Consider the following 288358-nt stretch of genomic DNA (forward strand, 5'->3'; position numbering starts at 1 on the left):
TGGTCACACATACACACACACACACACACCATTTTCCATTTCCATTTTATTTCACTTGTATAGCGCGTAAATCACCCGAAGGTCTCAGAGCACCTCAAGGACATGTTGGTACATACACAGTTGTATTTGCACCTGAACAGTCTCATGTTTGTACACACATAGTAAGGTTCACATGCACACCTAGCTGTGCATGCACCAGCACGCACATACCAGCATGCAACCTCACACATGTCTCCACTTTGCCTTTGTACACACCTACCACCGTCCACACACACACTAGCTCATGTACGTGCCTGCCTATGCACACATATGTACTTGAATGTGGATGCATGCACACTCCTGCACCACACACACTCATGTTCTCACACACACACATGAGTGCGCGCAAACCGCTAAAACCTCAGTGACAGCAGCAGAGGATATGAACACAGAGCCACATGTACAAAAGGTATTAGCGGTCGCAAACAGCGAATCAGGCCATTCGACCACTAAATAGCCGTTTGGCATGAACTAACCCTATTTTGCGAGTCGATAACATGTTACTGAATTGCAAAATAGGGTTTGCGAGTTGGTTTTAGGAAGAGGGGTGTTAAAGGCATCCCTTCATAATGGCGAGTCGCAGAGGGATGAAGAATCTTTTGCGTCCAGAAGGCGATCGCAAAACATTGGGGGCAGATTTATGAAGGACTTGCGCCGCCGGTGCGTCACTTTTTCCCATGTTAAAAATGACGCACCGGCGGCGCAAGGCTTTCATAAATCTGCCCCTTGAAGTTTACCACCAATTTCAAGTTGGTGGTAACCCATTCGCAAAGAGGAAAGGTTCCTTCCCCTTTGCAAGTGTGGGCCCAAACCATTTTTAAGAGTAGGCAGCGGTCTCAAGGACCAATGCCAACTCTTAAAAAATGCAAAGAACATTTTTTTGTTTTTTAAATGCATCCCGTTTTCCTTTAGATGCATTTCCCACAAAAAATTATTTTATTGAAAAAGCAATCACAGACATGGTGGCCCGCTGACCTCAGTCGGTCACAATCCCTCTGATCATTATGAGACCTACCTCATGAATATTAATGAGGCAGGTCCATTTGCGACCCACTGGGCCTCGCAAACAGTGTGATACCTGCTGCTGTACATCGCATTTTGCAACTTCCTACTTGAGAGTCATAAAAAGTTGCAATTAGGAACTCGCAAAATGTAGCGATCGTACATGTGGCTCAAAATGTGTAAAGAGATTAGGGGCACATGCATCGAAACATTTTGTGATTGCAAACAGTGCAATTCGTAAAAATCAGCCATTTGCAATCGCAAAATGGCCTTTTCTGACGCATGTACCTTTTTGGGAATCAGCAATTTAGGGAATCGCTATTTTGTGCGATTCCCTAAATTGCGAATGCAAATAGGGAATCGCAATTTGTCATTCCCTAATGCAGATGCAAGAAGCCTTTCCTAAATGCGAACTGTAATTACCATCAATTTCAAGCGGATGGTAATATGTGCATACTTTGAAAAATGCACAAAAATGCACTTTTCAAAGTGCCATGTAGAACACACATGCTCTAACCATGTGTGTGCTTAACCCCTTCGCTGCCGCGGCAATTCCGCCGCAGCACTAGGGAGGGGGCGCAGAGCAACGCTCGCATGCTCGTTACGGAGCCGCTCCGTCACGAGCCGCGGTTGAGCTGTGCTCTTGACGGAGCGGTTCCGTCATGACCCCGCCCGCTCAATGGAAAGTCCAGCACAGGCGCGGAATTCGCGCCGCGCAGGCGCGCCGAGCTGGCCACGACGGAACCGCTCCGTCATGAGCACAGCTCAACCGAGGCTCATGACGAAGCGGCTCCGTCATGAGCATGGAAAAGATTAACATGCTTGCATTTTTTTTTTGGTGCTTCAGGGGGGCCTTAGGCCCCGGGCACCCTTGCCTTTGTATTCACAGTTGGCGATTACCAATTTGCCGGTAATTGCAGTTACCCAAACACTATTAGGTAATATTAAGGAATCGTACATTTTTTTCCGATTGCTACATGCATGGGCAGTTGTGATTACCAAATAGTGATTCCTCAGCTCTTCTGAGAGCTGTGAGAGAGGCTTGTGCTAAAGCAAGCCCCTCCCTCCAAAGCAGGTGCAGGCTGTCTGCAGCCTGCTCTGAGCCCCTCCCTGGCTGAAGAGAAGCAATGTAACAAGTTGCAATGTTTCTCTTCAGTCAGAGTGCTGGAAAGAGGATGGAGTGGGGGCCCCAGAGAGCAGAAGGCAGCACAGAGCACTGCTCGGGACCCTGACAAGGTTGGGAGTGGGGGCCCCAGAGAGCAGAAGGCAGCACAGAGCACTGCTCGGGACCCTGACAAGTTTGGGAGTGGGGGCCCCAGAGAGCAGAAGGCAGCACAGAGCACTGCCCGGGACCCTGACAAGGTTGGGAGTGGGGGCCCCAGAGAGAGCAGAAGGCAGCACAGAGCACTGCTCGGGACCCTGACAAGGTTGGGAGTGGGGGCCCCAGAGAGCAGAAGGCAGCACATAGCACTGCTCGGGACCCTGAGAAGGTTGGGAGTGGGGGCCCCAGAGAGAGCAGAAGGCAGCACAGAGCACTGCTCGGGACCCTGACAAGCTTGGGAGTGGGGGCCTCAGAGAGCAGAAGGCAGCACAGAGCACTGCTCGGGACCCTGACAAGGTTGGGAGTGGGGGCCCCAGAGAGCAGAAGGCAGCACAGAGCACTGCTCGGGACCCTGACAAGGTTGGGAGTGGGGGCCCCAGAGAGCAGAAGGCAGCACAGAGCACTGCTCGGGACCCTGACAAGGTTGGGAGTGGGGGCCCCAGAGAGCAGAAGGCAGCACAGAGCCCTGCTCGGGACCCTGACAAGGTTGGGAGTGGGGGCCCCAGAGAGCAGAAGGCAGCCCAGAGCACTGCTCGGGACCCTGACAAGGTTGTGAGTGGGGGCCCCAGAGAGCAGAAGGCAGCACAGAGCACTGCTCGGGACCCTGAGAAGGTTGGGAGTGGGGGCCCCAGAGAGAGCAGAAGGCAGCACAGAGCACTGCTCGGGACCCTGACAAGCTTGGGAGTGGGGGCCTCAGAGAGCAGAAGGCAGCACAGAGCACTGCTCGGGACCCTGACAAGGTTGGGAGTGGGGGCCCCAGAGAGAGCAGAAGGCAGCACAGAGCACTGCTCGGGACCCTGACAAGGTTGGGAGTGGGGGCCCCAGAGAGCAGAAGGCAGCACAGAGCACTGCTCGGGACCCTGACAAGGTTGGGAGTGGGGGCTCCAGAGAGCAGAAGGCAGCACAGAGCACTGCTCGGGACCCTGAGAAGGTTGGGAGTGGGGGCCCCAGAGAGAGCAGAAGGCAGCACAGAGCACTGCTCGGGACCCTGACAAGCTTGGGAGTGGGGGCCTCAGAGAGCAGAAGGCAGCACAGAGCACTGCTCGGGACCCTGACAAGGTTGGGAGTGGGGGCCCCAGAGAGAGCAGAAGGCAGCACAGAGCACTGCTCGGGACCCTGACAAGCTTGGGAGTGGGGGCCTCAGAGAGCAGAAGGCAGCACAGAGCACTGCTCGGGACCCTGACAAGGTTGGGAGTGGGGGCCCCAGAGAGCAGAAGGCAGCACAGAGCACTGCTCAGGACCCTGACAAGGTTGGGAGTGGGGGCCCCAGAGAGAGCAGAAGGCAGCACAGAGCACTGCTCGGGACCCTGACAAGCTTGGGAGTGGGGGCCTCAGAGAGCAGAAGGCAGCACAGAGCACTGCTCGGGACCCTGACAAGGTTGGGAGTGGGGGCCCCAGAGAGAGCAGGAGGCAGCACAGAGCACTGCTTGGGACCCTGACAAGGTTGTGAGTGGGGGCCCCAGAGAGCAGAAGGCAGCACAGAGCACTGCTCGTGTCCCTGACCTGGTTGTGAGTGGGGGCCCCAGAGAGCAGAAGGCAGCACAGAGCACTGCTCGGGACCCTGACAAGGTTGTGAGTGGGGGCCCCAGAGAGCAGAAGGTAGCACAGAGCACTGCTCGGGACCCTGACAAGGTTGTGAGTGGGGGCCCCAGAGAGCAGAAGGCAGCACAGAGCACTGCTCGGGACCCCGACAAGGTTGGGAGTGGGGGCCCCAGAGAGAGCAGGAGGCAGCACAGAGTACTGCTCGGGACCCTGACAAGGATGGGGTGGGGGCCTCAGAGAGCAGAAGGCAGCACAGAGCACTGCTCGGGACCCTGACAAGGTTGTGAGTGGGGGCCTCAGAGAGCTGAAGGCAGCACAGAGCACTGCTCGGGACCCTGACAAGTTTGGGAGTGGGGGCCCCAGAGAGCAGAAGGCAGCACAGAGCACTGCTCGGGACCCTGACAAGGTTGGGAGTGGGGGCCCCAGAGAGCAGAAGGCAGCACAGAGCACTGCTCGGGACCCTGACAAGGTTGGGAGTGGGGGCCCCAGATAGCAGAAGGCAGCACAGAGCACTGCTCGGGACCCTGACAAGGTTGGGAGTGGGGGCCCCAGGGAACAGAAGGCAGCACAGAGCACTGCTCAGGACCCTGACAAGGTTGGGAGTGGGGGCCCCAGAGAACAGAAGGCAGCACAGAGCACTGCTCGGGACCCTGACAAGGTTGGGAGTGGGGGCCCCAGAGAGAGCAGGAGGCAGCACAGAGCACTGCTTGGGACCCTGACAAGGTTGTGAGTGGGGGCCCCAGAGAGCAGAAGGCAGCACAGAGCACTGCTCGTGTCCCTGACCTGGTTGTGAGTGGGGGCCCCAGAGAGCAGAAGGCAGCACAGAGCACTGCTCGGGACCCTGACAAGGTTGTGAGTGGGGGCCTCAGAGAGCAGAAGGTAGCACAGAGCACTGCTCGGGACCCTGACAAGGTTGTGAGTGGGGGCCCCAGAGAGCAGAAGGCAGCACAGAGCACTGCTCGGGACCCCGACAAGGTTGGGAGTGGGGGCCCCAGAGAGAGCAGGAGGCAGCACAGAGTACTGCTCGGGACCCTGACAAGGTTGTGAGTGGGGGCCCCAGAGAGCAGAAGGCAGCACAGAGCACTGCTCGGGACCCTGACAAGGTTGTGAGTGGGGTCCCCAGAGAGCAGAAGGCAGCACAGAGCACGGCTCGGGACCCTGACAAGGTTGGGAGTGGGGGCCCCAGAGAGCAGAAGGCAGCACAGAGCACTGCTCGGGACCCTGACAAGGTTGGGAGTGGGGGCCCCAGAGAGAGCAGAAGGCAGCACAGAGCACTGCTCGGGACCCTGACAAGGTTGGGAGTGGGGGCCCCAGAGAGCAGAAGGCAGCACAGAGCACTGCTCGGGACCCTGACAAGTTTGGGAGTGGGGGCCCCAGAGAGCAGAAGGCAGCACAGAGCACTGCTCGGGACCCTGACAAGCTTGGGAGTGGGGGCCTCAGAGAGCAGAAGGCAGCACAGACCACTGCTCGGGACCCTGACAAGCTTGGGAGTGGGGGCCTCAGAGAGCAGAAGGTAGCACAGAGCACTGCTCGGGAACCTGACAAGGTTGTGAGTGGGGGCCCCAGAGAGCAGAAGGCAGCACAGAGCACTGCTCGGGACCCTGACAAGGTTGGGAGTGGGGGCCCCAGAGAGAGCAGGAGGCAGCACAGAGCACTGCTTGGGACCCTGACAAGGTTGTGAGTGGGGGCCCCAGAGAGCAGAAGGCAGCACAGAGCACTGCTCGTGTCCCTGACCTGGTTGTGAGTGGGGGCCCCAGAGAGCAGAAGGCAGCACAGAGCACTGCTCGGGACCCTGACAAGGTTGTGAGTGGGGGCCCCAGAGAGCAGAAGGTAGCACAGAGCACTGCTCGGGACCCTGACAAGGTTGTGAGTGGGGGCCCCAGAGAGCAGAAGGCAGCACAGAGCACTGCTCGGGACCCCGACAAGGTTGGGAGTGGGGGCCTCAGAGAGCTGAAGGCAGCACAGAGTACTGCTCGGGACCCTGACAAGGATGGGGTGGGGGCCCCAGAGAGCAGAAGGCAGCACAGAGCACTGCTCGGGACCCTGACAAGGTTGGGAGTGGGGGCCCCAGATAGCAGAAGGCAGCACAGAGCACTGCTCGGGACCCTGACAAGGTAGGGAGTGGGGGCCCCAGAGAACAGAAGGCAGCACAGAGCACTGCTCGGGACCCTGACAAGGTTGGGAGTGGGGGCCCCAGAGAACAGAAGGCAGCACAGAGCACTGCTCGGGACCCTGACAAGGTTGGGAGTGGGGGCCCCAGAGAGAGCAGGAGGCAGCACAGAGCACTGCTTGGGACCCTGACAAGGTTGTGAGTGGGGGCCCCAGAGAGCAGAAGGCAGCACAGAGCACTGCTCGTGTCCCTGACCTGGTTGTGAGTGGGGGCCCCAGAGAGCAGAAGGCAGCACAGAGCACTGCTCGGGACCCTGACAAGGTTGTGAGTGGGGGCCCCAGAGAGCAGAAGGTAGCACAGAGCACTGCTCGGGATCCTGACAAGGTTGTGAGTGGGGGCCCCAGAGAGCAGAAGGCAGCACAGAGCACTGCTCGGGACCCCGACAAGGTTGGGAGTGGGGGCCCCAGAGAGAGCAGGAGGCAGCACAGAGTACTGCTCGGGACCCTGACAAGGTTGTGAGTGGGGGCCCCAGAGAGCAGAAGGCAGCACAGAGCACTGCTCGGGACCCTGACAAGGTTGTGAGTGGGGTCCCCAGAGAGCAGAAGGCAGCACAGAGCACTGCTCGGGACCCTGACAAGTATTTGAGTGGGGGCCCCAGAGAGCAGAATGCAGCACAGAGCACTGCTCGGGACCCTGACAAGGTTGGGAGTGGGGGCCCCAGAGAGAGCAGGAGGCAGCACAGAGCACTGCTCGGGACCCTGACAAGGATGGGGTGGGGGCCTCAGAGAGCAGAAGGCAGCACAGAGCACTGCTCGGGACCCTGACAAGGTTGGGAGTGGGGCCCCAGAGAGCAGAAGGCAGCACAGAGCACTGCTCGGGACCCTGACAAGGTTGGGAGTGGGGCCCCAGAGAGCAGAAGGCAGCACAGAGCACTGCTCGTGACCCTGACAAGGTTGGGAGTGGGGGCCCCAGAGAGAGCATTCTCCAGGGCAAACCTCATATATGAGAAGGGATGAGGCAGCAAAATGGTTTCCACAGGTAAGCACCATGGGAGTCCGCAGGGTGAGGGGGCAAAGGGGGCCAAGGAAGGTGCAAGGCAGAGGGGAGAAGGGTGCAAGGAAGAGAGGAGAAGGGTGCAAGTCGGAGGGGAGAAGGGTGAATGGCGGAGAGGAGAATGGTGCAAGGCGGAGGGGAGAAGGGTGCAAGGGGGAGGGGAGATGGGTGCAAGGGGGAGGGGAGATGGGTGCAAGGCGGAGGGGAGAAGGGTGCAAGGGGTAGGGGAGAAGGGTGCAAGGGGGAGGAGAGATGGGTGCAAGGTGGAGAGGAGAAGGGTGCAAGGTGGAGAGGAGAAGGGTGCAAGGCGGAGAGGAGAAGGGTGCAAGGTAGAGAGGAGAAGGGTGAAAGGGGGAGGGGAGATGGGTGCAAGGGGGAGGGGAGAAGGGTGCAAGGGGTAGGGGAGAAGGGTGCAAGGGGGAGGAGAGATGGGTGCAAGGTGGAGAGGAGAAGGGTGCAAGGTGGAGAGGAGAAGGGTGCAAGGCGGAGAGGAGAAGGGTGCAAGGTAGAGAGGAGAAGGGTGAAAGGTAGAGGGAAGATGGGTGAAAGGTAGAGGGGAGAAGGGTGCAAGGTAGAGGGGAGAAGGGTGCAAGGCAGAGAGGAGAAGGGTGCAAGGTAGAGGGGAGAAGGGCGAAATGGGGAGGGGAGAAGGGCGCAAGGTAGAGAGGAGATGAGTGCAAGGCAGAGGGGAGAAGGGTGCAAGGCAGAGAGGAGAAGGGTGTAAGGTAGAGGGGAGATGGGTGCAAGGGGGAGGGGAGAAGGGCGCAAGGTAGAGAGGAGATGAGTGCAAGGCAGAGAGGAGATGGGTGCAAGGCGGAGAGGAGAGAGAGAGTGGAGAGAGAGAGTGGAGAGAGAGACAGTGGAGAGAGACAGTGGAGAGAGAGAGAGTAGAGAGAGAGGGTGGAGAGAGAGAGTGGAGAGAGAGACAGTGGAGAGAGAGTGGAGAGAGAAAGTGGAGGGAGACAGTGGAGAGAGAGTGGAGAGAGAGCGAGTGGAGACAGAGAGTAGAGGGAGAGAGAGTGGAGAGAGAGTGGAGAGAAAGTGAAGAGAGAGTGGAGAGAAAGTGGAGAGAGAGTAGAGGGAGAGAGAGTGGAGAGAGAGTGGAGAGAGAGTGAGAGAGTGGAGAGAGACAGTGGCGAGAGACAGTGGAGAGAGAGAGAGTGGGGATAGACAGTGGAGAGAGAGAGAGTGGAGAGAGCGTGGAGAGACAGTGAAGAGAGTGAGAGTGAGCGAGAGATAGTGGAGAGAGAGAGTGGAGAGAGAGAGAGTGGAGAGAGACAGTGGAGAGAGAGTGGAGAGAGAGTGGAGATAGAGAGTGGCGAGAGTGGAGAGAGAGTGGAGAGATTGGACAGAGAGAGAGAGAGTTGACAGAGAGAGAGAGAAGAGAGAGAGAGTGGAGAGAGAGTGGAGAGAGAGTGACGAGAGAGTGGAAAGAGAGAGAGTGAGATTGTGGAGAGAGAGAGAGAGTGGAAAGAGAGTGGCGATTGGAGAGAGTGGAGAGGGAGAGAGAGAGGAGAGAGAGTGGATAGAGAGAGGAGAGAGAGAGGAGAGAGAGTGGAGAGAGAGAGTAGAGAGAGTGGAGAGAGAGAGTGGAGAGAGAGAGTGGAGTGGAGAGAGTGGAGAGAGAGTGGAGAGAGAGAGGAGAGAGAGAGGAAAGAGAGTGGAGAGAGAGTGGAGAGAGAGTGGAGAGAGAGAGAGAGTGGAGAGAGAGAGAGTGGAGAGAGAGTAGAGAGAGAGAAGGGAGAGAGAGAGTGGAGAAAGAGTAGAGAGAGAGAGAGAGAGTGGAGAGAGTAGAGAAAGCGAAAGTGGAGAGAGAGACAGTGGAGAGAGAGACAGTGGAGATAGAGTGGACAGAGTTGAGAGAATGGAGAGATGGAGTGGACAGAGAGAAGAGACCTGCTGACTCAGAGACTGAATACTGACTGACCTAGAGATTGACTGCCTGAGAAACTGACTGAGAGAGAGAGACTGACTGACTGAGAGAAAGACTGACAGACTGACAGAAAGAGAGAGATAGAGAGATTGACAGAGAGAGAGACCAATTGACTGACAGAGAGAGAGACTGACAGACTGACTGACTGACAGACTGACTGGACTGACTGACTGAGAGAGACTGACTGACTGAGAGAGACTGAATGACAGAGAGAGAGAGAGAGACTGACTGACTGTGAGAGAAAGACTGACTCACTGATAGAGAGAGAGAGAGAGAGAGAGAGAGAGAGAGAGAGAGAGAGAGAGAGAGAGAGAGAGACTGTGATGGAATTGGGGTCAAAGTGTGTATGAAGCTATGCAATGCCTCTTAAGATTGCTATTGTCTACTAATAAAAATGTATTATCAAAATGGGCTCTTTGTAGTTACATCTGCTTTTGAAATACTGCATTGTAGCTTTGTCTAATGTTTTAAAACGGAAACGAGAAAGAGCAGTGGATGCAGTTTTGTCGAAACTGAACGATGAGTGGGCCCGGTGTTGTAAATTATGACAGGAGTCTGCATCAGGAAACCCACCTAAAATTGGGCAAACTTCCCTGGCGTACTGATGGCAGGGACCCTGTAATGAATGGACCACCACCTATGATAGCCTGCGGGCAGACTAAGCCCAACCTTTACCTCCACCATCCAGTGTTACTATTAACGGCTGCATTGGTGACAGTGGCGTAACAATCGCCCGCATCCCTGCAGTATGGCGGGTCGCTGGCCTGAGAGCTCTGGACTGGCACGGGGAATGGGAGGGGGTGGCCCTCCATGTAGTTTGCAGGGGGGCCCCCTCAAGTTTCCTTACGCCACTGCTGCCAGGGTCATAGCCACTGGAGTATGGGCCAGCAATTCCGAATGAATGCTCGGCCCTCCTGAATGCAAATGGCGGCGGCAGCGGGCAGGCAGGAGGGAGGCGGCTTCCAAACCGGAAGCTCAGCTGGGGTTAAAACGGGCACCTCTCTGGAGGGTTCAGCATGCCAGCTGACATTAGTGACCATTAATGCACCTTTCATTCATTTTCAGATGGTCTTCAAACGGACAGAGCGCGTGGTGTGAGGGCGATCAGAATGGCGAAGGAGTCCCTGCAACATGTGCGTCCGTGGGATGCATATTTTACTTGTCAAAACTATGTTTTTCGAAGTGGTCTCTTAACAAAAACATCAGTTTTCATTATTTCACGTTATCTTTCCAAAAGCAATAATCGCCCCTGATCCATTTACTTAGATCACGAGATTTCCCATCCATATGTATTGTCAGAGGCCAGGCGGCCTCAGCAGTGCACCAAACAGGTCATTTTATTGGGTGAACAGAACTTCTAATAAGCATTGGTAAAGTCAGAATCAGAATAAGCTTTATTCAATTTTAGTCACATAAAATCACAAAAGCAGAGATCACAGAGAAAACAGAAAAAAGTTCAAACATTATCAGGTCTTAAAAAAAACGTACAGTATATCCAAAAAATCATTTTCTTCATGGTAATTTTTTTTTTAAAGAAATGCACATAGCTCTAAAAGTTAAAAAGAGAGATTAATATGCAGAACATACATCACAAACAATTCAAGCTTACATGTTTTGGTTATTTTCACGTCTTAACCCCTTGCGTGCTGATGACAGAACGGTTCCATCATCAGCATCGGTTGAGCTGTGCTGATGACGGAACCATTCCGTCATGACTCCGCCCGCGCAAGGCGGAGTCAGCACAGGCGGAAAATACGCCCCGCACGCAAGGGGTTAACAACGGTTCAGCATTTATACTTTTTCTGGCTCAGACTACACCTTTTGGGGTTTCATCCCTCATCAGCCAGGCTAGCTTAAATCCAGTGGCATGGAGAGTAAGGGACCCACGTCTTGGCATACCCATCCCACTTAGGGCGACAAATTCAAAAAAGAACAAATGATGGACAGAGCGCTGAGCCAATCAAACATTCACCACCAGTCACTGGCCCCAAGATGCTTGTTTCTGGTCCAGGGAGGACCTGGCTTGGCATTTCGGGCTGGACTGTTCCCAACAAGGGCAAGACTGATTTGCATATGGCTGGGTCCAAACTGGGGTGGAATGGGGCGCAAAGGAATGATGGATTTAAACAAAATCAGTTGACTGGTGAGTGAATGTTTGATTTGCTCTGCATTCCGTCCGTCTTTTGAGACTAATATAGTAGCACTGGGCAAAATAACAGAACCGTAACACGCACAGGGACACAAGGGTACTGACACTAAGATAGTGGCAAAGAGGCAAAATAACAGAACAGTGACCTGCACAGAGACGCAGACACGGGGCACTGTGAAATGGGCACTGTCACTAGGATACTGACACATCAACACCAACACTAGGAACTGGCACAAGGCGCCCTGAGCTGGAGCTCGAAGGCTGGCATGGGAACGATGGCACTGGGGCACTGATGGGCACGAATGCTAAAGCTAGCCGGGGCATTTCACTAGCACACTGACGCAGGGAGACAGGACGCCAGGGTGCTGGCCCTAAGATAGTCATTATATATTCAATACATAACATATAAATACCCTCGCAGTCTTGTGCCGTATCCTGACGAGCCATGTATTGACTCCCCGGGCGGCTCGACACTTTCTTCTGAAGACAACTTTGGGGTGATTGGTTCCCCTTGGATGGAGATCATCCTTCCCTTCATCCAATACTTTGGCAGGCTATGACTGGGTTTCGGATACCCTTAACATGGAGTAATCATCTCTACACCGCAATGGCAGTGCATACTACCCACTCCCGGGAGCTGTCATCAGGGCTATCCACCTACAGGCACCTATAGTAGGTTACCTCCCTGTTTTTTTTCCCCTGTCCTGAGGAAGACCTATGAAAAAATGCCTAAATCTAAATGCCTTCTGTGAATACCGAAAGTCTTAAAGTTATGATTTTTCTCAGTTTAGGAGTCCTAAAGTTAGGACTCCTAACTTCTGTGAATACCGGAGTGAGTAAGTGCCTCCTGTGAATACTAAAATGGTGGTAAGTTTAGGATTTCGTTTTAAGTTAGTTCTGTGAATTGGGCCCTGTGACACCGACAGAAGAGCACTTATAAAGACAAACTGACACAGGAAAAACAGGATATTGACAGTGACACTGGAAAACTGGCACAGACACTGGGAATCATGGTTGGCACTGGGAGAGAGCCACAGAGTCAAGGAAGCCCTGATACCAGGGGAGTTTCTCGTACACTGAGACACAGACATTTGAATGTTGGCCCTGAATCAATGACACGGACATTGAAATGGAGCTACTGGTACAGGACACAGACAGATGGACAGTGACACTGAAAAGAGATGCATGTGGGACACTAGAAACAAGCAGAGGGGCGCGTGTGGGCATGGAGACACTACCAAAGGGACACTAGGACTGGCACAGAGACGCAGGTGAGTATAGGGATCCTGACATAAGGACACTGAAACTGGTAAAGAGATGCATGTGGCATGGAGAGACTGGCATAGGGATGTTTAAACTGGCAAAATCACGCATGTAGGCATGGGTACACTGACTCAGGGACACTGACACATGTGGGCGTGAGAACACTGACACCTGTGGGCATGGGGGCACTTACTCAGGGACACTGGCACATGTGGGCATGGGGGCACTAACTCAGGGACACTGGCACATGTGGGCATGGGGGCACTAACTCAGGGACATTGGCACATTTGGGCATGGGGGCACTAACTCAGGGACATTGGCACATGTGGGCATGGGGGCACTAACTCAGGGACACTGGCACATGTGGGCATGGGGGCACTTACTCAGGGACACTGGCACATGTGGGCATGGGGGCACTAACTCAGGGACACTGGCACATGTGGGCATGGGGGCACTAACTCAGGGACACTGGCACATGTGGGCATGGGGGCACTAACTCAGGGACACTGGCACATGTGGGCATGGGGGCACTAACTCAGGGACACTGGCACATGTGGGCATGGGGGCACTAACTCAGGGACATTGGGACATGGGCATTTCAATGCATCGACACTGGAGCAAGAGGAGAGAGGGACAACTATTTGTGGTCCAAACAGCCTGCCACGGTGGTACCCGCAGACACAGATATGTGCATGTGAACGCGCCAGGCTGTGCTCCCAGCTCCACGAGGGCCTTCACTTTGTAAGGTGCTGATCCTCGGCAGGTCTTCCTGACCTGCATGGTAGAGACATGAAGGGAGCCATCAGCTTCCACACACCCTGACCCCTCCCCAGCCCAGCCATATTACCCCAGCCCCAGGCTGACAGGTGCCATGTCTGTGTATGTAACATGTGCGTGCAGCCGTAACTGCCGGCGCAGTGAGAGCTGCCTTTCAAACCCTCAGGGAGAAAATTACAAAAAACAATTTGATGGACAGAATTTAGATCAATGTCTTACATTCACCCCAGTACAAGGATCTGGGCCTAAATCCATCGTTTTTTGCACTCCACACCACCCTGGGTCAGATAATGGCTTTATGCAAATCAGCTCTGACCCTGTGCCCCATGGGAACAGTCCAGTCCGAACTACAAAAGCCATGTCCTTCCCAGAACGGAATCAAGCATCCGAGGACCGGACCGGTTTCGAGGTAACACCTCTCATCAGCCCGGCTAGCTTGACTCCAGTGGTGTGGAAGCTCTGGGACCCACGTCTGAGCTACCCCAGTACACTCAGGGAGAAAATTACAAAAAACAATTTGATGGACAGAATGTAGATCAATGTCTTACATTCACCCCAGTACAAGGATCTGGGCCTAAATCCATCGTTTTTTGCACTCCACACCACCCTGGGTTAGATAATGGCTTTATGCAAATCAGCTCTGACCCTGTGCCCCATGGGAACAGTCCAGTCCGAACTACAACAGCCATATCTTTCCCAGACCGGAATCAAGCATCCGAGGACCGGACCGGTTTCGAGGTAACACCTCTCATCAGCCCGGTGTGGAGGCTCTGGGACCCACGTCTGAGCTACCCCAGTACACTCAGGGAGAAAATTACAAAAAACAATTTGATGGACAGAATGTAGATCAATGTCTTACATTCACCCCAGTACAAGGATCTGGGCCTACATCCATCGTTTTTTGCACTCCACACCACCCTGGGTCAGATAATGGCTTTATGCAAATCAGCTCTGACCCTGTGCCCCATGGGAACAGTCCAGTCCGAACTACAACAGCCATATCTTTCCCAGACCGGAATCAAGCATCCGAGGACCGGACGTGGGTCCCAGGCACTCCACACCACTGGAGTCAAGCTAGCCGGGCTGATGAGAGGTGTTACCTCGAAACCGGTCCGGTCCTCGGATGCTTGATTCCGTTCTGGGAAGGACATGACTTTTGTAGTTCGGACTGGACTGTTCCCATGGGGCACAGGGTCAGAGCTGATTTGCATATCGCCATTGTCTAACCCAGGGTGGTGTGGAGTGCAAAAAAACGATGGATTTGGGCCCAGATCTTTGGACTGGGGTGAATGTGTGACATTGATCCACATTCGGTCCATCACTTGTTTTGTTTGCAAATTCCGCTATAAGTGCGCTGGGGATGCTCAGACGTGGGTCCCAGGCACTCCACACCACTGGAGTCAAGCTAGCCGGGCTGATGAGAGGTGTTACCTCGAAACCGGTCCGGTCCTCGGATGCTTGATTCCGTTCTGGGAAGGACATGACTTTTGTAGTTCGGACTGGACTGTTCCCATGGGGCACAGGGTCAGAGCTGATTTGCATATCGCCATTGTCTAACCCAGGGTGGTGTGGAGTGCAAAAAAACGATGGATTTGGGCCCAGATCTTTGGACTGGGGTGAATGTGTGACATTGATCCACATTCGGTCCATCACTTGTTTTGTTTGCAAATTCCGCCATAAGTGCGCTGGGGATGCTCAGACGTGGGTCCCAGGCACTCCACACCACTGGAGTCAAGCTAGCCGGGCTGATGAGAGGTGTTACCTCGAAACTGGTCCGGTCCTCGGATGCTTGATTCCGTTCTGGGAAGGACATGACTTTTGTAGTTCGGACTGGACTGTTCCCATGGGGCACAGGGTCAGAGCTGATTTGCATATCGCCATTGTCTAACCCAGGGTGGTGTGGAGTGCAAAAAAACGATGGATTTGAGCCCAGATCTTTGGACTGGGGTGAATGTGTGACATTGATCCACATTCAGTCCATCACTTGTTTTGCTTGCCTTTCAAACCCTGCCATGGGTTACAGGCGCTATTAGTAAAGTGCGCGCAGACATGCCACATTTGCCCCTCGCACCCCTCAAAGATTCCTTGGAAGAAAGCAGGGGCAACAGTCAGCAACTTTACTCTATGGAGTTGCTTTCAAAACACCACCTGCACACTTTTCCATAAAACCCCTATGTTCTTGACTCACTGTAGCCTAAAAAGTATAGTACCGATATCTGCAACCCCCCACCCCTCTTAGCAGTAACTGGTTGCGCTGCACAAAATAGTCCACACAAATGTTGTCACAAAACAGTTTGCTGCAGGCTTATTTCATACAAGGAGTCTGCCAACGTGGTGGGTTAACTTACAGGCGATCCAAGGGCAGGCAGCTGTGACTGATCTAAGCTGCCCTGCCCGCCTGGTGAGCCAAACTGCACCGTGGCCAGCCCAATCGGTGCCACCATTTATGTGGGGGTTACCCCCCTTACATACCATGCACCACCAGTCCATCCCTTTACTCACGCCTTTTTAAGGGCGGAGCATTACAGAGCAAGCCCCCGGTTGCTCAGGCTTACAATTGTCAAAGGAACTAGCCGGGCGCCGATGTTTCATCCAGGGTCCTGCCATAAAGACTCCTGGGGTGTGGCATAAGGCACCCCTATTGTGCTCCTGAAGAGGGTACCCCTCGTACTAATCAGCCTCCGGATCGCCCTGTAACTCCGCCAATGCCCCTGATGTGGCCGCCATCATATCCGGGCCCCCCCACCATGGGAGGCTCCATAACCTCCTGCAACCTGCAATTACCAGTCCTTCTAACTGGACAACTCCTGTCTCCCTCTGAGGCGTGTGTCCGCGGTCCCTATTGGGGGTACAATGAGATGTTTGCTCTAAAGGGGCCACGCCTTACTTACCACGCCCTTCTTATTCTATTTAATTTTGAATTACAGTTGAACCGATCTCTCCCACTTGGTGGGCTTGTGCATGACTCATTTACATTACCCTAGGAAAGTTTGACGGCCTGCCCCGAAGTTGGAACTACGGTTCTCTGTTTTAACCACAGCTTTTTTTACCCATCCGTAGAACTGTTCGGTGGCCGCCCCGGAAGCGGAGAACTGCTGTTCTCTTCTTTAACCACCATTCCAAGTGATGTCCCTATGGCCCAAAGAGGGTGGCCAGGGGGAGAGGCAGGTATAAATTCTTGTCTCCAGCCCACTGTGCACCAGAAATGATGCCGCAGAGGGGCCGACATAGGAGGAATCCCCATGGGAGGGGTCCCGGCAGGGCTTGAGTCTGGGTACCACGCGGGTGGACGGTGTCCCCCACTTATTTTACCAGGAGCTCGATTACTGGAGCAAATAAAGCCACACACTCTTTGGCCTCTCTGGGGCGAGATCGGAGCTCATTCAGAACGCTGCTCACGCGCTGGCTTCTCTGTTGCAATTGCATCTAAGGGGTGAGCGAGGGAAGGCAAGGAGTCTGATGGTGCAAGCCACCTTTCGTGATGTCACTTCATGTCCTGACTTCAGCGTCCCCCACTTCTTTTTTAGGTCGAGGCTACTGTCGCACTGCGAAGCAGTGGGCGGAGCCGAAGATTTCATGACTTCTACAGTGGGGCTTTAACCTGTCTCTCTTTTCCATTGGCTAGCTTCGGAAATGGAGGCTAGCCATTGGAAGAGATGTGCGTCACTCGGTTCAGGCCCCGGCTTGAGCAGATTCGGGGGCGTGTTTTTTTGCATTTTTTAATCAGTGACGTAATCCGTCACTCAACTGCTCAAAAACACGCCCCCGAATCGCGGAAATGGTGGCGCTTTTGTTAGGATATTTCCCCCAGATCGCCGCCGGAAGAAGTCGCCTCCTCGCCCCAGCCGGTGAGTGCTTGTTATGTGTGCTGCTACTCGTGTATTTTTTAGCAAGCGGCGTGTGGTAACTTCTCTAGAACTCTCTAACCAGGCACTGATTATGTTGTCCAGTTATTACAAGTCTTTCTTCCACTGCTGTGAAGTAAAATGGCAGAAAACACTGTCAAGAGTGGTGCTTATCTGGGAAGAATCTGCGAAGTGATAGATTGCACTTTCATTTTTCAGTCAGGTGAGGAGTGCGCGTTTATTTGCCATTATGCCGCGGCAGGGAGGAAGTGCGTGAGCCTTTCGGCAGCTTCTTTGGCCTGGCACAAGCTTTCTTGCTCGGATACTGCTACACCCTTTAATTGCGCTGGACAATTATATACAGTTTTAAAACATATCTGAGGGTTCATCTGCGGCTTTTGCAGCGCATTGAGTGGGACAATCTTGTATGAGGCACGGGGTCTGTTTTCGATACTGTGTTTTTGAATATTTCATTCACCTGTTGCTAATTGTTACTAGAATGCAAACGTCGTTGCATTTTTCTTTTCATAAGAGGGGGTCATGGTTTGCAAGTCGGCCTGGCCAGGAAGGTTTTCAGTTTTCAATTAGAGGTGAATAATTGCCCGTGCCCCCCCGCCGGGCCCCATGCAGCTTTGTTCACGGAATGGAATGTGCCTTGCTGACTGAGCCGCCACATCTGGAGTGAAGGATGCCGAGTGTGGGTTGGAGGTAGCAGGAGGGCGCCTGCACCCAACTTGGAAGCACAGAGCCGAAGTTGCTCATCTCCCTCAGCCCAATCCTGCCCAGCCCCCCCCCCCCTGCTGCCCAGCCCCCCCCCTGCCCAGCCCCCGCCCCCATGTGCCCGCCAACTGCTTTGTTATTCACTTCACACGTCTATTGTCCCCTCAAGTTCCTCCCGGCAGCCAAGGCCTCTTCCTTAGAGGCCTCCGTGAATGGTTTAAACAGGGCATTGGGCCATCTCGATGATTTGATTAACCAGTGATGGACTTCGATGCAGCACGTGACGCTGCCGTCCTGATGGGCTTTGTTAAAAGTGCACATCTGGCATTTGCAGTTGGTCGGGGATTGGGTGTTTTTTTATTGTTGTAAGGAGTACGTATTTCTTAATTGCTGTTTTTTTTGCACAATGAACACCTTTACTCGTTCCTTTTTTTATACATTCTGAGTGTTTCTGTGTACATGAGTGCTCTTGTGTGAAATATAGTTGTATCTACAGAGTTCTGAGGAACGCAGCTCTCTTTGTTGTTTTGAGGTCGAGCGGCCCGGTTTGTTGGGGCCCATGTTGATTGTTCAAAGGAATAGAACTGAAGCTGCTGAAACGGAATTTTAAAGTAACTTGTAAAATAGTTTGAGTTGGAGGTCTTTGTGCCCGTCTGTGAGCTGTGCCTTGACTACATGTGCAACCTGGGGTGTGTGTGGCGCTGAGTGTGTGTGTTGGGGCGTGGATTGTTTCCAGTGGGAATCGCCACCCATTGCGCCCTCCACTAAATGCCTGAACTCGTGTCCACCTGTGTCAAAATGCCCTTGGCCCGTTGTCAACCAGCCCGGGGTGACAGCTGATTGTACAGCTGTGTCTCTCTTTATCCACGCTGGGTGGGGGCGCCGCCCATTCAAATATTCATCTGTGTAGGTGTGAGAAGCGCATGTAGCGATCCCGGCTGAGTAAACATGCGCACACTGTGTGGTACCTGTAGTAACGGTGCCACCCGGCCCGTTCACGTACGCATACACGCACGCATGCACCTCAGGGGCGGGGTAGCCCCTGGGTATAAATAAACGGCCGGAAGACCGCTCGTGGTCTTTGGCCCTAACCAGCAGATAGTGTCTGTGTCGTCATTCCAGGTCACAGTTAGGCCCCACTACGTGACATAGGTCTCCCGCCCCTCATCGTGTCCCCAGACACTACACTGGCGACGAGGCGGTTATTCACCCACGCCTCGCCACACAGCGGTGCCCGACGACCTGATCCCACGAGTGTGCTCGTGCCTGCCGCGCCCAGGCCCCTGGCGCTGGCATTGCCGCGTGCACACACTCTGGTGCACGCTGTCCATCCTGTGTCAGGCCGTGGTACGTCAGGTAAGCCTGCGCCTCTCCCCGACGGTAGTCTGCGGCCCGCTGCACTGCCTGCCCTCCCGCAACCCCACTTTTGGTGTGCCCGCATCCGCACATCCGTGCGGCGTGTCCCCACCTGCAGCACCGGCGAGCGCTCGCACTGCATTCCAGGCGCACCGGGGGGAAGTCTTCGGCCCTCGTGCCCGGGGCAAGTTAGCTGCGCTAGAAGCTTCGGCTCGCGCATGCGCACGCCTCATCGACCGGAAGAGCCCTGCGTTTTCTCACGCATCGGGCGGACGGCTGCTGGAAGAGCCCTGCGTTTGCTCACGCATCGGGCGGACGGCTGCTGGAAGAGCCCTGCGTTTGCTCACGCATCGGGCGGACTGCAGCGTCGGTTCGGGGGTGTGTTCGGCCCTCAGACGCTTCCCTGCATCTGCACGTTGGGAGCCACACCAGCTGCCCCAATCCTCGGGGCCTTGCCTGGCTGAAGTGTCACACCGCCCCTAGGTGTCTGTGCCTGCTAGAGACCCGCGTCACCCGAGGACACAACTCCACGATCCTTGCTACACTGGACCCGGCTTTCATCGCGCCTAATCTTACAGGCCCACCTTGGCTCTACATCACGAGACTCCTCCACGTGCTCGCACTCCGGCGGCCATGAACGTACAGCCTGCTGATGGCGGAGCCGCGGCCGCGGCCCCCGCGCAAGCTCAAATGCCACCACCTACCGGACCTCCTGCCACTGTGCCACCCCAAGCCGCCGGACCTGCCGCAGGCACTGCAGTGGCCGCTGCGTTAGCCCCCCCCCCCGGGCGTGGCCTGGCGGCGCCCCTTCCCCCATTCAGTGAACTCGCGGATCCGTCCACGGCTGCAGCAAGATGGCGCCTATGGATTGGGTGGCTAGATCACTACTTTGTCGGCGTCCAAGAGACCGATGGCAGGGTTAAACGCTCCCTGCTCATGTGTTATGGCGGTGATGAACTCTACGAGCTCTTCGAGACGCTGCCAGACAGGGTTGGTGACCACGACTACGACGCCGCTGTCAAAGCACTGAACCTATATTTTGACCCCAGGGTGAACCCTGACTACGAATGGTTCAAACTGCGCCAGGCAAGACAAGGCGAAACGGAACCCATTGACTCCTTCTACGCACGGCTGCGAAAGCTGTCTCTAGCCTGCGAGCTCCCAGACCAGCTCCAGGAGATACGGGCACAACTAATCCAGGGGTGCAGGTCGGTGTAACTCAGACGCTTCATCCTCAGGCAACCAAGGATATCCCTGGATGAAATCCTCGTTCTTGCACGGTCGCATGAACTATCCAACGCCAGGGCTGATGAGATGCAGGCAGCCCTCGACCGGCCTGGTGCGGCCGCGAAAGTCCCTCACATCAAAGAAGAGCACATGGACGCCATTCGGCGACGGCCGCAACCTCAAAGAGGAAATTCCCAGACGACGTCACGGAACCCATGTGGTAATTGCGGCATGGACCATCCCGCCGGGGGAAGATGTTTTGCAAAAGGCAAAGTTTGCTCTAATTGTGGAAAAATGAACCACTTTGCGAAGATGTGCCGTGCGTCAGTTCTCACTGGAAGATTCAGGGCCATGTAGCGACGCCTCCAGATCGGCGTTTCGCCTCGAGGACGATGAAGACGACGTCTTTTTTGTCTCTTTCGTTGGAAGGGAAGGATCGAGAAGAAGGCCGCCCCCGATGTGTGAAATCTCCATTGCTGGGTCGCCCGTACAGGCGCTCATTGACACGGGGGCGTCAGTGAATGTGATGGACAGCACTCAGTATGAACTACTGTCGCCACGCCCGCCATTGTCACCGTCGAGGGCCAAAATCTATACCTATGACAGTGACGACCCGCTTCCGTTGAGGGGAGTGATCGAGGTGGTAGCTGCCTGCAACGACCAAGAAGTCAAGACAAAGTTCCATGTCACTGGTGGGAGACGTGGCACACTCCTGAGCTGCCACACGGCAGAGGATCTTCAACTGGTGTTCTTTGCTCGGCAAGTACATAAGCTGCATGAGGACGCAATGCTGCGGGACTTCCCAGCTCTATTCAGAGGGCTTGGCTGCCTAAAAGGAAAGACATTCAAATTGCACGTGGATCCAACCGTCCGGCCAACGGCCCTCAGACACTGGAGAGTACCGTTTCACCTGCGGCCGCAGGTGGAGGAGGAACTGCGTAAACTCGAAGAATTAGGCGTTATAGAAAAGGTGTTGGGCCCGACGCCATGGGTGTCGCCCTTGGTGATAGCTCTAAAACCAAAGCAGCCGGGTGCTATACGCCTGTGCGTGGACATGCGCCTGCCCAACAAGGCAGTGAAGAGGGAAAGACATCTAACGCCCACAATGGACGACATCGTGGCGGACCTCAACGGTGCCCGCTGGTTCTCGAAGCTGGACCTCAATGCCGGATATCACCAGCTCGAACTTCACCCGGACAGCCGCAACATCACCACTTTTTCCACTCATGTCGGGCTTCGGAGGTATAAGCGTCTGAGCTTTGGCGTGTCGTCGGCCGCCGAGGTTTTTCAAAACGCCATTAGGGAAACACTCTCAGGATTACCAGGAGTTATAAACCTGAGCGACGATATCCTCGTCTTCTCCAAAACCATAGAGGAACACCACATTCACCTCCGAGCCACTTTGCAGCGCCTCGCCGATCATGGCCTCACCTTACACCGGGACAAGTGCTCCTTCTACAAAGAGTCCGTAGATTTCTTTAGCTACATATTCTCCAGGGAAGGGCTCCAAGTCGATCCCAAGAAGGCCGAAGCCATCCGAGCAGCGCCCAAACCCACATCGGCCACGGAAGTCAGGAGCTTCCTAGGGGTGGCCACCTACTGGGGCCGCTTCATCCCTGGCTTGGCGCCCCTCTCGGAGCCACTACGCGTCCTCACCACGTCGGTCCAACCTTGGGCATGAACTGCCAGAGAGGACGAAGCCTTTACGGCGATCAAGGCCGCGCTGATCGATGACAAAGTGATGGCCTACTTCAGACCCCACCGGCGCACAGAGGTAGTCGTGGACGCGAGTCCCATTGGTCTCGGGGCTGTCCTCATGCAGGAAACAGAGGCACATGAGTGGGTACCGACAGCATACGCAAGCAGAGCGTTAACGGCGACCGAGATGAGGTACGCACAAATTGAACGTGAGGCGCTAGCCATTAAATGGGCATGCCAGCATTTTCACCTTTACCTGTATGGACACGAGTTCAAAGTCGTATCAGATCACAAACCCCTGGTGCCTTTGTTTGCAGGAACTGCCAGACTGGCCCCTCCCCGGATCGAGAGGTGGGCCGTCCAACTTCAGACATACCGTTTTGAGGTTATTTACCGACCTGGAGCAGACAATCCCGCCGACTTCCTGTCACAGCACCCCGGAACCATCACTGCAGCTCAGGGGTCGGCAGACACAGAGGAGGTTGAGGAGTATGTAAGGATGCTGTCTTAGGAGGCTTGCCCGGCGGCTCTCACACTGGAGGCCATTGTTAAGGCCACGGATGAGGACGAGTGCCTCATCAAGGTGAAAGCTACGCTGTCTAATCGGAACTGGAAACACTTCCTGGACGGGGTCAGTGCCCTCACAACCGCAGAACAACTGTTAAGGCAGCAGATGTGGAGAGCCCAGATTGAGCTCAGTGTTGGACCCCACGGAGTAGTCCTCCGAGGAACAGCGATAGTGATCCCCACCAAATTACAGAAGGAGGTTGTGCGCTTATCTCACCAAGGCCACCAAGGGGTGTCGAAGACGAAAGGATGGTTACGCAGCACAGTGTGGTTTCCCGGCATGGATGCCGCCGTAGAAGAGGAAGTCAGCAACTGCCACTCGTGCACCATAACAAGCCAAGACCCGGCTCCTCACCCAGTGATAACCGAGGACCCACGTCGTGAACCGTGGTCAAAAGTCAGCATGGATTTCGGATCCTTCCCGGATGGACGACATACCCTCATGTTGATTGACTCCTACTCCCGTTTCCCCATCGTGGAAGTGGTGCCCTCCACTGCGTTCACGCACATGAAGAAAGCTCTGGAAAAAGTATTTGCCATGATGGGCCTGCCAGAGGAGATGAGATCGGATAACGGTCCTCCCTTCCAGGGAAGAGACTTCCAAGCTTACCTCGCTGCACGTGGCATCCACCACAGGAAAATCACCCCACAGTGGCCCCAGGCAAACGGGGAAGTCGAGAGATTTATGAGAACTCTGAATTGTGCGCTCCAGATTGGGGTGGAGAGAAAAGAGGATGCTGAAGAATGTCTGTCCCAATTCCTAAGCGCATACCGGCAAACGCCACACTCAACCACGCGCTGTGCCCCAGCGCACTTGTTGTTCAAGAAAGTACCAAGAGACTGTGTGCCGACTGCACCGGCATGGTGTCCACCGGAAATGAATCAAAATTCCACCCAAGACCGACGAAGGCGCACAAATGACAAAGCCAGTCAAGCTCGGAGAGCCCAGGCCAGATCTCTAGTGGTCGGCGACAAGGTAGTCCTCAAAAACAGACACAGACACTCAAAGTATGACCCTGCATTTGAACCAGAAGTGTGGGAGATCGTAAATGTCCAAGGCGCCATGGTCTCTGCGACCAGAGGCACGAGAGCTGTGACCAGGAATGTGTCATGGTTCAAGCGCGTCTCTCGCGAGAGTGGAAACACCGACTCAACATCTGAAGGTGCTGAAGTCGAGGATCATGGGCTAATGGGAAGTGAGTCATCAACGGCCCCACGAGAGGAAGAAGGAACGACTTCACCAAGACCCGAACCGGACAAGGCCACCAGTCCGGGGAACATCTCGAGTGAAGTCCGGAATCACCCTGAGCGAGATGAGGAGATGGAGAACACGGAGAGCCATCGAAGCCTCAGGCCAAATCCAACTCCCAACTAGAGACTGAAAGACTATGCATGGAACGTGGACTCGCCCAAGTGATCCTCCTGGCTGGGACTGTTGATCCGTGAGTTTGGAGGATGTAGTAACGGAGCCACCCGGCCCGTTCACGTACGCATACACGCACGCATGCACCTCAGGGGCGGGGTAGCCCTTGGGTATAAATAAACGGCCGGAAGACCGCTCGTGGTCTTTGGCTCTAACCAGCAGATAGTGTCCGTGTCGTCATTCCAGGTCACAGTTAGGCCACACTACGTGGCATAGGTCTCCCGCCCCTCATCGTGTCCCCAGACACTACAGTACCTACCATTGCCGGGGTACACTGCTTGATTTGCACATGTTCAGGATACCTGAATGCACTGGGTCTGCAAATGTGAGAATGCATACAGTCACAACTGGCACAAACTAGGTTTGCGTTTGTGAGTTGAGTTAGCCACTCTCTAGCCCCGCGCATGCTGTGTGTCTATGAGGCATGTGAACACTGGGTGTGTGTCTGTAAGCGTGTACTGGCTGAGCGTGTGCACTATGTGCCCGAGTGTGAAGAGAGCCAGATCTGTTCATAGAAGGTGTGTGACAGTGAGTGTGCATTGACTCAGCTCTGTTGTGGCTGAGTGTGCGCCACCCCAACACTGCCCTGTTTGGAAGCATACACACAGCCACAAGAGTTTCATACAGTAGGTGGTTCACGTGGGTGCAAACGGCTGATATACTTACAAGCCCTTGGTGCTGTATTACACCATGCCTGCATTACGAGTTTGTCTCTGATTTTGCCCTACCCTGTCTCTACACATAATGTGTGTGTCTGATTGTGCACACAGCCAGTGGGACAGGGGGTTAGCACTGCACATTCCTATATTTTACAGCAGAGGAGGGGACCATCCATGTCACTCTTTGGAAACCCATGTCATGATTCTAGTGTACATTTGTGGAAGTGGAGAGATCCCACATAAAGGCCTCTTGGTCCTCTTAATAATTCTTAATGTTCTGCATTGTGTTCAGCTTCGCACTATGGCACAAAAGTGAGCCAGCGGTGCCTCACGTATACTCGCTATACATCCTTCAGTACACATTCCTATGTTTAGACCGCTGCACAGACATCAGACATGGAAGATGCGTGATTCAGGGAAAAACCCCCAGTACAAATAGGTACTTCAGGCAATATACCACTATACCGATTGCCTGTGCCTGACTGCATTGGCGTTTTTCATGCAAAAACTGATTCACTCTGCTACTTGTGTCACAAGATCTCTTGCAAAAACCTTTAGTAAATCTGGGCCTTGCTGTATCTATAGAAGTATCTATTGACCCGTCCCTGCTCCCTTTGAATGTGTGAATTCTGCATTGATCCATCTCTCTACACACTGGGTGTGTGTCTGAGTGTGCATCATGATGGCATATGAACATGTTTGGAGCATGATTGCCTAGTCTTCTGATTTCTAGGGGTATTGAGTGGCTGTGTTGCAGAGAGGTGCCAAACTCGTACTTCATTCTAATGTGTGTGGCTCTGTGTGTGTGTGTGTGTGTGGCTCTGTGTGTGTGTGGCTCTGTGTGTGGCTGTGTGTGTGTGTGTGTGTGGCTCTGTGTGTGTGTGGCTCTGTGTGTGTGTGTGGCTCTGTGTGTGTGTGTGTGGCTATGTGTGTGTGTGTGTTTGTGTGTGGCTCTGTGTGTGTGTGGCTCTGTCAGTGTGTGGCTCTGTGTGTGTGTGGCTCTGTGTGTGTGTGGCTCTGTGTGTATGTGGCTCTGTGTGGGTAGCTTTTTTTGTAGGTGGCAGTGTGTGTGTGTGGCTCTGTGTGTGTGTGTGTATGTGTGTGTGGCTCTGTGTGTGTGTGTGTGGCTTTGTGTGTGGCTCTGTGTATGTGTGTGGCTCTGTGTGTGTGTGTGGGTCTGTGTGTGTGGGCGTCTGTGTGTGTGTGGCTCTGTGTGTGTGTGTGGCTCTGTGTGTGTGAGGCTCTGTGTGTGTGTGGCTCTGTGTTGGTACCTTTTTTTGTAGGTGGATGTGTGTGTGGGTGACTCTATGTGAATGTGGGTGGCTTTGTGTGTGTGTGGCTCTGTGTGGGTGCCACCTCACCCCACCTAACTCTCTCTTCATGCAATCTCCCCACTCTCAAACTCCACCTCCGACTCCACCCTCCAACTCCATCCTCCAGGTCCAACTCCACCCTCCATCTCCAACTCCACCCTCCAACTACAACTCCACCACCAACTCCACCTCCAACTCCACCTCCGACTGCACCCTCCAACTCCACCCTCCAACTCCAACTCCACCCTCCAACTACAACTCCACCACCAACTCCACCTCCACCTCCGAGTGCACCCTCCAACTCCACCCTCCAACTCCACTCTCCAACTCCAACTCCACCACCAACTCCACCTCCAACTCCACCATCAACTCCACCTCCGACTCCACCCTCCAACTCCACCCTCCACCACCAACTCCACCTCCGACTCCACCTCCAACTCCACCTCCAACTCCACCTTCGACTCCACCCTCCAACTCCAACTCCACCACCAACTCCACCTCCAACTCCAACTCCACCCTCCAACTCCAACTCCACCCTCCAACTCTACCCTGCAACTCCAAATCCACCCTCCAACTCCACCCTCCACCCTCTAACTCCACCCCCCAACTCCAAATCCACCCTCCAACTCCACCTCCACCCTCCAATTCCACCTCCACCCTCCACCTTCACCCTCCACCCCCACCTCCAACTCCACCCTCCAACTCCACCCTCCATCACTCAGGAACACCACCACACATCCCCCAACTCCACCCTCCATCACTCAGGAACACCACCACACACCCTCCAACTCCACCCTCCAACTCCACCCTCCATCACTCTGGAACACCACCACACACCCTCCAACTCCAACTCCACCCTCCAACTCCACCCTCCAACTCCACCCTCCAACTTCACCCTCCAACTCCACCCTCCAAGTCCACCCTCCAACTTCACCCTCCATCTCCACCCTCCAAGTCCACCCTCCAACTTCACCCTCCATCTCCACCCTCCAACTCCACCCTCCAACTCCACCCTCCAACTTCACCCTCCAACTCCACCCTCCAAGTCCACCCTCCAACTTCACCCTCCATCTCCACCCTCCAACTCCACCCTCCAACTCCACCCTCCATCACTCTGGGACACCACCACATCACTCGGGGACACCACCACATCACTCAGCACCTCAACAGCATCACTCAGCACCACAACAGCACTGTCCTTGCTTGCTACCAACGAGCATTGCCATAGCCAATAGGACTCGCATTAGGAAAGTGTAAGCTATTGGCTTTGTGAATAACCATGCTATTGATTCATATATTTTCAAAGCCAACACATATTAAAAAAATGTGTCATTTACAATACCAATAGCTCACACTTTCCTAATGCGAGACCAATTGCATTGCAAATGCTTGTTAAATAGGTTTGGGGTGCACTACCTACCCCCTGTAATACTGTAGGGGTTCATTGGGGGGGGGGGGGGGCAGTCCCAACAAACACCCCCTTGCCGTTCTCCCTGGCTACAGACCTTCGGGCAAAGAAGACAGACTTGAATCGGGGGCTCTTGCAGAGACGGCTCGTGCATCTTAAGCAGGCGCGCGACTCTCGGGGCCGCGCACACACATTTTAAAATGCAACAAATGCATTGAAAAGCAGCAGCCAGCCGCCCACGAGGAACATAAAACTAATATCGAAAAAAACATACTTCCCCCAGATAACAGGAAAATTAGGAGATATAAAAAAAAAACAAAAAATGAAATTGAAAGGAGCATTTGTTGGGGGTCACGTACACGCGCTGGTGGGGGTCCGGGCGCGCGTCAGCTCCTGGTGAAAGGTCGGCATCCCCGCTACTGAAAATAGCGCCTGTGTGTCGGCCTCGCTCCGCCCTTCGCAGCAGCGCTGGCGGGGGCGGCGCTCTGACCTCATCGGTGCATTAAGCTGCCAGCCTCGTCCACGGGCTTCATTCAGCCCGGACCGAGGGAGGAGGAGGCCAGAGCAGCGCTGCCAGCCAGGGAGATCCGCGCACCGAGCGCCGCGAAGCCCCACAGAGCGCTACCACCGCCGCCAGAGCCACCGCAGCGTCGCCTGCACCCGGCCCCAGTGCCCAGTCCGGACTGGAGAGCGGCCCTGCGTCTCTCTCCGCTCCTCCGTACCGTTAACCCATGAGATTTTTCAGGCTGACTTTCAAGTGCTTCGTGGACGGATTCTGAGGCGCTTTATTTGATGTTTGACTAAATCTTGGGGATTTTTGCTGAGATTTAGCTCACTGCTCTGTCCGGCCCCCACCCTCCCCCCCCCCCTCCCAATTTATTTTGTATATTTTTTATTCCCCCTTCCTTTGAATAGTGTTTTTTTTACATTATTTTGGGACCTTTGTTCTCCTTAAGTCAGACTAACGGGTTGCCCCCTGTGGAGGGCAGTTCGACCCGACTAAAGCGCCTCGCTCGCAGAGGGACAAACACGCTACAAAAACTTGAAAATTGATTTCCGAATGGAGAAGTGTCGTGGGTCGCTTTCCAACGGGACCTGCCACGGCTCGCTGGAGGAGAAGAAAGGACAACTGATCCCCAACGGAGGTGGGCACGATGCCGACGTGTGTGCCAACGGGTCTGCCAAGCTGCCCGGAGGGTACCCCCCGCCGGGGCTGCGCGAGCCCGCGGCCGAGCGCGCCACCTGGACCCGGCAGATGGACTTTACCATGTCCTGCGTGGGCTTCGCCGTGGGCCTGGGCAACGTCTGGCGCTTCCCGTACCTCTGCTACAAGAACGGCGGAGGTGAGTGTCCGCCCCGGGCGCCTGGAGGCCTTTCTGGCATACTTGTGCCACTCGCAGCGCTTTCTGCCATACTTGTGCCACTCGCAGCGCTTTCTGCCATACTTGTGCCATTCGCAGCGCCTTCTGTCATACCTGTGCCATTTGCAGCGCCTTCTTCTCTGCCGTAGGCGCGTAGTGTCACAGCGCTGCAAATAACAACTTATGTACGAGTTATCAACGCGACAAAATGAAATGTGACCCTTCTGGAGTGACACAGATCTCAGCAGCAGGTAGCGAACCCACAGAGCTGTCCAACTCTCTTCAGTGTGTCTTTCAGTGCCCTTATTAAGTGTTTCCCCTTTACTACACGCCTGTGCCATACGTACTGCGCGTCCTGCCTTCTGATTGGATGCTTGGCTCACCTACGTGCACAGAGCCCTGCAGACAAAGGGGGGGGGGGGGGGGGCTCTGCCCGCTCCCCAGCAGCCGAGGACAGAGGGGCAGTGTTTCATGGAGTCGCGTCTCCCTGGTCACGGCTCCTCTGCTGTCTCGCACCCTCTGCTCTTGTGCACGAGCCTGCTTTAAACCATGCACACCCCGCTGCCACCTGTGCTGGGGCACCCTGTACCCCCTCCCTCACCCAGACTGCAGGCGATGGTGTCACGTCCAAGCCCTGCTCTCCGTATTCTAGGTGTGTGTGTTGGGGGGGGGGGGGGGGGGGCTCTAACGCCCTGCGTACACTCACTGTGCCACTGGAGGCAAAAGATAATCATTGTATATTACTGGCGCACTTACATAGCGCTTCGTACTCTCGGAGAGCAACGAAGCACCATCCTTGTTACCGATTCCTGGGCGCCCTTTTGGAAGTGTGTGCCTAGGACAGAGCTGGGGGCGGTAAGCGCTAGATGGGAAATGGGGTCTTCCGTCCACGCGGTTCGAAGTCCTGCTCCAAAGATTGTGGCGCTTGTTGGCAGACAGACAGAGACCTGGTTTGGGACCAATCAGATCTGTAAATGAGGGAGGTGTGGTCCTAATGCATGCTGCTAGCTTTATCTACTTCAGAAGGATGAAAGGCAGAGCCCACTTACAGTTCTGAAGCAGACTCCCTTAAAAAGCACTTGTAAGCTTGTTTTTCTCCCTATAGTTCCCTTACTTATGGGTTGGTTTACTCTGTAGATTAGTCTGTCTCGCTGTAGCGCGTTGGCACCTGGGGTTTTAGTGAGCTTTATAAAACAATATCATATCACGTCATTTTTGGGGATGACGTGGAAACCTGCAGGTATAAAAAAAGATCCCTACAGGGGGATTACTTCCTGGCGCAGCTGTGTGACTACCATTGGGGTCTCTGAGCGGCTGCTTACAGAGATATTCCGGTGGCCCAAGTGAGGCACTTTCCAGCTCTACTTCTGCCCGAACAGGGGTAGATTAATGTGTACACCCGATATTCGGAATGTTATAACCTACATCCCTAAAGTGCACATTCACCACCAAGGGTACCCTGGCCTGAATAACAGATGTTTATTCTTCTCAACTCAATGGTACTCATTTTATCGACCTCAGAAGGGTGAGTGGCTGAATAGACCCACCAGGATTTGAACCTGTGACCATGGGGTCAAACACAAGCCCTAGAGTGGACCTATTAGTCCACTAAGGCACTAGACCCAAGAAGTGATAATTGGAGTCCGATCTTTCATCGAAGGAGGGGACAGACCTCCTGGGGCACACATTTGGCAGGGCTGGGTTCGGACCTTTCTGTGCACAGGCTGGGCGGGTGAGGGTGGGGGCTCCGGGGGGATAAGCAAAGGCGTCCAACATATATGGTGGACCTCTGACCCCTGCGGTAACCAACATGGGCATGGCATGGTCAAATTGGCACAATAAACATACGCGACCAAAGGATACTAGGGTCCTATGCCCCCTGTAGCTCCAACATGTTTCAGCCCTACACCGCTGCTCGCTCAAGGCCTTCGTCAGGGCGGGTTTGTTAATGGTTAGTTTGGCACCTTTTATGGGAGGGAGACGCTCTGGTAAGGTAGACATACGTTGTTGGGCAGAATCAGCAGGAAGCTGGGTCCGTGCCATGCCCTCCTCGCCCGGGAGTCTCGGAATATGAGGGAACATTAGGAATGCTGCACGCAGTAACATTGGTATGCATGTATGTAGTGCCAAAATGCATGCGTAGGCATGAAGCTGCGCATCACTTGTGAGTGGCGGCGATCTATAAGCACCCCAGCTTGGCGCATGTGCATGAAGTGACGAGCCCAGGATCACGCGGTGCTGAGTCAAGCGCCGACGCCGGGATTCGCCGCAGCTCTAGTCGCTAAGAGCCCCTGAAGAGGAGGAAGGAGAGGCGTTCCGGCTGCTGAGCACGGACAGGAGGCCTCCACTTCCTCGAATTCAAGGTCACCGCTGAGGGGAGCCAAGGGCGACGTGAGAAGTGTCTGCCTGAGTGAGGGGGGGGGGGGCTCGTGCTGCAGCCAGAGACAGGAAGGGGGCGGAGTGCAGCGCATCAGTACTGTAAAGCGGGCACAGGAGTGCACGTCACAGGCCCTGCTGCCTCTGTCACCCTATCACCATACCCACCAGCGCGCACCCTGCGATCCGCAGTGCACGCCTGCCCCACACTGACTTCACCCAGCGTTCCCTGCAAGCGCCAGGACGGCAGCCTGCCAGGCGCTAGTACGGGAGCCACCTCACATGCGACCATGGGTCACACACGCCCCCCAAGAGCACACATCTCACAGTAAAGGAGTCAGTGTACATGGAAAACATGTGACTCATTGTAAACATGTACAGTTCATGTCTGTACGCGAATTAGCGGCCACTCTCTAAACATGTACAGTTCATGCCTGTACGCGAATCAGCGGCAACTCTCTACACATGTGCAGTTCATGCATGTACACAAATAACCGTCTACTTTGTAAACATGTACATTTCATACCTTTACGCGAATCACCAGCCACTCTGTAAACATGTAGTTTGTGGCTGTATGCGACTCACCGACCACTCTGCGGTAGACGTGTACAGTTCATGCCTGAACATTAATCACCGGCCACTCTGCTATGAACATGTACAGTTCATGCCTGAGGGTAAATCACCAACTCATTCCTTCATGTAAATTGCAGGCCACTCTGCTATAAACGTATAGTACATGCTACAGATACTCACCAGCCACTCTACAGTAATCATGTACTGCTCATGTCTTCATGCGACTCACAGACTATCCTGTAAACATGTACAGGTCATGCCATCATTCTACTCACCAGCCACTCTACAGTAAACATGTACAGCTCATGTCTTCATGCGACGCACAGACTATCCTGTAAACATGAACAGCTCATGCCATCATTCTACTCACCAGCCACTCTACAGTAAACATGTACAGCTCATGTCTTCATGCGACGCACAGACTATCCTGTAAACATGTACAGGTCATGCCATCATTCTACTCACCAGCCACTCTACAGTAAACATGTACAGCTCATGTCTTCATGAGACTCACAGACTATACTGTAAACATGTACAGGTCATGCGATCATTCTACTCACCAGCCACTCTACAGTAAACATGTACAGCTCATGCCTTCATGCGACTCACAGACTATCCTGTAAACATGTACAGCTCATGCCATCATTCTACTCACCAGCCACTCTACAGTAAACATGTACAGCTCATGTCTTCATGCGACTCACAGACTATCCTGTAAACATGTACAGGTCATGCCATCATTCTACTCACCAGCCACTCTACAGTAAACATGTACTGCTCATGTCTTCATGCGGCTCACAGTCCACTCTGTAGTAAACATGTACAGCTCATGTCTTCATGCAACTCACAGACTATCCTGTAAACATGTACAGGTCATGCCATCATTCTAGTCACCATCCACTCTACAGTAAACATGTACAGCTCATGTCTTCATGCGACTCACAGACTATCCTGTAAACATGTACAGGTCATGCCATCATTCTACTCACCAGCCACTCTACAGTAAACATGTACAGCTCATGTCTTCATGCGACTCACAGACTATCCTGTAAACATGTACTGCTCATGCCATCATTCTACTCACCAGCCACTCTACAGTAAACATGTACAGCTCATGTCTTCCTGCGACTCACAGACTATCCTGTAAACATGTACAGGTCATGCCATCATTCTACTCACCATCCACTCTACAGTAAACATGTACAGCTCATGTCTTCATGCGACTCACAGACTATCCTGTAAACATGTACAGGTCATGCCATCATTCTACTCACCAGCCACTCTACAGTAAACATGTACAGCTCATGTCTTCATGCGACTCACAGACTATCCTGTAACCATGTACAGGTCCTGCCATCATTCTACTCACCAGCCACTCTACAGTAAACATGTACAGCTCATGTCTTCATGCCACTCACAGACTATCCTGTAAACATGTACAGCTCATGCCATCATTCTACTCACCAGCCACTCTACAGTAACATGTACAGCTCATGTCTTCATGCGGCTCACAATCCACTCTGTAGTAAACATGTACTGCTCATGTCTTCATGCGGCTCACAGTCCACTCTGTAGTAAACATGTACAGGTCATGTCTTCATGCAACTCACAGACTATCCTGTAAACATGTACAGGTCATGCCATCATTCTACTCACCAGCCACTCTACAGTAAACATGTACAGCTCATGTCTTCATGCGACTCACAGACTATCCTGTAAACATGTACAGCTCATGCCATCATTCTACTCACCAGCCACTCTACAGTAAACATGTACAGCTCATGTCTTCATGCGACTCACAGACTATCCTGTAAACATGTACAGCTTATGCCATCATTCTACTCACCAGCCACTCTACAGTAAACATGTACAGCTCATGTCTTCATTCGACTCACAGACTATCCTGTAAACATGAACAGCTCATGCCATCATTCTACTCACCAGCCACTCTACAGTAAACATGTACAGCTCATGTCTTCATGCGACTCACAGACTATCCTGTAAACATGTACAGGTCATGCCATCATTCTACTCACCAGCCACTCTACAGTAAACATGTACAGCTCATGTCTTCATGCGACTCACAGACTATCCTGTAAACATGTACAGGTCATGCCATCATTCTACTCTCCAGCCACTCTACAGTAAACATGTACAGCTCATGTCTTCATGCGACTCACAGACTTTCCTGTAAACATGTACAGGTCATGCCATCATTCTACTCACCAGCCACTCTACAGTAAACATGCACTGGTCATGTCTTCATGCGACTCACATACTATCCTGTAAACATGTACAGGTCATGCCATCATTCTACTCACCAGCCACTCTACATTAAACATGTACAGCTCATGTCTTCATGCGACTCACAGACTATCCTGTAAAGATGTACAGCTCATGCCATCATTCTACTCACCAGCCACTCTACAGTAAATATGTACAGCTCATGTCTTCATGCGACTCACAGACTATCCTGTAAACATGTACAGCTCATGTCTTCATGCGACTCACAGACTATCCTGTAAACATGTACAGCTCATGTCTTCATGCGACTCACAGACTATCCTGTAAACATGTACAGGTCATGCCATCATTCTACTAACCAGCCACTCTACAGTAAACATGTACTGCTCATGTCTTCATGCGGCTCACAGTCCACTCTGTAGTAAACATGTACTGCTCATGTCTTCATGCGACTCAAAGACTAATCTGTAAACATGTACAGGTCATGCCATCATTCTACTCACCAGCCACTCTACAGTAAACATGTACAGCTCATGTCTTCATGCGACTCACAGACTATCCTGTAAACATGTACAGCTTATGCCATCATTCTACTCACCAGCCACTCTACAGTAAACATGTACAGCTCATGTCTTCATGCGACTCACAGACTATCCTGTAAACATGTACAGGTCATGCCATCATTCTACTCACCAGCCACTCTACAGTAAACATGTACTGCTCATGTCTTCATGCGGCTCACAGTCCACTCTGTAGTAAACATGTACTGCTCATGTCTTCATGCGGCTCACAGTCCACTTTGTAGTAAACATGTACAGCTCATGTCTTCATGCGACTCACAGACTATCCTGTAAACATGTACAGGTCATACCATCATTCTACTCACCAGCCACTCTACAGTAAACATGTGCAGCTCATGTCTTCATGCGACTCACAGACTATCCTGTAAACATTTACAGCTCATGCCATCATTCTACTCACCAGCCACTCTACAGTAAACATGTACAGCTCATGTCTTCATGTGACTCACAGACTATCCTGTAAACATGTACAGCTCATGCCATCATTCTACTCACCAGCCACTCTACAGTAAACATGTACAGCTCATGTCTTCATGCGACTCACAGACTATCCTGTAAACATGTACAGCTCATGCCACCATTCTACTCACCAGCCACTCTACAGTAAACATGTACAGCTCATGTCTTCATGCGACTCACAGACTATCTTGTAAACATGTACAGCTCATGCCATCATTCTACTCACCTGCCACTCTACAGTAAACATGTTCTGCTCATGTCTTCATGCGGCTCACAGTCCACTCTGTAGTAAACATGTACAGCTCATGTCTTCATGCGACTCACAGACTATCCTGTAAACATGTACAGCTCATGCCATCATTCTACTCACCAGCCACTCTACAGTAAACATGTACAGCTCATGTCTTCATGCGACTCAGACTATCCTGTAAACATGTACAGCTCATGCCATCATTCTACTCACCAGCCACTCTACAGTAAACATGTACAGCTCATGTCTTCATGCGACTCACAGACTATCCTGTAAACATGTACAGGTCATGCCATCATTCTACTCTCCAGCCACTCTACAGTAAACATGTACAGCTCATGTCTTCATGCGACTCACAGACTTTCCTGTAAACATGTACAGGTCATGGCATCATTCTACTCACCAGCCACTCTACAGTAAACATGTACTGCTCATGTCTTCATGCGACTCACAGACTATCCTGTAAACATGTACAGGTCATGCCATCATTCTACTCACCAGCCACTCTACAGTAAACATGTACAGCTCATGTCTTCATGCGACTCACAGACTATCCTGTAAACATGTACAGCTCATGCGATCATTCTACTCACCAGCCACTCTACAGTAAACATGTACAGCTCATGTCTTCATGCGACTCACAGACTATCCTGTAAACATGTACAGGTCATGCCATCATTCTACTCACCAGCCACTCTACAGTAAACATGTACTGCTCATGTCTCCATTGGCTCACAGTCCACTCTGTAGTAAACTTGTACAGCTCATGTCTTCATGCGACTCACAGACTATCCTGTAAACATGTACAGGTCATGCCATCATTCTACTCACCAGCCACTCTACAGTAAACATGTACAGCTCATGTCTTCATGCGACTCACAGACTATCCTGTAAACATGTACAGCTCATGCCATCATTCTACCCACCAGCCCCTCTACAGTAAACATGTACAGCTCATGTCTTCATGCGACTCACAGACTATCCTGTAAACATGTACAGCTCATGCCATCATTCTACTCACCAGCCACTCTACAGTAAACATGTACAGCTCATGTCTTCATGCGACTCACAGACTATCATGTAAACATGTACAGCTCATGCCATCATTCTACTCACCAGCCACTCTACAGTAAACATGTACAGCTCATGTCTTCATGCGACTCACAGACTATCCTGTAAACATGTACAGCTCATGCCATCATTCTACTCACCAGCCACTCTACAGTAAACATGTACAGCTCATGTCTTCATGCGACTCACAGACTATCCTGTAAACATGTACAGGTCATGCCATCATTCTACTCACCAGCCACTCTACAGTAAACATGTACTGCTCATGTCTCCATTGGCTCACAGTCCACTCTGTAGTAAACTTGTACAGCTCATGTCTTCATGCGACTCACAGACTATCCTGTAAACATGTACAGGTCATGCCATCATTCTACTCACCAGCCACTCTACAGTAAACATGTACAGCTCATGTCTTCATGCGACTCACAGACTATCCTGTAAACATGTACAGGTCATGCCATCATTCTACTCACCAGCCACTCTACAGTAAACATGTACAGCTCATGTCTTCATGCGACTCACAGACTATCCTGTAAACATGTACAGCTCATGCCATCATTCTACCCACCAGCCCCTCTACAGTAAACATGTACAGCTCATGTCTTCATGCGACTCACAGACTATCCTGTAAACATGTACAGCTCATGCCATCATTCTACTCACCAGCCACTCTACAGTAAACATGTACAGCTCATGTCTTCATGCGACTCACAGACTATCATGTAAACATGTACAGCTCATGCCATCATTCTACTCACCAGCCACTCTACAGTAAACATGTACAGCTCATGTCTTCATGCGACTCACAGACTATCCTGTAAACATGTACAGCTCATGCCATCATTCTACTCACCAGCCACTCTACAGTAAACATGTACAGCTCATGTCTTCATGCGACTCACAGACTATCCTGTAAACATGTACAGCTCATGCCATCATTCTACTCACCAGCCACTCTACAGTAAACATGTACAGCTCATGTGTTCAGCCGACTCACAGACTATCCTGTAAACATGTACAGCTCATGTCTTCATGTGACTCACAGACTATCCTGTAAACATGTACAGCTCATGTCTTCATGCGACTCACAGACTATCCTGTAAAAATGTACAGGTCATGCCATCATTCTACTCACCAGCCACTCTACAGTAAACATGTGCAGCTCATGTCTTCATGCGACTCACAGACTATCCTGTAAACATTTACAGCTCATGCCATCATTCTACTCACCAGCCACTCTACAGTAAACATGTACAGCTCATGTCTTCATGCGACTCACAGACTATCCTGTAAAAATGTACAGGTCATGCCATCATTCTACTCACCAGCCACTCTACAGTAAACATGTACTGCTCATGTCTTCATGCGGCGCACAGTCCACTCTGTAGTAAACATGTACTGCTCATGTCTTCATGCGGCTCACAGTCCACTCTGTAGTAAACATGTACAGATCATGTCTTCATGCGACTCACAGACTATCCTGTAAACATGTACAGCTCATGCCATCATTCTACTCACAGCCCATCTACAGTAAACATGTACAGCTCATGTCTTTATGCGACTCACAGACTATCCTGTAAACATGTACAGCTCATGCCATCATTCTACTCACCAGCCACTCTACAGTAAACATGTACAGCTCATGTCTTCATGCGACTCACAGACTATCCTGTAAACATGTACAGGTCATGCCATCATTCTACTCTCCAGCCACTCTACAGTAAACATGCACTGGTCATGTCTTCATGCGACTCACATACTATCCTGTAAACATGTACAGGTCATGCCATCATTCTACTCACCAGCCACTCTACAGTAAACATGTACTGCTCATGTCTTCATGCGGCGCACAGTCCACTCTGTAGTAAACATGTACTGCTCATGTCTTCATGCGGCTCACAGTCCACTCTGTAGTAAACATGTACAGCTCATGTCTTCATGCGACTCACAGACTATCCTGTAAACATGTACAGGTCATGCCATCATTCTACTCACCAGCCACTCTACAGTAAACATGTACAGCTCATGTCTTCATGCGACTCACAGACTATCCTGTAAACATGTACAGGTCATGCCATCATTCTACTCTCCAGCCACTCTACAGTAAACATGTACAGCTCATGTCTTCATGCGACTCACAGACTTTCCTGTAAACATGTACAGGTCATGCCATCATTCTACTCACCAGCCACTCTACAGTAAACATGCACTGGTCATGTCTTCATGCGACTCACATACTATCCTGTAAACATGTACAGGTCATGCCATCATTCTACTCACCAGCCACTCTACATTAAACATGTACAGCTCATGTCTTCATGCGACTCACAGACTATCCTGTAAAGATGTACAGCTCATGCCATCATTCTACTCACCAGCCACTCTACAGTAAATATGTACAGCTCATGTCTTCATGCGACTCACAGACTATCCTGTAAACATGTACAGCTCATGTCTTCATGCGACTCACAGACTATCCTGTAAACATGTACAGCTCATGTCTTCATGCGACTCACAGACTATCCTGTAAACATGTACAGGTCATGCCATCATTCTACTAACCAGCCACTCTACAGTAAACATGTACTGCTCATGTCTTCATGCGGCTCACAGTCCACTCTGTAGTAAACATGTACTGCTCATGTCTTCATGCGACTCAAAGACTATCCTGTAAACATGTACAGGTCATGCCATCATTCTACTCACCAGCCACTCTACAGTAAACATGTACAGCTCATGTCTTCATGCGACTCACAGACTATCCTGTAAACATGTACAGCTTATGCCATCATTCTACTCACCAGCCACTCTACAGTAAACATGTACAGCTCATGTCTTCATGCGACTCACAGACTATCCTGTAAACAAGTACAGGTCATGCCATCATTCTACTCACCAGCCACTCTACAGTAAACATGTACTGCTCATGTCTTCATGCGGCTCACAGTCCACTCTGTAGTAAACATGTACTGCTCATGTCTTCATGCGGCTCACAGTCCACTTTGTAGTAAACATGTACAGCTCATGTCTTCATGCGACTCACAGACTATCCTGTAAACATGTACAGGTCATGCCATCATTCTACTCACAGCCACTCTACAGTAAACATGTGCAGCTCATGTCTTCATGCGACTCACAGACTATCCTGTAAACATTTACAGCTCATGCCATCATTCTACTCACCAGCCACTCTACAGTAAACATGTACAGCTCATGTCTTCATGTGACTCACAGACTATCCTGTAAACATGTACAGCTCATGCCATCATTCTACTCACCAGCCACTCTACAGTAAACATGTACAGCTCATGTCTTCATGCGACTCACAGACTATCCTGTAAACATGTACAGCTCATGCCACCATTCTACTCACCAGCCACTCTACAGTAAACATGTACAGCTCATGTCTTCATGCGACTCACAGACTATCTTGTAAACATGTACAGCTCATGCCATCATTCTACTCACCTGCCACTCTACAGTAAACATGTTCTGCTCATGTCTTCATGCGGCTCACAGTCCACTCTGTAGTAAACATGTACAGCTCATGTCTTCATGCGACTCACAGACTATCCTGTAAACATGTACAGCTCATGCCATCATTCTACTCACCAGCCACTCTACAGTAAACATGTACAGCTCATGTCTTCATGCGACTCAGACTATCCTGTAAACATGTACAGCTCATGCCATCATTCTACTCACCAGCCACTCTACAGTAAACATGTACAGCTCATGTCTTCATGCGACTCACAGACTATCCTGTAAACATGTACAGGTCATGCCATCATTCTACTCTCCAGCCACTCTACAGTAAACATGTACAGCTCATGTCTTCATGCGACTCACAGACTTTCCTGTAAACATGTACAGGTCATGGCATCATTCTACTCACCAGCCACTCTACAGTAAACATGTACTGCTCATGTCTTCATGCGACTCACAGACTATCCTGTAAACATGTACAGGTCATGCCATCATTCTACTCACCAGCCACTCTACAGTAAACATGTACAGCTCATGTCTTCATGCGACTCACAGACTATCCTGTAAACATGTACAGCTCATGCGATCATTCTACTCACCAGCCACTCTACAGTAAACATGTACAGCTCATGTCTTCATGCGACTCACAGACTATCCTGTAAACATGTACAGGTCATGCCATCATTCTACTCACCAGCCACTCTACAGTAAACATGTACTGCTCATGTCTCCATTGGCTCACAGACTATCATGTAAACATGTACAGCTCATGCCATCATTCTACTCACCAGCCACTCTACAGTAAACATGTACAGCTCATGTCTTCATGCGACTCACAGACTATCCTGTAAACATGTACAGCTCATGCCATCATTCTACTCACCAGCCACTCTACAGTAAACATGTACAGCTCATGTCTTCATGCGACTCACAGACTATCCTGTAAACATGTACAGCTCATGCCATCATTCTACTCACCAGCCACTCTACAGTAAACATGTACAGCTCATGTGTTCATGCGACTCACAGACTATCCTGTAAACATGTACAGCTCATGTCTTCATGTGACTCACAGACTATCCTGTAAACATGTACAGCTCATGTCTTCATGCGACTCACAGACTATCCTGTAAACATTTACAGCTCATGCCATCATTCTACTCACCAGCCACTCTACAGTAAACATGTACAGCTCATGTCTTCATGCGACTCACAGACTATCCTGTAAAAATGTACAGGTCATGCCATCATTCTACTCACCAGCCACTCTACAGTAAACATGTACTGCTCATGTCTTCATGCGGCGCACAGTCCACTCTGTAGTAAACATGTACTGCTCATGTCTTCATGCGGCTCACAGTCCACTCTGTAGTAAACATGTACAGCTCATGTCTTCATGCGACTCACAGACTATCCTGTAAACATGTACAGCTCATGCCATCATTCTACTCACAGCCCATCTACAGTAAACATGTACAGCTCATGTCTTTATGCGACTCACAGACTATCCTGTAAACATGTACAGCTCATGCCATCATTCTACTCACCAGCCACTCTACAGTAAACATGTACAGCTCATGTCTTCATGCGACTCACAGACTATCCTGTAAACATGTACAGGTCATGCCATCATTCTACTCTCCAGCCACTCTACAGTAAACATGTACCGCTCATGTCTTCATGCGACTCACAGACTTTCCTGTAAACATGTACAGGTCATGCCATCATTCTACTCACCAGCCACTCTACAGTAAACATGCACTGGTCATGTCTTCATGCGACTCACATACTATCCTGTAAACATGTACAGGTCATGCCATCATTCTACTCACCAGCCACTCTACATTAAACATGTACAGCTCATGTCTTCATGCGACTCACAGACTATCCTGTGAAGATGTACAGCTCATGCCATCATTCTACTCACCAGCCACTCTACAGTAAACATGTACAGCTCATGTCTTCATGCGACTCACAGACTATCCTGTAAACATGTACAGCTCATGTCTTCATGCGACTCACAGACTATCCTGTACACATGTACAGCTCATGTCTTCATGCAACTCACAGACTATCCTGTAAACATGTACAGGTCATGCCATCATTCTACTAACCAGCCACTCTACAGTAAACATGTACTGCTCATGTCTTCATGCGGCTCACAGTCCACTCTGTAGTAAACATGTACTGCTCATGTCTTCATGCGACTCACAGACTATCCTGTAAACATGTACAGGTCATGCCATCATTCTACTCACCAGCCACTCTACAGTAAACATGTACAGCTCATGTCTTCATGCGACTCACAGACTATCCTGTAAACATGTACAGCTTATGCCATCATTCTACTCACCAGCCACTCTACAGTAAACATGTACAGCTCATGTCTTCATGCGACTCACAGACTATCCTGTAAACATGTACAGGTCATGCCATCATTCTACTCACCAGCCACTCTACAGTAAACATGTACTGCTCATGTCTTCATGCGGCTCACAGTCCACTCTGTAGTAAACATGTACTGCTCATGTCTTCATGCGGCTCACAGTCCACTTTGTAGTAAACATGTACAGCTCATGTCTTCATGCGACTCACAGACTATCCTGTAAACATGTACAGGTCATGCCATCATTCTACTCACCAGCCACTCTACAGTAAACATGTGCAGCTCATGTCTTCATGCGACTCACAGACTATCCTGTAAACATTTACAGCTCATGCCATCATTCTACTCACCAGCCACTCTACAGTAAACATGTACAGCTCATGTCTTCATGTGATTCACAGACTATCCTGTAAACATGTACAGCTCATGCCATCATTCTACTCACCAGCCACTCTACAGTAAACATGTACAGCTCATGTCTTCATGCGACTCACAGACTATCCTGTAAACATGTACAGCTCATGCCACCATTCTACTCACCAGCCACTCTACAGTAAACATGTACAGCTCATGTCTTCATGCGACTCACAGACTATCTTGTAAACATGTACAGCTCATGCCATCATTCTACTCACCTGCCACTCTACAGTAAACATGTACTGCTCATGTCTTCATGCGGCTCACAGTCCACTCTGTAGTAAACATGTACAGCTCATGTCTTCATGCGACTCACAGACTATCCTGTAAACATGTACAGCTCATGCCATCATTCTACTCACCAGCCACTCTACAGTAAACATGTACAGCTCATGTCTTCATGCGACTCAGACTATCCTGTAAACATGTACAGCTCATGCCATCATTCTACTCACCAGCCACTCTACAGTAAACATGTACAGCTCATGTCTTCATGCGACTCACAGACTATCCTGTAAACATGTACAGGTCATGCCATCATTCTACTCTCCAGCCACTCTACAGTAAACATGTACAGCTCATGTCTTCATGCGACTCACAGACTATCCTGTAAACATGTACAGCTCATGCGATCATTCTACTCACCAGCCACTCTACAGTAAACATGTACAGCTCATGTCTTCATGCGACTCACAGACTATCCTGTAAACATGTACAGGTCATGCCATCATTCTACTCACCAGCCACTCTACAGTAAACATGTACTGCTCATGTCTCCATTGGCTCACAGTCCACTCTGTAGTAAACTTGTACAGCTCATGTCTTCATGCGACTCACAGACTATCCTGTAAACATGTACAGGTCATGCCATCATTCTACTCACCAGCCACTCTACAGTAAACATGTACAGCTCATGTCTTCATGCGACTCACAGACTATCCTGTAAACATGTACAGCTCATGCCATTATTCTACCCACCAGCCCCTCTACAGTAAACATGTACAGCTCATGTCTTCATGCGACTCACAGACTATCCTGTAAACATGTACAGCTCATGCCATCATTCTACTCACCAGCCACTCTACAGTAAACATGTACAGCTCATGTCTTCATGCGACTCACAGACTATCATGTAAACATGTACAGCTCATGCCATCATTCTACTCACCAGCCACTCTACAGTAAACATGTACAGCTCATGTCTTCATGCGACTCACAGACTATCCTGTAAACATGTACAGCTCATGCCATCATTCTACTCACCAGCCACTCTACAGTAAACATGTACAGCTCATGTCTTTATGCGACTCACAGACTATCCTGTAAACATGTACAGCTCATGCCATCATTCTACTCACCAGCCACTCTACAGTAAACATGTACAGCTCATGTGTTCATGCGACTCACAGACTATCCTGTAAACATGTACAGCTCATGTCTTCATGTGTCTCACAGACTATCCTGTAAACATGTACAGCTCATGTCTTCATGCGACTCACAAACTATCCTGTAAAAATGTACAGGTCATGCCATCATTCTACTCACCAGCCACTCTACAGTAATCATGTACTGCTCATGTCTTCATGCGACTCACCGACTATCCTGTAAACATGTACAGGTCATGCCATCATTCTACTCACCAGCCACTCTACAGTAAACATGTACAGCTCATGTCTTCATGCGACTCACCAGCACTCTGCTGTAAACATGTACAGCTCATGCCTTCATGCGACTCGCCAGCGACTCTTCTGTGAACATGTACTGTTCATGACGTCTGCGACTCACAGTCCACTCTGTAGTAAACATGTACAGCTCATGTCTTCATGCGACTCACAGACTATCCTGTAAACATGTACAGCTCATGCCATCATTCTACTCACCAGCCACTCTACAGTAAACATGTACAGCTCATGTCTTCATGCGACTCACAGACTATCCTGTAAACATGTACAGGTCATGCCATCATTCTACTCACCAGCCACTCTACAGTAAACATGTACTGCTCATGTCTCCATTGGCTCACAGTCCACTCTGTAGTAAACTTGTACAGCTCATGTCTTCATGCGACTCACAGACTATCCTGTAAACATGTACAGGTCATGCCATCATTCTACTCACCAGCCACTCTACAGTAAACATGTACAGCTCATGTCTTCATGCGACTCACAGACTATCCTGTAAACATGTACAGCTCATGCCATTATTCTACCCACCAGCCCCTCTACAGTAAACATGTACAGCTCATGTCTTCATGCGACTCACAGACTATCCTGTAAACATGTACAGCTCATGCCATCATTCTACTCACCAGCCACTCTACAGTAAACATGTACAGCTCATGTCTTCATGCGACTCACAGACTATCATGTAAACATGTACAGCTCATGCCATCATTCTACTCACCAGCCACTCTACAGTAAACATGTACAGCTCATGTCTTCATGCGACTCACAGACTATCCTGTAAACATGTACAGCTCATGCCATCATTCTACTCACCAGCCACTCTACAGTAAACATGTACAGCTCATGTCTTTATGCGACTCACAGACTATCCTGTAAACATGTACAGCTCATGCCATCATTCTACTCACCAGCCACTCTACAGTAAACATGTACAGCTCATGTGTTCATGCGACTCACAGACTATCCTGTAAACATGTACAGCTCATGTCTTCATGTGACTCACAGACTATCCTGTAAACATGTACAGCTCATGTCTTCATGCGACTCACAAACTATCCTGTAAAAATGTACAGGTCATGCCATCATTCTACTCACCAGCCACTCTACAGTAATCATGTACTGCTCATGTCTTCATGCGACTCACCGACTATCCTGTAAACATGTACAGGTCATGCCATCATTCTACTCACCAGCCACTCTACAGTAAACATGTACAGCTCATGTCTTCATGCGACTCACCAGCACTCTGCTGTAAACATGTACAGCTCATGCCTTCATGCGACTCGCCAGCGACTCTTCTGTGAACATGTACTGTTCATGACGTCTGCGACTCACAGTCCACTCTGTAGTAAACATGTACAGCTCATGTCTTCATGCGACTCACAGACTATCCTGTAAACATGTACAGCTCATGCCATCATTCTACTCACCAGCCACTCTACAGTAAACATGTACAGCTCATGTCTTCATGCGACTCACAGACTATCCTGTAAACATGTACAGCTCATGCCATCATTCTACTCACCAGCCACTCTACAGTAAACATGTACAGCTCATGTCTTCATGTGACTCACAGACTATCCTGTAAACATGTACAGGTCACGCCATCATTCTACTCACCAGCCACTCTACAGTAAACATGTACTGCTCATGTCTTCATGCGACTCACAGACTATCCTGTAAACATGTACAGGTCATGCCATCATTCTACTCACCAGCCACTCTACAGTAAACATGTACAGCTCATGTCTTCAAGCGACTCACAGACTATCCTGTAAACATGTACAGGTCATGCCATCATTCTACTCTCCAGCCACTCTACAGTAAACATGTACAGCTCATCTCTTCATGCGACTCACAGACTATCCTGTAAACATGTACAGCTCATGCCATCATTCTACTCACCAGCCACTCTACAGTAAACATGTACAGCTCATGTCTTCATGCGACTCACAGACTATCCTGTAAACATGTACAGGTCATGCCATCATTCTACTCACCAGCCACTCTACAGTAATCATGTACTGCTCATGTCTTCATGCGACTCACAGACTATCCTGTAAACATGTACAGGTCATGCCATCATTCTACTCACCAGCCACTCTACAGTAAACATGTACAGCTCATGTCTTCATGCGACTCACAGACTATCCTGTAAACATGTACAGGTCATGCCATCATTCTACTCACCAGCCACTCTACAGTAAACATGTACAGCTCATGTCTTCATGCGACTCACAGACTATCATGTAAACATGTACAGCTCATGCCATCATTCTACTCACCAGCCACTCTACAGTAAACATGTACAGCTCATGTCTTCATGCGACTCACAGACTATCCTGTAAACATGTACAGCTCATGCCATCATTCTACTCACCAGCCACTCTACAGTAAACATGTACAGCTCATGTCTTCATGCGACTCACAGACTATCCTGTAAACATGTACAGCTCATGCCATCATTCTACTCACCAGCCACTCTACAGTAAACATGTACAGCTCATGTGTTCATGCGACTCACAGACTATCCTGTGAACATGTACAGCTCATGTCTTCATGTGACTCACAGACTATCCTGTAAACATGTACAGCTCATGTCTTCATGCGACTCACAGACTATCCTGTAAACATGTACAGGTCATGCCATCATTCTACTCACCAGCCACTCTACAGTAAACATGTACAGCTCATGTCTTCATGCGACTCACCAGCACTCTGCTGTAAACATGTACAGCTCATGCCTTCATGCGACTCGCCAGCGACTCTTCTGTAAACATGTACTGTTCATGACGTCTGCGACTCACAGTCTACTCTGTAGTAAACATGTACAGCTCATGTCTTCATGCGACTCACAGACTATCCTGTAAACATGTACAGCTCATGCCATCATTCTACTCACCAGCCACTCTACAGTAAACATGTACAGCTCATGTCTTCATGCGACTCACAGACTATCCTGTAAACATGTACAGCTCATGCCATCATTCTACTCACCAGCCACTCTACAGTAAACATGTACAGCTCATGTCTTCATGCGACTCACAGACTATCCTGTAAACATGTACAGGTCACGCCATCATTCTACTCACCAGCCACTCTACAGTAAACATGTACTGCTCATGTCTTAATGCGGCTCACAGACTATCCTGTAAACATGTACAGGTCATGCCATCATTCTACTCACCAGCCACTCTACAGTAAACATGTACTGCTCATGTCTTCATGCGACTCACAGACTATCCTGTAAACATGTACAGGTCATGCCGTCATTCTACTCACCAGCCACTCTACAGTAATCATGTACTGCTCATGTCTTCATGCGACTCACAGACTATCCTGTAAACATGTACAGGTCATGCCATCCTTCTACTCACCAGCCACTCTACAGTAAACATGTACTGCTCATGTCTTCATGCGACTCACAGACTATCCTGTAAACATGTACAGCTCATGCCATCATTCTACTCACCAGCCACTCTACAGTAAACATGTACAGCTCATGTCTTCATGCGACTCACAGACTATCCTGTAAACATGTACAGGTCATGCCATCATTCTACTCACCAGCCACTCTACAGTAAACATGTACAGCTCATGTCTTCATGCGACTCACAGACTATCTTGTAAACATGTACAGCTCATGCCATCATTCTACTCACCTGCCACTCTACAGTAAACATGTACTGCTCATGTCTTCATGCGGCTCACAGTCCACTCTGTAGTAAACATGTACAGCTCATGTCTTCATGCGACTCACAGACTATCCTGTAAACATGTACAGCTCATGCCATCATTCTACTCACCAGCCACTCTACAGTAAACATGTACAGCTCATGTCTTCATGCGACTCAGACTATCCTGTAAACATGTACAGCTCATGCCATCATTCTACTCACCAGCCACTCTACAGTAAACATGTACAGCTCATGTCTTCATGCGACTCACAGACTATCCTGTAAACATGTACAGCTCATGCCATCATTCTACTCACCAGCCACTCTACAGTAAACATGTACAGCTCATGTGTTCAGCCGACTCACAGACTATCCTGTAAACATGTACAGCTCATGTCTTCATGTGACTCACAGACTATCCTGTAAACATGTACAGCTCATGTCTTCATGCGACTCACAGACTATCCTGTAAAAATGTACAGGTCATGCCATCATTCTACTCACCAGCCACTCTACAGTAAACATGTGCAGCTCATGTCTTCATGCGACTCACAGACTATCCTGTAAACATTTACAGCTCATGCCATCATTCTACTCACCAGCCACTCTACAGTAAACATGTACAGCTCATGTCTTCATGCGACTCACAGACTATCCTGTAAAAATGTACAGGTCATGCCATCATTCTACTCACCAGCCACTCTACAGTAAACATGTACTGCTCATGTCTTCATGCGGCGCACAGTCCACTCTGTAGTAAACATGTACTGCTCATGTCTTCATGCGGCTCACAGTCCACTCTGTAGTAAACATGTACAGATCATGTCTTCATGCGACTCACAGACTATCCTGTAAACATGTACAGCTCATGCCATCATTCTACTCACAGCCCATCTACAGTAAACATGTACAGCTCATGTCTTTATGCGACTCACAGACTATCCTGTAAACATGTACAGCTCATGCCATCATTCTACTCACCAGCCACTCTACAGTAAACATGTACAGCTCATGTCTTCATGCGACTCACAGACTATCCTGTAAACATGTACAGGTCATGCCATCATTCTACTCTCCAGCCACTCTACAGTAAACATGCACTGGTCATGTCTTCATGCGACTCACATACTATCCTGTAAACATGTACAGGTCATGCCATCATTCTACTCACCAGCCACTCTACAGTAAACATGTACTGCTCATGTCTTCATGCGGCGCACAGTCCACTCTGTAGTAAACATGTACTGCTCATGTCTTCATGCGGCTCACAGTCCACTCTGTAGTAAACATGTACAGCTCATGTCTTCATGCGACTCACAGACTATCCTGTAAACATGTACAGGTCATGCCATCATTCTACTCACCAGCCACTCTACAGTAAACATGTACAGCTCATGTCTTCATGCGACTCACAGACTATCCTGTAAACATGTACAGGTCATGCCATCATTCTACTCTCCAGCCACTCTACAGTAAACATGTACAGCTCATGTCTTCATGCGACTCACAGACTTTCCTGTAAACATGTACAGGTCATGCCATCATTCTACTCACCAGCCACTCTACAGTAAACATGCACTGGTCATGTCTTCATGCGACTCACATACTATCCTGTAAACATGTACAGGTCATGCCATCATTCTACTCACCAGCCACTCTACATTAAACATGTACAGCTCATGTCTTCATGCGACTCACAGACTATCCTGTAAAGATGTACAGCTCATGCCATCATTCTACTCACCAGCCACTCTACAGTAAATATGTACAGCTCATGTCTTCATGCGACTCACAGACTATCCTGTAAACATGTACAGCTCATGTCTTCATGCGACTCACAGACTATCCTGTAAACATGTACAGCTCATGTCTTCATGCGACTCACAGACTATCCTGTAAACATGTACAGGTCATGCCATCATTCTACTAACCAGCCACTCTACAGTAAACATGTACTGCTCATGTCTTCATGCGGCTCACAGTCCACTCTGTAGTAAACATGTACTGCTCATGTCTTCATGCGACTCAAAGACTATCCTGTAAACATGTACAGGTCATGCCATCATTCTACTCACCAGCCACTCTACAGTAAACATGTACAGCTCATGTCTTCATGCGACTCACAGACTATCCTGTAAACATGTACAGCTTATGCCATCATTCTACTCACCAGCCACTCTACAGTAAACATGTACAGCTCATGTCTTCATGCGACTCACAGACTATCCTGTAAACAAGTACAGGTCATGCCATCATTCTACTCACCAGCCACTCTACAGTAAACATGTACTGCTCATGTCTTCATGCGGCTCACAGTCCACTCTGTAGTAAACATGTACTGCTCATGTCTTCATGCGGCTCACAGTCCACTTTGTAGTAAACATGTACAGCTCATGTCTTCATGCGACTCACAGACTATCCTGTAAACATGTACAGGTCATGCCATCATTCTACTCACAGCCACTCTACAGTAAACATGTGCAGCTCATGTCTTCATGCGACTCACAGACTATCCTGTAAACATTTACAGCTCATGCCATCATTCTACTCACCAGCCACTCTACAGTAAACATGTACAGCTCATGTCTTCATGTGACTCACAGACTATCCTGTAAACATGTACAGCTCATGCCATCATTCTACTCACCAGCCACTCTACAGTAAACATGTACAGCTCATGTCTTCATGCGACTCACAGACTATCCTGTAAACATGTACAGCTCATGCCACCATTCTACTCACCAGCCACTCTACAGTAAACATGTACAGCTCATGTCTTCATGCGACTCACAGACTATCTTGTAAACATGTACAGCTCATGCCATCATTCTACTCACCTGCCACTCTACAGTAAACATGTTCTGCTCATGTCTTCATGCGGCTCACAGTCCACTCTGTAGTAAACATGTACAGCTCATGTCTTCATGCGACTCACAGACTATCCTGTAAACATGTACAGCTCATGCCATCATTCTACTCACCAGCCACTCTACAGTAAACATGTACAGCTCATGTCTTCATGCGACTCAGACTATCCTGTAAACATGTACAGCTCATGCCATCATTCTACTCACCAGCCACTCTACAGTAAACATGTACAGCTCATGTCTTCATGCGACTCACAGACTATCCTGTAAACATGTACAGGTCATGCCATCATTCTACTCTCCAGCCACTCTACAGTAAACATGTACAGCTCATGTCTTCATGCGACTCACAGACTTTCCTGTAAACATGTACAGGTCATGGCATCATTCTACTCACCAGCCACTCTACAGTAAACATGTACTGCTCATGTCTTCATGCGACTCACAGACTATCCTGTAAACATGTACAGGTCATGCCATCATTCTACTCACCAGCCACTCTACAGTAAACATGTACAGCTCATGTCTTCATGCGACTCACAGACTATCCTGTAAACATGTACAGCTCATGCGATCATTCTACTCACCAGCCACTCTACAGTAAACATGTACAGCTCATGTCTTCATGCGACTCACAGACTATCCTGTAAACATGTACAGGTCATGCCATCATTCTACTCACCAGCCACTCTACAGTAAACATGTACTGCTCATGTCTCCATTGGCTCACAGACTATCATGTAAACATGTACAGCTCATGCCATCATTCTACTCACCAGCCACTCTACAGTAAACATGTACAGCTCATGTCTTCATGCGACTCACAGACTATCCTGTAAACATGTACAGCTCATGCCATCATTCTACTCACCAGCCACTCTACAGTAAACATGTACAGCTCATGTCTTCATGCGACTCACAGACTATCCTGTAAACATGTACAGCTCATGCCATCATTCTACTCACCAGCCACTCTACAGTAAACATGTACAGCTCATGTGTTCATGCGACTCACAGACTATCCTGTAAACATGTACAGCTCATGTCTTCATGTGACTCACAGACTATCCTGTAAACATGTACAGCTCATGTCTTCATGCGACTCACAGACTATCCTGTAAACATTTACAGCTCATGCCATCATTCTACTCACCAGCCACTCTACAGTAAACATGTACAGCTCATGTCTTCATGCGACTCACAGACTATCCTGTAAAAATGTACAGGTCATGCCATCATTCTACTCACCAGCCACTCTACAGTAAACATGTACTGCTCATGTCTTCATGCGGCGCACAGTCCACTCTGTAGTAAACATGTACTGCTCATGTCTTCATGCGGCTCACAGTCCACTCTGTAGTAAACATGTACAGCTCATGTCTTCATGCGACTCACAGACTATCCTGTAAACATGTACAGCTCATGCCATCATTCTACTCACAGCCCATCTACAGTAAACATGTACAGCTCATGTCTTTATGCGACTCACAGACTATCCTGTAAACATGTACAGCTCATGCCATCATTCTACTCACCAGCCACTCTACAGTAAACATGTACAGCTCATGTCTTCATGCGACTCACAGACTATCCTGTAAACATGTACAGGTCATGCCATCATTCTACTCTCCAGCCACTCTACAGTAAACATGTACCGCTCATGTCTTCATGCGACTCACAGACTTTCCTGTAAACATGTACAGGTCATGCCATCATTCTACTCACCAGCCACTCTACAGTAAACATGCACTGGTCATGTCTTCATGCGACTCACATACTATCCTGTAAACATGTACAGGTCATGCCATCATTCTACTCACCAGCCACTCTACATTAAACATGTACAGCTCATGTCTTCATGCGACTCACAGACTATCCTGTGAAGATGTACAGCTCATGCCATCATTCTACTCACCAGCCACTCTACAGTAAACATGTACAGCTCATGTCTTCATGCGACTCACAGACTATCCTGTAAACATGTACAGCTCATGTCTTCATGCGACTCACAGACTATCCTGTACACATGTACAGCTCATGTCTTCATGCAACTCACAGACTATCCTGTAAACATGTACAGGTCATGCCATCATTCTACTAACCAGCCACTCTACAGTAAACATGTACTGCTCATGTCTTCATGCGGCTCACAGTCCACTCTGTAGTAAACATGTACTGCTCATGTCTTCATGCGACTCACAGACTATCCTGTAAACATGTACAGGTCATGCCATCATTCTACTCACCAGCCACTCTACAGTAAACATGTACAGCTCATGTCTTCATGCGACTCACAGACTATCCTGTAAACATGTACAGCTTATGCCATCATTCTACTCACCAGCCACTCTACAGTAAACATGTACAGCTCATGTCTTCATGCGACTCACAGACTATCCTGTAAACATGTACAGGTCATGCCATCATTCTACTCACCAGCCACTCTACAGTAAACATGTACTGCTCATGTCTTCATGCGGCTCACAGTCCACTCTGTAGTAAACATGTACTGCTCATGTCTTCATGCGGCTCACAGTCCACTTTGTAGTAAACATGTACAGCTCATGTCTTCATGCGACTCACAGACTATCCTGTAAACATGTACAGGTCATGCCATCATTCTACTCACCAGCCACTCTACAGTAAACATGTGCAGCTCATGTCTTCATGCGACTCACAGACTATCCTGTAAACATTTACAGCTCATGCCATCATTCTACTCACCAGCCACTCTACAGTAAACATGTACAGCTCATGTCTTCATGTGATTCACAGACTATCCTGTAAACATGTACAGCTCATGCCATCATTCTACTCACCAGCCACTCTACAGTAAACATGTACAGCTCATGTCTTCATGCGACTCACAGACTATCCTGTAAACATGTACAGCTCATGCCACCATTCTACTCACCAGCCACTCTACAGTAAACATGTACAGCTCATGTCTTCATGCGACTCACAGACTATCTTGTAAACATGTACAGCTCATGCCATCATTCTACTCACCTGCCACTCTACAGTAAACATGTACTGCTCATGTCTTCATGCGGCTCACAGTCCACTCTGTAGTAAACATGTACAGCTCATGTCTTCATGCGACTCACAGACTATCCTGTAAACATGTACAGCTCATGCCATCATTCTACTCACCAGCCACTCTACAGTAAACATGTACAGCTCATGTCTTCATGCGACTCAGACTATCCTGTAAACATGTACAGCTCATGCCATCATTCTACTCACCAGCCACTCTACAGTAAACATGTACAGCTCATGTCTTCATGCGACTCACAGACTATCCTGTAAACATGTACAGGTCATGCCATCATTCTACTCTCCAGCCACTCTACAGTAAACATGTACAGCTCATGTCTTCATGCGACTCACAGACTATCCTGTAAACATGTACAGCTCATGCGATCATTCTACTCACCAGCCACTCTACAGTAAACATGTACAGCTCATGTCTTCATGCGACTCACAGACTATCCTGTAAACATGTACAGGTCATGCCATCATTCTACTCACCAGCCACTCTACAGTAAACATGTACTGCTCATGTCTCCATTGGCTCACAGTCCACTCTGTAGTAAACTTGTACAGCTCATGTCTTCATGCGACTCACAGACTATCCTGTAAACATGTACAGGTCATGCCATCATTCTACTCACCAGCCACTCTACAGTAAACATGTACAGCTCATGTCTTCATGCGACTCACAGACTATCCTGTAAACATGTACAGCTCATGCCATTATTCTACCCACCAGCCCCTCTACAGTAAACATGTACAGCTCATGTCTTCATGCGACTCACAGACTATCCTGTAAACATGTACAGCTCATGCCATCATTCTACTCACCAGCCACTCTACAGTAAACATGTACAGCTCATGTCTTCATGCGACTCACAGACTATCATGTAAACATGTACAGCTCATGCCATCATTCTACTCACCAGCCACTCTACAGTAAACATGTACAGCTCATGTCTTCATGCGACTCACAGACTATCCTGTAAACATGTACAGCTCATGCCATCATTCTACTCACCAGCCACTCTACAGTAAACATGTACAGCTCATGTCTTTATGCGACTCACAGACTATCCTGTAAACATGTACAGCTCATGCCATCATTCTACTCACCAGCCACTCTACAGTAAACATGTACAGCTCATGTGTTCATGCGACTCACAGACTATCCTGTAAACATGTACAGCTCATGTCTTCATGTGTCTCACAGACTATCCTGTAAACATGTACAGCTCATGTCTTCATGCGACTCACAAACTATCCTGTAAAAATGTACAGGTCATGCCATCATTCTACTCACCAGCCACTCTACAGTAATCATGTACTGCTCATGTCTTCATGCGACTCACCGACTATCCTGTAAACATGTACAGGTCATGCCATCATTCTACTCACCAGCCACTCTACAGTAAACATGTACAGCTCATGTCTTCATGCGACTCACCAGCACTCTGCTGTAAACATGTACAGCTCATGCCTTCATGCGACTCGCCAGCGACTCTTCTGTGAACATGTACTGTTCATGACGTCTGCGACTCACAGTCCACTCTGTAGTAAACATGTACAGCTCATGTCTTCATGCGACTCACAGACTATCCTGTAAACATGTACAGCTCATGCCATCATTCTACTCACCAGCCACTCTACAGTAAACATGTACAGCTCATGTCTTCATGCGACTCACAGACTATCCTGTAAACATGTACAGGTCATGCCATCATTCTACTCACCAGCCACTCTACAGTAAACATGTACTGCTCATGTCTCCATTGGCTCACAGTCCACTCTGTAGTAAACTTGTACAGCTCATGTCTTCATGCGACTCACAGACTATCCTGTAAACATGTACAGGTCATGCCATCATTCTACTCACCAGCCACTCTACAGTAAACATGTACAGCTCATGTCTTCATGCGACTCACAGACTATCCTGTAAACATGTACAGCTCATGCCATTATTCTACCCACCAGCCCCTCTACAGTAAACATGTACAGCTCATGTCTTCATGCGACTCACAGACTATCCTGTAAACATGTACAGCTCATGCCATCATTCTACTCACCAGCCACTCTACAGTAAACATGTACAGCTCATGTCTTCATGCGACTCACAGACTATCATGTAAACATGTACAGCTCATGCCATCATTCTACTCACCAGCCACTCTACAGTAAACATGTACAGCTCATGTCTTCATGCGACTCACAGACTATCCTGTAAACATGTACAGCTCATGCCATCATTCTACTCACCAGCCACTCTACAGTAAACATGTACAGCTCATGTCTTTATGCGACTCACAGACTATCCTGTAAACATGTACAGCTCATGCCATCATTCTACTCACCAGCCACTCTACAGTAAACATGTACAGCTCATGTGTTCATGCGACTCACAGACTATCCTGTAAACATGTACAGCTCATGTCTTCATGTGACTCACAGACTATCCTGTAAACATGTACAGCTCATGTCTTCATGCGACTCACAAACTATCCTGTAAAAATGTACAGGTCATGCCATCATTCTACTCACCAGCCACTCTACAGTAATCATGTACTGCTCATGTCTTCATGCGACTCACCGACTATCCTGTAAACATGTACAGGTCATGCCATCATTCTACTCACCAGCCACTCTACAGTAAACATGTACAGCTCATGTCTTCATGCGACTCACCAGCACTCTGCTGTAAACATGTACAGCTCATGCCTTCATGCGACTCGCCAGCGACTCTTCTGTGAACATGTACTGTTCATGACGTCTGCGACTCACAGTCCACTCTGTAGTAAACATGTACAGCTCATGTCTTCATGCGACTCACAGACTATCCTGTAAACATGTACAGCTCATGCCATCATTCTACTCACCAGCCACTCTACAGTAAACATGTACAGCTCATGTCTTCATGCGACTCACAGACTATCCTGTAAACATGTACAGCTCATGCCATCATTCTACTCACCAGCCACTCTACAGTAAACATGTACAGCTCATGTCTTCATGTGACTCACAGACTATCCTGTAAACATGTACAGGTCACGCCATCATTCTACTCACCAGCCACTCTACAGTAAACATGTACTGCTCATGTCTTCATGCGACTCACAGACTATCCTGTAAACATGTACAGGTCATGCCATCATTCTACTCACCAGCCACTCTACAGTAAACATGTACAGCTCATGTCTTCAAGCGACTCACAGACTATCCTGTAAACATGTACAGGTCATGCCATCATTCTACTCTCCAGCCACTCTACAGTAAACATGTACAGCTCATCTCTTCATGCGACTCACAGACTATCCTGTAAACATGTACAGCTCATGCCATCATTCTACTCACCAGCCACTCTACAGTAAACATGTACAGCTCATGTCTTCATGCGACTCACAGACTATCCTGTAAACATGTACAGGTCATGCCATCATTCTACTCACCAGCCACTCTACAGTAATCATGTACTGCTCATGTCTTCATGCGACTCACAGACTATCCTGTAAACATGTACAGGTCATGCCATCATTCTACTCACCAGCCACTCTACAGTAAACATGTACAGCTCATGTCTTCATGCGACTCACAGACTATCCTGTAAACATGTACAGGTCATGCCATCATTCTACTCACCAGCCACTCTACAGTAAACATGTACAGCTCATGTCTTCATGCGACTCACAGACTATCATGTAAACATGTACAGCTCATGCCATCATTCTACTCACCAGCCACTCTACAGTAAACATGTACAGCTCATGTCTTCATGCGACTCACAGACTATCCTGTAAACATGTACAGCTCATGCCATCATTCTACTCACCAGCCACTCTACAGTAAACATGTACAGCTCATGTCTTCATGCGACTCACAGACTATCCTGTAAACATGTACAGCTCATGCCATCATTCTACTCACCAGCCACTCTACAGTAAACATGTACAGCTCATGTGTTCATGCGACTCACAGACTATCCTGTGAACATGTACAGCTCATGTCTTCATGTGACTCACAGACTATCCTGTAAACATGTACAGCTCATGTCTTCATGCGACTCACAGACTATCCTGTAAACATGTACAGGTCATGCCATCATTCTACTCACCAGCCACTCTACAGTAAACATGTACAGCTCATGTCTTCATGCGACTCACCAGCACTCTGCTGTAAACATGTACAGCTCATGCCTTCATGCGACTCGCCAGCGACTCTTCTGTAAACATGTACTGTTCATGACGTCTGCGACTCACAGTCTACTCTGTAGTAAACATGTACAGCTCATGTCTTCATGCGACTCACAGACTATCCTGTAAACATGTACAGCTCATGCCATCATTCTACTCACCAGCCACTCTACAGTAAACATGTACAGCTCATGTCTTCATGCGACTCACAGACTATCCTGTAAACATGTACAGCTCATGCCATCATTCTACTCACCAGCCACTCTACAGTAAACATGTACAGCTCATGTCTTCATGCGACTCACAGACTATCCTGTAAACATGTACAGGTCACGCCATCATTCTACTCACCAGCCACTCTACAGTAAACATGTACTGCTCATGTCTTAATGCGGCTCACAGACTATCCTGTAAACATGTACAGGTCATGCCATCATTCTACTCACCAGCCACTCTACAGTAAACATGTACTGCTCATGTCTTCATGCGACTCACAGACTATCCTGTAAACATGTACAGGTCATGCCGTCATTCTACTCACCAGCCACTCTACAGTAATCATGTACTGCTCATGTCTTCATGCGACTCACAGACTATCCTGTAAACATGTACAGGTCATGCCATCCTTCTACTCACCAGCCACTCTACAGTAAACATGTACTGCTCATGTCTTCATGCGACTCACAGACTATCCTGTAAACATGTACAGCTCATGCCATCATTCTACTCACCAGCCACTCTACAGTAAACATGTACAGCTCATGTCTTCATGCGACTCACAGACTATCCTGTAAACATGTACAGGTCATGCCATCATTCTACTCACCAGCCACTCTACAGTAAACATGTACAGCTCATGTCTTCATGCGACTCACAGACTATCTTGTAAACATGTACAGCTCATGCCATCATTCTACTCACCTGCCACTCTACAGTAAACATGTACTGCTCATGTCTTCATGCGGCTCACAGTCCACTCTGTAGTAAACATGTACAGCTCATGTCTTCATGCGACTCACAGACTATCCTGTAAACATGTACAGCTCATGCCATCATTCTACTCACCAGCCACTCTACAGTAAACATGTACAGCTCATGTCTTCATGCGACTCAGACTATCCTGTAAACATGTACAGCTCATGCCATCATTCTACTCACCAGCCACTCTACAGTAAACATGTACAGCTCATGTCTTCATGCGACTCACAGACTATCCTGTAAACATGTACAGGTCATGCCATCATTCTACTCTCCAGCCACTCTACAGTAAACATGTACAGCTCATGTCTTCATGCGACTCACAGACTTTCCTGTAAACATGTACAGGTCATGGCATCATTCTACTCACCAGCCACTCTACAGTAAACATGTACTGCTCATGTCTTCATGCGACTCACAGACTATCCTGTAAACATGTACAGGTCATGCCATCATTCTACTCACCAGCCACTCTACAGTAAACATGTACAGCTCATGTCTTCATGCGACTCACAGACTATCCTGTAAACATGTACAGCTCATGCGATCATTCTACTCACCAGCCACTCTACAGTAAACATGTACTGCTCATGTCTCCATTGGCTCACACTCCACTCTGTAGTAAACTTGTACAGCTCATGTCTTCATGCGACTCACAGACTATCCTGTAAACATGTACAGGTCATGCCATCATTCTACTCACCAGCCACTCTACAGTAAACATGTACAGCTCATGTCTTCATGCGACTCACAGACTATCCTGTAAACATGTACAGCTCATGCCATTATTCTACCCACCAGCCCCTCTACAGTAAACATGTACAGCTCATGTCTTCATGCGACTCACAGACTATCCTGTAAACATGTACAGCTCATGCCATCATTCTACTCACCAGCCACTCTACAGTAAACATGTACAGCTCATGTCTTCATGCGACTCACAGACTATCATGTAAACATGTACAGCTCATGCCATCATTCTACTCACCAGCCACTCTACAGTAAACATGTACAGCTCATGTCTTCATGCGACTCACAGACTATCCTGTAAACATGTACAGCTCATGCCATCATTCTACTCACCAGCCACTCTACAGTAAACATGTACAGCTCATGTCTTTATGCGACTCACAGACTATCCTGTAAACATGTACAGCTCATGCCATCATTCTACTCACCAGCCACTCTACAGTAAACATGTACAGCTCATGTGTTCATGCGACTCACAGACTATCCTGTAAACATGTACAGCTCATGTCTTCATGTGACTCACAGACTATCCTGTAAACATGTACAGCTCATGTCTTCATGCGACTCACAGACTATCCTGTAAAAATGTACAGGTCATGCCATCATTCTACTCACCAGCCACTCTACAGTAATCATGTACTGCTCATGTCTTCATGCGACTCACCGACTATCCTGTAAACATGTACAGGTCATGCCATCATTCTACTCACCAGCCACTCTACAGTAAACATGTACAGCTCATGTCTTCATGCGACTCACCAGCACTCTGCTGTAAACATGTACAGCTCATGCCTTCATGCGACTCGCCAGCGACTCTTCTGTGAACATGTACTGTTCATGACGTCTGCGACTCACAGTCCACTCTGTAGTAAACATGTACAGCTCATGTCTTCATGCGACTCACAGACTATCCTGTAAACATGTACAGCTCATGCCATCATTCTACTCACCAGCCACTCTACAGTAAACATGTACAGCTCATGTCTTCATGCGACTCACAGACTATCCTGTAAACATGTACAGCTCATGCCATCATTCTACTCACCAGCCACTCTACAGTAAACATGTACAGCTCATGTCTTCATGTGACTCACAGACTATCCTGTAAACATGTACAGGTCACGCCATCATTCTACTCACCAGCCACTCTACAGTAAACATGTACTGCTCATGTCTTCATGCGACTCACAGACTATCCTGTAAACATGTACAGGTCATGCCATCATTCTACTCACCAGCCACTCTACAGTAAACATGTACAGCTCATGTCTTCAAGCGACTCACAGACTATCCTGTAAACATGTACAGGTCATGCCATCATTCTACTCTCCAGCCACTCTACAGTAAACATGTACAGCTCATCTCTTCATGCGACTCACAGACTATCCTGTAAACATGTACAGCTCATGCCATCATTCTACTCACCAGCCACTCTACAGTAAACATGTACAGCTCATGTCTTCATGCGACTCACAGACTATCCTGTAAACATGTACAGGTCATGCCATCATTCTACTCACCAGCCACTCTACAGTAATCATGTACTGCTCATGTCTTCATGCGACTCACAGACTATCCTGTAAACATGTACAGGTCATGCCATCATTCTACTCACCAGCCACTCTACAGTAAACATGTACAGCTCATGTCTTCATGCGACTCACAGACTATCCTGTAAACATGTACAGGTCATGCCATCATTCTACTCACCAGCCACTCTACAGTAAACATGTACAGCTCATGTCTTCATGCGACTCACAGACTATCATGTAAACATGTACAGCTCATGCCATCATTCTACTCACCAGCCACTCTACAGTAAACATGTACAGCTCATGTCTTCATGCGACTCACAGACTATCCTGTAAACATGTACAGCTCATGCCATCATTCTACTCACCAGCCACTCTACAGTAAACATGTACAGCTCATGTCTTCATGCGACTCACAGACTATCCTGTAAACATGTACAGCTCATGCCATCATTCTACTCACCAGCCACTCTACAGTAAACATGTACAGCTCATGTGTTCATGCGACTCACAGACTATCCTGTGAACATGTACAGCTCATGTCTTCATGTGACTCACAGACTATCCTGTAAACATGTACAGCTCATGTCTTCATGCGACTCACAGACTATTCTGTAAACATGTACAGGTCATGCCATCATTCTACTCACCAGCCACTCTACAGTAAACATGTACAGCTCATGTCTTCATGCGACTCACCAGCACTCTGCTGTAAACATGTACAGCTCATGCCTTCATGCGACTCGCCAGCGACTCTTCTGTAAACATGTACTGTTCATGACGTCTGCGACTCACAGTCTACTCTGTAGTAAACATGTACAGCTCATGTCTTCATGCGACTCACAGACTATCCTGTAAACATGTACAGCTCATGCCATCATTCTACTCACCAGCCACTCTACAGTAAACATGTACAGCTCATGTCTTCATGCGACTCACAGACTATCCTGTAAACATGTACAGCTCATGCCATCATTCTACTCACCAGCCACTCTACAGTAAACATGTACAGCTCATGTCTTCATGCGACTCACAGACTATCCTGTAAACATGTAGAGGTCACGCCATCATTCTACTCACCAGCCACTCTACAGTAAACATGTACTGCTCATGTCTTAATGCGGCTCACAGACTATCCTGTAAACATGTACAGGTCATGCCATCATTCTACTCACCAGCCACTCTACAGTAAACATGTACTGCTCATGTCTTCATGCGACTCACAGACTATCCTGTAAACATGTACAGGTCATGCCGTCATTCTACTCACCAGCCACTCTACAGTAATCATGTACTGCTCATGTCTTCATGCGACTCACAGACTATCCTGTAAACATGTACAGGTCATGCCATCCTTCTACTCACCAGCCACTCTACAGTAAACATGTACTGCTCATGTCTTCATGCGACTCACAGACTATCCTGTAAACATGTACAGCTCATGCCATCATTCTACTCACCAGCCACTCTACAGTAAACATGTACAGCTCATGTCTTCATGCGACTCACAGACTATCCTGTAAACATGTACAGGTCATGCCATCATTCTACTCACCAGCCACTCTACAGTAAACATGTACAGCTCATGTCTTCATGCGACTCACAGACTATCCTGTAAACATGTACAGGTCATGCCATCATTCTACTCACCAGCCACTCTACAGTAAACATGTACAGCTCATGTCTTCATGCGACTCACAGACTATCCTGTAAACATGTACAGGTCATGCATCATTCTACTCACCAGCCACTCTACAGTAAACATGTACAGCTCATGTCTTCATGCGACTCACAGACTATCCTGTAAACATGTACAGGTCATACCATCATTCTACTCACCAGCCACTCTACAGTTAACATGTACAGCTCACGTCTTCATGTGACTCACAGACTATCCTGTAAACATGTACAGGTCATGCCATCATTCTACTCACCAGCCACTCTACAGTAAACATGTACAGCTCATGTCTTCATGCGGCTCACAGTCCACTCTGTAGTAAACATGTACAGCTCATATCTTCATGCGACTCACAGACTATCCTGTAAACATGTACAGCTCATGCCTCCATGCTGCGTTCGTTACTAGGCATGTTCATCCCCAAACATCATAAAAGTGGTTGCGTGTTTGTCTCGACGACGATCCGTCTTTATATAACGGCGCCATTTATCCAAAGTAGCTTTTAAGCAATCTATGTTAAACACCCACTCTGGCTACCTGATGCCTTTGTACTGGAACAAAAAGTGCATTGGTGTCCAGTGCTGGAGACAGGGTCTGGCCAGTCCTTCTGGAGGCCGGTAGGGTTGGGGCAGAGACTGACCTGTCACCGATGGTCTAGTGTTAACCACTATCATCCTCTCTTCTCAGACCCTCTATCTAACTTCACTAGCTGCCTATGGAAGAATGACTGCCCCGGTATCCAGGGCAGGAGACAGGGTCTGGCCAGTCCTTTTGAAGGCCGGTAGGGTTGGGGCAGAGACTGACGTCACCAATGCCCCCAGACTCTATGACTTCACGAGCTGCCTTTAGAACAAAGGCTGCCGCGTTAACCAGGGCAGGAGACAGGGTGCTGGCCAGTCCTACTCAAGGCCGGTAGGGTTGGGGCAGAGACTGATATGTCCCAGGCTGTCCCACCGACCCGCCGTGCACCACTGCTCCCAAACACTGTGATTGGTACGAGGTGCCCTTGAACTGCCCTTGTGGGCGGGAGGGTCTGGGGCATATGAACCCCATCATTTCGCTGGGGACCCCACCAGCCTTCCACACCAGGGATATGTACCTCCTGTATGTGGTGCCTGGACGAATATACCTCGTTATCATGCAGTCTCCACCCCCCCCCGCCCCCACCAGGGAATTACAACGTGGTCATTACAACAACCACGTTGTAATTCCGCATACCGGTCCTAACAACGACTTGCAAAGGGGGAGCGCTGGATGTTGTTATATTCTAATTTACCTTTCCAACTCCAGTCTGTGCGGACAGTAGGGGGGTGTGGGATTTTAAATCCAACACCTTCTCCCCCCTCCGTAAGTCGTCCGACTTGCGAGAAATGGTATGCGGAATTAAAACGCAGTCGTTGTAACGAACGCGCTGTAATTCCCTGCGGGAAAAAAGTATCATGGTAAACGTTGTTTACCTGCCTGGACGCACGTGGGTCACCCATGCACTGCTCTCTTCTTTGCCAGGACTGGCCTCTGGAAGAGGGCGGGGCATGCCCTGGAGGCAAACAAGACAGGTGCCAGCTGCCTCCTGTAAACTAAGACAGGGCACACTGCATTTCATGGAAACCCCCCTTCCCCTCCCCCGCGTCACGCGCATACACACTTCTACCTCCCGCCCTGGGGTCATATGAGCGCTTCTATGTATAGAGGGCACATGTGGTATCCCTGGGGATGCAGACGATGACCTCATAGATCAGAGGGAAGCGACCATGCAATTCGAGTGGGGAGGGCGAGAGGTGACGCCATGCTCTTGGGTTTCACGAATAGGGCATCTATCTATAGAGCAATGTACAAGAGCACACAGGGCATCGGCGTCCTTGCTGTGCATCTGTCAAGAGAGAAATGTTCAAGAGCACACAGGGCATCGGCGGCCTCAGCCGGGCATCTATCTGTAGTAGGGGTGGGCGGAATTTGCTTAATCGCGTTACGCAAATCGCCGCAAAATGGTAATAAATCTCTGCGAACACGCATAAATTCTGCAAACATGCGAAATTGCTTGTTCACAATGCTTTTTTACTGTTCGCAATCGCTGTTTGCGTGCTCGGGGGTGAAATATCTCAGGTACACTCATTTTGAGAACGCAAACAAGCAAAAAAATTTACGAAGTCGCGGAACGCAGAATTTTGGGCAATTTTGCGTACTCTACGAAACGCAAAACTAACCAAGTTCTGCAAATTCCGCGAGCGGAACAGAATTTACCACCCAGGCCTAGTCTGTATAAGAATGTATAAGAGTACACGGGCGTCAGTGGTCTCCGCCGTGCATCAGCCTCTAGAGAGATGTACAGGCTAACACGGAGCATCTGTGGCTTTAGCCGTGCATCAGCCTCTAGAGAGATGTACAGGCTAACACGGAGCATCTGTGGTTTTAGCCGTGCATCAACCTCTAGAGAGATGTACGGGCGTACACGGGGCATTAGGGGTCTCCGCTGAGCACAAGCGCAATGTTAGATAGCAACAAACACCACCATAAATCAGCAAGGCATAAGGTAAAGTGGAGGAAGATGAGGAAGTGGGGCGCCAGGTGGGTGCAGCGTGAGTTTGGACTTGTGGGAGGCACGCTCTGCGTCCAACCGCTATACATTCTCGGCCTTACATTGAGGGTGGCCCATTGGGCGGTCACTGTTATGGATTTGTACATGTTGCACTTATGTATCACACCCCAGGAGGTTTCCTTCTCTACGTCCACTCACGACATGCTCTAGAAGATTCTAGAGTCTCCTTTCTCACCTTCCAGAACCCTGGGTGCAAATCACGTGCGCACCTGTGACGTCAGACCCCTGGGACTTCCAGGCACCCCACATTGTCTCTGTATGTTTGTTTAGTCTGTCGGCAGGGTTGGGCTTTTGCCTAGAAAAGCATAAAGTAAGCCAGAAACAAGCACTGGCAGAGCTAATAGGCCTGGCCCTAGCAGCCAGTCTTATTGGCGTTGCCAATGCCTGTTTCGCTTTTGACGTGGTTTTTGTTTCAAATTTAGTGTTGGGCAAGATGCTGGACCCTAATCTCTCAAAAAAATTCACTTTTGTAAATAAAATAGTTTTGGTCTAGAAAGGACTACTTTGTCTGCGGATGTGCCCCTTGTAAAGGGGAAAGAGCAGTCATCTGGGGGCTAAGGTAGCCAATGGCTGAAGAAGTGGGCTGACCTTTTGCTCCTGGCTGCCTACTGTCCCTACTGCAAAGGCGAACGAGACCTGTGAGTGACCTAGAACTGGCCCAATGATTGGAGAGGGCTGGCAGATGTAGATTATACATATGATGTAAGTGCAAACTAGAGGTCTTGGCTAACTTCACAGCTACTCGCACCTAAAATGGGTCGTGGGCCTGGGCCACTGGAAGTATGCGGCAGGAGAGGGTCAAATTATGCAGCAGGGATGAGTAAATTATGTGGCATGAAAATGCAAATTATGCGGCATAATGCTGCACATTTTGTAATAGTATCACTTCATTATTTCGTCCTTTCTAAACATGGAAACACTCGCTGGGCATTGGTTACCACACATTAGTGCCAATTTAACACCCACATATAGCAATATTTGACCAGTCCAGCTTTCCAAAGGTCCCTCCACTGTGCAGCAACACATGTCATCGCATTTTTAGTAACTGTTGAACCTTTTGAGTTAGAAGCACATTGTTTGTGTTTAAAAACTGCAGATTATACAGCAGATGAAGGGTTATGTGGCACTTATGACAAATCTATAAATATGTAAAAAAAAACTGCAGCCAAACAATCGCATAATTCTAGTGAATCTGGTCGAGGGGCAACTTGTCTCTAAAACTAGGACTGGAGAAACTCCTCACAGCCCACTGGGGAAACACGGTCAGACACCAAGCAGTGAAAGAGTTTTTTTGAGACTCTTATATAGTCCACCTTCATATATAATATATTTACATGGATTAAAAGCTGACGGTCTATAAGATCAACACCCGTAACCCCTCAATGACCACAACAGGGTTTATAGAACAAATGCTGATTACTTTTTATTAGATATTGATGTCCTATCCTGTACAAGTTTAAAAATGAAAAGGAGTGGGGGAGAGATAGATAATTGTATTGCCTGGCTTAACACTCCTGTACAGGTTAACATGTTTCAGCCCTAAACTGGTGAATACATCATCCAAGAGCCTTCATCAGGAATTAAAGATCCTACCTGACTCTGAGAAACCACTGGGGTATTTAAATAACTAAGGAATATTAAAACCATATCTTTCTGCTTAGCTTTCCGTGTTGCCTACGAGGCATAGCAGAAGATACACACAAACATACATGTTTGTAAGCGCTTACCTTCACACAAACACACCTCTACCTGCTATTACAAGTGCACACCGCATGTCACTGACACAGATGCGAACAGACACAGGAACAGATAAACCACAAACATACAGGCTAAAAACTGTGCAAGCTTCCACACACACGTGTACCCGGCCTCTGTCTCGAACAATGAGACTTAAAGTTAAAAATGTTTAATTTAAACTTTCTTCCACTTAAATCTTCCTGCACTTCAATGTAAGTCAATGGATGAATTAAATGTCACCATTTCACCCCAAATCTCTGCCTTATCTGGTCACGCATGTTGCCATGTTTGCAGCTGCGCACACGGGTCGTGTGCACATCATTCAGATCCTTCTGTGCCCATGAGATCCGCAGCCTCCCAAACAATACGAGGGTGACTGATTGACGAACCCACCGTGGGACGCTGGTCCTCGGATGCGACTGGCCCTGAACCCGCGGTGCCAGGCGGAGACCGCCGACTCACGAGCGATGTGTGTCACACAATACCTGCACATGTATACATCAGACAGGCGTGTGGAGGCCCCAGGGTCTGTACACAGCACTGACTGAGAGGCTGGGGTGCTGGTGGTCTGTAGGGAGCACTGTTGGGGGTTATAGGGGTGTGTGCACAGCACAGTCTGAGCAGGAGGGGGAGCTGGGGGTCTGTGCACAGCTCTTTGTGAGAGATTGTCGGGTTCTGGGGATGTGCTCAGCACTGTCAGATGGGCAGGGGTGCCGGGGCTGTAAAATCCGTAAGCCCATACTTGTAAAGTGCAAACTACTCACCCTTACAGGTCTCAAGGTGCTAGGGGCTGTTGTGGAAATTAAGTGAGCTATTGCCTAGAGTCACATGGTGCTGAGCTGAGCTGCCGCCGGAGCTGGGATCGAACCGTGAACCCTGTGCTCCGAAGTCAGCTGCCCTGGCTGCTGCACCACACCTCTCCACACTGAGAGGGGGGTGTTGGAAGCGGCACTGCCTGGTTGGCCGAAGAGGTGCCCCAGCTGGGCGGAACCTACCACTCCCATCAGAGGCGGGTGTTTACACTCACTGTACAAGCCACGCGCACCCTCGGGCAGCTTGGCACGGAGCAGTCAGGCTCCCCACAGAGGCAATGTGTAAAGCATCAACACAACACGTCACAAAAGAGGCTTCACACCAAACGTAGGGAAATATTGTTTATATTCAGCACACACATTAATTAAGGCAACATCAACATCATGTATTTCTGGGCATAAATCAACCTTGGCAACATTACTAGCAGTGCCCAGCGTATTGATAAGATCGCAATGATACGCACACTTGAGAAAAATCCCATTCTAAACCACCACACAGCCCCCTTGTGTGGTGCGATACGATGTCCGCCCCAGGCACACCCCACACTCCTAATAATACAATATCGCACAGTATTAGGGTGCACCCTGGGCTACAACGACACCAGTCATATGTATATTCAACAAATTGTAACACTTTTTATCAGCACTGCGGGCCGAGGTCATGCGGGTAGACCAAATATTAAATGTAAAGTGCTTTTGGCAGGAAATCAACGTATAAGCTAACACCACCATCTAATGTTGTGAATCACAGGTGTACACAGACTGTCACTCCAACACACACACTCACTCTGCATCACTACATGGTGCGACAGGTGCCAGCCCAGTCCATACGCCACACTCTCATGCACGTATGCGCACAACACCATAATGGGGTGCCGCTGATACCTGGCAGGTCAACGGAGGACATGCTGCAGAGCCAAAGTCGCCCACCACACTCCTATTCACCCCCTGTTAGACGGACCGGGAGGGTCGGCCGAGGTTACGGGGAGAGGTCTCCAGGGAGAGCCGTCTCCAACGACTGTACAGATAAGCAACTTCCCCCCCACAGACGGACACCACACAAGGTTGAAGGTTAACGAGACTTTATATGCAATTCTTAGGTTACGATGATGGATACAAGGAGGTCTGGACTCAGGGGTCCCCTCGGTTCTAGTCTCTGGTTTAGGAAAGGGGTAGCGGGACAGTCTTTGTTACCAACGAGTGGAAAATAGCTCTCAATCCTCGAGCTCGGCGTTCTAGATGATCGGGCCGCGGCGGAGCCAGGCAGGTCCCGAGATGGACGAAGGAAAACGACGGTCCGCGGCGGAGCCTGCAGGTCCCGGTGAAGATGACGGTTACAACGGTCCGCGGCCACGCCAGCAGGTCCCGACGACGATGAAGGTGATGAAGATTACGACGGCTGTGGCAGCGCCAACAGGCAGGACGATGGTGCACAAGACAGAGCTACGGTAGCGCCAGTAGTCCGTCCAGGATGAGTTCCTCTTTACGTCTCTCGACTCCAAGATACAACTGCCTTCCTGCTCTGGAGCTGCCCCAGTTATAGGGCTGGCGTGCTTTGATGTCCGGACCCTCGCACTTGGAGGTCGGGAGGTCCGGGATGAGGGAGTCCAGACACCCAGCAGGGGGGTGGAGCCAGCGCCCGGGGAGGCGATGGGCGAGCGGCACTTGGTGGGGGAGAGCCATCGGCACCTCTTTCTCCTATTGACTTGCCAAGTAGCCCGCTCACCTCCTGGGTGGAGGGTGGTGCCGGAATGTCTGAGGCCGAGCCAGGCCCAGGGTTGAGGTCGATCGGGGGCCAGGCGGCCTCGTGGTGGAGTGTCCAAGATGGCGCCCCAGGCTGGGCGCGTGGGCCGGCAGTGGAACGGGCCCACGAGGTCGACATGCTCGAGGGCAGGGGTCCCTGAGGGGACGGAGGACGTGCAATGGTGGTGTGTGGTACTTGCGGGACTGGGCTCGGGCCTGGTTGGGCCGGGGGAGAGCGGCCCTTCATGTGGCCTGTCCAACATGCGTCCCCCCCAGCTGAAGGCGGGGAGAGTTACCCATCCTCTTGGGGACTCTCCTCGTCGAGGCGGAAAAACCGGGACAGGCCATCCGCGTTGGCGTGATCTGGCCCAGGCCGGTGTTCGACTGTGAAGTCCATACCTTGCAAGGAGATGGACCAGCGTAGCAACTTTGGGTTCTCCCCCCGCATATGCATCAGCCATTGCAGGGGTCGGTGGTCGGTCTGCACCCGAAAGTGGGTGCCAAAAAGGTAGGGCCGGAGCTTCTTGAGGGCCCATACCACAGCGAAGGCTTCCCTCTCTATGGTGCTCCAGCGTTGCTCCCGTGGTAGGAGTCTCCGGCTGATGAAAGCCACCGGTTGATCAAGGCCTTCGGTGTTCACTTGAGACAGGACTGCCCCAATGCCCTGGTCGGAGGCGTCCGTCTGGACTACGAACTCCCGGCTGTAGTCTGGGGCCTGGAGCACAGGGGCGGAACACATGGCGGCCTTCAATTGTTCAAATGCAGTTTGACACTCTGGGGTCCAGGTGACTTTCTTGGGCTGGTTCTTTGACGTGAGTTCTGTGAGGGGCCCCACTATGGTACCATAGTCTTTCACGAACCTTCGGTAGTAGCCCGTGAGGCCCAGGAAGGCTCGTACCTCGGTTTGGGTGATGGGGGGCTGCCAGGCCTGGATGGCGGCAATTTTCAGCTGTAGAGGGGCCACTAGGCCGCTTCCCACCTGGTGTCCGAGGTAGGTTACAGACCCTTGTCCAATTTGACACTTGCTGGCCTTGATCGTGAGGCCAGCTCGCTGAAGGGCTTGCAGCACTGCTCGGAGGTGGTGGAGGTGCTCGGTCCAATGGTGGCTGTATACAGCGATGTCGTCTAGGTAGGCGGCGCTGAATCCTTCGAGCCCCGCCAGGACCTGATTGACGAGCCATTGGAATGTTGCTGGGGCATTCTTCATGCCGAAGGGCATGACCGTGAAATGGTAATGGCCATCGGGGGTGGAGAAGGCAGAACGTTCTTGCGCCCGGGGTGTGAGGCCGATCTGCCAATAGCCTGCTGTCAGGTCGAAGATGCTGAGGTAGCGGGCAGCTCCCATTCGGTCGACTAGTTCATCTGCCCGGGGGATGGGATGTGCGTCTGTTCTGGTGACCGCATTCAAGCCCCGGTAGTCTACGCAGAACCGGAGTTCTGGTGTGGTGCCGGGGGCAGCTGCTTTGGGGACCAGTACGACAGGGCTGGCCCAGGGACTGTCTGAGGGCTCGATGACCCCGAGCGTGAGCATCTTGGCTATTTCTTCCTGGATGCAGGCCCGTACCCGGTCTGGCACGCGGTAGGCCCGGTGGCGGATAGGGGGGCTGTCCCCGGTGTCCACATCGTGCACACACCAGGAAGTGACACCTGGGGTGAGGGAGAACAGGCTGGCGAACTGTGATAGGAGGGCTTGACACTCTTGGCGTTGTTCTCTGGTGAGGGCCTCTGAGAGCCGGACCCCATCCACGGAGCCGTCTTGCTCTTGAGTCCGTAGGAGGTCAGGGAGAGGCTCGGAGTCTTCTTCAACCCCAGTGTCTGTGGCCATCAGGAGGCTGAGCTCTGTTCGCACAAAGTGGGGCTTTAGTCTGTTAGCGTGGAGGACCCGGAGGGGGTTCCGGGAGGATTCCATGTCGATGAGATAGGTGGCAGGACCCTTGCGCTCTATTACTTTGAAGGGCCCCGTCCATTTGTCTTGTAGGGCGCATGGCTCAGTGGGGGACATCACCCATACCTGTTGGCCAGGTTCGAATTCAATGGATGAGGCATTCTGGTCATACCATTTTTTCATGTCCTCTTGACTGGCCTCTAGGTTGGCCTTCGCTAGTTCTCTGAACCGCCGGGTCTGGTTGCGGAGGGTGAGGAGGTACCGGAAGACATCTGGAGGGTTCTTTAACGGAGGCATCTCCCAGCCCTCTTTGACGAGACTGAGCGGCCCTCGTACTGGGTGTCCATATAGCAGTTCAAATGGGCTGAAGCCCAGGGATTTCTGGGGGACCTCTCGATACGCGAAGAGGAGGCACGGCAGCAGCACATCCCACTGGCGACGGAGGGGCTCTTCCAACCCCCCGATCATTCCCTTTAGCGTGCGGTTGAACCGCTCAACGAGTCCGTTCCCCTGAGGGTGATAGGGGGTTGTGAATCGGTAGGTGACCCCGCACTGTTGCCAGAGGGACTTCATGTATTTGGAAATAAAGTTTGTGCCTCTGTCGCTGACGACTTCTCGGGGGAAGCCCACACGGGAGAAGATCCCCATCAGGGCCCGGCCGACTACCGGGGCTGTCACAGTTCGCAGAGGAACAGCCTCAGGGTAGCGGGTGGCGTGGTCCACTAGCACCAAGATGAATCGATGGCCTTGTTTTGTGCGTGGGTCCAAGGGCCCCACAATGTCTATTCCGACTCTCTCAAACGGGGTAGTGACCACGGGAAAAGGTTGCAGGGGGGCCTTTAGTTTGCGGCCGCTCTTTCCACTGGCTTGGCACGTGGGGCAAGATCGGCAATGCTGGTGCACATCGTTCCTCATTTTGGGCCAGAAGAAGTGGGTCACTAGGCGACTGTAGGTTTTATCTTGTCCCAGATGTCCTGCCAGGGGGACATCGTGGGCCAGGTTTAACAGGAAGTCTCTGAAACGGAGGGGTACCACTAGTACTCGGTTGCTCCCCAGCTCGGCGATTCTTTGCTCGCTGTACAGCAGGTCATTGTCCCAGTAGACCCAATGAGTTCCGGAGGTATCCCCTGCGCTTTGGGCGAGCGCTTGCTGGCGGAGTCCCTCGAGGGAGGGACAGGTCTTCTGTTCTTGGCGAAATTGTTCTTGCGTGGGCCCCCCTTCTTGAGGCCACTGGTCGAGGTTAGCGAGGTCGGTAGGTTGGGCTGGTTCGGAGGGAATGTTGCGGTCGGTGTTTTCGGCTGGGGCGACCGGAGGCGGGTGCGCCGGCCATTCGGGTTCTTCGGGCCGGTGGTTGGCACGGGCGGCCATGGAACGGGTGGTGACGCACGCCCAGTCTGGGACGCCCAACATCCCCAGGTGTTCTCTTCGCTCCACGGCGGCCCACGGAGAGCTTTCCAGGTCATTGCCCAGGAGGCAGTCTACGGGGGCATCGTCTCGGACCGTTACTTTCAACATGCCGGAGACCCCCCCCCCATTCGAAGGGGACGCAGGCCATCCGACACAGGCTTTCCGAGTTATCGGCTGATCGTACAGGGCAGAGAATGTTCGGTAGATACTGTTCTGGGGCCACCAGGTGACAGCGGACGGCTGTTACACTGGCCCCGGTGTCACGAAGGGCTTCGGCCTGGTGTCCATTGATGCTCACCCATTGGCTGTACTTCTGGGTGTTAGCGGGTAGGGGGACCCGCGGGACCATGTCTTTCCCCCCTAAGCAGGCTAGAGCCATGGCGGCTGGCTCCCACTCTTGATGCTCTTGTTCGTACTCTTCCTGCTCCTCGGAGATCTGTTCTTCCCCTAGGGCTGCAGCGGCCACTTGGCGGGGTCTTGGGCTCTGGTACTGCGGGCAGTTTGGGTCGTTCGCATAGTGGCCGACTCGTTGACATCGGTGACACGTGACATTGGCTCTGTACCCCAGTCGCGCTGGGGTGCTGCCCCGGTTGGCGGGGGGGGTGGTGTTGGTAGTGGGGGCGACCGGGGCGTTGTCTCTTCCTCGCCCTTGGCCCCCTCCTCCTCCTCTGGGTCGGTGCTGACCATTGTTGTTCCGGTTCTGTTCGTAGGACCCATTCCGGCCCACTCTGGTGATCTCCCACCGGTCAGCTTCGGCTGCGAGCTGCCGGGGATCCGTTAACTTGCTGTCGAGGAGGTGCTGGCGGAGTTCAATGAAGCAATTGTTCGACAGATGCTCCCATACCATCAGATTAAATAGTTGCTCGTAGGTCGTGACGTTGCTTCCTCGGATCCAGCCCTCGAAGGCTCGGCTAAAGTATGTTACATAGTCCACCCAAGTTGTACCCGGGATGCGGGTGCAGTCTCGGAACCTCTGACGGTACATCTCGGGTGTGAGACCATAGCGGGTGAGGAGTGCCGCTTTCATATGGTCGTAGGAGGTCATCTGGTGGTCCGGGAGCTGTAGCAGGGTGTCGCGGCCCTCATTGAGGAATCTCCCCCAGAGACCGGCTCCCCAGTCGCTTCTATCGATCCGGTGTGCAGTCATAGCGATTTCATAGGCTTTAAACCATTGCTGGATGTCGTCCTCTCTGAAATATTCTCGGACAACATCTTTGGGGATGTGTACCTTTTTGTCTGTGGTCCCTGAGGTGGGGGGTCGCTCGGGCACCCCTGCTTCTTTATTCTGTTTGCGTAGGTTGATCTCGGCTAGGTTCCGTTCGTGTTCGTACGCTAGTTTCTTTTCCTCTAGCTCCCTTTGTCTCTGTTTCTCCTCTCTTTCTTCTCGGAGACGCAGGTGCTCTAAGTTGATTTTTTGTTCGGCCAACTTAAGTTCAACGTCCATTTTAAGTCGGGCCATTTCTAGTTCGTGTAGTCGGGTCCTTTCTCTTTCCTGGATCTCGTCTTGCGAGAGACCCGTTCTTTGCCCTTCAGGGGCCGTGGTCGTTTTTTCTACGGTGCTTTGATCAGGGGTTCCGGCAGCCCCGGTCTCTGCCCAAGATTCTAGGGCATGCTTAAAATCGTCCTTGGTACTCAGTCCGGTGGTAGCGATACCCAGTTCGATGCAGAATTGTTTTAGTTCACGATGGTTGTACTCCTCCAATTTCTCCATTTGGAATTTCTCGGTTGATCCGCTCTCTTTCGTGGTCATTGTGACTTCGTCGTGGGGTGAGCTACTCTCTGTACGTTTATGCGGTGATTCGGATCCCACCGCTGCCACCAATGTTAGACGGACCGGGAGGGTCGGCCGAGGTTACGGGGAGAGGTCTCCAGGGAGAGCCGTCTCCAACGACTGTACAGATAAGCAACTTCCCCCCCACAGACGGACACCACACAAGGTTGAAGGTTAACGAGACTTTATATGCAATTCTTAGGTTACGATGATGGATACAAGGAGGTCTGGACTCAGGGGTCCCCTCGGTTCTAGTCTCTGGTTTAGGAAAGGGGTAGCGGGACAGTCTTTGTTACCAACGAGTGGAAAATAGCTCTCAATCCTCGAGCTCGGCGTTCTAGATGATCGGGCCGCGGCGGAGCCAGGCAGGTCCCGAGATGGACGAAGGAAAACGACGGTCCGCGGCGGAGCCTGCAGGTCCCGGTGAAGATGACGGTTACAACGGTCCGCGGCCACGCCAGCAGGTCCCGACGACGATGAAGGTGATGAAGATTACGACGGCTGTGGCAGCGCCAACAGGCAGGACGATGGTGCACAAGACAGAGCTACGGTAGCGCCAGTAGTCCGTCCAGGATGAGTTCCTCTTTACGTCTCTCGACTCCAAGATACAACTGCCTTCCTGCTCTGGAGCTGCCCCAGTTATAGGGCTGGCGTGCTTTGATGTCCGGACCCTCGCACTTGGAGGTCGGGAGGTCCGGGATGAGGGAGTCCAGACACCCAGCAGGGGGGTGGAGCCAGCGCCCGGGGAGGCGATGGGCGAGCGGCACTTGGTGGGGGAGAGCCATCGGCACCTCTTTCTCCTATTGACTTGCCAAGTAGCCCGCTCACCTCCTGGGTGGAGGGTGGTGCCGGAATGTCTGAGGCCGAGCCAGGCCCAGGGTTGAGGTCGATCGGGGGCCAGGCGGCCTCGTGGTGGAGTGTCCAAGATGGCGCCCCAGGCTGGGCGCGTGGGCCGGCAGTGGAACGGGCCCACGAGGTCGACATGCTCGAGGGCAGGGGTCCCTGAGGGGACGGAGGACGTGCAATGGTGGTGTGTGGTACTTGCGGGACTGGGCTCGGGCCTGGTTGGGCCGGGGGAGAGCGGCCCTTCATGTGGCCTGTCCAACACCCCCACTGTCCCAGACACCCTGGATGGAAGACCACCGCCCGCTCCCTTCCGGATAGTAGGCCGCACGCGGGTCCCTGGAAAGCAAGAGGAGGTAAGTAGCGAGAATAACCAGGAGGCAGACGGAAATGAGGGGTCTTGGCGCCACTCGGAAATCCACCAATAGGCTGCTAATCAGAAGCAGGCGGGGTTGAGGGAGTGAGTGAGTAAAAAATGTATATAGCGCAACTAAGCCCATCGGCATCAAGGCGCATAAAGGTGGTACAGCTGTTTAGGAGGGGAGAAAGTGCGCCGGCTATAGGTAGGCTTCTGTGAAAAGCCAGGTCTTCAATGCCTTTCGAAAAAGAAAATGGGAGGTTTGACCTTTGAGCTCAGCCGGAAGCTCAGTTGAAACACTTGGTTACAATCAGGGGTCCGTCCGTCCGTCGTGGCCTTCTGGCGCCAGGCCAGTTCTGCGAAGCACAGGGGGGGGTGGGGGGTCATGCAGTCACTAGACCTGCCCCCGAACTTTCTCCGAAGTGCTCCTCCGGCCTAGTCACTCGCTCCCTCCTACCTGGCACCAAGACATCGGCGGGAGAGCCAGGTGGGGAGAGGGCAATCGTTCCACCGCGATGAGGCCAGGAGGGAATAATCGATGAATGGGGAATAAAACGGGGGGGAACCTCTGGGCCTGAGGAGGACCCCCATCTGATACACGTTGAACAGGATCGAGCTCAGACAATCCGTGCCCAGGGTCTGGTGCGCGACACGATCAGTCACACCAGACACTTCAGGTCACACAATGGAGAGTTGCAGCTTGGTACCTCCCTGCACACGAGGCACTCTGTCCGGTCAACACTGATGTAGGTTGCACCAATTCAGCAACATCTCACGCGGTCGAATGAGACACCGCCCCCACCTCTGAGGGCTGCACCCTGTGAGTCACCGCATGCAGTTGACGTGTTTCACAAGAGAAATGCGGCACGAACGACTAAGCAGGCCACTTTGGATCCCACAACCAGTGAATCTGCTCTCCAACACCAGACGCTTATGTGTGCCGGGGACCCTGCAGCACAGGGGCACGGGGACCCTGCAGCACAGGGGCACGGGGACCCTGCAGCACATGGGCACGGGGACCCTGCAGCACAGGGGCACAGGGACCCTGCAGCACATGGGCACGGGGACCCTGCAGCACAGGGGCACGGGGACCCTGCAGCACAGGGGCACGGGGACCCTGCAGCACAGGGACGCGGGGACCCTGCAGCACAGGGGCACGGGGACCCTGCAGCACAGGGGCACGGGGACCCTGCAGCACAGGGGCACGGGGACCCTGCAGCACAGGGGCACGGGGACCCTGCAGCACAGGGGCGCGGGGACCCTGCAGCACATGGGCGCGGGGACCCTGCAGCACAGGGGCGCGGGGACCCTGCAGCACAGGGGCACGGGGACCCTGCAGCACAGGGGCACGGGGACCCTGCAGCACAGGGGCACGGGGACCCTGCAGCACAGGGGCACGGGGACCCTGCAGCACAGGGGCACGGGGACCCTGCAGCACATGGGCGCGGGGACCCTGCAGCACAGGGGCACGGGGACCCTGCAGCACATGGGCGCGGGGACCCTGCAGCACAGGGGCGCGGGGACCCTGCAGCACAGGGGCACGGGGACCCTGCAGCACAGGGGCACGGGGACCCTGCAGCACAGGGGCCCTTGCCTGAGATGCTGGCTCAATTTCGGGGTTCTGCAATAGGCCCCCCAGTCACGATTCTCAGTTCCAAGCTCACACTGCGCTGTCTGTTGCAATTCAACAAGTGACATGGGCACTTCGAGGGCACAGCTCCCCAAATGTCACCGGTAGATGGTGTGGGTCCCTTATAGGAGATCTCTGATGTCCTTGGCATCTCGGAGAGAACAGGGGGACCATCAAACTGGTCCTTGGGGAGCCTACTTCAGGGTGCCACACTTCAGCAGGTAGTCAGCCCAGGCCAGCCACTGCCCGGGACGGCCACTTGATCCTGTGCCGTGGCAGTCTCCTCCTTGTGCTCAACAGCGTTCCGCTGGCAGCCTGCACCACGCAGGCCAGGTTCTCCAGTTCTGTGACCCCTGCTGGAGGGGGGCACCAGCAGCTGTACTGCAGTGGGACTTTGAATTTGGGGGGTTTAAAGGGTATCCCTTTGGACCACAGATGTGTCCCTTAATTTCAGTCCTGTCTGCCATGAGGCCGTGGAAGGCAGATCCCTATCTTTATGGGGACCAACATCTGGCTCTGGAGCCCAAGTGTCCCAACCTCTTCCTCCCATCTTTTCCTCCAGACCCGTAAATGGCTGAGGCCGCTGTCCCAGTTGCGCGCCCAGTGGTTTATGGCTGCCGCTGGCGAATGCCCTGATGTGCTCCTCCAGCCTCCGGTGCTGACCGCACCAAGCACCAAGGCGCACAAAGATGGCTGCTCTGGCAGTAGGGGGGGCCCTCTCAGTGTTGGCTCACTAGCACGGGAAGCCAACCATAGCAGGTAACATGACTCACCGTGCAGGAAGGCCTGGTCTGCACCCGTGCTGCACTGCTCACCGTGCAGCAAGGCCGGCTCTGCACCCGTGCTGCACTGTCTCACCGTGCAGCTAGGCCTGGTCTGCCCCCGTGCTGCACTGTCTCACCGTGCAGCAAGGCCTGGTCTACACCGATACTGCACTGTCTCACCGTGCAGCAAGGCCTGCTCAGCACCCGTGCTGCACTGTCTCACCGTGCAGCAAGGCCTGGTCTGATCCTTTGCTGCACTGTCTCACCGTGCAGCAAGGCCGGCTCTGCAACCGTGCTGCACTGTCTCACCGTGCAGCATGGCTGGCTCTGCACTTGTGCTGCATTGTCTCACCGTGCAGCAAGGCCTGCTCTGCACCCGTGCTGCACTGTCTCACCGTGCAGCAAGGCTGGCTCTGCACTTGTGCTGCACTGTCTCACCGTGCAGCAAGGCCTGGTCTGCACCCGTGCTGCACTGTCTCACCGTGCAACAAGACCTAGTCTGCTCCCGTGCTGCACTGTCTCACCGTGCAGCAAGGCCTGATCTGCACCGATACTGCACTGTCTCACCGTGCAGCAAGGCCTGGTCTGCCCCCGTGCTGCACTGTCTCACCGTGTAGCAAGGCCGGCTCTGCACCCGTGCTGCACTGTCTCACCATGCAGCAAGGCCTGGTCTGCACCCGTGCTGCACTGTCTCACCGTGCAGCAAGGCCTGGTGTGCACCCGTGCTGCACTGTCTCACGGTGCAGCAAGGCCTGGTCTGCACCAGTGCTGCACTGTCTCACCGTGCAGCAAGGCCTGGTCTGGACCAGTGCTGCACTGTCTCACTGTGCAGCAAGGCCTGCTCAGCACCCGTGCTGCACTGTCTCACCATGCAGCAAGGCCTGGTCTGCACCCGTGCTACACTGTCTCACCGTGCAGCAAGGCCTGGTCTGCACCCGTGCTGCACTGTCTCACCGTGCAGCAACACCTGGTCTGATCCCATGCTGCACAGTCTCACCGTGCAGCAAGGCCGGCTCTGCACCCGTGCTGCACTGTCTCACCGTGCAGCAAGGCCTGGTCTGATCCTATGCTGCACAGTCTCACCGTGCAGCAAGACCGGCTCTGCACTTGTGCTGCACTGTCTCACCGTGCAGCAAGGCCTGCTCAGCACCTGTGCTGCACTGTCTCACCGTGCAGCAAGGCCTGCTCTGCACCTGTGCTGCACTGTCTCACCATGCAGCAAGGCCTGCTCAGCACCTGTGCTGCAGTGTCTCACCGCGCAGCAAGGCCTGGTCTGCACCCGTGCTGCACTGTCTCACCGTGCAGCAAGGCCTGGTCTGCACCCGTGCTGCACTGTCTCACCGTGCAGCAAGACCGGCTCTGCACTTGTGCTGCACTGTCTCACCATGCAGCAAGGCCTGCTCAGCACCCTTGCTGCACTGTCTCACCGTGCAGCAAGTCCTGCTGAGCACCCGTGCTGCACTGTCTCACCGTGCAGCAAGGCCTGCTGTGCACCCGTGCTGCACTGTCTCACCATTCAGCAAGGCCTGGTCTGCACCCGTGCTGCACTGTCTCACCGTGCAGCAAGACCGGCTCTGCACTTGTGCTGCACTGTCTCACTGTGCAGCAAGGCCTGCTCAGCACCCGTGCTGCACTGTCTCACCATGCAGCAAGGCCTGGTCTGCACCCGTGCTACACTGTCTCACCGTGCAGCAAGGCCTGGTCTGCACCCGTGCTGCACTGTCTCACCGTGCAGCAACGCCTGGTCTGATCCCATGCTGCACAGTCTCACCGTGCAGCAAGGCCGGCTCTGCACCCGTGCTGCACTGTCTCACCGTGCAGCAAGGCCTGGTCTGATCCCATGCTGCACAGTCTCACCGTGCAGCAAGACCGGCTCTGCACTTGTGCTGCACTGTCTCACCGTGCAGCAAGGCCTGCTCAGCACCTGTGCTGCACTGTCTCACCGTGCAGCAAGGCCTGCTCAGCACCCGTGCTGCACTGTCTCACCGTGCAGCAAGGCCTGCTCAGCACCTGTGCTGCACTGTCTCACCGTGCAGCACGGCCTGCTCAGCACCCGTGCTGCACTGTCTCACCGTGCAGCAAGGCCTGCTCAGCACCCGTGCTGCACTGTCTCACCGTGCAGCAAGGCCTGCTCTGCACCTGTGCTGCACTGTCTCACCGTGCAGCAAGGCCTGCTCAGCACCTGTGCTGCACTGTCTCACCGTGCAGCAAGGCCTGCTCTGCACCCGTGCTGCACTGTCTTACCGTGCAGCAAGGCCTGCTCTGCACCCGTGCTGCACTGTCTCACCATGCAGCAAGGCCTGGTCTGCACCCGTGCTGCACTGTCTCACCGTGCAGCAAGGCCTGCTCTGCACCCGTGCTGCACTGTCTCACCGTGCAGCAAGGCCTGGTCTGCACCTGTGCTGCACTGTCTCACCATGCAGCAAGGCCTGGTCTGCACCCGTGCTGCACTGTCTCACCATGCAGCAAGGCCTGCTCAGCACCTGTGCTGCAGTGTCTCACCGTGCAGCAAGGCCTGGTCTGCACCCGTGCTGCACTGTCTCACCGTGCAGCAAGGCCTGGTCTGCACCCGTGCTGCACTGTCTCACCGTGCAGCAAGACCAGCTCTGCACTTGTGCTGCACTGTCTCACCATGCAGCAAGGCCTGCTCAGCACCCTTGCTGCACTGTCTCACCGTGCAGCAAGGCCTGCTCAGCACCCGTGCTGCACTGTCTCACCGTGCAGCAAGGCCTGCTGTGCACCCGTGCTGCACTGTCTCACCATGCAGCAAGGCCTGGTCTGCACCCGTGCTGCACTGTCTCACCGTGCAGCAAGACCGGCTCTGAACTTGTGCTGCACTGTCTCACCATGCAGCAAGGCCTGCTCAGCACCCTTGCTGCACTGTCTCACCGTGCAGCAAGGCCTGCTCAGCACCCGTGCTGCACTGTCTCACTGTGCAGCAAGGCCTGCTCTGCACCCGTGCTGCACTGTCTCACCATGCAGCAAGGCTTGGTCTGCACCCGTGCTGCACTGTCTCACCGTGCAGCAAGGCCTGCTCTGCACCCGTGCTGCACTGTCTCACCGTGCAGCAAGGCCTGGTCTGGACCTGTGCTGCACTGTCTCACTGTGCAGCAAGGCCTGCTCAGCACCCGTGCTGCACTGTCTCACCATGCAGCAAGGCCTGGTCTGCCACCCGTGCTACACTGTCTCACCGTGCAGCAACGCCTGGTCTGATCCCATGCTGCACAGTCTCACCGTGCAGCAAGGCCGGCTCTGCACCCGTGCTGCACTGTCTCACCGTGCAGCAAGGCCTGGTCTGATCCCATGCTGCACAGTCTCACCGTGCAGCAAGACCGGCTCTGCACTTGTGCTGCACTGTCTCACCGTGCAGCAAGGCCTGCTCAGCACCTGTGCTGCACTGTCTCACCGTGCAGCAAGGCCTGCTCTGCACCCGTGCTGCACTGTCTCACCGAGCAACAAGGCCTGCTCTGCACCCGTGCTGCACTGTCTCACCATGCAGCAAGGCCTGGTCTGCACCCGTGCTGCACTGTCTCACCGTGCAGCAAGGCCTGCTCTGCACCCGTGCTGCACTGTCTCACCGTGCAGCAAGGCCTGGTCTGCACCTGTGCTGCACTGTCTCACCGTGCAGCAAGGCCTGGTCTGCACCCGTGCTGCAGTGTCTCACCATGCAGCAAGGCCTGCTCAGCACCTGTGCTGCAGTGTCTCACCGTGCAGCAAGGCCTGGTCTGCACCCGTGCTGCACTGTCTCACCATGCAGCAAGGCCTGGTCTGCACCCGTGCTGCACTGTCTCACCGTGCAGCAAGACCGGCTCTGCACTTGTGCTGCACTGTCTCACCATGCAGCAAGGCCTGCTCAGCACCCTTGCTGCACTGTCTCACCGTGCAGCAAGGCCTGCTCAGCACCCGTGCTGCACTGTCTCACCATGCAGCAAGGCCTGGTCTACACCTGTGCTGCACTGTCTCACCGTGCAGCAAGGCCTGCTCAGCACCCGTGCTGCACTGTCTCACCGTGCAGCAAGGCCTGCTGTGCACCCGTGCTGCACTGTCTCACCATGCAGCAAGGCCTGCTCTGCACCCATGCTGCACTGTCTCACCGTGCAGCACGACCGGCTCTGCACTTGTGCTGCACTGTCTCACCATTCAGCAAGGCCTGCTCAGCACCCTTGCTGCACTGTCTCACCGTGCAGCAAGGCCTGCTCAGCACCCGTGCTGCACTGTCTCACCGTGCAGCAAGGCCTGCTCTGCACCCGTGCTGCACTGTCTCACCATGCAGCAAGGCTTGGTCTGCACCCGTGCTGCACTGTCTCACTGTGCAGCAGGCCTGCTCTGCACCGTGCTGCACTGTCACACCATGCAGCAAGGCCTGGTCTGCCCCCGTGCTGCACTGTCTCACCATGCAGCAAGGCTTGGTCTGCACCCGTGCTGCACTGTCTCACTGTGCAGCAGGCCTGCTCTGCACCCGTGCTGCACTGTCACACCATGCAGCAAGGCCTGCTCTGCACCCGTGCTGCACTGTCTCACCATGCAGCAAGGCTTGGTCTGCACCCGTGCTGCACTGTCTCACCGTGCAGCAAGGCCGGCTCTGCACCCGTGCTGCACTGTCACACCATGCAGCAAGGCCTGGTCTGCCCCCGTGCTGCACTGTCTCACCATGCAGCAAGGCCTGGTCTGCACCTGTGCTGCACTGTCTCACCATGCAGCAAGGCCTGCTCAGCACCTTTGCTGCAGTGTCTCACTGTGCAGCACGGCCTGCTCAGCACCCGTGCTGCACTGTCTCACCGTGCAGCAAGGCCTGCTCAGCACCCGTGCTGCACTGTCTCACCGTGCAGCAAGGCCTGCTCTGCACCTGTGCTGCACTGTCTCACCATGCAGCACGGCATGCTCAGCACCCGTGCTGCACTGTCTCACCGTGCAGCAAGGCCTGCTCAGCACCCGTGCTGCACTGTCTCACCCCTGCTCAGCACCCGTGCTGCACTGTCTCACCGTGCAGCAAGGCCTGCTCTGCACCTGTGCTGCACTGTCTCACCGTGCAGCAAGGCCTGCTCAGCACCCGTGCTGCACTGTCTCACCTTGCAGCAAGGCCTGCTCTGCACCTGTGCTGCACTGTCTCACCGTGCAGCAAGGCCTGCTCTGCACCTGTGCTGCACTGTCTCACCGTGCAGCAAAGCCTGCTCAGCACCCGTGCTGCACTGTCTCACCTTGCAGCAAGGCCTGCTCTGCACCTGTGCTGCACTGTCTCACCGTGCAGCAAGGCCTGCTCTGCACCTGTGCTGCACTGTCTCACCGTGCAGCAAGGCCTGCTCTGCACCTGTGCTGCACTGTCTCACCGTGCAGCAAGGCCTGGTATGCACCCGTGCTGCACTGTCTCACCGTGCAGCAAGGCCTGGTCTGCACCCGTGCTGCACTGTCTCACCGTGCAGCAAGGCCTGGTATGCATCCGTGCTGCACTGTCTCACCGTGCAGCAAGGCCTGCTCTGCACCTGTGCTGCACTATCTTATCATGCCTCAGTCTCTGCTCTGCACAGGCACTGGCATCACAAACCGCTTCCCTGGGCTCGAGGTGCCCTTCACATCCTGGCCAGCAGCATCGACCTGACCAATCACAAACTCCTCTCACGTTAGCTCCTCCCACTGCGGGACGTTTCTTGGCTCCAGTTATGCTTTGTTCCTGCACTCGGTGCTGCCGAGCTGCCTTACAGGCCTGCTGCGTTTTGATGTCGCTCTTCTGCTCTCTTCTTGTCTCGCTCTTATATTCTCTTTCTTGCCTCGCTTCTGCTCTCTTTTCTCGCTCCTCTGCACTCTTTCATGTCTCGCTCTTAGGCTCTCCTCTCTCTCTGCCCTCTTTCTTGTCTCTTTCCTCTGCTCTCTTTCTTGTCTTGCTCCTCTGCTCTCTTTCTTGTCTCACTCCTCTGCTCGCTTTCTTGTCTCACTCCTCTGCTCTCTTTCTTGTCTCACTCCTCTGCTCGCTTTCTTGTCTCACTCCTCTGCCCGCTTTCTTGTCTCACTCCTCTGCTCTCTTTCTTGTCTTTTTCCTCTGCTCTCTTTCTTGTCTCTTTCTTCTCTCTTTCTTGTCTTGCTCCTCTGCTCTCTTTCTTGTCTCACTCCTCTGCTCCCTTTCTTGTCTTGCTCCTCTGCTCTCTTTCTTGTCTCACTCCTCTGCTCTCTTTCTTGTCTCGCTCCTCTGCTCTCTTTCTTGTCTCACTCCTCTGCTCTCTTTCTTGTCTCACTCCTCTGCTCGCTTTCTTGTCTCACTCCTCTGCTCGCTTTCTTGTCTCACTCATCCTCTCTCTTTCTTGTCTCGCTACTATGCTCTCTTTCTTGTCTCACTCCTCTGCTCCCTTTCTTGTCTTGCTCCTCTGCTCTCTTTCTTGTCTCTTTCCTCTGCTCTCTTTCTTGTCTCGCTCCTCTGCTCTCTTTCTTGTCTCACTCCTCTGCTCTCTTTCTTGTCTCACTCCTCTGCTCGCTTTCTTGTCTCACTCCTCTGCTCGCTTTCTTGTCTCACTCATCTTCTCTCTTTCTTGTCTCGCTACTATGCTCTCTTTCTTGTCTCACTCCTCTGCTCGCTTTCTTGTCTCGCTCCTCTGCTCTTTCTTGTCTCACTCCTCTGCTCGCTTTCTTGTCTCACTCCTCTGCTCTCTTACTTGTCTCTTTCCCCTGCTCTCTTGCTTGTCTCTTTCCTCTGCTCACTTTCTTGTCTTGCTCCTGTGCTCTCTTTCTTGTCTCGCTCCTCTGCTCTCTTTCTTGTCTCACTCCTCTGCTCGCTTTCTTGTCTTGCTCCTCTGCTCTCTTTCTTGTCTCACTCCTCTGCTCCCTTTCTTGTCTTGCTCCTCTGCTCTCTTTCTTGTCTCACTCCTCTGCTCTCTTTCTTGTCTCGCTCCTCTGCTCTCTTTCTTGTCTCACTCCTCTGCTCTCTTTCTTGTCTCACTCCTCTGCTCGCTTTCTTGTCTCACTCCTCTGCTCGCTTTCTTGTCTCACTCATCCTCTCTCTTTCTTGTCTCGCTACTATGCTCTCTTTCTTGTCTCACTCCTCTGCTCCCTTTCTTGTCTTGCTCCTCTGCTCTCTTTCTTGTCTCTTTCCTCTGCTCTCTTTCTTGTCTCGCTCCTCTGCTCTCTTTCTTGTCTCACTCCTCTGCTCTCTTTCTTGTCTCACTCCTCTGCTCGCTTTCTTGTCTCACTCCTCTGCTCGCTTTCTTGTCTCACTCATCTTCTCTCTTTCTTGTCTCGCTACTATGCTCTCTTTCTTGTCTCACTCCTCTGCTCGCTTTCTTGTCTCGCTCCTCTGCTCTTTCTTGTCTCACTCCTCTGCTCGCTTTCTTGTCTCACTCCTCTGCTCTCTTACTTGTCTCTTTCCCCTGCTCTCTTGCTTGTCTCTTTCCTCTGCTCACTTTCTTGTCTTGCTCCTGTGCTCTCTTTCTTGTCTCGCTCCTCTGCTCTCTTTCTTGTCTCACTCCTCTGCTCGCTTTCTTGTCTTGCTCCTGTGCTCTCTTTCTTGTCTTGCTCTTTGCTCTCTTTCTTGTCGCTCTCTTCTGCTTGCTTTCTTGTCTTGCTTTTCAGCTCTATTACTGGTCTTGCTTTTCAGCTTTATTTCTGGTCTCGCTCTTCAGCTCGCTTTCTTGTCTCGCTCTCCTGCTCTCTTTCTTGTCTCGCTCTCCTGCTCTCTTTCTTGTCTCGCTCTTCTGCTCTTTTTCTTGTCTCACTCTCCAGCTCTCTTTCTTGTCTTACTCTTCTGCTCTCTTTCTTGTTTCGCTCTTCGCCTCTTTCTTGTCTCTCTCTTCAGCTCTCATTCTTGTCTCTCTCTTCAGCTCTCTTTCTCACTCTTCTGCACTCTTTTGTGTATCACTCTTGTGCTCTATTTCCTGTCTCGCTCTTCTACTGTCTTTCTTGCCTCTCGCTCTTCTGCTCTCTGTCTTGTCTCGTACTTCAGCACTCTTTCTTGTTTTGCTCTTCGCCTCTTTCTTGTCTCCCTCTTCTGCTCTCTATCTTGTCTCGTACTTCAGCACTCTTTCTTGTTTCGCTCTTCGCCTCTTTCTTGTCTCTCTCTTCAGCTCTCTTTCTTGTCTCTCTCTTCAGCTCTCTTTCTCACTCTTCTGCACTCTTTTGTGTATCACTCTTGTGCTCTATTTCCTGTCTCGCTCTTCTACTGTCTTTCGTGCCTCTCGCTCTTCTGCTCTCTTTCTTGTCTCGCTCTTCTGCTCTCTTTTTTGTCTCCCTCTTCTGCTCTCTTTTCTCACTCCTGTGCTCTCTATCTTGTCTTGTTCTTCAGCTCAATTTCTTGTTTCGCTCTTCGCCTCTTTCTTGTCTCTCTCTTCAGCTCTCTTTCTTGTCGTACTCTTCTGCTCTCTTTTCTCACTCTTCTGCATTCTTTCGTGTATCACTCTTGTACTCAATTTCCTGTCTCGCTCTTCTACTGTCTTTCTTGCCTCTCGCTCTTTTTCTCTCTTTCTTGTCTCGTTCTTCTGCTCTCTTTCTTGTCTCCCTCATCTGCTCTCTTTTCTCACTCCTGTGCTCTCTATCTTGTCTTGTTCTTCAGCTCTCTTTCTTGTTTTGCTCTTCGCCTCTTTCTTGTCTCTCTCTTCAGCTCTCTTTCTTGTCGTACTCTTCTGCTCTCTTTCGTGTCTCTCTCTTCAGCTCTCTTTCTTGTCGTACTCTTCTGCTCTCTTTCGTGTCTCTCTCTTCAGCTCTCTTTCTTATCGTACTCTTCTGCTCTCTTTTGTGTATCACTCTTGTGCTCTATTTCCTCACTCCTGTGCTCTCTATCTTGTCTCGCTCTTCTACTGTCTTTCTTGCCTCTCGTTCTTTTTCTCTCTTTCTTGCCTCACTCCTGTGGTTGACGGAGCCGTAGGACAAGTTCCAATATGTTATCAGCCAGTTATGAGCATTGTGCTGATGAACATTTCGAAATGTGTCAGGCGTGCACTCCGTCAGGGAGATGGAGGGAGTACTTTACTCCGTTTATCCTGACGGAGTATAATCTACCCTATGCACTTTGCTGCTATTTTGACAAAACACAACAGTTCAGGGTGTAACTGTCCATAAGATTTCTAATTAGAGGAATCTTTTTATGAAGTTGTGAGATTTATTTCTCGTAAGATTTAAAACCAGCCGTTCACAGTTCACTGGCAGTGGGGGCGGGAGATCCAGGACAAATACAGGATATTTTAATGAATACCCGCAGCCTCGAGGACGGGCTCGCCCTCCAACCCCTGCTGGCTGTGAGCCCTGCACCTGTGTGGAGAACAATCATCTACTAGACGTCATCTGCTTCTTCCGAGCTGCTGTGCTTCTGTCGTTTATTATGAGGCATTTGACACTTGATAGTGCGTACTTTGACCTGAGCGGCGCCAGGTGTCTGGGTGAGCCCAGGTTGTAGGGGGGGTGCAGGGCAGGGCTAGTTTCACACTGTGCCCGTCTGTGGTTCACAAAGGAGTGCAGACCACATGGGCATCCAGTCAAAGAAGTGTGTGTGAGAGGGGGGGGGGGGGGTGATAAGAGGGCATAAGTGACTAACAGAGATCACAGAAGAAAGTGGGGTGGTGTGGCGTGGTGTGTGCTACGGTGTGTGGTGCAGAGTGGCGTGTGGTGTGGTGCAGTGTGGTGTGGCGAGGCATGTGGTGCGGTGTGACATGGCGTGGTGTGTGGTACAGTGCCGTGTGACATGGTGTTGTGTGGCGTGACATGGTGTGGTGTGGTGTGGTGTGGCGCGGTGTGGTGTGGCATAGTGTGTGGTGTGATACCAAAGGGGATGATGGACGGAGCGTTTGAGCAAATCAAACACTCACCCCCAGTCAAGAGATCTGGGTTTAATCCATCACCGTTCTTTAGCCCACTCTGCCACCCCAGTTCAATAGTATGTGGCGTGGTGTGGTGTGATGTGGTGTGACATGGCGTGGTGTGTGGTACAGTGCAGTGTGACATGGTGTGGTATGGCGTGACATGGTGTGGTGTGGCGTGGCATGGTGTGGTGTGGCGTGGCATGGTGTGATGCAGTGTGATGGTACGCTGTGTGGTGTGGCGCGGTGTGGTGTGCCGTAGTGTGAGGTGTGGCGTGGTGTGTGGTGTGGTGTGACATGGCGTGGTGTGTGGTGTGGTGCGGTGTGACATGGTGTGGTGTGGCATGACATGGTGTGGTGTGGTGTGGCATGGTGTGGTGTGGCGTGACATGGTGTGGTGTGGCATGGTGTGGTGTGGCGTGGCATGGTGTGGTGTGGCGTGGCATGGTGTGGTGTGGCGTGGCATGGTGTGGTGTGGCATGGCATGGTGTGGTGCGGTGTGATAGTACGACGTGTGGTGTGGCGCGGTGTGGTGTGGTGTGTGGCATGTGGTGTGGTGCGGTGCGGTGTGACATGGCATGGTGTGTGGTGTGTGGTACAGTGCGGCGTGACATGGTGTGGTGTGGCGTGACATGTTGTGGTGTGGCATCGCATGGTGGGGTGCAGTGTGATGGGACACCATGTAGTATGGCATGGTGTGGCGTAGTGTGTGGTGTGGTGTGGCATGGCGTGGTGTGTGGTGTGGTGTGGCGTGATATGGTGAGGCGTGGCGTGGCTTGGTGTGGTGCAGTGAGATGGTACGCCGTGTGGTGTGGCGCGGTGTGGTGTGGCGTAGTGTGTGGTGTGGCGTGGTGTGTGGTATGGTGCGGTGTGACGTGGTGTGGCGTGACATGGTGTGGTGTGGCGTGACATGGTGTGGTGTGGCGTGGCATGGTGCGGCGCGGTGTGATGGTACGCCGTGTGGTGTGGGGCGGTGTGGTGTAGCATAGTGTGTGGTGTGGCGTGGTGTGTGGTGCGGTGCGGTGTGACATGGCGTGGTGTGTGGTACATTGCGGTGTGACATGGTGTGGTGTGGCATGGCGTGGTGTGGCGCTGTGTGATGTGGCCTTGCGTGGCGTAGGCTGCAGAACTAGAGTGATTGAGATCTGAGACACCCCTTCATTAGACCCGAGTAATTACCTTAATTCGCAGTCGCTCATTTTCAGAATGGAAAGATTTTTAACCTTAACTATTGGAAGCAAGTTGATTGATGTTACTTGGTTTTCTTATACAGCTAACAAGCATTGATAAATCCAAGAGGTCTGGCCTGTTGCAGTTGTGTTTGTTGCTATGACAGATGCCTGAATGCAATAAAAGAAAACCCCCAGGGATGCCCCCAAACACTGCCCTGGTGGTACTCGCTATACACCGGATTTTACTTTACATGTTTAAGCCATGTTCTTCATTCCGTAGGCCACGCCTCTGGGAACGGATTTCTAGTAAGTTTCTTTGGTCATGCCTCATTTAAAGAGAACACTCCCCTTTTTCATTCCACGTACAGCACTCGAAGGTGGTGTTTTCAAAGAAGTGAAGGAAGTGCCTTATGGTGGAAATGTCAACATTCCTTTAGTGCATCTCATATGAACATTTCCCTGATTTTCAGGGCTCTGTCATGGCTATGGCCCTTCGGTGCATTCAGAGTGAAGTCTGTACAAGCCACTCAGTGGTTCCCGGCATTCCAAAGGAGGCCTTGCCTGTTAAACATGGCTGCCACGGTGCTAAAGAAGGCTGCCACTGTGCCTTTCTGCTTAACATGGCTGCCTCTGTGTTAAACATGGCTGCCAGGGTATTAAACATGGCTGTCTCTGTGTTAAACATGGCTGCCTCTGTGTTAAACATGGCTGCCAGTGTATTAAACATGGCTGCCTCTGTGTTAAACATGGCTGCCAGTGTATTAAACATGGCTGCCTCTGTGTTAAACATGGCTGTCTCTGTGTTAAACATGACTGCCAGTGTATTAAACATGGCTGCCTCTGTGTTAAACATGGCTGCCAGTGTATTAAACATGGCTGCCTCTGTGTTAAACATGGCTGCCTCTGTGTTAAACATGGCTGCCAGTGTATTAAACATGGCTGCCTCTGTGTTAAACATGGCTGTCTCTGTGTTAAACATGACTGCCAGTGTATTAAACATGGCTGCCTCTGTGTTAAACATGGCTGCCTCTGTGTTAAACATGGCTGCCAGTGTATTAAACATGGCTGCCTCTGTGTTAAACATGGCTGTCTCTGTGTTAAACATGACTGCCAGTGTATTAAACATGGCTGCCTCTGTGTTAAACATGGCTGCCTCTGTGTTAAACATGGCTGCCTCTGTGTTAATGATCAATGTAGGGGGAGGGGAGGAATTTGTGATCCGTTCAGTTTCCTGTACTCATTATAATCTGATCAAAGAGGGAAGGATCACTTGTCCTGCATAACATCGGGTATGCGGGAACGGTTCTGACTAGTCCCAATAAAAAACCCTCATTCACGTGTTGGTAAATTACGGTGTTAAGCGGTATATCTTGGTTCTCCACTGTCCCTCACACGTGTCTGCATAATCATAGGGTTTAGTGGTTTATGCAACCTCCAGCCAGAAGGCAATACCCTCAGTTAAAAACAGTAGTGATCATTGATAGTGTTTGTGACGTGATAAAGTGAAAATTGATAAAAAGTCTCTCTTTTCCAGACCAAAAACTTTTTTTATTAGTTCTGGTTTCAGGAGGCAAGGATTTAAAAATTAATGTAGGTGAACAAGAGTGATTATGACTCTTTCACACTAAAATTGTGGTATATGTCGACATGTTTCAGCCGTTGGATCGCCGGAAGGTCGGGGGGCTTTCATCAGGACCACGGTGCAAAGTGTATAGGGACCTCTCACGTCTCTATATGTGAATAAATGTAATTCTTAAGGAACATATCATTATGTTGCTCCTAATAAGGTAAAATAGTACCTGTAAAGAAAAAGACATACTGGACAGTGGGAATGGGTATGGGAAAACACTTATGACTAGTCAACTGGTTTTGAATTTACCAGGAACCCTGAGCAGTTACGGCTTTTCAGTTAGTACATGTTGAGGTTTGGGCACCTTCTTGAATGTTTGATACGCTATTTTATGAGTGAGTGGAACTCGAAACTCGAAGCGAGTCATGAGCGAAAAGTATTAAGAACAGTATCAAATGAAATCCTGTCCGCCTTAAATTGGAATTGCTCCCTGAATTATAAAATATAGACAAACCTCAGCATGTACTAACTGAAAAGCCGTAACTGCTCAGGGTCACTTTATAAAGCCAATATTACAAACTTTGACATCTGGTGTAATCATAAGACAAACAGTTGACCTTTTAAGTTACTTACAATTTAATCTATAATCCATAAATTGCAACGCTAACAATGAGAGAGTTGACCCTAATCTAGACTTAGGGTAGTCAGTCTGAAGTATTGCCATTTTTTAGTTGCAACGCCATTGTACGTTATATGTGTTCCTGGTAAATTCAAAACCAGTTGACTAGTCATAAGTGTTTTCCCATACCCATTCCCACTGTCCAGTATGTCTTTTTCTTTACAGGTACTATTTGACCTTATTAGGAGCAACATAACGACATGTTCCTTAAGAATTAAATGTATTCACATACAGAGATGTGAGAGGTCTCTATACACTTTGCACCGTGGTCCTGATGAAAGCCCCCCCGACCTTCTGGCGATCCAAGGGCTGAAACATGCCTCTGTGTTAAACATGGCTGCCTCTGTGTTAAGCATGGCTGCCAGTGTATTAAACATGGCTGTCTCTGTGTTAAAAATGGCTGCCTCTGTGTTAAACATGGCTGCCAGTGTATTAAACATGTCTGTCTCTGTGTTAAACATGGCTGCCTCTGTGTTAAACATGGCTGCCAGTGTATTAAACATGGCTGCCTCTGTGTTAAACATGGCTGCCACTGTGTTAAACATGGCTGCCAGTGTATTAAACATGGCTGCCTCTGTGTTAAACATGGCTGCCACTGTGTTAAACATAGCTGCCTCTGTGTTAAACATGGCTGCCTCTGTGTTAAACATGGCTGCCTCTCTGTTAAACATGGCTGCCAGTGTATTAAACATGGCTGTCTATGTGTTAAAAATGGCTGCCAGTCTATTAAACATGGCTGCCTCTGTGCTAAACATGGCTGCCTCTGTGTTAAACATGGCTGCCAGTGTATTAAACGTGGCTGCCTCTGTGTTAAACATGGCTGCCAGTGTACTAAACGTGGCTGCCTCTGTGCTAAACATGGCTGCCAGTGTGTTAAACATGGCTGCCTCTGTGTTAAACATGGCTGCCTCTGTGTTAAACATGGCTGCCTCTGTGTTAAACATGGCTGCCAGTGTATTAAACATGGCTGTCTATGTGTTAAAAATGGCTGCCAGTCTATTAAACATGGCTGCCTCTGTGCTAAACATGGCTGCCTCTGTGTTAAACATGGCTGCCAGTGTATTAAACGTGGCTGCCTCTGTGCTAAACATGGCTGCCAGTGTGTTAAAACGGCTGCTCTGTGCCGTCTTCTCGGTCTACAGCCCCAAGAGGCGAGGCCCGGGGTTGGAGCTGTGCCCACCTCTGAATGAATGCCTGTATCCAGAGCCCAGGCTGCCCTCCTAATGAAGCCCGAGGATCGGGAAAGGATTGCGGCTCTAATCCCTGGGATATAATATCACTCATCTGAGAGATTACTGACCACGAGCAGAGGGAGGGAGGGAGTGAGTGTGGGAAGGGGGGCTGCCTACTGCGTGTCCATCCGAAGGCTCTGCCTAGTCTCGGTTGTCAGCCCGAAGGAGAGGTTTGTCAGTGGATGTCAGAGTCTGGTGCTTTGAGCGACTTCTGTAGTCCATGACCCTGACACTCATGAGTGAGTGTTGGAGTCCAACCAACCTGACACGCGTGAGTGAGTGTTTATCATCACGAACCTGACACGCGTGATTGAGTGTTTATCATCACGAACCTGACACGCGTGAGTGAGTGTTTATCATCACGAACCTGACACGCGTGAGTGAGTGTTAATCATCACCAACCTGACACGCGTGAGTGAGTGTTTATCATCACGAACCTGACACGCGTGAGTGTTAATCATCACCAACTTGACACGCGTGAGTGAGTGTTTATCATCACGAACCTGACACGCGTGAGTGAGTGTTAGACGCCCCAACCTGACACTCATGAGTGAGTGAATGTTGTACTCCACCAACCTGTCACTCGTGAGTGAGTGTTGAAGCCCACCAAACCGACACTTGTGGGTGAGTGTTGGACTCCACCAACCTGACACTCATGAGTGTTGGAGTCCACCCACCTCACACTTGTGAGTAAATGTTGGACTCCACCAACCTGACACTCATGAGTGAGTGAGTGAGTGTTGGAGTCCACCCACCTCACACTTGTGAGTAAATGTTGGACTCCACCAACCTGACACTCATGAGTGAGTGAGTGAGTGTTGGAGTCCACCCACCTCACACTTGTGAGTAAATGTTGGACTCCACCAACCTGACATGTGCGTGTTGGACTCCACCAACCTGGCACTTGTGAGTGAATATTGGGCTCCACCAACCTGACATTCATGAGTGAGTGAATGTTGGACTCCACCAACCTGACATGTTTGTGTTGGACTCCACCAACCTGGCACTTGTGAATGAATATTGGATTCCACCAACCTGACACTCATGAGTGAGTGAATGTTGGACTCCACCAACCTGTCACTCATGAGTGAGTGTTGAAGCCCACCAAACCGACACTTGTGGGTGACTGTTGGACTCCACCAACCTGACACTCACTCATGAGTGTGTGAGTGAGTGTTGTAGTCCACCCACCTCACACTTGTGAGTAAATGTTGGACTCCACCAACCTGACACTCGTGAGTGAGTGAGTGAGTGAGTGAGTGAGTGAGTGTTGGAGTCCACCCACCTCACACTTGTGAGTAAATGTTGGACTCCACCAACCTGACACTCATGAGCGAGTGAATGTTGGACTCCACCAACCTGTCACTCGTGAGTGAGTGTTGAAGTCCACCAAACCAACACTTGTGGGTGAGTGTTGGACTCCGCCAACCTGACACTCGTGAGTGAGTGAGTGAGTGTTGGAGTCCACCCACCTGACACTTGTGAGTAAATGTTGGACTCCACCAACCTGACACTCATGAGTGAGTGAATGTTGGACTCCACCAACCTGTCACTCGTGAGTGTGTGAGTGTTGGAGTCCACCCACCTCACACTTGTGAGTAAATGTTGGACTCCACCAACCTGACACTCGTGAGTGAGTGAGTGTTGGAGTCCACCCACCTCACACTTGTGAGTAAATGTTGGACTCCACCAACCTGACACTCGTGAGTGAGTGAGTGAGTGAGTGTTGGAGTCCACCCACCTCACACTTGTGAGTAAATGTTGGACTCCACCAACCTGACACTCATGAGTGAGTGAATGTTGGACTCCACCAACCTGTCACTCGTGAGTGAGTGTTGAAGTCCACCAAACCGACACTTGTGGGTGAGTGTTGGACTCCACCAACCTGACACTCGTGAGTGTGTGAGTGTTGGAGTCCACCCACCTCACACTTGTGAGTAAATGTTGGACTCCACCAACATGACACTCGTGAGTGAGTGAGTGTTGGGGTCCACCCACCTCACACTTGTGAGTAAATGTTGGACTCCACCAACCTGACATGTGCATGTTGGACTCCACCAACCTGGCACTTGTGAGTGAATATTGGACTCCACCAACCTGACATTCATGAGTGAGTGAATGTTGGACTCCACCAACCTGACACGCGTGAGTGAGTGAATGTTGTACTCCACCAACCTGTCACTCGTGAGTGAGTGTTGAAGCCCACCAAACCGACACTTGTGGGTGAATGTTGGACTCCACCAACCTGACACGTGAGTATTGGACTCCACCAACCTGACACGTGTGAGTGAGTGAATGTTGTACTCCACCAACCTGTCACTCGTGAGTGAGTGTTGAAGCCCAGCAAACCGACACTTGTGAGTGAATATTGGACTCCACCAACCTGACACTTGTGAGTAAGTGTTGAAGTCCACAATGCTGTCACTCCTGACAGTGAGTGCCACCGATAGTGAGTGAGCACTAAAGACCATAACACTAGGAGTAGTGATTGTAAGAGTGCACAATGCAGGGACTTGTGGGTGAATGCTGTGGCTCTATAGACTGTAGTTAATGAGTCGTTCAAGTGGCTCTATAGACTGTAGTTAATGAGTGGGTCAAGTGGCTCTATAGACTGCAGTTAATGAGTGGGTCAAGTGGCTCTATAGACTGCAGTTAATGAGTGGGTCAGGTGGCCCTATGGATTATAGTTAATGAGTGAATAGAGATTTGTTTGGATAAGTGGTACTATGCACTGGCCTGATTGGAAAGTTAATCTGTATCCAACCTGTGGTACTACTACGGACCCCATACAGTGGTACTACTGTCCCAGTCCGGGGGTACTACTGACCCAGTATGGGGGTACTACTGACCCAGTATGGGGGTACTACTGACCCAGTCCGGGGGTACTACTGACCCAGTATGGGGGTACTACTGACCCAGTATGGGGGTACTACTGACCCAGTAGGGTGATACTACTGACCCAGTCCGGGGGTACTACTGACCCAGTCCGGGGGTACTACTCACCCAGTATGGGGGTACTGCTGACCCAGTCCTGGGTACTACTGACCCAGTACGAGGGTACTACTGACCCAGTATGGGGGTACTGCTGACCCAGTCCTGGGTACTACTGACCCAGTACGAGGGTACTACTGACCCAGTATGGGGGTACTACTGACCCAGTCCGAGGGTACTACTGACCCAGTCCGGGGGTACTACTGACCCAGTACGAGGGTACTACTGACCCCGTCCGGGGGTACTACTGACCCAGTCCGGGGGTACTACTGACCCAGTCCGGGGGTACTACTGACCCAGTATGGGGGTACTACTGACCCAGTATGGGGGTACTACTGACCCAGTCCGGGGGTACTACTGACCCAGTCCAGGGGTACTACTGACCCAGTATGGGGGTACTACTGACCCAGTCCGGGGGTACTACTGACTCAGAATGGGGGTACTACTGACCGAGTACGAGGGTACTACTGACCCAGTACGGTGGTACTACTGACCCAGTATGGGGGTACTACTGACCCAGTACGGTGGTACTACTGAGCCAGTATGGGGGTACTTCTGACCCAGTACGGTGATACTACTGGCCCAGTCCGGGGGTACTGCTGACCCAGTCCGGGGTACTAATGACCCAGTACGAGGGTACTACTGACCCAGTACGAGGGTACTACTGACCCAGTATGGGGGTACTACTGACCCAGTATGGGGGTACTACTGACCCAGTCCGGGGTACTGCTGACCCAGTCCGGGGGTACTACTGACCCAGTCCGGGGGTACTACTGACCCAGTCCGGGGTATTACTGACCCAGTATGGGGGTACTACTGACCCAGTATGGGTGTACTACTGACCCAGTCCAGTGGTACTGCTGACCCAGTCTGGGGGTACTACTGACCCAGTCCGGGGTATTTCTGACCCAGTATGAGGGTACTACTGACCCAGTATGGGGGTACTACTGACCCAGTATGAGGGTACTACTGACCCAGTCCAGTGGTATTACTAATAAACCAGTTCGGACAGAATATACCACTGTCTTCCTCTTCCACAGGTGTCTTTCCCATTTCATACTCTGTATGTTTGGCTGCGTTGTGCTTCCCCATTGGTCGTCGTCACTCTACCGTCTTCCTCTTGATTGACCCTCTCTCCTTCCTCCACAGGTGTCTTCCTCATCCCCTATATCCTGATTGCTTTGCTGGGAGGGATTCCAATCTTCTTCCTGGAAATCGCCCTGGGTCAGTTCATGAAGGCGGGAAGCATCGCAGTCTGGAACATAGCGCCTCTCTTCCAAGGTGAGCGCTATCTGGAGCTCTCGCTCTCTGGAGAGTTGTCTCAGTCTCTCTCTTTCTCCCACTCACATTGTCTCTCTTTCTTTCCTCTCTTTCACTCTCTTCCACTCGCACTGTCGCTCTCTTTTTTCTGTGTTGTGCTTTCAGTCGTTCTCTTGTTCTAGCTCTTTTTCTTTCTCTCTCTTTTGCCTACTCTCTCTCTCTCTCCCTTGCCCTATTCGTCTCTCTCACCGTCTCTCTCACTCTCTCATTCACTCGCAGGCGCTGACACTCCTGCGCTGTCTTTGTCCTTTTCCCGCTTTGATGCTCTTCCCTCTCTTCCTCCATCTCCTCCCCTCGTTGTGCGCCCTGTTTCTTCCTCTCATGTTTGTTTCTTCTCTTTGCCGCTTTCTTTATGTCTCCCTCTTTATCTTTCTTTATCCCCTTCACTCTTCCTTCCTTTCTCTCTCTTTTACGCTCTCCCAAATGGATCTTAAACCCCAACCTTTGATAGTGGTTTTAACCAACGTGTCTGAAACCAGGCTCATGTCTGCAACTAAGGGACACGCCCAGCAGCGGCTGCAGAGACCCCCAGAGACCCTCCTCGAGGAACGGGAGCGAGGCCGAAGCTCCCTCGAGAGAAACATACAGTAAAATCAAAGGACTTAGAAGGGGTTGGAGAGACTGTGAGGGCAAGGGTGGGCAGTCAGCACCTAGGGTGGGTTCTGGATGTAGGACAGGGCAACGGGTGGCCTGGTGGGCTCGTAGGGTGGGTTCTGGGTGGAGGACATGCCAAGGGTGGCGTATCTGGCACCGAAGGTGGGTTCTGGATGGAGGACAGGGCAACGGGTGGTCTGGTGGGCTCGTAGGGTGGGTTCTGGGTGGAGGACACGCCAAGAGTGGCGTAGCTGGCACCGAGGGTGGGTTCTGGATGGAGGACAGGGTAATGGGTGGTCAGTCAGCACCAGCTGGACTCTAGATGGAGGGCACGGACGTCTGGTGGGCGCCTGAGGGGGATTCCAAGCAGTTGAGTCCCGGGTGAATACCTGCAGCTTTGGCACCCAGATGGTAGGGGAATCAGGCAGCCTGGTTCATGTGTTAGTTGCTTCTGTCCCGCAAACATCCGGCTTCCAGGGGGCATCTGTGGCATGAAAGGGTGGGCAACGAGTAAGAACCTGGGCTGCCCCATCAGGCACTCTCTTCCCACCCCAGAGCTAAAGACCTGTCCTTGCACCGAGAGGCGGCGAGAAAGGATGCTGGAAGCTGTGAAATCTTGTATTCAAGGTGTCTATCTAACCTGGACCCACCATCCTCTTCCCCAAGGTCCAAACACATCTCAGAGGGGCGCTCTCTGAGGGTGACGGAGCTCCTCTCTCTATAACCTTCTGAGCATCAGTGTGTGTGGTTGGCAGAGGGTCTATTACTACCAGGAGGCTGCCTGGCCTTATGGCGCCCTGTATCTCATGAGCCCTCAAGGGCATGCCAGCCTGCCGGGTTACCGTCACCTGCATGACGTACTGCCCTGCTGTTCTCCCTTGAATACTCCCGGATCCACGGCGATCCACCCGTGACCCTCGGCATGTCATGTTCACGCCATGGGGGCAGCTCTGTGGTTCCGAAGAACTCCCTGTGTGCTGCTCTCCTTACAGGACTGGACTCAGGTGACCGCTTTCATGCACCTATTTCAAAGAGTTGTATAGCCCAGACCAGAACCTTTGCTGACGTCAGAGCGCTGCACATACATGCAGGTACATATGCGAGGCTTCACATTCCAAAGGGTGCTGCTTTCATGTATGGCTGAAACAACAGGATTAAGAGACAGTCCCTATCAGGCGCCCTCACCTGCTTCCTAACTTTAGGGAACCTTCCATCCTACCCAGGGCAGAAAGGGAGCGTCATCCATGCTGTGAGTGCTCGTGACGAAGATCGATCGATTGCGCATGACGCTGGTCCCCAGTAAAGGTCATCGTCCGTTTAATAGGAAATCTTGCATCAAGTTCTTTGTATTCAGTTTTAAGAGTTTCTTCGGAGAGGTTTCAGATTCTTTCGGCGCCCCAGATGATTGGTTGAACCTTTTTTAGGTCTTCGATTTCAGGATTTCTAAGTACAGCACTTCTTTTCTTCCTGGAGTTTTTGCTCTTACTTAGGGTTATAATTTATGTATCTTGGAGAGCCGTGGCCGAGAGATCTGTAGGCGAGGGAGGAAGGTCTAAGAATGCTTCATCGATCCATGGGAAGCCAGGCTAGTGATGGCGAAACCGTCGCGATCCGAGCGCACTTTCTCGAATCGAAGATGCGCCTTGACGCTGACTTCCGGAATACCATCAGGGGTGGAGAACTAGGAACCCGACATGGGACATTTCCACTTGCAAAAAGCAGTCTTAAATTGTGCCCTAAATGTTGGGGAATAGACAAGAATTTTGCAATGTGGCCCACGTTCCAATAGGTCAACTCATGCAACGCTGAACTGTAGTGAGTCACAATCAAAACAACTTCATCAATATTCATGAGGGAGGTCGCAAATTGAGACTCATTATGATTAGATGCCGTCAGAGGGGGGGGGGCTGCTGGGGACAGAAGACCACTGGGTCCGTGATCGTATTTAAATAAAGTAAAGAGAAGAGGTTGAAGAGGACCCCTTCTCTTTCGCAGATGTGTTTCCACCCCAGCTTGGGGGTCAGTAACTTTTCAATGTCTGCAACAGGATTTCAGTCGCACACATTAACACGTTCAATAGCGAATTACTATTTAGAAGAGGTGCCCGAAACAGGCACCCTCCAAATTGTGAACAATTTTGCCCTTTTAAATTAATTTTGCAATTCCATATCCTGCGTAAATGTGTCAAACATTACAAAAAAACATTTTGTGGTCGCACACCCTGTGATTTTGTCGATCACACTCTTTGTTATCTCAAAATGGCTTTGAACGTGAGGATCCACATTTCGGGGCGTCTGTGAGAAGTGCAACCCCATACTCTAGTCTGGATGGTCTGAGGTCTGAGGATCTTGGATAGAGATGGCGGTCATCGAGTTGATCACGGTGAGAAGTTGCCGTTGAGCATTCGTAGCTGTGTAGAGTAGGCGACACAGCACTGAGGTTTATCACCTCGAGCAGAGGCCGAGGATGTTGATTTGTTTCTAGTCATTAACATGCAGCCAGGAGTGTTCGAGGGAATAACCTACCCCTGCTGTTAGGTGAGAAGAGACGGAGCTTCGTCTTGTCATAATGAACTTTTAGGAAGTGATTGGGAGTCAGTGCGGAGTCATCACCAGCCCCTTTTCATTGGTCCCGTACCTTGCGCAGACCTTATAGGGCTGTCATCTGTGCGTTGATGCACTCTCTGACCCATGTCTTCCAGGTCTTTTTATAGTGGTAAATGCAAAAACAATTAATGGACAGAATGCAGAACAATGTCATACATTCACCCCAGTACGGAGATCTGGGCGTAAATCTATAGTTTTTTGCTCACCATGCCACTCCAGTTTGGACCCAGCCATATGCAAATCAGTCTTGACCCTGCGCCCAATGGGAACAATCCACCCCGAACTGCCAGGCCAGCTCCTTCCTGGACTGGAAACAAGCATCCTAGGACCGGTTTCAGGCTTTCACCCCTCATCAGCCAGGATAGCTTGACTCCAGTGGCATGGAGAGCACAGGACCCACGTCTGAGCATACCAGTCCCACTCGGGGTGACAAATGCAAAAAGAACAAATGATGGATATGCACCTAGCTGGGTCTGAACTGGGGCGGCGAAGTGAGCTAAAGAACGATGATGGATTCAACCCAGATCTGTGACTGGGGGTGAGTGTCTGAAAAGTCTCAGCGCTCCGTCCATCATCTCCTTGTGTTTGCTCCTTATAGTGGGATCGCGTGAAGCTTGAAAAGTTCAAGGAACAAACTAGAGCTGTTGAGCTGTTGGTTTCACCCCAGAGAATCCTGGTTGGTGTTGTTCAGGTGTCCGCATGTGGTCAGAGAGCGCTTGGGAAGCCCTCTAAGCGCTGTTTGACTGACAGGCCGCCCCCAAAGTTCATTCCCATGTGATAAAGTGTGCGGGAGTAGACCCCCCAAGCCTTATAGGTGTAACTCTTATAGGTGCCTGTGGCCCTGTGCTCCTGGGGTGGGGCATACGGTGATGCTCCGAGGCGCGCATGCGCTATGAGGCCCTGGCCTGAATCTATTTCAGGGTCTTCAGTTTTATTTCTGGGTATTAGTAATGTCCTTTCTATATATTCTCCTTTCTCTCCCATTCACTTATTATCTCTCTCCCTTTCACTCGAACTCTCTGGTTTTGTCTATATCTGTCTCTCTGCCATCTTTCTCTCTGTAGTTATGTTATGTTACAATAGTTTATAGCGCTCAGCTGCCCCAGCAAAGGGGCGTCCCGGCGCTTTGTTCACCCTCGTTCTCTCTCATATATATATATATACACCCTGCTCGCTCCTCTGATTCTCCCCCCACTCTGTCCATTCTTTCTTCTTTCTCTCAAGATACCCCGGCTCCTTCTCTCCTCGTATGTCGGTCCCTCTCCTTCTGTCCGTCTGTCCACCCCCACCACCTCTCTCGTCCTGCCCTCGGTTATGTAAGAAGCTCTCCATCTTTGACCCAAAGCCTCTTGATCTGCGCCCTGCTCTCGGTGTGTGACAGCTGCTTACACATTATAGGCGAGGCGGCTGTCACTCACCCCTGCCCCGCCCCCGCCCCCGAGACAGCTGCTTACAAATTATAGGCGGGGCGGCTGCCACTCACCCCTGCCCCGCCCCCGCCCCCGAGACAGCTGCTTACAAATTATAGGCGAGGCGACTGCCACTGACCCCTGCCCCCCACTCCCACCGACAACTGCAGGCATTATGGCATTACCCTCTGTGTCTGACCCTGTGGAAGATTGTGACATAACCCTGTGACTGTCTCTCTTCCTGGTCCTGTAAGCGCCGCTGACATTACCCTGTGATCCTGTGGGCCTCTTCTCTCTGACTGTCTCTCATCCTGGTCCTGTAAGCGCCGCTGACATTACCCTGTGATCCTGTGGGCCTCTTCTCTCTGACTGTCTCTCTTCCTGGTCCTGTAAGCGTCGCTGACATTACCCTCTGGAGTTCTATTCTCTGACTGCCTCTCTGCCTGGCCACGAGACAGCTGCTGACATTCTCCTGTGATCCCGGGGGCCTCTGCTCTCAGACTGTCTCTCTGTCTGTCCCTGTGAGAGCTACTCACATTTTTCTGTGAGTCTCTGCTCTCTGACTCGGGGTGTGATCCTGTGACAGATGGTGACGCGCCTTCTCCTGACACTGCATCACTGTGCCCCCTCAAGCCCTTCACCCCCTCGCCCTCTGCCCTCAACCCCTTTCATTTACAGCTTGTCCAGAGCGCCACCTAGAGGTGGCCATGGGTGGTAGCAGTTGGGCGAGAAGTAATATCTAAAGATCAGAAGAACGCCTCACTGAAAACAGACAAAGCTCCCCAGTTACGACAGACAGAGCTCATAGTGTTCTGAAGACAGACAGAACTAGTTTTCTCCATGAAGACAGACAGAGCTCTTCATCTACCTGAAGACAGACAGAACTCTTCATCTACCTGAACACAGACAGAGATTCTCTTCTACCTGAAGACAGTCAGCTCCTGGGTGAAGACTGACAGAGCTCATAGTGTTCTGAAGACAGACAGAACTAGTTTTCTCCCTGAAGACAGACAGAGCTCTTCATCTACCTGAAGACAGTCAGCTCCTGGGTGAAGACTGACAGAGCTCATAGTGTTCTGAAGACAGACAGAACTAGTTTTCTCCCTGAAGACAGACAGAGCTCTTCATCTACCTGAAGACAGACAGAGATTCTCTTCTACCTGAAGACAGTCAGCTCCTGGGTGAAGACTGACAGAGCTCATAGTGTTCTGAAGACAGACAGAACTAGTTTTCTCCCTGAAGACAGACAGATCTCTTCATCTACCTGAAGACAGACAGAGCTCCTCATCACCCTGAAGACCGACAGAGCTCCTCATCTCACTGAAGACAGACAGAGCTACTTATCTCCCTGAAGACAGACAGAGCTCCTCATCTCTCTGAAATAAGACAGAGCTCCTTCTCTTTCTGAAGACAGACACAGCTCCTTGCTGAAGACAAGACAGTGCCCCTCGCTGAAGATAGCCAGTGCTCCTCATAGCACTGAAGACAGACAGAGCTACTCATAGCCCTGAAGACAGACAGAGCTCCTCATCTCCCCGAAGACAAACACAGCTCCTCTTCTCCTTAAAGACAGTAAGAGCTCCTTAGTGAAGACAGACCAAGCTCTGCGGTGAAGATAGACAGAGCTCCCTTTTCTCCCTAAAGGCAGGCAGAGCTCCTCGTTAAAGACAGACAGAGCTCATCATCTCCCTGAAGACAGACAGAGCTCCTCCTTTCCCAGAAGACAGACAGAGCTCCTCATCTCCCTGAAGACAGACAGAGCTTCTCCTTTCCCAGAAGACAGACAGAGCTCCTCATCTCCCTGAAGACAGACAGAGCTCCTCATCTCCCTAAAGACAGACAGAGCTCCTCATCTGCCTGAAGACTGACACAGCTCCTCGCTGAAGACAGACAGAGCTCCTCATCTCCCTGAAGACAGACAGAGCACCTCAGTAAAGACATACAGAGCTTCTTATCTCCCTGAAGACAGACAGAGCACCCCATCTCCCCGAAGACAGACACAGCTCCTTGCTGAAGATAGACAGAGCTCTTCTCCTCCCTGAGGACAGACAGAGCTCTGCATCTCCCTGAAGACACGCAAAGCTCCTTGTTGAAGAAAGACAGAGTTCCTCATCTCCCTGAAGACAGACAGAGCTCCTCGGTGAAGACAGACCGAGCTCCTCTTCTCACTGAAGACAGACAGAGCTCCCCAGTGAAGACCGACAGATCTACTCAGCTCCCTGAAGACAGACAGAGCTCATCATGTTCCTGGAGACAGACAGAGATCCTCGGTGAAGACAGACAGAGCTCCTTATCTCCCTGAAGATAGACAGAGCTCCTCGCTGAAGACAGACAGAGCTCCTCGCTGAAGACAGACAGAGCTCATCTCATCCCCGAGGACAGACTAAGCTCTTCATCTCCCCCGAAGACAGGCAGAGCACCTTGTTGAAGAAATACAGAGTTCCTCATCTCCCTGAAGACGGACAGAGCTCCTCGGTGAAGACAGACAGATCTACTCTTCTCCCTGAAGACAGACAGAGCTCCTCATCATCATTACAACAGTCAGGCTCCTTCAACATATATTTAATTATTCGCTTTATTATTATCTACTTATTTTATTAAGCAGTGGCATACCTCACAGAACTTCACAAGACTTTTTTTTTTAAACATTGGTAAACTCTGGGTCTTTTGACTTTAGTAACCTGTGGTTTGTTTATTTGCGTTTTTTGTAAAATGTTAATGTTGAGGGAGCTGCTGGTCTCTCGTTATTAAAAAAATCAAAACCAGGACTAAAGCCCTTTTTCCCCCCTCAAAAAGCTTGCATTGCCCTGGAAGTCCCTGGCACTGAACCAGCTCCTCTGTGGGCAGCTGTGCCCCTTGGGAGAGGGCAGAATGCTGCCACGCTCATTACAATGAGTCAGGGGTGGAAGCCGGCCAACCCACGCCACAGGTTTTATTCTAAAGTGGGCAGAAGACAAATGTGAATGACACAACAGACCAATCGCTGAAGAGGGCTGGCTGAATGGGGAGTGTCTTGGCCAGCACCAGAACTAATGAGAATAAATAGCTGCTTGAGGCAATGTCTAGCCACCCATTTCAATTGAAAACGACAACATAGTTTAGATTTTTTTTTTAAATCATACAAGTCCCACTGAAATTGTGCCTCAGAAACGTGTGTGTTGGGCAGTGGTCAATTTGTGAATGAGTCAGTACCGGGCTCGCATTTTGCTCAGAAGCCTGCGGCCGGCGCTATCGAAGGCTGCGGTACCGCGGAGCACTGAATCTACCTCTTGCCTCTTTCATCCTCCACCATACCCCCATGCACCTCTTACCTCACTCTTTCAGTTCATGCCTTCTCCCTTTGCCACTGTTTCTCCTTCTTTCTGTTTCTCCTCCTTTTCCCCTTTTAATTCTTGAGCTTTGTTAAAAAAATCTGTTGAGGAAAATGAAGTGCTGGTCCCCAATGGCGGTATTGGTGTGCCCCCCCACCCGCAAACACCAGCTCAAATTAAGCATTGGCACCAGCTAGTAACAAAAGAGGGCCAGCCACGCTCCCCTTTGCCTTTCTCGCGTTCAGATGCAGCTATGTCTCTCTTCAGTCTCTGCATGTCTCTTCCGTGCCCCCCCCCCCAGTTGTCTCATTGTGCCCTGGTGCAGCGACTGTCTCAGTACTTTCTCCAACCACTCTAACTAGGGTGGCCAGATTTTCACAACCAAAAAGCAGGACGTTTAGCAAAACATACAAGATGGACTAAAATGTGATACCAGGGGAAGGTCACAGAATGACTTAAATGACCGCGCTCATCAACATAGAAAGACAGACGAGGCACTGTGGGCCAGATGTAGGTGGCCATTTGAGGCCATTTACTGAGCGGTAACGGCCGATTTTGGCCGTTACCGATCGGTAAATGGGGGACAGGTATGTAGGGGGCATTATTTTACTGAATCTGTAAAATTACCGATTCAGTAATTTTACCGATTCGGTAAAATAAAAATTCGGTAATTTTACCGATCCTGAGGCACCCAGATGTAGGTGGGACTCTTCAGAGTCCCAGATGCCTTACCAAATCGGTATTTTACCATCAAATCCAATTTGATGGTAAAATACCGATTCCGGTGTGCATGCACACCTATGCCATGTGACAGGCAGACCTGCCCTTAGGGCATGTATGCCTGCGACATGGCATCCAAGCCTGTTTTGGGGGTGCCAGAGGGTGTCAAAGTGACACCCCCTGCACCCTTGTGAAAATCGGTATTTACCGATTCGGTAAATACCGAAATCGGTAATGCCCACTCATTCCTATGGGCTTCAATGCCCATAGGAATGAATGGGCATTACCGATTCCGTATTTACCGAATCGGTAAATACCGAATTCTTCCGAATCGGTATTCCAGCACATCTGGAGTACCTACATATCCACCCCTTAGATTTACCGATTTTTAATTACCGAATCGGTAAAATTCGGTAATTAAAAATCGGTAAATCTATTTTACCTACATCTGGCCCTAAGAGACTGAATTAAGTTGAAGGTTTAAACCTAGCCTTATGCATGCTAATTAAATTGGTTTCAGATAACAGCTGCTAACTCGTCCTGCCCAGTGCTTAATTTGAGACGGTGGTTTGCAGTGCTTGGCAGCGGCACTTAATTGTCGACACGGGCACTTATGACAGTCTGCCACAAGGTGGCAATGCTTTTCTAATTTAGAGATTCGCACAGCAATAGTGGTTTATTAATTGGATGTCCATTAAAAATGACTATTACCTGCCGCCAAGGAGTGTGATGGTTAGTACTTGTGTTGGTCCTGTCATTGGCGGCATGGTCAATGTGTTGTGCCAGCTTCATTGGCTGCCTAATGAGGGCCCTAGCACTTATTTTTTTACAAATTAAGCACTGGTCCTGCCTTGAAACACATGAAACATTAGTAGCACTGGGTTGTACCGTGGGTAGTGGGCACAAAAAAATATATATATAATTGATTTACCTAACTTGCAACACGACATCCTCCTCCCTTGGGTGTCCTCTGGAACCTCCAGACGAAGGAAACTGCACTACCCAATCCTAGCGCGGCTCTCACAGCATGAGCGCAGCGCCAGGATTGGATAGGACAGGATCTCCCAGCGCTCCTAAGAGCACTGGAGGCCTGCGCTTTCTCTAACCCAGCTGTCTGGCTGGCCTTCATTTTAAAGTGCACATCTCCCGTCTGCTGCCACTCAGCAGCACTGGCCCCGCCCCGTCCTGAGACTTAGATCGGGACGGGTTGCTGAAAATAAAATGGTAATAAATAAACGTATTGCCATATTATTTTTCAGGGGCTTGTGGGGCGGTGCTCAGATGGAGTTGCCGCGTCTGTGAACCACGCCTCCTCTGGTTTTCAGGCCAGCCTCTCTGAACACCGCAATGTGCTAAATTTGCTGAACAGCAGGTGAAACCCCGGGACTCTCCTGGGAAATCCAGGACGCCGGATCAGCCTGTCTCTAGTGCTCTGGAGCGGGCTCTAATTCTGGCACTACGATCACATCTTATACAGCGGCGTAACAAAACTTGAGGGGGCCGCGTGCAAGATACATGGAGGGGGCTCCCTCTGGACTTAATCAGGAGCTCTCTGGTCAGGGTACTGTGCGAGGAGGCCCCTGGAACCTAAGGGCCACACCGCACTGCGGGGGCCATGTTACCCCACTGATCTTATACCCCTCAGGCCAGTCTTTCAGGCCAGCGCCGCTCCCCCTGCACTCTCCACCCTCCTGCACCCCATGGCCAGGCAGCTGGGGGGCATCTCTAAGGGCTCACACCACCTATCCACCCTCCCTCCCTTCTGCTGGTGTGCAGGGCAGCTTCCCCATCTCACACATCACCCCCCATGCATACACCAGATCCCCCTTCTCCCTCGGCCCCTACGGTTCTCCCTCATCTCGCGTATACACCACAACCCCCACCTCCCTCGGCCCCTAGGGGTCTCCCTCGTGTCACCCCTTCACGCATACACAACACCCCCACCTCCTGCGCTGTTTCTCTCACATCACCCCTCGTGGCATAACACCCCTCACCGCTCTCGACCAGGCATCCCTCTCACATCACCCCCCACTTATGCACAACATATCCTCAGACCCTAGTCGCCCCTCTTTCACCCCCTTATGCATGCACCACATCCCCCACCTCCCCTGATCTCACCCCCTCACGCATATTTGTAAATATGTAATATATATTTGTCCAACCCTAATCGCTTCAACTTTCATTCAAATGTCATCTCGAGTGAATATGCAACTTGTATGTAGGTGGCTCTAACCGCTAGTATCTGTAGTAGACGTATGTACTTACTACCATTCCTATGTGATTTTAGAGTTCATCTGTTTGTATCTTTTATGTAATTCATGTTCTCTGAAGTCCTTATGTAATGTAACTGGTTCTATTGTAAAGCGCTCTGACACCTTCGGGTAAAGTTTGCAGCTTTAAAAAAACGCATAAATAAATTAATAGATCTGACAGTGTCTGCGCCTCTGCAGTCACTGTTGCTATAAATAGATCGGGCTTCCAATCCTGCAGAAATGAAGGACAGCCTTGAGTCTGTATGTGATGAACCCACCCCGGAGCTCCTCCCCCCCCCCCCCCAGAGGGCCGCCCTCCCCCGCCGCGAGGGCTACTCGTGAACCAGCCGGCCAATGGCATGAGAGGTGTTAATGGAAAGGAGGGTGACCGCAGAACACCCCTTAAGACCTGAGGTGCACCTTGGCCTCCCTGAGGGCGGCTTCTGTGACTTACGAACCACTTTAAAAATATTGCGGTACAAAAATATTGTGACAAAAAATTTCGAAGACAAAAATAGAGACTCGGTGTACTTACCATGAAAAGTACAAGAATATCAACTGCAGAACACTTTGGAGACAAATATTGAAAATACACAGAATAAATATTTTAAATTATTTAACATTACATTTAAAAAAAATGTATTACAAAAAAGAAATGTGTAAAAATATTTATACTACAAACAAAGCAAATATAAATTTACTAACTTAAATAATACATATAATATGTAACTTAATTTAAAATGTAAACACAATTATGCATATACCAAAATTAATAGATAAATATTGTAAATAATTGAATTATTTGGATAGATAGATAGATAGATAGATAGATAGATAGATAGATAGATAGATAGATAGATAGATAGATAGATAGATAGATAGATAGATAGATAAGATACATAGATACATAGATAGATGGATAGATGGATAGTGCAATTGTCTGCTGCATATAGACTATAGATATGTATATAGATATATATATATTTTAACACTTTCCTCACTATTCAGCACTTTGAAGCATGAATAATGAATATGAAAGGGTGAGGGGAAGCAGTCCCTCTGTGTCCTGTTAGGTTTATGTCTACAAGACACTTCCAAAGAAAGGAATGGATGCAGGGCCCTCGTGGTAGAATTATTTATTAATGTATTCAGGCACAATCGGTTTAGGAAGAGATCTAGGCAGCACAGTGTCTGAGCAGAAGGAGCTGGAAGGAGTATATGGTGATGCCAATTATAAGGCGAGGTGAAACTGAGAAAATGAGACATAACACCAAGTACAGTAGCTAATCCGTGGAGTCCTCATGAGAGACGGGCAGACACACAAGAGGCGTCTGGCGGGTCAAGGGAAAGCAAACCACGTGTTTGCTGATCATGTTTTCGTGGAAGTGAAGGCGTGTCAGTCACTCATCTACAGGAGCCATATTCAGAATCATTGTAACACCCAATCAGCGACACTCTCAAAATGGCTGCCAAGGCCGCCACCAGCTCGGTGCTGTTATATACCCGTTTACGGGTACAAAGTCCCACATCGTCGAACCAGGACAAGCAGCCGGCTCTGCTTGCTTACCTTCGAGTATTTGGATTTTAATATTTATTTTTCAAAGGTGAGGCTCTGCGTGTGTTATGCAATGGTGGCGCCTTTAGGCACAATGGGCACCGCGCCCACTATCCAGGCAGTCTCCAGAAGGAACCGAATGTTATTCATTTTTACTTGAGCTCTTACTAAGATGGTTTATTTTCAAGAATCACCCTCATCTAAAAAACCCATGTTGGCAGAGAATAAAACAGATTGTTAGAGGACTAGTTTCTTGTATGTTTGCACAAGTAGGGGCAATGTGACCTGGCTAGAAATCCGAGAATTAAAAATAGACTGCACTCCACTTACCTTTCCACCAAATGTAAACAACTTTTAACTACTGCTCAAAGGCAAATATTTGTGTGCATGATCAAAGCGTGCTCTGTCCCAGTGCACGAGTATGAATATACAAGAACGCCTGGTGCATCGTCACGCTCCAGTTTGAGGCCGCACTTCTGTGCGATCAATTATCACAGTACACACTCTGATATTCGTCCAAATAATCCTTTTCGTCCTTTTTTTCTTTATTGAATTTGATGTTGAGACGGAGGTGATGCGATTAAAACGTTTTGAACCCTTTGCCTGCTGGGCTAATTCCCCCGCTGTGCTGGGGAGCGGGGGGCGCGCACAGCACCCCGGTGCTCATGACGAGCTCGACTCGTCATGAGCCACGGTGGTCGTGTGCTCATGACAAGCTGAGCTTGTCGCGGCCACACCCATTTTCCTAGAACGTTCAGCACAGCAGGAGAATTAGACCCGCGTGCGAGAGTTCTGTCCGTTATGACAAGCTCAGCTCGGCATGAGCACACGACCACCGTGGCTCATGACGAGCTGAGCTCGTCATGAGCATGGGAAGGGTTAATGCTCAAAGAATGCCCATCCAGGCTTTTTCCAACAGCTCAATGAATCACATTTCATTTAGAGTAACCAAATACATGTCCACCCAATCATTTTGGGCTACGAGCCCTTCGTCAGGGGTAACGGTAATTTAAAACGACCCATCAAGAACCATAAATGGATTTTAAAAACTTCCAAAACCATGTAATATGCTATCCATGCTATAGTTGCTCAAACATCTATTGCACCAAAAACATATGTGACCGTTATCAACTAAAGAATTAACCATGCTGTGAATATGTGCCGTTACACCAGGAAGTGAATAAACCCCAAGCTTCACTGACAAGCTCTACATACAAAAACATAAACCTAACACCCACGCAATATGCTGCAAGCATGTGTTTTACTTCACTACCGACTCAGCACAGGCTTTAGTTCACTGGGATTCCTGCGGACAGCATGCAACAGTAGATAGCCTATCTGCTGAGGATATGGTTGTGCCACTCAACGTCCTCCTTTAAGCCCTTCATGGCGGTGCTTAGCTTAAAAATCCACCTTTATTCTATAGAGCTGATGTGTTGTGCAATGGGAACATGTCTCTTGGTTCCTGTAATTCCTTCTCCAAATCATCACTTTGTGCCTTCTTCGGAGTGTTCAGATTTAGAACGTACTAACCACGGGGACAGAATCTCATCTGTTTCCGATGCGTCAACGGTGGCCACTTGGTGGTATGTTTCCATGCCTGCCCATCTGCACACTGCCATGCAAGCCACATAGACATTTCCTGAATAAAATAGAATTTCTGTGCTACACTCTACTTTCCTGAACGTTTCCAAGTTTATTTTGGTATGCACAACTTGTGTGGTCTATGGTCTGAATGAAGGGGCTATAATGAGAGATGGCTTCTTTCAAGGTGTACTGCATTTGACAAGAGGCAACATTTAACTCAGAGCTGTGAGACTTCTTTGGTTCTCTGCGCTCTTCTGCCATTTTACAGCTTGAGTTTATCACCATCAGTGCTCATGACGAGCTCAGCTCGTGATGACCACCATGGAACGCCCACGCAGGGATAATTCCCCTGCTGTGCTGAATGTTCCACGAAAATGGGCGTGGTCATGACGAGCTCAGCTCGTCATGAGCACAGCGCCACCGTGCAGCGTGACGAGCTGAGCTCGTCCCGAGCACCGCGGTGCTGCGCGCGGCCCCCCTCCCGCGTTGCGGGGGAATTAGCCCTGCGGCGAAGGGGTTTAAATCACAGGTATCCCGGCTGGTTTGGCCCTGGAGTGTTAGATAGTTAAATTATTTTCTGCTGAAGGTCAAGTGTATCTTCAGTAATGAGTAATATTTGTTCTGCCGTTTTTACCCTGGGAATCACCTGCTTTTCTTGACCAAATGGTGTTCTTTTAAGTAGTTGCTGCCATATCCAGCTTCTCCCAGTTAGGTTGTCAAAGCCCATGTATATGTAATGCATTTTATTATTATTCTTTTGATTACAAATCAAATGTAAAAAAAGAATATTACAAGTTAAGTATGAGAAAAGTGTATTACAAATCTGGTATAATGAGAGAATTTTACAAGTCAGGTGGAATAAGACACATTATAAATCGAGTAAAAAGAGAATATTACAAATCTAGTGTTAAAAGAGCATATTACAATTCTAGTATTAGAAGAGCATATTACAAATCTAGTATTAAAAGAGCATATTACAAATCTAGTATTAAAAGAGAATATTACAAATCTAGTATTAAAAGAGCATATTACAAATCTAGTATTTAAAGAGCATATTACAAATCTAGTATTAAAAGAGAATATTACAAATCTAGTATTAAAAGAGCATATTACAAATCTAGTATTAAAAAAGAATATTACAAGTCTAGAATTAAAAGAGCATATTACAAATCTAGTATTAAAAGAGCATATTACAAATCTAGTATTAAAAGAGAATATTACAAATCTAGTAATAAAAGAGCATATTACAAATCTAGTATTTAAAGAGCATATTACAAATCTAGTATTTAAAGAGCATATTACAAATCTAGTATTTAAAGAGCATATTACAAATCTAGTATTTAAAGAGCATATTACATGTCAGGTAGAGAGTCATGATCCATCGATCGTGGTTAGCCACGCTCTATAAATCCTGTTTGATTGATCATATTACATGTCTGGATTCAAATGTAAGGCGTTAACTAACGTTGAGGAGCACGCTTTCTACAGTAAAGTGACGCGGTTCCTCATTCACGCCCCTTGCCTCTGTAAAGTTGTAATTTGGGACTTGCCATGCACCACTGTAGGATTAGAATTTCCTGCTCGACAGTGACGTGTAATAAGTCTTAATTTGAATTGTTTTACAACTTGAAATGTGTTTATACTCTAGAATGTGTGGTTTTATGTGTACTAGCCCTGAATATACAGATTTGTGTGTTTAGAGATTGTGGGGTCTTAATAAACCTTTGACAGACTAAGGTGAGCACATTATAGGTGACAATGTGCGGAAAGCACATTATTACTGATGGAGGAGGGAGCATGATATACATTAAGTATATGGAAAGCATATTACAATTGCGTAGAAACAAGGTTACATATTAGACGGCTGGGCCGCCAGGGCGGGGCGGAGGGACGCCATGAGCGGCCCCGCACCGCAGGGGGTGGTGGAGGGCAGGGTGGCCTCAGCCAAGCATGTCCAATGGAGCTGGGAATGTTTATAGCCCATGTAAGACAAGGCTCTGCTATTTAGGCCCGGGGCGTTATGGAATAATCGCTTGTTTTAATGGCTATGGGAGGGCGCGTGCCAACTTAACTCACCTACAGGTCCCGTGACATGGCTACCCGTGCAGTACACCTCATGCTGCAGCGCCCTGGGGGCTGTGCGGCACTGTCTTGAGAGGGCGTACTGTACTTTCTTTAGAGCCAGTACTGCACTCTTCCGAGAGCCTGTATTTCACTGCCATGAGAGCCAGTACTGCACTGTGCCGACGGCAAGTGCTGCTATCAAAGTACTGCATCGCAAGATTTATCTATGCCTACTACGCCTATGTGGGGCACTGAAGCGCTTGCCTACACGGATAGCACGCAACTTACACCATGTGTGGTTGGAAGGGTTATCTTTCAATTGTAATTGGGTATTTTTTCGGTACTATTTTTTGTATTGTCTCTTGTTTAGTGCTTATTATGAAAACTCAATAAACTATTTTGAACACCGAAAGGGTGTAGGCCTTGGTTTGATCCTATGTAGAAAGTGTTTCCAAGTTGTGCGCGAGCGCCGCCGAGACGCACTTATTGTTGTACGGGACGCAGGGCTCGGCAGCGTGATGGATGAAGAAGTGTGAGAGATAGACCCGCAGTTTATGGTTTTCAGTCGCCGGCAGCTTTGACCAGCTCTGGTGATCAGAGTCCCCTGAGCTGGTCACTCCACCGGCCGTCCACTCTGAGATATCTTGTTTAACGTTTCTGGTCCTGAGCAGGCGTGGGTCGGAGGGAGGCCTGCTGGAGACAGCTGCTGGGGTGGACTTTGTTAATATCATCCCACATCTGGTCGTCGTTGTGAGATGTGAAGTGGTCACAGTTGGGGCTCCACTAAATTAAAGTCCTCTGGTGACCCGCGCCATGTGGCCAAGCTAAGTTATTCGTTGCCTGTTCAGTTGGTGATGGCTGGTTTGTTGCTGCTGGCTGGTACCGTGCTGGGTGGGAGACATTGAACCCGGTGACATTTAGATTATGCCTGCATGAGTCGTTCCATTTTGGTAATTTTGTGTTTCACTTGTTACGAGCAGTTCCCTAAATTAGACCACTATCCCACATCTTGTAATTACACACCGTTGGCAGGAAAATTAAAGCATTGAACAATGCAACCACCCACCACGCGAGGGGCTGCTCTGCGTGGCAACAGTGTTTTTCACACTATTTTTCCTGTGAAATGCATCCTTGACTCAAACATTTACACATGGTTACACATAATTGTTCTGAAATTTCACATAATTGTGCAAAAGCAAATTACACGAATCTCACAACACCCTTAAACATGCCCTGTAGTGGCATTGTATTGTGTGAGCGAGGGGGGTCCCCATCTGCCAATCAGCAGTGCTCAGAAAGAGAGGTCTGGGGGGGGGGGCGGGCTTGCTAACAAAGTTCAGTGCAGCATTCCTAACGCCGCCCTCTCCCTCCTCCCGCACCGTCAGTGTCTGAGGCCACCACCTTCTACACTACAATTCGAGCAATTCACTATCGCTGTCTACGGCGACCACCACAACCCCCGTCCTGTGCTATTCAGGTAGCTGGTGGAGGTGTGCCCCCCTTAATACTGGTATGATTGTGGAGAGTAATGTCCAATGATTGTGTTCCGGTAAACAGTGGTTGCTACATTTTTTTATTTTCATAGTTGCACATAGTAATGCTGAAAAAAGACAAAAACAGCCGACACGTGTTTCGCCCGATGGCCGGTTGGCCGAGGGCTTTTTCAAGGCAGGATTCCTCAAGAATGTTCATCAAAACAATCATTCCGGTTGTCAAACGTGGTCTCTGCTGTAATTATTTCCAGGAACACAATCATTGGATGTTATTCTCCACAGTCATATCTGGATTAAGGGGTACAAACCTCCCCCAACTACCTGAAGTAGCTTTTCCCAAAGGCTTTTGGGGTTACCATTTGTGAGGCGCGTACCATCACTATATTGAGTCACTACAAGGGTAGCGTGAAACCCAGTTTTACCAACACCCTGGTCGTCTTCCATCCTGGGCCATGTTTCACCAGGGGCATCCAAAATGGATTCCATGGGTCTCTGCGATCATGCGCCCAGAAGAACCGTAGAGTCCCACTAACCACCAAGCCACAAACAGCACATGCACACACATGACGCAACACAGTGATGTCAGCGCAGGGCCAGGAATTTACATGCATATTGGGGGGCATTGTGGGGCATATTGGCACCACACTCAACCCAAAACAGATAAAAGGTTGGCACTGTCCATCAGACAAATGGTGTTCCGCCAACTTCACCTAATGTACAAGGCCAAGGCCTCAGTGCCTATCAACCAATCAATCAGGAGTTTGTAAAGCGTGCCACTCAGCCGCGAGAGTCTCAAGGCGCTAGCCTGCCTACTCTGGAACACCTGATGCGCTGGGCCAATAAAATATCTGGGTACCAGTTCACCTAAAGGGGTCTCTGATAGGGATGGGTGCTTGTACGTCAGGCAGTGGGTCACCCCAACCCAGCAGTGTGGGTGGCAGAGACTGACCTCTGTCTGTCCCTCAGATCAGCCAATAACACGGGGGTCACTCCCTGGCCCCCACCCCTGTCTTCTACTAAACCCAACCCTTTGGGACCACCACCCTCCTGGACATAGCAGCCCTCCTTCGCGCCAGCACCACACTGACCAACGCACTCTTCCATTTGACTTTGCATGGCTATGGCGCCTCGGACTGCTTCGCAGCGCTACGCGCCCTTGCGCCTGGTTGTGACGTCCCCCTTCTCTGTCCGCAGGCATCGGCTTCGCCTCCGTGGTCATCGTCTTCTTCTGCAACACCTACTACATCATGATCCTGGCCTGGGCCGTCTACTACCTGGTCAAGTCCTTCTCCGCCACGCTGCCCTGGTCCACGTGCAGCAACCCCTGGAACACGCCCGAGTGCGTGGAGATCTTCCGCCACGAAGACTGCGCCAACGCGAGCGCCAACTCCACCTTCGGCAACCTCACCTGCGACGAGCTGTCCGACAAGGTGTCCCCCGTCACCGAGTTCTGGGAGTGAGTACTTCCGGCCTTCATGCTTCTGGCTCCTGTGGGAAGGGGGTGGGCGAGGGGGGTCTGGGTGGGGTGGAGTGGAGTGGGGACTCATCAGCTGCAATGGGGGGGGGGGGTGAACCTGCTAAACGGGGTGCTCCGAGTCTGAAGGTGACTGACTCCGCCCCAGCCCTAGAGGCTAGCTCACCTCCAGTGGGGTGGAGGCTGGGGTAACGAGGCCTGCTCCTTCCCTCAGCGCTGATGCCAGCCTCCTGCTGAGACTGGGCCTGCCCTGGGATGGTTCCATTAACACCCCCCAAACTGCTCCCTCCTCTCAGTGGTGGTGATGGTAGGGGAGAGGCCACACGCGTGTCTGTGCGTGAGTGCGTGTGTGTTTGATTTGGTATGCCACCCAGTGTGAGCCCCTGGGTGCGGGGTGAACACGCACAGGGACCCCCTATAGGTAAGGAGGGACATGCAAAAGCACCAATTAGAGCTGAGAAGTTATGGGTTTGGAAAGATCCATGGAGTAGGCGGGGGCTGCAGATGTGACGTGGGAAGGACCCCAAGATGCCAGTCATCCCTCTCCCTTGCAGGACAGACTGGACAGTAAATGTCCGGTACCCACAGCGGGCACAGAGACTGCATTTCCTTCCAGTGCCCTTGGGCAGGCTAGCAATGCAGGACAGACTGGGCATTTGAATGTACCGAGGGCTGGCACGGAGAGCGCGTGCACTTCTAGTGTCCGTCTGTATGCCAGCCTTGCAGGACAGACTGGGCTATGAATGTACCCAGGCCTGGCACAGATACGGCATGCCCTTCTGGATGCTGCCCCTGTAGTGCCATGAATGTACCCACAGCTGGCACGGAGAGTGTATGTCCTTTCAAGTGCCCTTGAGCAGGCCAGCCCTGGAGGTCAAACTGGGCAGTGAATGTACCCAGAGCTGGCACAGATATGGCAAAGAGTGGCATATAGAGCGCAGGACCCTGCAACATTACAGCAGGGGGGCCATACCTAGTTTTTAATCAGGATAGGGGCCACATTCATTAAAATAGTTATGATTGGACCTCTAACTCCTGTTTTAGTTTCCAACTGGTCTAGTGACCCACTCTTCCCACAACTACACTCTCGAGGCCACTCACACACGTGGCACCAAACGGCATGGAATTAAGGATCTCCGCCAAAGAGCCCCTCTTGGGGTGCCCGTCGGGCACTGCAGCGCCGGCCCGACGAGGAGCAGACCGTATGATGAAGCATGACACCCACCCAGGTGTGTGAGGGTCCTAGTTCCAGAAGGAGGGGTTCCCTTCTTCCTTCCGGTCTTGGAGTGGCTTTGTCTCACTTAGCCAACCTTAGCTATTTCCTTCATTTCCACTGTCAGGAGCTGCATACCCTCCTGTGTTGATCCATGGGGGGGCATGCATGCTGGGCCTGTTTAAACAGCCCGGAGGCCCTTTCTTTGAAGATGCAGATACGGCATGACCTTCCAGTGTCCTTCTGATGCTGCCCTGCAGGATAGTGGGTGTGCCCACAGCTGGCACGGAGAGTGTGTGTCCTTTCAAGTGCCCTTGAGCAGACTAGCAATGCAGGACAGACTGGGCAGTGAATGTACCCAGGGCTGGCACGGAGAGCGCGTGCCCTTCCAGTGTCCTTCTGGATGCTGCCCTACCTGGGTAGTGAGTGTACCCACAACTGGCACAGTGTGCGTGCCCTTCTAGTGTCCGTCTGGACGCTGCCCCTCCAGGGTAGTGAGTGTACCCACAGTTGCCACGGAGAGCGCGTGCCCTTCCAGTGCCCTTCTGCAGCCTGCCCTTGCAGCACTATGAATGCGCCATGAACAGCCTGGCACTGCCGCATGAACGCCTCAAAGCCCCTCTAGTCAAGGGCAGATAGAGCAGCCGTGCATCAACATGCCACAGGGCACCAGGCTGCGGGTGGCAGTGCCCACCCTCCAGCTCCCAGCGTCCCCCGGACCAGGGTGCTAGGCGCGGGCGTGGGTTGCCTGCAGGACACGTAGGCAGCGTCGTGTGTGTCGCCGAGGCGCCCAGAGGCGGCTTCCCACTGTCCTTCGAGTCTCAAACTACACCTTTACCCCGCGCGGCCCAACCCATGGCGACAGGTGATCTGTTTACGTTTAATTTACTGGCTGTGACATCAGCGACCGGATAGGCCAATTCCATTTACTCTGTGATGTCATGGAGAGAAAGTTCCTGTTCAACTGTTTGTGGTGACAAAGGCTTGGAATACACCTGTTTTTATTCACTGCTCGTGATGTCACAGGCTAATACACCTGTTGTATTACCTGATTGTGATGTCATAGGCTTGGAATGCACCTGTTGTATTACATGTTTGAGATGTCATAAGCTTGAAATGCACCTGTTGTATTAACCTGTGTGTAATGTCATAGGCTTGGAACACACCTGTTGTATTCACTGCTCGTGACGTCATACTGCAGCTGTTTGCGATGCCATAGACAGGAGGTTCACCTCTTGCCCGACATGCTTGTGATGTCATAGAGATGCTGGCTTGTGAGGTCATAGAGAGAAACAACCGCTGGTTTGTGATGTCACAGACCGGGAACGCTCCTGTCCCTGGGGCTGTTCGTGACGTCATCAGCAAAGACTGGCCCATTGCAATAGCTGCGTGTGACGTCATAGTCGGGGGCACCCGTGTTCAGAGGACCAGTGAGGAATGAAGGAGCGCGGACTGGGGGCGGGGGCGCCTGCGCCAATCCCGTCCTGCTGCAGAGCGCGCTCACGCCGCATTGCCCCCCCCCCTGCCCCCCCCCCTCCTCCTCGTCGTCATCCCCATCAGCAGACCGGCTACGTCTGCATGCTTCGGGCTCTGACGTCTGTTGCCTTGGAAACGCCGAGCCGTGATGTGCAGTGCCCCCCTCTGCAAGGATGACGCCTCCATCCGCCGGAGGGGGGGTGATGGAGGGGGCGGAGGAGGGAGCGTGACTCAGAGGTGTTACCATGGGGCCCAGTGTGAGCGAGGCAGAAGGACGGCTCTCTAGGGTTGGACGGAACAATAGAACCACAACTGAGGTGTCCTGGTCACGTCCTAGGCCCTGGTGCCACTGCACCTGCCAATTTCATGGAGAGGAGAAGAAAGACGCAGATGAGAACCCCTCATGCAGGTCACGGCCCCTCTTGAAGGACAACCTGCTCGCTCCAGCAGTACCGTCTAAATGGAATAACAGCTCACTCTGGAATGTTCCCTTGTGATGGATAGCAGGCTCGCTCCAACACTCGCATGTATTATCAACAGCTAGCTCACTCTAGCACGCTGCCTCATGATGGCCCACCAGCGCGCTCGGGCAAGGTCCCTCTTCGTAGACTGATAGCTCACTCTCGCATGCTCACTTGTGATGGATCACTAGCTCGCTCCAACACTCGGATGTATTATCAACAGCTAGCTCACTCTAGCACGCTGCCTCATGATGGGCCACCAGCGCGCTCGGGCAGGGTCCCTCTTCGTAGACTGACAGCCCACTCTCGCATGCCCACTTGTGTTGGATCACTAGCTCACTCCAACACTCTACCGTATTATCAACAGCTAGCTCACTCTAGCACGCTGCCTCATGATGGGCCACCAGCTCACTCGGGTAGGGTCCCTCTTCGTAGACTGACAGCCCACTCTCGCATGCCCACTTGTGATGGATCACTAGCTCACTCCAACACTCTACTGTATTATCAACAGCTAGCTCACTCTAGCACGCTGGCTCATGATGGGCCACCAGCGCGCTCGGGCAGGGTCCCTCTTCGTAGACTGACAGCTCACTCTTGCATGCTCACTAGTGATGGATCACTAGCTCACTCCAACACTCTACTGCATTATCAACAGCTAGCTCACTCTAGCTCACTTCCTCGTGACGGCCACCAGCGTGCTCGGGCAAGGTCCCTCTTCGTAGACTGATAGCTCACTCTTGCATGCTCACTTGTGTTGGATCACTAGCTCACTCCAACACTCTACCGTATTATCAACAGCTAGCTCACTCTAGCACGCTGCCTCATGATGGGCCACCAGCGCGCTCGGGCAGGGTCTCTCTTCGTAGACTGACAGCCCACTCTCGCATGCCCACTTGTGTTGGATCACTAGCTCACTCCAACACTCTACCGTATTATCAACAGCTAGCTCACTCTAGCACGCTGCCTCATGATGGGCCACCAGCTCACTCGGGTAGAGTCCCTCTTCGTAGACTGAAAGCCCACTCTCGCATGCCCACTTGTGATGGATCGCTAGCTCACTCCAACACTCTACCGTATTATCAACTGCTAGCTCACTCTAGCACGCTGCCTCATGATGGGCCACCAGCGCGCTCGGGCAGGGTCCCTCTTCGTAGACTGACAGCCCACTCTCGCATGCCCACTTGTGTTGGATCACTAGCTCACTCCAACACTCTACCGTATTATCAACAGCTAGCTCACTCTAGCACGCTGCCTCATGATGGGCCACCAGCTCACTCGGGTAGGGTCCCTCTTCGTAGACTGAAAGCCCACTCTCGCATGCCCACTTGTGATGGATCGCTAGCTCACTCCAACACTCTACCGTATTATCAACTGCTAGCTCACTCTAGCACGCTGCCTCATGATGGGCCACCAGCGCGCTCGGGCAGGGTCCCTCTTCGTAGACTGACAGCCCACTCTCGCATGCCCACTTGTGTTGGATCACTAGCTCACTCCAACACTCTACCGTATTATCAACAGCTAGCTCACTCTAGCACGCTGCCTCATGATGGGCCACCAGCTCACTCAGGTAGGGTCCCTCTTCGTAGACTGACAGCCCACTCTCGCATGCCCACTTGTGATGGATCACTAGCTCACTCCAACACTCTACTGTATTATCAACAGCTAGCTCACTCTAGCTCACTTCCTCGTGACGGCCACCAGCGTGCTCGGGCAAGGTCCCTCTTCGTAGACTGATAGCTCACTCTTGCATGCTCACTTGTGATGGACTGCTAGCACAGTACCGTATTATCAACAGCCAGGTCACTGTAGCACACTTCCTCATGACGGGCCACCAGCTCACTCGGGTAGGGTCCATCTTCATAGACTGACAGCTAACTCTTGAATGCTCACTTGTGATGGATCGCTGGCTCACTTCAGCGCGCCTCCTTAATAGCAAGTGCAAGCTCACTCTATCACACTCCTTCACGGAGGACGACTATCTCCCCCTGGCAGGGTCCCTCTTCATAGGCTGGCAGCTCACTCTGGCATGCTCCCTTGTGATGAACCACCAGCTCACTGTAGCTCACGTCCTTATCCTCGAGCACAAGATCACTCTAGCAAAGTCCCTCCTGACAGACCACCAGCTCGCTCGAGCAGGGTCCCTCTTCATGGACTAGCCGCTCCCATGTGATGGACCGCTAGCGCGCCCTCCCCCACTTCCTTATTGTTGAGTGAGAGATCACTTTATCACACTTCCTCGTGATGGACCACGTGTTCACTCTAGCAGACTTCCTCTTCATAGACTGTCTGCTGACTCTCTCAAGCTTGCTTGTGATGGCCTTCCACCTCACTCTACCAAGTTTACGACAGGCCACCAGCCTACTCTGGCAGGCTCATTTTCATGGTCTGACAGCTCAGCCTGGCATGCTCCCTGAGATGGGCCGGTAGCTCACTCAAACACGCTTCCTTATGGTTGACTGCGAGCTCACTTACGCACTCTTCTCCGACCACCAGTTTGCTCAATCAAGCTCCCTATTGATGGACAGTCAGCTCGCTCCAGAATACTTTCCCTCGTGATGGACAGCAAGCTTACGCTAGCAAGCGCCATCATGAGGAACAGCCAGCTCATTCCAGCAAGCTCCGTCGTGATCAACCAGTAGCTCGTCCTAGTCAGCTCTCTCAAGATGGACGGCCAGCTCACTCCAGCAAGCTCCTCCGTGATCGACCAGCAGCTCGTCCTAGTGAGCTCTCTCAAGATGGACAGCCAGCTCACTCCAGCAGCTCCGTCGTGATCGACCAGTAGCTCGTACTAGTGAGCTCTCTCAAGATGGACGGCCAGCTCACTCCAGCAAGCTCCGCCGTGATCGACCAGTAGGTCGTCCTAGTGAGCTCTCTCAAGATGGACAGCCAGCTCACTCCAGCAGCTCCGTCGTGATCGGCCAGTAGCTCGTACTAGTGAGCTCTCTCAAGATGGACGGCCAGCTCACTCCAGCAGGCTCCGCCGTGATCGGCCAGTAGCTCGTCCTAGTGAGCTCTCTCAAGATGGACGGCCAGCTCACTCCAGCATTCTCTCCCTCATCCTGGACAGCCAGCTCACGCTAGCAAGCTCCGTCGTGATCGACCAGTAGCTCGTACTAGTGAGCTAAAATTGACAGCCAGTCACTCCAGCATGCTCTCCCTCATCATGGATAGTCAGCGCGCTCCAGCATTCTTTCCCTCATGATGGACAGCAAGCTTACGCTAGCAAACTCCATCATTAAGGACAGTGAGCTTGTTCCCTCATCCTGGAGAACCAGCTCGCGCAAGCAAGCTCTACTGGGATTGACCACAGCTCGCTCCATCATGACAGACCACCAGTTTGCTCCATCAAGCTCGCTTGTGATGGCTCACCAGAGTCTCTTCCTCGTGAAGGAGTGACAGCTCACCCCTGCATGCTCACCTATAGACCACCAGCCCCCTCAGCACAGTCCCTCAATATGGATGTGCACCCCTCTGCCCCCTCTTGGTAGAGTGGCAGCTCGCTCGGCCCTGTCCCTGAATGATCCTTGTGCTTGCAGAGACACTATGCTATCCACCGGCTGGGTGTGGAGCGCATCACATATGAGCCTGAAGCTCGCTCCCTCATGCTAGGCAGGCTCACTCTGGTACGCTTCCATGAAATAGACCCCCAGCTCACGCGAGCATAGCTTCGCCCTGGAAGCTCTCATCTGCATGCGAAATCAAGCCCTCAGAAGCTTAGAGTGGGGCATAAATTATTCAAAACTGAAGAAAGAGCCCTGGCTGGGCTCCCTTGATGCCAAAGACTATTTCCGCATCCTTCCAGTAAGCGTGCGCCGCCTCCCCTGCTGAGAGGTCTGGATCTTCGCAATCTCTGAGCACTAGAGTAGTTCATATCACATATGCCAGGGGGTGGCAGTACTATTTACAAAACATTACAGTCTGTGGCCTAGTGGCATCGAAACCCTCATGGAATCGACTAAAAGTGCCACGTTTAATCTGCGTCACAGCTCACGAGGGGTTTAGCTGGGCCCAGCCACGAGTGGCCACCCGGCGTACAGGTCAGCGAGCTGGCTGTGAGCTTGGAGTGACCCCTGCATCACACAACCAAAGGGGTAACCAGGGGCTACCGTCACCAGAGCCCTGGAGGGGAAGGCGTCAGTCCAACAATGGCTGCCGTTTCATTCCTCCACGGTGCGCTGTCTGTTCACTCATCGCGCTCCCTGACTATAGGCCGGGCCACTGGTATTAAGTGGCCCTGCAGCATTTTCCTCATAACTATGGGCTTGCCTCACTTGCCACACAATCCATCGTCTGCGCCATAGTTTGCAGGTTTTAACAAAAGCATTTTTGTTCCTTGCCCAAACGGATCAAAAGTTACTAAAAATGCAGCCGCACGCGCTGCCGCACAGTGAGCGGCCCTTTGCGGATGCTGGCTGGTCGCCTCTCAGGTTCAGACAAGGTGTTCAGATTATCTCTGAGTCGAAGGGGGCCCTCACAGCAGTCTGCTGGGGCCCCATACATTTACCTTACGCTACTGCTTGTGTTAAATCTGTTGTAAATAAATAGTAAATAAATCCAGAATTTGTAAAGCGCAGTGAATCAACTGTGAGGGTCTCAAGGCGCTGAACTGTAGGCACAGGGACATTGAGTGGTTTGCCCAGAATCACAGGATTGATACCCAGGCTCGAACCCAGTCCCCAGCGGCTCAGCGGTCGGCAGCTCAGGCCGTAAGGCCACATCCTCTGATATCCGCGATGGCAACATTCCAATGGCATGTTGGGAAAGGTGCCATTCAGAGTCTTTTTGATACATGTTTCAGGGTCGATCCGATGACGCCTGCAATGCTGGCGTAAACAGTATTTTTCGCCGTTTTTCGCATCCACTGATGAGCGGAACACAAATTTCGCTCGATCAAGCGTTACATTTCCGTTTCCTCCTTTACCTGCAGCTTTCTGTCGTTGGTAAACAGATAATCCTAAAAGACAGAGAGCGCAGGGACCGACCCCGTGGGCCCCGAGGCCCGCCAGCCTGCGGCCTACCTCCGGATCCGGCCCGGGAGCGCGCAGAGGAGAGGCGGGCACGACAGGTGCATGCAGTGCAGTCCGACTGCTGCACTTCCGCCTTCAGCGGACGCCGTGACATTGAGGTCGGCGTGACCTTGAAGGGGGTGGCGAGCAGGCCGCTTCCAGGCAGCTCATGCGGTTCCCGGCGCTCGTTTCCTTTTCACGTGTGCTCTGCGGCTCGGCTCTTCGAAGGAGGGGTTCATGCTGCTCGGGCCTTGAGAGCCCCAGCCTCGTGACCTCGGTAGTATGCTGGGGTCTGGCCTCCGAATAGGCCCACTAGCATTGTCTGAGCCACGGGAAATGAACATAGCTCCCAGACGAGACAAGGATACCAGAGCGCTGCAGCGCCGAGAAGGCCTCATAAGCTCCGTGTGCCCTCAGAGGGAAAAGAAAGAGAGATCGGGGGTGTGGGTGGGTCTTAAGACCCAGAGAGAGGCGATGGCCTGGCTGGGTGGGTGTGACCTAGAGCATAGCCGGTGTATTTGAAGAGCGCATGCTCACTCCCAAGGAGGCTTCTAGGCGCTATTGACAGATCACAGATGTTTATTAAAGCCACACAGACGCCACAAGCCCGATTCAAGTGAGAGACTCACGGTTTTTGGAGCCCAAAATAATAATATTTTAGCTGTCTGCTTCATTTCAAAGTAAGTCAATGGGGAAAATAAATTCTCCCGCTTTTTTTGCAAAATCTCCCTCGCTTCAGTTACAGAATATTGGCATGTGTGGTACCAAAGGCGGTGGTACACATTTTATTGACCTCAGAAGGATGAAAAGCTAACCAGTCACATCAGGATTCAAACCCGTGACCATGCCTTGGAGTGGATGCATCGGCACCGCGTCATCAGCCCCGGTGCCCTCTGCAGATAGAAGCTTGCTGCGGAGTGAGTGATCAGGTGACAAAGCACCGCCCTTCAGCGAGAGGCCATGGACTGAAGGAGCAGGTAACACACCCCCTTCCAAAGAGAGGCCATGAAGTGAAGGAGCAGGTGACTTAGCTCCTTCTCCGCCCGACAGAAGTTGTGGAGTAAATAGGTAGGTATCCTAGTGCCCCCCCCCCCCCCATACCCACCAGGGAGAGGTAATAGAGGGAATGGGAACCTAGTTCACCCCAGAGAGAGAGAGAGAGAGAGAGAGGTGTCATGGAGTGCATGTGCAGGTCATATATGTATAGATAGATAGATAGATAGATAGATAGATAGATAGATAGATAGATAGATAGATAGATAGATAGATAGATAGATAGATAGATAGATAGATAGATAGATAGATAGATAGAGGGATAGATATCATGGACTGCATTTGGCAGGTCACTTGGCTCACCTTCTGTCCCAAGACAGAAGCCATGGGGTAGATTTACTCCTCCCTCCCCCATCTCCCCCACCAAAGGGCAGGGGTATGGGAGATGGATTGAATGAGCAGACAGCTGGGACCGCCCCAGAGAGAGGCCATGGGGAGACTGGATGATGTACAGGTGACCTCCCCCCTCCCACCCCCGCCTTCTGAGTTAAAACGGAAACGGAGGCCTGCGTCGCCGTTCCCCCCAGCACTTGTCCCCACTGAAGAGGCCAATATCTGATGGGGTATGGGCACGGCGCAGACCCTCAGACGTGGCACCAGCTTCCTGGCAAGTCTGAAGGCCCCGGCAGGGGGCGGTGTAGGGGAGCCTCCGCCGCCGCCCTCCCCACCCCTGGGCACTACGACGCCCCTTTCCCTGGGGAATGACGGTGGTCACACTAACACAATGTCACTGAAATTTGTGTAACAATAACACAATAACATTGTACTGAGCTCAATGTCTCCTGGTTGCTGTTTGTTCTCTGTTGCTGTGATGTTTTTTTGCAGTGGTATGAGTAAATGGCGGTAGTAGAGAACCCGGCCAATCGCAGGAGAGGAGCGGATCACATGACCTCTCGCCGCCAGCCGCGGGTGGTCTTGTTAGCATGATTCTCGAACATGTGAGCTTGACCCCAGCCTCTCTGGATTTTTTTATTTTCTTTTCTTATCTCTATTGTTGTCTTGGTGTTGTACTGCATTGTTTTTCTCTTGTGATAATGGGGTGTGCACTGTCGGTTGAACACGAGGGAGCGGGAGCACTCCACCTTCACGTATATGGCCTCCTCGCCTTCTTCGGCCTACACTCAACATGCACCACTCCTCACCAACCACTAACCACCTGGCCATCGCCCATCAAAGACCTAACCCAAAGCTACCACTTCCTGTCAACCCCAGGCCTGTCCACCATCCACCTGCCCTGCTTACCAACCACCTGCCCTGCTCACCAACCACCTGCCCTGCTCACCAACCACCTGCCCTGCTCACCAACCACCTGCCCTGCTCACCAACCACCTGCCCTGCTCACCAACCACCTGCCATGCTCACCAACCACCTGCCATGCTCACCAACCACCTGCCCTGCTCACCAACCACCTGCCCAGCTCACCAACCACCTGCCCTGCTCAACAAGCACCATTCAAAACTAATACACACACACACTAGTCGCCAACCTCCACCCGTTGTCAATCCCGACCAATAGTCCCTAGAAAATCTCAAACTTGTACCAATAACCACCTGCCCTACTCTCCAGCCTCCGCTCCCACTTTCGACATTACACATCACCAGGTCCCTAACCACGAGCGGCCAACCTCCTGACCACCCGCTTACAACCAGGTACATATATGGCCGCTTTAACAATGGCCGAAGAGATGAGGCGGCGGTGTGTCCGAATATGGTCCAACTGGGTGTAGATTTTCTGTTCTTAACTGCTATGAGGTGATATTTTTGTAAATGATTTTGAGGACAGTCATGTTCTGACACTGATGCTCCGGTGCTTACCATAAAGGCTAAATAATGGGAAGACAGTGTAATAATGGTGATAGAGTCACAAGAATAGTGCATAATCCTCGAACCAAAGAAAGGAGGCTTTAATGATGCCTAAACACGACAATGCAACACGCTCTATTAAACACTGACCAATAGGAAGGCAGCTACTATTATGGCTGACAGCTTTCTAAAAATGCCACGTAAATTGCCGACCAATGGAAAGGTGCTTAAACAGTACACCATGATTTGAGGAAAAATCCTTCATAAACTATTAGCCAGTAGAAAGATACCCATAACAAGACCCAGAGCAGCAGCACAGCGCTGCATAGACTCCCGCCCAATGGGAAAAGAGCTTTGAAAATGGAAAAAGGGTCACATGAGTATTCCATTACCAGACAACCAATGGGATGGTTGCGTTCACAACTGCCCATTGGAATATAACAGAACCTTGCATAAATTATCAGACAATGTTAAGCCATCTTTAACTATTGTATTGTAATTGCATTTTCATAGCACTTACTACCCCTGACGAGGCCTCAAATCGCTTTTTCGGTGAGTAGCACGCTACTCCAGAACCCATGAAGGATTAGTGTTGAATTAGTATAGTGAAATATGAAAGTAATTTGAGTGGTGGATAGGTTAGTCAGTTATTTGGATTGAGAAGGGTAGCGGAGGGATAGAAGAGGGAAAAACGTTTGCATTTATATAGCGCTTGTTACCCCTGATGGGGTGTTGACGCGCTTTTTTTCGGTGAGTAGCACGCTACTCTAGACCATGGCAGCACATCAGACCCCTGCACAGACCAACAAGGGAAGTAAAAACAGCTTTAATCCTTTCTTATAAGGCCAGGCTAAAAAATAAATGTTAGGAGAACAACTCTCACAAGTGACCAGTTTTTGACCTTCCAGTGGCCTTTTATACACACTAGCATGTCTCAAATCATTCAATATTCCTAAAGGTCAAGTTGCTCTTAAACATAATATCTTAACAAACCGATATTGATTAACAGAAATTCTACATAAAGTGTAAAAAAGTACATGTATATGACAGTAAACCTCCAAAGTCATTCATGCAAGTAGTTGTTATTGAAAGGTAACACATAGATGCCCCCCAGTACAGAATAAAATAGTGCCCCCCAGCCCCAAGGCAGGTGAGGTGCCAGAGCCCCCCAGATGTGGAAGACACCCAGGAGCTCTCCATGTGGGCAAAGGAATACAAACACCACAGGTGGCTGTGCCAGCACGCTGACCCACCCTACAGCTCCCACCGCACCCCTGGCATCTTTTGCCTCCCTAGGTTGCTGTACTTTACTCAATGGTTTTGTCTGGGTGCCCATGGCTCCTAAAAGTTGAGAAATGTCCCACATTCCTCTTGGAAACACGTGTTTTGCTAGGACTAGAAGTGCACTTCATGAAAAGCAGGATATTAGGGGTTATCTTAGAGCTGACGCACAGGGTCTGTTGTGTCTTCAGTCTGGACTCTCAACAATGGACAAACTCCAATCCCCCATTATTGAAGTGAAAAGATCATCTGAAATTACAGTTTCCAGAATTAGAAGATTCAAAATTAAAATAGAAAAGTGCTAATACATGTTTTAAGGGATTAAAAAAAAAAAGTAAAAATCTTGCTCTGGGCAACACCACCCTATTAAATATTTGTCACGACACGATATTTCCTACTGTTCTTCAAAAGAGGTACAAAAGAAATACATTTACAAATGTGACTTCTTCCCTCCCTATTCGCAATGAAGGCTAGTTGATGAGATGCCAATAGATAAGTAAATTATATTGTTCAATTCAATATTACAGCTATTAAAGGGGTTTGAATCTTTAACATTAAAATGAAGAAGCCAAGGTCGTCTAGAATTATGACCCAGGGGTAATGGTTGCCTTCTTTTGAATAAAGGACATAATTTCACATCTCATAGAAAGGAGGGGCCCTTTCTGTAATGTAGCAATTCGATGATGGGGACTCCGCCCCAGACCGTACAATTGATGGAAGTCAGCAGCCGGCCCATTTGTATCAGAAGCGCGTCTTCCCAGCTGACGCAATCAGAGCTTCACGCCACGTGTTCTGATCGCTTTGTCGTACAACGAGCCATCCGCGTCATCATTGGAGAATCGACCTCCCAATCAAGTGTCTTCCTAACTCACCAATGTATTGGCGAGTTCTAGACGCTAACATCTATTTATAATTTAAAAAGCCTTTTCACTGAGAAAACACATTATTAAACAAGCATTTACAATGTAATAGGTCTCGCAATTACTAGGTTTGAGCTACTGGCATTGTAAATGGCAATGCCTTTTATAATATTAAAAAGTATTGTCATTTACAATACCAATGGGTCAAACTTAGACAAAAGCGAGACCTATTGTATGGCAGAGCGTGGTGTCTGTTAAGCAGGAGCCGCCATCATCATTAAAGCAAAAGAAACAGAGCAAAGTCCCCCTGAGGCGGGCGCCGCACTCACCAGTAAAGTTTGAAAAAAAAGAAAGAAACTGCACGGTGGCCCTGAAGCGGGCGCGCGCGCAAAAGTAACGTTTAAAAAAACTGAACATGGTGTCTTTGAAGTGGGCAACGAGCTCACCAATCAAGTTTTTTACAAAAAATTTAACTGAATGCGGTGTCCCTAAAAGCAGGCGTTGTGCTCAGGATCTGAAGTTTATATATATAAAAAATAAAGGTAAAAGAAAGCGCGGTGTCCCTGAAGCAGACGCCACGTTCTTATTAAGAGTAATTTTAAAAAAAAGTGTTGCCATAGTACTGTGGAGGTAGGTGGCAGACACTTTTAAAATGTATGTGGGCGCGCTGCAAATACAACAAAAAAAACAGCCGCCATTGTCCCAATTAGTTTGCAATAAACAAACTAGTGCCCGCCATGGGAGGTTACAAATAAAGACAAGGTGGTACTAAGGAAGGACTAATAAACCTATTTAGAACTCAGATGCCAGCATTTACGAAGGACAATGACACAAGCCAATGACAAATATGGGCGGAGAGTGGCGGGGGGCTTTGATGCCATACTCCCGTACAACAAGTCTTGCAGGCAGCGCATGCGCGCTGACTCTAGGCTCGACCTTAAAATTGGTAAAAGATAGTTTCTGTAAGAGGCCACTTACAGCAGCAGGACCAATGAGCCTTCGCTGGTCTCCTGCGGAGCCGTGCAAGGCCCTTTTAAGACCTTCATGGCACCTGAGGGTTAGATGTTTTCTAAGCAATGGTGGGGACCATTGAGGCCTTTCCAGCGGTTGTTGTGCCCTGTTACCTCTCATACACAACGTTAACTTGCTAGTGACTCAGTTAAATCACCCAGTTATTGTGACGTGACATACTAGACAATCTTCATAAGCGCGTCAGGGTCCCACCATCCTCCCCTGGTGGCACACAGGAGCCGCCCTCCCCATAGTGAGAGGACACTCAGAACCACAGCCTGCTAGAGGTCCAGAATCGAGTGTCCTGGACTGGCGGGACCCCTCCCCAAGACAGACACTGACTTGACCTGTTACCATACCCCACTCTGCTCCAAAGTGTATGCCACTCTCCCCCGGCCCCTGACTGGGTATATGTTTAGATGATGTTTATGTAAATAAGTCCCCACCCCCCTCCCCAAGGGTGGCTTGCTAAGTTGGGTGGTCTACACTGGGGGTGGAGGGTGTGTGGTGAAAGCCAAGGCCATGTCCAAGGGAAAGGATAAAAAAATATGATTCTGAGTCAATCTCTTTTACACTAAGGATATGGGGGGGGGGCACTCTCAGCGGTTCTCAACCACTCCTCCGCCCACCCATGTGTTCTGCATTCGGGGTGTTCTGCACTCGGGGTGGGGCACTGAGCCTGTTTTCGCTTTCTTCTTCTTCCGGGCTATCCCCTTGGTGCGCCCCTGTCTATGTGAGCCCCCCATATTCTGTACAATAAACTTGGCTTCTCCTTGGAATGCACTGCTCCGTGCTCCCCCAGCCCCTGCCCTCTGTGCTACCCTCACCCCTGCTCACCCATCTGCACCCTCTGCTCTTTCTTGCAGGAATAAGGTCTTACGCATCTCCACAGGTCTGGACGACGTAGGCCCCATCAACTGGGAGATGTTGCTGTGCCTTCTGGCCTGCTGGGTGCTGGTTTACTTCTGTGTCTGGAAGGGCGTCAAGTCGACTGGGAAGGTATGTGTAGCTCCAACCCCTTTATAGCGCAGCAGTGTCGCTATGCGAGGACGTCTCGTTTCGCAGCGCTATCCATGTTCGCTTGTAGACCGGGCGTTTGGTGACTCCGCATTAAAGAGCCAGGCATAGCAGGACTTGCATGACGGGGCATGGGGGAGAGGGGGTTCACCCCATATTGGGACAGCGCCAGATTTCTGCTACCTTGAGGTAGAGTGCACAGGGCTGACGCACCTGCATGTCTCTGGCAGCCATTGGCTTATCTGCCTCAGGCAGGGTTGACTTAGGGACAAATCCTTTCGAGATATAGGGCCATATGTATCAAGCCTTTTTCCCGTTTGCGAACGGGCAGCTTCTCAGAATCGGCCCGTTTGCGAATTAGAAAAAGCCAGGTGACGTTTGGCGTCTTGTTGCATGTGCTGATGGGCACGTGCTCTTTGAAGTGCCAACTCTATCAAGTGGCACGCGCTGCCCTCCAGAAACCATGGTGTGCCCAGATATTTATGGGTAGTGGCTTGGATGCAGATACTGTATTAACGGACAGGTTTCATGTATGGATTTTACAGTGGATCGGCTTTCTCTCCTGCATATTCCATCTCAACCGGTTATTGCAGGCGACCCTTATACCTGTAGGGAAATGTAAGCACAGGCTAATACAAGTAATGAGAGTCATATTTCAAAAGACAAGCTTTCCTAAACTATATTTTTGAAAATGCCAAAAGGAAACAAATTCAATTTCTTACAAAACAGAGAATGAAAATAAGTGAAACTGTCATCATCGTAAAAAACACAAAACGTCTTTTCTTGTGGGGGGAAAGAAATCCTGATATCACTGATTCAATCAGGATGCAGCGTAGTTAGAGCTGACAGACTTCTTTCTAGTTTCAAATCTCCATCTTTTAGACACAGTTTTTTTCTAATTAAGCAATCTATTCTGAGTGTTAAACTAAATAATTCAATACACTTACTACCAAATTTTCTAAAATGAAAGTTAACGACTGCATATGCAGTTCTTGAAATACATAGAGCCATCTAGCCACCCTAAACAGGCCATATGCTAGGTCTGAATAATTGTGTGTAGAGAGGCCAGGGGTGTAATTGGCCCACAGAGCACCCTCGGGTGTTACCTAGAACTGCCCCTTCCAAACGGGGCAAGGATTGGATGGGCATGGACGATAAATATTCCATCACGTAGCAAAAATTATTTATTCCGTGAGAAGCCAACGATTGAATGGGTGATAAGTCTCCTTTCTCCATCTCCTGTTGCATCTATCCATTTGAACCTCGAGCTTCGTGTGTGTGTGCGCGCACGCGTACGTGCGTGCCCCTTCTGTGATTCTTATGTTTGTGGTCCTTGTAAAGGCCTCTCCCACCCTGCTGCTAATTGTGCCCATCGCTGCCGCAGCTGAAAGGACTTCCGTGCTGCTGAAGACATGTCTATGAAGAATAGGGAGTCTGTACCCCGGGGGCATTGGCAGAATGATGGGTAGTTTAGACGGCTGCGCTTCTTCGGGCTACCACCGTTACAGGATGTAGCCACTGGCTTAGCGAAAATTGAGGGGGCATCCCTGCACGGTACGAAGCGGGGCTCCCTCCAGGCTCAATCAGGAGCTCTCTGGCCAGACTGCAGTGCCGAGGGGCCCCCCTGGAGCTTGGGGCCCCCCGCACTGCGGGGGCTGCGGGGGGCTGTGTTACCCCCCTGGATGAAGCCCCAGTTATATAGGCGGCCATTTTGGGCTGCCACCCTCCATTTTGTGGTAGGTGTACCCATTGAAAGCCCTAGTGGTGCCTAGGAAGCTTTTCCCACCCGCCCTTCCCTTAGATTAAGACTTCAGGGCAGTGGGAGGCAGGCTTTTGTGGCAGTGTTGGCAGTGTGACGCGGGACAGGTGCGCAGGGGCTGAAGGCTATGTACGGTTGTCGCTATGAGCAGGTGCGAGGTTGGCGGTTGGCCCAGATATCTACAGGGCTTTAGATAAGTTTGTTGTTGAAATAGGAGAACCAGACTGAAAGGGAGGCTGTGAACCAGCTCACACCGGATCAAGGCAGGAAGTTCAAAGTTACGTCATAGGAAGTTAGGTTTAGTAGACGTTAATAGATGAACTGTGAAACGGAAGGAGGGGAAGTTAAAAGTGTTGCAATCTCGAGGGTGCAGTAGGCCGTGACTTGGATGCTTTCTGGGCACCTCATGTGTGGAGCGGGTTTTAGGGGTGGCGGCTAGAAATAATGAGTGACAACATTTTATAGTGATGCTTTCGTTTTGTAAGGCAGTATACCTGGGAACATTTTTGTGATGCGCGCCTGTTTAAATAAAGTGCCCTTTTCACCCCTCCTGGAGTGTGAGTGACCTCACTGCGCCCCGTTTCAGCCAGTAGTGTGTCTTTGGGTAACTATTAAATTTGCCCCAGCCTCCCCGACATGCTGCCCCGCGCCTCTCTCGGAGGGTGGTCGCCTAGTGATCTGAGACTGGCCCCGCATCTTTTATTTATCCAAAGCAAACCTCGAACCTCAAAGGGAATCTCCAATCGTATCGTTTCTTTATTATAAAACAGAGCTAACTGCCTATCTGAACAATCTCCCTGTAATGTTGCTTTTGGTCAACACACTCCATGTTTTTCGATGCAATATTATTTTGCCAACGCTTTTGTTTTGCAGCCGCGCTGCTCGCGCGCTACTTGTGTCTGCAGATGAGATGCATGTGACGTGATGGGCTCTTTTCCGCCCCCCCCCCCTGCATTCTACGCAGGTTTATTGATAGGCAGACTGGGGCCTCTGGGCAGGCCAAGCTCTGCTGTGACCTCATTGCGCAGGCGCAGAGCAAACCTTCCCACTCCAGCAGGAAGCCGTGGCAGACATCTTTACAGGAAGCAGATGGCAGCGGCCTCTGTATTCGAGTCTGAGAGGCAGGGCGCTTCAGAGCCAGGGATGCTACGCAGCAGTGTGTCGGGATACACTGTGATGTCATTCGGTGGTGTGATCTGGTGGTGCAGAAACATATACACTACAGACCGCGCTATGTTAACCGCTTAACCGCAGGGGCAATTCCACCGCGGTGCGGCGGTTTAAAGGAGTGGGCGGGCCCGCGTCAGCCAACGGACATGCCCAGCACTACGAAGGTAGTGCTCACAACGGCCGTTGGCCGACGCAAGCATGGAAGGGGTTAGGCACTCAAAAGTGACACTAAGATGGAGGAAGAGGATGAAAGAATGGCTGCTTGGAAGGCTGATGGCTCTAGAGTCATTCACTTCTATGAACTGATGGTTCGCTATCAGACACAAGACCATGTAGCCTTTCACTGTTGAGAATGGCTCACTCTCTGCCAGACATAGGGCTTTTACTTCTATGAACTGATGGCTCACTAGCAGGCACAACTCATGGCTTGCTAGCAGACAGGACGCTATGGAGCCTTTCACTTCTAAGAATGGATTCCTGCCTGCCAGGCACAGGGCTGTTAAATGTTCTTTCGCTTCCATCAATGAAAGGTTCCCTGGTTGGCACAGAGCCTTTCACTTCCATAAATTAATGGTTTCCTGGTTGGCAGATGATTTAATGGCTTTCCACTTCCATAAATGAATGGTTCCTTGGTTGGCACAGGTCCTTTCACTTCCATAAATGAATGGTTCCCTGGTTGGCAGACGGTTACGGGGCCTTCCACTTCCATAAATGAATGGTTCCCTGGTTGACACAACGATACAGAGCCTTTCACATCCATTAATGAATGGTTCCTTAGTTGACACACGGTTACAGAGCCTTTCACATCCATTAATGAATGGTTCCCTAGTTGGCACAGAGTTACAGAGCCTTTCACATCCATAAACGAATGGTTCCCTGGTTGACACAGGGTTACAGAGCCTTTCACATCCATAAATGAATGGTTCCCTGGTTGACACAGCGTAACAGAGCCTTTCACATCCATAAATGAATGGTTCCCTGGTTGGCACAAAGATACAGAGCCTTTCACATCCATAAATGAATGGTTCCCTGGTTGACACAGGGTTACAGAGCCTTTCACATCCATAAATGAATGGTTCCCTGGTTGGCACAAAGTTACAGAGCCTTTCACATCCATAAATGAATGGTTCCCTGGTTGGCACAAAGTTACAGAGCCTTTCACATCCATAAATAAATGGTTCCCTGGTTGGCACAGAGTTACAGAGCCTTTCACTTCCGTAAATGAAGGGTTTCCTGGTTGACACGCGGTTACAGAGCCTTTCACATCCATAAATGAATGGTTCCCTAGTTGGCACAGAGTTACAGAGCCTTTCACTTCCGTAAATGAATGGTTTCCTGGTTGACACACGGTTACAGAGCCTTTCACATCCATAAATGAATGGTTTCCTGGTTGACACAGCGTAACAGAGCCTTTCACATCCATAAATGAATGGTTCCCTAGTTGGCAGACGGTTACGGGGCCTTCCACTTCCGTAAATGAATGGTTTCCTGGTTGACACAGGGTTACAGAGCCTTTCACATCCATAAATGAATGGTTCCATGGAAATGAAAGGTTCCATGGTTGACACAGAGTTACAGAGCCTTTCACTTCCGTAAATGAAAAGTTCCCTGGTTGACACAGAGTTACAGAGCCTTTCACTTCCGTAAATGAATGGTTTCCTGGTTGACACAGGGTTGCAGAGCCTTTCACATCCATAAATGAATGGTTCCCTGGTTGACACAGCGTAACAGAGCCTTTCACATCCATAAATTAATGGTTCCCTGGTTGGCACAGAGTTACAGAGCCTTTCACTTCCGTAAATGAAAGGTTCCCTGGTTGGCACAGGGTTACAGAGCCTTTCACATCCATAAATGAATGGTTCCATGGTTGACACAGAGTTACAGAGCCTTTCACTTCCGTAAACGAAAGGTTCCCTGGTTGACACAGAGTTACAGAGCCTTTCACTTCCATGAATGAATGGTTCCATGGTTGACACAGAGTTACAGAGCCTTTCACTTCCGTAAATGAAAGGTTCCATGGTTGACACAGAGTTACAGAGCCTTTCACTTCCGTAAATGAAAGGTTCCCTGGTTGACACAGGGTTACAGAGCCTTTCACATCCATAAATGAATGGTTCCATGGTTGACACAGAGTTACAGAGCCTTTCACTTCCATAAATGAAAGGTTCCCTGGTTGACACAGAGTTACAGAGCCTTTCACTTCCATAAATGAATGGTTCCATGGTTGACACAGAGTTACAGAGCCTTTCACTTCCGTAAATGAAAGGTTCCATGGTTGACACAGTTACAGAGCCTTTCACTTCTGTAAATGAAAGGTTCCCTGGTTGACACAGGGTTACAGAGCCTTTCACATCCATTAATGAATGGTTCCCTGGTTGACACAGGGTTACAGAGCCTTTCACTTCCATAAATGAATGGTTCCCTGGTTGACACAGGGTTACAGAGCCTTTCACCTCCAGGGACTATTGGCTCCCTGGTTGGCAGTGGGGCTTAGAGTCCTTGAGTCGTTTGAAGGGATGGCTCGTGGCAAGCCCCCGAACACAGCCTTTCGCTTCAGAAGGGTACTGAGAAGGGGAGGGGCTGAAGGGGGGGGAGAGGGGGAGCTGAAGGTGGGTTGTGGTTTGCTGGAGGGTTTGTGATGGTGTGTGAGCCCCTGGTGGAAGGGAAGCTAAAGCAGGGGTGTGGGTGTTTTGGGGTGCCGGACTGGTCCATGGTAGGGTGGGGGCCCGGAGCGTTGGATTCCTCGGTGTGAGAAGAGGGCTGGGGCGGGGGGTTTGGATGTAGGTCGAAAGGGGTTACGAGTCCGGTGCCTCTCGGTAGGGGATTGGTTGGACCAGGATTGGGAAAAGTTCGAAGCAGAGGGCGGAGCTCGGTCCTAGATCTGCGCGCCTCTCCCAGGTGCCCCCTCTTCCATCCCCAGGGACCCCACATTCCACAGGGCGGCGCCGACCAGCGCCCCGCCGGACAGTGGGGAGTGGGAGGTGGTGCGCAGCACGTGCCTGCGCGTGAGAGGTGCGTCCTCCAGGCCTCGGCCTCTTCTTCCTCCTATGGTCGGAGGAGAAGGAGGGGCTGGGGAGGGCGGACGTGCAGAGCCGCTCGTACTGCGCTCCGCTCCCCTGCACCGCCCCCGTCTCCACCGGCGGGGACTGGAAGCAAAAGAAGCGGCTATTCACAGGAGGATGCTGGCCCACCACAAACCCACAGCGCCCGGGCGCCCACGGGGCTGGGAGGAGGCGGAGGATTAATGTACATATTCTATAGGGCATGCATCTTTAAAAAAAAAACAAGCGATCTGGATGGCGCCAGATCACACTGCTGGGAGGTGGCCTTGGGGCAATGTACATATTCTATATATCATGCATGTCGTAAACACGCGGTCTGGAAGGGACGTGACACATGCATACTGCAAGTTTTTTTTCTTTAAAAGCACAGGCGGCCTATATTTGAAGATTTCTGGCACAACAAGTAAATACAGTAAAAGCCTCATATTCGAGCGCCCCCTGGCGAGAGGTTGGCTTGGAGGATAAACATCCTAGTTACCATACCCCCCCCCCCCCCCCTCCGCCTGCTTGGCGTTCACACCCCTATTCTCCCATATGCAGATGCCAGGTTTTCATTGTACCCTTTTCAGGTCTGGCCTTGGCAGCGCTTGCACTGACTTTTGGAGGCATTCTGCATTCAGAATTAGGGCATTAAGCCCCGCCGACTTTATGCCCATCTTTTTAATTGGTTCTTGTTACTGTCCTTTGTAAATGGACAAACCAAAACCGGTCCCAGGATGCTTGTTTCTGGTCCAGGGAGGACCTGGCCTGGCAGTTCCGTCTGGACTGTTCCCATGAGGCACAGGGTCAAGACTGATTTGCACATGGCTGGTTTCAAACTGGGGTGGCAGAGTGAGCAAAAAAACAATGGATTAAACCTTGATCCCTGTGACTGGGGTGAATGTTTGATTTATCCAGCATTCGGTCTATCGTTTTATTTTTTTGCCTCTGAACCAAGCCATCAGCAAGTTCTTCAAAATGTCAGTGTGACCAGATAAGCTCATAGTAATAAGGGAAACCCCCGTCAATGACCTCTGAACCTGTTGTTCAGTCTTCTGCTTTTATCGTCTCCTAGCAACTCGGTGACCTCTCAACGTGTCCACTACAGCGTTCTGCTGCAGGGTTCGACCCGTAGGGTGACCTCTGAAATCCGTCACTAGCTCTTCCCTAAATCTTTGTTTGAGGAAATGGAGTGTATTATAGGGCGTGGTTGTGCGACCTCACTGTGTAATGCACTTGCCCCCCCCCCCCCCCCCGTCCTTTGGGATCAGTAGTTTCTTTGTGTCAAACTCTTCGCTCAGCCCTGTATAGCTGCGGCTCTGAGGAGCAAGGCTTACACCAAGGGACCCGTGTAAAGCATTTAAACAGCGCCAAAGCAAGGGAAGAAATACAGAAAACAAGACGTCTGACACCAACTTATAAAAAATAGTACTGATTTGTATAACATTTTTTGACACCAAAATAAAAAAAAAACACCAGTGGGTCCCAGACATACAGATTTTTAATTGTTTATTAAATCATCACTTAATCACAAACAAGCACAGGCAAATTCAACAAGCTTATCACAGAAACATTTCCAATAAAAACTTGGGTAAGTGTCAATGCAGTTGCTAGGAGTTACTTTAGGAGACCAGATCTAGTAGAGAACCAGTCAAGCGGAGCAGCGAGGTCTGCAGAAACAACGACCGCTACAAGGACATCAGCTTCCAGTCCAGTTCCAGCGTTGGTGACTCCTTGCCATTGATTTCTGTGGAGTGGTCCTGATGCGAGGGATGCAGGATGCTGAAGATGCTCAAGGATGCTGTGCATGCTGAGCCGGTGTCAGAGGGAATCATGGGAGTGGTCCTGATGCGAGGGATGCAGGATGCTGAAGATGCTCAAGGACGCTGTGGATGCTGAACTGGTGTCGGGGGGAATCATGGGAGTGGTCCTGATGCGAGGGATGCAGGATGCTGAAGATGCTCAAGGACGCTGTGGATGCTGAGCTGGTGTCGGGGGGAATCATGGGAGTGGTCCTGATGCGAGGGATGCAGGATGCTGAATATGCTCAAGGACGCTGTGGATGCTGAGCTGGTGTCGGGGGGAATCATAGGAGTGGTCCTGATGCAAGGGATGCAGGATTCTGAAGATGCTCAAGGATGCTGAGCTGGTGTTGGGGGGAATCATGGGAGTGGTCCTGATGCTAGTGATACAGGAGGCTGAAGATGCTCAAGGATGCTGTGGATGTTGTGTGTCTGACGAGGATCTTCCTCGGACTATGCCTCGGTCAAGGCGATCCTGGTCACAGGCGTCAACGTCCCTCAACGTCCTCTCGAGCTTGGCAGAAGTCCAGTCGCCACTGGGCTACCAGTCGCCGGGTACAACGATTCCCTTCTTTTGGTGTTAAGTTGCTTTCTGAGCGACCAAGGTGCCCTCTGACAACTCTCCTGGTCGACCAGACCTAGGGGCAAGTTTTGAGCAATGGGTCATGATTCCTTGGGCTGCGTGGTGGCGAGTAGCGGCGAGATGAGAATCTAGGTTACCAACTCGCCCCAGCAGGCTTCTTCAGCTTTTCCTGGTCTGTGGACAGGAGGTCGGCCAAAGGACCCTCTTGCTTCGGCTGGGCTCATGCGTGGGCTTCTCCACAAGCAGGTCACTGCAGGCACAGTCCCTATGGTGACAGAGTGAAACATAAGGCACACGTCCACTTGGATGCGTGCCTTGCGTTTACCTGTAACTGTCACCGTCGGGACAGACAACCTACTTAGATTCAAATAAGTGTGTGTCTAAATGACTCCCTTGTTGGCCAATGACCCCTACTTCGGTTGAAACCCGAGCTCACAAGGGGTTATTGGGGTGCCCTTTTCTTTACTAAGCTATCCCAGGGGCCCGCTAACTTACAGACCCGGGGTACCACGGTGTAGGGACTTACAAGTAAGTTAGCTTCTCCCTTTTGAGTATAAGTCAATCAACCATTCACACATTAAGGCGAGGGCGCAGGCACGGAGGTCTGGCTCGCCCGCCTCAGTGCACTCGAGGCGAAAAGCCAGCAGCATAAGTCCAGAACTTTGGGGGTGACCAGGCACGATTTCCTTACACTTTGCATCATTTGCTTTCAGTACTACTAGTATGGTGCCCTCTGAACGTGTCCGTCTGATGACCTCTGAATTCGACCTCTGACCCAGCCTGTTGCTGTGGTCGTCCAATCCTCCTGCAGCTTTGGGTTCCCATCCATTCGGAGGCCTCTGGCTGCTGAGATTCTGACTCTGTGGTCTCTTCCCTGGACACCACTGTTGCCCCACTCTAAAGGCTTGTGTTGCTGTGGGCTCGTTCTGTGACCTCTGACCCTGGCCATCAGCCCGCTCTCCTCCCAAGGTCTTGTGACACTCTGGGCTCGTGTGGCCCATTCTGTAACCCTTGACCTGGCCGAGCAGCACGTTTACCTCCTACAGTGGCTAATGGGCGCCTGCAATGGCTCTTCTGTGACCTCTGACCTGGCCAGGCAGGTTGTTCTCTTACCACAGGCTTGTGACACAATGGGCGCGTGCGGTCGATTCGGTGACCTCTGACCTGGCCAGGCAGCATGCTCTCTCCCTACGGGCTCATGACACTCTGGGCTGGTGCGCTCATTCTGTGACCTCTGACCTGGCCAGCAGTATATTCACTTCCATCGAGCTTGTGACACAGTGGGCGCCTGGTTTATGCATGTCCTCTCATCAGACCTCCAGCAGTGCCCCCTCTCCTGCCCTGGTGGGCGTGCAGCAGGGGTGCCCCGCAGCACTGCCCCTCTCTGTGAACCTTGGCTGATGCGTTCCGCTCACCTGAGGGCCCCAGGTGAGGGCCTGAGAGGACCTCAAAGGAAAGGCCCAGCAAAGCCGCCTCCTCAGACTCCTCACCAATGCCTCTGAATCCTGCCTAGAACAGTATGAACGGGGTTCAGATTCCACGCCCATTCCTCTCTTGGCCTCTCTGCCGAGCCTGTTGAGGAGGCTTCGCAACTTGTGCCTGCTCTGGGGTGGTTATCTGGCATCGGTATGGGAGAGGGAGTACATTTGGGTCGAAAGACGGACAGGGGGCCCGGAAACAGTCCGCCGTGTACTCACCTTCACTTTTTGTGTGGCACTCACAATGACGTCAGTCTTGCTGGAGGGAGGGAACTTTCACTGGCAGGCACTGGGACAGTTGGCACAGATGAGCAGTGGGGAAGTTGGCACCCATGGGCAGTGGAGGGAACTTTCACTTGGAGGCAGTGGGTGAGTTGGCACCGGTGGCCAGTGGGGGAGTTGGCACCAGTGAGCAGTAAGGAGGGTTGGTACTGGTGGGCATTGTAGGAAACCTTCTCCTATAGGCAGTGGGGGAGTTGGCACCGGTGGGCAGTGGGGCAGTTGGCACTGATTGGCAGTGGGGAAGTTGGCACCCATGAGCAGTGGGGGAGTTGGCACCGATGGGCAGTAGGGAAGATGGCACCTGTGGCCAGTGGAGGGAACTTTTACTTGTAGGCAGTGGGGGAGTTGGCACCGGTGGGCAGTGGAAGAGTTGGCACCAACAGGCAGTGGGGGAGTTCGAACAGACAGGCAGTGGAGGAGTTGGCACCAGTGGGCAGTGGGGGACTTGGCAACGACGGGCACTGGAGGGAACTGTCACTGATAAGCAGTGGGGGAGTTGGCACTGGTGGGCAGTGGGGGAGTTGGCACCGAACAGTAAGGAGGGTTGGCATCGGTGGGCATTGTAGGGAACTTTCACTTATAGGCAGTGGTGGAGTTGGCACCGGTGGGCAGTGGGGCAATTGGCACCAATGGGCAGTGGGTTAGTTGGCACTGATGGGCAGTGGAGAAGTTGGTGCAGACGGGCAGTGGAGGGAACCTTCACTGATAGGCATTGGGGGAGTTGGCACTGGTGGGCAGTGGGAGATTTGAACCGACTGGAAGTGGAGGGAAGTGCTTCCGATAGGCAATGGGGGAGTTTGCACCGGTGGGCAGTGGAAGAGTTGACACCGGTGGGCAGTGGGGGAATTGGCAACGAGGGGCAGTGGAGCCGTTGACAACTGTGTGCGGTGGGGGGGGTGGCAACGACAGACAGTGGAGAGAACTGTCACTGATAAGCAGTGGGGGAGTAGGCACCGGTGGGCAGTGGGGGAGTTTGCACTGCCGAGCAATGGTAACAGCTGGCCAGGAAGAAGTTATCCTCTACCCCAGCCCTACCTGCCCTCTGGTAAAGCGAAATTGTTGTCAGTGGAGATGTCTTCCAGGGCTTCATTACCAAACTGTGTGATCCTGGGGAAACAACGTTGCCTGTCTGCGCCTGGCTATCTGCTGACACTAGGCCTGTGCTGAGCACACTTCTAAGCGCTATACCCTCTCTTTCTCTCTCTCTCTCTCTCAGATCGTGTACTTCACTGCCACCTTCCCCTACGTGGTGCTCCTCATCCTCCTCATCAGGGGGGCCATGCTGCCCGGGGCGATGGACGGCATCGTCTTCTACCTGAAGCCGGACTGGTCCAAACTGGGCAACGCACAGGTAAGGCGGGGCCCAGCCGAGTGGACTTTGGGAAGGGCCTCTCTCCTGAAGGACACCACTCTCACCAGGGGGGGAGGGGGAGGCTGGAGTGGACTTTGGGAAGGGCCCGCAGGCTTGGAGCAGAGTCAGTCATGCCCGCATGGCATTCAACCGAGCTCAATATTGTAAATATGTATTCTGACCCTGTATTACCCTAATTATGCCACCTGTCGTTTTTATAATCGTGATTGTATATGTAACTTGTTAATATGTAAATTCCATCACGAGTACCTTATGTAACTTACTTGGTTCTATTGTAAAGCGCTTTGACACCTTTGGGTACAGCTATACAAAACTGCATTAAATTAACAAATAAATAAATAAATAAATGTCAGAGCTGTCCACCTCTTACCTAGCCAGGGACGGGCAGACTCACCCACATGTTGTACTCCCCCTGAAAGGCTAGTAGGGCTGGTGTGGAGTCAGTCACAGGTCAGAGCTGTCCACCTCCCAGCTAGCCATGGACAGGCAGACTCACGCACATGTTGTACTGGTTTCCTTGAAAGGCTAGTAGGGCTGGTGTGGAGTCAGCCGCGTGTCGGGTGGGTGCCTGAAATTCCGATGGGTCTGGGGCAGTGAATCTGAGGCCAGGCTCTGCCTCTCGTGAGCTGGTGGCTCCTGGCCGTGCCAGTCACTGGCCAGGGCTCCTGTCGCAGGCGCGCACGGGCATCACCCACAACCAGGTCACCACTTCCCTTTAGTGCTGGGGAAAGGTCAGGAACACATCAAGCCAGTATTTCTGTAGCTCTGGCAGGGCTGGGGTAGCGTCAGTGACCAGCTCGGCTGATACACCTGTGCGTTGTGGGCGCTCTGTTGTGAACTCTCCCTACCCCTGTCCCCCCAGGTCTGGATCGACGCCGGCACACAGATTTTCTTCTCCTATGCAATCGGCCTCGGGGCGCTAACGGCACTGGGAAGCTACAACCGCTTCAACAACGACTGCTACAAGTAAGTGCTTTCATCATTCATTCATTCTTGCATTCATAGCGCTTGTGTCGAAGTGAATTACTAGGTCTGTATTCGTGGCACGCCGAAAGGCATCGGGGCAGAGGCACGTAGTGGTGCTTCACTCTGGGTTCAACCCATGGACTTAGATTGAAATTGCATTTATATAGCACGTACTACCCCTGATGAGGCGTTGAAGCGCTTTGCGGCGAATAGCACTCTACCCGGAAGCGCAAAGTTAGTGATCAAGCCATTGGTTATTGGGGTGAGTTATGTGCTCTCGAAGAAACCATTCCAGGCATTGGATCCGATGTATTTGTTGTACATGAACAACTTGGGTGGGATCATGAGAGAGGGCTGTGTGAGATGCAAATGGTTGATGGAATGAATAAACATGGTTGGGTTGCAGAGATTTGGCTTTAAAGAAAGATCAACTAAGATAGGTGTGCGTTTCAAGGGAGTCCGCATATACAAGAGGCATGCAGAAAGGAGAAAGGAAGGAGAGAGGCGTCCCAAATAAATAAGGAAGGAAACAAAAGTTTAGGTCAGGTCAGTTTTTCAAGCAGGGTTTTAGGAACAGAGCAGGCAGATTGTTCGTGATCCCATGCAGTTTGTTGATGTAAACTTGAAGAAAGAAACACATTTTAAATTGTCCTTGTCCATGTGGCTTTTAACAGTCGTTGTAGAAACAGTTAAACTTCCGAGGGGGGTGGGCAGATACTTCCCTCGCCACAAACGCAACCCCAGTGTTTGTTGAGACCCCTGTACGGATGACCGCCAAGCACTATGACATTTAAGCGCATCACAGCACCGCAATTACCATTGATTGGACTTTGATGAAATCATGGAGAAAGCTCTTGTGCACGCAGTGACGTAATAAAACTTGAGGGGTCTCCCCTGCAAGGTACATGGACGCCCCCCCACACTCAAGACCCAGTCAGGAGCCCTCCCGTGCACGGAGCCCTCCCCGCACAGCGGGGGCTGCAGGGACTATTGTTGCACCACTCTGTGCACATCACCCCACTGTAGATGCGATACAAATATGCACAAACCCAGAGAGGACACCTGTGTGTACCTACGTCAGTAGTACATTAAACACCGTGAAGTATTATTACAGTTTAAGCACGCAAATCACGTCACATCATACAAACTACACATTTAAACATATTATGCAAACACCTGCCAACTTAATGTATAACAAGGCAGTTGATAAACATGTGGGAGCAATATTCATTAGCTTGAGCTTGAACTTTCAGGAGCACACACATGACATTGCAATGCTGTTAACGTGTTTCAGATAGCAGTGCTTGTTTTCTGCCAGCAGCAGAGACGGGAGGCAGGCAGTCACGAGGAAGGTGTTGCAGTCCCAGCACCTCCCCTTCCATCGTTGGCTTTAGACCTCAGAGTGCAGTTGTGTGTTTGGGAGCAGCATGGGATACCCAGGGCTACACTAATCGGCATGGATCTTTAGGCCTGGCTTGACAGGGCAACTCTCCCTGACCTCATGGGATCAACAGAAAAAGAGCATTCACAGGACTACCGAGAGAGGGCCTCGGGCTCCACCCGCACGCTCCCATGAGTATATGGTTTGATTGGTTGGGCCTAAATTGTGTGTTTCCTCTCAAAGAGAGTGCTGGCATTGCCCGTTCTGGCTTGTGGTAGAGCTTCGGCTCAATGCAGCAGGCCTGAGTTGGTGATGGTGGAAAGCTAATGATGGTGGCGGATAGCCTGATGTGTTTATTATCAAATGTTATGATAAAGGCACGAGGCCTGACAGCGTTATTGTGAGGCTCATCCGTTCAAGTCAATAGGTGAGGTGAGTTGTTATTACTCTGTATTCGAGACTACAGGAAGGTATTTAGTTGCATGAAACGCCACAAATTGCCGGTATCATAGGGAAGGATTTTGATGCTGGTTACCGCCTCTTACAAGCGCGGGGAGAAGATCTGCACTGTAATAATTGTTGCTAGAATCTCTATGTAGCAGTCCACCACAAGCTTGTAATAAAACCACCTTAACTAATACATACATCCATACATATAAATATACATATCCATATGGATTTATTTATTTTATTTATTTTGATAGTTTTATATAGCGCGAACAAGATCTTAACAGATATCAGAGCGCTTTACAAAGCTGGGAATGCCAGCAAGAGAGTGGGGTTACACATAATAAGTGGTAAGGGTAAGTATGTGAGGGAGCAAAGTAATACAACACATCAATAATACAAATATAACAGTTAGATGTGTGCATAGATAGTCAGTAGCGTCAATAATACAGGTGAAATACATAGTCATAGAGTTCGAACAGAGTTAAATGAGTGCATAGATAGTCAGTAGTGACAATAATACAGGTGAAATACATAGTCATAGCGTTCGAACAAAGTAATACAGGTCGGGAGGAGATGAGCCTGGTTTCAGGAGGGAGTGAGTTCTTGATCCTGGGTGCCATTCCTGAGAAAGAGCGTTTATATGTTTTTACCTTCCGGAATCTTCGAGGTTTTAGCAGAAGATTGTTTGTGCCTCTGGTGTTTCTAGAGCCGCCAGAGATTGACAGCTTCTGAGTGAGGTATCTGGGAGAGCTCAGATGTAGAGCCTTGTGAGTCATGCAGGCGATTTTCAGATGTATTCTGGCTTCAAAAGGCAGCCAGTCCAGTGTTTTCAGATCAGGGGTGATATGCGAGTGTTTTTTTGATCCAGTGATGAGTCTGGCTGCAGCGTTTAGAGAGGCTCTTAGGGGTGCAGTGCTGGTTAACGGGAGACCGCAGAGGGCAGTTCTGCCATATTCAATTCGCGGGATTACTAGAGCTTGTACTGCAGTTTGGAAGTCTTTGGCTGGTAGGAAGGGTTTAAGTTTCCTCAGTGTATTGATTTGGAAGTTCGCTCCCTTAGTATCCTTGCTGATATGATGCTGCATGTTAAGGTTGGAGTCGAGGGTTATGCCTAAAGATTTCGCTGAGTCCCCTATGATGGGTTGGACATCGAGTGCCGTTAACTGTTTAAGCCAGGTTTGCGTGGTGGGGATCTTCGCGGGAGGTGTGATCAGCAGGAATTCTGTTTTCAGAGCATTGAGTTTGAGATGATTATCAGCAAGCCAGGATTGGGTGCTTCTGATCGTTGAATTCAGTATTAAAATGTCATTGGGGGATTGTAATTTGAGATATAGTTGGGTGTCATCTGCGTACATGTGAAAAAGTACATTGGATGCTTGAAGCAAGGTGGTGAGAGGTTCCATAACTAGGTTGAACAAGGTTGGTGATGGGGAAGATCCTTGGGGGACGCCTAACGACACAGGTATTGGAGAGGACATCAGGTTGTTACTCTTGAATTTCTGCGACCTGTTGTGTAGAAAGGAGGTGAACCACTTGAGAACAGTCCCAGAAAGACCCATTCTTGTGCTCAAAAGATCGAGTAACTTTTCATGTTTGACAGTGTCGAATGCTGAAGAGAGATCAAGCAGGATGAGGAGGCAGGTGTCACCTTGATCTAGGATTTGAAGGGCGTCGTCAATTATGTGAGTCATAGCAGTTTCAGTACTGTGTCCTGCTCGGAAGCCTGATTGGTGCGGGTTGAGGAGATCAAACATATCGATATGCTTAGTCAGTTGTAGTTGAGCGCATTTTTCCAATAATTTGGCGAGAGTGGGAATATTGGTAATGGGACGGTAGTTGTTTAGGTCGGATGGGTCGGCAGTAGGTTTCTTTAGCAAAGGTGTGACTTGTCCCACTTTGAGGGAATCAGGGATGGTTCCTTCTTGGAGCGAGCTGTTGATGATTTTAGTCCAGAGAGGAAGGAGCAGTGGGGTGAAATCTTTGACAGCGTTAGCAGGAAGGGGGTCCGTGAGGTGATTGGAAGGTTTCAAGGTGCTGAGCAGTTTGCCTATTTCTTCTTCGGAGTAGGTTTCAAAGGTAGACCATGTTGCATTGTTTTTAGGTTCGGTGGGTGTTATGCAGTTGAGTGTGTTGTGGAGTCTTGCGTCAGCACGGAGATCATTCTTTATGTTGTCAGTTTTTTGGTTAAAGAAAGTGGCCAAGTCTTGACAGGAGGGTACTTCGTGCAAAGTACTGAGAGGTTGGGGTTGTTCCTTAGCTTGTGTTCTGATTAACTCAAACAGTTTTCTAGGGCGATTTTTTGCTTGGTCGAGCTGGCGGCTGAAGAAGTTTGCTTTTGAGCGCTTTATTTTCCTGAAGTAGGCGTTTCTCTTTTTCTTCAGGGTTTTCAGGTGTAGTGCAGAGGGAGCTGCCCTCCAGGTGCGCTCTGCCAATCTCATGGCTCGTCTATCTTCATTGAGACTCCCGTCGTACCATGGGTTGGAGATTTTAGCGGAGACTCTTTTTAGCTGCATGGGAGCAGCCTCATTAATTATTGAGGTCACGGCGTTAAGGTAGTGGTCAGTCAGGGATTGGACATCTGTAACGCCCGTAGGCGGGAGTAGGAGGTCGCGACTGTTCGGGGGTAGGGAGTATGGGTTGAGTTTTTTCAGGTCTCTTTTCCAGACTTTAGGTCTGGAGGGTTGAACCGGGTTGAGTTTGACTTTTTCATTGATGTGGAATGTGACAATATGATGGTCTGACCAGTCACAGGGTTGAATAGACTCAAGTTGAGTAGCGCCCTCTTTGGCGATGATAAGGTCGAGGATAGAGCCTTTCTCGTGGGTCGGGCTGTTGCATAATTGTGTGAGGTCCAGGGCGCTGAGGAAGCTTTTAAGACTATTTACCACCGCATCATTAAGATCGTTCCAATGGAGGTTGAAGTCACCCAGGTATATTTGGGTGAGCTGTCGTCCTGCGTTGGTTGAAATCAAGTCCATCATTTGTTGGGCGAAGATGAGGTGGTCTCTGGGAGGGTGGTAAATGCCATGAAGAGAGCATATCGGTTTGCCATCACTGATGATATCGAGGCAGATGTATTCGTAGGAAGTTGGAGAGGGTAGGGACGGCACGGAGACTTTCAGAACAGAAAGGCTGTTCCTGTATATGCATGCGATTCCGCCACCTATCTTGCCAGACCTGTCAAGCCTAATGATGTGGTAGTTAGGGGGGACCAGAATGTCCATTACAGGTGTAGAGGATTCGGTTAGCCAGGTTTCAGTCAGGATGATTAGGTCAAGGTCCAATCTTAGGATGAGATCAGCGATGGCGGAGGAGTATTTAGAAGCCGATCTGCAGTTTAGGAGAGTGCATTTGAGACGGGGTGTGTCGGGAGAGGAAGAGGGTACTAGAGAGAGTGGGACTTTTCTAAGGTTATTCGGGACGGATATTCTGTTGTTAAGAGTGGAGGATCTACGGGGATTTGAGTGTATTGTGGGGATGGGGTGCGAGGCGGTTGTGGGGTTTAGGGGAGCTGGGTCGTAGGAGCGGAGGAGGGAGAGAGTGTCGAGGTCCGAGAGAGGGTTGCATGTGCGAAGGGGGCGGTTGTTGCGATTGTCGTCGGGGATCGCGGTCCAGTGAGTGCGGCGGGTGTGCTTGTTGCGATTGTGGGCATGGGTCGCGGTCCGGTGTGAGGGACCTGGCTTAGGAGCGTCGGCGGGACGGGAGGGGAGCAAGTTGAGAGGGGGGGTGGTGGTGAGTGAGGCGGGTCTAGGGGGTGTGGTGAGCAGCTCTTTGATGGTGTGCACGTCTTCCTTGATGGTGTGAATTTCTTCTTTGAGTTGTAGGAGGAAGGACATAATCTTGTCTAGCGTGGGGTGAGTGTTAGTGCTGGGGGTGGAAGTCATGGTTGGGTGGCTGACCTGGGACTTAGCGTGCGGGTGGGGGGGAGGGTTGGTGTTCATGCAGGGCTCCGTGTTGTCGACGTACGGATTGGTGTTAGGGAGGAGATAGGGTAAGGGGTCGATGGGGGTGGATGAGGTGCGGAGGAGGTTGGAGGCGTAGAGGCGGGAATTCGTGGCAGGCGGAGAGAGAGGGGTGGAAGTGGAGTGTATGATGGTGGTGAAGGGGGAGCCTGAAGCGTAGTGAGGGCTGAGGGTGGGGGGGGAGCTGGGGTAGGAGATGGTCCTGTCATGGGGAGGGGGAGTTAGATAGTAGATGTGGTGTGCTCTGCATGGTTAGTTAGCGTGTGGAAGTGGGGGCTGAGGGAGGGGGGGGACAGAGTGTGGGATTTGTCGCTATGTGTGTCGATCTGGTGCTGAACTAGGTTAGAGGGGTTGTGGGCGGGGTCTATGATGTCAGGGGGGAGCGGAGGGGTGAGGGTGTTATGAGTGGGGGTCCCCGGGATGGGAGTGTGGGGGCGGCTGGTGTATGATGGGAAGTTATTTGTGTCTGTGATTGCGGAGTGTGGGGTGGTTGCAGCAGGTGGGTGAGTGACTGGTGTGGTGGGGGAGGAAGTGGGGTGAATATCGTTCAGGTGCTGAGCTAGGTAAGAAGAGTTGTCGGTGGGGGCTGTGAAGTCTGGGGTGATATTACTGGAGGGGATGTGAGTGGAAGTCCGATGGTTGGAGAGGTTCTCTTTGAAAGTGGGGAACAGGTTGTCTAGTAGTTCCAGGTTCCTGTCTGTGGATTGAATTAGGACAATCCCGTTATTGTAGATAGTAATGGTGGTTCTGCCTAGGAAGAGTTGGGATGGTGTGATGGAGAGAGTTAAGCCATGAGTGGATTTCCTGGTGGTGGAGACAGTGAGTAAGACGAAGAACGTTTTTCTCCATTGAGCTCTGCGAGAGGTGTGGAAGATTATATCGATGTTCAGGGATCCATTGACCGGTGAGAAGTAGGTGTCGACAAAGGGGGTTTCAGGGTGGGACCTCAGGAAATTGTGTTTAAAGCGTTTAGCGGCTTTTTTGGTGAGTGCGGATGGGTAGTTGATTTTATATGTGTGCTTGCCGATGGGCTCCATGCTGGGATGGCGGAATATGTGTAGGTGGGTGTGGCGGTAGAGGTGGGTGTGGGGGGGTAGCTGATAGTGCGACACATGTGCAAAGAACAATGCAAATAGTAGGTTACATGGTACACAGGTAACACTAGTGAGTGACAAAAATAGCCAACATATAGAGGTAACAATCGGAGTAAAGCACAATGCTGACAATAAATTACGTGAAACACGAATGCCACTAGTGAGTAACAGAATATTCAAAATAATCAAGATAATCAAGATAAAGAGGTAGCAATCTGTGCAAACCAAAAATAAACAGTGCGAATGGGTGTGGCTTACATAGTGTACACTAATGAATGAGGAAATATGAGTTAGCAGACGGTACAGCTTACACAATGTAACGAAATATACAAAAATATAAAAATATAAGTGGTGTCAAACGGTGCACATCGAGAGTAGATATGAAATAGACCTGAAATAGGTGCGGCTTACATAGATGTACTTAGATGTACAGTGCCCACATAAATAAATAATATTGCTGATATACTGAAACCGAGTACCGGTGTCACTAAAAAAGCTGCCTGAGCAATATTAATACTAGTTATTCGCCAGAACAATTTGAGGTAGCGCTTGGTACATTGACAGTGTAGAAAAGTGAGGTATGTGCAAGTTTACAAAAAAGAAAATGTACAAAATACAGATTGAGGTATAATGTTGCACTAAATGCAGGCACTTAATCACACAAGTGTTTAACTATACAGACTAATTGTAAGTAGTAATGTACAAGATACAAGTAGAGGTAGAGTACTGCAAAAATAGGCAGGCACTTATGAGTTAGATATGTGCAAAATTACATGAGAAAAAAGTAATAAATGGGTGCAGGTTGCAGCATTGTGCAAAGTAGTGCAGAGTATACTTGGAGGAGTAGTTATGATAAAATATAATATAAGCCTAAACTATATGAGGTAGCAGTCGGTGAATTACAGGAGATAAAAGTGAGAAAATGGTGCAGGTTGCAGAATTGTGTAGAGTAGTGCAGGGTACAATTGAAGGAATAGTTCTGATAAAATATAAATCTATAGATAAAATGTAAAAAATATAAAAATAAACAGCAGAATACACATGTAAACAGTCGGTTACAAGACACAGATAGGTGTGTGTCAGAGTACAGTAGTTTGCCTTAGTCTAAAGTGGTGAGCTCTTAGTGTCAGATTATATAGTGCATTAGTTAATAGCCCAGCGACAATGACTAGTCCAAAGTGGATACATAGTGGGCCTCTGGGTCAGCCCTTTGCTGCCATTGGTCTCTGAGTGTCACTTACACTCTGCTTCCATATGTGACAGCGTACGGCATGGGGTAATGAGTCCACCCTCTTCTGCCATTGGTCTACTTGAGTGTCACTTAAACTCTTCTGCCAACCATGACAGCGAACTGCGTGGGAAAATGGTTCAGTCCGCATCAGACATTGACTCTCTTACCCTGCGAATTACGGCAGTTTCTGATCACGTGCGCATCCACCTGAAAATGAGTGTGCTTCGGTATCAGTGCTGGTTGTCCAGTCCTTTTGTTTTCAATTTTCTCCTTTTTTAATTCCCCATTCATTCTGTGCTGCTACTACCTAGGTTTTATCCGCTTTTTATTTCAGTATTTCGGACCAGGGCCCTGCGGCTCTACAGGCAGTGCTAATGGGTCACTTGTTTGCTGCTCATTTCATCTGCAGTGCGCCACATCCAACGTACCCACTTCCTCTGAACCTGGCAACCATTTTGGAATGCTGTTACCCATAGTGTATCATTGAGTTACCATACCAAGATGGCCAACATAGATGGTTCTGAATGTGTCAGCAATGCTGGACCTTCAAAACAAAGATAGACTATTTACAATACCTGCGCAAGACAGAAATTCTCTGCTATGTTTAGTTTTGTTATTACAAGCAAATGCCCAATGTGTTTAGACGGCAGCATATTTCCATTTTTAGGTCGAGCCTAGCCAGCTCGCATGCGCTGCTCTAGGAGAGGGCCTCTTAGAATCGCTCTAGACCCGTGGGTGCCCCATGGCCCCCAGCTTGCCGGGGTGAGCAGGGGCGCGCATGGTGCCATCTGTTCTGGATCATGTTTCCGGTCACTTTCACTTTCGCACTACGAGACACCCACCCCTCTACGTTGGTTTTACTAACTTCTATGTTGGGAAGAGAGTGCATCCCCCGCCCCCACCCCCTCCGCAGGATGCTGGCGGGGACGAACGCACCATGAATATTCAGGATACAGTCCTGTGGGAAAAGGACCCCTCCGGCACTAAGACGCAACTTGACGACGGCCTCTGGCTATTTTCACTTCAAAGACAAGCCACAAAAAAAGCTGTGTTTTAAACTGTTCTTTCGCTCTGTCCGCAATAGAAGAACGAGGGATTCTAAAACACAACTTTCTGTCCGCAAATATAGTAATATATTCTCCATCTGTTTGGAGCTCAGTTTTCCACCTTTTCATACGTCGGCTCAAGTGCAAGAGAGGGCTATACTTTTAGCTAAACAGAACTGCACGCTGAAAAAAGTATGTCTGTATATTAGTAGTATGTGGTATGTTTAAACAGAAGACCGTATTTACTCCTTTAGACCGGCACCCAAAAATAACCAGTTCTACGTTCAGTATGTTGAATAGTTCCTAATGTTTTTTGAACATGAGAAAGAAAACAAATCCTTCTCACGGGGATCCTTTCTCACATAATTAGAAGGTTTAAGCAGTAAATAGTGTTGCTTGAAGTAGACACGTGAACGCATCGAAGCACAGAACGCGTGCTGTTGTCACGGCACAGTGCCACGGTGCCAACGGGCAGGCCAGGGGTGGTAGCCGCTTCCTCTGGTGACCCCCACACTTGACATCCACAAATTTGTACATGGACCGGAAATGACGTCCCTGAAGGCACCAGCCATTAAACTCATGTAGCACTGAATGTCAATAGATTCAAATGCAGCTTCGTAAAGTAGAACCATTGTACTGAAGACCCAGACTTCAAACTGCGATTAATTTGCACAAAAAAAAGTGATAAGTGTGCAAGGCCCATGGTGCCATCCCATGCCCTATTCTATAGCTGCTGAATGCCTGTGCCTGTGCCTAGCTTACTATTGGATTCATAATTACAAGATTGAATATGAATATTGGTTATCAATCTAAAAAATAAATCAGCAGCGCTATCAATGCAAAGCAAATAAGCACAAAAGATGCATTGTGAGTTTGGATTTTCGAACAAGTCCTCTGCTAAAAAAAAAAAAAACAAGCATTTGCAATGCAATAGGTCTCGCATTTACGCGGGTTTAAGCTATCGGCATTGTAAATGACAATACCTTTTATTTATGTATTAAAAACGAAAACAAGAATTTAAGGCATTGTTATTTGCAATGTCAATAGCTGAAACTTGCATAAATGCGAGACCTATTGCATTGCACATGCTTGTTTTTACTTTTTTTTTTTAATTCATCTTGCATATGTTGTTGAGTTTGTGTGTGTTTTGTTGCAGTTGTGTCAAAGGGTAAATGCAAGAATGAGTTAGTGGATGGAAGAGTGAATGGCTGAGTGCAAAGGTGAAAGTCTTACTGTGTGTATCATGACTTATTGATTGGCGAAACCCATAAATGACACAAAAGGCACTTCTACTGGCATTTCTATTTCCAATGCTTGTGCCTCAGTGCAATGCCCTACGTGTAACAAGGGCCCGGATGTGTGTTCTGTGCTCACGGTGCCACAGGACTCAAGCTCGCCTTCCTGGTGAGGCTGGAACCGAGGTTGCTTGTTTTCCTGTTCAGAGGGGAGGTGTCCTAGCATGGAGCGTTCCTATTGGACAAGGAACAAGTCTGATTTACATATGCTGCTGCCCATTTGTGGAGAGAGACAGTGAGTGAAAAATGATGGACTGGAATGTTGCCTCTGCCGCTGTCCATTGCTGGGACCTTCATATTCCTCAGCCATGCGCCCCCGCCCCCCCCCCCCCCCCCAAATTGGGCCATCCTGGTGCTTGGATGAGCCCAGAGACGGTCCCTCCACCCAAGCCCCGCCCTCTCCCACTCACACAGCACCTGATTTATGGTTTTTAGATCCCAGTTGAACATAACACTATCCAGGAATGGAAGGGAGGGCTTCCTTCCTTATGGGGGCCTGAAAGGGACAAGAGAATAAACAGCCTGTGCGTTTATCTCCTCAGCTGGGAGGCCCCTGAAGTCCACGCTCAACAGAGCCCCCTATGTGTGTGTGTGGGGGGGGGGGGAAGCAGGGGGAGCGAGGGGGCGGGGTTGGAGGGTGTTGTCTCCAAAGAAATATAACTTTATGTCCTGCCTGTCTGCCAATGTGTGTCCCCCCTTTACACCCCCCTCTGCAGGGTCGTGTAAAGGGGAGAGCCACTGGCAGGCAGGCAGGACATACAGTGGTCTCTAGGGGAGACAGAGCACCCCCCTTCTACCCTCCAGAGGGGCAGACAGTTTTAAAGACATGGAGAAAGTGGGCTGTGGCGCTGGGCCCCAGCCTTTTTACGGCCCCCCTGATAAAGCCAGCTCTGTACTGGAGAGAGTCTTGCCCTGATGACCTGAAATATGTCTTAGCCAAATTGTTTTAAGTACCCTTTTCCTTTAATTTATTTTTAAGGTGGGTGATGTGTGAGTGTCTATTACAGTCATTTTGTAGACACATGTTGTATCTATCTTTTATGCAATAACCATAAACAACGTTTCTTTTAGATGGAAACAGGAGAAACGGGAGGGGTTCACAGAGAATATTTGAAGTATTAATATAGCCATGTCTGAACTGGGGTGGCAGAGTGGGCTAAAGAACGGTGATGGATCAAACCCAGATCTTTTGACTGGGTGTGAGTGTTTGATTGATTCAGATGCTCCGTCCATCACCACCCCCTTTTGTACCGCTTTTGGCCGCCATAAGTGTGGCAGGGTATGCTCAGACGTGAGTCCCTTGCTCACTTTGCCACTGGATTCAAGCAAGCCGGGCTGAAGACGGCTGGAATGCCAGAAACCGGTCCTCGGAAGCTTGTTTCCGGTCCAGGGAAGACATGTCTTGGCAGTTCGGGCTGGACTGTTCCCATGAGGCACAGGGTCAGACTGATTTGCATATAGCCATGTCTGAACTGGGGTGGCAGAGTGGGCTAAAGAACAGTGATGGATTAAACCCAGATCTTTTGACTGGGTGTGAGTGTTTGATTGATTTAAATGCTCCGTCCATCACCACCCCCTTTTGTACCGCTTAAGTAGTTGTGCAGCACACACTCACACTGACCCAGTAAAGCACACGCAATAAGTAGACACCACTTCAAGGGCATTGACAAAACAAGTTTCTTTATCCATTTCTTGTTGAGCAGATAACATAGGATTCTCACAGTAAATGGATTAGAGGGTCTCTGGTAACCCAGGACAATACAGGTAACATTTCCTGTGCAGTGTTTGTAAAACGCTCATTCATATATGCAGCACCAGGAACAACTTTGAGGCAGGTATGTGAACAACAAAAGCAACATGTCCTAAGTACACATTCAATAAGGGCAGCATTCCTTATGCGTGGGCGGTGTCAATCTAAGCAGCCTGTCCCCTGCAGCATACATTCAACATGAGAACCAGGCCTAGACAAGTAGGTTGTGCAGGTAGTAGTTCTCAAATATCTACACAATGCCGGTCATCCGGCTCTCGAGGGCAGGTACAACCAGTCACGGGGCTCCTAAAATGATGTCTTCACTATGGGCGACCTGCCCTACACAGAGATACTCTGTATAAGCTACCTATTCTGTGGTGTCATAGAGTCCAGGCGGTTGACACTTCCCAAGCAGAGGTGCACGGCTGGTTCGAAGAGGGCCCGGCGGCAGGAGGCAGCTCCCAGACAGTCGTGTCTGGGAGTTCGGTGACAAGTGCTCGGGACCCCAGGATCCCCCTTGGGCCTCCCCCCAGGCCGTGGACGGGGCCTCCGCGTGTGCGTGGGCCCCTAACCTCCTTCACTCACCGTTGTGTCTGGGGGAGGGGAGAAGAATGTAGGCCTCACACCGGGCTGGTCCTGGTGGAGGCAGGCCTCACACTGCTTCAGCAGACCCGGTCCGGCCCAGTCAGGGTGCCGCTTTCTTCCGGGGCGCTCTCCCCAAGTCCTGGGCAGCCCTCGAACTCCTAGATGATCTGGAGGGAGGAACCAATGGGAGCACGGCTTACCGGGGCGTGGCCTATGACTCAACAGCATGTGGGCACACGGCAGCAGGACAGCACTGCACTCACAGAAAGGGGTTCATTATTGAAGGCCAGTGCAGAGGTGGCACCGCGCGTTGTCAGCACAGCACTAGCAGGCAATGGCGGATTCTGGTGGGACAGCGCTTCCTGGGCACAGCGCTAGCAGAAGGGGGTAGTCCAGCACTAGACCGCTTGGTTGGCACAGCGCTAGCAAAAGGTGACCGACTTTGTCAATCCAGCGCTTGGGAGACACAGCGCTTTGCCTGGTGTTTCCCAGCAGCAGCAGCGCTCACAGGTTCCTCAGCGCTGGTTGGGGTGATCCAGATGGTAGGTGGCCAGCGCTTCTTCTCTCAGCGCTGGCAGTAGGTGACAGACATTAGTGGCAGGAGTTAGCAGCAGTGGTTGGGAGGATGGAAGGCTGAGCAGGCACACTGGAGTTAGCACCCCGGGTTCCCCCTCACACTGGGCAGGTCAGCAGGCTGGCCGGATCACTCAGCTATCTTGGGGACAGCAGGGCCTAAGCTCAGTCAGCCTCAGTGGTGTAGCTTCCCCCAGCTCAGCAGCCTATACTCCGGCGGAGGGTCCCCAGGTCCAGCATTGCTCCAACTAACTGTCAGGTTTTCCCTCCCTCACCTTTATACCCCTAGGTCAGGTGACCCTGCAAAAAGGCGGCAAGTTCTGGCGCCAACCTGGGGGGGTTGGAAAATTCCAGAAGGCTCTGAGGACTCTGTGGTGGCTTCTCTGGGTTACAGTGTCATAATGTCCCAGCCTGATCCCAACTACTAGCGCACAGACATGACAGTGGCCACTCTGCAGTAGCAGGGGCCATTGGCAGCCATATTGTTAGGAGAGAGCACCTGCACCTCAGCACTGTTCAGCAGCGGCGAGTCGCCCAGAGTCCTAGGTCCAACTACTGGTTTCAAGGTTAATCTCCCGCCTCCGATTCCTGCATGCAGAAACTCGATTCCTCCGCTGGTGTATGCCGACAGGGACTGGTAATGTGTGCCTCGGAGGATGCACTGCCAGTAAGTTGCTCCTGCAGGCCAGTGCACATTTTTGTCACGCTCCTTGACTGCCACAGCACTTTCTCTGTGCGCCTGCCAGGTAAGAAAAACAAAACCTTATATTTGCATTTCTGATATCTGATCCTGCAGCAGCGCGCTTACAAGTCCCATACATGACAATAGACCAGATTCAGGCCTCAGTAGAAGTCAATGGGTGGGATACATTCTGCAAATTTTTTTTTTTATTGCCCCACTTTTGTCTTGTAAAATGTTTGCATGTATACATTCACAGAAATAGACGAACGCGAGGAGGAATTTTGAAGTGCCGGTTTTCTGTACCTAATAGGCACCACTTGACCGGATATAAGAAAGGCAAGTTAAGATATCATGCAAAGAACCATGATATAAGCAAATTAATGTGACTTGGTAATAGAATACCTGACCGGGAAGAAAATTTGATATTATTTGGACCCCGCATACCAATGAATGAATTCATCAACAGAAAGATAAAATTATAAAATGAATAATATTGGTCCACAGTATATTCTGGTAACAAGAAAATGTTGAGCCCCAGCCATAGTGAAAAATACTTTATCCTGAAGAAGGTGGTTGTGAACAAGAGGAATCCACCGAAACGTGTCAATGAAAGCATGTTTTTGTTCTAAACAGGGCAGGCTTTGGTTGACACCTTAGATAATAATGATTTGATAATACTTTGAACCTTGATCAATGACCATAATCGATTAGTGACTATTTTAAGACAAATTGATTGCCAAATGTATGCCCCCTTTTTATGCTTTTATTCGTGCATCTATTTTTATGTACTTTTATTAAATGTCTATGTACTGTTGTTTCAAAAATCTCTATTTATGTGATAAGAAGAAATCAAAGGGTATTTTTTCATGAATAAATCAGACTAGTTCTATACTTATGCCTTTGAGGTACTATTTCAGTGATACTGGTGGTACATATGAATGAGTGAATAATGAACTTGTGAGAAAAGTATGTAAGGGTGTCTGACATATTATTTAAAAATAAAAACAAAAAGATAATTATTTTCTGACTGGATAGTCGCTTTTGGTGCCCCGTCCCTTTGGTGAGGGGGTCCCTATCTGTCATTTTTGACTTATATTCACAGAAGCACAGTTATTATTAGATACATACAGTAGCGGCAGCTACTGGACCAGGTGGAGGGGGAGAAGGCAGTGACGACGAAAAAAGAAATAAAAAAAACACTTACCTGTAATGGCCAGCCGCTGCCTCTCCGTCATCTTCCTTCTCTTCCTGCAGTCCCGGCCGGCAGCAGGAAGCACCCGGGCTCCCAAGCTCCCCTGAGCCAATCACAACCCTGCAATGCAGTGCTGTGATTGGTCTGAGCGCCGTGGTTCGGTGCTCAGACCGGGAATCGGAGGCTTAGCACGTTCCTCAGCAGGCTGTGTAATGCAGCCTGTTGGGGAGCATGCAAAGTGCGCAGGACTGTTTGGCCGGCCCAAGAGGGTCGGCCAAGCAGCCGGGCGCACTTAGGGAGTGTAAACCACTCCTCCGCCTGCTCTGGCCAGCCCCGCCCACCGCGAGAGCCACTGATGAAATAGAAAAACGAAACTGATACTAATATTTATTATCATTTTATTTTTCCTTATGTTCAGTGGGCGACGCTTTTCCGCCTTGGCAGAGGAGCCGCCACTTTAACATGTCACGTCATGTTCGTCCCATTTTCTCTCAAAAGATTTTGGGCCAGATGTAGGTCGGTAACGGCCGAAAATCGGTATTTTCGGCCGTTACCGATCGGTAAATAGGTGATAGGTATGTAGGGGGCATTATTTTACAGAATCGGTAAAGTAAAAAATCAGTAAATTTACCGAATGTGAGCCACCCAGATGTAGGTGGGACTCTTCAGAGTCCCAGAGGCCTTACCGAATCGGAATTTTACCATCAAATCCAATTTGATGGTAAAATGCCGATTCTGGTGTGCATGCACATGTGTGCATGCACACCTATGCCATGTGACAGGCAGACCTGCCCTTAGGGCATGTATGCCTGCCACATGACACCCAATCCTGTTTAGGGGGTGCCAGGGGGTGTCAAAGTGACACCCCCTGCACCCTTGTGAAAATCGGTATTTACCGATTCGGTAAATACCGAATCGGTAATGCCCATTCATTCCTCATTCCTATGGGCATTACCGATTCGGTATTTACCGAATCGGTAAATACCGAAATCATCCGATTCGGTATTCCTAAATGTCCACCCCATAGATTTACCGAATTTTAATTACCGAATCGGTAAAATTCGGTAATTAAAAATCGGTAAATCTATTTCACCTACATCTGGCCCTAAGAAACTTTGTTTTCGCGCCTCTCCAGTTCTAACTTTACTTAAGAATCGAGCTGTCCACGGAGCTCAGCATCCAGCCTGAGAGACGCCTGCCCTCTGCTGGTCAGTTTGTTGTATGACACCAAGGATTCGGATCAAGGCACCTAGGGCCCGATGTAGGTAAAATTGATTTACCGATTTCAAATTACCGAATTTTACCGATTCGGTAATTTAAAATCGGTAAATAAATGGGTCCGATATGTAGGTATTCCAGATGTGCTGGAATACCGAATCGGATGAATTCGGTATTTACCGATTCGGTAAATACCGAATCGGTAATGCCCATTCATTCCTATGGGCTTTGAAGCCCATAGGAATGAATGGGCATTACCGATTCGGTATTTACCGAATCGGTAAATACCGAATTTCTCAAGGGTGCAGGGGGTGTCACTTTGACACCCTCTGGCACCCCCAAAACAGGCACAGGTGCCATGTGGCAGGCATACCTGCCCTAAGGGCAGGTCTGCCTGTCACATGGCATAGGTGTGCATGCACACATGTGCATGCACACCGGAATCGGTATTTTACCATCAAATAGGATTTGATGGTAAAATACCGATTCGTTAAGGCTCCTTGGACTCTGAAGAGTCCCACCTACATATGGGTGGCTCCGAATCGGTAAAATTACCGATTCGGTATTTTACCGAATCGGTAACTTTACCGAATCGGTAAAGTTACCGATTCTGTATTTTACAGAATCGGTAACTTTACCGATTCGGTAAAGTTACCGATTCGGTAAAATAGTGCACCTACATGTCAAATCATGTATACCGATCGGTAACGGCCGAAAATACCGATTTTCGGCCGTTACCGACCGACCTACATCGGGCCCCTACTTCCAAAACAGCCCGAATCTGCTCAAATATGTGTGAACGTTTGGGAAATATCTGAATAACTCTGCTGGGAGAGGGGGTAAGTGAATGAAGTCTGCGAGGAGGCGCGAGAAACAAGTGGAAAAGACGATGACAAATGCCTGTAGAAGTGTCTTAGATCAGTCCTAACAACAACAAAAACACAGCTTTAAACTGAGCTCAATGTTAACAATGTGCATTTAAGCAATCGAATTGAAGTATGCTGTGTGTGTGTGCGCACATCCCTCTGCATGGAGGCTTTCTGTGTTCTCTCCATGCACACATCTGTCAGTGAGTTCCGACGTCAAGGACCCTGTCTCGCCCCTCCCCATGCACACATCTGTCTGTGGACAGATCTCGGCTATCTCTCTCCTGCTCCAGGAATGCACTGAGGGGGGTGTGTCTGTGTGTGCAGTAACATTAGCACCCCCTTCCCACCCGCTCTGTGTTCTCTCTCTCTCTCTCCTCCAGGGATGCACTGATGGTGGTGTCTGTGTGTGCAGTAACATTAGCACCCCCTTCCCACCCGCTCTGTTTTCTCTCTCCCCTCCAGGGATGCACTGAGGGTGGTGCCTGTGTGTGTAGTAACATTAGTACCCCCTTCCTACCCTCTCTGTGTTCTCTCTCTCTCTCTCTCTCTCTCTCTCTCTTTCTCTCTCCTCCAGGGATGCATTGAGGGTTGTTTCTGTGTGTGCAGTAACATTAGTACCCCCTTCCTACCCTCTCTGTGTTCTCTCTCTCTCTCTCTCTTTCTCTCTCCTCCAGGGATGCATTGAGGGTTGTTTCTGTGTGTGCAGTAACATTAGTACCCCCTTCCTACCCTCTCTGTGTTCTCTCTCTCTCTCTCTCTTTCTCTCTCCTCCAGGGATGCATTGAGGGTTGTTTCTGTGTGTGCAGTAACATTAGTACCCCCTTTCCACCCGCTCTGTTTTCACTCCTCCAGGGATGCGCTGAATGTTGTGTCTGTGCAGTAACATTAGTAACCTTTCTACCCTCACTGTTTTCTCTCCCTTCTCCAGGGATGCCTTCATCCTGGCGCTGATAAACAGTGGGACCAGTTTCTTTGCCGGTTTTGTCGTCTTCTCTATCTTGGGGTTCATGGCAGCGGAGCAGGGCGTCGACATTTCCAAGGTGGCCGAGTCAGGTAAGTGCTGGGCTCGGGGTGGCCACTTTGAGATCAGCAGCGGTGGGGCTTCAAGGGATTAATGTGGCCCAGCACTGTCTGGATAGAAGTGTGCCCCACCCAAGGGCTTCCCAAACCAGATCTGTCCCAAAAAGAAGCGTGTTCCACCCAAGGCCCTCCTGGGCTAGTACTGAAAGAAGCGTGTTCCACCCAAGAGCCTCCTGGGCCAGTCCTGAAAGAAGCGTGTTCCACCCAAGAGCCTCCTGGGCCAGTCCTGAAAGAAGCGTGTTCCACCCAAGGCCCTCCTGGGCTAGTACTGTCCTGAAAGAAGCGTGTTCCACCCAAGAGGCTCCTGGGCCAGTACTGTCCTGAAAGAAGCGTGTTCCACCCAAGAGGCTCCTGGGCCAGTACTGTCCTGAAAGAAGCGTGTTCCGCCCAAGAGCCTCCTGGGCCAGTACTGTCCTGAAGAAGCGTGTTCCACCCAAGAGCCTCCTGGGCCAGCACTGTCCTGAAAGAAGCGTGTTCCACCCAAGAGCCTCCTGGGCCAGTCCTGAAAGAAGCGTGTTCCACCCAAGAGCCTCCTGGGCCAGTCCTGAAAGAAGCGTGTTCCACCCAAGGCCCTACTGGGCTAGTACTGTCCTGAAAGAAGCGTGTTCCACCCAAGAGGCTCCTGGGCCAGTACTGTCCTGAAAGAAGCGTGTTCCACCCAAGGCCCTCCTGGGCTAGTACTGTCCTGAAAGAAGCGTGTTCCACCCAAGAGGCTCCTGGGACAGTACTGTCCTGAAAGAAGCGTGTTCCGCCCAAGAGCCTCCTGGGCCAGTACTGTCCTGAAGAAGCGTGTTCCACCCAAGAGCCTCCTGGGCCAGCACTGTCCTGAAAGAAGCGTGTTCCGCCCAAGAGCCTCCTGGGCCAGTACTGTCCTGAAGAAGCATGTTCCACCCAAGAGCCTCCTGGGCCAGTACTGTCCTGAAGAAGCGTGTTCCGCCCAAGAGCCTCTTGGGCCAGTCCTGTCCTGAAAGAAGCGTGTTCCACCCAGGACCCGCACTGACTCTCACCCCTTGTCTCTCCCTAGGACCCGGCCTCGCCTTCATCGCCTACCCCCGGGCTGTGACCCTGATGCCCGTGGCCCCCCTCTGGTCAGCCCTGTTCTTCTTCATGCTTCTGGTTCTCGGCCTGGATAGCCAGGTAGGTGAAGGGGATGGGTACTGGTTCCCTCTGAGAGGGTACAGGTTCTCTCTACGAGGGTACGGGCTCTCTTTTCCAGGTTTTTGCCCCTCCCCAGCAGGGTACGGCTCCCCTCTGTCATACACTGGCTCCATCCGCTGGGTCACCGGCCCTCTAAATCAGGGTGCATCTTCTCACCTATAGGGTAGTGATTCTAAGAGTTCTTGCAGACATACCCGGGTGGGACATTGACGTAAGATGTCACCGGTGGGGAAAATGTGCTTGGCTCGAAGTCACCTGCTGTTTGAGCTCTGAGCGTTGAGAGGCTCCAACAACCAGTGGAGTACCCCACTCCCAAGGGTGGCAGTGTTGATGGGAAAGGAGCATAACCTACACCCCCGATGCACCACACTCGTGGTGAGAGAAGGCAAAACCTTCTTTGTAATACACCCCTCCCCCACACTGGTAGTGGCACGCTTCATCAGAGGGTTCACCCTGACTCCTAAAGACTCCAGGGAGCTCTTTGAAGAATTATATTTTGGGGGGGTTATATACGAATAGATAAATGTCTTCATCCACCCCAAGGTATCCCTTTACTGGTAGCTACCCCACCATCAGGGGGCGCACACCATTGCGTGGCACTGCAAAGAAGAACTGCCCGAGCCTTGAACCTGCGGTCTTGTGTCCCCACCCCCTCTTTACGCAGTCACTAGGTTATACAGTACAGAATCCGAGTTATGGGCACAAGGTGACGTTACATAGAGTTGCTGTTAGAGATAGAATTCTGCATTTAAACATAATAGCGACAGTTGCATACATAAATGCATATACTTACAGCGTTAGCGTGGGTATTATATGTAACGGCCGAGCTCTGGTAGCTCTTAGCACAGCTCCCTGTTGAGTACTGTTCAACATGCAATGGTGGCATGACCATAGACACGTACCGAGCATCGCTTGTGAAGCAGTGCAGATATACAATAATAAATAGCCATTATTTTTACAAGGTTTGTACCATTATAAAAAATGATTACAAATGTTTTATTTCTATAGTAACAACATTATTGAAGCAACACAGGTATTATAAATGCTTACTTAATGTAGTTACATATATAGTTTCATAATTATGATACATGCATAGTTAATATAGTTACAAAGTTAGTGCAGTTACATATTAGTTCATATTTTCCTTATGAGGATATAAAAATAATATAATGTGCAAACATGCACATTTATGTTCGATGTCATTATGAAGACTGCTTCGCCTGGTGGAAATTTCTCAGGTGGAAATTGCGCACGTGCTCTCCCTCCAGGATTTTTTGAATTGCACAAAAGTTGTAAATGACTCCTGAAGTAGAACTGCACCTAAGAGAGCAAATATCGACTTTCCCCTCTCTCTGTGAATCGACTTGCGGTTATCATAGTTATTTACTTGTTAGAATACTTCCTTATTCTTGTAAATGACGCACTAATACGGCTTGAGGTCAAATATATCTAGAAACTTTGATACAGTTGGAGCACGCTTTCTAATTTGTGGGTGTTCAGTTTACTTTGCAGTCGTCCACACCTAGGCCCTCCGCTGAGAAAAGATTTACGCATGCTTAAAATTAAACCATACTGTTACATTTTTTCCACGCGTACAACTCCATTTTGAAGCGCAACGTTACAGTTCGCAAAGCGTGACCTGGAATCAGGGTTCATAAATGCTGCCACTGGTGCAAATCGAGCTTGTAGTCCTTACAAAAGCAATGTCAGGACAGTCATATAGTAAGCAAAGTGACATTGTTATCACCATAAATATATGTCTGAGTTAGTCTAGTTGTATTATAAACACAAAGTAAACATATTTACAAACTCAGTCTAAAAGTGTACAGGAATGACAGTTTAATGGTGTAAAGGGGCAGTTACACAGTTAGAGCTTCGTCATTGGTTATGTAGCACTTTAATCTAGCACTTCACAGAAAGGAACATATTAAAAATGCATCACTATTCTATGTTCAAGTTATTACAATTATTAGAACTACATAGATATTTCGCATTAAGCACAGTACGATTGGTTTCATGTATAGAGAGTTAACAAAGTTGTATAGTTATTGTTGCATTACATTGTTATATAGGTCCTATAGTTACACAATTGATATAGTGACTGTATTTGTTATATAGATGCATAACATACATTTGCTGTTAGCTATACAGTTGCTTCTGATCGAACCCAAGGCATGTTGTCTTTTGCGATTAAATATATGAAATGTAAATAAATCTGGGTTCAGCTTAATTCATTTGTTGCAAAAAAAAGGATGATGAATATTAGTTCCTGTCCCCAGATATTATGGCCAGAGGAAGGCCTTACAAGCTAGTCCCAATACTGCTCTCTCAGTGTCCGTCACTGTCAGACCTATGAAAGAGCCCGTCCGTTCAGGGCTGACCGAGGGGTACGGTAGACGGAAGACAGGGCTAAGCCAGCTGAACCTATCACCAACCTGGTCCTATGTTTGGAGCCTATTGCATTGCCTCTGACCCTGTGCCATCTCTCCTCACAGTTCGTGGGCGTGGAAGGCTTCATCACTGCTATCCTGGATCTCCTGCCCACCAGGTACAACTTCCGGTACCAGCGGGAGGTGGCGGTGGGTCTGTGCTGCGCCCTGATGTTCTTCATTGACCTTAGCATGCTGACAGAGGTACTGTTCTCTTCACTACATTCCTTTACAGCCAGCATTAAACATGCATACACAGTAATATGTTACCAGGCCCTGTCTGTGAACTGCTACAGTCTCCTGTATGTGTGTTTGAGTGTTTGTGTGGGTGTGTAAATGGGTATGTGACTGGCTGTGTTGCTCTGTCAGTGGGTGTGTGGTTTTGTGGGTGTGAGTAGCTGTAGAGATGTGTGAGTGGTTGAGTAGTTGTGTGTATGAGTGGGTGTGTGAGTGCCTGTGTGGGTGGGTGAGTGAGTGGTTCTCTGAGTGGGTGTGTGAGTGACTGTATGGGTGTTTGAGTGGGTGTGCGAGTGGTGTTCTGGGTCGCTGAGTGGGTATGTGAGTGGTGTTCTGGGTCTCTGAATGGGTGTGTGAGTGGTTGTGTGTGCCTCTGAATTGGTGTGTGAGTGGCTTTACAGGTGTGTGAGTGGGTGTGTGAGTGAGTGAATGGTTACGTGGGTATATGATTGGGTGTGTGAGTGGTTCTCTGAGTGGGGGTGTGAGTGGTTCTCTGAGTGGGTGTATGAGTGGCTGTATGGGTGTGTGAGTGGATGTGTGTGCCTCTGCATTGGTGTGTGAGTGGGTGTGTGAGTGAATTGTTATTTGGGTTTGTGAGTGGGCGTGTGAGTGGTTCTCTGAATGGGTGTGTGAGTGGATGTATGAGTGGCTGTATGGGTGAGTACTGCTGACAGAGGTAAGGTTCTCGCCACCACATTCCATCTTGACAGCCAGCATTAAACACTCTTACATGATAATATGTTACCTGCCGCTGTCTGTCAACTACTATAGTCTCATATGACGGTCTCCTCATGAATGAAATCTGAGTACGCGTGTGTGACTTAACTCTTGAAGTAATGCTTCATAATCCCGCAGGATTACATCCTTTTTAAATCGGGAAAAGAAGATTACCGTACCATCAAGAGGTTGATTGGCTGATTCCCAGAATAGCTCAGGATTAAATCAGAGTCGCCACCCCGGGGTTCCATCACACCTTTCGTCACTACGTAGGTGATTGTCGAACACTCACAGACCATCATGGCCGTCCCCGCTCTACCATGAGCTTCGACTCACACGCCTCTCATATTATGGGTTATTGGGGCATGAACAGGTATAGCCAGGTCCCAATCCCTGCACAGGGGGCCGCAGCGCTGCGACACTCAACACGCGGCTTTACGCGGTCCCCGGGGTGTCCTCCTTCCAGGACAGTGGCCCCTCTAAATAATGCAACATCTCTGGAGAGTTCACGATTCATGCAAGGTTTGCAAATCAATAACGAGAAAAACAAACGTGGACGCTGCCCCTCGTGGAATCTAAAATGTTAAATGAGTGTTCATTTTTAGTTTATTTTGGTCTTTAGCTACATATATGGAGTATATATTCACTCCAGAAAGGCATTCTGGACATGGGTGCAGGTATTATTTCGAAATGATGTATTTGTGGGTCAATTCTTGGACATACTTTGTCTGACAGTATTTCTGTGCTGAGTCCTCAAGGCCCGGGCAGTGATAACCGGGCGATACCATTCCCTCTCGCAGGGGGCAGGCGCTATCCATCCTTCTGACACAAGGACATGAAAGCGCCTCGCGTGCACGACCTATAATAATCATTTAAACAGAACACACGCTCGGTTGTGTTTATGCTAATTTCTGTCGTGTTCTACATCACTGCAGAATAAGTAAACAAGTCAAATTTAGATTGACCCCCCCCCCTCCCCCCGAGTCAGATGGGCTCCTCTTGGGTACCTCTAAAAGCCCCCCTTTCCCTGTGGGATCCGCGTCACCTGACCCCCTGATCTTAATTTACAGCTAAATTGTTTCGTACTGTAGTTTATGGCCTTTTCCGGTGACCTTTTGACCTCTGTTAAAGCCCTGACAGCGCCTCGAGCTTGGCGCTGCCGCATTAAGCACAGCGCAGGAAGGGGGGCGTCTCTGCGGCGTCTCTTCCTGTTAATTCCTCTTGTGGAATGCTTTCTCCAGAAATCAATCAACAAAGCGTTATCAATGCGCACACACGTGCGGCTGTGGTGGGACGGATAGGGCCGTCCGCGCCCATGTCAAATACTTAAAATAAAACATGTATCCGCTGGTTTTTAATAAACGTAGTATGCCAATCGCCAATCAATTTTCACTCCCAATTTATTGATCGAAATTGTATTTTGTCTTCCAGTTTTGCACTGTCGGATGGAGGGCAAAGCATTTTCGCTTTTGAAAAAAACACAATCATTTTTGGGTTTCATATAAGAAGGGCCGATTGAACTCCTTAGATTGTCCATCTATGGACCCCTCCGGAGGTCACAGGGGTCATGCAGCCCACGACCCGTGACCCCCAGCTACACATACACTGAACTAACTTAAGACAAAATCCTAAACTTACCTCCATTTTGGTATTCACAGAAGGCACTTTACTCATTTCGGTATTCACAGAAGTTAGGCGTCCTAACTTTACGACTCCTAAACTGACAAAAAGCCTAACAGAAGGCATTTAGGAGTCCTAACTTCTGTGAATACCAAAATGAGTAAGTGCCTTCTGTGAATACCGAAATGGAGGTAAGTTTAGGATTTTGTCTTAAGTTAGTGCTGTGAATCGAGCCCTGTGATCTCCCTTAGGGCCTACAGAGATGCCATATGCATCAATTGCAGCCCATATGATATAAATGTATAGGGGCACTAAATGCAGGGGTATAAAAACTCATATTTCACAGTGAGCCATGTTATATAACAAATATTTCATAGTTGCCACCGAAAGGCAGATTTGATCATCATAATGACAGCCCCTCGGCCACTCCACACACGTTTAGTGTTGTTGTCAGTGCTACTAGGATTATTCGGCATGGACGGCCAAAGTATGCGGTCTGGGTTTTCTAAATTATGCAGCCAAAAGAATTCAAACTATGCAGCATGCTCTCTAGAAGTATTGTTTTCATCCCTTTTATCTAGAAACAACATTTTCCATTGTCCCTTGTTTTATTTATTCATAAAAGGTAAACCTCAACGCTGTGATTTCAATCAGAGGAGATTGCGGTTCGCTGCCCTTTGATGAAAACAGCTTATTCAAGCTATTTGTCCTAAAACATCTCATCCTGCGCCCGAAGAAATATGATCACCCCCCCCCCATCCTGATAGATCTCCATTGGCACCCTCGCCGGCCCCCACCATCACGAAAACCAGAGGCATCGTTTACAAAGCCACCGTGACCAGCACCCTTACTTACCTTACAAACAAGCTTTCCCTCTCTGGGGGTCTTCTCACACCCGCAATCGGGGGGGGGGGGGGGGCAGCTATGACCGCAGACTAGGAAATGCAAAAAAGGAAATACAAGGCAGCGTGCCTTTTCCATCTTTGCACCCAGGGTCTGGGCCAACTTTCATGTATCCAGTGCCTGTGCAACCCCTAACCCTCTCTGTCCCCTTACTATCACTTTCTGTCCCCGTGCTAACCCTCTCTGTCCCGTACTATCCCTTTGTGTCCCCCTTGCTATCCGTCTCTATCCCCCTTCCTCTCTGTCCCCTTAGTAACTCTCTCTGTCCCTGTGCTATCTCTCTCTGTCCCCATGCTAACCCTCTCTATCCCCCATGTTAACCCTTTCTGTCCCTCATGCAACCCTCTCAGTCCCTGTCCCCATGCTAACCCTCTCTGTCCCCCTTGCAACCCTCCCTGTCTCCATGCTAACCTTCCCTGTCCCACGTGCTAACCCTCTCACTTCTTGACCCCATGCTAACCCTCTCTGTCCCCATGCAACCCTTTCCCTCACTGTCCCCCTTGCTAACCCTCTCTCCCCCTCTTCCCCCCATGCTAACCCTCTCTGTCCCCCATGCTAACCCTCTCTGTCCCCCATGCAACCCTCTCCCTCTGTGTCCCCCACACTAACCCTCTCAGTCCTCGTGCTAAACCTCTCTGTCCCCCATGCAACCTTCTTCCTCTCTGTCCCCCATGCTAACCCTCTCTGTCCTTGTGTTAACCCTCTCCGTCCTTGTGCTAACCCTCTCTATCCCCCATGCTAAACTACTCCCTCTATGTCCCCCATTCAACCCTCTCCCTCTCTGTCCCCCATGCAAACCTTCACCCTCTCTGCCCCCCATGCTAACCCTCTCTGCCCCCATGCAACCCTCTTCCTCTATGTCCTTGTGCTAACCCTCACTGCCCCACGTGCTAATCCTCTCCTCTCTGTCCCCCATGCAACCCTCTTTCTCTCTGTCCCCCATGCTAACCCTCTCTGTCCTTGGGCTAACTCTCTATGGCCCCCATGCTAACCCTCTCTGTCCTTGTGCTAACCCTCTCTGTCCCACATGCTAATCCTCTGTTCCTCTTGCTAACCCTCTCTGTCATTGGGCTAACCCTCTCGTTCCCCTATGCAATCCTCTCCCTCTCTGTCCCCTTTGCTAACCCTCTCTGTCCAACATGCTAACCCTCTCGGTCCTCATGCTAAACCTCTCTGTCCCCCATGCAACCTTCTCCCTCTCTGTCCTTGTGCGAACCCTCCCTATACCCCATGCTAACCCTCTCCCTCTCTGTCCCCCATGCTAACCCTCTCTGTCCTTGTACTAACCCTCTTTGTCCCACATGCTAACCCTCTCTGTCCCCTTACTATCACTTTCTGTCCCCGTGCTAACTCTTTCTGTCCCCCATGCAACCGTGTCCCTCTCTGCCCCCCTTGTAACCCTCCCTGTCTCCATGCTAACCTTCCCTGTCCCACGTGCTAACCCTCTCCCTCTCTGTCCCACTTGCTAACCCTCTCTCCCGGTCTTTCCCCCATGCTAACCCTCTCTGTCCCCCATGCTAACCCTCTCTGTCCCCCATGCAACCCTCTCCCTCTGTGTCCCCCACGCTAACCCTCTCTGTCCCCCATGCTAACCCTCTCTGTCCCCCATGCAACCCTCTCCCTCTGTGTCACCCACGCTAACCCTCTCTGTGCTTGTGATAACCCTCTCTGTCCTTGTGCTAACCCTCTCTGTCCCACATGCTAACCCTCTCTGTCCCCTTACTATCACTTTCTGTCCCCGTGCTAACCCTTTCTGTCCCTCATGCAACCGTCTCCCTCTCTGCCCCCCTTGCAACCCTCCCTGTCTCCATGCTAACCTTCCCTGTCCCACGTGCTAACCCGCTCCCTCTCTGTCCCACTTGCTAACCCTCTCTCCCGTTCTTTCCCCCCATGCTAACCCTCTCTGTTCCCCATGCAACCCTCTCCCTCTGTGTCCCCCACGCTAACCCTCTCGGTCCTCGTGCTAAACCTCTCTGTCCCCATGCAACCTTCTCCCTCTCTGTCCCCCATGCTAACCCTCTCTGTCCTTGTGCTAACCCTCTGTCCTTGTGCTAACCCTCTCTATCCCCCATGCTAACCTTCTCCCACTCTGCCCCTCATGCAATCCTCTCCCTCCCTGTCCCCATTCAACCTTCACCCTCACTGTCCCCATGCTAACCCTCTCTGTCCTTGTGCTAACCCTCTCTGTCCCACATGCTAAACCTATGTTCCTCTTGCTAACCCTCTCTGTCCTTGGGCTAACCCTCTCTGTCCCCCAATCAACCCTCTTCCTCTCTGTCCCCCATGCTAAAACTCTCTGTCCCACATGCTAACCCTCTCGGTCCTCGTGCTAAACCTCTCTGTCCTCCATGCAACCTTCTCCCTCACTGTCATTGTGCTAACCCTCTCTGTCCCCCATGCTAACCCTCTGCCTCTCTGTCCCCCATGCTAACCCTCTCTGTCCTTGTGCTAACCTTCTCTGTCCCCATGCAACCTTCTCCCTGTCTGTCCCCCATGCTAACCCTCTCTGTCCTTGTGCTAACCATCTCTGTCCCCCTTGCAACCCTCCCTGTCTCTATGCTAACCTTCCCTGTCTCACGTGCTAACCCTCTCTCTCTCTGTCCCCAATGCTACCCTCTCTGTCCTTGTGCTAACCCTCTCTGTCCCCATGCAACCTTCTCCCTGTCTGTCCCCCATGCTAACCCTCTCTGTCCTTGTGCTAACCCTCTCTGTCCCCCTTGCAACCCTCCCTGTCTCTATGCTAACCTTCCCTGTCTCACGTGCTAACCCTCTCTCTCTCTGTCCCCAATTCAACCCTCTCTGTCCCCCTGCTACCCTTCTCTGTCCCACCTGCTAACCCTTCCCTCTCTGTCTCCCGTGCCCAGGGCGGAATGTACGTCTTCCAGCTCTTCGACTACTATTCGGCCAGTGGGATGACGCTGCTGTGGCAGGCCTTCTGGCAGTGCGTGGTCATCGCCTGGGTCTACGGTAGGTTGGGTGACATTGTGCTGATGGTGTGGAAGCTGCTGTGTTAGGTGGCTGCTGTGTGAGGTGGTTGATGTGTGAGGTGGCTGCTCTGTGAGGCAGCTGGTGTGCGAGGCGGCGGCTGCTGTGTGAGGCGGCTGCTGGGTGAGGAGGCTGCCGTATGAGGTGGTTGCCGTATGAGGTGGCTGCTGGGAGAGGTGGCTGCCGTATGAGGAGGCTGCTGGGTGCGGAGGCTGCCGTATGAGGTGGCTGCTCAGTGTGGAGGCTGCCATATTAGGTGGCTGCTGGGTGTGCAGGCTGCTGGATGAGGAGTCTGCTGGGTGAGGAGGCTGCTGAGTGTGGAGGCTGACGTATGAGGTGGCTGCTGGGTGAGGAGGCTGCTGTATGAGGTGGCTGCTGTATGAGGTGGCTGCTGGGTGTGGAGGCTGCTGGGTGTGGAGGCTGCTGGGTGTGGAGGCTGCTTGGTGTGGAGGCTGCTGGTAAGGAGGCTGCTGGATGTGGAGGCTGCTGGTGAGGTGGCTGCTGGGTGTGGAGACTGCTGGGTGAGGAGGCTGCTGTATGAGTTGGCTGCCGTAGGAGGCGGTTGCTGGGTGTGGAGGCTGCTGTACGAGGCGGCTGCTGGGTGTGGAGGCTGCTGTACGAGGCGGCTGCTGGGTGTGGAGGCTGCTGTACGAGGCGGCTGCTGGGTGTGGAGGCTGCTGGGTGAGGATGCTGCTGGGTGTGGAGTCTGATGTATGAGGCGGCTGCTGGGTGTGGAGGCTGACGTATGAGGCGGCTGCTGGGTGTGGAGGCTGACGTATGAGGCGGCTGCTGGGTGAGGAGGCTGCGTATGAGGCAGCTGCTGGGTGAGGAGGCTGCCGTATGAGGTGGCTGCTGGGTGAGGCGGCTGCCGTGTGATGTGGCTGCCATGTGAGGCGGCTGCCATGTGAGGCGGCTGCTGGGTGAGGCGGCTGCTGGGTGTGGAGGCTGCTGGGTGTGGAGGCAGCTGGGTGAGGAGGCTGCTGGGTGTGGAGTCTGACGTATCAATCAATCAATCAAAACATTTATAGAGCGCGCTACTCACCCGTGAGTGTCTCAAGGCGCTGACAGGGGGGGGTGCTACTACTGCTCGAAAAGCCAGGTCTTGAGGTGTTTCCTGAAGGAGAGATGGTCCTGGGTCATTCGTAGGTGTGCAGGGAGGGAGTTCCATGATTTGGCCGCCAGGTAGGAGAATGATCTTCCTCCAGTGGTGGTTCTGCGAATCCGTGGGACGGTGGCGAGGGCGAGGCTGGTGGAGCGGAGCGGAGCTGGCGGATGGGAGTGTAGAACGAAAGGCGGCTGTTGAGGTATTCGGGGCCCATGTCCTGGAGTGCTTTGTGTGCGTGGGTGAGGAACCTGAATGTGATCCTCTTGTTGCCAGGGAGCCAGCGCAGGGTTCTCAGGTGGGCGGATATGTGGCTGTGGCGACGGATGTCAAGGATGAGTCGTGCAGAGGCGTTCTGTATGCGTTGTAGTCGTTTCGGAAGTTTTGCAGTGGTGCCAGCGTAGAGGGCGTGTCCGTAGTCCAGTCGGCTTGTGACGAAGGCCTGAGTGACCGTCTTTCTGGTTTCGGTGGGGATCCACCGGAAGATCTTTCGGAGCATGCGTAGGGTGTTGAAGCACGATGACGAGACGGCGTTGACTTGCTTGGTCATCGTGAGGGAGGAGTCCAGGATGAATCCCAGGTTGTGTGCGTGGTCCGAGGGTGTCGGCGCGGAGCCCAGTGCTGGGGGCCACCAGGAGTCGTCCAAGGCGGAAGGGGATAGTCCGAGGGTGAGGACCTCCGTGTTGTCTGAGTTCAGCTTCAGGCGGCTGAGCTTCATCCATTCTGCGACGTCTTTCATTCCTACCTGGAGGTTGGTTTTGGCGGTGGCTGGGTCTTTGGTGAGGGAGAGTATCAGCTGGGTGTCGTCGGCGTAGGAGATGACGTTGATGTTGTGTTTGCGTGCGATGGCGGCGAGGGGGCTCATGTAGGTATTGAAGAGGGTTGAGCTGAGCGAGGATCCTTGGGATACGCCGCAGATGATCTCAGTGGCTTCTGAGCAAAATGGAGGGAGGTGGACTCTCTGGGTTCTGTCGGAGAGGAACGAGGTGATCCAGTCCAGGGCCCTTCCTTGGATCCCAGTGGTGAAGAGGCGGGTTATTAGGGTGCGATGGCATACGGTATCGAAGGCTGCTGAGAGGTCCTGGAGGATGAGGGCGGTTGTTTCTCTGTTGTCCATCAGGGTCCTGATGTAGTCGTGACGGCAATGAGGGCGGTTTCGGTGCTGTGGTTGGCTCCAAATCCGGACTGGGATGGGTCGAGCGAGTTGTTTGGCTCAAGGAAAGCAGTCAGCTGTTTATTGACGGTTTTCTCAATGACTTTGGCTGGGAAGGGAAGAAGAGAGATGGGGCGGAAGTTCTTGAGGTCTTTGGGGTCACTGTGGGTTTCTTCAGAAGAGCGGCTGCTCGGTGAGGAGGCTACTGTATGAGGAGGCTGCCGGGTGAGGAGGCTGCCGGGTGAGGAGGCTGCCGGGTGAGGAGGCTGCCGGGTGAGGAGGCTTCTGGGTGTGGAGGCTTCTGGGTGAGGAGGCTTCTGGGTGTGGAGGCTGCTGGGTGTGGAGGCTGCTGGGTGTGGAGGCTGCTTGGTTTGGAGGCTGCTTGGTGAGGAGGCTGCTTGGTGAGGAGGCTGCTGGATGTGGAGGCTGTTGGGTGAGGAGGCTGCTGGGTGTGGAGGCTGCTGGGTGTGGAGGCTGCTGGGTGTGGAGGCTGCTGGGTGTGGAGGCTGCTGGGTGAGGAGGCTTCTGGGTGTGGAGGCTTCTGGGTGTGGAGGCTTCTGGGTGTGGAGGCTGCTGGGTGTGGAGGCTGCTGGGTGAGGAGGCTGCTGGTTGAGGAGGCTGCTGGGTGAGGAGGCTGCTGGGTGAGGAGGCGCTGGGTGTGGAGGCTGCTGGGTGTGGAGGCTGCTGGGTGGGTGCTTGTACACTGGTGGGTCAGTCTATCCAGGCAGGAGGCCGTGTGTCTTTCACCCTTGAGACACTGGTGAAGGTGAGATTGTGAGGGCATTAAGTGTGCCCTCTGGAGCTGGCAATAATACGATTCGGTGTGCAGTTTCCCACACTGTCTAGTTTTAGTTACACCAGACACGGGTTGTGCACGGCTGCATAGTGCACATTCGTGTTCCCGGACTGGACACAGGGATCACTCTTGTATTGTCTGTGCCCACTGTAGCCCACAGACTCGGTTGGTTCAAGCCGTGCACGAGTATGTGCACTCCGTTACTATTAGCATGGGGCCACTGAGTGCACGTCTGCTGCGCCTTGGGGTGGCTAAACGTCTTAGTGCACAAAATCATGCAGGCACACAGCGAAGATGTATGTAAACTCTTGTGCACACACAGCGTGGGCACAGAAACACGCAGACACAAGACACATGTAAACTCCCTTATGCACACTGTGCGTGACCAGCAACATGCAGGCACGTGGCTAAACCTCTTAGTGCACACATAACTTGTGCACAGAAACATGCAGGCACAAGACATATGTAAACTCTTTTCTGCACACACAGCGTGTGCACAGAAACATACCGGCACTCGTTCAAGATATATGTAAACTCCTTAGTGCGCGCATAGCGTGTGCACAGAAACATGCAGGCACAAGACATATGTAAACTCTTTTCTGCACACACAGCGTGTGCACAGAAACATACCGGCACTCGTTCAAGATATATGTAAACTCCTTAGTACGCGCATAGCGTGTGCACAGAAACATGCAGGCACAAGACATATGTAAACTCTTTTTTGCACACACAGCGTGTGCACAGAAACATACCGGCACTCGTTCAAGACATATGTAAACTCCTTAGTACGCGCATAGCGTGTGCACAGAAACACGCAGGCAGAGTAAGATAGACAAATGTATGAACTGCACTGAAACACAAACGTAATCTAGGAGCTCACACCACACGAGTGTGCAAGGATCACACGAGTGTGCCACACAAGCCTCGGGGGCTGGTTACTTGTGCCAGCCGTGCGTGGGCACGCACACCCTTGGCATGCTGGCACCCTACAGGCCCCACGACAGCCTTGCCTGGGTAACAGCAAGCAGAAGACATGGAAAGGAAAAACCGCTTGTGCTTAATCCTTCTGTTGACTTGTACGTTCACAAGTTCATTTCTGTGCCAGAAAGAGGGCACCTGTGGTAGTAGTTATGTGAAACAGCGTGCAGGGGGGGGGGGGTGCCTCGTGCCCGTGGGCGCCTTGGAGGTCCGCTTCACCCTCTGGTCAGATGTTCAAAGGTGCCCACAGAAGGAAGATGGACGCCCCATGCAGGCAGGGCTCTGAAGTCTGATCTATGGATGAATGTGTGCAAGAAGGGGTGGTGAATGCCAGCTGAAAGGGGCACCACTGCAAACATCCGCTGGGTGTGGAGGCTGCTGTATGAGGTGGGTGCTGGGTGTGGAGGCTGACGTATGAGGCGGCTGCTGGGTGAGGAGGCTGCTGTATGAGGTGGGTGCTGGGTGTGGAGGCTGCTCGGTGTGGAGGGTGATGTATGAGGCGGCTGCTGGGTGACGAGGCTGCTGTATGAGGTGGGTGCTGGGTGTGGAGGCTGCTCGGTATGGAGGCTGACATATGAGGCGGCTGCTGGGTGAGGAGGCTGCTGTATGAGGTGGCTGATGGGTGAGGAGGCTGCTGGGTGTGGAGGCTGACGTATGAGGCGGCTGCTGGGTGAGGAGGCTGCTGTATGAGGTGGGTGCTGTGTGTGGAGGCTGCTGGGTGTGGAGGCTGACGTATGAGGCGGCTGCTGGGTGAGGAGGCTGCTGTATGAGGTGGGTGCTGGGTGTGGAGGCTGCTCGGTGTGGAGACTGATGTATGAGGCGGCTGCTGGGTGTGGAGGCTGCTGTATGAGGTGGGTGCTGGGTGTGGAGGCTGCTCGGTGTGGAGGCTGACGTATGAGGCGGCTGCTGGGTGAGGAGTCTGCTGTATGAGGTGGCTGATGGGTGTGGAGGCTGCTGGGTGTGGAGGCTGCCGGGTGAGGAGGCTGCCGGGTGAGGAGGCTGCCGGGTGAGGTGGCTGATGGGTGAGGAGGCTGCTGGGTGTGGAGGCTGACGTATGAGGCGGCTGCTGGGTGAGGAGGCTGCTGTATGAGGTGGGTGCTGGGTGTGGAGGCTGCTCGGTGTGGAGACTGATGTATGAGGCGGCTGCTGGGTGTGGAGGCTGCTGTATGAGGTGGGTGCTGGGTGTGGAGGCTGAACATATGAGGCGGCTGCTGGGTGAGGAGGCTGCTGTATGAGGTGGGTGCTGGGTGTGGAGGCTGCTCGGTGTGGAGACTGATGTATGAGGTGGGTGCTGGGTGTGGAGGCTGCTGTATGAGGTGGGTGCTGGGTGTGGAGGCTGCTGTATGAGGTGGGTGCTGGGTGTGAAGGCTGCTGGGTGGGAAAACTGCTGAGTGTGGAGGCTGCTGGGTGAGAGGGTGAATATCTCTGGACCTGTTGAAGATACCCCGAAAGTCGCCCAGCTCCACAGTCAGAACTTTCTAGAGGGTCTGTAATGGGTGGTGAGGGTGTCTGTGGTCAGGGCTTGAAGATACCTGAGAAGGCACCGGGCCCCACAGCGAGGACTTCCCAGAGGGTCTGCGGTGGGCGGTGAGGTGGTCTGTGCTCGGGCCTTGAAGATACTCAAAATCCAGGGTCCCACAGCGAGGACTTCCTAGAGGGTCTGTGGAGGGCAGTGAGGTGGTCTGTGAAGATACCCCTAAAGGTGCCATGGCCCCACAGCGAGGACTTCCCAGAGGGTCTGCGGTGGGCGGTGAGGTAGTCTGTGAAGATACCCCTAAAGGTGCCAGGACCCCACAGCGAGGACTTCCCAGAGGGTCTGAGGTTTGCGTTGTGGTGGTCTGTGTAGATACCCCTAAAGGTGCCAGGGCCCCACAGCGAGGACTTCTCAGAGGGTCTGCGGTGGACGGTGAGGTGGTCTGTGTAGATACCCCTAAAGGTGCAAGGGCCCCACAGCGAGGACTTCCCAGAGGGTCTGCGGTGGGCGGTGTGGTGGTCTGTGTAGATACCCCTAAAGGTGCCATGGCCCCACAGCGAGGACTTCCCAGAGGGTCTGCGGTGGGCGGTGAGGTGGTCTGTGTAGATACCCCTAAAGGTGCCAGGGCCCCACAGCGAGGACTTCCCAGAGGGTCTGCGGTGGGCAGTGAGGTGGTCTGTGAAGATACCCCTAAAGGCGCCAGGGCCCCACAGCGAGGACTTCCCAGAGGGTCTGCGGTGGGCGGTGAGGTGGTCTGTGAAGATACCCCTAAAGGCGCCAGGGCCCCACAGCGAGGACTTCCCAGAGGGTCTGCGGTGGGCGGTGAGGTGGGCTGTGTAGATACCCCTAAAGGTGCCAGGGCCCCACAGCGAGGACTTCCCAGAGGGTCTGCGGTGGGCGGTGTGGTGGTCTGTGTAGATACCCCTAAAGGCGCCAGGGCCCCACAGCGAGGACTTCCCAGAGGGTCTGCGGTGGGCAGTGAGGTGGTCTGTGAAGATACCCCTAAAGGCGCCAGGGCCCCACAGCGAGGACTTCCCAGAGGGTCTGCGGTGGGCGGTGAGGTGGTCTGTGAAGATACCCCTAAAGGCGCCAGGGCCCCACAGCGAGGACTTCCCAGAGGGTCTGCGGTGGGCGGTGAGGTGGGCTGTGTAGATACCCCTAAAGGTGCCAGGGCCCCACAGCGAGGACTTCCCAGAGGGTCTGCGGTGGGCGGTGTGGTGGTCTGTGTAGATACCCCTAAAGGTGCCAGGGCCCCACAGCGAGGACTTCCCAGAGGGTCTGCGGTGGGCGGTGAGGTGGTCTGTGCTCAGGGCTTGAGTCTGCGTGTAGACATGAAGGGGGAGCCATCTCCCTCAGACCACCAACCCTCTCGTGTCTCTTCCCCCTCCCAGGTGCAGACCGCTTCATGGATGACGTGGCTCGCATGATCGGGTACCGCCCCTTCCCCTGGATGAAGTGGTGCTGGTCGTTCATCACGCCTTTCGTCTGCATGGTGAGTGCCTCGCCGGCCCGGCGCCTGCTTCAAGGCGCTGCGGTGTGACATGGCGCCGCGCGGAGGTGAGTCCCAGCTTTGAACCCTTGTCCTCTCTCTCCTCAGGCCATCTTCATCTTCCACCTGGTGAACTACAAGGCTCTGACCTACAACAACACCTACACCTACCCCTGGTGGGGGGAGGCCATCGGCTGGGCCTTCGCCATGTCCTCCATGCTCTGCGTCCCGCTCACCTTCATCTACAAGCTCTCTCGTGCCAAGGGGACCCTGAAGGAGGTGAGTGCGGGTCCGGGGCCCCTCCATGGGGCCAGCGCCTCGGCTTCTATCCGCCTCTCTGGTGCTCTCACCCACAGGCAACAAACTCTGTCCTGTCCCTGCGCTCCCTCCTTCCTCTCAGACACCCCCTCGTGGAGCTGCCTCCATCCATGAAACGACCTCCCTCCCTGCAGCTGCCTCTCCGCATCGCTGTCCTCCTGCAGCTGTCTCCCTCCCTGCAGCTGTCTCACTCCTCCTCTATACCCCTCAGCAGCTGTCTCCCTCCCTGCACCTGTCTCTCTGTCTCTATCCTCCTCCTCCTCCAGCTGTCTCCCTCCCTGCAGCTGTCTCTCTCTGTCTCTATCCTCCTCCTCCAGCTGTCTCCCTCCCTGCAGCTGTCTCTCTCCTCCTCTATACCCCTCAGCAGCTGTCTCCCTCCCTGCAGCTGTCTCTCTCTGTCTCTGTCCTCTTCCTCCAGCTGTCTCCCTCCCTGCAGCTGTCTCTCTCCTCCTCTATACCCCTCAGCAGCCGTCTCCCTCCCTGCAGCTGTCTCTCTCTGTCCTCTTCCTCCAGCTGTCTCCCTCCCTGCAGCTGTCTCTCTCCTCCTCTATACCCCTCAGCAGCTGTCTCCCTCCCTGCAGCTGTCTCTCTCTGTCTCTGTCCTCTTCCTTCAGCTGTCTCCCTCCCTGCAGCTGTCTCTCTCCTCCTCTATACCCCTCCTGCAGCTGTCTCCCTCCCTGCAGCTGTCTCACTCCTCTTCTATACCCCTCAGCAGCTGTCTCCCTCCCTGCACCTGTCTCTCTGTCTCTATCCTCCTCCTCCAGCTGTCTCCCTCCCTGCAGCTGTCTCTCTCCTCCTCTATACCCCTCAGCAGCTGTCTCCCTCCCTGCAGCTGTCTCTCTCTGTCTCTGTCCTCTTCCTCCAGCTGTCTCCCTCCCTGCAGCTGTCTCTCTCCTCCTCTATACCCCTCAGCAGCTGTCTCCCTCCCTGCAGCTGTCTCTCTCTGTCTCTGCCCTCTTCCTCCAGCTGTCTCCCTCCCTGCAGCTGTCTCTCTCCTCCTCTATACCCCTCAGCAGCTGTCTCCCTCCCTGCAGCTGTCTCTCTCTGTCTCTATCCTCCTCCTCCAGCTGTCTCCCTCCCTGCAGCTGTCTCTCTCCTCCTCTATACCCCTCAGCAGCTGTCTCCCTCCCTGCAGCTGTCTCTCTCTGTCTCTGTCCTCTTCCTGCAGCTGTCTCTCTCCTCCTCTATACCCCTCAGCAGCTGTCTCCCTCCCTGCACCTGTATCTCTCTGTCTCTATCCTCCTCCTGCAGCTGTCTCTCTCCCTGCAGCTGTCTCTCTCCTCCTCTATACCCCTCCTGCAGCTGTCTCCCTCCCTGCACCTGTCTCTCTCCTCCTCTATACCCCTCCTGCAGCTGTCTCCCTCCCTGCACCTCTCTCTCTCCTCCTCTATACCCCTCCTGCAGCTGTCTCCCTCCCTGCACCTCTCTCTCTCCTCCTCTATACCCCTCCTGCAGCTGTCTCTCCCTGCACCTGTCTCTCTCTGTCTCTATCCTCCTCCTCCAGCTGTCTCCCTCCCTGCAGCTGTCTCTCCGCATCTCTGTCCTTCTCCCTGACGCTGTCTCTATAGCTCCCTTCCTGCAGACATCCATCTTCCTGCAGCTGTCTCTCCCAGTCTCTATCCTCCTGCTGCAGCTGTCTCTCTCCCCCTCTTTCCTCCTCTAGCGCTCTCTCTCTGTCTCTATCCTCCTCCTGCAGCTGTATTTGTCCCTGCAGCTATCTCTCTCCTTTCAGCAATCTCTCTCCCTCTCTTTCCTCCTCCTGCAGCTGTCTCTCTCCCTGAAGCTATCTCACTCTGTCCCTGTCCTCCAGTAGCTATCCTGCTCCCTGCAGCTGTCTTTCTTCCTGCAGATCTTTCTTCCTGCAGCTCTCTCTTCCTGCAGCTCTCTCTTCCTGCAGCTAGCTCTTTCTTTCTCTATTCTTTCTGCAGCTGTTTCTCTCCCTGCAGCAAAATCCTCCCTGCAGCTAGCTCTCTCTGTCTCTTTCCTTCCTATTCTTTCTGCAGCTGTCTCTCTCCCTGCAGCTAGCTCTCTCTGTCTCTTTCCTTCCTATTCTTTCTGCAGCTGTCTCTGTTCTCCCTGCAGCTAGCTCTCTCTCCGTCCATTTTCTCCCTGTCCCTCTCTGTTCTTCCTCTCCTCTCTCTGCCTCTTTGCTGCTAGACACCTTTCTGAGATTATCTTCTTACCCCTGCTCCACTCCACTCTCCCCCTCTGCTTTAATTCTGCATTTTTATGATTATTTTTGCTTCTGATCATGGCAGAGAACAGATAGAGATGTCCTTTAGGAAAAGGCAGGAAGGCTGCTCTGCCTTAGAGGCGGCTCACACCTTAAGCTGAGGCCTGAAGTAGCTCAGTTACAATTCACCTGCCACTAGCATACAACACAAAATAAAATAAGCATTGGTAAAGCTAATCAGTCTGGATTTCAGGCCATAATTCGGGAGATGAATGATCCACTGGGCTGAGTAAAAATTGATTGAAATAGTCTCGAGCCGATGTCTAGAAGAGATTGAAGCCAGTGGTTTGAATGGGGGGCCCAAGACCCACTCCAAGGGGCGTATTTATGAGCCCTTTGCAGTGCTTTCGCGTCACTTTTTGTGACGCTGCTGCGTCGTAAAAAATGTGCCATGTTGCACCATATTTACAAAGTGACGCATCTAAAAAGATGCGTCATGTTGTAAAGACCCGCGCTACATTATTCCTGCGTCAGGTATAATGTATGCAGGGTGGGCGTTCCCCCGCAAAAAAAGGGTCGTAGAAGTGGCGCTGTGAATTCAATGAGATTTCATCCTCATCAAAGAACTTTATTTCGATCTCTGCGGATCATAAAAGTATAGACAAGCAAAACAGCCACAATACACATAAAAATATAAATATCAATAAATAAGATTATATCAATATATGAAAAGCTCCAGCTGGCCTTTTTAATAGGAACAATATAAAAGCACAAATGTAATAAAACAAACCACTGCCTGAAAGTACAGAAACAATGGTCCTTAGCAGACTGAAGAATGAAAAACGAAAATACAATATAGGCCACAATAGGTTACTATATGAATCCACAGTCCAGCCGGTCGAGGTAAGAACAGACCCCGTGGGGTCTTGATCATCATGAGGAATTAGCGGTTCTCAATTTAGACGCCTTATTCCTTCCTTAAATTTCTCACAGCAGGCTAGCCTTAGAGACCAGCAATTCTGATCCCCGGGAGCTCATAACTATCTGGATATTACGGGAGATTAAATCCCCTCTACTGCAAGGTTTTCGACCTGCCTGACGCACTTGGTATGTGTTTTCTACTAATATCACCCTTAGCTTGCCTCATTCCCAGTTACCAGTACGGTAACTAACCCGGTTCATTCCTTCCCACCATAGGGCTGGTTCTTAAAAGCGGCAACCATCGTTTTTCATTCTTCAGTCTGCTAAGGACCATCGTTCCTCTTAATAGAATTGTTACCCGTGGTCCCTAGCCAATTATCGGGTCCTCTTGTCCTTTCTAAATGAAAGTGCAGGAAGACAGAAATCACGATTAGGTTCTACAGCAATATTAAGTGTCTCATCACAGTACACCACAAACATCAAGTGAATCTTTTAATAGATTAGCAGCTGACTGTACGAGTTTTTCACGAGTAATACAAAATACTTTAAAAACGTAGCGTGACAAAAAAACACAATCTGACTAGCGTCACATTGCAATAATCTGAGTGGTTCCTGGAACTCCTGACAACCCAGATTTTTGCACAAAGGAACAATCGATTTTGCACATCTGTGTTTATAGAGGGAAGAAACAGAACATGGATAAGCGATTCAGAGCATCCTTCACAGCCTTCCCACAGATCATTATATGGACGTTTCCCCGATGCCATCTACCAGTGAATGATTTTACAGGTCAGGCGCCATGCCTAAATTGAAGGTAGAGTTTCCTTGCTAGTGGAGGGACAATTTGATCGATGGTACTTTTGTAAAGGGCCATTTGTTTTCTGTCAATGAAAGACACAGATAAGGAGCCCTTGCTCTGTCTAACATTGTCTATTGTCACACTTTTCCAGAATATTCTCTTAATGCTGGTTTTGCCTATTAAACACATACTCTCTGCAGTGAGATTTCACTGCGTCACTGCGTCAAAATCCGACGCCTGCCTCGCAGCAGGCGTAAGACTGACGCAGGCCCTTTCACACGGGTCTCGCTCCATGTAAAAGGGCACATTGCTGGAGTTGCTTCTGTTTTCAGACACACCCCAGCAATGTGCGACTTTTGTGCCTACAGATATGTCAGGAACACTGACCTATCTGTCAATACTTGCCACATGAAGCGCTGTACAGTCAATGCGGCACATTCATGGTGTCGGAAGGCGTGCGCAATGAAAAGGGTTGCATTGCTGTTTTCGTGCAACAATGCAACACTTTTCATCAATTAGTCTCCAAGTATATTGTTATCACAAAGTCAGTTTTCTTGTCAAGACCCAGACCTAAAAATACTTGACTTATTTCTCACGCGCTCGAGCAAAGGATGTTTTGTAAATTCACGTTCTTTCAACACCCTCTGATGTCAGAAGTGAAAGTGATTCTGCGACTTTGAGGGAAAGGCACAGAATGTGAATCCTAAAAAGGATAAGTAAGTGGGGCCAATCTACAGCCCGCTGATCTTATGCAGAGCACACAATGGCAGTGCGTGGGTCGAGGGCCTGAAGGGAGGGCTATTTTTGTCACAGGAGGGTGAGACACCTGGTTGAAGGCAGCTAGGATGGAGGGGAGCTGGACTGCTATAGATTCTCATCCTTTGCTATACTGCTGTAGATTCTCACCCTTTGCTAGACTGCTGTAGATTCTCATCCTTTGCTGGACTGCTGTAGATTCTCACCCTTTGCTATACTGCTGTAGATTCTCACCCTTTGCTATACTGCTGTAGATTCTCACCCTTTGCTAGACTGCTGTAGATTCTCATCCTTTGCTGGACTGCTGTAGATTCTCACCCTTTGCTGGACTGCTGTAGATTCTCACCCTTTGCTGGACTGCTGTAGATTCTCGCCCTTTACTGGACTGCTGTAGATTCTCACCCTTTGCTAGACTGCTGTAGATTCTCACCCTTTGCTGCTTTGCTAGACTGCTGTAGATTCACACCCTTTGCTGGACTGCTGTAGATTCTCACCCTTTGCTAGCATGCTGTAGATTCTCACCCTTTGCTGGACGGCTGTAGATTCTCACCCTTTGCTAGCATGGTGTAGATTCTCACCCTTTGCTGGATGGCTGTAAATTCTCACCCTTTGCTAGCATGCTGTAGATTCTCACCCTTTGCTGGACGGCTGCAGATTCTCACCCTTTGCTTGCATGCTGTAGATTCTCACCCTTGCTGGACTGCTGTAGATTCTCACCCTTTGCTAGACTGCTGTAGATTCTCACCGTTTGCTGGACAGCTGTAGATTCTCACCCTTTGCTGGGCTGTAGATTCTCACCCTTTTATAGCATACTGTAGATTCTCACCCTTGCTGGACTGCTGTAGATTCTCACCCTTTGCTAGACTGCTGTAGATTCTCATCCTTTGCTAGACTGCTGTAGATTCTCACTCTTGCTGGACTGCTGTAGATTCTCACCCTTTGCTAGACTGCTGTAGATTCTCACCCTTTGCTGGACTGCTGTAGATTCTCACCCTTTGCTAGACTGCTGTAGATTCTCACCCTTTGCTAGACTGCTGTAGATTCTCACCCTTTGCTGGACTGCTGTAGATTCTAACCCTTTGCCCTCTCACCTTCTTTCAGCGTTGGCAAACCCTGACTGAGCCCGTCTGGAGCGCCCACCACATGGAGTACCTGGCACCTTGCACAGACATCAAAGGCTTGACAAGGGTGGACTCTATGCCCGACAGCAAGATTATCATCTTCGAGAGTGTCATGTGAAGCAAGATGAGGCGTCGAGGCGCTTGGCCCGTCCCCTTCGAGTGTCCATCGCCTGCCCAACAGCCAAGCGGAGGGAAAGCGGGGCCAGCCTCCTCACCAAACCCCACCAACACACCTCGAACCCCAAGGACTATGACTGTGCCCCCACATCTCATGAGTGACGCTTCTCCTCACCCTACTGCTTGCACCCAACATGCCAAGGCCATGACCTGTACCTCCAGCGCCCACATGGGCGCTTCCCCCACACTCTCCGATGGGCACTTCCCCACACTTTCCCGTGACAGGGAGTTGGCTCAATCCCAAGGTTTGTAGGTTGTGTCACTGTAAAGGGGTACCTTGAAGCCCCCGGGGGCGGCAGTGAAGATGTTTGGGCAACAGGGACTGGGAAATGTGTTTGAGGGTCCCCCTGCTGCCCCGTCATGTTTACCCCAGGACACCCCTTCCCTTTACATATGTAGTGCCAGGCCCCAGCCAAACTCCTCCCACCTGGACACACATGTTGCTGCTGTTCTGTGAAAACAATTCAGTGTTTGATTTAAAGAAGAAAACAACCTCGCGGTCGCAGCCCTTCCGTTAATGGCTGCAGCAGCCTGGGCTGTAAGGACAGCCTTTTCAGGCTTGCCACCAAGAAGAACAGGAGATATTTTTATTTTTTTAATTAAAAAATGAATAACGTATGTTCAAAAATCACAGCCAGGACCCGTCTTAGTGATGGAGTTCTTGCAGACCCCACTCTCCCCCGCCCCAACATCAGGTGTCCCATAATGCCCTGCGATGCAGAGTAAGCAGACAGCGTTCTTTACAAAGGGGCTGTGTTGTGTCACATCACACCCCATGCTTCTTGCACTTTCACTCCCCCCGAATGTTAGGAGACCCCACGTCAGCTGTGAGTTTCTCGTCCAGTCCGGAGATATAAGGTGCAGTCTGGTACATGCAGGCCTGCTTTTCCCGTTACAAATGCTGGTGTGCAGAGGACAACACAAATGAAAAGGGCTGGGTGAGTCAGTCACGCCTGGCATGGGGCACCCAAACCATGAACGCATCTGAAGATTTGTGGCCAGATGTATGCGTAAGCGACTCATGGCCACCTTGTCGTTTCACTAGCCCAAGACTGAGGACAGGCTGGCCTTAAATGTGACCTCTCTCCGGGACATCGGAAGCTGGGGCGCCAGGCGGGCTGCACATGGGCATACCAATGTTGGATACATTTATAAAGAGGGCTCTGTGGGTGAGGGGGCTGTGCCAAGCTTGGGGCTCCTCTATGTGCCAAGGGGTAAGTGAATGCATCCATGTGGTGGCCGCTCTGGGCCCTGTCCTCAGAGCGCACGTACAACCCAGGGCAACTCCTCTGCTCCAAGGGCCAAGAAAGCTGCCTCCTTCTGAGACCGGTACATGCTGTGCCATGTGGGTACTGCGTGGCAGAGTGTGTTGACATAGCTAAGGACATCTGAGATACCTTGTTTTGATGCTCGGATCTCCCTTTCTGGGTATATTTTTAGATAGAAGTCGTTTAACTCGACACCTTTGAAATAATTCTTAACCAGGGCCAAAAGAGCTCTGGGCTCTGCTTACAGCGGGCGAGGGCACCCCAGAGGGGGCATCAGGTGTTTGGCACCAGGATGGGGCCTTCAATGATGGCACTTAATGTATAAGACAAGCCAAAGGGGAGGGGGGTCAAGGGAACATATCAGCCTGTTTGTAAACCTCTACCACTCACTACGCCAGGGTAGGAGGTGCCTAAAAAAGCCTGTTGCACCCTTGACCAGAGCCACAGCTGTTTCAGTGCACGTGGCAACATCCGTGGCCAGATGAGTGCCCGCGTAGGGCTTCTGCATGTTCTCTTAAATAGGCATAGGGTAGCCACCATCGTTGTACGAAGGCGTAGGGCGTTCACTCTACTCGCAGTAGTTGGAGGTCCCCATTCAGAGGTCTGAGTAAGGCCACTTTGGCGTTTCTACATGTGTTGCCCCTATTCAAGATGGCGACGCGTACGTCCTTCTGTGGTAAATGTAATGGGGCAACCCAGTGTCCCTCAGAACCTGGGCATACGTATTTAAAGTAAAAATTGGTTGGGTCTGGGTTTTCAATTACTTAGGGCGAGTAGCAACAGCCTACTTATAACACATGTCAATGGTTTGAAAAGGAAGGTCCTTCCAACAGAGAGAGAACTCACCCACCTCCCATTCAAAACAGTTTCTGGAGTTGTCGACCTGCTCGTCACAAAGCGCGTCTTCGACATTCATCCTGGCGGCGTGATGTGGGTCGCGCCCAGAGCGCTGGAGATGCCCAGTCTTCATGGATGCGGGTGACGGTGGGCACAGCATCCTGCCATACTGTAGCCAAGCCAGTATTTGCACATTTCTTTTTATAGGAAGAGGCTATTACTACGTATATGTATAGATATACCTATATATGCAGATATACATATGTACAGAGAGAGTTCTATATTTATATATGACATTGCTCCAACAGCGGGGTTTGTAGGACCTGTGCTAAGGGACAGTGCCACCCGGGGGCAGCGCTGCCATGCCCAGGGGCCTTCCACTGGGTGCCAGCTGGCCAGCATGGCTAGGTGCACATGGAGCCCTTGCCCACCAGAGGAGCCGGGCACTTCTGGAAATCGTGACATATCACGACACGGTGTGCGTGGCGCTGCCCCTTTGAGGTGGGCGCTTCTCTCGCGGGTCTTACGCACTTCCGCCGGGAGGAGGAAGTGGAGAGAGGTATTTTTTTTTCATTTTATAACAAGTCTCCACTTCTCTGTTCCTTGTTTATATTTTTTTCGGTTTTTGTACAAATTCTCATTCGCGCGAGAAGTGGGTTGTGCTTTTGTTTCCGGTGTCAGCGCTGGGGGGGGGAGGGGAAGGGGGAGCCAGAGTGAATATTGACGCAGGCACGCCCTCTGGTGCCCACCGTACGCCCGACTGTGCCAAATGGCCTTTGCCATAAACTCACCCAATTATTTCGTTCCTGTGGCTTGAGTGGTGGGGGTGAGGGGGGCGTGAAGATTTGACCGCCTCCCCCTCACACTTGTGGTGCTTACAATTAGCCATTGGTGTGTTTTTTCCTCTTGAAGTATTTCAAAGACACGTATTTCAACTAAGTATTGTGACCTGCTCCAGTTTCAAGTTCAAAAGGTCCCTCCTTTCAACCTCCTGATGTGAGGCCCTCGAAAAACAGGTGCTTTAGGGAAGAGTTACCCGAAGCCTTTCCAGACTTCCATCGCCGAGGGCTCGAGCTGGCCACGTTAGGGTTCACTCGCCCAGCCCTGCTTTTCGCTTTGCACTCTGGGACTTGTAGTCCTGTGTTAACGTTCGATGAACGAGCATAGGCTTTGCCTGTATCTTCAAGCTCTGAGGTCAGAGTTACAGTCGCTTCGTGTGCTGCACACACTGTTTGACTATAAATACCATTTTGTTTTGCAGTGGGGGAGGGGGCGGGGATAGACGGTGCTGTAGAGATATCCTGGCTGAGATTAGCGCGTCTCAGTGAAGAGGCGCTGTAAATATGTAAATACAATGAAACCGAAAACCTCACCAGCTTGCTGCCCGAAGGACAGCTCACCAAACCTTGCTTACCAATGGGATTTTGGGGGATAGAAATCTTTTTAGTAAACAGGGTCTTTTGTTATGCATACCGGCAGAGATTAATAGTTGTATTTTCATGAGCAATTTATTTTTGAGTCCTGCTGCAATGAAGACGATAACATGATGTAACATGTATTTTGTTGATTGTATTTTGCTGTAATGTTTGTGAAACTGTTGATGTGCGATGGGAGTGTCCTGCAGTTCTAGACCTGAAGGGGGCGCTCAGGGGGCATTGACAAGGACACGGAGCTTGTCCAGGGTATCACAGGGGCACGCCCCTGCCCTAGACTAACCCTGAGGAGGGTTCAAGGCCACTGTGAAGAAGGGACACAGGATAGAGGCCAAATCCACAAGAGAGAAACAGCCAATAGGAAAGAAGCTTACAAGCTCTGGCGCGGGCTAATGAACTAGAGTTTAGCATGGGCCAATGAGCGTGAGCTTTACAAGCACTAGCAGGCGCCAATGGGTGAGAGGCTTATAAACACTGACACAGCCAATGGGTGTCAGACTTACAAGCACTGGCACTATCCACAATCAATGAGTTGCAAGCTGCCCCCTGACAGGAGCCCCCCTGGCTGCCCACAGGGCCCTCCAATCCCCTTTCCACAAGTTCTGTTTATTTCTTTTTATTCTGGTCTAAATTTAGAGCTACTGATGTAGAAATCTAATATCTACTTATACAGGTGCAGGCCAGCAGAGGGAAAACCAGGACTGGATAAGGCCCTTACTGTGCCTGACATAGGACAACCGGATGCCTCAGTGCCAGGGCTCTCCACCTGGCACCTACTGCTCAGTGACTGACGCTACGTTTCATACCAGCCGGCATGGCACCCTGTGACTTATGTACGGCACCCTGTGACATACGTGCCGCACTCTGTGAGTTACGCGCCGCACCCTGTGACTTGCACCATCTCGTCCGCGGGTGATGTGCTTGTTGACCGACTCAATACATCTCATCATCAGGAGGGCGCGCATTGAGTGACGTAATATGTCTCATCAGCCGCTGAGGCATTTAGCGGCGGATGCTCATTGACTGACTAGATGCGCGTCATTAGTGAACGAGGCGCTCATTGGCGAACACTATGTGTTTTACCTGGAGGCAGCGCACCCTTTGACTGACACAACACATCTCATCAGCGGCCGAGGCGCTGATCGACTGACGCAATGCATCTCATCTGTGGGTGGTGCGCCCATTGACTGGCACAATAAGTCTCATCAGCGGCCGCAGCGCTCATTGACTGACACTATGTATCTTACCAGGAGGTAGCGCACCCTTTGACTGACACATGCATCTCATCAGTGGGTAAGACACCCGATGGTTGGCAAAATCCGTCTCATCAGCGGACTAGGCGCTCTTTGACTGACCCTGTGTATATTATCAGGAGACAGGGCACCCTTTGAATGACACAAAACATGTAATCAGGCTCCCTTTGACTGACACAATACATCTAATCAGTGGCTTAGGCACTCATTGACTGACTCCATACCTCATCAGCAGCTAAGGCGCTTATTGACCGACACTATGTATAATACCAGAAGGCATGCCACCCTTTGACTGACACAGAACGTCTCATCAGCAGCCAAGGCGCTCATTGACTGACACAGTGCATCTCATCAGTGAGTGCCGTGCCCATTGACTGACTCAATACCTCTCATCAGCGGTTGAGGCGCTCATTGACTGACACAATGCATCTCATAAGTGGGTGACATGCCCATTGGTTGACGCAATACGTCTCATCAGTGGCCAAGGCGCTCATTGACTGACTCAGTACCTCTCATCAGCAGTCAAGGCACGCATTGACTGACTCAGTACCTCAGCAGCAGCCGAGGTGTTCATTGACTGACTCAGTACCTCTCTGCAGCCAAGATTCTCATTGACTGACTCAGTACCTCTCACCAGCAGTCAAGGCACTCATTGACTGAATCAATGCATCTCATCAGTGGGTGACGTGTCAATTGGCAGATGCTAAATAGTTTACCAACAGGGCATGCCACCTGTTGACACAAAATGTCGCCTCGGGGGCCAAGGCACTCATTATCGACTTGAAGTCAGTTCTTTTCAGATGGGGCATGATCACCAGTTCACCATCACTGATATCCGATATTCCATCCTGAGTTAGTTTGCGTCAGTGAAGGCAGTGGTTACAGAAAGGCAAAATAAGTCTGTGAGGCGATATTACACAGGCATGGCACTGAGTAGAGACAAAACGTGGCGGTATTTGGTATACATTGTCCAGCCTGGCTAGAAACGTGTGCTCCCCCTGCAGGCTCTGCTCACTTTTCATGACAACAAAGTAGTCCCGGCTCCTCCTTCGTGAGTGGGAGGCTCCTCACGTGAGAAGATGAAAGCTAAAACTCAGACTTATTTGTAAATATCGAGTCCCTATTCAAAGTTCCAAAAACAACCGTGCATTTCAAATTGTTCTAGAGCCGCGGTGCTCCCTTCTCCAGTAGGTTATGATAATCCAATGCTTGCTTCACCTTGTTTACGTCAGTGCTAAAATGAAAAAGCCATTTATTTGTGTCAGTGATTCCAAGACACTATGGGGCATATTATCAAGGACCGGTGTTAAAATTATCGCCGTTTTATCCGCAGGAAACTGCCGATAAAACGGCGATAATGGACTTGGTGATACGCCCTTGTTATTTCCCATAGAAGCCCATGTTAACATCAGAACCTGGGCTTCTATGGGAATTAACAAGGGCGCATTATCAAGCCCATTATCGCCGTTTTATCAGCAGTTTCCTGCGGATAAAACGGCGATAATTTTAACACCAGTCCTTGATAATATGCCCCTACATTTCTATCCACCAGACATCTCTGATGCAAACTGGTGACATTAAGGCGGAAGGTTCCAAGGTCCTGAAGAAACTGCTCTGCGCGCTCTGTAAGTAGGTGTTGTGGAAAGTTAGGAAACTATCAAGTTTTAAAAGAAACAAAAGAAAGACTTGGTATGAGAAAGGACAGCTTCAACTACTAAGAATTCTGCCAAATAAAAATTATTAGTGAAAAATGTTATCCGCTAAGATCTGGGATGTTTACAAACTTCGTGAATTTAGTGTCATTTTGCAGCAGAATGCCAACTTCCCAAAGCCCTACATAACATATGGACTTTGCGCAAACTCAGCGTTGTCAATTGAAATTTACGTACAATAAGAATGAGAAGTAAAGTCAATGTACCTTGAATATTATCATTCCTATCTATAGAATAGAATAGAATAGAATAGAAACCATTTGTAAAGCGCCTGGTTACTCAAAAACAGTGTGTCCCCGCGCTGACTACCGCAGAGATTAAAAATCCTGCTTGCGACCCTCTCCGAGGACACAAGTTGAATATTTGATGCGTGTGGCCTCTGCTTGATAAAGATGCTTACCAGTACGTGACGGGTTCCTTTCCTCTTGCAATCACGCAGCATTCAAAGTCCTTCTGGGTTTGTTTGAGAGCTCACCAGTCAAGCCTGCCAACCCCAACATGGTGGCGGATGATGCAAACTGCTATGCAAATCCCTAGTTTGTCAGTTGACGGCTCTTGCGTAAGACAAGCTGTGCCCTCTGGCCTTGTACCATGGGCCTCCCTCAGATGCAAACACTACCCCAACATGTCTCAACCCATAGGACTCAACTTGCACTCGGTTAGTAGGAAGCACAGAGTTGGGCCTGCGATGCGGACTGTAAAACCCGTCTTAGCAACGAAGCCATCTTCAATCAATGCATGCCAGTGTAATACAATCATTTGTACTTAGAATCTGCCAGTCACTTATGCAACTTAAACTGCTAGAGGAAGTCCAGGAGTTTTGTGTCTTGTCTTTAGACTTTAGTTTTAGGCGGGAAATTCATGTAGGAGGAGCTTTAGTCATCGCGAGCATGAATAACATGGAAAGTAGTCTTGGTCGCCGCTGGTTCTCATCATCGGTGTTAAATTTGTGGCTTCTCGTCACTCTGGGCTACAAGCTTAGTCGTAGTTGTCTGCCTTAACTCAGAGTTCTGCACCAAGTCTCCCCTGCTTTCTCACTGGTACGGGGGCGCTGCACAGCATGCACATAAGCTACATCTCTTGCGTCTTATTTATTAAAAGAGCTACCTGCTTCTCCAGCAGATACGACTACAGAAGAATGCTTGAGTAAATCAAGGCTTCTTTGGATAACAGTCAGGCGGCCACCAGACTGGACCACCGGCTTCTCCGGAAGTCAACGACTGTACGCTTCGTGGGTATTATCAAGGCAGCCTATGATGCAAGCAAAACCTGTGTTGATAGGCCAACATATCCAGAACACAGGGAGGTCTGCGGAAGGGTCTGCCGCATGCCACTGCTGTAGTGACATGGGACGGACTCTGCCTTGACCCGCCTGCCGGTCAGGAAATGTGTCTCCTTCAAGAGCCATTTGTCCTCAGTACAGCTGGCACATCGCCAGGTCACGTGGACAGAACCCACCAAGCGCCCAGAGGCCTACCGTACTAAAGTAAATGTCTGTGGCTTCCTACCAAGGCTGTGTATATTGTGTGACATCCGTGTTCGAAGCATGTGCTCCCTACCTCCCACACATGCCATTGTGTAGCATCCAATGACACGCCTTCTCCCCATTCCTGCTGCATAGATGTGCTGTTCCGCCATGGGCCACCTGCACTGTACCTTCGAGGAGCTATCCGCACATTGTGGTCCCTCCTCTTCGTTGTCCTTGCATTGCCCCAGGCGGGCTCGGATCATGGTCTTCCCGTAGGAGCTTGAAACATACCTCTTTGTATTATAATGAGCAAAAGAAACATTAAAAGGCTCCATGCTTTTACACTGTGATTGCGCGCGAGATTCACTCAAACATGGCAATAATGAGCGATGATTCTGCAGAAATAAAGAATGTGATTTTCAGAAATTCCCTTTTGTGTGTCTCTTCTTTTTTCCTCAACAAGATGTGTCTGGATATCCTCTCGGGTGATTAGTGCACTATACAAATCAACATTACATAACCTGTGCAGGGTGTGGGAGTTGGGGTTCAGTCTGTAGGGGTGGTGAGGGATGACGCTATTGGGCCCGCCTCCAGGGGACCTGAATCCTCAGATGACTCTGGTTAGAATTTTGGGGTTCTCATTTTAACAGTTGAATGAATTTATCAATCCTTACAGGAGGGAACCCTGTGACTAGGGAGATTTGACCAAGGACAGGGACCACTCAAAATATCAGCGACGTTTCGACCCTTGCTGTATGTGTTGATGAGTACACATCGCGGCGGGTCTTCCTCAGGACTGGTGAGAGATTTAGGGACAGCCAAGCAGTATTCAAATCATAGGACCACAGTGTTGTTGACATGCCCGAAAAGATTGCATTTACTGCATGGAGATTTTTTGGAAATTCATTTTTGAGAACTAAATATACATAAGTGGGCTAGGAGTTTGCCCAGCTATCGACACTGTGGGATTTTACATTGGACGACCAAACAATGTTTCTCCCCTCACACCCAACAAATCATTAATTGGGTGGCATGAGAAGATTTGTCTATTAGAACATTGGAATGTCGGGAGCTCCATTGAAAACAATGGAGTGCTCTGGGCTTATAATGGCTGGTAGAAGCCTGGAGCTCCAACATTCCAATGTTTCTTTGTTCACAGCTCTGGCAGTGAACAAAGGCTTCAGGGAACCTGAGGGGATTCCAATCCCCTCACGGTTCTAAAAGGCTTTGTTTTTTTTGTTAGAACATTCTGTCCTCTAGTGGCAGAATGTTCTAATAGCCTTATAGCCCTTCGTAGATGGGCTATACCACTATTAAAGTCCCTCTCCCTTGTTAAAGGCCCTCGCCTTCGGCTCGGGGCCTTTAACACTGGAGAGGGCCTTTAATAGCTGGTATAGCCCTCTATGGCGGGCTATAAGGCTATAGTGATTGACGCCTCAGGGTGGACTCTATCCCTGGGCGGAGGAGGTCCTATGATTTGAATACCGCTTGGTTGTCCCTGAATCTCTCACCAGTCCTGAGGAAGGCCCGCTGTGATGTGTACCCGCTAACACATACACCGAGGGTCAAAACATGAACGATATTTTGAGTACTCCATGTCCTTGGTCAAATCATCCTGGAATTGAAACCAATGTGTCTAGCGCACGGATGCTCAAGTACTGCCCTCTTGACCTTTAGATGCGGCCCTCCTGGTAAACAGCAGTAGGCGCAGCTGTTTAGTTGCTGCACACTAATACTCACAAAGAAATGTTAAATAAACGGTCACACATTTATTTGCAGATTAAATGAAGTAACTACGGTGGGGTTCTGCACCACTTAACTTTAGTTAACCTGCAAAAAATGCTTGTCCATTTTTTTAGACCTCCTTACACGACCCCTGACTCAACCAGACCCCCTACCGTCGCCCTGCGGGCACCAGTGCGGCCCTCAGACACACCACTGACCGTACTTTGTGGCCCCTGGGCAAACGCTTTTGAGTACCCATGCTCTAGAGGGTGTATTTTGAACCATTTGATGTAAAGGAAGGACACCTGTGTATATATTTTGTTTATTTGTTGTACTGTACTGTATAAAACACTGTTGCACTTTATGTCACTCTGTTCACGAAGTCACGTGTTCCGTGTTCTGTATCCGTAACAGCCATATATGAAGGAAATCATACTTATCAGCCAAATATATGATTTTGAATATGCAAAACTGATTAATATTAGTGTGGTGTGTTGTCTTACATTTGTTGTTCATTTATTGTGAAACAGGTGTGTCAAATATTGACACAGACCACACACGTTTTATGTTTTACGTATTGGTTACTGAACGGCTCAGTTGAAAGATTGATCCGTTTATTGTATCACAGCGAGTTAAAGTACATTTCCAATTATCCTGTTAGTTCTGACCGGATATGACAATTCCAACCACAGACCTCCACAATATAAATAGGGCAGATCCCATGTCACTTCCTTTATTCTTGAGGTGCTCACGCAGAGCAAATGCTGTGTGTAAACCTTGACAACAGAAATAGAAAAAATCCCATTGGACGCGACATGGCTTCCTCCATTTCTTTCCTTTTTTGAAATGTCTGTCCAGAGTTGATAGAGCAGCCCCCTTCATGCCTCCTGCACCCCCTAATCTCAGCTTGAGGCCTGGCTGTTTGAAACCAGCAGTTGGAATGACCAGAAATGTACATCCAGCATTACTTTCGGGAAGGTTCGCCCCAGCGGTCGGATAATGCTCGCCTCCTTGTCTTTAATAAAATCATGACTTTCCATCACCACCGCTCGGAGAACCTCCAGTTGTATTACAAGCCCGAGGCTCATATCGCGCACGTTCGAAGCAAAAATAACGACAGTCATTGACGTGCTTTACAGGTTTACAAAAAAGGACTTAAAAGCTGACACCCTAGAGAGATCTGCATCCAACCTAGCCCCGGCCCAAAAAAGCTTTGGGGGCCCCTTTAACCCATCTCCTCAGTGTAATTGAAGTCACTATCACAAACGGCTCATGCAGAGATATTAACAACCAGGGGCCGAAGTCCTCCCCATCCTTAGCGACATCCATATGCAGCGGAAGACGCCTTACCACACATTCAACTTAGGGTGTGAGTCAAGATGTGGAAATCCCATCTACGTAGACACGTTCTTGTAATGTCAAAATAAATCCCCACTGGAGAAAACCTCAAACTCAGAAATATCCAGAGCTCTGACATCTGGCACCCTCCTGTAGGACACCCGACACAACAGTGTCACCAGGTTTGCAGATTAACAGACAATTGAATCAAATAAATTTAGCATCAGAATTAAATCCCACACATTTGGGGGGATTCATATATTGTATCCCCTTCATCAGCCTGCACACCAAAGGAAATTGCCCCACTGGCTATTCATGCCCTGTGGATATTCCCGACCTGTATCCATTAATGGTTCTGAAAGACCAATGCCCGACTACTAAAAACACCAAGAAATTTAAAACATCTGTGACATCTGCTGACATGTGATCTCCACCCAGCTCCTTACACCACCCACTCCAAGATTTCCAGGCTGGTTAATATGCCTTGATTGTGCCCGTGGCCCGGGAGGCATTGACATACCTTTAAGCCACCACTGAAACACCTGGCACATTTGTGAATACCCTGAAAGGTTCCAGGCCTATTCTATCTTGAATGATCACACTGTGATTGTGTGCGTAAAGGTTCCTCAACATCTGCGGGAAGATTAAAGCAGGATTGGGCAATCCACTGAACAGGGAACCAAGGCTGGCCCCTCCGCAGTGGTGTAACCACCGCTACCTTCGCTGGCACCTGGAAATCATTGCAAAAGGTGGAAATGCATACAGATTCTGCACAGACCAATCTTGGAGAAGTGTCCATAGCCAAAGCTTCCGGATCTGGTCTCCAGCGAAGAAGCCTCTGTTGTCGATACGGACTCAAAGAGATGTATATCGACCACCCCCACCTTCTGGGTCATTATTCGTTGCTGTTGTCGACTCAGCAAATACCAGCCCGCATCTATGCTAGACTGTCCTGAAGGATGTTCCACCTTCAAAGAAATTCTGTGCCAGAAACAAAATTCTCATAGCACCTTAGCCAACTCGGCTGATGCCCTTGACCGTGTCTCCCCTAACACCTTGATGTATCTGACCGCAGGCAGATTGTCCATACAAAGGAGTAACGCATTCTGAAACACAAAAGAGGCTGCAAGAAATTTTAAACAATGTATGTGCATTAAAATAAGTTGTTCGTGAACCATTGTCCTCCAGTCCAGAAGGTGTTACTCCTTGACCCTCGCCCCTAGAGAAGTGCCTGTGATTCTAACGCTAGATCTGCGGCTGTACGTAAAATAGCTCAGTCATTTGGCTGAGACATGCTGCTCGCACACGACTGCAGGGTGAGGTACAGGGTGAACAGCGCAATGCATTGTGGGTGCAGAGTGAACACTGTGAGTGCAGGGTGAGCGGGTGAATGGTGTGAGTGCATGGTGATCAGTGTGAGTGCATTGTGATCGCTGTGAGTGCAGGGTGAGTGTGAAAATGAAGGGTGATAATGAGGCATGAGTTCTCGGAATGCAGGGTGGAAGACTTGAATAAAATCAACACTAAGAAACTAAATGAAACATTCACATTTAAAGACAATCTAACAAAAGGAGAACGCAACGCCCTAACCACACTCACCAACAATCCTACCATCATTCGTGAGGCCGATAAGGGAGGAAATATTGTAGTGATGAACGCAGACGACTACAATAACGAGATACTGAATCAATTAGCAGACCAATCTTGCTACAAACCAATTGCACAAAACCCAATGGGTGCATTGACAACTAATATCAATGACCATCTACGAAAATGGAAAGAAGAGGGTCTCCTGAACGAAGATGAGTACATGTATCTTAAAGTATTCAAACCTACATACCCATGGCTTTACACCCTTCCGAAAATCCATAAGGATCTCCCTTTCCCACCAGGTAGACCGATAGTATCTGGAATCGGAGGTCCAACTGAAAGACTGGCAGAATATGTGGATGTGTTCCTGGGCCCACTAGTTAGAAATCTACCATCCTATATACAGGATTCCAAACACATTCTTAGCCTTTTGGGAGATTTGGAATGGCAACCAGGTACCACCTTAGTCACCATGGATGTCATCGCTCTATATACCAGCATTAATCCCAGCTTGGGTATAGAAGCAATTACCTGTGTTCTGTCAAACCGGCCGGCATCTCTTTGGGCACACACACAGATGCTTATTTCGATGATGAACTTAATTTTGAACAAGAATTTTTTCATCTTTCACCAGCAGTGGTATCAGCAAAAACGAGGAGTAGCCATGGGCTCTAAATTTTCACCCTCATTCGCCAACCTGTTCATGGGTGCGTTTGAAGCAGATCACATTTGGGGTACACAAGGCAGCCTATATACTGACTCCATTCTCTTTTGGGTTCGGTATATAGATGACTGCATCTTGCTATGGACTGGTACAGATGAACTACTACAGAGCTTTTTTGACCATCTCAACTCCAACAATTGGGAACTGAGCTTCACCATGAAACACAGCAAGTCTCAAATAGAATTTCTAGACCTAGAATTCTATGTAAAAGGGAACACTCTGCAAAGTAAGCTATACAGGAAACCTACATCCTGTAATGCTATCTTACGAGCTGATAGCTTTCATCCTTTCCATCAGATCAGATCGATACCGTTTGGAGAATTTCTCCGTGCAAGACGTAATTGCAGTGAAGATGACGAACTCAATATTACATTGGAAGACATGAATATGAGATTTGAGAAACGTGGCTACCCAAAGACGATTCTTACCGAAGCAAAAAGGAAATTGAACAAAATCAAGAGACCGGATACTTTGAAAATCAAAGACAACCAGAAATCGACTGACAAAACAGTGAGAATGGTCACGGAATACAACGCACTTCACTATCTGATCAGGAACAGTATGACTAAACACTGGTGTCTGCTAAGAGACGACTTGACACTAAAAGAAATGATCCCAATAACCCCTCAGATCACTTTTCGCAAAGGGAGAACATTGAGGAATAGGCTGAGTCCTACGGTCCCTCACATTGACATGACCCCTAACTGGTTAACCCAACGCAGCAATGGGTTTTTCAAATGTGGCTTTTGCACCATGTGTAAAAGGGCCAAACATAAAACTAAGCACTTCAAGGGCCCTTCCGAAGAAATATATGATATCAGAGTGAACATTAATTGCACTACGAAGTATGTTGTTTACATCATTGAATGCCAATGTGGCAAAAAATATGCTGGAAGTACAATAAGGGCCTTGAAAGACAGGATATCAGAACACATGAGGGCTATCCAAAAACAGGACCCTAAATATCCAGTAGCTCTACATGTAGCCAAATGTCAAGCCAATGTGGAAGATTTCCGAGTATCTTTCTTTGGAATTGAAACTGTGCCCATCCATGTGAGGGGTGGTAACTGGTAGTTGGCTTTAAGGCGTAAGGAAGCAACTTGGATTATGCGTCTACGAAGCATTGAGTTTGGGCTAAACTATGACCCAGAACTTCAATTTTTTCTGGGTAACTAAGCCCCACTAACTGTTGAGAAATAAAGGTCTCATTGGGATCTTTCCTTCACCAGATGACTAGTATCTAGCCTGTATGTCATTTAATAAGTATATGTTTTGTTTTTTATAAAAGATATCATCATGTAATTGTTACACGCTATAAACTTTCCTCCGTGCTGTAATGTTTGTTTTCGTTTGTGTTCTTAACTAGACACTGTTCGTATATATCTATGTCACTTACTCGGTGTTCACATAGATATTTGGTGCATAGAAAACATAGACGAGAGGGTTACCTATGAAACTCCAGTGGGTAAAACAAAATATATTTTTTCTATTCTAAGAATTTTGATCTACGAGATACCGAGCGATATATACGCTTGACACTCATGACTTAATAGGCCTACACTTGGTATCAACAATTTTTATACAATAGTCTTTTAAGGGGCGCCACTGTGCCCCCATTTACCCTCTTGTCCCCCTTTGAATTCCTTTGCTGGGTGTCATCATGACACGAATGTGCTCGTTTTTAACTCATTGTTCCTCTATGTATTGGACACTTTTTACTTGTCGATACACTTTACATTCCACAAGTATCCTCGCACATGGGATATCAAACATAAATCTTCTTCTTGTTGTTTTTTCACCATACCGGCTTTCACGACTTCGAAAGCGGGACATAAGAACAACAAATAAAATATCGGTAGCGTTGGCCATAAAATTGTACAAATAGTGTCCGGTCACGCTTTGTCCCATACACCCATCAACTAGTGTTAAAGATTATCATAGAAACATTTTGAAACTGAAATACTTAATATACTCGATACTCCAGTGAGTATAGTATTTCTTCTTTCTTTTACCTGCCTCTGAAAATAAGGAGGTTAGCCAACGGTCTAGCTGTTTTAGTCAGAACACCGGTATTTATTCCGGCCTGACTTCCGGTCACGTGTCCGTTCTCGATACACGGCGCCGGGAAATTAGAGAGGGAGATCAACACAGATAAGGTAAGCGTTCTCGCGCATACAGAATTGAAATTCAAGTTGGACGTTATCCGTCCTCTGAACATGAGACTACTATCGCATAACGAGTTTTGTTGGCTAATTACTGCCATTGGTTGCAAATTTAGGTGAACTTCCTACGTGGACTAAACGGCGCACCCGCCCATCCACGAACTTGTTTCTCCTCCCGGATTTCACCTGACTCGGAAAGTAACGAGGTATGTTTCCTTCCAGGCATCCTCTCTCTCTAGATTTTGCAGGTACCTTTCCAAGCATGACACTATGTTTACCTTTTATGTGCACACTTTATTCTCCAGAACTCGCACAGCCAGAACATAAATTTGGAAATCCGAATTCAGGTTTCCACGTAACGCCCAGACTGGGCTTTTGCAAATACGAACTTTCTTTTCCCTACGAGGGTGAGTGTCGTTTATTTTTAGAAACATCTCTTTAACTATGGCCTCCGTTGTACCGAACAACGTACAACTAAATCAGGGAAAGCCCATCTTACATTACTCCACAACTTGGAGCGTATCTTGGTTAGCACCCAGCATATCCCATTTTTATATCTCCCTTTTTCTCATTTTTCTTTAATTTCCATTCCTTTTTGTAGACACTCAACAGAGTCTGCACACTGACCGGCCATCTCCCCTAAACTCATTATCACAAAAGGATTGAGGATTAGACATTCGGGTGGAATGTATCTAGTCCAATAGATGTTTCAATTAAGGTAGGATATCTACCTAATAGAATGGTTGTCTTACACAAGAGGGATTTAAGGGTTCTTTAAAACAAGTGCACAAATATTCAGAGTACAACATTTTTTTTTTTAAAAGAGTTAATCATGTATGAAAAATGTGCACAATGTCTGACCCGTAAATGATTGAAATTCATACTGCCATTCTTTCCTTTGTTCTTAAAAATACCACTTGTAAGTCACTCGGGGTCTCGTTACATAAAGAGTATTACACTTTTTCACCTTGCCACTTCACTTTTCGATCCGGCCAGTGTTCTCGGTCCATGTAGACATCTAACCCATTCCTTATCCACATATGTCACCTAGTTAGTGATTGCTCACCACACAGAGTCACTTAAATGGCATGCTTTTGTCACTCTGGTTGACACTATCAAGTCACTACCTAAATGTGTTCGTGAATAGAACATGTTCCCAAAAATGTATCTTTGTTTCTATCCAGCCCTGAAGGTTCGCAGTTTGTTCCCTGCGATGAAACACGTGTTGGCTATTGAAATGGAACAATAAACAGAAGTGACTACACCAAGAAAAGACTGTTTCTCCACCTATGTATCTCTATTCATATTTACTCATTCTCGGAGAGTCACTAAATGTTTAGATTTGTCCTAATACCTTCATTGCTTTCTAAAACAAACTTATACCATTACTATTTACTCATTGATTGTTTATAGTGCAGGGGCATAGTTTTTTCTAATTGTGTGGATCAGCTTGCTGGTCCTTCTTGGAGCGGTTCAGAGGTGTTACCGCTCGCCTCATTGCCTAAACTATCGTTTTAACATATTACCTTGCGGCCACCCAGGAAGTGCGCCTAGTAATTCTGGAATACTAAAAGACCTCTTAGCTGTTTTTGCATTCCCAGACACTTGAAGTTACTCAGCATGTTATTGACGGCGGCGTAGGGTTTAAGATATAAGTTAAACTATTGCTACTATGGCATTCGGGATCGAGGGGGAGGAAATAAATAATGTGCTGATCCGGCAACAAACTTCCAGTCCTATGGTTAGGGTTACCAGCTCATTCTTTTGATGATCCAGATGGTATAAAAATAAGCAGTCACCAAAAGCCGTATTTTCAGCACTTACCTGTGCATACTTGGGACAGCAAATATAAATAGAAAGCACTTTTAATTGTGTTCTAGAGCTGCCTGAATGATCCATGACTGATAATTAAAGGGAACAAAGACAGAAAAGTCACATTACAAAAGAATAAATACTTTTATATTTAATCCCCTATTTAGTGTTGAGATGAGGTCTTTGCAGGCTCTTTAAACAACACATGGAGGCATTTTTTTGGGCAACCCTACTTTATAATTCTTTTTATGAAACATATTCTCACACTACGGCAGTACAAGTAAGATACAAATGTAAGGAATAGGCAGCGGAGGCCCGGTGGGTGCTGGAACCAGGAAAAAACACTAAGCCTCAGTAACCAGTTTACAAAGGTATGCAAATATGCACATGGTGTTTAAAGACCCGTGAAAAACTCGGGTGCAGGCCGTAAGACTCCAGACACTGCCCAGCTGAGCCCCAGCAGTTCGAGCTGCAGGAGCCTGGTCTGAAACACACAATGGGGGGGGGGGGGGGGGGTGGAGGGGGCTGAAGCCCTTTTAGCCCTATGGGCGAAGCGTGCCTGGTTGAGAGTAAGTGCAGGCATCCAGTGCACTGTGGAACACCTTGACAGGCTGCTCCCTCCAATCAGGGCGCACCTCTCATGCTAGTTAACAGCATGTTAGCAGCACCAGTACTGGTAAAGGCAGATTATGCATTCAGTTCCAGCTCCTGAAGCAAAAGAAGAGGTCCTGAGAGCAGAAAGTCGTGTTCATGTATCATTATTTAATATTATTTGTGCACTTCCCGTCCCCCCATGCCATCCGCCACTGTCTGGAGCCAATAGGGCATGCCGCTCATGCACCTCTAACCCAATTAGGGATCACTCAGACATATTTAAAGACGCGCCAGTCGCTTCCTTTAACTCCTGAAACAATACTCCGCCAAGCCAAAGATTCTCCTTCGAAAACTCAGCAGCAGGCCGCGTGCGGCGGCAGTCACAGCAGAAACCCACGAAAGAACGAAAGCCAAAATCACAATCCTATTTTTCACTGAACCCCAAATCCACCAGCCACCCTCACATAAACTCCGCTCCCGGCAGCAAGACAGGAGGAAGTTGCATGGGAGATGGCCTATAGTTCCATTATCGGCGCAGGATGACCCCCACCCGCACCAAAGTAGAAAAGGCACGCATAAATAAATTCACCACACAACTTTTTTGTTTGGAGAAAATATGGCTGCAGGTTTATTCTATACAACAGTATGCAAATTATGGTGGGTTATCTTACGGGCGATCCAAGGGCAGGTAGCTGTACTAACCTATGCTACCCTGCCCGCCTGATGAGCCAAGCACTGTGGAAACCCAATCAGCGCTACCCATATAGGGGTGATCCCCTTACTGGATCACGTGACACATTGGTCCCTTATTACTCGCGCCCCTTTCAGGGCGGAGCTCAGCAAGGCAAGCCCCCGGTTGTTCAGGCCCCCAACCGCCCGAAGGACTAACGGGCGCTGATGTCATTGTTCCAGGACCCTCCCCTGAGGCTCCTGGGATTCGGCTCAGGCACCCTTATTGTGCTCTTGCAGAGGTATCCTTCTGTACCCAGACTGCTTCCAGATCGCCCTGTAACCCCGCCACAGCTCTGGAGGCGGCCCCGTCGCCTAAAGAGCCCCCCCCCCCCCCGGAGATGGCATATGTATGCTGTGGGGTGAAAGGTTGTACTGGTTGTCATTTCCTGTATGGGAAGGAGGATTATGGTGAATGTAGTACTTACAATAGCTTTGATAAACATAAACAGTGAGAAAAGAGAGTGCATAAGACGAGCCTGCATGAGAGTGCACGAGACGAGCCTGCATCTTGTAACAGAATGTATGGGTGTGAAGGAACAGTGTGTCAGTCACAAGGGTTCATTCAGGGCGCTGCACGCCCCTCCGTGAGGACTTCGAAGCGGGCAATGAACCCCAAGGTGCCGAAGATCACACGGAGGATGCTGGCAGCGGCGGTGCGCCAGGAGTGGGCACAGGCTGGCCCCCTGCCTGGAGCAGCCGTTAGAAGCCAAGAGCTTGGACACACTCTGCTTACAGCTGAGGCCTGAGGAGGAACACACGCCTCTGTGGCCCCTCCAACGCCCAGGGGCCCTCCAACCTTCAGGGGCTCCGTTCACATCAACGCACGTGTGTAACACCTGGGGGTCTAGAGGCCGCTCGACTCGTTCTGCAAATGGGGGCTTCATGTCTGGGAATATGTTGTTCGTATTCCGAGTTGCCCAGAAGGATGCGCTTACCAGCTTCGAGGCTGCATGATGGGTGGAGATGAGACAGGAGCTCACGAGATGCCGGCGACGTAGGAATTCAGGGTCTTGCGCAAGGTGATGTTTTTCTTGTCTTTTCAAGAACATTCCGTTCTCAACCCAGACACTTGCTTCTGCTGCTCCCCTCACCAGCACACTGAGGCCTTTGTTCATTGGGTGAGACCGAATGACATCACAGCTTCGTAAACATAGGGGCCATGTGGTCTTGTGTATGCCTCTGTAGTTTACGTCACTTTGGGGTCATATGCAAATGACACACATAAACTATGTAGTACATACACATCTCATGCCCCCAAACCCACTTCCTAATACGTGTATTCAATATTCGCAGTTTTGTTTGTATTGGGTTTGTTTTTGTACCCTTGTTTTTTGCTCTTTCGATAACTTCTAAGCCTTTCACTGCCTCCTGTCACAATCCACCCGAAGGCAGCCAAGTCTCGGTCTGTCCAGAGTCATGTCAAGATTTTGGGGGGCCCTGTAAGACATACTTTAGGGGCCCTATTCAGAAAATCTTTGAATTTTATTGCCAATTTCCTGCCAATTCAAGCTCACATGATGCCAAGAACACAACATTATGTCAAACTTGTTGAAGTGTGTCTTGCCTGAGACACCCAAAAGCCTTAAGGTGACACTAGGTAGAGAGAGACCGAGTCAGAAGTAAAGGTAGGGAGAGAAGCTTAGATTACAACATTAGAAAAGAGAGATGAAAAATAGGGGGAAAGTTTCCTTTTCCAGGAGGGCCCCTTAGAAAATAGGGCCCTCGGCAATTGCCCGCTTTGCCCATGCTTTAGAATGGCATGCGCCCCCCTGTGTAATGTAAATCTAAATCCGAATTTGTAAAGCGCACACTACTCACCCTCGAGGCGCTGGGGGCCATCGTGGAAATTAAGTGAGCTATTGCCCAGAGTCACATGGTGCTGAGCTGAGCGGCCGCCGGCCCCGGGGATCGAACCGTGAACCCTGTGCTCCGAAGTCAGCTGCCCTGGCCGCTGTGCCACACCTCTCCACCTGTGGGTAGTGTGAACCTCGGCAGACCCCACAACAGGTGCAGGCAGCCCCCCAGCAGCCGTAGCAGCAGCCGCGAGGCGTGATTCGTCAGCACGGCACAGTGCACTGCCCTCAGGGATCCTTGGTACGTCTCTGCCTGCCCCGGGGCGGCTTTCACCCCGATGAGCCTCACTCTGCATCTTCCGGGAGTCAAAGGATGACGTTGAGCAATCCGTAGGTTGTAGCGCTGCCTCTTAGGCAAGGGCCTACCCAGGGCTGGACTGGCCTACAAGGCAATCCGGCACCCAGGGTTGGACTGGCTCACCATGTAGCTGCGCTCCAACGCATCAGCGTAAGGTCCTCTACCCAACCTACTCCAAATTCAGAGCGGTGCTGAGAGCCCCACAACCCACCCGCCCCCCCGCCAGACTCAAGGCGCTTCCAGTGCTCATTCTCACCTAACTTCTGCTTTCCTAACTGCTGATATATTTTGAAATATTTTTACAATGATCTTACAGGTATTTAAACGCTGTGTGTTGGAAGAACCCTGCATCCTTCAGTCTCTCCGTTCACACTCCCTGCGCCGCAGCAAGATTGTCAGATATTTCATTTTTGAAAATCCTCTCGCTTTGGAGTCTGAGAAAAGAAAGGTAAACACCATTCTCCATATTAAAGAATAAGCAGCAGTTTGTCAAAAGACATAGCATGACATTTGACCTCTGTCTTTGAATGCACAACAAACGTGAGAAGATTAAAAAGGCATCTTTATTGCTCCTTCTAGTGGCAAAACATAACATAATGTGAATTGTAAAGTGCACGTTCACCCAAGGGTACCTTGGTGCTGAATAACAGATGTTTATTGTCACCCCGTTCAATGGTGCTCATTTTATCAACCTCAGAAGGATGAAAGGCTGAGTGGACCTGCCGGAGTTTGAACCTGTGCCCAAGATATCGAACACATGCCAATACAGTGGATGCATTAGTCCACTGAGCCATCAGACATAGGCCCCCAGAGCCCTCGCAGGGTGTCGGGCTCCAGGGGGCACCCTCAGTACAGTACCCTGGCCAGAGAGTTCCTGAATGAGGCTCAGGGGGGCCTTTATATAATTTGCAGGCGGCCCCCTTAAGTTTTGTTATGCTAGTGGCTCATTCACCTTCTCAACTCCAGTATCTTTGTTTAGGGGGTGCTGCAGCACCCCCTGCCCCCAACTTCCAGCTCCTAGGGCCACATGTCCTGCCATGGGACTCCCAACAGCAGTGCTCCCTGGGAGCCCTGGCAGATCAGGTCTGACATCGCTCCTAATATCTGCAGCGTATGTCAGGCCGTGTTTGGCGTCATCAGCACACAGGGCTCTGTAGGTGGTCTGGGGGTTGATCTCACACTGTTGGGTAGGGCCGTCTGAGGGAAATTTACCCCAAAGCTTTTTGCTGTTCCCTCCGAGTTTTTGCTGACTCTCTCCGCACGACCTGAGGCTTCTGGGCACCTTCCCAGTGTAAAAGAGAAGCTGTGCGTGCCAGCCTCGCCTGCATTGGGCAGGGGGTGTGTACGCGATGGGTTAAGGTGCCATACCCCGTGTGCCCTGTAAACAGATACACCTCATACCTGGGGTGGTTGCTGCACTGCCTAGGAGTGGGACGTAGCATTGAGTGTGCCTCCCACCGAATAGCCAAGCATATATCGGGCCTGCCCTCAGAGGCCTGTGGGGCGCCATTGTGTCCCTGCCTAGGTTGGCACCACTTACGCCTCAGCCAACCCTGAGTGGGCCATCCCAGGCCAGGGCGGCATCGCCCCTCTTCCCCGGAAGCCCTGAGGGCACGGGGTGGTAGGCTGAAAGGCCAGGCGGGTACATATGTATGCTCCACGTGGGGCTTCCCCTGCCTTGGAGTTTGGCTCGTCCCATAGGACACTCCTGGGGTGTTGCCGATTCTCTTGGGTGTCCTCAGAGCTCTGAGCATGTCCTCACTGTGGAGGCAGTATGGAAGTGTGTGCGCCTTCCCACACAAGCTAGGAAGAGGCGCTGACACCGTGTTCTGAAACATGGCACGGTCTCCCAATGCAGACCTGGGAGTGCATACTGGCCCCTGTGGGGTGTTAACTATGCCTCCAGCCTGCCACCAGCCATTATGCTGTTTTGAATATGTGTTCAGCCTGCCGTTGCAGGCTTGAGAATGCACCCTGGCACCATGGCATTTTGGATGGGTGCCCGGCCGGCCATTGCGGGCCGGTGAGTGCATACCTACTTCCCCAGTGTTCTAACACTTGCGTGCTTGCACCCTTGGTGCTAGTGGCAAGGTGCCTGGTCTGCTGTTGCAGGCCGGGTGTGCACAATCGCACCCGTACGGGGTGAATCCAAGTCCAGCTGGCCCAGGCAGGGATGTGTGCTCACACTCGCACCTAAAGTGCTAGGGCCTGAGAGACCTCCCCCCGCTAACCCCAGTGTAAACACAAGGAGTTCATCTCTCCCTTCCCAAACCCCAGTTCAAACACAGGGAGTTCATCCCTCCCCTCACTAGCCCCAGTGTAAACACAGAGGGGTCATCCCTCCCCTCACTAACCCCAGTATAAACACAAGGAATTCATCTCTCCCTTAACAAACCCCAGTGTAAACACAAGGAGTTCATCTCTCCCTTCACAACCTCAGTGTAAACACAGGGACTTTATCCTTTCCCTCACTAACCCCAGTGTAAACACAAGGAGTTCATCTTTCCCCTCTCATCCCTTCACTAACCCCATTGTAAACAGAGGGGTCATCCCTCCCCTCAATAACCCCAGTGTAAACACAGAGGGGTTCATCCTTTCCCTTCACTAACCCCAGTGTAAACACAAGGAGTTCATCCATTCCCTTCACAAACCCCAGTGTAAACACAAGGAGTTCATCCCTTCCCTTCACAAACCCCAGTGTAAACAAAAGGAATTCGTCCCTTCCCTTCACTAACCCCAGTGTAAACACAAGGAGTTCATCTCTCCCTTCACAAACCCCAGTGTAAACTCAAGGAGTTCATCCCTTCCCTTCACAAACCCCAGTGTAAACACAAGGAATTCATCCCTCCCCTCACTAACCCCAGTGTAAACACAGAGGGGTCATCCCTCCCCTCACTAACCCCAGTGTAAACACAAGGAGTTCATCTCTCCCCTCGCATCCCTTCACTAGCCCCATTGTAAACACAGAGGGTTCATCCCTCCCCTCACTAACCCCAGTGTAAACACAGAGGGGTTCATCCTTTCCCTTCACTAACCCCAGTGTAAACACAAGGAGTTCATCCATTCCCTTCACAAACCCCAGTGTAAACACAAGGAGTTCATCCCTTCCCTTCACAAACCCCAGTGTAAACAAAAGGAATTCATCCCTTCCCTTCACTAACCCCAGTGTAAACACAAGGAGTTCATCTCTCCCTTCACAAACCCCAGTGTAAAGACAAGGAGTTCATCCCTTCCCTTCACAAACCCCAGTGTAAACACAAGGAATTCATCCCTTCCCTTCACTAACCCCAGTGTAAACACAAGGAATTCATCCCTTCCCTTCACTAACCCCAGTGTAAACACAGAGGGGTTCATCCTTTCCCTTCACTAACCCCAGTGTAAACACAAGGAGTTCATCCATTCCCTTCACAAACCCCAGTGTAAACACAAGGAGTTCATCCCTTCCCTTCACAAACCCCAGTGTAAACAAAAGGAATTCGTCCCTTCCCTTCACTAACCCCAGTGTAAACACAAGGAGTTCATCTCTCCCTTCACAAACCCCAGTGTAAACTCAAGGAGTTCATCCCTTCCCTTCACAAACCCCAGTGTAAACACAAGGAATTCATCCCTCCCCTCACTAACCCCAGTGTAAACACAGAGGGGTCATCCCTCCCCTCACTAACCCCAGTGTAAACACAAGGAGTTCATCTCTCCCCTCGCATCCCTTCACTAGCCCCATTGTAAACACAGAGGGTTCATCCCTCCCCTCACTAACCCCAGTGTAAACACAGAGGGGTTCATCCTTTCCCTTCACTAACCCCAGTGTAAACACAAGGAGTTCATCCATTCCCTTCACAAACCCCAGTGTAAACACAAGGAGTTCATCCCTTCCCTTCACAAACCCCAGTGTAAACAAAAGGAATTCATCCCTTCCCTTCACTAACCCCAGTGTAAACACAAGGAGTTCATCTCTCCCTTCACAAACCCCAGTGTAAAGACAAGGAGTTCATCCCTTCCCTTCACAAACCCCAGTGTAAACACAAGGAATTCATCCCTTCCCTTCACTAACCCCAGTGGAAACACAATGAGTTCATCTCCCCCTTCACAAACCTTAGTGGAAACACAGGGAGTTCGTCCCTTCACTTCCTAACCCTAGTGTAAACACATAGAGTTAATCTCTCCCCTAGCATCCCCTCCCTTCACTAACCCCAGTGTAAACACAAGAAGTTCATCCCTTCACACTAACCACAGTCTAAACACAGTGGGAGTTCACTTCCCCCCCTCAACAACACAGTCCTTCACTAACACAGTGTAAACACAGGGGGTTCATCCCTCCCTAGTGTAAAAAAAAGGAGGAGTTCATCCCTCTCCTCACTAACGCAATGTAAACACAGGGGGTTCATTCATCCCCTCATTAACTCCAATGTAAACACGGGGAGTTCATCTCTCCCTTCACAAACCCCAGCGTAAACAAAAGGAGTTCATCTCTCCCTTCACAAACCCCAGTGTAAACACAGTGAGTTCATCCCTCCCTTCACAAACCCCAGTGTAAACACAAGGAGTTCATCCCTTCCCTTCCTAACCCCAGTGTAAACACAAGGAGTTCATCCCTTCCCTTCACTAACCCCAGTGTAAACACAAGGAGTTCATCCCTTCCCTTCACTAACCCCAGTGTAAACACAAGGAGTTCATCTCTCCCTTCACAAACGCCAGTGTAAACACAAGGACTTCATCCCTTCCCTTCCTAACCCCAGTGTAAACACAAGGAATTCATCCCTTTACTTCACAAACCCCAGTGTAAACACAAGAAATTCATCCTTTCACACTAACCACAGCCTAAATACAGTGGGAGTTCATCCCTCCCTTCACTTACCCTAGTGAAAACACAAGGAGTTCATCCCTTTCCTTCACAAACCCCAGTGTAAACACAAGGAGTTCATCCCATCCCTTCACAAACCCTAGTGTAAACACATGGGGCCTCATTTATGAGGCGGTGCGTCACTTTTACGCCACTGGTGCGTCATTTTTTGTGACGCACAAGTGGCGTAAAAAATGCACCTTCTTGCGCCATATTTACAAAGTGACGCATCTAGGTAGAGGCGTCACTTTGTAAACCCCTGTGCCACATTATACCAGCACCAGGTATAATGTATGCAAGGGGGGCGTATTGACGCAAGGAAGGGTCGTAGAAGTGACGCGGTGAAATCTATGAGATTTCACTGCGTCACTTTTAGGACGCCGTTGCGTCAAAATCTTGCGCCTGCCTCACAGCAGGCGTAAGACTGACGCAGGCCCTTTCACATGGGGCTTGCCTCATGTGAAAGGACGCATTGCTGGAGTTGCGTCACTTTTGTGACACACTCCAGCAATGCGTCACTTTTGCGCTTACAGATACGTCAGAAATACTGATGTATCTGTAACTCCTTGAGACATGATGCGTTATACATTAAATATGACGCATCAGGAATGTCACAAGGAGTGCGCACTGAGAAGTGATGCATCACTGCTTTCACGCAGCGATGCGTAATTTCTCATAAATGAGGCCCAAGGAGTTCATCCCTTCCCAACCCCAGTGGAAACACAAGGAGTTCATCCCTTCCCTTCACTTAACCCCAGTGTAAACACAAGGAGTCCATCTCTCCCTTCACAAACCCAAGTGTAAACACAAGGAGTTCATCCCTTCCCTTCACAACCCCCAGTGTAAACACAAGGTGTTCATCCCTTCCCTTCACAAACCTCAGTGTAAACACAAGGAGTTCATCTCTCCCTTCACAAACCCCAGTGTAAACACAAGAAATTAATTCTTTCACACTAACCACAGTCTAAACACAGTGGGAGTTCATCCCTCCCCTCACTAACCCCAGTGTAAACACAAGGAGTTCATCCCTTCCCTTCACAACCCCCAGTGTAAACACAGGAAGTTCATCTCTCCCTTCACTAACCCCAGTGTAAACACATGGAGTTCATCCCTTCCCAACCCCAGTGGAAACACAAGGAGTTCATCACTTCCTTTCACTAACCCCAGTGTAAACATAAGGAGTTCATCTCTCCCTTCACAAACCCCAGTGTAAACACAAGGAGTTCATCCCTTCCCTTCAGAAACCCCAGTGTAAACACAAGGAGTTCATCCCGTCCCTTCACAAACCTCAGTGTAAACACAAGGAGTTCATCTCTCCCTTCACAAACCCCAGTGTGAACACAAGAAATTCATCCTTTCACACTAACCACAGTCTAAACACAGTGGGAGTTCATCCCTCCCCTCACTAACCCCAGTGTAAACACAAGGAGTTCATCCCTTCCCTTCACAAACTCCAGTGTAAACACAAGGAGTTCATCCCTTCCCTTCCCAAACCCCAGTGTCAACACAAGGAGTTAATCCATTCCCTTCATAAACCTCAGTGTAAACACAAGGAGTTCATCTTTCCCTTCACAAACCCCAGTGTAGACACAAGAAATTCATCCTTTCACACTAACCACAGTCTAAACACAGTGGGAGTTCATCCCTCCCCTCACTAACCCAGTGTAAACACAAGGAGCTCATCCCTTCCCAACGCCAGTGGAAACACAAGGAGTTCATCCCTTCCCTTCACTAACCCCAGTGTAAAAACAAGGAGTTCATCTCTCCCTTCACAAACCCCAGTGTAAACACAAGGAGTTCATCCCTTCCCTTCACAAACCCCAGTGTAAGCACAGGGAGTTCATCCCTTTCCTTCACAAACCTCAGTGTAAACACAAGGAGTTCATCTCTCCCTTCACAAACCCCAGTGTAAACACAGGGAGTTCATCCCTTCCCTTCACTAACCCCAGTGTAAACACAGGGAGTTCATCCCTTCCCTTCACAACCCCCAGTGTAAACACAGGGAGTTCATCTCTCCCTTCACTAACCCCAGTGTAAACACAAGGAGTTCATCCCTTCCCAACCCCAGTGGAAACACAAGGAGTTCATCCCTTCCCTTCACTAACCCCAGTGTAAAAACAAGGAGTTCATCTCTCCCTTCACAAACCCCAGTGTAAACACAAGGAGTTCATCCCTTCCCTTCACAAACCCCAGTGTAAACTCAGGGAGTTCATTTCTCCCTTCACTAACCCCAGTGTAAACACAAGGAGTTCATCCCTTCCCAACCCCAGTGGAAACACAAGGAGTTCATCTCTTCCCTTCACTAACCCCAGTGTAAAAACAAGGAGTTCATCTCTCCCTTCACAAACCCCAGTGTAAACACAAGGAGTTCATCCCTTCCCTTCACAAACCCCAGTGTAAACACAGGGAGTTCATCCCTTCCCTTCACAAACCTCAGTGTAAACACAAGGAGTTCATCTCTCCCTTCACAAACCCCAGTGTAAACACAAGAAATTCATCCTTTCACACTAACCACAGTATAAACACAGTGGGAGTTCATCCCTCCCCTCACTAACCCCAGTGTAAACACAAGGAATTCATCCCTTCCCTTCACAACCCCCAGTGTAAATACAAGAATTCATCTCTCCCTTCACTAACCCCAGTGTAAACACAAAGAGTTCATCTCTCCCTTCACTAACCCCGTGTAAACACAAGGAGTTCATGGAATGGAATGGAATGGAATGGAAAGAGAATTTATAGAGCGCAATGGCTACCCATAGGCTTCCCAGCGCTGCAGAGGATATAGGAAAGCAGGATACGCTAGATTTAGTGATTCTGGAAGAAAGATGAAACAGATGTTTTATTAAAAAGCCAGGTTTTAAGAAGCTTTCGGAAGGTGAGTAGATTGGGCTCTAATCTGATTGAGGGGGGGAGAGAGTTCCAGATTTTGGCTAGGTTGTAGGAGAGCGACCGACTTCCACATCTGGCTCTTCTGATTCGTGGCACTACGGTAAGGTGGGAGGTTGCAGATCTAAGGGGGCGATTAGGGAGATAGGCATTTACCAGGGTGCGGTTAATGGAAGGGCTTGTTCCCCAATAGGAACGGTGGGCGATACACATGCTCTTAAATTCGATCCTCGCTTTCACAGGAAGCCAGTGGAGATCCTTCATCTCTCCCTTCACAAACCCCAGTGTAAACACAAGGAGTTCATCTCTTCCCTTCACAACCCCCAGTGTAAACACAAGGAGTTTATCCCTTCCCTTCACAAACCCCAGTGTAAACACAAGGAGTTCATCTCTTCACACTAACCACAGTGTAAACACAGGGGGTTCATCTCCCCCTAGTGTAAACACAGGAGTTGTTCATCCCTCTCCTCACTAACGCAATGTAAAGACAGGGGGTTCATTTATCCCCTCATTAACTCTAATGTAAACACAGGGAGTTCATCCCTCCCTTCAATCCATTGTAAACACGGGTGGTTCATTCATCCCCTCATTAACCCCAGTGTAAACACAAGGAGTTCACTCCTTCCCTTCCTAACCCCAGTGTAAACACAAGGAGTTCATCCCTTTCCTTCACTAACCCTAGTGTAAACCTAAGGAGTTCACCCCCCCTTTCTATCCCCAGTGTAAACACAAGGAGTGCATCCCTTCCCTTCACAAACCCCAGTGTAAACACAAGGAGTTCACCCCTTCCCTTCCTAACCCCAGTGTAAACACAAGGATTTCATCTCTTCCCTTCACTAACCCCAGTGTAAACACAAGGAGTTCATCCCTTCCCTTCACAAACCCCAGTGTAAACACGAGTTCATCCCTTCCCTTCCTAACTCCAGTGTAAACACAAGAAGTTCATCCCTTCCCTTCACAAACCCCAGTGTAAACACAAGGAGTTCATCTCTCCCTTCACAAACCCCAGTGTAAACACAGTGAGTTCATCCCTTCCTTCACTAACCCCAGTGTAAACACAATGAGTTCATCTCTCCCTTCACAAACCCCAGTGTAAACACAGTGAGTTCATCCCTTCCTTCACAAACCCCAGTGTAAACACAGGGTGCTCATCCCTTCCATTTTTAACCCCAGTGTAAACACAAGGAGTTCATCCCTTCCCTTCACAAACCACAGTGTAAACACAAGGAGTTCATCCCTTCCCTTCACTAACCCCAGTGTAAACGAAAGGAATTCATCCCTTCCCTTCACTAACCCCAGTGTAAACACAAGGAGTTCATCCCTTCCCTTCACAAACCCCAGTGTAAACAAAAGGAATTGATCCCTTCCCTTCACTAACCCCAGTGTAAACACAAGGAGTTCATCCCTTCCCTTCACAAACCACAGTGTAAACACAAGGAGTTCATCCCTTCCCTTCACTAACCCCAGTGTAAACAAAAGGAATTCATCCCTTCCCTTCACTAACCCCAGTGTAAACACAAGGAGTTCATCCCTTCCCTTCACTAACCCCAGTGTAAACACAAGGAGTTCATCTCTCCCTTCACTAACCCCAGTGTAAACACCAGGAGTTCATCCCTTCCCTTCCTAACCCCAGTGTAAACACAAGGAGTTCATCCCTTCCCTTCACAAACCCCAGTGTAAACACAGGGAGTTCATCCCTTCCCTTCACAAACCTCAGTGTAAACACAAGGAGTTCATCTCTCCCTTCACAAACCCCAGTGTGAACACAAGAAATTCATCCTTTCACACTAACCACAGTCTAAACACAGTGGGAGTTCATCCCTCCCCTCACTAACCCCAGTGTAAACACAAGGAGTTCATCCCTTCCCTTCACAAACTCCAGTGTAAACACAAGGAGTTCATCCCTTCCCTTCCCAAACCCCGCTGTCAACACAAGGAGTTCATCCATTCCCTTCATAAACCTCAGTGTAAACACAAGGAGTTCATCTTTCCCTTCACAAACCCCAGTGTAGACACAAGAAATTCATCCTTTCACACTAACCACAGTCTAAACACAGTGGGAGTTCATCCCTCCCCTCACTAACCCAGTGTAAACACAAGGAGCTCATCCCTTCCCAACCCCAGTGGAAACACAAGGAGTTCATCCCTTCCCTTCACTAACCCCAGTGTAAAAACAAGGAGTTCATCTCTCCCTTCACAAACCCCAGTGTAAACACAAGGAGTTCATCCCTTCCCTTCACAAACCCCAGTGTAAGCACAGGGAGTTCATCCCTTTCCTTCACAAACCTCAGTGTAAACACAAGGAGTTCATCTCTCCCTTCACAAACCCCAGTGTAAACACAGGGAGTTCATCCCTTCCCTTCACTAACCCCAGTGTAAACACAGGGAGTTCATCCCTTCCCTTCACAACCCCCAGTGTAAACACAGAGAGTTCATCTCTCCCTTCACTAACCCCAGTGTAAACACAAGGAGTTCATCCCTTCCCAACCCCAGTGGAAACACAATGAGTTCATCCCTTCCCTTCACTAACCCCAGTGTAAAAACAAGGAGTTCATCTCTCCCTTCACAAACCCCAGTGTAAACACAAGGAATTCATCCCTTCCCTTCACTAACCCCTGTGTAAACACAAGGAGTTCATCCCTTCCCTTCACAAACCCCAGTGTAAACACACGGAGTTCATCCCTTCCCTAACCCCAGTGTAAACAAAGGGAGGTTCACCCTTCCCCTCACTAACACCAGTGTAAACACAAGGAGTTCATCCCTTCCCTTCACAAACCCCAGTGTAAACACACGGAGTTCATCCCTTCCCTTCACTAACCCCAGTGTAAACAAAGGGAGGTTCACCCTTCCCCTCACTAACACCAGTGTAAACACAAGGAGGTCATCCCTTCCCTTCACAAACCCCAGTGTAAACACACGGAGTTCATCCATTCCCTTCCCTAACTCCAGTGTAAACAAAGGGAGGTTCACCCTTCCCCTCACTAACCCCAGTGTAAACACAAGGAGGTCATCTCTCCCTTCACAAACCCCAGTGTCAACAGGGGGGGGGGGGCTCTTGCCTCCGTCGCCCCTGGCACAGCGGGGGCCCTACAAGTGTATGAGTGTGTAAGTGCAACACTCTGCAGGTTCAGGGTTCAAGTCCCATCACAAAGACCCATGGGTGGTCGTGCTTGCGTCACCGCTGGTCACCGTCGCGTGGCTTTTACCGGTGTCACGTGGGCCCCGTGTGTGTCTATGACCCCAGAATGTGTTACTAGGGGCAGCTCAGCGGGTTCTTTCCCTGCGCTTGAACCCACGTGGTGAACAAATGGCATTCACCCTAGTGTTAGTAATCCGTGCTCGGCGCCAGATGCCAGGGATCCAGGCGCCTGGCAGAGGAGGGCACAGATTGTGGGCACCACACAGCCACACATGACAACATGACACTGAGGGACAGAAACAGACTGATGACTCTGAGGCCCACGGAGAGGCGACACAAGGACGTCGAGTGTCGGGCCACGACCCTGCGCCGGCCTAAAAACAGTCTCCATCTATACATGGTGGCATAGGGGTCAGGGGTCAAAGGTCCAGTGAGGGCACTTTAAGTGCCGCGGACAGCGGTCACCCTTGTGGCCTCTCGGGGCACGTGCGGCCCCCTTCTGAAAGGAAGCTTTTGTGGACAAGGGCTGGAGCCGGGAGAGGCGGCTCCACCCCCAGGGGCCCCCAGGGCCCTCAGCTGTACCAGGAGTCCCCGGAGGGCGCCCGAGGGCAGGCACGCGGGCAGCCCTTCACTGCCCTAAATTAAGAGCGGAGGAGCGGGCTGTAACTTTAGCAGCCCCCTTTAGGCGGATGGTTCGCAGGGGGCGGCTCAAGGACGTGTGGGAAGGGGCCCTACAGACCCCCCCACCCTCTTCCCCCTCCCCCGTCCCCTCCAGCCAGCCATCCTTTAGGGCCCACATACTGTCATAATCGCACCTCAATACTACACAATACCTACCCACTTAATTTGCAAATTAAAGAGTCAGGCCGCCGGCCCATGAAGGACGAACGATAACAAAACGCCATGGGGCTTATTTACAGCCCCTTGCTCCACTTTTGCGTCACTTTTCCGTGTTAAAAGTGGCGCAAGGGGCTTGTAAATCTGCCCCCATATTTTTATTTATTTATTTAATGCATATTTTTTTTTATACCGCAGACTTTACCCAAAGGAGCGCTTCCCTATAGAACCAAGTACATTACATGAGGGGAAATTTTACATAGTTACACGTTACAGATATAAACGAGAAAGAAGAAAAAAAATAGATGACAGTCACACAAAAAAACAAAAAACACACTAGGATGAAGATCGTCCAGGCATAGATTACACATTTACAATATTGAAAGAGCTTCCTTGAGGGACATGAAAAGGGAGGTATTCATTCTGGAAGTGTCTTTGGAGGAGAAGAGATTTGAGGTCAGTTTTGAAGGTCTTGGTAGAGGTGGTGGTACGGAGTGGTGGCACAAGCGAGTTCCAGATTCTAACCGCGTTGCCTGAGAAGGATTGAGCCGTCGGTCTTTCTTTTTTGAAGGTAGGGGGTTCAAGCAGTAAATCTTCCGCATTACGAGAAGGTCTAGAACCTCCTGAGAGTTTAAGTTAATTTGCCAGGGATCGAGGGGAGGACGTGTGCAGGGCTTTGTGGGTGATGCAGGCAGTCTTGTAGAGCGATCTTGCCTCGATGGGAAGCCAACGGAGGGAAGACAACAAGGGTGTGATGTGGTCACTTCTTTTAGCCCTAAATATAAAACGAGCCGCTGAATGGAGAACTGATTCAAGCGGGGAAAGGTGGTATTTTGGGAGGCCAGCAAGGACAGAATTCCAATAGTCCGATCTAGAGAGAACCAGAGATTGGACCAAGGATTTTAGGTCTTGCTCCGGAAAGAAACGTTGAATCCCCCAGAGAAGGCGCAGTTGGTATTGTGCATTCTTTGCAATGGAATTGATGTGGGAGTGGAGATTGAGCCTTTGGTCGAGTATGACACCAAGGGATTTTGCGCTGTCAACAAAAATAGGTTTATTGGTGAGTAAATTCAGCTGATCCATCCAAGATTGAACAGGAGGAGGAGAGAGAGAGCGGTTGAGAGGAGGAGGAAATTCAGTTTTGGGGGGATTCAAAATGAGTTGATGAGGTAACATCCAGTTTTGAATAGAGTAGAGAGTAGAGTTGAGGATTGAGATATCGTGTGCGGAAGACACCTCAAGGTAGATATGAGTGTCATCCGCATAGAGATGGTAAATATGATGCAAATGGTTGGACCGGAAGGAGTGCGACACTCCGAGAGGAGCCTGTCTACCTCTTACCGACGCCCTTTGGGGCAGTTTCAGTGGCAGGTGTGGTCATGTGACTCACACCCCTTACTGACGCCCTTTATGGCTGGGTCACTGGCAGGTGTGGTCACCTGACTCGCACCCCTTACCGACGCCTTTCATGACGGGGTCAATGGCGGTGTGGTCACTTGACTCGCGCCCCTTACCGACGCCCTTCATGGCTGGGTTACTGCCAGGTGTGGTCAAGTGACTTGAGGGCCACTCCCGGCAGCACTGAGGGGCCGCCTCTGTTGGAGACCCCGGCCCAGCTCTGACCCCAAGTCTGTGCTTTTGTCCATCAAGATGACGCATGACCAGTGGCCCGGGCGTGTGGTGGGAGGCAGGGGGGTGAGTGCCAACCACCCCAAGTAAATGCATTGTCGGGCTTGGTATGGGTGTGGGGCCCTGAGCGGGTGACTTGTAAATGACAAAAGTCATTTTGCACTTGTGAAACGGGACTACTCACTCCCATGTTTAAGATAAACTTACGCACATAATAACTTTTTCAATGTGGCTCCAAGCAAGGGGTTATTTAACTTCTCATCCTGGCACAGACCCCAACACTAGGAGCTCTGAGCCCAAAAAACCCTAAACACCGCCTGTGCCTCCTCTGGGGTCTCGGGAGACGTATGCACGGTGCTTATAGCCGTTCAGATGTCTCTTTCTACCTCCGGCGGCAGGCCCGGTTCTAGAGGGTGGGCCAGGCCCACCCTAGGAAGGACCTGACCCACCCACGGCCACATACCTGGGCCGACTTTCCTGCTGGGGCAAAACCTGATAGGTTGCTACAGCTTGGCTGTGACTCTCCGCGAGCCACAGAGTCAGCCGTTCCATTGGCATGGGCAGAATGACCATGGGCCAACAGAGGAGGCACAGCATGGAGCATCTCCTCCCACCCGAGGCCTCAGGAGGTGACATTGAGTCCTTGGGAAGCTGCTGATGCTTTCCAGCAGCACAATTAACAAGTCTCAGGCGGTGGACTTGAGCTTTAGTCCCTTGCAGAAGGCCACAACAATTGGATAGAAAGCTACGGGGTGATGGTGTGTGTATGTGGGGGGCATTTGGGGAGAGGGGCAAGTGCTAACATTCTTAGTATAAAAACTGTGAAGTGGGACCGGATTAAAATTGGAAGTTTAATTCTATAGAAATTCCATCCGTTTGTGCAATGGGGAGAGTGCTGTACACAGCTAAGAGTGAAGGAACTTCGGGAAAACCACTAAGGACTGAAATAACTACATTTAAAGAACAATGGGCCCGATGTAGGTAAATCTAATTTACCACTTCTAAAATACCGAATCATACCGATTCGGTATTTAAGAAGTGGTAAATTAGAGGGGGGGAAATGTAGGTAATTCGGATTCTGGAAATACCGAATCGGTATCCCCCATTGATTCCTATGGGCCTTGAAGCCCATAGGAATAAAAGGGGAATACCGAATCGGTATTTACTGATTCGGTAATTACCTATTCTTGCAAGGGTGCAGGGGGTGTCACTTTGACACCCTCTAGCACCCCAATTACAGGCTTGTGTGCCATGTGGCACACATACATGCCCTAAGGGCATGTCTGTGTGTCACATGGCACAGGTGTGCATGCACACCTGGATTCGGTATTTTACCACCCAATTGGATTGGGTGGCAAAATACCGACTCCTGAAGGCATGTGGCACTCAGAGTGCCACCTACATCACTATTTACCGATTCTGTACATTTACCGATTCAGTATTTTACCGAATCGGTAAATGTACAGAATCGGTAAAATTACCGAATCTGTACTTATGTAGCCCCCTACATAAGAAAACCGTAATACCGGTCGGAAACGGCCGAATTCGGCCGTTTCCGACCGGTATTAAGGCTCCAACATCGGGCCCAATATGACTAGAAATGGAAAAAATGAAAATTCGATTTAGACAAGGTTCCAGTGAAAAATGTAATTCACCCTCCATGCTGGGACCAAGTGAGAGGTCAGAGGAGAGATAAAGGGAGAGACAGAGCCAAAAGGAAGTAAGAAACAGAGCGGGAGTAGAGACAAATGGAGAGAGAGAGAGGAAAGAGGGAGAAATGATTGACGAGAAAAGAGAACAAAAGAGGGACATAATTATAGATAAGCACAATGATAGAGTGGCAAATGAGAGAGGGAAACAGCCAGGTAAAAGAGGAAGTGAGAACAGACTAAGTGGAGAGAAGGGTTATAGCAAGAGATTGGTAAAGATAGGGTAGGAAACAAAAGTGGAAAAGGGCGATGGCGAAGGGAGAAAAAGACATGGTAAGAATAGCTTTCTTGGGCCTGCAATCTTCGCAGTAGAGTACCTAAAATCTGTTCTCTTAATCTTACAGTGCCAGTCCACAAGATATATAAGGGAAGAGAGAAAGCTTGCTATCAAAGCAGAAGAAAGCTACAGACTAGTACATACAGGAGGAAGTCAGCTACAGAAATATGAATTATAGAAAAAACGATAATGCATGGTTAAGAAGAATTTAACAAACATTAGAAAGAAGAAAGAAGAGTTGAAAAAAGGAGACAGTAACAATATCAACAAAAACAAGGATGTTGTTGTCTTCGAGGTAGCAGGTCAGCTGTCTGTTGACAATCTTCTCTGTGACTTTCGCAAGGAAGGGGAGCAGTCCTTGAGGTCCTTGGGGTCTGCCTTGGGTTTCTTCAGAAGGGCGTTGATCTCGGCGTGCTTCCATCTCTTCGGGAAGAATGCTGTCTCCAAGGAGATGTTGATTGTCTTCCGGAGGTGGGGTGCGATGGCTGTGTTGAAGATGTGGTGAGGGCAGGTGTCAGATGGGGATCCGAAGTGGATGGAGTTCTCGCTGAAGTTGGACCAGGAGGTCAGGCGACTGGTGCGTGTGGGGGCCTGCGAGCAGGTGGTCTCTACGGTTGATATGGGGGTGTCGGAGCATCAACTTGAAGTGAACAATACCTTTCACTTTACATGTGCACAGGACTTTTGATGTATATAACGAGGTACAAGGCTGTCCCTACACACATTTAGGGGTTAAGAGAGTTTCCCCTTACCTGGTTTGCACAGTACCTAATTGATGACTAGTTACTCATATGTTCACATAGCAGAGCCCCATACTTCCTGAGTTACAAAAAACACCCAATAAGAATTAATTCCATAAATAATACACTCAGTCATGTTTTATTTTTGATCCTTTTTATTCTGTAATTGTCATGTGTGTCGTGGATGATGGGATCTTCCCTCGATGCACCCTGGGCCTGCAGCATCCTCACGTCCTGCCAGCCTTCACGTTATCAAGTCAGTCTACACCATCGGAACCTCACCTCTGTATTGTTACTTCAGATCAAAGCAACATCTTTTCTTCTATATATGTTTCGGTTTCAAAGCGTTGGGCTTCATCAGGCCTTGCGAACGGGGAGAGAGCCGCAGTCATTAATCTGATACAGGTACGAATTTATTTTACGTGGTGAGAAGGAGTTTGCTGAAGTGGTTAGAAAAGGACAGCGCCTCATAAAGTATGAAAAGGAAGCGGATGGAGCTGGAGAGTGCCGAGGAGATTGAACCTGTTGTATCTGAAAGGAGAATAACTATTCATCATTAGGTGATAATGGCCATACTGACACTACTGTGCATCATTCTAGTGACGCTTTCTCCTGTTTTCCAAACACTACACTGTTGTCCACTACTACATCTGCTACAAATGAGTTCCAAAAGGGGGACATGCGTTAGTAAGGAATCTTGAGCAAATGCAGTATTCCTGCAAAGAATAGCTGGTTCATAGTTGGAAATAAAAAACAGTGGGGCATATAATAAATAAATTGTGTGTCTTGTAAAGCGCACTGCTACCCGCACCGCAGGCCTCGTAGCGCTATAGACCGCTGGGGAACCCGTCCTGGCTTTCCCTGTGAGATAGTCCCTCCTGGGAGTCTCCAAGGTGAAACCAGGCATCCCCTGCGTTTGTGATAGGCCGTTGTGGAGATGAGGCAAGCTAATGCCCAGAGTTGCCGAGTGTGATCTCTGGTTGGAGTAGGCACCAAGGCGAGAATTATTGAGTCCGCTGATCCTGGTCCAAGACCCTGCCGCATCGGGAATCGAACCCTGGTCCCGGGCCGTTCTCTGCTCTCGGGTCTGCCGCCTCTAACCAGTGAGCCACACCACTCCACTCCACTCCATATTACCAAGCAATAGCGATAATTATCGCTATTGCTTGGTTAGAGACAAAAATTTATCGCAGACCTGCGGCGATTTTTATCGCAAATGTGATAAAAATCGGCCGCAATGCATAAATATCGCTGAAAAGTCAGCGATATTCATGCATTACCGAGCTAATGCTCTTAGCCATGTTATCCACCTCCCATTGGATAACATGGCTAAGAACTGCTCAGGGCAGGTGTTAGCTTTCGGAGATATTCGCGCTTAGCGCAAATATCTCCAAAAGTTGGTAATAGGAGATAGCGATGTTAGCGACTGTTTCCAGTCGCTAACATCTTGGCACGCCCACTTTGCATGTAATTAGTGATAAATATCACTGACATGCAAAGTGGGGTCCAAGACGGTCGCTATCTCCTACTAGCTGTCGCTAACTGGTGTTAGCGACAGCTAGGTAATAGGGAGATCATTTTATCTCCGCTTTCTTGGCTTTTAAAGCCAAAAAAGCGGAGATAAACCCCCTTGATAATATGCTCCAGAGTTGCCCAACATGAAGATCGCTGTAAACACTGGGTGCTAATAAACCCCAAATGTCTAGACTTGCACTAGAGCGGTCGTATAGTATTGCTACTCATTATGGAAAAGATAAATGTAAGAAGCAGATGTCTCTACGGAAAAAAATCAGAGAGCATACATTCTCAGCAGCACATGTCACTGAAAAGAACATTGCACAAGTCCTTGAGGCACAGCATGGAAAATCATGCACATATGATGTATATTGCAGAACAGGAACAACGGGCACGTGTTTCACACCACAAACAAAATAGGGAAACGTGGACGGCCATGTGTTGAAGTGTCACTGAATGTAGATGTGCTACAAGTGAATTGATGAAATATGGGCCGTGTTCCTCACAGTAACAATTCATGTGCTGACATTTTGCACCACATAGCTTTGAGCATGAGAGGAAAACTTGCAAAGGAGATATTGAAAAATAAATATAAAACATGCATATTGATTGATGAAACAACCACATTGAGTGGGGACTGGGTGAATGCCCTTTACTTGTGTGCTGCAAAGGATTCCAATCAATCAATCAATCAATCAAGAAATTTGTAAAGCGCGCTACTCACCCGTAAGGGTCTCAAGGGGCTGGGGGAGGGGAAATGGTCCTGGGTCAGCCGGAGGTGGGTGGCTGCCAGATAGGAGAAGGATCTTCCTCCGGCGGTGGCTTTGCGAATTCATGGGACATTGGCGAGGGCGAGGCCGGCGGAGCAGAGCTGGCGGGTTGGTGTGTAGAATGCGAGTCGGTTGTTGAGTTACCTGGGGCCCGCGTTGTGGAGAGCCTTGTGTGCGTGGGTGAGGAGTCGGAATGTGATTCTTTTGCTGACTGGAGCCAGTGCAGATCTTTCAGATGGGCAGAGATGTGGCTGTGGCGGGGGATGTCCAGGATGAGTCTTGCCGAGGCGTTCTGTATGCGCTTTTGTCTTTTCTGGAGCTTGACTGTGGTTCCGGCGTAGAGGGTGTTTCCGTAGTCCAGGCGGCTGGTGACAAGGGCCTGGGTGACCGTCTTCCTGGTTGCGGTGGGGATCCATCGGAAGATTTTTCGGAGCATGCGCAGGGTGTTGAAGCAGGATGCTGAGACGGCGTTGACTTGCTTGGTCATCGTGAGGGAGGAGTCCAGGATGAAGCCCAGGTTGCGTGAATGCGTGGTATGTGGGTGTTGGTGCGCTGCCCAGGGCGAGTGGCCACCAGGAGTCGTCCCAGGCAGAGGGGGATGGTCCCATGATGAGGACTTCCGTTTTCTCTGAGTTCAGTTTCAGACGGCTGAACTTCATCCATTCCGCGACGTCTCTCATCCCTTCCTGGAGGCTGGTTCTGGCGGTGTTTGGGTCGTTGGTGAGGGAGAGGATCAGCTGTGTGTCGTCGGCGTAGGAGATGATGTTGAGGTTGTGTTTGCGTGCGATGGTTGTGAGGGGGCTCATGTAGACGTTGAAGAGGGTGGGGCTGAGCGAGGATCCTTGTGGGACGCCGCAGATGACTTCGGTTCGCGGACAGGAACAGGGGGAGGCGGGCTCTATGAGTTCTTCCGGCGAGGAACGAGATGATCCACTCCAGGGCCGCGCCTTGGATTCCGGTGATGCTGAGGCGTTGTATCAGGGTGTGGTGGCATACCATGTCGAAGGCTGCTGAGAGATCCAGGAGGATGAGGGCGGTGGTTTCCCCATTGTCGAGCATTGACCTGATGTCGTCGGTAGCTGCGATGAGGACGGTCTCGGTGCTGTGGTTTATTCGGAAACTGGACTGTGACGGGTCGAGGGATCCGTTTGTCTTGAGGAAGGCGGAGAGTTGTTTGTTGACCGTCTTCTCAATGACTTTGGCAGGAAATGGGAGGAGCGAGATGGGTCGGAAGTTCTTGAGGTCCGTGGGGTCCGCAGTTGTTCTTTTCAGGAGGGCGCAGATCTCGGCGTGTTTCCAGCTCTCCGGGAAGGTGGCGGATGTGAAGGACCTGTTCATGACGTCCCGGAGTTGGGGTGCGATGATGGAGTCCGCTTTGTTGAAGATGTTGTGTGGGCATGGGTCTGTCGGGGAGCCGGAGTGGAAGGTGCTCATTGTGCGGGCGGCGTCTTCGGTGCTGACCGGGGTCCAGGCGCAGAGGGTGGCGGTTGGGTGCGCAGGTTCAGTGGTTGTGTGCGTGGTCTGAGTGCCGAAGCTGTCGTGTATGTCGGCGATCTTGCGGTGGAAGAACAAGGCGAGTGAGTCGCAGAAGTCTTGCGAGGGTGTAATGTCGTTGTTGCAGGCGCTGGGGTTGGAGAGCTCTTTGACGATGCTGAAGAGTTCCTTGCTGTTGTGTGTGTTGTTGTCCAGACGTTGTTTGTATGTATTTCTCTTGATGGTGCGGATCAGTTGGTGGTGCTTGCGGGTGGCGTTCTTGAGGGCTGTCATGTTCTCTGTTGTCTGATCTTGGTGCCAGGTTTTCTCCAGGGAGCGGCAGGTTTTCTTCGAGTTTATGAGGTCGTCGGTGAACCACTGGGCTTTCTTGCTGTGGGGTCTGCTGGGTGGTTTCTTCAGTGGTGCGAGTTCGTTGGCGCAGTTGGCGAGCCATTGTGCGAGGTTGTGGGCTGCTTCGTTGGGGTCCGTCGTGATGGTGGGAGGGTTCAGGCTGAGGGAGCTGGTGAGCTGGTCGGTGGTGATCTTGCTCCAGCTTCTGCGGGGGGCCTGTTGCGGGTGGTGGTGGTTCGTGGTTTTCCTGAAGGAGAAGTGGACGCAGCTGTGGTCTGTCCAGTGGAGTCCGGTGGAGTGGCTGAAGGAGATGTACTTGCTGGAGGAGAAGACGGGGTCAAGCGTGTGGCCGGCGTAGTGGGTGGGGGTGTTCACCAGTTGCTCGAGTCCGAGGTTGGCGAGGTTGTCCAGCAGGGTGGTGGTGTTGCTGTCATTGTTGTTCTCCAGGTGGAAGTTGAGGTCTCCTAGGAGAATGTAGTCTGGGGAGGTGAGGGCGTGCGGGCTAATGAAGTCTGCGATGGCTTCGCTGAATTGAGTGCGTGGTCCCGGGGGTCTGTAGATTAGGGTGCCTCTGAGGGTGGTTCTGGGGTCGGTATGTATCTGGAAGTGCAGGAATTCGGCGGCTGTGATGGTGTCTTCCGAGTTGGTCGTGATGCGGATTGTGTTTCTGTGGACGATGGCGATGCCTCCTCCAGTTTGGTTGGTGCGGTCCCTCCGGGTGATCTTGTAGCCGTCCGGGATGGCTATGGCAATGTTAGGGGCTGAGGAGGCGTTCATCCAGGTTTCTGTGAGGAAGGCGACGTCGGGTGCTGTAGTGTCTAGGAGGTTCCAGAGTTCGACTGCGTGTCGGTGGATGGAGTGGGTGTTGAGCAGGATGCACTTGAGGTGATTCTTGCTGGTGGTAGGCTTGGCGGGTGCCGGCCCGGGACGGCTGCAGGTAAATTTGCACTCTTGGCAGGTGAAGGGTACGTTTCGGGGTGGCCAGGTGGCAGGCGGGGTTTCGGCCGATGTTGAGTGCGCGGAGGGTGGCGGCGTCGTAGGTTCATCGGGTGCGTTGGCTTCGTTGAGGTCCATATTTCCTGGCGCTGGGATTGGTCCAGGCGTGGACAGGCACAGACAGGCTTGCCTTTGGCTTGCCTTCGGCGGGCCCGCTGCGCGCGTCCGCTGCACGGCCGCGCAGTGGTCGCCATGAGAGGGGAGGAGGGGTCAGCTGAGAGGCGGGAGGGTATGAGCCGATGGGAGCAGGGGGGCAGGCCGCACGGGAGGCAGCGGCGGGAAAGACGGGAGAGAGAACAAAAAAAGCAGTCACTCAGTCAAACACCAAAAGCCACACTTTCATTTTTTGTCCTACTTGACCTTGATGGTACCACAGCCCCGATATCATTGCAGCTGTTTCTGAATGTGTACACAAGCATGGTTTCCAGGAGGTCTTTTGTAGGGAATATTTGATCGCCTTGGCCTGTGATGGTGCATCTGCTCTGCTTGGGAAGCGGAATAGAGCTGCAACGCAGCTCCAAAATCACCATCCAGGTTTGTTTGTTTGTTTGTTACCGCAGCAATCATCATTTGGAGTTAGCAGTGGGAAATGTCTGGAATAAATCACTTTCAAATTTTCTTTGATAAGCTAAATTCTCTATTCCGTTGCTCACCTCATCAAAGGGAACCGAGGCCGTGTGCAGAAGAAACTGAACTGCGTTATCTTGTGATTGGACGGATTCTTCCCATTCGCTGGGTTGCTTCCAGAGAAAGGACTGTAAATGCTGCATGGCAGAGCTTCTCTTCACTACACCAGCCTTACTTAACCGCTGCTGCTCACCACAGACGTGATTCAAAGGACAGAGCAAAATATGCTGGCCGTGACAATATTCTCACATCTTGATTACTCTTAAAGGATGTTGGTGCTACAATGGGCCCGATTCACAGAACTAACTTAAGACAAAATCCTAAACTTACTACCATTTTGGTATTCACAGAAGGCACTTACTCATTTCGGTATTCACAGAAGTTAGGAGTCCTAACTTTAGGACTCCTAAATACCTGCTGTGAATACCGAAAGTCTTAAAATTAGGATTTTTCTCAACTTTACTACTACTACTAAACTGAGAAAAATCCTAATTTTAAGACTTTCGGTGTTCACAGAAGGCATTTAGGAGTCCTAAAGTTAGGAGTCCTAACTTCTGTGAATACCAAAATGAGTTAGTGCCTTCTGTGAATACCAAAATGGTAGTAAGTTTAGGATTTTGTCTTAAGTTAGTTCTGTGAATCGGGCCCGTTGTCTGCTCTGGTAGAATTAAGTGACTTTTCTCCACAACTACAACTCCCAGGTACAACTCTTCCAGAAGCTGAGAAATTGCTGACAAGGGCAGCCAGTGTATTTGAATCAATGATCACCACCCCTGGTCCATACAGTGAAGGGCGATGGACGCCTGCAGCTGCCTTACTTTCAGCGGTTTAGACCTGCATGAAAAGAGCACATTTCCAACAATAAATTCAGCTCAATTCTATAGGAGCCTGGCTGAAACCCCAACAATAAGATTTATCACCACAAAATCATCCCATGTCAGCACTAAAATGGTGGGCACTCCTCAAGCAGATAGCATGAAATTGTGTAAGCATCACATACAACTGCTTTATCCTGAAACCTGGCCACGAGATGGCATCAACACTCAGTAGGGGGACAAGGACGTGAGGCAGCGTGGCCAAACCTTGAGAGTAAATGTGGCGGACAGCATCAGGGGATTTAGGGAGTAGAAGACGTGCAGCGCTGCCTACATACCTCTAGATTCTCAACCTTTGATGAAAGCTGTTGAAACCATTGCTCTGTTCACAGTCAATGTGAACGTAGTTTTAGCTGTATGAACGATCCGCTCACACCAAAGAGAAATTGTCCTTCCACAGATCTTCGGTCACCCCTTCTGTTTTTGAAAAGTGTTGGCTCACTCATTCCAAGGTTTGGATCACTACCATATGTAAAGCAAGCATTTGCAATGCAATAGGTTTAGCATTATTCGAAAGTTTGAGCTATTGGCACTGTACCTGCCAATAGCTTAAACTCTCGCAAATGTGTGACCAATTGCTTTGCAAATAATGTTTTTTTGTTGTCAAAGCCCCCATGCCGCACTTTCACATGCATGGAAGCCAAGCCCCTTTCTTTAAAAAAAGCTGTGTCTAACAAAAGGTGCGTTGCAGCAATTAACCCCTTGCGTGCTTCTATCGGCCAATGGCCGTCCGCTCACTACCTTCGTAGTGCTGCGCACATCCGTTGCCTGACGCAGCCCCGCCCGCTCATTAAACCCACCGCACCGCGGCGGAATTGCCGCCGTGGTAAACGGGTTAAAGTGAAACTGCGGCATGGGGATTTAAAAAAAAAGCAAAATGCAATCCAGTATGCCTCACAGAGCAGCGCATGCGCTGTCCAGGCTCAACCTAAATATAGAAAGGTAATGGTGCCTTCAAGGGAATTTGTTTTGCAAAAATTGATGATTAAATTGATTTTATAGGATAAATTAATGATCCTTTCAAGAAATTATTTCTTCCAACAATAACTATTAGTTGTGTATAAACACAAATTGTCACAATACATACAATAAACATGAAAAACAAACCCAAGAGGTATATAGGAAAAATAGAATTTATCAGGTAATAAAAAGGTTATTGATTTCATATACAAATATAAACAGTTGTAAACAATTAGGTCTGCAGGTACAGTAGGGATATGTTAATGAGTAACTCTGTAGATCCTAATGTCACCTATCCAAAATCTCAGTATATTTTAAACAAGCATTTACAATGCAATGGTTTCGCCTTTGGAAAAGTTTGAGCTATTGGCATTGTAAATGACAAAGTTTGTATTTATGTGTTGGTTTAAGAAATAGAGAAGTAAATGGCATTGTTATTTACATTGCCATTTGCTTAATTTCTCTCAAATGTGAGACTTATTGTATCCTACGGACGAGTTTAGCAGACAGCAATTACTACCACACACACACCTAGAGCCACACACACACACAATGCGGCCACACATACACAGACACCCAGAGAAACACACACACACATACACACCCAGAGTCCCCCCCACACACACACACCTAGAGCCACATACACACACCCAGAGCCACACACATACAGACACACATCCAGAGCCACACAAACACACACCCCGAGAGCCATACACACACTCAAAGTCACACATAGACCCAGAGCTACACACACCTAGAGATACACAAACACACACACCCAGAGCCACACAGACATCTAGAGCCACACATACACTTAGAGCCACATACACACACTCAGAGCTAGCCACACATACACACCCATAGCCAGCCACACACACACACACTAAGACTCACACACTCACCCAGAGCCACACTCAGAGCCACACACACACACCCAGAGCCACACACATATACACACCGAGAGCCACACACACACACACACACCCAGAGCCACACACACACATACACCCAGAGCCATACAAACACACATACTCAGAGCTACACACTTACACCTAGAGCCGCACACACACTCAGAGCCACACACACACACTCAGAGCCAGCCACACACACACACCCAGAGCTAGCTACACACACACACACTAAGAGCCACACACACACACACCTAGAGACACACACACACACACCCAGAGACAGCCACACACATACTAAGACCCACACATACCCCCAGAGCTATACACACACACACCCATAGCCACACACACACACACCAGAGCCACACACACCCATAGCCACAGACACACACTAGAGCCACACACACACACACTCACTCAGAGCCACACAGACACACACATCTAGAGCCACAAAAACACACACACACATACCTAGAGCCACACATACAACCTGAGTCACACACACATACCCAGAGCCACTCATACACATACCCCGAGCCAGCCACAAACACACACCTAGAGCCATACACACTCAGAGCCACACACACACTCAGAGCCACACACACACTCAGAGCCACACACACACCAGAGCCACACACACATACACACCCAGAGCCACACACATACACACACCCACTGCTTCACACACATACACACCCAGAGCCACACGTACACCTAGAGCAACGCAAACACACATACCCAGAGCCACACACACACTCAGAGCCACACACACACCCAGAGCTACACACACACCCATAGCCACACACACCCATAGCCACACACACCCATAGCCACACACACCAGAGCCACACACACCCATAGCCACACACACACACACATGAGACTCAAGCGAGGGGAGAGCTTCTGGTATGTGTTCGCCGGGAGCCCTTCCTCGTGCCCTCAGTATGCAGCCAACCAGAAGAACTACTGGAAGCAGATCGCGTGCGCTTTGAAGAAACAGAAGAACCTGTGTCAAGACCCCAAGGCGGTCTTAAAGTCAAAGGAGTGCAAAAAGGGGCCCAAGGAGGCGCTCCTCAGCTTCTCCAGCTCCAGCCTTATAGAAGCTGCCACTGGGAAGGAGAAAGTAATTCACCCCGGTAAAAAGCCCTCCCGCCCTTCTAACGCGACTGCTGAGGTGAAGCAGGACGCTGAGACGAGCAGCAAAGAATGCGTGGAAGACGAGAGCGTCGACCAGAAAAAGGTCGCGGAGGAGTACTGCGGGGAGTCGTGGGGCTCGCTCTGCGCATTCTTCTTCTCCATGGTGCAGGATAAAAAGTGCTGAAGAAGTACTAACTTTTCCATAGGCGCCTGTTGGCCCCTGTGTGACGTTTGTGATACTTTCTGCTGCTTGGGTCTCGTTTTTTTTAGACAACTAAATGATGCATTCTGGGACTTGTAATTTCACTTTTAATATCGCATTTATAGACTCAAAATATCCAGCGAGCAAATAATGTAGACTTAAAATCAGGGCAGACATACGATGCCACGTGTGCTATAGGGCGATGTAACAGCTATACTTCTTCACTGGGGAAGTATACTGTGGTTTACTAGCAACTGTGTATTTACTACACAGTACCGTGTGCTATGCGCAGGGTGCTCGATGTAAATACTGTAATTATAAAAACAGAGCTGTGTATTTAAACATCTTTAACAGTTTTGTAAAAAACGTGTTTCTTTTCTATGTTGATATACCGTAAATTTTATTCTGTACATATTTTTTATCTGTGAACACTGGTGCAAAGTGCACAGCCAAATACTTGCTTAGTGTTCTTTGAGCGATTTTTAAAACGGAACAAATTTAATACCTGTCTATGATTTTAATTGGTCAATTAGAATAAACGCTTTTGAGACTCTTTGAAATAAATGCATCGGTGCATTCGTCTTTGGGCGTGGGGTATATGTGGAATGTGTAAATGCTAAATTACAAATGGTTGCGTGGACAAGCGTCACTGGGAGCTCAGTGCTGCATTTTTTAACGAGACCCTGCACGTTGAGATCCGAGCTACCGCGGGCACTTTAGTTTCATTTGAAGACCAATTAGGGAGAGAGTTGCAGCATTCTCACTGCATGTAGTACACCACGGTTCAAATGAATGACCTCTGCTTCTCATGCTCACAGGCAGCTCAGCTGAAAGACGGTCTGGTTGACCAATGCCATTTAAAAGCGTACCCGGACGCCTCTCTGTTCCAATGGCTAGCCTCCATTTATGGAGCTAGCCAATGAAGCAGAGAGGCGTCTTCAAGTCACCCATACTAGAAACTACAGATTTCGCTGGAGGAGGAGCCTGACGGCTCCGCCCCCCAGCGAAACCTAAAAAGCTTTATGCTGTGGAAAAAATACAAAACAAAAGCCTGTATCAAATTAATCTTTGACGTAATTAGTTTATTATGATTCTGAGATCTTTGGAGGTCAAAATTAGTTCCTTTTGGATTGCAATCTAATCACTACATAAGAACTAGAATGATACACCAAACAACCTGGCAGAAAGTAAGTGAGATATACTACTGTTGGCAGATCCAAAATCCACACTACATATTTTAAAGAACCGGTAACAATATGTCAGGTAAAAGCAGTGCTGTTATGCCAGACCTAAAACTGCGATTCTACGCAGACATATGGGTAACTTGACAGATTGCCTGCCACAAGTTGCTCAGCCATGACACAAATAAAGTGCCTTTGCCCACTGTCACAAAGATGGATACTTTGCGCAGACTTTCCAAGCTGTAACCCACAGGCTCTGTAACGGACTGCTCATCACATTCAGAAGGGCCCGATTTTTCCTGAAATTTAGAAGACCTGAAAATATTTATGTCCAAGGCACATCACAGGGAACATCAGCTGCAGCCTAAAGAAAACAACAATCAACCCAAAGAGACGTCAACACTGTAAAACTTACAAACAAGCTATAGCCTTACTACCTTACCTGCATCTCCCCACAATACCTGTCCTACCTTGTAGCTCCTCACGGTCATAACATGTTAATCCATTCTGCTCTAAGGCTACCACTACACCTGTAAAGTACTTTGCTGCCTCCCATGCTACATTATGGGCTCAAAAATAGCATACAATAACATTTATCAGGAATTAAATATAAACAAACTGGCTATGATGCATTTCCGTTGTTGAGGTGCGTTCTTCACTAGATGAGTGTTCTGTAGAAGAGTTGTCTTAGCGTGATGCAAACAACAATCAACAGACAGCTCATCCACTTGATACAGATTTGCTATTGCTCACTAAACACTGAATTGCAGACTCTCCTTCTTGGGTCTTGTAGGATAAATCCTTCTTTTATCCTCAAACTGGTTTCAATGAAGGGATGTTCCAACAATCATTAATACATGAGCAGACAGGACTTATAAAAACGTACTTTATCCACACTAAAGACGGCAAAAAAAGTCAATCTCTTTTAGATTGTAGCATGCGTGTCAAAAAGTCCCTTAGTGGCCAGCAGCGAAAGGTGCTCTAAGTTAAGAAGTTCACAGGACAGCAGTCAAATGTACTGCACCCAGTTCCTAACCCCCTCCATTCTATATAGATATCTGTAACTGGTCATACGCGTTAGTACAAATACAGCTATTTGCATTCCTGCCCCATTCTTAAAGAAAAAACTTAACAGATTGCATATTTTCTTAGGAGAAAATAATTTTTAATAATCTAAAAAAAAAGTTTGCGTAAAACTAGGTACAAAGGCATTTCTTAAAGCTTTCATGGACCGTGTACTTGGAAGTGAACCCAGGAGGCTGCAGGGTGCCTTAAGACCACAGAACACAGCAGACTGCCAACTGCAGGGATCAGTTCCGAGAACGCGGAGGCAAAAAACGCATCCAATAAATAATATGTTTACTAGAATCCTACCATCTAACTGAAATATTCCACTGCATAAAGGAACTCCTGAGTTCCTGGCTAAATCTCAGAGATGTATACATGTATTGAGCGGACAACTAAACTCATCAGGCGGGAGGGTGCCTGCTGCCACAGTGTTCTGAACGTGAAGTTCTTACGACTTGACCCGAACATGGAAGAAAGGTCCCTCGCAGCATGATGGCTCTTCTGAGCTGCACTTTGGCAAGAGTCTTTTTCTTGGAAAATTGAAGGAAAAGTCACTCAAACCAGCGTGCACAGAGAACTTGCTATGGAGTTGTATGTCAAGGTCATGGAGGCGGGGCAGGCATGGCTGTCGCGGTAAAACTGTGGTGGATAGGAAACGATCCAAATGCATTCAAACGTGCCATATTTTAGTTCGTCCTACCCACAAACAAGATCCAACGGAGAGGGGGCGGGGGGGGTGCGGGGGCGGGAACGGACACACGGGTAGCGGGAGGGAGCCTCCCCTTGTCCCAGCAAACAAAGCACTCACCTGGACTTCGTTCCGAGGCCGAGGCGGGACATGCTCTTTCCCCGGGGCTCCTCCTTCGCTCGGGAGCCTCGCAGAAGTGCCGGCAATGCCGGACCAGACACGGGGGCGTTCCCGGCGTCCCGTGACGTCGGCAAAAGCCAAAGAATGCCGGGAACGCCCCCGTGTCTGGTCCGGCATTGACGGACAGGCCCCTCGTCCAATGGCAAGGCTCCGTTTACGGAGCCAGCCAATCAAGGACGAGGGCCGGACAAAGCCACCTTACGGTTCTCAACAGGATTTCGCCTGCGCCGAAAAGATGCGCAGAGCGCATCCTTCGGCGAGGCGAAACCTAAAAAACGAGGATGAGGCACTGGTCGGCGTTTCGGTCTCCTAAACATAACTTTCTGAGACCATCTTCAGGACTGGTGTCAATTGTATATTGTATTAACCTTATGTAATCTTAATGCCAGATTATAAAGTTCATAGTATGGTAAAACGTGCACCAGGTGTCACGTGAGGAAGGATGTGAGCGTCTGTTCCTAATATTGGAGAGGTCCGACACAGTAGAAGGGGGTGTCGCTCTGTCGCAGTCAAGGTGCAGTCAAGGTGCAGCAAGTAAGGGGGGACCTGGACGAAGGAGTAGAGGACAAAATTGCATGCTGTACCCCGCAAAGAGGTCAGTTTTCACCCCTTTTTATCCCATTCTGCTGACTCCAAGTAGAAGGGATTCCCAACGGAATTCCCTTCGAAACAGCCCATATCCAAATCTGCAGGGCGGGAATCCTGGCTGGAGTCCCACGGCCGCCTGCTGCAGCTCATCCCACCATAAGGCCGGGAGCGAAGTCCTGGCGGAGTAAGCAGGACTGCAGCGGTCTTCTATCCCAATGTCAGCCTGCATCGAAATCAGGCGGGTGGACGGCCAGGGCAGCAGGCGGGAAGACCGCCAAAGAAGTGGTGATGAAACCAGTCCCGCCAACATCTAAATCAGGCCGGTAGTCACTCATAAGAAGAGAAATGACAGTGTTTTCCTCATCATAAGTAGCGGCTCTCCTGCTAAGGCGAAGAAGCATTGCCCCACTACTTTTCAGCAGTGAAAAATGGAAAAAGAATGGTATTAACAAAGGTTATTCTCTTTTTATTTTTCCTGACTCACTTCCTGCAGCCGAGCCGAGGGGGGGGGGGGTGCGGCAGTCCATTCTGACACGACACTGCTACAGGAAGTGGGGGAGGGGTGGCGCTGCGTCAAGTGTGCATGGCGGTGTGGCCGTCTGTCTAAGGCCAGCCATGCCGTCATGCGCACTTCGATCTCTCCACCCGAGCTGTGCTATACCGCCGGGTGAAGCGCAAGCACAGGGTCCTAGTCACTTAGTGAGCGCCTTACTAGGGCGCTCACACCAATCACAGTGCTGCTGTCATGCTGGGTACTACCAGCAGGAGACCAGCGTCTGGATTGGCGTAGGGGAGCTTGTGGCATGCCGGGAGTCGAGGAGCAGAGGCCAGAAGAGCACCGGCGCTGCAGATGGTAGGTGAGTCTTTTTTTTTTTTTTTCCATGCGCTGTCCCCGTGCAGCCCCTCCTGCGCGGCCTCCTCCATGCTGGCTCACCACTTTAATGCCCCAGCAGCCGCCACTGCTCATCACTAACTGTAGATTAATCTCTTTACGAGAACAGATTCAAGATTGCATACACTCCACCACCCTCCCCACACCTGGTTATCGTAAGGTGCATTGCGTAATCCTTTCTGTAATCACTGCGTTACAGGCACAGGGCAGGGCTTTCCAACTCCTACACTCAGGTGTGAAGAATGCAGTGGGTTCCTTCAGCTGAGGGTGATGGATTCCTTGCCAAGCCCCCCCCCCCCTCCCTGGCAGTGTTTGGCTATGCAGATGAAGGCTGTCAGGGTAAGGGAGGGGCCCAGTGCTCCAGGGTGGAGAGATCAGAAAGCAGAGACTGTAAATGGAGACAACCCACACAGCTTCCGCCTCCTCTTCAAACAAGCAATAGCAAAGCCAATGGGGCTCGCCTTTGGGACCTTCTGGCTGTGCCAGTGCCTTTTATTAGTGGTGTTGTGTAGCATGTCCAAAAGGGGGAAAAAAGGCACAATGATGCTGCCACGCCACCTGGTAGGCACGTGTATGTGTCATCACGCAAGCACGCACGTGTCACCATAATTTGTGTGCACTTTTTTTTTTTAAGTTATGTAGCTACCAGCAGTTTGCTGCCTGGCTCTCTTAAACAACAAATAAATCAAATTAATAAAACCGTTTGGATTGGCATGGCAACAGAGGAGTGGCTTGGGGAACTGTGTGGGGGGAACTCCGCACTCGGAGCTATTGGGGGGAAAGAAGCATGTGAGGGAGATAGCTGGGAAACGCATGCACTCTCAAGGAGCGCTGAACCAAAAAAAGGAAAAAAATTGTTTACTGAAAGTTGAAAGTGTATTAGAAGGCAGCCAATCAACAGGGTGCACTCCAGGGGCGGGGCAAAAACAAGATGGACAAGGAAAGCTTTCAAATAAGAAGCACGGCGAGGAGAGTGACAATCAAGCCAACCAATGGCACGATGGGGCGGGCTTATGCCCACTGTAAGCTCTTGGTAAAACACAGTCGGTCTTTCACAACCAGCGAGCTGGAGCTGTCGAGTAGACGAGTCTTCACAAGGATGGGCTGGGTGATACGCGGCGTCTGGTCCACTGGTTTCTGCACAGAGCTCTTCCTGGTCGTGTCTACCGTGGCATCTTTTTCTTCCAAGTGGCTGCATCCCTTGAGAGCGCAGCAGCCCCTGGGCTTCCATCAGGGGAAACATCGGGCAATACACTACAACAGGGTAGGCCATGACTTTTTCATGTTGTATGTGGAGCACTCGAACGGGGAAATGCTATTTGCTGGTTCTGGAAAGTATGCCAGCTGAGTGTACCGCGTGCCAGACTCCCAGTGTTAGCACCAGAGGAGCAGAGCGCGCCTTCTGCTGGTTGACCCTGGCTGGGCCTGGCTCCTCGCTCCAGGAGGGATGTGCGCAAGGCTGAATCATGGGCTGGTCCATGTGGGTTGGGGGGCACTCTAATAGGTAAAATGCTATTTTGATAGGCGTGTTTGCCAGTGGACCTGCTCTTCGTCTTCGGGTCTCCCCTCTGCCAGGAGGCGGTCTCAGCGGCTGGAAGCTGCAATTTTTAGGTCTGGTATTCGCCAAGATCTTTTGATGTTAGGGATGTATGACGTTAGCACGCATACTATTACCATGCATACCTTTACAACGCGGTATATACAACGAATACCGTTACAACGCATAGCGCTTTGAGGTGCTGGATAGTGGTAAGTATAATTTTATATTCCAACTCCAGTCCCCGTGGACACTAGGGAAGGTGTTGGATATAAAATTAACCTTATTCCCTATCCTAGAGCGCCCCCCAGCGCAATGCGTTGTAATGGTATGCGTGGTAATGCCTGCGTTGTAATGGTAGTGCGTTGTAAAAAATGCGTGCTAAACGTTGTATACCGATGTTAGTAACATTATAACTATAATTTACCTGTGGGGGCTTTCACTACGCCATTGGCCTGTTACTGTGTCTGTCACACTTTCCTTCCCCCATTACAGCATACAACATTGGTGCAGTGGGCCCGCCCACTCCAGCCATTGGCTAACGTCACTGTGATTGACGGCATCTGTCACAGGAGAACATCCACACGTAAAGCAGATCTCTTGAGTGACAGGGACTACCGTGGCAATGTGTGCTTTTTGAGGCAAAAAATACTTTCAGCTTTTTACAATGTTTTTAATAATGGCGAAAGTCCAGCAGATTCACCAATGTATTTTTTTTAAATGGCTAAACAAAACAAGCACTGATAAAGCCAAACCCTTGGCGGTCATCACTAGAGTGGTTGACTTTCCCAATGCTTGTTAATGTTGCACGTGGAGCATTCTAACAGGTAAAACTTTATTTTGGTGGAGTGTTTGAAAGTGTGCGTGCTCTCCATGTAAGTTCCAGAATAATGACGTGCTTCTGACAGGAGCAGGAGTAGCCAGGGGACTTCTTGGGCACGCAGGTTTTGTTTGTCTTCTTTCTCTGTTGTTGCTGTCTCCACCGGTGCCTGGTGACAATGGCAGGAGGTACGCATCCCCTTTTGTGTGTGCAGAGGTATTGTGTGGCCTGGCCCCGGGCTGTCCGAGGGAGGCCGCTGCACAATGCAGGCCCTGCTGCCTTGAGGTTGAATCTTCTAGGCATTGTTGCATCCCCCTGAGGGTGGCCGCCTTTGGGCTTCCGTAGGGGAAAGCAGCAAAGCAGAAAATTGCAAACCCAGGGAAATATAGGCAAACTATGGGCCCGATTCACAGAACTAACTTAAGACAAAATCCTAACTCCTGTGAATACCAAAAGTAGTAAGAATAGGATTTTGTCTTAAGTTAGTTCTGTGAATCGGGCCCTATGATTTTTCCATGTTGTATGGGGAGCCCTCGGCTGTTCTGTTCTAATCAATTCTGTCATTTTTGTACAGCGCATAGCTGCCCAACCAGGCCTTCCAGCGCTACCGACAAGGGAAACATCCATTACAATGCAGTCATTACAAAAACCTCCCTTTACAACGCAACTGTTACAACGCAACTGCCCTTACATTGCATGCCATTACAATGCATGTCACTACAACGCATGCCATTACAACGCATACCAATACAATGCATGCCATTACAAGGCATTATAAGGTGAGTAATGAAAAAAAATGTTGTATTAGGGTGGGTATGGGTTTTGGGGTACAAGGGAATAGTAATGTTTACCCCTACATTATCCAACACTTTCCCTACTGTTGCACTCACTGGAGTGGGAATAGTAATTTGTACCCCTACACTATCCAACACTTACTCTACCGTTGCCCCAAAAGTATTAAGCTTTGTAATGGTATGCGTTGTAATGGAATGCGTTGTAATGGAATGCGTTGTAATGGAATGCGTTGTAATGGTAGTTTTTTTAAGTGTGTTGTAATGGCATGCGTTGTAAACTCATGCAATGTAATGGTAGTTACGATATAAAGACTGCTTTGTAAAAGCATGCGTTGTAATTGCATGCGTTGTAACGTCATATATTCACAGACAACACATCAGCAAATTTGCTGGATGTTTTTAAAAATGAGCGATAAGAGCCTAAAATAGATGGGTTTCAGGAGTTTCCTAAAGCTGGATTCGGATTGGCTCATTCTGAGTGCAGCAGGGAGTACGTTCCAATGTTTGGGGGCAAGGTAACGAAAGAGCGCCCTCCGCACCTTGTCTTGTTAACCAATGGGACTGTCAGCCGCCTCAGATTCCTGTCCAGCAGGGACCTCCTGGGAATGTAAGGGCTGAGCAGTTGCTGTATGAGCAGTGGGCCTCTCTCGTGCATAGCCCGAAGGGCGAGGCGCGATGCCTTAAAATGGATTCTTTTCTTGCACTGGACGCCAGCGCCGGGCTGCTAAAGCCGGTGCTGTGACTGGTATTAGTGGATTTTTTGAAGGATCCGCACTGCAGCATTTTACACAACTTGTAGTGTCTTTTTATCACCGAAGTAAGGAAGTTTCCATAATCTGGGTGGGAGTTACTCAGTCCCTGTACAACCACTCTCCTCTAGGAGGCTGGCAGCCAGTGTAGCAGTTTTCTTAGAGGTCTCAGAAAACCAAAACTGGTCCTGTCAAGTTTCCTGGCCTGGGTTTTCATGGAGAGTTTATGGCTTCTGACTGCTTGGGCGGGTTGGGGAAGATCCCCGAGGTGGTCTGGCGACAAAAGTTCTGCCCACCTTGAAAGGTTGTTTCCAACAACTAGTACAGGGGTCTTTGCGCTGTTCTTTAGGCTGCCGGCGGACATTCAGGGGCATATTTACAAAGAAGTGAAGGAGTGAAGAGGGCTGCACCAGCAATACGCTGCAGCCCTGCTATTCCGCCTGCGCTGGCGCTAATTTCAGCTGCCTAGCGCCAACGCTGCTCAAAAACAATCTTTTTTGGGGGGGGGGGGAACCTTTATTGTAGCATTCAGTAAAAATAGAAGTATGGGCCTACAACCACGGGGGCCGGCCGCTAGACAAATTAAAATCTCCGATATCACAGTATGACACAGCTCATCAGCCGACAACCCAGAGGTCCGGCAGCGATTCAGGATAAAACTTGTATTAGAATGCACAACTGGGTTCCAGGATGAGACAGAGGTTTCATTTTATATTTTATAAGAGAGGATCAGGTGCCATACAATCAAACAGAATGCGGAGGGACAGGGCAAAAAACAGGATATGCATGTAATAACCACTATACTGGAGAATTGGCGCCAGAGCATATAGATCGGTACAAAAGAACAACAAAATACATTCTATGTTGCGCCAGTACTCGGAGCCTGCCCGCCCAGGAATCAGGATATCATAAGAGCATAAGCATGAGATACAAGCACACGATAAGAATCCGAATGATTCGTAGCTATTCTGATCCTTTAAGAAAGAGAGAGAAAGAAAGAAAGGCCATAGAAAAAATAAAAAAGGCAAAAAAAAAAAACTCCAGCCCCCCACCCTGCACCCCTGCAAATGGCTACAGCCTGACCCCATTAGCGTGCCTGTCGCCCCTAATAACTAAAACCCCAAAGGTAGGAGAAAGAACGGAGGAGGGCATATCCATGTGGGCTCCCAGCCCCTTTAGACCCCCCGCCTGAAACAGCCACCCCCTATCACTAAAAGACAAGTTTAAGACAACAATATAGAAGAGATTAGAGGGTACCGTGAGGCACCGCCCAGCCTCTTAGATCAAACAGTTGAAGGTCCAACACTTATGAAAGCCACGCCAACCCTTCCTGACCCAATCGATCTTAACCTTGGCCCTTCCGAACAAGAACACGAACCCCTCCCAGCGAGACCCAAGGGCACACAAAGAAGCAATAAAGAAGAAGAGAGTCATCAGAGACCAGCTCATGGCTACCGGCAGGCAGTGAGTCCACAGGAACTGTAGACGCAGACAAACTCTCCCTCCGAGATGAACAGTCCCACTGTGTCTTGAACAGGAGTCGTAGCGTCACCAGGAAAGGAGAAAATTACCACAAAATGAATGGAAAGTCGCAAACAAAAGTCTCCGGGAGGGGAACGCCTGACGTTATCTCCAAAGCGGTGGTAATGGAAGGTTCAGCAATACCATGACATTCTCGGGAACACCGTCTCCTAGGGCACCATCCGATGGCTCCAATACTTGGTTCCTCACGGGGTTCTCGCACGGAGTCAAAATGGCTGCGGTATGAATGGCTGTAGATTCCTGTTCCAACAATAAGGCTGGGTCCGGTTCCACCAGGAGCATCTCAGATAGGCGCGTGTCCAATTTGCTCAACAGAGTATCCACATGTGAGCGAAATGCCCAAAGTTCTGCCAGTATTGACCTCAGCGATGGCTCATGCACCGATCGATCCATATTTTCATGCCCGATATCAGCCACAATCACCTCCCCGGGTGAATCTGGCATCCTCGGGGGGGACAGACAGGATCACGAACGTGCAAATGCAAAGGGTGACCAGTCTTTGTCTGCAGCCACGGTCAACCCAGTTAAGGCCGCAGGCCAGAGACACCAAACCACCGAACCCCAGCGGGTGCAAACCGGGTCCGCGGGACGGGGTTCCCCACCCGCAGCCGGCAGCAAGCTGACTCACCCCTCGGTCGATGCTGAGCAATGAAAACGATCGCTGCCAATTTCGGGCTGAATTAAAGCCTCAAGCTCCGGTCGACCGGACCCTGGCCGATGTTGTTGCACTACAGCCCGGCTGTGAAAGTACTCCAGGCCCCGGCTTCACCACTGGAGTAGGCCGCAAACTTCAACTTGATGGAACTTCGTCAAACAAGCCGATAAAAGTTTCCGGATTTCACCATCGGAGTGCGGAATAGTTCATGCACACAGAGATTAGGCGTAAAGTCAGGATAATGTACAGGATATCGTGGCGGGTTACGGAGGTCGGCGGAGCCGGGAGCCTAAGCAGCCATCTTGCTTGCTGACGTAGCTCCTCCCCAGAAACAATCTTAAATTGCAATTTGTAACTTTCATGTGTGCTGCTTTAAAAGTTGCAACTCGTCATTTTTAAAATGATAATGTGCTGGAAGGGACACCTTCCGACACATTAGCAACCAAGGGCGTTTTGCTGTTTCTATGTGTCCTGCACAAGGCAGCACACACAGAAACAGCAAACACGAGGAGAAATAAAGCTTTTCTCCTCATTGCGCCGTGTTAAGACCAGACTTTCCCTGGAATAAATGTCGGCGCTGAACCTTATTTACGCCACCTTTGTAAATATGGGACAGCGTCAAAATCAATAGGTGTTGCCGCAGAAAGCCCACTGCAAAACCTATTGCCCACCCCTTTCACGCTAAGTATAGCGTGAAAAGGGGCCTTGTTTAAAAGGCAGTGTTAAGCCATGTAAATAAGGCGAAGTCTGTGTGAGAAGTTAGCCTGGCATATGATGTTCACTATTCTAGTGGGCACCTTGCACTAGTCTAATCGACCCTTATTGATGATGGTTGTAAAGTCAACCTTATAGACAAGCTATCCTAGTGGTAGCATGGGCAAAGCAGTCTTAGGCTAAGACTTCAGAGAGCATGTGAAGCCAGCTGTTTTACCAATTATAATCCATTGAATACCAAATGAAAGGACACCGCACAAGGTATATATCACATATATATTTATTTATTCTAAACACAACCCATCTGCACTCTTTATGATATCAGAGGTAAAAGCACAATACAAGTTACTTAATTAGTATACGATAAGTTGCACAATATACAGTAGTGCCCTAGGGGCCTCACAAACCATATACTAAGAAAGTGGTATAAGAACCACGTCTGAAACAGTGAGTAGGCCTAGGGCCTGGGGAATCGCTGGGGCTACAATAAACAACCAAAGGTTAGGAAGTAGGAGGCCCACGGGAGACGTGTGCAGTGTCTAAACACAGTCGCGAGCTAGCATTGACGTATAATGGAAAACGAACAAGTTACAAAGTTACTGTTTAAGGGCACTTCCGGGTGGACTACGACAAAACCCCTTTAGACTAGGACACTTCGAGAGTCAAGACCCACGGGAGCACCGGAGTACTCGTGTTACTTCACCCAGGGAAGCCAGGTGCATAGGTGCCTTTTGGTGTCAGGTTTCGTCGTCGTTTTCTATGGAGATCTGCAAAGAAGTGCTGCAGGCGACCAGAGGAAAAGTGTCTGGGTGGATCCAAGGGTGCATCAAAGATCTGAAGAACCTGAAAGCAGAGGGGACAGAGTCTGGGTCACTAGCCAGTGACCAGGAAGGTACCAGGAAGGAACCAGGCGATGTCGCGATGATCTCAGGTGAAGAGGTGAAGCTTGTCTCTGCACCAGGAGGTGTAGACGACAACCAGGAGCTGGATTCGAGCTGTCCCACAAAGGATCTAGTTGACTGCGGTATTGGTATCCGGACTAGACCCAACAAGCCTTTGTGAACACAATCCACGCAGGAAGTGAAGATGGGCTTCGGTGCAGACCAAAAAGGTCTGAGGAGCTTTTCCTTTGCAGGAAGCTGGAGCAAGACCGGCGCAACCAGGAAAGCAGTTTCGTTTCAAAGGAATGTCTTCAGGGGGCTCACTAGCCAACAGGCTAGCAACCAGGAAGATGCGTCAAGCTGAAATGCAAGATCAGGCCTCACGGGTCACTCGTGGAGTGTGGAGGGCTGAGCTTTGGTGCAAATGGTGCTCGGGTCTGGGGCTTCTTGTACCCCAATGCACAACTGCGAGCTACCTCAGGAGTCGATGCAGTTAGCAAAATGCATCATGTCCAGGGTGTCCAGTCCCACATCTCTCGCGTCTGCCACGGGTCTCAGCTTTGCTGTGGATGTGGGTCGGAGTCAGAGAAGTCTGGAAGTCCAGCTCCTGTGTCGCTAAGTCTTCGGGTTCCGGCGGGAGCATCAACAAAGCAAACTGGCAAGTTACTGGTGGTGCCTGTTTGCACAGGGTGGTCACTCCTTGACCACAAGGGAGATGTCTTCAGTCTTCTAGTCAGAATAGAATGTCAAAGGTCCAAGAGTTCCATATCAAAGTTTCGTTCCAGGATAATCCAAAGTCCTGGGGACACAGCTCCTATACTTATACTAAGCTAAGGGTCTGGATTACCTGCTAGGTCCCTCCTATGGTCGGACCAGGGAAGGGGGTGGTTACACCCTTTCCCTTAATCCAGTTTTATGCCAGAGCGGGGCTGGAGTGCCCCAGCAACTGGTTTGAACCAGGCTATGCATGGAGCAACTTGTGTGCCCCATGCAGTGTCTCAAAAAGCATCTGCCGATGCAGCCCTCCCTGTCCCAATAAACATCTGCCTGTCTGGGGAGGTGCTGGCACCTCGCTGGACAGGAAACCTATTTTCTAGGCCTCCCCTGCTGGAGTTTCACCCAGCAGCAAAAGGTCAGACTTGTGTCTGTGGCAGCAGTATCCATTTTGTGATGCTGGGGCTCTGTTTAACTTTAACCGGGTAAAGCAGTTACTACATGTCTTCTCCCTCTAAAAGGGTGGAATGCTACCCCCGCCACCAGAACTGATGGGGGGTGGGGGGTAGTATTCCAGAGTGTTTGAAACCTTACACAACATGTTTTGATAAAGCCAATCCAAAGTTAGCATTAACCGCGAGGATTATAATGCACTTAAGAGTATATGGTATGGCTATATCATAGAACAGCTATAAGGAGATGGTTCCGAAAGCTGCAGAGGGGCTCAGCTCATGCTAGGGCACCCTCTCACATAAAACCAAGCACTCTGCCTCCAGGATTGTCGAGGCCTACCATAGGAGTGACTTATAGGTGCACATGTGTCTATATGCATAGGTAGATATAGATACACTATATCTAAGTAAGGGGTGATTACACCACCTTACCCAAGCTGAGTGATCAGCCTGTGGTGTCAGTTTGGATGGCCAGCCAGGGGTGGCATAATACATGCTGCAGCCCCTGGTAGGCCTTGGATGCACCAAAGCCCTGGGTACCTATGTTACACTATACAGGGACTCAAACTAGCGCCGAGACGCCCAAGGGCATTTGTTTGCGCTTTAAAAATTTCTAAAATAAATAAATAAATAAACTCACAAAGGTGACCCAATCTGGTATGTACCTAAAGTACATGGTATCAATTTAGAGGAGAACAGCTGGGCTGTGGGTCTGATTAGCAGGCCCACAGCCACACTAAAGTCGAAAAACCAGAAAATCACAGCAAAAATTGGGGGTGACCATAGGCAGCAGACCCTACTCTCCTACAGTCCGTATCGCCACCACAGAATAAAACAAGCATTTGCAATACAATAGGCCTCACATTACTGAAAGTTTGAGCTATTGGCAGTGCATTATGCAATAGCTGAAACTTTCAGTAATGCGAGACCTATTTCATTGCAAATACTTGTTTTACATGTAAACATGGAGTGATATCCAATTAATCAGACTGGAAGTTTCCCACAGAAAATCAAATTTGTTTCTTAAGCTGCCAACCCTTTGTTTTTGCTATTAAAGCAAATTTATTTTAGCTCCTTCATCAGAATTTAAAGAATAAAAAAACAACCCTAGGAAAGAGAAAACACGCTTTATCACACACAGGTAGACTGCAAAACAGAGTAGGAGCGTATTATAAGGATAAAAGTGGGATAAAAAGAATGGAATGCTGACTAATGCTTAGGACTTCTTTATTAAGTATTGTTGGACTTGGCCCTTTTCACTGAACTTTTTAGCTTTTTGCTTCCCCTAATTCAGGATGTCCCCCCTTTATAATGTAATTGTATAGGCCCTGTGAGGTTAAAATGCCCTGGGTTATATTAAAATCAATTCTAGGTACAGGTGCCCTCTACCTTCAACATGGCTGCCATAGGCCCCTGTTACTGCAGCGTGGTCTTGTTGTTAAGGCGCATTCTAGTTGCCAGGAACTGGCAGGGACCCCAGACATTATTGCCATTCCAGCCTGCCTTGCCTGCCCTCAGTTAGAGTAGGGAAGCTCCTGGCACCTTCTACAATAAGGGCGGAGCTTATATTTGCCGCCTTAGAGGGTGGTCACCTGACCTGGGCCCATATAAGGAAAGGGGTGGGAAACTTTCCAGTCAGTTGGGGCGTCACTGACCTGGGGAACCCACGCAGGAGTTTTAGGCGGGAGGGCCTAGTGAGGAACCTATGCTACTGGGAGTGACAGGATTTAGGTGCTGGCTCTTAAGCTTGGTGAGGTGTCCTAGACTAGCACCCTGATCTGGCCCGGCGCTAGGGAACCCCAGGGACCATCTAGAGTGACCTGCAGAGGAAGCCTGCCTGCAGTCCCCAACTCAACCCCCCTTCAAGTAACAAGGAACTGATATTTACAAGGGCGCAAAAACTATCAAGCGCCAAGAAAAAGAAGACCTTCAAATTGTCACAGGACTGCTGGGGAGTCAACCAGGTATTGGCCTGCGCTGTCCTGCCTAACTCCCCCTGACTGAATTAACTGCGTAAGCTGCCTGGACTGCCTTAAGTGCCCCCAAAGCGTTGTCCCTCGTGAAGCGCTGCCTGCGAGGAGGGCTGTGGTCCCCCTACCTACGGGGGCTCCGGAGACTGTGGGCCTTGAGAAGCGCTGTCCTTTTCTTTACCGAGCGCTGTAACTGCCTAAAGACTGTGGCTGAATTGCTGTCCTGTCCTGAGGAAACTGCCTCCTGCTGACTGCTGCAGCGCTACGGCGATAACAGCGCTAGCCCGTGACCCTGCTTAAGTCACCACAGCCGACTGCCTTGCCTCGAGCGCTCCCGCCACTTTGACTCTGGGAGAGCGCTGTGACCCCCACGAGCTGCGGTGCCCTACAAGCGCTGCCTTTCGCCCCGGGCTGCTCCCCGCGCCTGAAGCGCTGTGTGGAAGAGGAGCGCTGGCCAGCAACTCACCGCCGCAGCCCCCGTCGAACTGTCTGGCTCCGCTGTGCCCGCTGCTGTAGGGCCCGTGAACACGAGCGGAGGTTTTGGCTGGCGCACCCTTGACCCTCATTGGTCCCCGGGCCCGGCGAACACCGGAGAAGGCCAGAGACTGGGGGAGACATCCCCGCGGGGGCTCGGGAAGTGCACCAGAGCCCCCGCCCGCCACTGACATCGCCGGAGGGCTCCAAGAGAGTCCGAGCCCCCCCCCCCCACCTGCCAGTGTGGGCCCCGCAAGGGCCGAAAACCTCTGCAAGGGGCTAAGGAAGCCCGAAGAGTAAAGGTAACCCCCAGAAGGAGGAGGTCGGCTCGCTGGAGTGTCCACGAGGCCTCCGAGAAGCCGGAGTGAGGCCCCAAAACCGCCCCTCCCCTGGGAAACACTGTTGATTGGCCCCACTGGCCCTAATTGGCCGAAGAGAACCTGAACAGGGCGAGGACCAGCCTGCCAGGCCCCTGAGCCAGGCCAGTACCATTATAGGATCCTGTGCTCCCAGGCCAGGACCTGCACTGGGTTGGAAACGAAATGTTCATTCCTGCTCGATAAGTTGGGTGTTCCCATTTACTGAAATGTGTGGTCCTGATCCATGAAATGCTTATTCCTACTAGAAGTGATTCCTCAAATGTTTATTCTGGCTGGCCTAAAGGAATGTTGGTTTACCTGAAAAAGGTGGTAGTCTTGCTAAATGAACTGTTTACTTCTGTGTAATGCAATGTTTTACTCCTACTCAGGGAAGTGTTCTCTACTCCTGCCTAATGCAGTGTTTCCCGAATGCCTATAGGTATATGATGAACTATGTACTCTGGCTTCATGATTTGCTCATCCTTGCCTGATGAGCTGGTTCATTCTGCCTGATGAAATGGTTGTTCCAGAGTCAGGAAAGGTTTATGCTGATCTGATAAGAGGTTTACTCCTGGTCAATGAAATGTTTAGGCTCCTGTTTGGCGCTGCATCCCCTGAAGGCCTACAGGTGGCCAATGACAGGTTTATCCTTACCCACTGAGAGGTTTTACCTCTGCTAATTCCCTGTTCTACACTTAATGAAAGGTTTACTTCTACTTAGCGCCACCTTTCCTGAAAGTCTACAGTTACCTACTGGAAGGTTTGCTGCTGTGTAGGGAACCTCTATTTTCTTTCCAGACAGGGTTGTTGCGATATGCTGTGGTGATTAAAGAACCACACCCCTTTACTCCTGCGGGCAAATGATTATTAAGAGATGCTGCATTGATGATGCAATGGTCATGTTTACCTTATGGGGTGTTCCCTCTGATTCAGGACATGGTGTACTTTCTAATGACCTATTTACTCCTGATTAGGAAATGTCTTGGGTCTTCCTGAGGGCATGTAGAAAGGTCTATTCTTACGTGAGGAAGTGCTCGCCTTTACCAGATGACAGGGTTGGTTATCCCTGCCTAATGCCATGATTGGTGTGGCCTGATGACCTGTTTATTCTGCATGAAATGTTCTACATTTACTGAACTGGTCTATCCTCATTTACTGCCCTGCTGATTCCTGCTGAAGGTTATGTTTTAATCCCGCCAAGGAGTTTAATTAAAGTTCACCCTTGTTGGGAGAGAGGTTAACTGCGTTACCTACTGAAGAGGTTACTTACTTGATGACATGGTGATTTCTCCATACCTACGGAGATGTTTTGCTCCTGTTTAATGAGATGCTAATTCTTTCCTGAAATGTTTTTGCGATGTGCTGCATTGATTATTGAACTGCTCCCTTTACTCCCCTTTGATGAAATGCTTTGATGAGTAACTGATACTGTGATTTTCCACTCCTGAACCTTAATCTTACATAAAAGTTATTTGATTTTTAATCAAACACACTGGAGTGTCGTCAGTCATTGCGTGCCATTTATTGTCTCAGTGGTTGCGTGTGCTGTGTAGTCACTTAACACCTGTGCTTTCGGGTCCCTAGCTGCTTGTGCCAGGCTACCCCCGGGGAACTGGTGGCCGCAGTTCCTACAAGTATAATAATAAAAATGTAGCATTTTGGGTTTGGAAAATGCAAATCTGACAGACCGTTTGAGGATGTAATAAGACTATTTTTCTTTCTAAATTAACCCGTCCCAGGCGTGGGAGCATTATGCAGCACTGGCAGAACATCAACAGATATACATATTTTGCCACTGCCTTATTTATACACATAAATCAATTATAAGTAAAATTGCAAAATATATATCGCATCCATTAATGAAGCCGGACGGCTGGAAAAGTGACAATAAAAAGTTGTTAAGGAGACTGCTATGTCCATGGAATAATATTTCCCCTTGTTGTTTGTGCGTTATTTTAAATGTACATCAGTTTGTTTGCGTTCCGTTATAAAGCTTTACAGAGCAGGTAAAAGGACACATAACTGTATTTAATGCTTAAAGTAACTTTTTAGGTTGTGTTCCCTTGAATTTGGAAGAGAATGGTGCTAACACACCCCTACAAACCAGATTGCATGCTTTATTGTATGCAGCGCACACAAAAATGCCTATGCAGTTTGTTTGTGTTCAGTTAAAAAGATCAATGCGGAGCAGGAGTAAAAAAGAAAATTACATTTTGTCAGTACTTAATTTGAGCCGGTTTGTTTCCAGTGCTTAGCACTAGCACTTAATCATCTGGCGCTTGAGCAGCAGTTAAGGACACGTTCATTCTTGGTAGGCAAAGGGAGATAAAGTTATTCGCCCAGAATCCCAGGATGTTGTGCCCATGCTGAGGCTCGAACCTGGTTCCCCAGCTTGGAAGCCGGCAGCTCTATTCATTACGCCACATCTCCTCCCCGCTTCTAGGTTTTCATGGTTAGTAGTTGGTTTTGCATTAGGCAGTGCTGTGGAACCATCCTTAAAGCAAGTATCTCGGTCAGGACAGCAGGTTTGCGTTCTGTTAAAAAGAGCATAGCTGAGCAGGTGAAAATACAAATAATTGTATGTAGTGCTAAACTAACTTTTTAGGTCGTGTTCCTTTATATTTGGAAGAGGGAGGCACTAACACAACCTTACAAATGAGAACGCATAGTTTATTGTTCACAGTACACAGAAAAATGCCTAAGCAATGCCGAAGACCGCTCTGTTCAGCCCTCACACACAAGGAGCATAGAAGAGCCCTTTTGTTTTTGATAAAAGAAATAATAATGACAATTAGTGCTAAAAGAAACGAACACACCCTTACAAATGAGAAAGCATGCTTTGTTATGCGCGGCATGAACAACGAGTGGTGCGCGCGCGCGACAAGAGACGTGCTTTCAAGTATCGCGCCCGTGTGTGAGCACCATAATTGAAACCACGTGACGGCCTATTGGTGTCTATTACGCGCGTAATAGACACCAATGGGCCGTGAGCGGAGCAAAGCGCCCGCCTTTGGCCAATAGCATGCAGTCTTTCATTAAAAGACGCACGCTAAGGCCAATGGGGTAGCTGAAAAGGAAACGCACACGCACAAGCGTGTGCGTGTGCGATTCCAGGTCAGCTCTTATTCCCCGTTTTTCACCTACTAGAGGTCTTGCGACCTGCGCGTGCACTGCAGTGCAACGCAGGTCGCGAGACCTAAAAAGGTGACGTTCTGGTAGCGATAGGGGCTGCTTGTAAATATGCCCCAAAGTCTATTACCTGCTTCAGATAGGAGTGTATTTGACTGGATGTTTGCCCTATTTCTGGCATGAGAGACATGATGCTCAGCGTGTTGTCTGCGTGAAACACAAGTGCGAGGCCGAGTGCTCGTACGATCTCCTCCAGAGAATAAATAATGTGGGGCTAAGGGAGGAGGCCTGTTGGACCCCAGTGACCCTTTGCTTCAGGCAGGAAACTAGGTTAGTTTGGCTAGGGTCAAAGAACCTGCATGTGGGGTCAGACTGGGGTCCAGGTTTTTGGCAAGGAGCTAAGGATTTTGTTTACTTTATTGAGGAAGAAATTAGCAAACATATGACTGTGTCCTTCTGATAAGGGGGGCCTGCGGAGCTTGTGGGAGAGTCCATGAGGCTGTTCACCACCTTGAAAATATGGCGTGACACCCTCATCTTGTGCTTGAAATAGATTTTCCAACACACATGTGATAATGTCAAGTTGTATCACCTACTGCTAGTCTCCCTCCAGCGAAGGGTGGGCAATGCCAAGAATTGGACGAGGGAGGCTCACTAACGTAATGTGGCATGCTTCATCATTTACCACCTCGTCCAACCCTGGCGAGGTGGTACGACCAGGGTGGAACCAGGGCAGACACAACCTCAGGCTGGAGCTAACCTGAGGGAGTTCTTAGAAATTAATAATTGTTTTCTTAATAAAAATATGGATCCTGCTCAAAAATACAAAAGCCTTAGGATAAACCACAAAGTATCCCTTATTCAGGTGGTATCTAACAGTAACTAATAGCTCAAATACTCTGAAGTGCCCTGTCCACCCCCGCTCTTTCACCCCACGTCCCATCTCTTGATAGCGAGCACTTTCTTTTTTCGTAAAGACTTCAACTATTAGAATTACCTAAGTAGGATTGGTAACCTAGGTTTGACCTCCGAATAGATGTGTTACGCATACAACGATGCGGTCACGTTTACAGCAGGACTTTGAGGAAGAAGGCAAGTATCCCTTCTTTGCTGAACGGGCGGGCACTCCCTCTGGCCTATATCTATTCAGGAGTGTTCTAGGCGGGTCTTACATGCGCAATCCCATATCCTGGGACCGGGAGCCCGCGGCTCATGGCTTGGGACCATAAGCCCAGACTTCATCCCATCACATGTACGCAGGGCTTTAAGTGGGATGAAAGAACTGGGGGGTCTCTCAAAGGGGTGTGGTCAATGTAATTAAGGGCGTGGCTTAAAACATGTAAGCTAAAAATCTGTGATTAGCATAGTGTCGCCGACTTGTATTTTGCTGTTTTGGTCATTGCATCCAGATATACGATACAAGTAACATCATACCAACAAGGAAGTAATATTGGCTTTGTCAATGGTTGTTAGTTGCATAAGATAAATAAGCAGCAACTACGACTTGAATATTATTGAAAAAGCTTCCACTTAAAGCCCTGGTGACCCCACAACATTGTTGCTGCTCCTGAGTTTCAAACAGAGAAGGGAAATCCAGGAAGAAAATGACTTTTTGAAGGATTTCCCTTCCCCCTCAACGCTCACCTGGAATGACGTCATGCCGGACCTTCTCCACCAGTGGGAAGTGAGCAGTGTGAGCATGCGCACATGTATGTGCCTGCAGCCACTGCAGTCCAGAAAAAAACGGACCACCTGTGCCAGGGCACAAAACAGAGCTGAAAGGAGACCCGTTTCGAGCCCCCTTTAAAAACTGCCGGTCGGGGCGTGGCCAAGATGGCGGGGTGAGCGGACGCTTCCTCCCGTAGCTCCTCCGGCCCAGCTCAGCTCGAGCCCCGATTCCTGCGCTTCTCTCCCCCCGCGGCAGCACTGCGGGCGAGAGAACTGTGCCGGAGTTCTTGGGGCACATTTTGATACCACTCTGACTCCTGTTGCCCCGGGGGAAGTCCCCGAAAAGTTTGTTCAACGATCGATTCGAGGAGTGGAGCCTGGATCGCCCCGAGGAGAAGGGCCTGGAGGCGGAGCATATTGCGGCGCTGTCCGCGCGCCTCGGCTGGGCCGAGTGCTGAAAGCTGGGGATCCCGAGGAAACGGACTCGGCGGACTCCGTGGAGTGCGGAGGCTTCCTGGCCGGCGCCCTAGTGGCCTGAGTCTTTGCTGGACGACAGACCCCAAACCTGCGTCGGCGATCTACCCCCCTGCCATGGGTGTCGGTGTGTACGCCTTGCGGACCCCGAGCCTGGAAGCGAGGGACGTTGGAGTTTGTGCGGTGACCGAGCCGGGCGTACTAGCCGGTGAAACTGGAGGACACTGGTTTCGCACTTTCCTGACCCATTGCTGTTTGAGGGTCGCCCATAGACTTGCTGGCCTGGGCTGCCCTCCTAGGTTCCGCCCTCCCGCCATCTTGTCGTTGAGGAGCTGGTACTGGTGACCCTCGCCCGCGCCCTTGTCATACGGGCGCCTCGGTTCATCCTGGTGCCTATGCATCTGCCGTCAGCCCTGGAAGCACGCGGCTGAAAGCCTCCGCCCTGAACCTTGATTATTGCCCTGACTGGCTCGATGGTCGTCTCGCCCTGGCCCGTGCCGCCATTTTGTCGCCTGTGACGCACTACCCTTGTCCTCGGCGAGGTCTTCACATCTGGTGCCCACGAGCGGCTGGGTGCATTTGCAGCGGCCAGCTCCAGGCTTCACCCACCGCGGAGGCCAAGATGGCTGGGAGACGTGGCGCGGCACGGGGAGATCGCACTCTGCCGGACATGCTTGGCAGGGCCCAGCAACTGCGAGACAGGGCGCAGCCGTCCCCGGGATCCTCCCGGGCCTCAACAGACACCACCGGAGGCGAACCACCAGTCACGAGGTCCTTCATGGAGGACTTATTCAGCTCCCTCAAGGAGGAATTCCAGACTCTCAAGACCGAGGTGGCCGGAGAGGTCCGTGAAGTGCGTAGAGAAATCGAGGGCCTGGGCGAGCGGGTCGACACTGTGGAAACGGCGGCCCAGCGTCGCGATGAAGAGATAGTTCATCTCCAGCAGGATGTTCTCCGCCTACGGGAGCAGTGTGTCGAGCTCCAGGCCCACTCTGAGGACCTCGAGAACAGGTCCAGGCGGAATAACATCCGGGTGCGAGGCGTTCCGTCCGCGGATGAGGGTACGGACCTAGTGGCCTATCTGCAGGACCTGTTCCGCGACATCTTGGGAGAAGGAGCGGACTTCCCGATCCGCATGGACAGAGCACACAGGGTGGGCCGCCAGCGCCAGTCATCGGCACCCCCACCTGATATCCTGGCATTCCTGCCGGATTTCCCCCTGAAGGAGCGCATTATGACAGAGGCCCGCAGGAAGCAGCCGCTGTCCTTCCGAGAACGACCTGTGGCGCTCTATCAAGACCTGTCCGCCATCACACTGCAGATGCGCAGGTCTTTCCGCATTGCTACGGACTTTCTGCGAGAGCATGAGACGGCCTACTCCTGGGGTCACCCCTTCCATCTTATCTTCCGATGGAATGGGGTGCTACACCAGCTGCGCTCCTTGCAAGATGTCTGTGGGGTGCTGGGACTCACAGCTACAGAGGAAGAAGGGGCGACACCCGCATGGAGGCGCCCCGAGCGGCGGGGCCGACGGAGATCGAGGAGGCGCCAATCGTCGGCGACGGCGAGTCGCCCTGACTCCCCTACCATCAGGGCGGATATGGCGGAGGCCCTGAGGACTGCGGCCAGGAACCTGCCTGAATCTGATGGCGTGGCCCAGACGGCCTAACTTTACTCCGGGGGGAGAGACTCTTAGCTTCTACGATGCTGGGTTGGGGCTGGGGGTTGGGGGGGGAGAGGTTGGAGGTGTGTGGCTGGACGTCCACTTGACTGGTTTCTACAGACTCGCCCACTTGGGCTAGACTGAGATAATGGGGTGTTTTTTCTTGTTTTTGGTTTTGGCTGGTTGCCATGGGTTGGTTTTGGGGGGGTTCAAGAGCTGGTTTGGTGTTGGGGGGGTCCCGTCCGATATTGTCCGAACACATGCGAAGCCGATTCTGGCCTTCCCTGCGCCCCTGCCCCGCGCGCCCCTTCCACTGATCCCTCGCTTGCTGCATAGCGTTTTGCTTCCCTGGGAGCGATGCCGTCCCTGAAAGTAGTGACCCTTAACGTTAAGGGTCTGAATAATCCTGTGAAGCGTAGGGTGATCCTTTCCCTGCTAGAAGGGTCGCAGGCGGATATCTGCCTCCTGCAGGAAACCCATTTACTCTCTAAAGATTGCCATAGGTTGCGCTCTGCCAAGTTCCCCACGCAACTCTTTTCCTCGGCTGCGACTAAGACTGCGGGGGTAGCCATTCTTCTAGCCAGCTCCTTCAGGGGTGAGGTGTTGTATAAACATGCCGAGCAGAAGGGGAGGCTTCTAGTGTATCGCATGCGTCTGGGGGGTGTTTCCTTCACGGTTGGCTCCGTGTACAGCCCAAATGACCACCAGGATCGCTTCCTGGAATCTGTGTTGGTAGACGTTACTGCCTCGCCCGATCGCCACGTCATTTTGGGGGGAGACCTGAACATGGTCTTCGACTCCACCTTGGATAGGTCTGCCCAGCGCTTTCCGCAGACGGGGGAGCTTTCTAGAGCGGTTCAGGACCAGATTGCAGAGATGGATCTGCATGACCTCTGGCGCACCATGCACCCCGCCGATAGGGACTACTCATATTTCTCTCACGCACACCGCACTTATTCGCGGTTGGACAACCTCTTGGTGAGCGGACCGTTTCGCTCGGCCGCCACGGCGGCAGACATCGGGGTCTTGTCCCTGTCCGACCATGCGCCGGTTTCCGGAATATTTGCTTGGCCGGCGGCCCCCCCTCTAGAGGGATGTGGCGGCTTCGGGACACGCTTCTCCATAAGAAATCGGTGGTGAAGCGAGTGGAGGAGGTCATTCAAGAGTACCTGACCCACAATAACAACTCCGACACGTCCCTAGCAACGCAGTGGGCGGCTTTGAAAGCGGTCGTCAGAGGGGAGTTTATCTCCATCTCCTCGGCGGAGAACAGGGAGCGGCAACGTAAGAGGGAGGACCTAACGGCGCAGGTCAGGGAACTTGAACAGGTTCACCGCCGGACGGGGGCTCCTCGAGTTTGGAGGCAGCTGAAGGCGGCGCGGAAACTCCTCTCTGCGTTGGACCTGGACCAGGCGGAGTATGCGGCGTTGCGCTTGAAACATGCCTTTTACACCGGCGGAGACAGATGCGGTAAGCTCCTGGCCCACCGGCTCAGGGCTGCGCAGCAGCGCAACGTAGTAAAGGAGCTAGTGGGAGCGGACGGGGTCCCGATTTCCGGTGACGCGGAGGTGGCGGATTCCTTCCGTGCCTTCTACGAGGCGCTGTACGCTGCAGAGCCCTCCCCACCGGGAGAGGCTGAGGCCTATTTGGAATCAGTGACCCTCCCAGCCCTGGATCCCGCCCAGGCGGCCCACCTAGAGAGGGACATTCATGTGGAGGAAGTCATCTCCGCTATTGCACGGTTAAAGCACGGCAAGGCCCCGGGCCCGGATGGCTATACGGCCTTGTTTTACAAGACCTTCTGTCCCACTGTCGCGCCTCTCCTGGCTCGCTTGTTCAACTCCTTCTCTGAACCGGGAGCCATCCCACCGGACCTCCTCTCGGCGACTGTGTCGGTTATTCCGAAACCGGGGAAGGACCGGACTCTGTGCGGCTCGTATCGGCCCATCTCGCTTTTAAATGTGGACCTCAAACTTTACACGGGGATCTTGGCGGCCAGGTTGGGTCTGCACCTACCAGGTCTGGTGGAGGCGGACCAGGCCAGTTTTGTACCCGGTAGGCAAACGGTCGACAACACCAAGAGGGTGACGCACGTGCTAGAAAAGGCCTCACGCGTCCCGGGGGAGCGGATGCTGCTGTCGGTCGACGCGGAGAAGGCCTTTGATAGGGTTCATTGGACGTACCTCGAGCTGGTCCTCGGGAAACTGGGGATCGGCGAGAAGTTCCGCACTATGGTCTTTAATTGTTATAGGAGGCCGTCAGCATCGGTGCGTGTCAACGGACACAGCTCCAGCAGCTTTGCCATTGAGCGCGGCACGAGACAGGGCTGCCCCCTTTCGCCGCTCCTGTTTGCCCTCTATATGGAGCCGTTTGCCCAGAGGATTCGCGATAACCCGGACGCTGTTGGGGTGAGGATGGGGCAATACACCCATACTGTCAGCTTATATGCGGACGATGTCTTGCTGACCCTGGATGACCCCAAGCGATCGCTCCCTGCCTGCGTCCAGGAACTGAACTCCTTTGCCCGCGTGGCGGGCTTCAAAATGAATATGTCTAAATCGGCTGCCCTGGATGTGTCGCTCTCTGTCGACACCAGGCGGGACCTCCAGCGTCTTTTTCCTCTGCAATGGTCCTCCTCCGCGGTGCCTTACCTGGGGATTTTGCTTGCACCCTCCCTACCTGCAATGGTCGCTGCCAACTATTCCTCCCTGAGCAAAAAGATCAAGGAGGAACTCGGCCGCTGGAACAAAGGCCTGCTCTCGTGGCTGGGCCGTATCGCAGCGGTGAAGATGACGATACTGCCTCAGATCCTGTATCTTTTTCGCGCTCTACCTCTACAACCCCCTGTAGGTTGGATACGGCAGGCGCAGGCTGACATCTCCCGCTTTGTGTGGCAAGGCCGTAAGCCTCGGATGAAACGGGTCCTCTCCATGCTTGCCCCGGAGGCGGGGGATCTCGGTGTCCCGGACCTCCGGAAGTACTTTCAGGCGGCGCAACTCCGATATTTGGTGGAGTGGAGCCGGTGGGAATCGGACAAGCACTGGCTCTTTCAGGACCAGGCAGTTGCGGGCCGTACCCTCCAGGAAGTCCCGTTCCTGCGGCGCACTCACCGCCCGCCTAATCTCTACGCCTCCTTTATCACCCGGGTTCCGCTGCGAGTGTGGGACGCGGTGTGTGAGCTCCGTGAGCTCACCACTTTTCCATCACCGTTCACTCCCATTGCTGGCAATCCAGACTTCACTCCGGGTCTGGAACCGGGAGCCTTTTCCCACTGGGTGAGCGCGGGTTGTAGGGCGCTTTTCCAGATCTACGGGCCGGAGGGTGTGCTCCCCTTCCAGCAGCTCCGTCAGGAGTTTGGCCTAATGGAGGGGGACAGACTGCGTTATATGCAAGTCCGCCACTGGGCTCTTCAACCCCCAGTGCGCGATGTCGCTGTCCGTTCGATTACGCCCTATGAGCGGTGGCTAGTAACCTGGACCTCGGATGCCAAGCTGATCACCGACTTGTATAAGTTTCTTCAACCCCCGCCGTTTCATTACCATAACGCTGGGAGGGAGCGCTGGCACAGGGAATTGGGCAGGACCTTGAGCCACAAGGAGTGGGACAGGATCGCGTATCGGGCGAGGCACTCTGCGTACCACACTGGGCTGACGGAGACCTTTACTAAGGTGTCCACCTATTGGTATTACACCCCGGAGAGGCTCTACGAGATGCACAAAATCGGCGATAAAGGTTGCTGGCGCGGCTGCGGACAGGAAGGCACCCTCACGCACATTCTCTGGGAGTGCCCGGTGCTGTCGGCCTATTGGAAGGAGGTCCTGGATGAGGTGGATAGGCATTTTGAGATCGAGCTCCCGCGCTTCCCTGTGTATGTCTTGCTAGGCCTCCCCAATGACCTGATGTACCCGCTGAAGTCCCGCAGGGGTAGGCAGATTGCGATTGCGCTAGGCTCCGCGGTTCAAAACATCCTTGTACTCTGGCGTACCCCCACTGCCCCCTCTATCACTGGCTGGCTGCACCGGCTCTGGCAGGTACTGGGCATGGAGAAGATGTCGCTGACGGTGGCTGGGAATGTGGACCAGTTTGAAGAGCTCTGGCACCCCTTTTTAGCACTGCTCTCCACGGAGTTTCGCGAGCTCACATGTCCACGGTACCTGCGACTCCTTAGGCTGACGCCGCCGGCGGCTCCAGCGGAGTGAATGTGCGGGATCAGGGGTCTGGGGCTGGGGGGCGGGGTTACATGCTTCTAATGGTGACCTTTGGACGGGGATGTTGGGGTTTTGTTTTCTTCTTTTTTCTCCTTTGCTTTTCTTTCTTCTATTTTTCCGGGGACGGGGGGTTGGAGGGATGGTGTGCTTTCTTTTTTACTGTGTTGCGGAACGCTACTCCAGCTCGGCCTTGCTCGGGGAATGGGGGTCTACTGGAGGGTCATTTGCACTGCCTTATTGCCTTCTGACTTATGCCCTGTTACCCTCCGGGGCTTCCTGCCTCCCTACTTTCCTTCTGAACCGCTGCAACGTTTCGCGCCTTGTATTGTATGTTCGCTTGACCTCCTATTCCCTTCCCCATGTTTTTTGCGCCTTAATAAAATACTTTAAACCTAAAAACTGCCGGTGCTCAGACCCGGTGAGACCCGGCCCACTTAAAGCCCTGTATGTACGCTCCAGTTGGATGGGGCCTTTTTGCTTCGGCTCTAAAGTTGACTTCTTCTCAGTACCTCACAGATGCAGACCATTGAGTAGTAGTTAACGGGCAATCAAAAGAAGGGGATCAGCCCCTCTGTGGGTTACAGTCGGCTATTCCCTTTTGTAGAACCGACACGGGCGCTCTGCCTTGGCGCAGTGAGTTGACTAACATAAAATTAATAAAAAAAATGCATATACAATACAGATATGGTAGTAAAAGCAGGGGAACAATGCGCTTTCTCATTTTTTTGTTACCATTTTTCCTTTTTCTTCCTTTTTTTTGTTAAAATATAATCACACCCAACAGAGTGTGACTACAGGAGGGGTCCACCCCGAACAGACCATGAGGCAATCTGCCTTTCAAACACCAGGTAAAGGGTTCACTTGGAATGTTGGATGGTGTCCCTGTTCCCACGCGTGTTCTTTCACCTGTGCATGCATGTTGTGAATGATACTAGCACTTATATCACTGTGTCACGTCTGTTACTGTCTTTAAGTTTTTAATGCACATGACTGTCAGAATTCCGTCCAATGACGTTGCCATGATGGGGCGGTTACCACTGTGGGTGGGTTGCATTATGTGTCCCTCTTGTTGCCACAGCGACATATGTTTTTTTGTAATCTCACTCCCCTAACTAGGTTAATGTTCCTGATGAAAATTAAAACACCCTTTGGCACTTTGCCCTATTAATATATAGTTGTAGAGATACTCAGACCTGGCACTGGTGAACGCCCAAGTCCATGTGGCTCAAGAAAGAAACGGCAAAAAAAATGTGGGCGAGATAAGTCAGTGGTACGCAGTGGTCATGGTAACCATATACGTCCTCTGATAATACCTTTCCGTTTTTTAAACAAGCCTTGGATTCCACCTGAATAAAGGATGCTTATGGTTTATCCTAGGGCTGTTTTATTCATTGAGCTGTATCCAGTTTTGTTTCTGTTATGAGGGTACGCAGACAATCAGCGGGTCTCTTCGGGTGAGGGGCTTTATTTTAGAAACAACATATTAGAGCAGCTGCTTCCCTGCTGGCCAGTGTCCAACTCAGCCAGCCAATAAACTTTATGTAAAACCATAAAAGTTACACAAATACAATACATAAAAATAGTGCAATATTGACATAATTTAATAAGGGAAACCCCATGCTCCATTATTATACAGGAAATCATCTAAAATCTTGTCATGGTTGGTAAACTCTACGGGTCCGATTCACAGAACTAACTTAAGACAAAACCCTAAACCTAATACTTTTGGTATTCACAGAAGTTAGGATTTTGTCTTAAGTTTGTCTTAAGACAGACTTAAGACAAACTTAACGCAAAATCCTAATTTCTGTGAATACCAAAAGAAGTAAGTTTCGTATTTTGTCTTAAGTTAGTTCTGTGAATCGGGCCTTACATGTCCATAAAGTGCCTAGATTTCAACAATGCTTTTAAAAACCCAACGATAAAACTAATGCAATCGTCCTTCAACAGTGTCCAACTGACCACCACGGATCACTTGCTCTGAATGCTCTGATGTGGATTCTTCAAAGGTGAGAAATCCATTATAATGAGACCACAAGACAGGAGCAAGCCCCGTCACGGCTTCTCATGACATAAGATGTAAACATACACAACATTATCCAGAAAACAATCGGTAACTTCTAAGACCTCCCTCGGGATAGCCCACTCTGAGGGCGAGTCGGCTCTGGTCGTACCACCTCAGGAGGGTGGCACGAGGTGGCAAATGATGAAGCATGTCACATTACGTGAGTGAGCCATCCTCGTCCAATTCCTGGCATTGTCCCCCTTCCCTGGAGGGAGAGTTGCAGTGGGTGATAAGGCTGACATTAGTACAGGTGTGTTGGGAAAGTCATCTGCTTTCTCACTAGGATTTACATATTGTTCACAGTCGCTGAGGTAAAGAAGTGAAAGAAGTTGAGTTGTATAGTGCGTCCAGTTTCTCCTTTCTCCTTACACAAACATGTAAGTAACCAGGTTTGTGTTTCACGGTTCGGATAATATTCCCTCTATCTGATTAAGGGACCAATAGATTGCTTTCTCTTTTCTCTTTTTAGAAATCTCTTTACACAGCACTGAGTAGCAATGTGCTTGCTTTCCTTCTTACAAACAAAAGTGAGTATGAGATACAAATTGTACATCTCTCATGCACTGGTAGTGCTTAAAGATCGGCTGATTTATTTGCTTCTTTCAGGGGTGGCACAATCTTTTCCTTCCCCTTTTAGGTTTTTTTTACGCCTGTTTTTGAACACAAACCCCATTTTCTGTTGGGGATGGTGAGATAATCGCTCCTTTCTCTTTAACTTTACCTTGGCACACCTATTTCATTTCATTTTCTCTACTGTGTACTTTTCTTTTTGGCCCGATTTTAAGAACTATTTATATGGTATTTTTGTACTTTATAGATTGTGTGGTGGGATGCTCAGTTAAATATCTGTCCCGAGGATGACAGTGTACTTATGACAAAGGTCGAAACGTCGTCGACGCAATTGTAGCCGCAATTTTTGGAGGACACATTGTTTTGTGTGTTGTAGTTTCAGTGTTGTTTTGGAACTCTGACTTTTATGTAACCTCTTTTTGTATGCCACTTGTCCGGTCGTGTATGTCTATTAATTATTATATGTACCAGCTTATATGTCTGAGCCTCATGATACTTCTTTTTTATTGAATAAAAAGTTTTCTAAAAAAAAATGTTTCCTGTGGACGGGCCGTACTTTCTATTTTCTCCCCTCGTTTCACTATTAGTTGTGTAGTGTTGTTTGAATTAAGTATTTGTGACCAAAATATGTTCGTGCTGTGATCATTGTGTGTGCGCTGTGAACCACTGTTTGGATAAAACAAACGGGAAACTATTTCAGGCACAAGCAGAGGGTGTCTCTCCAATGTTTGTGTTTTGATTGTTAATTAAAGGCAGGCGTGACCCAGGGGTGTGTTTTTCTCTCTTTCTAGGTCAAATCTTAGGGAGGTACCACTGCAGCGCCAGGACACCGGTTGGTATCAGCGCGCTTTATAAGTGTTATAAATAAAATAAATAAATATGTTCACCACCTTGAGCAGTTCCTTGGACGAGTTAGGGAAATGTTCCATCTTTGCACTAAAGTACGAGATTCTCGCCTGTCTTACAGCTCCTTGATATTTTTTTGTTGCTTTCCCGTATATTTCTTTACTAGGTTAATCATATGTTTTTCTCCATTTTCTTTACATTTTTGGGCTTCTTTTTTATCCTATCGGCTCAGATGTGACCCTTGGGGCCCGGCCATTGGTCCGATTGGAGCTTTGAAGTCTAGAGGGGACCAGGGGACTTTGAAAGTTGTTTTTCCGGCTCGTTGATAAGCGTTGAGCGGTATTTTGCTTGCAGGGGTTGGGGTTGTGAATACTCTTCATATAGAGTGCTCCAGCCCTTTGCTTTGGGAGGGAAGGACAAGGGTCGAACCATGGACATTGTCAGGCTGCATTGAGAGAAGGGAGATGCTGTTTTAGTGGGAGTGCTTGAAAGTGGGGAGAGCGTACCCCACATCTAGCGCGTTGCAGTTAGGATCATGAAAACCCGCAGATTGGAGCTCTGAAGTAGTGTTAGGTACACCAGCCAGGCAGCAGCCGATGGGTGGGGTGACACTGTCTGCCACAGGTGGGGTGACTCTGTCTGCCACTGGAGGGGTGGCACTGTCTGTCACAGGTGGGGTGACACCGTATGCCACAGGTGAGGTGACTCTGTCTGCCACAGGTGGGGTGACACTGTCTGCCACAGGTGGGGTGACACTGTCTGCCACTGGAGGGGTGGCACTGTCTGTCACAGGTGGGGTGACACCGTATGCCACAGGTGGGGTGACTCTGTCTGCCACAGGTGGGGTGACACTGTCTGCCACAGGTGGGGTGACACTGTCTGCCACTGGTGGGGTGACACCGTCTGCCACTGGAGGGGTGAATCCGTCTGCCACAGGAGCGGTGACACCGTCTGCCACAGGTGGGGTGACACCGTCTGCCACAGGTGGGGTGACACTGTCTGCCACTGGAGGGGTGGCACTGTCTGTCACAGGTGGGGTGACACCGTATGCCATAGGTGGGGTGACACTGTCTGCCACAGGTGGGGTGGCACTGTCTGTCACAGGTGGGGTGACACCGTCTGCCACTGTTGGGGTGACACCATCTGCCACAGGTGGGGAGACACCGTCTGTCACTGGTGGGGTGACACCGTCTGCCACTGGTGGGGTGACACCATCTGCCACAGGTGGGGAGACACCGTCTGCCACTGGTGGGGTGACACCGTCTGCCACTGGTGAGGTGACATCGTTTGCCACAGGTGGGGTGACACCGTATGCCACTGGTGGGGTGACACCATCTGCCACTGGTGGGGTGACACAGTCTGCCACAGGTGGGGTGACACCATCTGCCACTGGTGGGGTGACACCATCTGCCACTGGTGGGGTGACACCATCTGCCATGGGTGGGGTAATGCCATCTGTCTCGGGTGGGGTGACACCATCTGTCACGGTTGGGGTGTGGCCGTCTGCCCAAGGTGGGGTTATACCATCTGTCACTGATGGGGTGACACCTTATATCACGGGTGGGGTAACACCATGGGCCCGATTCACAGAACTAACTTAAGACAAAATCCTAAACTTACTACTTTTGGTATTCACAGAAGTTAGGATTTTGCCTTAAGTTTGTCTTAAGACAGACTTGAGACAGACTTAAGACAGTCCTAAGTCCATATTAAGTCTGTCTTAAGTCTGTCTTAAGTCTGTCTTAAGTTTGTCTTAAGACAAAATCCTAACTTCTGTGAATACCAAAAGTAGTAAGTTTTGGATTTTGTCTTAAATTAGTTCTGCGAATCGGGCCCCATATATTCTGGGCGGGGGAGACACCATCTGCCATGGTTGGGGTTACACCGTCTGTCACGATTTGAACAGTTGCTAGAGTGTTTCTTTGATGTTGATGGTGTATTATCACTATGTTTAAATAGGGCTGATACAGTGTTTGTAACATGTACAGGGACACGGTATAGGACTTGAGCAGCGCTACAGGAAACGTAAATAAATAAACCATGAGTATAACTAATATATAGAATTATCGCTGGGTAACTGTGAGTTATGGGGTGTTTTTCACAGAGGGTTTCTGAGTGACATCAAATAGACAGCGAGAGTGAAGCTCGAGTTGTCGATAATGTCACTCAGAACCCCAGGGGGTTAAAAGCATCCCAGTGATTCCCTTTTTATCCATATATTTGTTTGTTTGTTAGGTGCGGCTCCTAAAATCACTTGCCACTGTTTATAACTCATAAGCTGAAGCAATCGATTGATGGTGGAGCCATAGATGATATGGCTGCTCCACCCTGTCCTAAATGTGAAACAAATACTTCACCTGCCCCCATTGCCTTATGGCCATCCTTAGTCACCTCCAGGACCCTCCCTGCCTTCTTTCCCCTCCTGCAGCGGTGATTTCTGCTTTCAGGCAAAGCACAGACGCCAAGCTGCACTGGCAGACTCTCAGAGAGCCCAGACAGCTGGCCTAAAGGACTTCATGACATCACAACAGTGGGTGATAAGTTTAGTTATCAACTGGTGCTACGTCATAGCAGTGAGGTATGAGCTTCAGCAGCAATGGCAGAGCCTCTCTATGAGAGCCAATCAGAACAAAGGTGTTATCACTGCAAGGCAGGAAGGGGTTTACTGCACTTTTTGAAAAACATAATGTATTCTTTGTTTGCCTTTCAGAGCATTCCCCCCCCACCCCCCCACCCCACCCCATCCCTGAAGGCCAAAGAAGGAAGGTTTGAGCAGCATGTGCTGAGTCAGCAATCCCAGCAGACAGCTGCAGTCTCCCAGGGCTCTCTGACTGCTCTGGAGGTGTGGCCTGTGTACTACAGACATTTGAAGAACGTCTCACAAGTAACTCTCCAGTTGTGAAAAGCTCCCCAGACCCAACTTCATGCCTGTACAGGAAGCAGGCAGGAAGGACCGGAGTAGATTCTGAAGTGTTCACCACATACAAGTCCATGGCATCGCCCCGCCCCATTTACTGCCTAAAACATTTTCAGTTCATTCTAAAATTATTTCCTTCAGATCTGCTGTGAATTGCCGGCTCCTCTGGACAGTCCAATAACCCCATTACTGACCAGTAATCTCCACGGCTCAAGACTCTGGTCTTGCTTTCCACAGCCCTTACTCACTGTCGTGAGGCAGAGAAATCTCGGCTCTTCCCAGAGGTCCCAGTGATAGTGGCGACTCCTCCACTATGGCGGAGGAGCGTCGCCCACGGCATTTAAGCAGTGGCAAGTAGAAACATGAAATAATTGCTTTGAGTTATCATTTTATGCTTGTGCTGCTTTGCGAGAGGGCGGGGCTGCTCTGCTCACGGAGTAGGGGAGGAGTGGTTTGCTCGCTCCTAAGCGCACATGACCATTTGGCCAAGCCTCTCGGGCAGCCCAAAACAGTCATGCGCACTTTCCCTGTTGTCCATGCACGCTGCATTACAGCCTGCATGCACAACATACCCAAGACCCAATTCCCTGGCTGAACGTCACACAAGGACACTCAGACCAATCACAGCACTGCGTTGCAGAATTGTAATTGGTCAGGGGGGCCTGGGTGCTTACCAATCACAATGCTGCATTACCGCATAGTGATTGGTCAGCGGAGCCAGCCTGAGCTTCCTTTTCCTCCAGTTCGACGAGGAGAGCTGGAGCAGAGACGTGGGATCCGGCAGCAAGGTAAGTTTATTTATTTGTATATTACGCACACTCCCCTACGTGACCCTGCCTCGCCACCCATGAGCCATGCCAGCCGCCACTGCCCAATGACCAGGACACATCTAAAGCTCTAGAGGGTGAGACAGAGTCTGCTCCTCAACGCCTCCATGCGGCACATACTACAGCTGCTGCCATCATGGCTGCTACTCTACTGCTCCACGTGGCACATACTACAGCTGCTGCCATCATGGCTGCTACTCTACTGCTCCACGTGGCACATACTACCACTGCTGCCATCATGCCTGCTCCTCGACTGCTCCTCTACTGCTCCACGTGGCACATACTACGGCTGCTGCCATCATGGCTGCTACTCTACTGCTCCACGTGGCACATACTACCACTGCTGCCATCATGCCTGCTCCTCGACTGCTCCTCTACTGATCCAAGTGGCACATACTACGGCTGCTGCCATCATGGCTGCTACTCTACTGCTCCACGTGGCACATACTACCACTGCTGCCATCATGCCTGCTCCTCGACTGCTCCTCTACTGATCCAAGTGGCACATACTACGGCTGCTGCCATCATGGCTGCTACTCTACTGCTCCACGTGGCACATACTACCACTGCTGCCATCATGCCTGCTCCTCGACTGCTCCTCTACTGATGCACACGGCACATACTACGGCTGCTGCCATCATGGCTGCTACTCTACTGCTCCACGTGGCACATACTACCACTGCTGCCATCATGCCTGCTCCTCGACTGCTCCTCTACTGATCCACACGGCACATACTACGGCTGCTGCCATCATGGCAGCTACTCTACTGCTCCACGTGGCACATACTACCACTGCTGCCATCATGCCTGCTCCTCGACTGCTCCTCTACTGATCCACACGGCACATACTACGGCTGCTGCCATCATGGCTGCTACTCTACTGCTCCACGTGGCACATACTACCACTGCTGCCATCATGCCTGCTCCTCGACTGCTCCTCTACTGATCCACACGGCACATACTACGGCTGCTGCCATCATGGCTGCTACTCTACTGCTCCACGTGGCACATACTACCACTGCTGCCATCATGCCTGCTCCTCGACTGCTCCTCTACTGATCCAAGTGGCACATACTACGGCTGCTGCCATCATGGCTGCTACTCTACTGCTCCACGTGGCACATACTACCACTGCTGCCATCATGCCTGCTCCTCGACTGCTCCTCTACTGATCCACACGGCACATACTACGGCTGCTGCCATCATGGCTGCTACTCTACTGCTCCACGTGGCACATACTACCACTGCTGCCATCATGCCTGCTCCTCGACTGCTACTCTACTGCTCCATGTGGCACATACTACGGCTGCTGCCATCATGGCTGCTCCTCAACTGCTCCACGTGCCACATACTACGGCTGCTCCTCAACTGCTCCACGTGCCACATACTACGGCTGCCGCTATCGTGGCTGCTCCTCAACTGCTCCACGTGCCACATACTACGGCTGCTGCCTTCACGGCTGCTCCTCTACTGCTTCACGTGGCACATCCTACGACTGCTGCCATCATGGTTGCTCCTCAACTGTTCCATGCGGCACATACTACGGCTGCTGCTATCATAGCTGCTCCTCGACTGCTCCACATGGCACATACTACGGCTGCTGCCATCACGGCTGCTCCTCTACTGATCCACACGGCACATACTACGGCTGCTGCTATCATGGCTGCTCCTTGACTGCTCCAAGTGGCACATACAACGGCTGCTGCCATCACGTCTGCTCCTCTACTGCTCCAGGCAGCACATACTATGGCTGCTGCTGTCATGGCTGCTCCTCTACTGCTCCACGTGACACATACTACGGCTACTTCCATCATGGCTGTTCCTTGACTGCTCCAAGTGGCACATACAACGGCTGCTGCCATCACGGCTGCTCCTCTACTGCTCCAGGCAGCACATACTATGGCTGCTGCTGTCATGGCTGCTCCTCTACTGCTCCACGTGACACATACTACGACTGCTGCCATCACGGCTGCTCCTCTACTGCTTCACACAGCACATACTACAGCTGCTGCCATCATGGCTGCTACTCTACTGCTCCACGTGGCACATACTACCACTGCTGCCATCATGCCTGCTCCTCGACTGCTCCTCTACTGCTTCACACAGCACATACTACAGCTGCTGCCATCATGGCTGCTCCTCGACTGCTACTCTACTGCTCCACGCAGCACATACTACGACTGCTGCCATCATGGCTGCTACTCTACTGCTCCACGTGGCACATACTACCACTGCTGCCATCATGCCTGCTCCTCGACTGCTCCTCTACTGCTTCACACAGCACATACTACAGCTGCTGCCATCATGGCTGCTACTCTACTGCTCCACGTGGCACATACTACCACTGCTGCCATCATGCCTGCTCCTCGACTGCTCCTCTACTGCTCCAAGTGGCACATACTACGGCTGCTGCCATCATGGCTGCTACTCTACTGCTCCACGTGGCACATACTACCACTGCTGCCATCATGCCTGCTCCTCGACTGCTCCTCTACTGATCCACACGGCACATACTACGGCTGCTGCCATCATGGCTGCTACTCTACTGCTCCACATGGCACATACTACCACTGCTGCCATCATGCCTGCTCCTCGACTGCTCCTCTACTGATCCAAGTGGCACATACTACAGCTGCTGCCATCATGGCTGCTACTCTACTGCTCCACGTGGCACATACTACCACTGCTGCCATCATGCCTGCTCCTCGACTGCTCCTCTACTGATCCACACGGCACATACTACGGCTGCTGCCATCATGGCTGCTACTCTACTGCTCCACGTGGCACATACTACCACTGCTGCCATCATGCCTGCTCCTCGACTGCTCCTCTACTGATCCACACGGCACATACTACCACTGCTGCCATCATGGCTGCTACTCTACTGCTCCACGTGGCACATACTACCACTGCTGCCATCATGCCTGCTCCTCGACTGCTCCTCTACTGATCCACACGGCACATACTACGGCTGCTGCCATCATGGCTGCTACTCTACTGCTCCACGTGGCACATACTACCACTGCTGCCATCATGCCTGCTCCTCGACTGCTCCTCTACTGATCCAAGTGGCACATACTACGGCTGCTGCCATCATGGCTGCTACTCTACTGCTCCACGTGGCACATACTACCACTGCTGCCATCATGCCTGCTCCTCGACTGCTCCTCTACTGATCCACACGGCACATACTACGGCTGCTGCCATCATGGCTGCTACTCTACTGCTCCACGTGGCACATACTACCACTGCTGCCATCATGCCTGCTCCTCGACTGCTCCTCTACTGATCCACACTGCACATACTACGGCTGCTGCCATCATGGCTGCTACTCTACTGCTCCACGTGGCACATACTACCACTGCTGCCATCATGCCTGCTCCTCGACTGCTCCTCTACTGATCCAAGTGGCACATACTACGGCTGCTGCCATCATGGCTGCTACTCTACTGCTCCACGTGGCACATACTACCACTGCTGCCATCATGCCTGCTCCTCGACTGCTCCTCTACTGATCCACACGGCACATACTACGGCTGCTGCCATCATGGCTGCTACTCTACTGCTCCACGTGGCACATACTACCACTGCTGCCATCATGCCTGCTCCTCGACTGCTCCTCTACTGATCCAAGTGGCACATACTACGGCTGCTGCCATCATGGCTGCTACTCTACTGCTCCACGTGGCACATACTACCACTGCTGGCATCATGCCTGCTCCTCGACTGCTCCTCTACTGATCCACACGGCACATACTACGGCTGCTGCCATCATGGCTGCTACTCTACTGCTCCACGTGGCACATACTACCACTGCTGCCATCATGCCTGCTCCTCGACTGCTCCTCTACTGATCCACACGGCACATACTACGGCTGCTGCTATCATAACTGCTGCTCTACTGCTCCATGTGGCACATACTGTGGCTGCTGCCATCACGGTTTCTCCCCTACTGCTCCATGCAGCACATACTACGGCTGCTGCCATCATGGCTGCTCCTCAACTGCTCCACGTGCCACATACTACGGCTGCTCCTCAACTGCTCCACGTGCCACATACTACGGCTGCCGCTATCGTGGCTGCTCCTCAACTGCTCCACGTGCCACATACTACGACTGCTGCCATCATGGTTGCTCCTCAACTGTTCCATGCGGCACATACTACGGCTGCTGCTATCATAGCTGCTCCTCGACTGCTCCACGTGGCACATACTACGGCTGCTGCCATCACGACTGCTCCTCTACTGATCCACACGGCACATACTACGGCTGCTGCTATCATGGCTGCTCCTTGACTGCTCCAAGTGGCACATACTACGGCTGCTGCCATCACGGCTGCTCCTCTACTGCTCCAGGCAGCACATACTATGGCTGCTGCTGTCATGGCTGCTCCTCTACTGCTCCATGTGGCACATACTATGGCTGCTGCCATCATGTCTGCTACTCTACTGCTCCACGTGACACATACTACGGCTACTTCCATCATGGCTGCTCCTCTACTGCTCCACGCAGCACATACTACGACTGCTGCCATCACGACTGCTCCTCTACTGATCCACACGGCACATACTACGGCTGCTGCTATCATGGCTGCTCCTTGACTGCTCCATGTGGCACATACTATGGCTGCTGCCATCATGTCTGCTACTCTACTGCTCCACGTGACACATACTACGGCTACTTCCATCATGGCTGCTCCTCCACTGCTTCACACAGCACATACTACGGCTGCTGCTATCATGGCTGCTCCTCCACTGCTCCACGTGGCACATACTACGGCTGCTGCCATCACGGTTGCTGCTCTACTGTTCCATGCAGCACATACTACAGCTGCTGCTCCTCGACTGCTCCACGTGGCACATACTACGACTTCTGCCATCATGGCTGCTCCTCTACTGCTCCACGTGGCACATACTACGGCTGCTTCTATCACGGCTGCTCCTCTACTGCTCCACATGGCACATACTGTGGCGGCTGCCGTCACGGTTACTCCTCTACTGCTCCACGTGGCACATACTACGGCTGCTGCCATCATGGTTGCTCCTCTACTGCTCTACATGGCACATACTATGGCTGCTGCCATCACGGTTGCTGCTCTACTGTTCCATGCAGCACATACTACAGCTGCTGCTCCTCGACTGCTCCACGTGGCACATACTACGACTTCTGCCATCATGGCTGCTCCTCTACTGCTCCACGTGGCACATACTACGGCTGCTGCTATCATGGCTGCTCCTCTACTGCTCCATGTGGCACATACTACGGCTGCTGCATCATGGCTGCTCCTCGACTGCTCCACGTGGCACATACTACGACTTCTGCCATCATGGCTGCTCCTCTACTGCTCCACGTGGCACATACTACGGCTGCTGCTATCATGGCTGCTCCTCTACTGCTCCATGTGGCACATACTACGGCTACTGCCATCCCAGCTGCTCCTCTACTGATGCACACGGCACATACTACGGCTGCTGCTATCATGGCTGCTCCTCTACTGCTCCATGTGGCACATACTACGACTGCTGCCATCACGGCTGCTCATCTACTGATGCACACGGCACATATTAAAGCTGCTGCCATCACGGCTGCTCCTCTACCCCTCCACACCGCACATACTACGGCTGCTGCTGCTCAGCCACTGGTTTTGAACGGACACCTGAGAGGACAGGCTATGGGTGGTCGTAAATGAACATTGCTAACGGCTGATCCCCTGCCCTGCTGACTGGTCTCCAGAGCCCAGTGGCGTAACAAAACATGAGGGGGCCCCCCTGCAAACTACATGGAGGGGGCCCCCCTCCCATTCTCCGTGCCAGTCTAGTGCTCTCAGGCCAGCGACCCGCCATACTGCAGGGGATGCGGGGCGATTGTTATGCCACTGTCACCAATACAGCCGTTATAAGTAACACTTACCTTGCATCCTTCTCCTCTCTGCCTTGCACCCTTCTCCCCCGCGGCCTTGCACCCTTCTCTACCCTGCACCCTTTTCCCCTCTGCCTTGCACCCTTTTCCCCTCTGCCTTGCACCCTTTTCCCCTCTGCCTTGCACCCTTTTCCCCTCTGCCTTGCACCCATCTCCCCTTTGCCTTGTACTCTTCTCCCCTTTGCCTTGCACCCTTCTCCTCTCTGCCTTGCACCCTTCTCACCTCTGCCTTGCACCCTTCTCACCTCTGCCTTGCACCCTTCTCACCTCTTGCTTGCACCCTTCTCCCACTCCGCCTTCCACCCTTCTCTACCTTGCACCCTTCTCCTCTCTTCCTTGCACCCTTCTCCCCTCTGCCTTTCACCCTTCTCCCATCTGCCATGCACTCTTCTCCCCTCTGCCTTGCACCCTTCTCCCCTCCACCTTGCACCCTTCTCCCCTCCGCCTTGCACCCTTCTCCCCTCAGCCTTGCACCCTTCTCCCCTCCGCCTTGCACCCTTCTCCACTCTGCCTTGCACCCTTCTCCCCTCTACCTTGCACCCTTCTCCCCCTCCGCCTTGCACCCTTCTCTACCTTCCACCCTTCTCCCCTCCGCCTTGCACCCTTCTCCCCTCTGCCTTGCACCCTTCTCCCCTCCGCCTTGCACCCTTCTCCACTCTGCCTTGCACCCTTCTCCACTCTGCCTTGCACCCTTCTCCCCCTCCGCCTTGCACCCTTCTCTACCTTCCACCCTTCTCCTCTCTTCCTTGCACCCTTCTCCTCTTTGCCTTGCACTCTTCTCCTATTTGCCTTGCACCCTTCTCTTCTCTGCCTTGCACACTTCTCCCCTCTGCCTTGCACCCTTCTCCCCTCTGCCTTGCACCCTTCTCCCCTCTACCTTTCACCCTTCTCCCCTCTACCTTTCACCCTTCTCCCCTCTGCCTTTCACCCTTCTCCCCTCTGCCTTTCACCCTTATCCCATCTGCCATGCACCCTTCTCCCCCTCTGCCTTGCACCCTTCTCCCCTCCACCTTGCACCCTTCTCCCCTCAGCCTTGCACCCTTCTCCCCTCAGCCTTGCACCCTTCTCCCCTCCGCCTTGCACCCTTCTCCTATCTGCCTTGCACCCTTCTCCCCTCCGCCTTGCACCCTTCTCCTCTCTACCTTGCACCCTTCTCCCCCTCCACCTTGCACCCTTCTCTACCTTGCACCCTTCTCCTCTCTTCCTTGCACCCTTCTCCTCTTTGCCTTGCACCCTTCTCCTCTTTGCCTTGCACCCTTCTCTTCTCTGCCTTGCACCCTTCTCTTCTCTGCCTTGCACCCTTCTCCTCTTTGCCTTGCACCCTTCTCCTCTTTGCCTTGCACCCTTCTCCCCTCCGCCTTGCACCCTTCTCCTATCTGCCTTGCACCCTTCTCCCCTCCGCCTTGCACCCTTCTCCCCTCCGCCTTGCACCCTTCTCCTCTCTACCTTGCACCCTTCTCCGCCTTGCACCCTTCTCTACCTTGCACCCTTCTCCTCTCTTCCTTGCACCCTTCTCCTCTTTGCCTTGCACCCTTCTCCTCTGTGCCTTGCACCCTTCTCTTCTCTGCCTTGCACCCTTCTCCTCTCTTCCTTGCACCCTTCCCCTCTTTGCCTTGCACCCTTCTCCTATTTGCCTTGCACCCTTCTCTTCTCTGCCTTGCACACTTCTCCCCTCTGCCTTGCACCCTTCTCCCCTCTGCCTTGCACCCTTCTCCCCTCTACCTTTCACCCTTCTCCCCTCTGCCTTTCACCCTTATCCCATCTGCCATGCACCCTTCTCCCCCTCTGCCTTGCACCCTTCTCTACCTTGCACCCTTCTCCCCTCCACCTTGCACCTTTCTCCCCTCAGCCTTGCACCCTTCTCCCCTCCGCCTTGCACCCTTATCCCATCTGCCATGCACCCTTCTCCCCCTCTGCCTTGCACCCTTCTCCCCCTCTGCCTTGCACCCTTCTCTACCTTGCACCCTTCTCCCCTCCACCTTGCACCCTTCTCCCCTCAGCCTTGCACCCTTCTCCCCTCAGCCTTGCACCCTTCTCCTATCTGCCTTGCACCCTTCTCCTCTCTACCTTGCACCCTTCTCCTCTCTACCTTGCACCCTTCTCCCCCTCCACCTTGCACCCTTCTCTACCTTGCACCCTTCTCCTCTCTTCCTTGCACCCTTCTCCTCTTTGCCTTGCACCCTTCTCCTCTTTGCCTTGCACCCTTCTCTTCTCTGCCTTGCACCCTTCTCCCCTCTGCCTTGCACCCTTCTCCCCTCTACCTTTCACCCTTCTCCCCTCTACCTTTCACCCTTCTCCCCTCTGCCTTTCACCCTTCTCCCCTCTGCCTTTCACCCTTATCCCATCTGCCATGCACCCTTCTCCCCCTCTGCCTTGCACCCTTCTCCCCTCCACCTTGCACCCTTCTCCCCTCAGCCTTGCACCCTTCTCCCCTCAGCCTTGCACCCTTCTCCCCTCCGCCTTGCACCCTTCTCCTATCTGCCTTGCACCCTTCTCCCCTCCGCCTTGCACCCTTCTCCTCTCTACCTTGCACCCTTCTCCCCCTCCACCTTGCACCCTTCTCTACCTTGCACCCTTCTCCTCTCTTCCTTGCACCCTTCTCCTCTTTGCCTTGCACCCTTCTCCTCTTTGCCTTACACCCTTCTCTTCTCTGCCTTGCACCCTTCTCTTCTCTGCCTTGCACCCTTCTCCTCTTTGCCTTGCACCCTTCTCCTCTTTGCCTTGCACCCTTCTCCTCTTTGCCTTGCACCCTTCTCCCCTCCGCCTTGCACCCTTCTCCTATCTGCCTTGCACCCTTCTCCCCTCCGCCTTGCACACTTCTCCCCTCCGCCTTGCACCCTTCTCCTCTCTACCTTGCACCCTTCTCCGCCTTGCACCCTTCTCTACCTTGCACCCTTCTCCTCTCTTCCTTGCACCCTTCTCCTCTTTGCCTTGCACCCTTCTCCTCTGTGCCTTGCACCCTTCTCTTCTCTGCCTTGCACCCTTCTCCTCTCTTCCTTGCACCCTTCCCCTCTTTGCCTTGCACCCTTCTCCTATTTGCCTTGCACCCTTCTCTTCTCTGCCTTGCACACTTCTCTTCTCTGCCTTGCACACTTCTCCCCTCTGCCTTGCACCCTTCTCCCCTCTGCCTTGCACCCTTCTCCCCTCTACCTTTCACCCTTCTCCCCTCTGCCTTTCACCCTTATCCCATCTGCCATGCACCCTTCTCCCCCTCTGCCTTGCACCCTTCTCTACCTTGCACCCTTCTCCCCTCCACCTTGCACCTTTCTCCCCTCAGCCTTGCACCCTTCTCCCCTCCGCCTTGCACCCTTATCCCATCTGCCATGCACCCTTCTCCCCCTCTGCCTTGCACCCTTCTCCCCCTCTGCCTTGCACCCTTCTCTACCTTGCACCCTTCTCCCCTCCACCTTGCACCCTTCTCCCCTCAGCCTTGCACCCTTCTCCCCTCAGCCTTGCACCCTTCTCCTATCTGCCTTGCACCCTTCTCCTCTCTACCTTGCACCCTTCTCCTCTCTACCTTGCACCCTTCTCCCCCTCCACCTTGCACCCTTCTCTACCTTGCACCCTTCTCCTCTCTTCCTTGCACCCTTCTCCTCTTTGCCTTGCACCCTTCTCCTCTTTGCCTTGCACCCTTCTCTTCTCTGCCTTGCACCCTTCTCCTCTTTGCCTTGCACCCTTCTCCTCTTTGCCTTGCACCCTTCTCCCCTCCGCCTTGCACCCTTCTCCTATCTGCCTTGCACCCTTCTCCCATCTGCCTTGCACCCTTGGCCGTTCCTCGGTCCACGGTGGCCCGGCATTCTGCCCCGTGGTTTACGGAGGCGCTCCGTGTGGCTCGTAGTCAGTGCAAGGTGGCGGAGAGGGCCTGGCGCCTTGTGTACGATGGGGAGACTAAACTTGCCTATAAGGCGGTGTTGAAGGTCTACCATCGGGACATTCTCGCTGCCAAGAGGGTTTACTTGGCGAGGAGGATTGAGGCATCCGCGAACTCCTCTAAGGAGATCTTTACTATCGTGAAGGAGTTTACGATCCCCAGCTCCCGTCCGCCCCTTCCAGCTTCGGCGGACGCTTGGGCCTGCGACCTAGCTGGTTTCTTCACAGATAAGATCAAGGCCATTCAGGCCACCTTCGTTGAGGAACCGGATGGAGGGAGCGGTGTTAGGTCGGTCTCTGGTCTGCCGCATACTCCGGTGGCAGTGCTGTCCGACTTTCCCACTGTTTCCAGTGAGGCCTCTCTTACGTTGTTGGCCAACCTCAAATCTGGCTCGCCACTTGATCCCTGCCCCGCCAAATTTTTGGCTGGTATGGCGCCAGTGGTGAACCCTTTAGTCAACCCTATCCTAAATGCCTCCCTGAGGGAGGGGCGGGTCCCTAGCTCTTGGAAAAGAGCGATGGTGATCCCCCTCCTAAAAAAACCGGGCCTTGACACTGAAGTTCTGGCGAACTACAGGCCTATCTCGCTGCTACCTGCACTAGCGAAGCTGACGGAAAAACATGCTCACGGCGCCCTTTCTAGTTTTTTGGAAGCTAACAATCTGCTCCATCCATCTCAATCGGGCTTCCGACCTAATTTTAGTACGGAAACTGCTCTGATTGAGGTGACTGAGATCATCAGGGAGACTCTTGATGCCGGCGGCAGGGCCATGCTGGTCATGTTAGATCTTTCGGCGGCTTTCGACACCGTCCCCCACAAGACGCTTCTATCCAGGCTTTATGACATCGGCCTGAGGGGAACGGTGTTGAGGTGGTTTACCTCTTTCCTGGAAGGCCGCCGCCAGACGGTCTGGGTCTCCCAGAGCTCCGCCGAGATGCCGCCACTGGGAGTTGGGGTTCCACAGGGTTCTGTGTTGAGCCCCACATTATTTAACATCTTTATGTCCCCTCTGGCGGCCTTGGTAGAGGCGTATGGGGCCCAGATCGTCTCTTATGCCGACGACACGCAACTCCTCTTCACATGCGGGAAAGATCAAGAGTTTGTGGGAGAGAGAGTCCGGGACTGCCTTGCGCTGGTCTTCGACTGGTTCCAGCGGAACGGTCTGAGGGCCAACTCGGGAAAGTCTGAGATTCTTTTTTTTGGTTGCGTTGCCGATCCGGATTGGCAGCATTGGTGGCCGTCCGACATGAGCCCTCCTGTACAGTCCTCTGTGGTGGCCAAAAACCTGGGCGTTAAGCTCGACAATCAGCTGTCGCTCCGCACTCACATTCTTGGCCTAGCCGGCACTTGCTATGGACTATTGAAAATGCTCCGCAAATTTTTGCCTTTGTTATCTGAGGAGCATAGGAGGACTACAGTGCAGGCTCTAGTCGGGTCCAGGCTAGATTATGCCAATGCTCTGTTTCTTGGCCTTCCCGACTATCTGGTCCAGCGCCTTCAAGTGGTGCAGAACTCTGCTGCCCGGGCGATTTTTGGTCTAGGGAGACGTGCCCGAGCGTCTGGGTTGCTCCAGTCGCTCCATTGGCTCCCCATCAGGAAGAGGATCCAGTTCAAATCCCTGACCCTGATGCACAAGGCTCTGCATGGTTCAGGAGCGGGATACCTGCAGAGGAGACTGACTTTCTATCGTCCGGCGCGCTCTCTCCGTTCGGAAGCTCTGTGTAGAGCTGTGGTTCCACGGGTGAGGAAGGCTCGTGCGGGAGGGCGGTCTTTCGGCTGCAGAGCCCCCCAGCTTTGGAATCAGCTTCCATTCGCTTTGCGGAGTACTGTTAATTTACTCCAGTTTAGGAGGGGCCTGAAGACCTGGCTTTTTAATTTTTAGTGTGTTCATTACTGTTCATTATTGCTTTTGTTCTGTTTTTGTTGCCTGTTTTTAGCTGTGTTGTGTTATTTCATTATGAGCTGAGGGTGGAAAGCGTCGGGACACTCCCTGTGAGTAGCTGCACGCTATATAAAAAACTCTATAACATAACATAACATAACATAACCCTTCTCCCCTCCGCCTTGCACCCTTCTCCCCTCCGCCTTGCACCCTTCTCCTCTCTACCTTGCACCCTTCTCCGCCTTGCACCCTTCTCTACCTTGCACCCTTCTCCTCTCTTCCTTGCACCCTTCTCCTCTTTGCCTTGCACCCTTCTCCTCTGTGCCTTGCACCCTTCTCCTCTGTGCCTTGCACCCTTCTCCTCTTTGCCTTGCACCCTTCTCCTCTCTGCCTTGCACCCTTCTCCTCTCTGCCTTGCACCCTTCTCCCCTCTGCCTTGCACCCTTCTCCCCTCTGCCTTGCACCCTTCTCCTCTCTTCCTTGCACCCTTCTCCTCTTTGCCTTGCACCCTTCTCCTCTGTGCCTTGCACCCTTCTCTTCTCTGCCTTGCACCCTTCTCCTCGTTGCCTTGCACCCTTCTCCTCTCTGCCTTTCACCCTTCTCCTCTCTGCCTTGCACCCTTCTCCTCTCTGCCTTGCACCCTTCTCCTCTCTGCCTTGCACCCTTCTCCCCTCTGCCTTGCACCCTTCTCCTCTCTGCCTTGCACCCTCTCCCCTCTGCCTTGCACGCTTCTCCCCTCTGCCTTGCACCCTTCTCCCCTCTGCCTTGCTCCCTTCTCTACCATGCATCCTTCTCCCCCTCTGCCTTGCACCCTTCTCCCCCTCTGCCTTGCACCCTTCTCGGCCCCCCATTTCCCTCTCCCTGCGGACGCGCATGGTGTGTTCTAACAAGTGTGCTTACCTGAGGGCACCATTTTGCTGCCTCGTCCCTTCTCATGTGAGCTTTGCCCTGGAGAATACTCTGTCTGGGGGCCCCCACTCCCACCCTTGTCAGGGTCCCGAGCACTGCTCTGTGCTGTCTCTTGCTCTCTGAGGCCCCCACCCCATCCTTGTCCCTGTCTCTTCTCTTCTCTTGTGGGTGGGCCCCCCACCCCATCCTTGTCCCTGTCTCTTCTTGTCCCTGTCTCTTCTCTTCTCTTGTGGGGTGGAGCCCCCACCCCATCCTTGTCCCTGTCTCTTCTCTTCTCTTGTGGGGTGGGCCCCCCACCCTCTCTTCTCTTCTCTTGTGGGGTGGGCCCCCCACCCCATCCTTGTCCCTGTCTCTTCTGTTCTCTTGTGGGTGGGCCCCCACCCCATCCTTGTCCCTGTCTCTTCTCGGATGGGGACCTGTCCCTTTCTCTTCTCTTGTGGGGTAGCCCCCCCACCCCATCCTTGTCCCTGTCTCTTCTCGGATGGGGGCCTGTCCCTGTCTCTTCTCTTCTCTTGTGGGGTGGGCCCCCCACCCCATCCTTTTCCCTGTCTCTTCTCTTCTCTTGTGGGGTGAAGCCCCCACCCCATCCTTGTCCCTGTCTCTTCTCTGGGCTGGGGGAGGAGAGGAGAGAGTGGGGGCCGGGCTCTGTGCTGCCTCAGAGGAGCAGTGGAGACTGCTGTCTCTGGTACCCCCATCCTCTTTCCGGGACTGCCTCTGGCTCTGACTGAAGAGAAACAATGTATATTGATACTATGTTTCTCTTCAGTCAGAGGGAGGGGGCGAAGGGCTCCGAGCAGGCTGCACCTGCTTCAGATGCAGAGAGAGAGAGGCTTGCTTCAGCGCAGACCTCTCTCACAGCTCTCAGAAGAGCTGAGGGGGCCGGGGACCCCTGGGGGCCCCTTCATTAACTGTAGAGTGTGAGGCCCCCCCGCACTGCGGGGTCTGCGGGGGCGTTTGTTACGCCCCTGCCAGAGCCATAGGCTGAGGCTGGTTTGTATAATGTCCACTCATAGGTCTTGCTCCCTGGTGTGATCATCAGACGTCTCGTAAGGATTTCACATGATGGGACCTCACTTCGACACCCAGGAGGTATCATTAGATGTCTCCTAAGAATATTGCATGGTGGGATCTCGCTGCGGCCCCCAGGCAGGATCATTATGGGTCTAGAAAGGGTGTCTCATTACGGGATCTCTCTGTTCACCGCAGCCAGGATCATCAGGGATCGACAAAATATTGGTGGGCGGAGATCGCTGAGTTTTTCTCCACTTGGCCCTATGTCGCGGGTGCTTTAAAGGCGATACACAGTGCTTTGAACATAATTATTTTCTTGATGGGCAACCAATGAATGTTATTAAATGCTGTGGTTGCTGATTTAAATTTGGGGATGCCAAAGATGAGCCTGTCAGCAGCATTCTGAAGGGTTTGAAGTTTTTTTAGATGTTTCTGTTTAAGATTGATATTGAGGGCGTAGATATAGTCGAATTTACATAGAACCAATGCAGACATGACAGTTTTTTTAAGGTGGTGAGGTACGAATTAAAGGATTTTGTGAATGCTTTTTATCGAAGATGACACCGAGATTTTAAACTTTTTCCACTAGGGTAGAAACCGGGCCCAGATCTTGTGGACACCAGTCTGGGGATAAGAAGTCAGCTGCGTTGCCGAACTGCAGAATTCTAGTTTTGCTAGAATTCAGTCTTAAGCAGTTAGAGTTCACCCAGTGGCTGATAGATTCCACCCAGAGGGCCATATGTATGTGGGCCAATACCGGTCGTAACATCCGAAAATTGGTAAATTTCCCGTTACGGACCGGTATTTAGCCCTTTCCAATGTAGGGGGCAGTAAATAAGGATTCGGTAATTTACTGATTTGTTATTTTAAGGAATCGGTAACATACCGAATCCTTATTTTAAGGAATTGGTAAATTATCGAATCCTTAAAACCTATGTAGGAAGCACTCAAGTGAGTGCATTTTAGCTTTAAGGATTCATTATTTACCACTAACTGCAAGTTGGTGGTAAATACCGAATACCTCAAATAAAGCAATTTTTTGCTTTTTTCTCAGTGCCATGTGGCAGACATACATGCCCTTAGGGCACCCTTGAATATTCTCACGTTATTACTGATTCGGTATTTACCAAATCGGTAATAGGGAATGGCTTCCCATTCATTCCTATGGGCCTCCAGGCCAATAGGAATGAATGGGAAGGAGATTCCTTATTACCGAATCGGTATTACTGATTCGGTAATAACGAATATTACCGATTCGGTATTTTTACCGAGTTTTTAGCTACATATGAAATACCGATTCCTGAATACTGAATCGGTAAAATTCGGTATTTAGGAATCGGTATTTCATATTTACCTACATCGGGCCCAGAGTTTGAATGTACTGGCAGGAGATTCAGGGTTTCTGGGAACAGATACCATTTGGGTGTCTTCCACATAGGACATTATCTGGCTGACCAAAGGATTTAACGAGCTTGACAAGAGGAGAGATGTATAGATTTAACAGGGTGGGGTTTAAGGAGGCTCCCTGGGGAGCACCACAGGGTAGATTCAATGGTTTTGAGGTGTACGCGCCAAGGGTGGCGTATTGTTCTCTGTCCTTGAGGAAGAAGGTCATTAAGGCCAGAGCAGACCCACTCCTACTGAGCTCAGCTCGCCGATTGATGAGGTTGTTGGGGTCTACGGTATCAAGTGCCGCCAATGAGTTCAAAAGGACTAAGGTGGCGTACTCCCCGTTATCCACCAGCTCTCTTATATTTTCAGTAACAGAAATAAGCTCTGCCTCAGTGTTGTGCTTGCTTCGGAAGCCGAATTGGAGGAGATATAGAAGATTATGTTAGGTGATGAAAGTGGCAAGCTGTTGGTTAGGCACTTTGTCCAGAATTTTCGTCGACAGTGGGAGACGGGAAATGGGAAAATAGTTTGACGGACCCGAAGCAAAGAGAGAAGCCTTTTTTATCAAGGGAAGAATGGAGGCTTTTATCCAAAGCGGAGGAGAAGATCCAGAGTGAACAATTTTGTTGAAAATTGGGGTGAGAGGCTTGGCAATGACTTTGGGGGCAAGATGCAATATTCTAGGGGGCAAGGGTCCTCCGGGGAACCTGAGTTAGTAGTAAGTAGTAGGGTTGTAACTTGTTCTATGAACAACGGAGTAAAGTCCGGTAAGACTCAATTGAGATTGTTAGATTGCTCACAAGGAGGATTTGTAGTTGGCGAAAAGTGATCCTTTTGGAAGGATGAGAAAATATTTAAAACTCTCTCTTGAAAGGTAGAGGCTATAAGGTCCCAAAACTCTCGACTCACATTTGCACAGTTGCTGGGGGAGGGATTGTATAGAGATCTAACTGTTTTGAATTGTTTTTATCCGAGTAAATGGAAGACTATTTTAGCGGTGTAGTAAGCTGATTTTTCAGCAAGAATCATATTTTTATAAACCTTTAGAGATTTTTTGTAGATGGGTTTCTCCTCTTCCTTTTTTTTTTATTGAGTAGAGCATTGAGAACAAAGCAATTACATACACATTACAGTGGCCTCTTCCTTGTATTGGACTCTACATTTCCTTTCCAAGTTCCAGCAAATTTTCTTTCGATCTTTGAGCTTAGAGGAGCACCAGGGTTCTGAAGTGGTTTTCGGTGAGTGGGACAATGGTGGGAGGGTAATAGGAGGAGGCAGGTTGAGAAGAGAGGGAGCGAGACTGGTCGCGGTCACTTTATGCCCAGGGTCGTTTAGTTCCTGCTTGTGATACTGGTGTTGACAGATGCACTGGGATAATCACACAAATCTCAAATCTTACTGCAAAGTGGTCAGACCTTGCTAAAGGAATAGATTTCAGGAATTTGAGAGCCCAATTTATCAGAAAAAATCCCATCTACAGGGTGACCAGCAGTGTGGGATGGACCGAGGACCACGTGTGAGAATAAAATTGGTCTGATTATCTATAAAAAGGGAAATATTTGGTTCTGACCTGTTTCGCAGGTGATACGTAAAGTCACCAAGAACCGTAACATTTTCAGAGTTTAATCTAGATTCGAGATAGCAGTTTATAAGCTCAGTACAATGAGATTTTGTTGAAGGGTGATGATAAATAAGAAGGCCATTAAAGCTATTTTTGGCCTCTAGTTTCAATCAGGGTCAGCTGCAGGGCGAGCCCAAGTTTCAGTAATGAAAGCCAAGTTGACTTCGTATAGCTTTAAAAAGTCGCTAAGTTCTTCACAATTTTCGATTAGAGATCTTACATTGATAAGAGCACATTTGAAATGCCAATGGGCGTTGGAGGCTAAACGCTGGGAGTTAGATATAAAATCTTTCGGTGTTGCGGGGTGTGAGAGTTTGAAAATGTAAGCAGGACATGTATACGTGTGAGTACCAACAGAGGGGTCTTAAATTCTACAGAGAGGATTCTTGCCGACATTACGGAAGGCAGGTAGGTCTTCTTTTGAGTAAGATGTAATGGGGATAGGAGCTGGTGAGTAACTAACAGGGGTTGGCGCTGGTTGCGGTCCGGGCACAGACGGGCTTGCCTTTGGTGCATCAGCGGTGCGGACGCGCTGCGGCCTCGGATTTTAAGTGCTGCATCAGCCAGAGGGCTTGTCAGGGGAGGTGAGCGATGTGGTGCCTCAACGCACCTAAACCTAAAAATAGTGCAGAATAAAAGAGATTTCTAAGTGGGGCACAGCAACCCCTGTCCTTCCCTACAGGCTCTCCTGCAAGGAAGGGCTACTGATGAAATTAAAAACAATTAAAATAATAGAGTGTAAAATCAGAAACACATAAAAACAACATAAGTCAATGAAGGGAGAAACATTTCCTAATATGGGGGCAGATTTACAACAAATGGTGCATCTCTGCATATTAGCAGAGATGCGTCAGTTCATTTGCATCCCGTAAAAAAAAACCTTGCGCCACCATGGATGCGACACATTTATAATGTAGTACAAAAGGGGGTGGTAATGGACGGAGCATCTGAACCAATCAAACACTCACACCCAGTCAAAAGATCTGGGTTTAATCCATCACCGTTCTTTAGCCCACTCTGCCACCCCAGTTCAGTTCGGGCTGGGAACAGTCCAGCCCGAACTGCCAAGCCATGCCTTCCCTGGACCGAAAACAAGCCTCCGAGGACCGGTTTCTGGCATTCCAGCCGTCTTCAGCCCGGCTTGCTTGAATCCAGTGGCAAAGTGAGCAAGGGACTCACGTCCGAGCATACCCCGCTACACTTATGGCGGCCAAAAGCGGTACAAAAGGGGGTGGTAATGGACGGAGCATCTGAACCAAACACTCACACCCAGTCAAAAGATCTGGGTTTAATCCATCACCGTTCTTTAGCCCACTCTGCCACCCCAGTTCAGACATGGCTATATGCAAATCAGTCTGACCCTGTGCCTCATGGGAACAGTCCAGCCCGAACTGCCAAGCCATGCCTTCCCTGGATTTAGGCCCAGATCTCTGTACTGGGGTGAATGCATGTCATTGTTCTGCATTCTGTCCATCACCTGTTGTTTTTTTCATTTGTCACCCCGAGTGAGACGGGTATGCTCAGACGTGAGTCCCCCTGCTCTTCATGCCACTGGAATCAAACTATCCAGGCTGATGGGGGCTGAAAGCCCAAAACCGGTCCTTGGATGCTTGTTTCCGGTCCTGGGAGGACCTGGCTTGGCAGTTCGGGCTGGACTGTTCCCATGGGGCACAGGGTCAAGACTGATTTGCATATGGCTGGGTTCAAACTGGAATGGCATGGTGAGCAAAAAAACGATGGATTTAGGCCCAGATCTCTGTACTGGGGTGAATGCATGACATTGTTCTGCATTCTGTCCATCACCTGTTGTTTTTTGCATTTATAATGTGGCACACTGTGGCGCAAGGATAGATAGATGCGTGATGCATCTTTTTGCGTATAGGCAGTGCATTGCTGGAGTTGTGTCTCAAGCACAACGCAACTCCAGCAATGCTCAGGAAGGCCTATTCCTCACATGCTGCGTCACCCCTTACGCCTGCTTCAAGCAGGGGTAAGGTTTTGACACAATGGTGTCGTAAAAGTGACTCCGTGAAATCTTGTAGATTTCACTGGCTCACTTTTACAAGGCTTTCTGACATCCGAACACCCACCCTGCATAAATTACACCTGACGCAGGTATAATGTAGCGCAGGGCTTTATAACGTGACACATCTCCCTATATGCTTCACGTTGTAAATATGTTGCTACGTGGCTCATTATTTACGACAACGCTGCGTCACAGAAGTGATGCAACGGTGTCGTAAAGTTGTCGCACGGAGCTTGTAAATCTGCCCCGTGGTGTCTGAGTGCTGCGGGAGCCAGGCGCCTCCCAGAAGAGTGCAAGGAAGCCAAAACCTAATCCAAGCGAGGGGGGCACAAGTCGCCACCTCTCAGAGGTGGCGCAGAATAATACCTCAATCTGTTAGGAGTCGGACACACTGAAAGGTGGGCGTGTCCTGGGTATTTTCCTGGATACAAAACTCCGTCTCATTGTGTGTTTTTTTCAGATATATCACAAACTTGGCCCTGAGGTACTAGAGCGGTTTACATGAGCACCAGTTACATTACACAAGGACACATTTGATTTAGAGAAGAATTATCTCGAGCCGCAGTGTGTAGTGTGACCAACCGTCCGTAAATTTCACAGACAGTCCGTAATTTCGGGCATATGTCCGTTGTCGTGATGGATCTTTTAACGGACGCCATTTGTCCGTAATTTTAACCAGGCACTGGTCGCAACTACCTGAAGCCCGCGCAGCTTCCACTCACCTCCCTTCTTGACTCCGATGCGGAGGTCGGGTGTAACAGACTCCGAGGCAGTACAAAAGCTCACATACCCAGCAGAGTTGGAGAGGCACAGCGGGGTGGCAACCCTCACACCTCCAGCCCTTGATGAGCTGTTAAGAGGTGCTTGCTTCAAGGTGACTGAGAGGGGGGGCGGCAGCTTCAGGAGCAGGGGCATCCATTCAGATGCAAACAGCCCTGAATGCGCCATGTCTCCGCAATTTAGAGGGGCATCACAATGTCTATTTCTGCCCAGGGCCCCAAACATCCTAGAACCGGCCCGGATTACACCGAGGCAGCACGTGGTTCTCTTCACAGAGCGTAATTACTGTCACTAAATTGTAAGCAAACCTCGGTTCTTCAAACATGCAGTCTATAATGTAAGAAAATAAAGAAATGGCACAATCACACCCACACTGATTAACAAAGTATGGAGGACAATCAGTTCAATCAGTTCTCTCGGAGTATCTCCTGTAAGTACTGTACTTCACAGTGGGGGATGGCAAAACTAAAATTTTGGAAAGAGAGACTGACTTCTCCTTGTCTTGCACAGGAGGGGGCGAGGAGCCCTACCCCACCCTGGAAGAGACCAAGATGATACCAGAATACTGCATGCCCACCCCTGTGCCCACCCAGGGTGGATCCTGCTCCCCTCCTGTGATGGCTCCTGCCCCCCCAGTGATGGCTCCTGTCCCCCTATGTGGTGGCTCATGCGCCCCCTTCCCCACCAGTGATGGCTCCTGTCCCCCCTGTGGTGGATCCTGTCTCTGCCCTGGGTGGCTTCTGTCCCAGTCCTGGAATGGCTCATGCAGCGAGGGTAAAGTTCTTGATGGGCCTCTTCTCAAAAAGGCTCAGCTCAAAATTAATATGAAAAGGTGGGCGAGTGAGCAAGTGAAGGGATGGGTGGATGGCTGAATGAATTAGTGAAAGGGTGAATGGATGAATGAAAGATTGAATACATGGATAATGAGAGGATGGATGGATAGGTGAGTGAGTGGAAGGATGGAAGAGAGAAAAGGTAAATAGCTGGATGTATGGGTGGAAGGGTACCTGGATGGGTAAAAGGATGGATGGATGGATGAGTGAGAGGGTCATTGCGGGGCGTGGCTTGGGCGCCGATGGCGATGGTCGCCTGAGAGCTCGGCTCCGGGACTGAGCCCGGGATTATCCTGTAAATCGGAGGCCGTGGGGCACCCCAACCCCCGCAAACTGTTGATCGGCCCGACGGGGACCTGCCGGGGTACCTGGCGCAGCCCAAACGTGTGGTGACCCGACGGAAAATCGAAGTTTGTGGATCCGCGGAGTGCGACCCAACATGGCGCCCGGACTTCATTGTCCCCTTGGACGGAACCATTAGACTGGAGGAGCATCACTAGCTGCGGCGCGCCCTCCACCTTTTCGTCTCCCGGTGATATGAGGATCTGGGTATCGATCTGATTGGACTCTGGCAACGGGGATCGCGCCTGGATGGTCGGATGCCCTCACTATAGTGGATCTCGGCACACGGACGCCTGGAGGCCCTGACCGTGGCGCCCACTCCCTAAACCGCACTTGGCTGCATCTCCCCGACCGACCCACTCCCATGGGAGGCACAGCCCCTTGGCGCCACAAAGTCTCCGGCGGTGCTGGTGACCCTCACTCCGGGTCCTCATCAACCAAACTGGCCTGCCCGACCTGGCGCCGATTGTCTCCGCCTCCTCCTCGGTGCCCTCAGACGACGTGGTGGTGGCGCGAGCCGAAGCTGAGAAGGTCCAACAGGCCCTGGAGACGGGGATCGCCGGCCCTCGACCCGAAGACCAACAACCGGGAGAGACATAGCCGACGCCCGCAGTCGGTGGCGCCTGTCCCTGGACCCACACTGTGTGCCTCCGGCGACATGGGGAAACCAAGGGGAGCCAAGGGGACTACCCCAGCCGCCTCAGACTCGGAGGCCCCGGACAAAGAGGAACGTGGAGACCCGGAGAGTTCTGGTGGCGCACCAATGCAGAAACAATTTGACCGCGTCTTGGAG

At 50.6% G+C, this 288358-nt stretch overlaps 1 protein-coding gene across 2 annotated transcripts; it reads left to right on the forward strand.

Annotated features, from left to right (window-relative positions):
- Nucleotides 1-17018: 17018 nt before the first annotated feature.
- SLC6A8 (solute carrier family 6 member 8) lies at nucleotides 17019-186163 on the forward strand. Of its 2 annotated transcripts, none has more exons than XM_086940218.1 (13): nucleotides 17019-17037; nucleotides 97103-97234; nucleotides 116059-116320; nucleotides 131368-131500; nucleotides 142850-142984; nucleotides 143868-143971; nucleotides 162228-162352; nucleotides 163404-163516; nucleotides 166033-166170; nucleotides 172308-172410; nucleotides 179323-179423; nucleotides 179529-179699; nucleotides 185489-186163. In XM_086940218.1, the coding sequence occupies exons 2-13, from the start codon at nucleotides 97186-97188 to the stop codon at nucleotides 185624-185626; spliced, it is 1572 nt and encodes a 523-aa protein (XP_086796344.1). In that variant the 5' UTR covers nucleotides 17019-17037; nucleotides 97103-97185; the 3' UTR covers nucleotides 185627-186163. The 2 variants fall into 2 exon arrangements, with proteins under 2 accessions (XP_086796344.1, XP_086796342.1); XM_086940216.1 differs by lacking the exon at nucleotides 17019-17037 and adding an exon at nucleotides 27937-28748.
- The last annotated feature ends 102195 nt before the right edge of the window (nucleotides 186164-288358 follow it).

Source organism: Lissotriton vulgaris, chromosome 10, assembly GCF_964263255.1.
Source record: "Lissotriton vulgaris chromosome 10, aLisVul1.2, whole genome shotgun sequence".
Taxonomy (NCBI): Eukaryota; Metazoa; Chordata; class Amphibia; order Caudata; family Salamandridae; genus Lissotriton; species Lissotriton vulgaris.

Bases quoted from the DNA above. Each gene is read 5' to 3' on its own strand.
- SLC6A8 (XM_086940216.1), top strand. From the start codon at position 28,466: ATGGAGAAGTGTCGTGGGTCGCTTTCCAACGGGACCTGCCACGGCTCG. The intron at 162,353-163,403 runs GTAAGTGCTGGG...GTCTCTCCCTAG, and splicing joins TTCCAAGGTGGCCGAGTCAG to GACCCGGCCTCGCCTTCATC. The intron at 179,700-185,488 runs GTGAGTGCGGGT...ACCTTCTTTCAG, and splicing joins CCAAGGGGACCCTGAAGGAG to CGTTGGCAAACCCTGACTGA.